Here is a 239,416-nt window from a genome sequence, read left to right as displayed (position 1 = left end):
CCCAGTGAGCCAGAACCCCAGTTCAAGCTGAAAAACAAATGGGCTCTTGTGCGAGCCCCCGGGCCGGTCAGCAGCTGTGCCCTCAGCTACCACGGGCATCAGCTGGAGGAGCTGCAGCAGGAAAAGCGTGGCCAGAAGCTCCGGCGTGGCTGGGCCTAGGCCCTCATGCTCCACTGCCTTAGCCAGCTCCTCTGATAAGCAGCCGAGGGCACACTGAGCTCTGCAGCCCAGGCTCCTCCCCAGCATTCCCCCCAATCTTTCCCACCCCTGTGCAGAATACAGTTCTGCTCTGCCCCAAGGTACGGGTGAATGGGCACCAACAGCCAAGCTGGGGGCACTGCAAATCAGTGCCAACCCCGGGACTCTCTCCTGGCACCCAGCCCGGCTCCCAGCCACTCCTGCAGCACTGACTTGAGATGCAGCTTCTTTCTGGACGACCCCCTCGCAACTGCCACCCCTGCTGAGCCATTGCCAGAGCCAGGCACCTCTGTGCACCTTGTATGCAGCCCTGGAGGGAGAGGAGGCAAGAGGGGGCAGGGAGCCTGGGTGCAGGGGCGGATGGGCAGCTGAGCAGGAGGGGTTGGGGGAACTTGGCAGCGAGGGAGGGTGCAGGAGGGGCTGGGGAGCAGGGCAGGGGGGCTCAGGCAGCAGGGAACATCTCCCAAGGGCAGCTCCCCGCTCTGCTGCGGCCGCAGCGTGGAGTGGGTGAGTGGCAGCGTGCGGCACTGCAGTGTCACCCTGCAAGCTGGGCCTGGCCCACCCCGCTTGGGCTCCCCGGCCCACCCCCAGCAGGAAGTGGCACTGGTGAGAGGGACCGCAGGGCTGAGCCCCGAGCAGACCAGCAGTGGCTGGGAGTTTGAGCCAGGCTGCGAGGTACCCGGTGAGCTCCCCTGGGCCGAGGGGCTGGCTCAGGGCCGTTCCCCAGAAGAAGCACCGCCTGCCCACAGGTGAAAGGGCAGCTCAGGCATTGGGCGAAGCGGCGGGAGACCTGCCTGCAGCCTGTCGGACCTTGCCCGAGGCCGAGCCTGGCTGCGCTCCGTCCCCCAGCCGGAAAAGGTATGTCCTTCAGGGGCACGCGCAGGCGGGTAATGCGGGCTCAAGCCCCACAGGGCGCTGACTGCATGGGGCTACCTTCGCTTAGCACACCTGGCCAGGCCTGTAGATGGCCCCAGCCGCCAGGTGCGTGCCAGCTTTGACGCCATACCAGTGCCATCTAGTGGGTTGCCAAGGGATTCCAGCACAGGGGTGGGGGGCTGCAAAGCTTAGAGGGGGCGAGCGTAAGCCACGGGGGCAACGAGGGTCCTGTCAAATACAGCCCCAGCCTGCCCAGACTCACTGCCACTTGCTGGTCTCTGTGGTGTGCCGCCCTGTGTCTGGGCCCGGAGCATCGGCCAGGCCTTGCGCTGGGGTAGCCAGAAGGCTGCACGGCATTGGGTGTGCCTCGTGGAAGGCAGCATTGCCTAGCCATGCCCAGCAATGCAGGTACCAGCAAGGCAGCACCTCCTCTGTCTGAATGGGCCTAAAGCCACACTACTGCAGGTGCTTGGGTACTGCCGGGAGCCAGCCACCTGCAGAGCTCCATTGTCAGATGGAGGGCTCCTGGCACGCGATGGGCTGGCTGCGCCTGACCTACCCTCCGCCCCCCCCATCAATGAGCTCTTGACTAATCCCAGCAATCCAGAACCAAGGCAGACAGCTCCAGGCCCTCTGCACTCTCCCAGCCTTGCTGGTTGATAAATCCACCCCCAGGCCAGCCACCAGCCTCCGGAAAGCTGCTGAGGCAGCGCTGGGGGCTGAAGTCATCTCCGGTCAATTGCACGGACTTCAGTGGCGTTAGCAGCTGGAGAATTGGACCCAGCCGGGGGTTTCTTTAGTGTCACTTTCCCCCACAGCCCGAGGGTGAGGTACGGGACAGTTTTGCCCACTATGTTGCATACTTGTAGCAGGGAGCAAGGGAGAGCTTGATTCATTGACAGCAGAGGAGGGAAGCTCTGTGCTGGGGGCGAGTCCTGCAGGGTTTGATTTAGCGCACCTAGTGGGGCATCTGGCATCTCTCAGTTCCTGGATCTGGCCTCTAATTGTGCGGCACACATCCTTCTGCACCTCAATGGGCAACCAGCTTCGCACGGGCCTGGGTGTGAGCAGCGCCAAACGAAGGGGGAGCAGGCTGACAAGTGGTGAGCACAGGGTAACAATAAATGGAGCAAGGAGCCAGGAGGTTGCCACAAGGCTCAGGGGCAAGTGGAGCCAGCAGCAGCCAGGGCAGGGTTGCATATCTAGGTGTTCTTCCAGGGCTCAAGCCCCCACCCCGTGGGAAATTCACACAACACCTCCAGCACCTTGGAGCGGCAACGCTTCCCACTCGCTCTCCTCCGAGGGGAGCCGCGTCAGTCGGTATCCATAAAACCGACGGGCAGGCCTGGGGCACTTTAACGGTGGAGTTCATGGAGTGTGAGCTCTCAGGGACAAAGCCCCCTGTCAGTGCCACGGCCGAAGAGGGGCTTTTCCCACAAGAGTCTGTGCCTAAATAAAGCTGTGCAGCTTCAATGTGCCCCAGGACTCCTTGTGTGAGTGTGGGAAAGCCACTGTTAATAAAAGGTGGGACGTGAGGCAGTATTAACTGGGGGACACACCATAACTAGGGCTCAGAAAGAGGAACTGGGCATAAAAGGCCACCCACGCCTCGGCTGGGCAGCGGCCTTTTCCTCTCGGGGTCTTGGATCCAGTGAGCCCAAGCTCCCTTTCATGCGCTTGGCCCAGCTGTGTCCCCCTCACAGGTGTGGCCCTGGCTCAGGGCAGAGCTCACCTCCTGGCCTGACTGGCTGAAGGGGCACCTGGTTTTGCTTTGTTTCTCAGTCACTCATCCGCCACCCATCTCTGCCAGCCACCCTGCTGGCCGCTCACAGCAGCTTCTGGGGCCCCCTGCACAGCGGGCCTCTCCCGCTGGCCATTGCTGCACTGCTGCACCCCACCAGCCCCCTGTCAGGCATGTTAAGCTGCTGTCTGCCTCTGCGGTGAGCTTGGTTCGATGCAGGCCCCGGAGACCTGCCCCCCTGCTCAGGTCTTGCCAGGGCAGCAGCTCCCGATGTGTGTCAGCCCGCGGGGTGCCCGCTCCGGCGCGGCCAGGCCCTCTGGGGAGCAGGGCGTACAGCCAAGGGGCTGGTGCTGAGCTAGCTGCCCTGCAAGCAAACCAGCTGCTCCACTTCCATGGGCCCAGCCGGCTGGGCCCTGACCTGCGGCTCCCGGACCCGCCTGGCTGCAGCTGGCGGCTCTGCCCAGAGCGCCGCTGGGCACAGGGCAAGCCTGGTGGGCAGTGCTTGGCAGAAGGCTGCCAGTGGTGGCTTGAGGGGCAGGTGGGTGGGGAAACCCAGGCCCAGCCATCGGGCCTGCTGCAAGGCCCCCTCACTGCCATGCAGAGCCAATACTGCACCCTCGCCCTGTGCCAGCAGCGGGACCTGACCCGGCACCCGGACGGCAGAGGGGTGCAGCTAATACAACAGCACCTGCCTCTCCCCTTGGCGCTCCACAAACCACACGCGCCTGCAGCTGGGCCGGGCCGGGGGGGGGGGGTGGGGAAGGGAGCTTCCCAGTGCACAGGCTTGGCCAGCCTCATGGGCTACCACCCGCTTGGTGCGCCACTGGGCCCTTTCAACGTGCGTTACCAGGTGCGGGAGGTTTTTACCTCGGTCTCCTGGGGAAGGGGTGGGCGGGCGTGTTCGGCTCAGCCCCCCGCAGCCGTTACTGACCCTGATGTTGCAGGGGCTGGTTGTAAGCGCCTGTACTTGAGTGCCACCACGTCGAAAGCCAAGGGGAGGCACGTGCGCACCACTTGCTCCCAGGTGACGTGGAGTGACTGGGGTTTTTGCAGGCGCCGCCCGAGTAACTGCCCAGCATCCTAGGCGGGTTAGTTCCCCTGCCAGTGTCGCCTGGCGCCAAGGGGGCTGTGGTTGGGTAAACAAACTGGTACCTGGCCAGGAAGATTTGCCGGCTAAGCGGGGGGGCTACGTGGTCACTGTCGCGCTTTGGGGTGACGGCCAACTCCTCCATGGTGCGACAGGACGCGCAAGGCTCGCGCTCATGCATTACACAGCTGTGTAACAGGCCAAGGTGGCAGGTTTGGGGGTGGGGGGGGCAGTACAGCACGTATGCTGTAGATGGCAGCGGGCTGGAAGCCGTTTGAGCTGCTGGCTGGTACACAGCGTGACGTAGACGTTGCTGGTCCCCCCCACCCCGGTTGGGGGCATCGTACAACAGAGGCATGTGTGCGCGTATACACACACGCGCCCCATCGTGATTATATGCAAAAACCCACATACCTCTCATTTACCTCGTCCGGGCGGGCCACAAGCTTCCTGCAGCAGTGGCCATTCGCCTGGGAAGAGGCGTACGTGCCTGCACCCTGTGGGTGCCCTTTTAGCACCCATCCCGTTCCTGTGGGTAGCCCTGGCTGGAGCATGGGCGGCGGGGGATTCATCCACTGACTGGCCGATAGGCGACGGCTACGCTTTGGCGTGGAACATTTTCCGTCCAGGTGCCGCCAGGCAGGCGGTTGGTGAATGGGCGAGGCCCTGGGGAACGGGGCCTTGTCTCCCACACAGGGAAGCCGCTGTCAGTAAGCGAGGTGTAATTCTGGCATTGTACACAGAAAGGTGTGCGCCTGGCCAGCAGCTTCATTTCACACCCCCCCCGGCTCAGTACATGCACACACGTGGAGAAGTTTTGTTTCACCCTTGCTTGGTCTGGACTGCAACACAGCTCAGCATTTGCGTGCTGGGCCTGTAAACCCAGGGTTATTAAATGCAAGCTCCATGGAGGCCATTGAGGGCTCTGGGGCCCTTCCAGCTCCATGACAGCTGGGTATGGGGAGGTGGGCGTCGGCCAATGGGGACAGGACATGAACTTTGTGGGACTAACCGTGTCTTGGAGACAACTCATTTGTGATGTCATCTTACCCGTAACACCTGGCCATGCCCGCTGTCGATGGGAGTTGTGCAGCTGCAAACACACACACAAGAACAGTGGTAGTGCCGCTTACGGCACAGCAATTTAAACCCGGGCAGCATCCCCAGTGTTGCCGCGTAGCTTTACGGGTAGGACGGTTCGGGGCCTGAGGGCAGTACTGCGGGCACTTAATGAACGCACTGGTGTTTTGCTTCATGCGGTAGCTTTCCCCGTGCAGGATGCCTCACCAACGCTAACCCTCCTGCTCCCACACACACACAATGGGCAGAGCCATTAGCAACCTTCTGGGCCCCGCGTCCGTGGCCTTCGCAATGTGAGCGCCGTTTGGCTCAAGGTGGCCCACAGCCCAACAGGAGTAGGGGGCATTTAGAATGGCCTTTACCTCTGCTTTCTGCTTGGCCACAAGGCAGTTTGCGCCCCCCCCCCCACCCACCTCCAGCCCCCACATCACATAACTGCGATGCTTGTTGCAGCCTCATGCTGTGTGCCATTCGCCCTGTTAATGGCCAAAGCTCTAGCCCGGTGCCCTCGTCGTCACTGCACGTTCAGCTCCTGGTTGGCTCCCGGGCTAAAGGGCATTCAGGGAGCTGGATGTGCAGGGTGCAATGCTAGCTGAGGCTGCTTTGTCAGTTGTACGCACACAACGCCAGCCAGGTGGAACTTAAGGATGTGGCCAGTCCCTGGGGCACAGCTGATTGTTGGTAAGCCTGCCTCCAATTCTACTTTGCTAGCAAACTGCCCAGGCAGCCCCAGGAACACTTGGCACCGGCAACCAGCAAATGCGCCATGACTGCTCAGTGCTCACCACGTCCTTGTAAATGGCTGTCTAAACCTAGGGGGCAAGGTGCCCGTGGAAGCCACCCAGCTTGGTGACAGCGCGCGAGCGCCGATGCGCTTCAAGCGCATTTCCAGCATCGCTGAGATAGACTTGTGAAGAAAGCCCAGGGCAGTGCTGGCTCCAGGAAGCTCAGCTCTGGCCGCAGGAGAAAGGGAAGGCCCTCACCAGAGGCAACGGGGCTGGCTGGACGAGCCCTGCCTGGGCCGGACTGCTCAGAGCCAGTGCCAGAATGGAACCTGTACCGAGCCAATGAGGCGGGATGGCTGTCACCAGGCTGGCATCATAAAAACCAGTGACTGCCTTGGTCCTGGCTACCACCCCCAGCCACTGCCCCCTTGGGGGACCTTCCCAACGATGGCTGGCCAGCAGCTGGAGCCACTCAAGCCATGACTGTGTTTTGGGTTAGCCGGATGTGGTGCCAAGTCCGGAACAGACCAGCTCGCAGCAGACAGCTCCTCAGCACTGGGTACTGGTCATGGACACAAAGGACCAGCTCCCCCCTGCAGGGCTGCCAGGTGTCTGTGTGGCACCAGGGATGAGCTCACGAGGAGCCAGAGCCAGAGCCCTGCCCCCTGCCTGCCGTGCTCAGATGGGCAAATCACACCCCCATCTCAGAGGGGACGGGGACAGTGGGGCTAATGGGAGGGCCAGAACCCCTACCGGAGGAAGGAAAAAAGAACAGCCCCACCACTGCAGCAGGCAGGAGACAGCGACTAGATCCCTTCGCCCAGAAAAAGAACCGGAGAGCACGGTACCAGGCAGGCGCAGGAGAAAATACACCAGGGGGAGACAGGCTGAACCAGAGCGCTGAGAAGCCTGGAAAGATGCCCTGGGTGCCTTAGACAGGCCAGAGAAGGCAGGTCAGTGGGAGCAGAGGTAAATGGGCAGACACAAAATAGCTGCTGTGTTCTCCAGAGCAGACACTGAGGAAGAGGCGCTGCCAAGTAAGGCAAGAGCTGGCAAATGCTGCGCTAGGAGATGCCCGGGTTCGTTCCTGCCAGTTACAGGATGCGGCTGTTTGCAGGTGTGAGGGAAGCCTGGGGTTAGCAGAGCAATGGGGCCTGTCCAGTGGGGAGCGTGAACCAGGTGACATTTACATCTATTTTGGCACAGGTTTGGTGGCCTGGGAGCTCTGGTCACGATGGACCTCTTTCTGGCACTTGTGTACCTGCGAGCCCAGAGCCCAGGCCCGGCCACAACCTACCAGCCCACAGGTGCACGGAAATCTAGACTAAAGGAGAACCGAGCTCTCCCCAGGACACCTTTGCAACCATACATGTAGGGAGGGAAGCGTGGGGACCCAGTGCAAAAGCAGCAGGTGCTCAGAAAGGTAAGACTGACCCAGGACCACGATGTCCTTGTTCACAGAGGGTCCTGGACATTTATGTTTGTGTTAAAATACATGTTTTTTGCAGCTAGAGGGATGTTCGCTCTGGCCCATTTTTTAGGAGAGAAATTACCTTCTCCCTAAATTCTGCTGGCGGTTTCAGCTGTAGGTGGGTGTATTCCACACTTGCTGTCCTAGCCCGTTGTGTCACATGAATGTACAGGTGATTCAAAAGCTGCCCCGGTCGGTCTCCAGGTGGCGGCACGTCACTTGGAAGGGATTCCTACCTGCACTGCGTGTAGCGTGGGTTTCACTTTAGGGGAGGCACAAGGGTCAGATTATCAGCACCTCCAAACCAGCCCAGGAGTCCTGGCAGCTACTCAATTGGGCGGGGGGGGGGGGGGGGGGCGGGGGCGGTGATGAAACTTCCTGGACTAAGGCAACAGCGTTGGGGCCTGTTTTCAACTGGTGCGGCTGGCAAAGAGACGCACCACTAAGGCTCAGGCATCGTGCTGGGCTCATCACAGAACAAAGCAATGAACTGACCAGCATCAGGCTCAGATCAACCCCAAGTGCTGATCATGGACTTCTAGGGCTGGAGGAGGAGGAGCCGGATAAGTGTAACCAACAGCTAAAACATTCACCGTGCTGGGCAAATGCTGAAGGAATAAACTAATCGGAACCTGCCCCCGGGAGGAAGCAACTAGAGGGAGCAAAATAGAAAAAAGTTCTTTACCGCCTACATTGAAGTTGTCACAAAGGAAGCCGAAGTCCCCCCACGCCTTGGGTGGGTCAACAGGCTTTTAATTTACTCTCACGAAATCACATGGTGAGCAGCCCTTCTCCATCCCTCGCTGCTCACACGACTGGCTGCAGGCGGGTCTCGGCCTGGTATTTCAGTTCCCTGTGGGCTCAGAGTGCAGACTGCCACGCGACCCTTCCACTGAACCACGCAGAAAAACTCGGCACGTCAGACAGACAATAACCCGACGTCTTCTCCAGCGCAGGCCCGGGCGCGGCTCGTTTCGGCGACCGAACAGAGGAACCGCTCTCACACGCTGCTCTGTTAAAGTCAAGGGCTACGTGACCCACGGGTCAAGTGTGTCATGTAGGATAAGCACCTGCTACTGCTACCAGCAAATGGAATGAGTCCTTTAGCTTGTGCTTCTGCTGCTGAGCTCTGGCCACTACTCCTACACGTGACGGTCGGACAGAGACCGGACGGTGGACCTGCAGCAGCTCACCTCTTCATTCCCCTTCACACTAGCGAACGCCCACTGCAGTAGCAACAGGGCTCCAGGGCAGGCCCCTCGGCCCAGGTGCCACTGCGACAAGTCTGAACTAATAGGCTACTCCCCATGTCCCCTCCTCCAGGAGTCATGCAGAGCCTGGGTACTCCCGCCTCGCTCAGCCACACACCACTCCTGGGAATTACCTCAAGGGGGCCAGCCAGCCAGCCACACTGACCAGGGCTGGGCAAAAATGCCCCACTTCAGAAACGGCTTTCGCACCACCCCACTTCTTGCCAAAAGCGTCAGGTTTTCACTGAAAAAACGAGCAAGCGCTCCAGGGGCACGTGGCTGAGCACCACGTCACGCCGCGTGCGACAGGCGCCGACTCCTTGCCAGGATCACTTCAGTGCCTTGGGTCTCGGCGCCAATGGAGGGACACCTGGAGAGGCTCAGGCCAGGATGCCGTGCGTCGGTAACATCACTGCTGGGCGTTTGGCCTGCCTCAGGGCTGGGCTGCTCAGGGGGTCTGCTCCCCTCTGCACACACACACGAGCAGCAAAGGCTCCCTGGGGATGGCGGAGAGGGGAGTCTGAGACCTGCAGGAGGGCGTCAACTGGAGAGCAAGCCCAGTCCGGTTCACCCTTGGGCCAAGCTCGCCCCCAGTTCCCTCTGCAAGCTGGGGCTCGGGCAGCCCTGAATCCTCTGGAGCATCTTCTCCCAGGGTCCCTGCTGCCCTGGGTTCAAACGTCCTTCCGCTTGGGAAGGGCCCTTTGCAGCCCTCTGTCCTGCTTGGGGCTTGACTTCAAACCAGCTTCCCCAGTGCCCAGGTTCTAGCTCCACTCCGCAGAGCTGCCCTCTGGCCCGGGGCTCCCTGGTGGGAAGGGCGAATTCAGCCAGGCTTCTGCGACCTGGGGGACAATGACTGCACGGGGAAAAGGCCAGGCTGTGGCCTCCATCCCTGAGCCGGCTGGGGATTTGCATTGTCTCTACCAGCCCCCCCTGGCTTCTAGCGCAAGGGAGGGTAAGCCCGTGTTGAGTTTGCAGCAATCCCCCCATGGCTAGTCCCCAGTGGCCGGGGCCGCACAGACATGCTTTATGGCCCTTGACTCCTGTCAGGCCAGAGGGGTGTCTCCCTGCCCCTCGGCACAGCGGGCTTCCTCCAGCCGCACATGTGGGGAGATGGTGCCCGCTTCCCCACCGGTGCCTCCTGCTGGCAGCAGTGCAGGGCCCACGGAGGGCTCCTGGCTCAGCAGCCTGCCCATGCCCACAGGAGCCGGGGCTGGCGTCTCTCCGCAGGCTGAGTGGGGCAGTCCCAGGGGGGAGGGGGTGTTACAGCCCCAGGCCTCAGGGGCTGGCCAGGTTCCACTTACACGGCTGTTCAACCACATAAGACCAAACGGCATCCGGCACCCACCCCACCTGGCCAGGCAGTGAACGGGCTGGAAGCCTCCCGCAGTGATGTAGCCAAAGCCCGTTTCTCACTGCACGAGGCTCCATCAAGGGACGCCGGGTTTGCCCTGGTTTCACACTGCTGAGCCAGACCACGCCCTGTGCAAGCTGCTGGGAGGGCGCCAGAGCCCCCCACTAATGCCAGGCAGACGCCCTGGGCAGCCACACACGCCTGTGGCAAGGCCAGCAGCAGGCGGCTGCGTCCAGCTCTGAAGAAGGACGGACGACCTTTAGCCAAGTGCTTTATTGGGGTGACCACCTTTCCCGAGGACAACCCGAAAGCAAACCTGGGCGGAGCTGCCTCCTGCAGAGGGGAGCTCCTGGTACCCTGGTGTCGAACAGAGCGGTAACCTGCTTTGGAAGGGAGGCATGAGGCCAGGAGCTCGGGGGCTTGCGAGCCGAGCTGCTCTCGGGGCGCCTGGGGAAGGGCTTTGCGCTCCCACTGGAAGAGGGAGCCCTGGGCAGGGGGAGGAGTTTGAGCTGGGAGGGCAGCCAGGGAGGAGCAGCTCAGCATGCCCCCCCCATCGCCACGGTACACCCCAACGGCTGCTGCAGGCAATGGGGCTGGTCAGACGGGGCTCACCTGGTCCCGGGCGTTTCGCAGTCAGCGCCCAGCTCAGGAAAGCTGCTGAGCGCCAGCCCCAGCTCCCCCTCGCCAAGGCCAGCACATACACAGCTTCCAGGCACCCGCCAGAAGGGGCCAGATCTCGAGAAGGGCTCAGCTCCTGCAACGTGCAGCTGCCAGCCAGGCCTCTCTCAGGGGGCGCTTTGGCTAGCACCGAGCATGTGTGAAACGCTGGCTCTGCTCATTTTGCCAGGACGGGTGGGGAAGCAGGAGCCTGGGAAAGCAGAGGCCGTTCTGTAGCACGCCGATGGCAAAGCAGGAGCAGCTGCACAGTCCATCCTTGAAACAACCCCTGCGACCCAGACACTGCTCTCCCACCTGGCTGGAACCCGCCCGTTACCCAACCAAACCCCACGGCAAGCTCCCTGCATAGCAGGCCAGGACCAGAAAAGGCAGCGGGTGGCTGAAGTCACAGCAGTGAACACGTGCGCTGGCCGGTTAAAGCCCCACACAGGTAACAGCGTGTCTCCTGCACTGCCCCCAGGCCCCGCCCCTTCTCACTGGCACTTCCTTATCAGATGCGATGTGTCCTTATTGGTCACTGGCCCCTTTGCTGCCTCTACCCCTGCCCTGCCCTGCCCTCAGGCAATCCTGGCCAGCCAGCTCTGCACGCCCTCCAGGTCAGCGCTGCCGTCCTCCGCCTTGCCGCCCCGGGCGCTGCACTCCACCAGCTCCACGCTCATGGGCAGCTGCGAGAAGTCGAACTCCTTGCCCTTCTTCCCCAGCGGAGCCGTCCCGCTGCCCGCGGAGCCGTCCAAGGTGCTGGGTGCTGCCAAGCGGGTCACGCGCAGCGTGTTGCTGAGGGCAGGAGAGACAGGAGTGACCGTTACCAACGCGGGCTAGGCCTGGCCTTGGGCACGCCGCAGGGCTGTGAACAGGACAGTAACCCCAGTGCCAACAACCGTCCTCGTGCTGCGCTGCAGCCAGGGTAGCCACCAGCCAGCACGATGACCAAGGAAACCCTCACGTAACGCCCATACGTATGCGTGCATGTACGTGTGTAAGGAACAAGCAGCTGGGGGAGAAGAGGGTGGATTCCCTCACACATCTGCCACGCCCAGGGACAGACAGGAACTGGGATCTCTGGGGAAGCAGGCCCTGGTGAACACCCCCTCAGGGGAGCCGGGGAGAAGGTGGGCGCTTTGTTTACAGAGCTCTGCTGCCTAACATCCCTCCGCCTCTTCCCTGACGAGCAGAGTGGGCCTTGTTGTGCCCTCCTGGCCTTGCTCCGACAAGGGGTCCTGCCCCGGCAGGCGAGGAGAAAGCCTGGCCCCTTAGGATAACAAGCAGAGGCAGCATTTCCCACAGCCAGACTCTGGCAACCTTCACGGGCACGTGTGCCATTGAGGAGGAAGCTGAATGTGAAGCGCCTGCCCTCCCTGCACCCTGCGCCAGTGGCAGGGATGGGTAGGGAGGTTAATTAATTGCCCTTGGCTGCTGCAGCCCTGCCTAGCAAATGCTCTGCCCCGGCTGACAGCTCAGCGCTTCCAGCCCCAGGCAGGCCGGCCTGCAGGCTGCCAGGGCAGCACGTTTCCATCCAGACTCTGCGCCGACTCCATAAAGCGGCCACTCCTTCTCAGGCATCTCCTCCTGGAAGGCCCCGATCTCAGGCCCTGCTACCCTCCCCAGTAACTCAGATCTCACTCCTTATCACCCCCCGGAGAGCAGAGCCTGACGCTAACCAAGCAGCTGACCAAGGGGAGCGCCTGCAGCCCTCACTCCATGCAGACCAGCAGAGTCAGCCCCGCCGAGGTCTGCTCTCACGCAGATGAGGGAGGGGGGTGAGTTCTGCAGCCGGGCTAGGTTCAATTCCTTCCTCTCTAAAGGAAAGATGGACAGAGGGAGACGGGCAGGGACCCCAGAGCAGGGCAGAGCACCTGGCACAACAGCCACCAACCGGCTCCCCACCGAGCGCCGAACTCTGCTTACGGGAGGGAGGGGCCCATTTAAATAACACTGCCACCACCTGCTGGCCATTGTCTCTCCACGCGGGCACTCACTGATATACTCTCCCTCCCCGGGGACGCTTGGGCTGCAGCAGGGCCAGCACGTCCCCCGGCGCGCTGCCAGGCTACAGCTGCAAGCAGCGGGACTGAGCACCTCGGCTGGGCTCCGACTTCCCGGCGTGCTGCAGCCGGGGCCCTGCGGCCAGCCCCAGGAAGGGAGGCAAGCTGGCGACTGCACGGCAGATGAAACCCTCATCGGCCGGTGCCTCCCTGCCACGAGCGCTGCCCTCCCCCTGTTCCCCCACGCCCTAGTCGGTGCACGCGGAGGGCACAGAGCCGAGTTAGAACCAGCGGCAGCTGCATCGCCCCGGTCTGCCGGGAGCCAGCAGGGCCCCAGCACTGCTCCTGCCATGGTCGCATGGGCCAGTGCTCCCAGCCTGTGGGCGCCTGCTCCGGATGGGGGCATCACCCCCCAGGAGACCCCCACTGGCCAGAGCTGCTGTGAGCTATGAGCTCCTGCCTGCTCCTTTCCTCACTGCCCAATGGCTGCAGGCAGCGGGCGGGGACAGGGGAGGCGCTCACCGAGGGATGCACCCAGCCCGCACTTACAGCTCTCTCTCCAGCTGCTGCTGTATCAGCTTGGCCGATTTTGCCATCGGGATATCTAGAGGGGACAGGGAGGTTGAAAACGTTACACCCGGAACGGCATCGTGGGACAGCAGCTCCGCGAGGGGCCGCGGCTGTTCCCCCAGAGCCCACAAGGGAGCTAGGACAGGCTGGAGTTACGGCCAGCCCAGGGCAGCCCACCCGCCGAGAGAATCGCCACCGGTAGGTGAACAAACGGAAGCATGTGCTTGAATTCCACGTGACACGGAGCGCCAGGGCCGAGTCCCTGGCGCGAGTCAGGTGTTAAATCCCAGGGACGTCCCGCTGCCTGAGCTTTGCACGAGCCGCCGGAGACACGATTCTGCAGCGTAGCGACCGCTGATGAGCAAACTGCCTTCGGCTTCGGAGGCAACGCTGCGGAACGCAGCGCACGCGGGGCGTTAACAGGTGTGGTCAGACACACGGGAGGCCTTAAGCAGCCCGACGTTCCACGCTAGGTCCCCCGCAGGCTGGCGCGGGAGTGGCTCTGGACGTGGCCCTGTCAAAGGGTGAGCTGCCCTCTCACGCCTGCTGAGGCCGGCCTCAGCTCCCCCTTCGCTCAAGGCCCCTTAAAAACATCTACACAAGCCAGATATCCAGAACGTTTCCCTCCTCCACCAGCTTATTAAGTTCTGCACAAGGGCGCAGAGAACTCGAACTTACGCACCTTCGTCCCGCCCCACGCTTGGCCCAGCCCTCCACCCTGACAGGCTGTTCTCCGGCTCCCCCAGGGCCTTCCTCCCTCCCGCAGCGCCTGCCAGCCCTTTGTCACCGTCTCCCGAGTGGCAGGGGCAGCAGACCGGTCCACTTAAAGAGCTGGTCACCCTCTGACGGGTCTCCAAACCAATTTTCGGCCCCCCAAGGCCCATGCTGGCCAAGGAAAGAGGTGCCAGAATCCCCCAAACTCTGGGAACTACCCCACAGGGTTTTGGCCTTGCGACCATCCACCTCCCAAGCCCTTGGGCTGAGCTTTCCCTGTCAATCCACAGTACCTTGCTTGTTGCAGGCTATCAGCAGCGACGGGGCGTTTTTCACCACCGTGCTGTCAGTCAAAACCTGGTAGAGGAACTCGGCCACATCCTTCACCTCCCGCTGGAACGCCACGCTGTCCACCACAAACACGATCGCTCTGTGCAACAGGGAGCAGACAAGAACAGAACGCTCAGCCCACGCCCCAGCGCCTCGTCTCCGGAGGGGATTTCCCCCACTCGGTTGTCACACTTCATTGTGGAGGGGCCAGCACAGGCTCTGCCAGTTCACCCCAGCCCTGACCAGAGCAGGGCCAGCAACAGGCTTTTCCTCGTCTCTGGCAATTCTGGAGGAGTTGGGGAAAAAAATCCTCTCAGCTGGAACACAGCACCTCAGCCGGCTCCGTTCCCGTTTGCGGGACTCGAATGATCCAATGAAAGAAACCTGCAAACCAGAACCAAACCAAACACACCAGCAGCCCGGGAACTAACAGAGTCATTCGTTAGGTGAGCAGCTTTCGCGGGGCAGACGCACCTCTGCAGATGAAAAAAGCTCCCCACCCAATAAACTACCGTTCGGCTTCCAAGCGGCACAGGAGAGCTGTTTTGTTTTGCGAAGGCAAGACTAACACGGCTGCCTCCCTGCGACTAACTCCAAAGCAGCCCGGGGCACCGCGAAGGGAGGAAACAAAGGCGGCTGCACGGAGCTTTTTGGCCTGATGCTGCAGGGCACAAGAGAACAGCCTGATCGGGGCTCCCCTCTTCCCCTCCTCGCCCCACAGCTCAGCCTTCCGCTCGGAACAGGGCCTCTTGCCCTGCCCAGGAGGGGTCCAGCTCTGACCCGCGGCCACTTACCGAGCTGCAGCTTTGAACCTCTCCAAGAGCTGAAGCCGCAGGCTCTCGTGCCCTGGGAGGTCAACCAGCGTCACAGTGGAGCCCTGGAAAGCAACCAGCAGCAACACCGGCGCCATCAATACCCACTCCACAAACAGGCACCACCGTGCTGGCCTGGGCGATGTGAGTGTGAGACGATGACCCGGCACAGCTCGTGCTCGGCCGCCAGCCAGGCCTCCGGCGCAAACAAACCTGCCGCCCAGGCCCCCGACGCCCACCATTTCACCAGCACCGGCCACGCCCGGCTCTCCCACTTCGCTGCTGACGACAGGCGGGGCGCTGTTAGGCAGGACTGGCAGAGCCCTCACAGCACCACCACCGCAGATGTGACCAGCTGACCTTTACCCCACACACGTCACATGCTCACAAGCACGGCTGCTCTTCGCACGGCCACGGCCGCGGGGTGGGAACGAGCGCGTGCGTCGCACCACTGCCGGGCTTGGAGTGGTTTCCATTCTAGACAGGCGTGCCCGCTGGGTTCTGCGGCTCCCAGCACCCCCACTCTGAACATTGTTCCAGCCCCAGGGCTGCAGCTAAGAGCAGCCGCACCCAGGGAGCGTTTGATGGCCGTGTGATGCTGTGGAGCTAGAGGACGAAAGCATTCGGCACCAGCGAGTCATCCCGCAGTAGCCAGTAACGCTACCGCGCCGGCTGGCAAAAGGCTGCCTCCACTCGGCACTGAAGTTCCGTGCCTCATGCACCTTCTGCACCACCCTGTGTGGGTGGCAGTGAAGTGCCCGGTGAGTCACACTGCCTAAGAGAGCCTGGAGACGTCCCCTTCCAGCCGGTGCTCCCCGCTGCCTCAGACTGGCCCCAGCCTCGCCAGAAAGAGCCTGTCCCAGGCTAAGGCTGAAGGACATTTGACACAAACCGTTAAGAGTGTTGGCAAAGCGGGGAGGGGAAGAGACCAAATCAGACTGACAGCTTCAGCCTAACGACGCAGGGACCGGTGCCTCTGCCTGCAGACTGTGGCAGTCAGCTGTGAATGCTGCAGCCAGGGACGCCCAGCCAAGGAGGTCAGTCCCGGAGAGTTTTATGCAAAACGTGCCTGCGTACCTTCTCGTTGCTGACTCGGTAAACAGCCGAGCTGTCAGTGATGGATGTCTGGGTGTTTCGGAAATTGCCCGTTAACAGCTACAAAAATAAAACAAAGAACAATCAATCCTATTCCCAAGCTTCGGGGGAAACGTTTTTTTTCTTCTCTACTCAGTGAAACGATGGAACTGCCTGGCTGAGGAAATGTTACAAGTGATGAATGGTCCCTGGAATGACTGGAAACGTCCAATTAACACTGTCCAGCTCCATCCCTCTGGCACCCGTCCAAACCCTCCCAAAGGAAGGGCTGGAACCCAAAGCCTAATTCAGAGATGTCACTGATGTTCAATCCCAGGCCAGAATGGAGCCTCCTCTCCAGAACGTCTTTGCTATATATCCCCATGGCCTTACTGGAGACAGAAGAGGGACACTGAAGATTGCACAGGCAAACAGAGTCTAGAGCTAGGAATAAGTCTGACTTATTCAACAACCCGGTCGGACATCAGCCTGCTTTCGGAAGGCCTGGGGGAATGGGAATACAGAAAGAGAGGAACTCAGCTCGGGGGCTTTAAAAACAAAGAACGCTAAAAGCCTGACAATTTGGCCACTTCGCAGTCAGAGGGGGAACGCGCCCGATTTAAAGACAGGCTTTGAAAACAGCAACGAAGGGTCCTGTGGCACCTTATAGACTAACAGAAAAGTTTAGAGCATGAGCTTTCGTGAGCAGACTCACTTCTTCAGATGCTGGTCTTGGAAATCTGCAGGGCCAGGTATAAATAAGCCAGAGCAAGGGTGGGGATAACAAGGTTAGCTCAGTCAGCAAGGGTGAGGCTTACTACCAGCAGTTGATCTGGAGGTGTGAACACCAGGGGAGGGGAAGCTGCTTCTGCATTTAGCCAGCCATTCGCAGTCTTTGTTTAAGCCTGAGCTGAGGGCGTCGAATTTGCAGATGAATTGTAGCTCAGAAATTTCTCCTTGGAGTCTGGTCCTGAAATTTCTTTGCTGTAGGATGGCTACTTTTAAGTCTGCTACTGTGCGGCCTGGGAGATTGAAGTGCTCTCCTACGGGTTTTTGTACATTGCCATTTCTGATATCTGATTTGTGTGCGTTTATTCCGTTGCGTAGAGACTGTCCAGTTTGTCCGATGTATATGGCAGAGGGGCATTGCTGGCACGTGATGGCATAAATTATATTGGGAGATGTGCAGCTGAATGAACCCACGATGGTGTGGCTGATCTGGTTGGGTCCTGTAATTGTGTTGCTGGTGTAGATATGTGGGCAGAGCTGGCAACGAGGTTTGTTGCATGGATGGGTCCCTGAGTTAGAGTGACTGTGGTCCGGTGTGTAGTTGCTGCTTAGGATTTGCTTCAGGTTGGCAGGTTGTCTGTGGGCAAGGACTGGTCTGCCTCCCGAGGCCTGTGAAAGTGGGGGATCGTTGTCCAGGATGGGTTGTAAATCCCTGATGATGCGCTGTGGAGGTTTTAGCTGAGGACTGTAGGTGATGCTAGTGGTGTTCTGTTGGTTTCTCTTGGGCTTGTCCTGTAGTAAGAGCAGGACTACTACAGGACAAGCCCAAGAGAGAAACCAACAGAACACCACTAGCCATCACCTACAGTCCTCAGCTAAAACCTCCACAGCGCATCATCAGGGATTTACAACCCATCCTGGACAACGATCCCCCACTTTCACAGGCCTCGGGAGGCAGACCAGTCCTTGCCCACAGACAACCTGCCAACCTGAAGCAAATCCTAACCAGCAACTACACACCGGACCACAGTCACTAACTCAGGGACCCATCCATGCAACAAACCTCGTTGCCAGCTCTGCCCACATATCTACACCAGCAACACCATTACAGGACCCAACCAGATCAGCCACACCATCGTGGGTTCATTCAGCTGCACATCTACCAATATAATTTATGCCATCACGTGCCAGCAATGCCCCTCTGCCATATACATCGGACAAAATGGACAGTCGCTACGTAACGGAATAAATGCACACAAATCAGATATCAGAAATGGCAATGTACAAAAACCCGTAGGAGAGCACTTCAATCTCCCAGGCCGCACAGTAGCAGACTTAAAAGTAGCCGTCCTACAGCAAAGAAATTTCAGGACCAGACTCCAAAGAGAAATTTCTGAGCTACAATTCATCTGCAAATTCGACGCCCTCAGCTCAGGCTTAAACAAGGACTGCGAATGGCTGGCTAAATACAGAAGCAGCTTCCCCTCCCTTGGTGTTCACACCTCCAGATCAACTGCTGGTAGCAAGCTTCACCCTTGCTGACTGAGCTAACCTTGTTATCCCCACCCTTGCTCTGGCTTATTTATACCTGGCCCTGCAGATTTCCAAGACCAGCATCTGAAGAAGTGAGTCTGTGCTCACGAAAGCTCATGCTCTAAACTTTTCTGTTAGTCTATAAGGTGCCACAGGACCCTTCGTTGCTGTTACAGATCCAGACTCACACGGCTACCCCTCCGAGGCTTTGAAGAGGCATTTAGGCAGCTGAAGGGAAGTCACCCTCACCTCTTTCCAGCTGAATGAAGGTGACCATTAGAGACAAAGTTTTGGGGTTCTGCAAGCAAGAGGAACAAAACAAAGGGGAGAAGATTCTGCTCGTTAATCCTCAGTTGCCGTTATCCAGTCACCACCTGCAGGTTTGCAAAGCTGCAGCAGGGGAACGTCCCTGCCCACTTGCTGGGGTGTCCTCCAGAGAGATGGGGTGGTGGGAGTCCACAGAGCTGCACAGCACCTCAACCCTCCAGGGGCTGGGGCTCAGCCCAACCCAGTGCTTTCTCCTCTGGGTGCAGGCCGGGGAGCACAAGGAGAGGCACCATGAAGCTCTGACACCCAGACTGCAGCTCCTCTGCCCGACCCCCTTTCACAGCCCTCCATCTCCCCTGCACCAGCCAGGTTGCTGGGCTGCAGCTACGGACACCATGCCCCAGGACCACCTGTGCCAGCTACAGCCTTCCAAACCGACCTGTAGCGGGGGCCTGCCTCCTAAAAAACTGTCCTTAACGAGCGGCTTGCCCTCAGCGGCAGCATTAAAGTCAACGGGACAGCACGCTGAAGCTATTAATGGCAAGCTGTTAACACCCCCGGCGCTGCCACGCGGAATCGACTAGTCCTGCAAGTTTGAACGCAAAGAGTAAAAACAGCGCAAAGCCCTGGGGCGCCCGATAGACTAACAGATTTTTTGGAGCATCAGCTTTCGTGGGCCAAGACCCGCTTCGTCAGATGCCTCTGGCTGGTTCTGCAGCTACAAACTAAGACGGGTACCCCTCTGAAAACGAAAGGCGTGTTCGCCGCCGCAGAACCCAGGGAAGGTTTGAAAACAAGAGCGCGAGTCACTCAGCTCAAGGGCAGCAGTGTGACAAGCCCCACCAGGCCTTACTTACTCGCACAAACAGCAGCGTTTTCCCCGCGTCGCAAAGGCCCACCAGAAGCACCGCCCTCCGGCTGCTCTTCCTGCCCCGGGTGAACTTCCACACCACTGTGGGGAGAGGGAAAGCGGCAAGCTGTGGCACCCAGCCAAGTTCAGGGTAAGGTGCCTGGCTGCAGGGGCGGAAAGGGTAGGGCGGGGTTGGGCGCAGGGCATGTGGTGATCGAGGGTCTTCCTTTTGGACACCACTAGGTTAAACAGTTAACCAATTAAAGGGGCTGGGGGGAGGCTGCCCCCCACGCCTCTGCCTGAAACATGTCGGGCACCCCCAGCAAGGGTGCACTGGGGTCCCGGGATGGAGTGCCCCTACCTGCAGAGGGCTCGAGCAACCTCCTATCCGTGCTGGTCCAGAGGCTGCTCCAGCCCCTAGGGGTTAATCAGAACCAGAGGCCTCACCCGTTTAGCAGGGTCTTACTGGTTAGCCCGTAACGCCCCCAGGGTATCGTTTTATTTCTTCACAAAATGGAACACACAGAGGGGCTCTGAAAAGATGCAAATTCTGCACTTTCCATGGCAAGTGGGTTTCTGGGGTCCCTAGTTACGACTGAAGCTGGCAGCAAGTCACCAAGTCAGGTCGTTCTGAAGACGCGTCCCTGGCAAGGAGATAAACCACCAAGCGCTCCCGGCTCTCTCGAGGAAACGTGCGCAGAGCGATTCTCCAGGCACGCGCGAGTCCGCCGCGCTTTAGTTTCCATTGTGTATGAGAAGCAGCTACCCACCAGAGAGCACGCTGCGAGGGGCGCTCAATTGCCAGGCCAAGGACACTTGGGCTGACCGCTAAGGTCTGCCAGACGCTGGCTTTGATCAAAACCGGCTGCGACCCCACTCCTCATCCTGCCGCATGCCCAGACCGCCACGGCCACATCAACTGGCACGTCAGCCCCTGCTCGTGCTGCACCAGAAAGCAGGGCTCCAGCTGTGGTTAGGCAATCAGCGCGCAGGGCAAGGCGCAGGAACTGAGCGCCAAGCGCTGCGGGAGGGAAGAGGCCCTCAGGCCGCCGCTGCTGCGGGCTGTGAGAATGGAGCTGGGCGGGGGGGGGTGGACAGTACTGATCTCAACTGCTGGCCGCCCAGAGCAACGTGGGAGCAGAGGCAGACAGGCAGCCTTAGCACCCCGCTGGGCCACCTGACTGCAGTCACAGCCTGCGCCTGGCATGGCATGGCATGGCATGGCACATCCCCTTGCACCCCAACCCACCCCGCCCTGCACAAGCCCCAGCACCCCTGAAGGGGACTGGCTGGAAGGGGGGCAGTGGGAAGGAGGGGGGCAGTGAGGGGAGGGTGACCAGAGGAGGAGTGGAGGGGCAGGGCAGAAGGGGGGCAGTGGGGAGGGGGGTGACCAGAGAAGGAGGAGGACAGTGGGGGGGTGACCGGGGGGGGGACAGGGCAGAAGGGGGGCAGTGGGGATGGGAGAGTGATCAGAGGAGGATGGGGGGAGCAGTGGGGAGGGGGGTGACCAGAGAAGGAGGAGGGGGAACAGGGTGGAAGGGGGGCAGTGGGGAGGGGGGTGACCAGAAGACGAGGAGGAGGTAGGGGCAATGGGGGGGCAGGACAGAAGGGGAGGAAGTAGAAGGGGGTGACCGGAGGAGGAGGAGGGGGGACAGGGCAGAAGGGGGGGGCAGTGGAGGGGGGTGACCAGGAGAGGAGGAGGAGGGGCAACAGGGCGGGCAGTGGGGAGGGGGGTGACCAGAGGAGGAGGGGGAACAGGACAGGAGGGGGGGCAGTGGAGGGGGGTGACCGGAGGAGGAGGGGGCAGCAGTTGGGGGGGGGGGGACAGGGCAGAAGTGGGGGCAGTGGAGGGGGGGGGAAGGGCAGAAGCGGGGGGCAGTGGAGGGGGTGACCAGACGAGGAGGAGGAGGAGGAGGAGAAGGGGGGGGGCAGTGGAGGGGGGTGACCAGAGGAGGAGGAGGGGGGCAGTGGGAGGGGGACAGGGCAGAAAGGGGGGCAGTGGAGGCGGTGACCGGAGGGGGGGGACGGGGCAGTGGAGGGGGGTGACCAGAGGAGGAGGAGGGGGGCAGTGGGAGGGGGACAGGGCAGAAGGGGGGGGGCAGTGGAGGCGGTGACCGGAGGGGGGGGACGGGGCAGTGGAGGGGGGTGACCAGAGGAGGAGGAGGGGGGCAGTGGAGGGGGGGGAAGGGCAGAAGGGGGGGGCAGTGGAGGGGAGTGACCAGAGGAGGGGGGGCAGTGGGAGGGGGACAGGGCAGAAGGGGGGGCAGTGGAGGGGGGTGACCAGAGGAGGAGGGGGGCAGTGGGAGGGGGACAGGGCAGAAGGGGGGGCAGTGGAGGGGGATGACCAGACGAGGAGGGGGGTGACCAGAGGAGGAGGAGGGGGGCAGTGGGAGGGGGACGGGACAGGGCAGAAGGGGGGGCAGTGGAGGGGGGGGAAGGGCAGAAGGGGGGGCAGTGGAGGGGGGTGACCAGACGAGGAGGGGGGTGACCAGAGGAGGGGGGGCAGTGGGAGGGGGACAGGGCAGAAGGGGGGGCAGTGGAGGGGGGTGACCAGAGGAGGAGGGGGGCAGTGGGAGGGGGACAGGGCAGAAGGGGGGGCAGTGGAGGGGGATGACCAGACGAGGAGGGGGGTGACCAGAGGAGGAGGAGGGGGGCAGTGGGAGGGGGACAGGGCAGAAGGGGGGGCAGTGGGAGGGGGACAGGGCAGAAGGGGGGGCAGTGGAGGGGGGTGACCAGAGGAGGAGGGGGGCAGTGGGAGGGGGACAGGGCAGAAGGGGGGGCAGTGGAGGGGGATGACCAGACGAGGAGGGGGGTGACCAGAGGAGGAGGAGGGGGGCAGTGGGAGGGGGACAGGGCAGAAGGGGGGGCAGTGGAGGGGGGGGAAGGGCAGAAGGGGGGGCAGTGGAGGGGGGTGACCAGACGAGGAGGGGGGTGACCAGAGGAGGGGGGGCAGTGGAGGCGGTGACCGGAGGGGGGGGGACGGGGCAGTGGAGGGGGGTGACCGGAGGAGGAGGGGGGGGCGGGCAGGCCGGAGCCCCGGGGCTCGCCGAGCGGGGCGGGGCGGGGACTCACGCAGGCTCAGGGCCACGGCCAGCAGCGCCAGCAGCACCGGGAGCAGGGCCGAGCCCGGAGCGGGCTGCAGCCCACGGCCCCCCTCCTCCGCCGCCATCCAGCCCCGCGCCGCAGCCACGTGCCCTCCGGCGCAGCCGGCAACGTCACTACCCCGCGCCGGGCGGAGGCATCATGGGACACGTAGTCCCCGCCGGCCGCAAGCGCTGCCGGGAGTTGCAGTCCTGGAGGGCTTTATGGGAGTTGTAGTTTCTTGTGTCTAGTCTCTGGCCCCGCCCCGCTCAGTTCCACCCTGGCCCTGGGCAGCCCAGGGCTCGTCCCTTTCTCGCGCATGACAAGCCCCCTTCCTTTCCTTGCTGTTCCTAACGATCTCCGGCCGGACGCTCAGCATCCCGGCCCCCCGCCTCAGTCCGTGTGCGGGATTCGTCCTCAGGGCTGCAGAACGGGGGCTGGGCCGGCCCTGCTGCAGCTCCGAGGACGTGGGTCTGTCCCGGGACCGTAGCAGAGAGGGCGCCGGGTTCGTCTGTAACGTCAAGAACAGCGAGAGGGCCTGGAGCACCTTAGAGACTAACACATTTTGAGCATCAGCTTTCCTGGGCAAAGACCCGCTTCGTCTCAGGAAAGCTGATGCTCCAAAATATCTGTTGGTCTGTAAGGGGCCCCAGGCCTTCCCGTTGGCTGCTCATCCCCGAACAAATCACCCTGTTACTCTGTCGAGGGGCACGCGACTGCTGCTTTGCTGTGTTGGGGAAACAGGCGGACGCAGACCCGGCCCCGCTCTGCTAACTGCACAGCGTGGAGCCGGAGGCAAAGTGCTACCAAGCTCCTGTGAAAAGAAAGAGGCCGATACAGGGAAATACAAAGCTGGACAGCAATGCAAAGGTTCTCTTAACCAGACCTAGCTGTTCAGGGGGGCTACGCCCTGCCCCACCTTGGAGAGATGCTGCTGGAGGGTGCAGAGGGGAGGGGTGACGCGCACCCCACACTCCCAACCCTCTGTCACGCAGGGGCAGCCTCGCTTCCCACAGGCTTCCTGTGTCAGCAGCTGAGCCTGGCCACTGCCTGCCCGGCGGTCTCCTGCCAGCCACACTGGTAGGTCGCTGCAGCTGTACTGGTGGCTGCTGCCCGGTAAGGGGGCGCTGGAGCTGAAAACACAGGACAATTGGCTTTTTAAGAGTCCCTCGGGACAGTGGCCTTAAATCCCAGACTGGCCTGGCCCAAACGGGCCAGACGTGCACCCTAGCGCCGAAGACTTTTACAGTGCAATCCAGTCTTAGAGCTACTGCGATAGACGCCCTGCACGAAGAATTTGGCCTCGTGGAAAGTGTTCGATACGCTCTCCTGAAATCAGACTGGCAGATGACTGAGGGAGGCAGCTGAAACTTTTTAGCAAAGCCCAGCTCCCCTTCAAGACCATGAAGATAATTAGCCCCTGCCTACCCTCAATGCTCACCCAGAAGGGGCTTTATCAGTGATGCCCACTGCTGGGAGAGACGAGAGGAACAGCGTGCAAGCAGAGCTCCAGTTCTGCATCCATTTTTCGGAAGACTCTGAAGACTTGTCCTTTCACTTCCCGGGGCACAATGGCTACGTCTACACATGAAGCCTACATCGAAGTAGCCTATTTCGATGAATAACGTCTACACGTCCTCCAGGGCTGGCAACGTCGACGTTCAACATCGACGTTGTGCAGCACCACATCGAAATAGGCGCTGCGAGGGAACGTCTACACGCCACAGTAGCACACATCGAAATAAGGGTGCCAGGCACAGCTGCAGACAGGGTCACAGGGCGGACTCTACAGCAAGCCGCTCCCTTAAAGGGCCCCTCCCAGACACAGTTGCACTAAACAACACAAGATCCACAGAGCCGACAACTGGTTGCAGACCCTGTGCATGCAGCATGGATCCCCAGCTGCGGCAGCAGCAGCCAGAAGCCCTGGGCTAAGGGCTGCTGCACACAGTGACCATAGAGCCCCGCAGGGGCTGGAGAGAGAGCGTCTCTCAACCCCTCAGCTGATGGCTGCCATGGCGGACCCCACTATTTCGATGTTGCAGGACGCGCAACGACTACACGGTCCCTACTTCGACGTTCAGCTTCGAAGTAGGGCGCTATTCCCATCCCCTCGTGGGGTTAGCGGCTTCAACGTCTCACCACCTAACGTCAATGTTAACATCGAAATAGCGCCCAACACGTGTAGCCATGATGGGCGCTATTTCGAAGTTAATGCCACTACTTCGAAGTAGCGTGCACGTGTAGACATGGCTAATAAGCATCTGAATGCTGCCAGCAAAGGAGAGAGCTACCAACACTACTCACGCCAAGAATTTCGAGTAGCTGTGTAGCTCTTTGGTAGTCTTTATAGATATGGTTATTATGAAGTAGCATGAAATTTAGTTTTAACACCTCACTGAGCACTAAATGCAACTGTCCCCTATTCTCGAGCTACGTCTATGGCTACCATAGCCACCATCAGCAGCAGCACAGCAGTAAGGCTGGCCTGGTATGGTAGTGCCACCCTTACCCGTGCACTGCCACTGACTGGTACATTTAAATTTGATTGACATTTGGTTTTGAGGACATTACTCTTGTCCTATACAAACGCGAGCTATTCCTTTAGAGAAAACAACAGTCGAACTAGTACTTGCCCTCCCTGCCTCCCTCCTCCCAGCAGTGTCTTCTCTTTGGAGACTTAAGGTATGGTGACCTTAACTGCGTGAAGCCCAGCCCTCTTCCCATGAAGCTTGCAGCCCAGCTCTGCCAAGAGTCCAGTGCTGCCAGAGGCTTTGCCCAGTGCAGTCCCTCAGCAGGCTGCAGGTGGCTGCTGCCAAACAGCCTGTAAAACTTTTTGCAGCGGCCATACCATGCCTACCTCTGCTCCCACATCGGCCAGCCAGCAACACCCACCCATCTGCACTCAGCCGTTATACGAACGCCAAATAGTTCCAGGGCACAGCAGGCTGTTTCCCAAAGGCCACGCGAGATAGCTGGCCCTGAGGTGGCGAGCAGGCGTTCCACCGCTTAACAGGCGATTGCCGTATATGAAGTGCCATAGGAACCAGGAGAACATTAACCCTTAAGCAGCCTGCTGCTGTGTCCTTAAATTCTGCGCCTGGCAGAGTATGTTCCATACAAAAAGTGGCATTATAAGACATGAGTGGGGTTTTAAAGCCAAGCCCTCCAGACAGGCCCACGGACCGGGGGCAGCGAAGGGGGCAGTTATCTAGGGGCCCGGCGTTTTAAAGGAGCCTGGCACTCTGGCCGCTGCCTCTGCTCCTCTGGCAGCGGTGGTGGCCTGATCCCGTTTGCACCGCTCCACATGGTTCGGGCAGTGCTAAGGGCTGACTGTCCCAGGCCCCGCCCCTGCCACGTATACATGATACCGTCACTAATTACGTGCGCCTACCCTCCGCTTTCGACAGGAGCCCACCTGGATCGCGAGCTGTGTCGTGAATGTTTGGGTAGAAGCGATCCATTTAAAACGGTCACACGTGGCGGAACTGCTCTTTCAAGCCTCGGGCCTGCTCCTCTAAAAATACCACCTCCGCGCCCAGCCAGCCGCTGCCGGGGCAGTGAGCCGGTCGGTGGGCACAGCCGAGATGTAAATGAACAAAGCAGCGGTTACACTCGGTGGTTGCACTCCTGCTCACTAGCTCCTGGTCACTCTGTATGCCAACCCACAGGTGTTTTAAAAACACAGACATGGAGCGCGACTGCTCCCTGGGACTGTCTCCGCCAATTTGGGTCACCCTGAGCAGCTGTGACCCTTAACTCCGACAGCTGCCTGCTCCCCGGCCGATGGACATGCGAAACTCATTGGCTTGAACAGGGAGAAGATGAGTCCTGCTTGTCTGCAGCGTTACGGCCTCACTCAGCTTGTTCACAAGGGAACCTGATCTTGGCCATGAGACACCGCAGCCCCCTTGTGAATCTCGGCCCTGTGGTTGCTGCCCTCTGTACGTGCCCATGCAGGACACACACACACACACACACCAGGAGCTGACGTTATGTTTACAGGCTGGGAGGGTGGAGAAGGGAACAGAAAGAAGCCATCCCCGTAGGGCTTTGCCCTCCCCACACGGCCCCTGGGAAATGTGGAGAACATGGTTGATTTGGAGGTTGTGGGGGTCATTTTAACTGCTGAAAACAAGAGCAGCTGCAGCAGGGCCAGACCCCCGCGACCCAGCAGGGTGTCCCACACCGGGGAAAGGCAGGGGCAGTTCACACCTCAAAGCACAGACCACAACCCCCCATCATCTTTTCAAAGAAATCTCGTGACGGGGGTGGGAGGGGGCACCAATAATTGGACTTTGGGGAGGGGGTTGACCCGATCTTTCCGCTCTTGCGGTTGGCAGCACTGGGCCTACGGGGGGGCGGGGGGAGGAAAATGGAAGGGGTGGACTTTCCCCCGACCAGGCTAAGAGACAGAGGTGACAAAGCAGGCGTTTGGAAAGGACTCACAAAGGGGAAGAGTGGGGCAGACACAGGGGAGTGTGCTAGGGTCAGAGGTGAGCGGGCGCAGAAGACTCCAGCTAGCCACGCACTGCATCAGGACGACCCTGGACAATCGTGGTGGGCTTGGACTTCAGCCCCCAGTCCCGGCAGCTGCGGCGCGCGAGCTGTACTGTGTGCAGAGCTGAGCAAGGCGCCGAGAGAGCGTAAGGCTCCCACCCGAGTTCTACGCACTGCGCTATTCATGTCACCCCTGGAAAAAGCAAACTATAAACCAGAAGCCTCGTGCCCTTGGCTGGAGGGGGCGAGCTGCTGGGCCAGTACCAGCCAGGCAGTTGCACTGGGAGGCCTCAGCTCTCAGGAGCAGACGCTAGACCGAGGATCAGCACCCCCCGAGTGTGCCGACAGACCGCCAGATATGGGCAGTGCGGGGGCCCTGTTCCAGCTCTGGAGGTTGAAAGCACGCAGGCTGTACAGCAGTCTGGGAGTAGCCATGAGGGGCTCCTGAGTGGAGCTGTGACTGGCAGGTTGGAGCCTGCCTTCTGTGAGCAAGCTGACGTGTCAACCCTTTGGAGATGTAGGCAGTTGTCCTTCCGGAAAAGCATGCAGTCTCCATGTTCCATGAAGGGAACTACGTTTATTTGCAGCTTACAGGGGCCAAGCTCCAGCACCAGAAATGCTGCGCATGTAACATTAGTGGAAATTGCAGCTCCGCATTTCTGACTGGTTCCACTGGGTATCTAAAGTTTGGATCCGAACAAGCTCTACTGGTTTGGGTTACGCTGGGTGTACGTGATTATTTGTATTACCATAGCGCCTGTACAGGTTCATCGTTAGAGTTTCCAAAGGAATATGCCAAGCACACCACAGACCCTGCATAATAAACAATGCTTTGAGGCTGGCTTGGGCTGTTGTGTGTGTTTGAACCTGAGACTCTGCAAACGCAAAAGAACAGCCCGACTCAAATCACTGCAAGCCCGTGGTTAGTCTCTAAGATTTTATTTTCCACTCTGGTGACAGCAGGGGGTTGTAAAAGTCACGAGAACAGGCTCTGTGAGGGCAAGCTAAGGGAGGCAAGAGACAGCGGCAGCGGGACCCGTCTAGCTAGAGTTGGGTGCTGAGAAGGCTATGAGGAATGAAGCTTCCGGGTTTCGCCTCCGGCTGTGAGGAGCCCCTGCTGAGCTGATCAGGCCCGGTCCTTGAAGCGACAGACCTTGAGGAGTTCTGTACGGGGGAGACAATAGGCAGAGTCAGGTATCGCTGGCGGAACGCATCTCACCCCTAGCAGCATGGGGAGGCTGGCGTGCACAAAGGCCTCCCACGCGCTCCCCACCCAGCCCCGACAGCCTGGCGCTCTTTGGAGTGGGTCCCGGCGGGGAGCTTGGAGCTACGCTGGCTGTGCGTTCGCCAAGCAGGCCGCGCCAGAGGGCAGGGGCAGCAGCGTTCACAGCAAGGTCCTCCACTTTCAGCTCGCGCGGGAAAGCAGTTCCAGTCGGGGAATAAACCTTTCAGATTGGTGGCCAGGGGACTGGGTGAGCCCAAGGGACTCGCGAGAGGGTCCGAGGGCACTGGCTCAAAGCCATGCCTGGTCCGCCCAAGCCAAGAGTCACTGCCATTCTCTGAGCGTCTCACACGCGTTGGAGATCTGAGGCTACATGCTCAGTGGACATGCACCCACATCACAGAACTCACCTTCTGCTCTTGGCCTCTCCTCTAGTTTGCCCCCTTGCTGGTGATCTCAGAGGAGAGGCCAAGAACTGAAGGAACGTGACCAACGACCTTGTCATCTTTTATTCTAAGGCCTAGTTTCTACGGACCAGGACTGAGCACATTGGCAGGGCAGGGAAGGCTGTATCACCGCTTCCCATACTGGGCCTATACTAGAGATAAACAACAGAGCTGGGCTGCAGGTGGTACCAACCCAGCACGGTTCAGCTCCTCATGTTTTTACAAACCAAAAAGAGGCGTTGTAGCAGAGGGGAAGCCGTGTTAGCCTGTATGTGCAAAACCAGTGAAGAGGAGCCCTGCAGCACCTTGAAGACTAACAGATTCATTTGGGCATAAGCGTTCATGAGCAGAAATCCACTTCGCCATCCAAAACGGGATTTACCCATGAAAGCTTATGCCCAAATCTATCTGCTCGTCTCCAAGGTGCCACGTTTTTAAAAATGTCTTGGTATCTTCACAAGTCATTGCCCTCATTTTGCTTGGAAATTGGCTTGAGCAGGGACAGATATAACTCTCTTAAGCCCTGTGATCTTCATGTCTATGAAGCAGAGAGATGCAGTTCATCGATTTCCCGTCTGGGTTTGTTACCTGATGGTGAGCACTGACTGATGCTGGAGACAGAATCAAAGTATTTTTTCCCCAGGAACTTCTCATAGGATGTTCCCTCAGAGAGTCTAATCAGGCACTTGGTGGAATCCTTGAACAAAAGGTCCTTGGTATCTGACTTAAACATCTGAAAGACAGCTTGCTGAGATCCACTCCTTCCGTACAGGGCCTGAAACACAGGAGGGAACGGGTAAGCAGACACAGACAGATGAAAGCCAACACTCAGCCACATGCAAAGTTAGATCACCTGACGGGCACAAAGCTGGAGAAAGCTCTCTCACCACCAACAGAACATCAGAAAACCAAATGTGTACAGTCCTGAAAGAGCTTCCCTCTACAGGCAGCGGGGGAAAGAAGCAGCAGCCACAAAACCCAGCAGGGGTATTGTCCCGCAGCTTCACCTGGAAAGAGCTCAGACAACACGGTGACGGGGAAGGTAGAAAACCCCAATCCAGAGCGCAGAGATTGCAGGCTGAAGCGGAAGCTGATCTGAGTCACTTTGGGCTCTCTAGAAACAGAGGTCTTGAAATAGATATTTTCCTCATGCTGAGGGGCTGGATTCACCCATCTCCCTCGTTCACTTGGGACAACTTAAGGTGGCCAGAGATTCCCACAGGGCAATTCCTCTAGTACAGCAGGACTCTCTGCTAGCAAAGGAGGAAGGTCCTGATCTCCTCTACTGCTCCGGCAATGGCATGAAAGGCCACTTGTGCGTGCAGATTTCCAGTGGATGAGACAGAATATGGAAACAAGCTGAAAGCGAGAGAAAAGCTGACGTGCTGCTGGTTCCCTCTGAATGCTAAGAGGGCAACAGAAAAACAAGCAGAATAGATTTCTGCCCCTGTCCTGACCTGCTGGTTTATCAGCATCTGGCGGACAGCAGAGGCTTTGTCGTCACGCGTGACCACAGCATGGGCAGGAACTTCGGCCAGGTTGCAAGTCGTGTATTCGTCGTAACGGCCGCGGCTTCCATCGAGACACAGCAACTCGAACTGGTCGCTTTTCAGTGATTTCGCCCAGTCTTCAGTATTGTGCCCTTGAAGGAGAATTAGTTGGAGGCTCGAGAACGGTTGGCCAGCGGCTGCCTGTGTGGCGCCGTGGGGGAATCGCTGGGAATGTCTGTGTCTGGGTACAAGCACGTGTCTAGGAGATGAGCTGATGAACTCTCAGCAGGAGGCAGCTGGTGCTGGGGAGACCTGGAGGATTTACTCCCAGATCTTCTACTCACGTTCGTTCAACTAGCTGATGTGCTCAAACCCCCTAGGCTGGTTTGAACAGTGCAGCCCAGGCTTGCGGAAATGGGGACCGAGCTCTCAGGCCTGCAGACGCTGTGCCTGGGGGCGTCAGGGCAGGAGCGAGAGCTCTGCATGGGGCCGTTGAGGGGGAGCTGGGCTGACGGGGGCAGAGAACTAGGGGCAGCCCCAGAACCCGTCCGTCTGGGCCTTGTGAAGCCGGACCCAGGCAGAAGGAGTGAGCAGCCACTGGCGTCTGACGCGAGCACTGGGGTTTGCGTCCGCCCACCGGGCAGGTGATGAGACTTGGCCCTTCGGTGACTCCACGTGAAGCCCGCGGAGGCCCATGGAGGGAGCAGGCTTTGGCTCCAGAGCACAGCGGCGCTGAGGGCGAGGGGACAGAACGCTGCAAGAGCCCAGCACCTCTCAGCGCCGCAGGCAGCACAGAGTGGGACCCCCGCACGGCAACGCGAGGCCTCCCCGTCGCCCTGTCGCGGCCAGGCTAGGCCTTTAGCGCCCGCGCGCCTGGCCAGTGAATCACTGGTGGAGTCGCAAGCCAAGGGGAGCTGGTTACCTACCGTTGGTGTTCTCGCCGATAGTCGTGTGCTTCACGAAGGCCACGTCCCCCTTCTCAACCAGGCACCTATCCAACACCGAGAGAGAAGAGAGCGGGTGTTACAGGCGCTCGTGACTCACTGGCCTCCTGGATCTGCTGCTGCCGCTGCCCATCGGGGGGGCCCGTGGGCATTTCCAGCTGGCTGAGACTTGAGCCGGACTGACCAGGGCCGCGGCCTGCGGAATCCAGGGGGAACGTCACCGCTGACGCGGCGCAGGGGAGGAGAAAGCCGAAGCTTCGCCCCGCAAGTACGGGACACGCCTGCTGTCAATTTACGGACGTGCTCGTTCTGGGGCTGCACAGCTCAGTTTGCCACCCTCATGGTCCCCTGCGGCGAAGCCCCGGCCCGTGTGCGTCAGTAGGGGTGCCTCCGACTCCACCGCCTCCTGCGAGCCGTGAAGCACCGCTGCCGTTTCGGCACCAGTCGGGAGCCAGACGCAGCTCATCGCCAAAGGCGACTCGTGCTTAGTGCCGGTGCCGAGGAGCTGGCCCCGGGGGCAGGGTTTGGGCCCCCGGGGTCCCCGCTGGGGCCATACAACGCTTTGGGGGAAGATCTACAAGCCCATCCCTGTTCTCTCAGTTCAAGGGCAACCTGTAGCGGTCCTCTCCCTTGCAGACGCGTAGGCAAACCCCTCCTAACCCCATCCCGATCCTTCCTGGCCACCCGAAGGGCTGGGGCGAGGGTTAGCGCCCCAGAGCTGCCAGGCCATGGCCCCAGCCCTCCTGGGCAGCCGGGGAGTGCAGGCAGCTGCCTTCCCCTGCGTACATTCCCTGCTGACCCTGCACCCAGGCGTGTACAGCAGACCCTCAATTACGTGCCCTCGCGTAACTCCAGTTTTGCATACGTTGGGGGCGGCTTTTTCCCCCTGCGGAACGCACGTTCTGCAGCCAGGGAAGCAGCAGGAGCACCTGGAGCTCCTTCTGCAAGGTAAGCCCTGGGGACGGGAGGGCAGCTGGGGAGGGTTAAGCCTGGCGGTGGGTTGGGGCTGCAGGGGGCTGGGGGTGGCGTTGGGCCGGAGCCGTGCGGGGGGTGGGCGGATGAACCAGGGCTGGGGGGAAGGGGGTTGAGCCAGAGCCTTGCATGGAGGTGGTGAGCCGGAGCAGGGCCAGGTGTGGGGCTAAGCCAGAGCTGCGTGGGGCCGGGGGGGGTTGAGCCAGGCCGGGGCGGGGGAGAGGGATTTTGAGCGGCGCCTGTCCCGCGTTAAGGCGCGAGCTGGCAGCGCGCGTGCCGAGGGATTCCTGTACTGAAGTCACCTACCGGAAGGCCCCGCTGTACCCGTAGTAGCGCTCGTTGGTGTTGGCGGCACACACGAATTTCCTGGGCACGTTGCCGTTGCCCACGCACAGCTTGCAGAACGACGAGTCGGCTGGAGAGCCAGGAGCGCAGCTTTCACTGAAGTAGTTATCTGCCGGGGGAACACAGAGCACCGGCTGTGGATTTCCACTCTGGCTTTTCTCTCCCCTTCATGAGAATCGTCAGCTGATTTGCCATTGTGAGGTCTCGAATTAATTGAAATTAGTTGACATAAACCCTGCGTCTGCGTTAGAAGACCCAGGAGGTGTTTCTTTAGCTGAACGCGGTAGTGGTTCTTTTTGGAAAGCACTCGTTCCTGTGCTGCCCCTGGACAAAGGGAGGTTACGGACATCCAGCCCCCCAGGAGCAGATGGGCACCGCTCTGCCGAGGGCAGCAACTCTTGTGCAGCAGGTTCTCAGCATGAGACTCAAAGCCCATTGCTCCTTGTCCTACCCTCAAACACTAAGGAGAGTAATTTGTCTCCCTCCTCCCTGTGACACCCTTTCGGGTACTTGACAGCCGGTCTCCGCCCCCTCGCAGCCATCTCTTCTCCAGCCTGAAGCAGCCCAGGACTTTCAATCGCCCCTCGTCGGTCGGTTTGGAAATAAGAATTATCTGTGGAGCTGTTGTGGCCCAGGAACCCACTGAGCTGGCTGTTGTACAGACACTGAGCCCAAAGACAGCCCCCGCCCATGCAGAGTTTACAATCCCACTAATATCCTCAGCCTAAGAAATAGCACAGGCAGCCTCCAGGAATCACTGGGGACTGGGCCCGCTGTCAGTAGGGGCAGGGTGAGCCTAACATCCTTCGGGGCAGGAAGACAGAATTTGCTCTGTTGGTGCAGACCAAGGCTCTATCTAGTCGAGCAGACTAGACCAGCTGCTCTAGAAGCAAACGCAAGAAACGCTGCAGCAGGCAGCTATGGGCTACGTCTACACGTGCAGCCAACATCGAAATAGGCTATTTCGATGAATAACGTCTACACGTCCTCCAGGGCCGGCAACGTCAATGTTCAACTTCGACGTTGCTCAGCCCAACATCGACATAGGCGCAGCAAGGGAACGTCTACATGCCAAAGTAGCACACATCGAAATAGGGTGCCAGGCACAGCTGCAGACAGGGTCACAGGGCGGACTCAACAGCCAGCCGCTCCCTTAAAGGGCCCCTCCCAGACACACTTGCACTAAACAACACAAGATACACAGAGCTGACAACTGGTTGCAGACCCTGTGCCTGCAGCATAGATCCCCAGCTGCCGCAGAAGCAGCCAGAAGCCCTGGGCTAAGGGCTGCTGCCCACGGTGACCATAGAGCCCCGCAGGGGCTGGAGAGAGAGCATCTCTCAACCCCCCAGCTGATGGCCGCCATGGAGGACCCAGCAATTTCGACGTTGCGGGACGCGGATCGTCTACACGGTCCCTACTTCGACGTTGAACGTCGAAGTAGGGCGCTATTCCGATCCCCTCATGAGGTTAGCGACTTCGACGTCTCGCCGCCTAACGTCGAAGTTAACTTCGAAATAGCGCCCGACGCGTGTAGACGCGACGGGCGCTATTTCGAAGTTGGTGCCGCTACTTCGAAGTAGCGTGCACGTGTAGACGCAGCTATGGAGAGCTCACAAGACAATTTCTGCCCGAGACCTTGTCGTTTTCATCCTGGCCGTTAGCAGTCTAGCTGGGCGTATTATCCACACACGTGAGCAGGGTTCCCTTTGCTTTCTTCCACCCAGGGGCAGAATAAATTTTGTTGAGTGCACTGAGGCATGGGTGGATGCGCACCCCCAATAGAAACACACGCTGCTGGCCGTGGGCATGATGGGTGCTCTGCTCCTCAGCTGGGCAGCAATCGAATCTCTTCGGCACAGCCGCTCGGTTGCTCAGCTCCCTGGGAACCGAAGCAGCAGTTCCCCCGTGGCAGGGCCCAACCCGCACCCCCGAGTCACCAGAGGCTCGAAGTTTGGAGGAGAGCTGGGGGATGAGGCACTTGCTCTCTTCCATTGGCCTCGCTGATGCCTGTGCCAGGGACATGGCTACACGAGGTGACTCACCGAAATTGCAGCTCTTGGTTTGGTTGTAAATCAAGCCCATGGGGACGTTCCAGCCGGCGGTTCTCCCCACCCCTGTATGGCAGGACTTCTTCTTCCTCAGGTTGTTCCAGCTGATCCCACGGTTGGATTTCTTCACCACCGCCACGGTGTAATACGTTTCTGTCACACAGCAGAGGAAAAGGAAGTGACGCAGGAGAGTCGAACCTGAGCCAGGATTGACACTGACGGGCCCAGAATTCCTTTCATCCCTCTCCTGCGACGAGAGGCTCTACGCCAGGCAGAACAACAGTACCGGCCCTCCCGCGCCCCCAGGCTGAACGGGTCAGCCTGCCCGTTTCTGCCTCTCACCAAGGCCAGGACAAGACGCCTCAGAGGAACACACGAAAATACCACCTCATCCACCTGGGCAAACGCTAACACCGAGGGGTAACGCTCCTCCCGAGCCCATTTCCTTAGGCCCTTTGGGTAAGTAGCGTCTTCCCCTCGGTACGCTCTACCCTGACCTTGCTTTTCGGTCGGCTTTTAGCTGTGGTCAGGTTGTCAGACTGACTAGTTTGGGTGGGTTCTTCCTGTTGCTCCTCCCTGTGATCCTCAGTCTCCATAACTGAGGACCAATAGGAAACGTTCCCCTTTGCTCCTGCCTCGGTCTCCCGGAGCACGCCCGCGCGCGCTCCACGCCGCCACAAACGGTCCCCAGAGTGGGGAACCCTGGCCGGCCCCTCGCTCGCTGTTGCTTGACTCATTTATTTTTTTCGGTTTCCTGGAGGTCAGGATTTTCTTTTCTCCCCCGCTGTGACCAGGAATTACCTCCGACTGTTCCTTCCTGCTGGCATCGTGTAGTGTCATCTGAAATGGGAAAGCGGGGGAATTTTCAGAGCGCTCTTCAAAAGCACGCCTGCAGCTAATGCTAGAAGCAGCCCTCCCCGGCACCGGGCATGTCGCTAGTTTGCTAAGGATTCCGGCCAGGGCCCGGGGCGGGGGGCGGGGGGTGGGACTTCTCCGTGGGGCAGCTGGCAAGCTCCTTTCTGAGGCAGGCTTAACGCAGAAGGGGAGAGGAACAGCTGGTCTAACATCCAGGGCATTAGCACAACAAAGCTGCCTCCTCTGGGGCAACAGCTCAGCAGAGCGACTGGCGCCGGCCTGGAAGACGGTGCCTTATGCTGGTGAGGAGTTTAAGTCTGCAGCTGGACTGCCCTGTAACTTTCTGCCTCAGGGGCATGAGCTGGCCTAACTGCGCTTGGTAGAGGCAGAGCATAAGGGTTGCTCAGGACAGGCCAAACCAGCGGTCATTGGCCTGTCTGGTGTGCCCCAGGCAGCCCCTCCCCACCTGGATTGCTGGCCAGGAGAAGCCCGGTCTGGAACCGGCCCCCGGAGAACATGCCTGTTCCCCCAGGGATAGAGTCAATGGAGGAGTCCCGGGCCACACTGCCCCCGAGGCGGGGGTTTTCCAGGAGAGGGAATGGGGGTGACCAGGCTACCCTGCTCCAGCCACTAAGGGGCTGCTCTAGCCTACGCTCGCAACCACCTGCGTCTCAATCAGCGTGCGGCTCCCAGAGCCGCGGTGATCTAAAGGCCATCTGAGCCCCACCCCACCCACCCGCTGATGTTTTCTGGATCCAGCTAATTGTGACCAGGATCAGGGCCATCGACTTATCACACTTCAAAATAAAGTCGGTAACGCCCCACCCCCCCACCCCCGAGGACAAGCGAAAGGGGCCGAATGCGCCTGCTCACCCCCGTAATACTCTCCCATGACTGGCACTAAGCCGCACACGCCAGCCGTGTAGACGTGGCCTCCATCCAGCGCCATGGCATCCGCTTCACCTTTCTGCAATGAGAACAGCCCCTCAGACGCGAAGCGAAGCTGCGTCTCACTCAGCCTCCCCCCCACCACACAACTGCGGCGAAAGAACAGCAGAGCAAGCAGCTCACACCCTGAAGTGAAAGGGACTTGGATGCCGACCGCGAGAACTTAGAAAGCATCCGGGTGAAATGCTCCGACAACTTGTAAACTGCTGACCAGAGGGGCAAGGAAAGAAACCTGCCAGGACTGAGCCTGTGCTGCGAAAAGTTGCGCTTCCAACAAATTGGCCTTTCCCAATGAAAAACCGTTCCGCTGAGACTGTCCTGGCCAGAGCTGCTCAAAGACAGGGAGAGGAAACCGCCCTGCCCTGCCCTGCCCTGCGCCAGCCCCCACCCTGGCAGCCGCGTGGAGAGAAAAGCCCGTACCATTATCTTCACAATACAGTCTTCTGTGGTTCCTGCCACGGCACAGTCTAGGATGCCTCCGCTCACTGTGCTCCATGCATCACACTTGGCCTTCTCATCGTTGCTGATTGTGCACCACATCACCTTTTTCCCAGGGCGTTCAGGAGCCTCTGGAGAAGATGGAGAGGTGGAAGGAATAAGCTCAAGGCTCCGCTAACCCTTGAAGCCACCAGCTGAGCGATTCTGGGAACAGCAGGGCGGCTGTCACCAGTGTCATTGGGCACACAGGCTCCCGGCTCCCGATTCCCAATGGTCTTGTTTGGCAAATCCAGACTACTGAAGAACAAGGGTGTATGCAGGAAAGGGAGGTCAGTGGGCTGGGTCTGGTTCTCACTGGACAGGGGATGCCTCAAAACCGAGTTATAGACTTAGACCTTGAGGATGGAAAGGACCATTAGATCCTCCTGTACAACGGTGGCCAGAGCGTTTCACTGCTACCCCCGTCCTGGGGCTGAGGATGTGCGTGGGACCGAAGCAGCCTCCAGAGTGGCAGCTGGGCTTTGTTCGAGGTCAGCAAGAGATGGAGACTCTGCCACTTGCCGTAGATTTACTTTGGTTTCACTTTAGCGCTGCTGATTTGCGCCAGCTCAGAATCTGGCTCTGTGACCCCTGTACCGCTCAGCACTGGAGGTGCTGTGCATTGCTCTGCAAGAGGCTCTGCACAGCCCCAGCCTCTCCCCCCACAGCCCAGACATGCTGGGGTGAATTTCGTGGCTGAGTAGTTTATTTGCTAAAAACACCATGCAGTTTGGGGGCAGAACGCATTCATCAGGTGGGTGGAATTCGGTTAGCAGCTTCATCTCCCACACCGAAATGACAACACGCAGCACACAGAAGCCTGAATATTTTGTTTGGCTTTTTTAGAAGTAAATCTTCCGGGACTACACTTACTTTGAAGTAAACTGGTTTGTTTCCTGCTGAAATTATTTCTTTTGGTTTGGTTTTGCCCAAGCCCCTTTGCGGATCTATCCCCGTGTTACCCAGACATCCAATCACAATGGCCCAGTATTTTACTGTCAGGTGTTTCCCATGAGCTGCTCTTGAATGAGCAACAGAGCAGAAACAATTAACAGCAAGCGGCCGGCAAATAATTCCTGACTGCAAATTGCTCCAGCCCTCCCCCCACTGCCAGCGCTTACGCTTTGACTCTCCCAGTGTTTCTGTGACTGATTCTTGGCCTGGCCCTCGTTCAGCAGCAGGTTGTGGGGACCGGCAGCGCTGACCCTGCAGGCAGCTCACCCACAGGCCTGCGGCGCCAGTCCCGAGTCCCTGCAGAACGGTGCTCCCAGCCGCCGGGCGGAGGCAGGTGGGTGCGTGATGTCACTTTACAGGAGCCCCGGGACTGGTGAGGGAGCATCCGTAAGAGGGACAGAAGGGAGGCCCAGCGTGGTGGGTGGCTGAAGCCAAGCTAAGGGCAGCGTGTGTCCCCAGGACAGGGAATGGCTGGCATGTCACCTGTCCTCACCCCACTGCTGGAGGGACAGGGATCCCTGTGTGGCACAGCGCTTAGGGCCCACCCCAGCATCCCCGCCCCTGCCTCTGGCAACACTGGGGGCTGTGCCCCCGACTCCCTTGCTGGGCTGCTGGCTGGCGAGGGGCGAGCAATGGGTGAGACCAAGCCACAGGAGCGTACAGCTGAGCTGTCGGAGGAAAGGGCTTGGGAGGTGCCTGCCCAGCCAACCGCTCCTGGGCCGAGAGGGAGAAGACAGAGAAGGAAACGTGTCTCCCTGCAGCCTGGTTCCTCCTCCGAGCGCCCCTGGGCTGTGCAGCGAATACCGAGCTGGAGCCAGGCCGCTGCGGGGGAGACACAAACTGCTGCTTGTGATCTGCCGTGGCGCACGGAGTCCGAACCTTGGGCCAAAGGAATCTGCCTTCAAACAGACCCAGGCGTGGCAGTGCCACCTGTTCTTTGAACCCACGCAGCTGGGTCCGGCTGTCCTCTACACCCGGTACGGCTCAGGGGCCCCCTTGCGTGCAGGGAGACGAGCTGATGGAGTTGCTTTGCTCGAAGAGCACGATCTGAGCCGGGGGCTCCTAACGGACTCTTCCCCTCCCCCAAATGTCACGGCCCCCTGCCCGATCCCAGCTCACCTGGCCTGAGACTCTGAATATCCATCCAGTAGTTGTAGCCCAGGTAGAGCTGGGCATCTATCATGGGGGGGAGGCGGACGAAGCCGGTGGCGATGTCCTTGAAAAGCAGGTCCTTCCCGTGAGGAGAGCTGAAGAGCTGGAAGGAGTCTGTGGTGTCCTTGCCGTACTTGGCCTGTCAGGAGCGGAGGCGATCAGGCGCACGCCAAGAGCGGGAGGTGGCGTTGGGGAAGAACTGGAGAGAGCGAGCAGGGGAGCCCAGAAGCAAGGCTGGACCAGAGGGGAAGGGAGGGAAGGGGGAGCAAACCCCTACCTGAGCCTGAGAGAGGAACCTGAAGATCTTGTCAGCCGAGTCATCCGTGCTCCGTGTTACAACGGCGTGAGCAGCCACCCTGCTCCAGAAACACTCTCTGTACTTATCCACCGGCTTCCGGGCGCCGTCTTCACACAGCAGCTCATACTGGTCTACCCCGCTGGGGTCGTTTTCTGGGAGGAACGGAAGCCACACCTTACAGCAGCACCACTACTGACAGGGGCTTGGAAGGCCCCATTTCAGGAAACTCCCCCGTCCCGGTTTTCACCCTGCATGAGAGGCGTGACACACCCCCTCCCTCCCTGTCCTCCCATTTTCCCAGCCAGAGAGCTGAGGCCAAAGGAGACAAAGGCCCAGATCCACTAAGACTTAGACACCCTGAGAGCCGCAAAGCCTGGGAGGCGCGCCCGGCTCCCCGCCTGTCCAGTGCATGGGGAGACCCAGGCTCTGGAGACTGGGACCCACAAAGCCTGGGAGGCGTGCCCGGCTCCCCGCCCTGTCCAGTGCATGGGGAGACCCAGGCTCTGGAGACTGGGACCCACAGAGACCAGGACCCGCAAAGCCTGGGAGGCGCGCCCGGCTCCCCGCCCTGTCCAGTGCATGGGGAGACACAGGCTCCAGAGACTGGAACCCACAGAGACCAGGACCCGCAAAGCCTGGGAGGCGCGCCCGGCTCCCCGCCCTGTCCAGTGCATGGGGAGACCCAGGCTCTGGAGACTGGGACCCACAAAGCCAGCCTGCCACGTGAGTGGGGAGCCAGCTAAGCTAGCCAGTTGGAGAAACCGACAAGTCACGTGCGTCCTAAGCCAGCCAATGGCAGAAACCGACAAGGGACTAAACCCTGCCCCTCTCTTGGGCCTGGAGGCAGGTCTGTGCTTGCGATCCGCGGCCAGGCTCCCTGCCTCTGCAGCCTTAGGCACGGAGTCCACTCTTGCATTTCCACACATAACAGCGGGGGAAGGGGAGAGGCACCTCAGACCCTTTGTGGATATGGACAAAATGACTTGCCCGAGTGGTCAGCAGTGAAGCTGGAAGCAGAACCAAGGTCTCCTGAGTCCCTGCCCAGCGCATTGCCACAAGCCCATCCTCTCTCTCCTGCTGGCATGACCGTACGAGGTTCCCACACAATGTTGGTGGAGGTGGAGCCTGTCCCCAACTTTAACCTTGCACAGGACAATGGGCAGGTGGGATTTCGCTGGGCAGATTGAAAAAGCAACATACAAACTGGTCCCCACGCTCCTAGCCTCGTTCAGCCGCAAACAAGAGCCATTCGGCTAAGGGGTGAAATCTGCTCTCCCAGTTACTTATTGAGCAGTTAGGTACACAGCACACAAAGCTTATTCGCTCGCAGAGACAAAGGGAAAAGAGGCTTGGGATAAACCAAGCGAGAACCGAAGGCCAGTGCCACGTAGACAGAAGTCAAGGAAAGAGACCCAGTGACAGACCTGCCCAGAAGGTAGCAAAACGGAACGGTCCCACCTGCCTACCTTCAACCGTGCTGTGCTTGATGAAAGCTACTTCTCCAGCTCCATCTTTCAGGCACCTGGGGGTTGGGGGATGGAAAAGGAGGACACTGAAATATTGTGTTTGTTGCTAATCTCAGGTCACCTCCGTACGTTCCGGACGGCTGCTTTGGAAGCAAGCCTCAGGCACGTGAGAGTTTAGCTTCCCAAAAAGCCACGGGGCTGAGGAAGGACATGCAATGACTGAGAAGAATTTTATAATGATAATCAGCAGGAGGAGAGGAGCCCACTGATAACGCTCTGTATTGCCAGGTGCAAACTACAGCTCAGTGCCTGGTCGCCATCCGCTTGTAGAGGCTAGGAGCCCTCTTCGGTCACATGCGGAGAGGGGATGTTTCTTCCATTGCTCATCAGGAACTCATGAGTCAATTGGGTCTCAACTACTCCACAAGTGTGGCTACACCAGGAGACCCAGTTGTGGTACAGCTGTCTCTGCACATAGCAAAAACGCCGGGGGGAGGCAGATAGTTATCAAATACAAAGAACTGTCACTCACTTAAAGGCTCCAGAATAGCCAGAGTAAGGCCCCGTCCGGGAACACTTCTGGCCTGGGCATAAGCGGCACAGGTTTGGTTCATTTGCAGGAGCACCAGGAACACAGGAAGCTGAGAAGAACTGGGCCACAGCTATGGAAAAAGACATGCACTGGGTATCAGCAAACTCCCCCTTCCCCAAACTGCCTTCTCCCCTCAGGGTAGTAGCGTGGGCTGTTTGGAGGAGAACAGGAGTGTGGCGGAGAGGGCGTGTGCAGAAAGGAGGACTGCCTGTAATCTGAGGCCTTTGGAAGGGGCGGCTTGCTAAAGGGGACATGGGGAAGCTGGCATCCCCAGCAGGGCAGAGGCCAGGGGCTGGCCAGCGGCACAGGGCAGTGGTGCAGGGTGTTTGCACGTGGCAAAGTAGAAGGGCCTTGCGTCAGGCTGGCGTCTTAGAACTGTCGCACAACAGCCCTTCTGAGGCGCGGCTGAGCAGAAGGTGCTAGGTCCCAAGCCAGGGAGCTGTTGCTCTCCTGACAGTGCCCTTAGGGAGGGTGGAGGAGGAAGGAGGGGGACCAAGGAAAGGTGAAGGGCTCCACTGGCGCGCTGCTTTCCCCGAAAGGTTTGCCACCTTCCCCAACACTGCTCCATCCCTGCCCTCCCCACCCCGCCAGCTGAATGCTCCCCACGCTCTCTCCCAGCTTACCGTGGGTTATGGGCGTGGTTCTGTTCCAGGGTAAGATACCCTTTTTCAACAGGGTCCCAATGGGAATGACCCAGCCAGCAGACCTGTCCAGCCCTGTGTGGCAGGATTTCTTCCCTTGAAGGTCATTTATGGTGAAGGTGGTTTCTTTCTTCACCACGGCCACACCGTAGTAGCTGGTGGTCGAGTCTGTCAGGGAAGGAGCCAAAACAAGCAAGTGTTGGAGCAAAGGAACAAACCAACAGAAATGGGTGTCGCTTACCATCCCTTCCAGCCCACACAGTTGTCTTCTCCCATGTCATGCGAATCCTGGCCAAAAGAAGCAAAGTCCAACATTTTCCACCTCCTAACAACACAGCAAGACACCTGACCCTTCGCTTGGTTCAGACGCAGGTTCCCGCGCCAGCATCAATCTGATGGTAATGGTTGTAATGGACACAGTGTTAAATATTCCACTTATTATTGTTACTACTGGTTCCTAAATGCTCTTGTCTTTCCCTGTATTTGCCACACATGCGCAGCTCTTAACAGCTCTTCCCCTGGCGAGGTGTCTTTTTGCTGGCAGTAAAGATGACGTAAGTGCGTAAGGTTTGCAGGCCTAGACTCCAAACTGGGTCTGGGAAAGTCTCCCCTTCCCCTGTCTGGCACACGTTACATCTGCGCGAAGGGACTGAGTTCAGCAGGCACCCGCTGCTTTCACCTCCCTGACTTTGGTACCTTTTCAATTTTCACCAGAACATGGCGAATAGAAGCACTCGGCGGCGCTGCTGCAGTCTGAACTCTCTGCATGGTATCAAACCAGCCTGACCTTCCAAACAGAGACCCGTGTGACAATGCAAAGAGAAGCCTGGGAGTTTGGGTGGGATCTGGAAACCGGGCGCTGATGGAGACAAGAATGGAGAAGTTCTGTGGTTTTCCTCCCAGAGTCCTGTGTAAGGCAGTCGAGAGGAAGAGGACGACAGGTTTTCTTTTCTGTTTATTTCCCTTTTCATTGGGCTTGTTCATCCAGAGCCCAGCCTGTGCGCTCAGTTCCACCTGGTCCTCCACAAAACAACTGCCCCTATGTCACTAGAGAGACAAGGTGGGTGAGGGAATCAGCTACACAGGCCTGGAGATGAACTCTGCAGGTCAAGGTGACACTAGCCCTCTGCTCAGCAGGAAGGAATGAAGCAAGAGCTGGAAGGGTGCGGCAAAGGAAAACACCCTCCGACCAATCAGAAACCAAGGGGATTAGGAAAGGCCGGTCTGGCTGTAGGGAAGCAGAGGCAAGAGATGTGAATGGAGTGGTAGACCTAACACTGAGAGCGCGGGCAATGCGGCAGGGAGCAGGAGTACAAGTCACTGCTACTCTACCAAGGCACTCGGGGCGCGACGCTCAACTTGCGTAAACTGGCCCGGCTCTGTGGAGGTCCCCGCCTGCGATCAGCCCTCGCACCAGCAGAGGCCTTGACCCTTGGACTGTGGGGAGCTCCGAAGCAGGACAGAGTCTCTGAGGTAGCATGTGGACTTGCCCAGAGTTTGTGCCTTCCCACTACGGCATTATTAACATGTTGCCAGCTAGCAACAAAGTGGTCAAGGCGCCGCCAGATTATGCTCAGTAACGGGGCCCTCCATGCAAACGTACCTTCTCCTGTGCCATAGACCTCAGCCACCACCGGCTTCAGTTTATATGGGGCCAGGTGTGCTTCGAAAATGTGGCCCCCATCCAGACTAATGGCATCTGCTTCGCTGACCTGAAACACAAGAGGGTTAAACCAGTTGTGGGCCATGCCTCAGTGGGGCCAGAAGTCACGGAGCTCTGATTAACAGAGCCTCTCTTTGGCTGCCTTCCCAGCTGGGGTGCTGCTGGGGCGACGCAGCCAGGCCCCGAAGGAAAGGAGATAGTGGCTCAAAGAGGACAGCCGGCAACTTACCGCAATAGCTTTGATGCAGTCATGGTGAGTTGTTTTCCTCACACAGGTGAGTGAAGGGGTTGTGGTGGACATCTTTGCTTTCAGTTCCGTACATTTCTTCTGCTCCGCTTCGGATATAGTGCACCATTTAAGGGTACTTTGGGCCGGGGCTTCAGGAAGACAGAGCACTGCGGAGAGAGCACGCGAGGATAAAGTGGTTGTTCCATGAACCTCAGCCCCCGAGGGGAGGAACAGCATCCCCCTCTACCGCCAGACATAGGTCTCCCTTGAGGGCCAGGGATCTCTCCTCCCCAGCTCAGTCCCCCTAACAGAACCAGAGATTGGAGCTCTGTGTGTCAGTTTCGCACGTCTAGATTTGAGCAGATACAAAGGTCCAAATTCCCCTTCGGTGAGCTGAGTGGAGTTACTGTACTGATGGGTTTGGCCCAAAGTGTGGCAGAGGGGAGGGAATGAAAAAGGAGGCGTGTAGATATGTTTATATTCCAGCTCCCACCAAAGAGCTGCCTGACAGAGATTGACATCACCAGGAGATTTCCACTAAGCCTCCTCACCCCATCCCAAGTGCAGGATGACGCCCAGATCTTCTGCGCGTAGGGGACAATCGTTCCTCTTTGGAGGAAGCAGAAGAAAAAGGCGCAACCGTGACCTTCTGTTACTCAGTCTTGAGTCCAAAGTGACCGTCCTCTGCGCAGTCCCTCTACATTTGTGGCGTGGCTGGGAGCAGGGCTGGGCTCCCCAGCTGAAGGCAGCAAGCTCTGGTAAATGCCAGCTCCTCAAGAAACACGTGGTCTGGTTCCTGCTGTGTCAGGGCACTTTCCACATTTGCTTGTGCTTCTCTGCCCCGGAACGACCCTCCCACTTTTCCATCCCCCTGCTCTACCCTAAAGTCCTGAGGCCGCCCCCCCCCCCCGCCCCGGCCCGGAAGAGCTGTGCAGACGGGCGCGCCCGCCATGGAGATCTTTGGGGGTGCACAGCCTCCACACTGGCCTGGATCTTCCGACCTAAGGGGTGCAGGGCGGGCGCTGCTCTCCTGCCTTCTTGCCCTGCGCCCCGTAAGAAGTAGCCAGGAGCAGAGCTCCTACCCTGCGGACCTCAAATAAGCATGCGCAGCGCCAGCTCTGCAGCTGCAGGCCTCCGGTGCTGCCGAGGCAAACTGCCCCCCCCACCCCCCGAGCTCCTGGCAGCCTCAGTGGGAACACGGAACGGTGTCTGTTAGACTCGCCTCGCCAACATGCCCATTCCCGCTTGCTGAGAGGGCAGGGAAGGCTGCACAGCCGTTGCCACCCCTGCCCTGTCACACCCCTGGAAATGCCCTCGGGGAAGGGCCACGCCAGCAGGGGGATGCGCTGTCTGAGCTGGCCAAACCACGCCCAGTGTGGGGCTGGACGGGGGGGTGAGAAAAGGGAGCTTGGTGCTCCTTGTCCCCCCGCTGCTCCTGCGCTGAGCCGGAGCAGCCCAAAGGCTTGTTCCCTTGGGGGGAATTGCAGGAGCTCAGAAGCACCCTCAGTACCCCCAAGTCCCTGGCCCTGATATGGGGAGAGGTGGCATCCAGAGCATCGCCTCAATTCAGGGACTTCCCTGGTGGCCGGCTAAGGCAGCTTCCCCCTGCGGCATGCAGCAGTGGAGCCAAACCAAGCAGCTGGAGCGAGGCCCAGGGTGCTGGCAGTATTCCCACCCCGCTAGCCATCAGCGCTGGGAAATTGGCCATGGAGGTATGCAGCCGGTCTCCCGCTGCTGCCCTCTCCCTGCAGCCGCAGCCATGCCCGCCAGCCCTCAGCACCCACGTACTGGTAACTCTCTCCCTGGCGGGAGGGAGGCGGGTGTGGACACCGGACTGCGCTGTCAGGGGCAGTTCTGCTTTCCTGGCTCGGGTGGGAGTATGGGGAAGGGAGACAGGCTGACGACACAGCAGCACATGAAAGGGTTTAACTCCTAGCAGAGATGGAATTGTTAGCAAAAGCAAAGGGGGCTGTTACATGTGGGGGGCAGGGGTGACATTACAGGTTTGCATAAGATAATGGACTATGTGGAGCCGGCGCATTGTAGAGTCAAAGGTCTTGTTAGCGAGCGCGTGGCTGTTCTGACTTCCTGCCTAGTCGGGTATCGGGTACTAAAGACGCTGAATGCAGGGGTTGGTGCGGCGTAACGCCTTCTACTGCACGGAGGCACTTGTTAAAGTGGTCGTGGGCAAGACGGAGGTTGGACAAGGGCACAGGCTGGTTGGGGGACAAAAGGCCCTGACGTGAGCCTCACCAAAGCCAGCAGAAAGACTCCTTCTGTCTGCACACAGCTTCGCATGAGGCCCCCCCGGGGAGAGAACTGAACTGCTAAACTCTGAGCATCCTGCTCTGCAGAGTGAACCCGGTTCTTTCCCAGCAGGTTCCTCTCGTGGCACGTTACAGAGAGGGAGAAATACCTTCTGTGCTCTGAGCATTCACCAAGTTCTCTGCCCCGGAACATAACCAACCGGTATAAAGAAAGTGACAGACTAGGTAACTTCAGCCCCAGTTCTGCAAACATGTCCTTCCGTCCCACGCGCTTTTCCCTGACTTCAGTGGGACCGGTCACATATGTAGTCACATGAGCACTGACGTGTTTGCAGGCTGAGGACCTGGGGCAGGAAGGGTACAGCATTAGAGACAGCCGCTCCTCTGCTGACCAAGAGCTTGGCTCAATCGCAGCGAGGTCCTTTAGCTGGCACGTAGCAGCCAGCGGCCCGAACTGGAACTGGGGCGCAGCTACGCTCGATGCCAAGCAGAAGACAACACTTCATGTAAGACAAGCCGCGTGAAGGGGAGGTCCCAAACCCCAGCTGGGAAGGGACCACGGTAACTAGCAAGGCTACTCACTCCCACAGAGCACGACTTGCCCGTTCCAAACGACCGCACAAGAGAAGGTCTGTGCAATAATCAGTGCTTCTGTTTCACCTGTACAACGCTGCCATTGTCCACAGCCTTTTTCTGCTGGCTCCTTATTGCTGAGCTGCTCCCAGCTCCTGTTCCCACACCTCCCCCTTTACCGCTCGCTTTTCAGAGAGCCCTGCCTGGTTTTCGTTTTGTGTCCCCCCACCCCTCCTCTCTACCGCCTCCCGTCTGAGCCAAAGTCCAGGCTCTGGCGGACAGAGGGACTCTGTTTGGGAGGTGGACTCCCCAGCACACAGAGGGGTCTGGACAGCAGCAGAGAGAGACGGGGTTTGTCATGAGCACAGTTTGCACAAAGGTAACCAGGAGCCTGGAAGAGCAGGTGCCAGAGGCAGGAGTACAGGCCTGGCTAGTGGAAGGAGCCTCGGGGACCTGGCTGGGCCTAGGAGGAGGAAGAGAGGTGCTCCTCAGAGCCTCCTTTGCTGCGCAGCGCTGGGGTTCACAGCCACTAGTCACGCCAGACCAGTGTGGAAACCTCTCTGAGATACCACCAAGCAGTCCCCGCCAGCACTCTCAGCCACAGGCGCCTGATGGCTGTGGGGAGAGGGGCACCCCGTCTAGCCATTGCAATTTTGGTGGGGGCACAGGGAGGCCATGGCCCCGGAGCGCTACCACCAGTCGCCTGTCATCTCCAGGCATTTGGAGGGTGTGTCTCTGCAAGGAAGGTAGTACCCAGCTGAGCTGCCGGGAATCCCGCACAGCAGAACCTGGGGCAGGTTAGGAAGACAGGAGCCTCCAGATTCTGCAGTAACTGGTTTGTCACTTCCACTTTCGAGATTCTTTGCACCTCCACCCTCCCCTGCAGCCAGAGGTCAGTGTAAATAACGGTCAGCCCGGCCCTTTGGACCGTTGGGTGCCTGATTCAAAGCCCGCCGAAGCCAGCGGAGAAGCTCTCGTGGCTGTCACTGGACTTTGGAGCAGGCCCTTAGCTACGATGCGAAGTGGCTGCAATTAGAGCTGCGAGTGCCGTCTCTGGGGAGCGAACCCCCTGGCAAACGGCTGGCCTGGCCCGGCGCCCTGCTGCTGTTTTCTCTTCGTGCCCTGCCCAGCTCAGCGACCGTGGGCATTCACTGTGCATGGCTCCTTTCTGCACTGGCCTCGCGCTCGCCGGCTCGGGCAGGGGCTGCTGAGAGTGTGGGCGCCAGCCCACCGCCAGCTGCTGAGATGCAGACACTTACCCAGAAGCGCCCAGGACAGCACGGCGTGGAGCACAGACCTCATCCTCGTCTCCTGGGCTTGCCCCTCAGGTGTTGCAGGAGCTGTGCTCAGACGGGCCCCTCCGCGGCTGTGAGGGCTGCTGGGCTCTCCTTGCCCTTATATAGAGGGCCAGGGCGTGCTGGGCTAGCAGAAGCAGCGTCCCGGCCGTGTTTGTCCTGCCTGGTTTCCCAATCGCTCCTTGGCTTCCTCTCCCCACCCCCTGCCCCATCCCAGTCAGGCCACTTTCAGGCAGCCTTTGGCTTTGGCACCAAATCACAGGCCGGCCTGCGGGGGCGCGGGGCAGGTGCCTGTGATTCCCCGGAGGGGTTTAACCTGGGAAAGTCCCACATTGTGTCATCTGGATCCTGCTCGGGCTAAAACACAGTGGGAGGGGCCCTGGGCTTTGTTCCAGCCACCCGCTGCCTTGCAGAGCTGCTGAGAAACTCAGAGCCAGTCCAGCCTGTTTATTTCCTTTTCTCCCCCACTAACTTCTGCCTCCTCGGCGGCGGCCGAACCCCAGGCCTCGGCACCGGGGCATTGGTCAGTGCCGCACAGAACGCCTGGTGCCCTGACTAAAACACAGGCTGAGGCGGCAGGAAGAGGCAGGTTGCGATCACAGAGCCCTTCCCACGCAGAAGGAACGGCCCCAAAGGGCTTTCCTAACCCGCTGAGTAACTCGGCTCCCATGGGCCATCCCTGAGTGTCCTCGTTACTCCCTGCCGCGTGAGGCTGCCTGCTCTGGGGTCTCCTGCAAGCCTCTTGGGCCTTTGAACGGACTTCAGCTCTCCCCACCCCCTGGCCCTCCAGAGGAAGCTGCCCTGGCGTGGGGTGAGCTGCCAGGAGCCCCTGTAGGAACGCACCCTCTGGAGCAAAGCGTTGGCGCTAACCGTGCACAGCCACAATGGTCTCACCACATCCTCTCCGTACGCCCTCTAACGACTGCTCCTTCCTGTGCCTCCCCTGCTCGCCCACCAGCTCAGGAGGCGCGGCCCCCCACAGCCCCTCCAGGCATTGACTCACCTCTCCAAACTACCAAACAAGCTGCAGCAACAGTGTTCTCCTGCGCACCCCCCACCCCGACCCGCAGACCTCTCCGGTGGCTGCCTGCATCTTTCCTGCTTTGGAACCATGCTCGAAACCCATTGAAGTCAGCTCCTTCTTCTCCTGGAGGGGCGACTGCCCTGCCCAGAGCCCTCTGCCTAGGGCGTGACCTTCGCTCTGGCACCACTGTGCTCCAATGGGACCTTCGTTAGCCCTCCTTTGAGAAACTCCCGGGCCTCCAAGACCCTCTCTTTCATAGTGCTCTAAAGCAACGAGAGATGTTCCTCCAGTCACAGCCGCAGGCTTCACGTCACCAGCTGCCAAGGGTCTGACTGCAGTTTGATTGTAGGGAGCTTGTGAGCATCCTTTCCACGGCAGCCGGGTGGTTCTTCTCTCCACTGAGCAAGGCCAGCTATCCCGAAGGACTGTGAGAGGAACGTGTCACTGGGTGCGCCAGAGTTGGAGCCAACGTCAGCACAGCTCGGGAAAGCAGCGTGTGTAGTTCCCCAGCACAGGCATTCAAGCCACACAAAATATTTGTGCCCAGAAAAATAACACCCCCTGGAGTTCTTGACGATGGGACTGTTCATTTAAAGAGAGACTCGGGCGTTTAGCTTCTGCAGGGCTTTCCACACCAGGGGAAAAGCCGTTTTACCGTGGGCCATGGTCAGAATCTTGTTTAAGAGCGCCCTGGTCAATGGCACGATGGAACACAAGGTGCAGGGCCTGGATGCTGGCGTAGGGTGGCGTTCGTTGTCGGGCAGGGTGAGCATGTGTCTTGTGTCTTTTGCAGGTCAGAGCAAGTCGTACCATGCCGCAGAGGCCCTGGCCAAAAGAAGATAAACACCGAGAGGTTTCACATCTCCCCAGCCCCTTGGGGTCCTCCACCTCGCATGCACCTGAGAAGTAAAAGCCTGTGGAAGTGGAGATGGGCCATACTCATTGACAGGGTGAATCTTTTAACCCTTGATAGCTGCGTTCCCTGTAACCTGAATGCTGAAGTGGCCATCCAGGAGAGATTCAGGCAGCATGTGTTTCTATGGGTGGTAAACATCACACGTGCCTGGGTGCGCATAGCAAAATTTATTCCACCCACAGACAGAAAAATTAGAGGGAACCATGTTTGATACTACAGCAGCAAGGGTGGGGTGGAGCCCAGCTGGCCAGCGGGAGCGAGATTTTTTAAAACGGCTGATATAAAAGGACAGCTCTCTTCCTCCAGCTGAACAGCTTTGCCTCTCAGCAGCTTGAGGCAGCTGGCGTTGTTCTTCGCAGTGTGTGGGACGCTGGTGTAGGCCATGGATTTTCTGTGGTGGGGGCGTTTGCTTTCCAGCCAGAACCTGCTCTGCTCCAGCGGAGCCCCAGAGCAGGGCTTGGCCTTGATGACTGCTGGAGAGTCAGGCTACTCCTGTGCTCTATCTGGCCAGATGGCTCCGGCTAGGTCCCTAGTAGGGCACTTGGAACCGCTCCCATTTCAAAGCGGGGTAGGTCAAAGTGCACTAAGGACCTTTCTCCTGAGCCCTGTGCGTTGTTTAACTTCCCTAGGAATGTGCAGTGTTTGGCTCCAAACATTCAAAGCTGGGCGAAAAAATTAACCTCCCAGCGTTCCAGGTGCATCTCAGCGTCGAGAGGGGGAAGCGGGGGGAGAACAAAAAGCAACACGCAGAGAAAACGGAGAATGGGGCGTTTGTGCCATCATTCCCTCCGATCCCATTACACAGCTAACCGTGCGCCTCATTTGCACACACAGTTACCGAGGTGGCATGTGCCAGTCAAGTCACTGCGGCGAGCTAGACACATAACTCTCTAGGTGCGTGCAGACATGAAGGCTGCCAGCGTGCTTGTGTGTTCATACCTGTGATGGAGTGGCTTCGCTTTCCCCAAGAAGGGGCTGCTGCCCCAGCCAGGAGAGTTCTTCTGACTGTCTTTTAAACCACTGGACCACATTGGCAGGGGTTGTCAGCAGAAGTTAATGGAGCTCTGACAATTTAGACCAGCTGAGAATTCGGCCCCCCCTCCGTCTACTGCAACGTGGCATGATTCAGCAGGCCAGCCGAAAAGCAGACGCAACATCCTTACACATCAGGAGGTTGTCGCATTGCTCCACCTTGCTGGTAGGCTTTCAGAAAGAGGATGCAACTGTCAAAATTACAGAAAGCGTGAAGAAATACAGATGAACCAATCTTCTCAGTCAACAACAGACCATCAGCACAGCATACCCATGTCTGGCCCCAGAAAAGGACCATGAGTTGCCCTCAGAGTGAAGGAGAAGTCAGCCAACAAACAACCTTTTTCTCCCCCTGAGAGCGGGAATAGTTTGTTAGCGCTGCGTGTTTGCGGGGGCAGAAAGTGGGGAAGTTAGTGTCCATGTGATGATTCTGTATTACTCAAATATTAACCCTCGCTGAGAAGGCTTCATGCTGTGCAGGCAGCTGGCTCAAGGCCTAGGCAAGGGTTAAGTCCAGTGGGTCAAAATGACACTGAATGGAGCTTTGTTCTTGGGCTAGGGCTTTCCACAGAGCGGAATCCTACCCTGCGAGACACAGCTCTGAACAGAGGTGCCAAACCTGTGCCTGGGGTTTTAACCAACCTTGGGAGTGTTGGTTTCATCAGAGATGCCCTGGTTAGGCCATACTTACCTCACCAAACGGTCACACACGGGGGCCGTTCCCTTGCCATCAGGCAAAACGCTCCAGGCTGTCCTCTCCAGGAGCGTCAGCCAAGCAGGGGGGAACTTCTGGGCACCCGAACTATACAGAGGTTTGGGCCACCTTCAGCAAACGTGTGTGTGTGTGTGCGGGGGGGGGGGGTTGGAAATGGAGAACGTGAACCCTGAAATGTGCAGGCATTTCAGGGCAGCCTTTTGTAGGCAGAACATTTTGCCTGTCTTTTTCTTGGCCTCTCTGGGATGGGAATTGGTCTCCAAAGGGAAAAAGATTTTTAAAAAAATGACGTTTGTTTCCTTGGCTGCCAAACAAAAATGTTTAAATTTGACCCAAAAGTGCGGGGGAAGGGTTTTGTCTGACTGACAAACCTGAACCAGAGCTGCCGAGGGGGCCCCTGAAATGGGCGGTTCATGTGGCCCAGGGCTGGTGACAGAAGGACGGCGTCCCAGTGAGAAGGCTGACTGCCCCAGGTTTTTCACCCGCCTGCTCCCTCGCTGTGGGCCAGGCCAGGGCTGAGGCGCGGAAAGGCCTGCCGGCTTGCACTGCTGGGAGGAGATGCCCCTGAGGAAAGGTGGATAGGGTGGAGTCCAGGCCAGGCCTGCAGCAAAAGGATGGGGCAGTCTGCGGATTTCACCTCTGCTTGGATCCCATGTGCGGAGGTGAAGGGCCCCTGGCCGTGGGCCTGGTTTGCTTCCCTGCACGCAGGACTGTTTGCCTGTGGGAGGGCTGGCTCTGCACCCCATAGAGATGGGAGTCCAGCGTCACCCCCACTGGCCAGGAGGCGAACCAGTGCACATCCGGTAGAGCCATAGCTACCCGGCCGCTCAGGCGCTGTCCAGGCACTGCACCGGGGCACGGCGCTGTGGGGCCCTCTGCTCAGAGCACTGGGGGCTGTAGAAAGGGGCTGGGGGGGGGGGCCACACGCTGATGTGTGTCCCGTGGTTCAGCCTGCGCCCAGGAACACTTGGCAAATTCATGTTGCAACGGGGTGTTTGCTCCCCAAGCAAACGAGTCAAACTGGCTGGCCGAGTGGGAGGAGTTCATGGGCTCTGAATCAATATTTGTGGCTAAATATTGCCCAATTGATTGATCACATACAGCAAACAGCCCTGTGTTTGAACCGGCCCCTTCCCTCACTCAGCATTAAACCCTCGCGCCAGCTGTGGCCTTGGCTGAAGTTGCTTAACCTGCTGGATCTGGCACGGTGCTGGACCTGAGAGCCTGAGCTTTGGGTTGGCCAGTACCCAGGACTCACTGATACCACTAATACAGCCCTCAGCAGCCGTGAAATAACGGCCGGCCGGCTCCCCAGCTGCAGAGGCGCACAGGGCCCCTTTGCGACATGCAGGTGGTGCAAGCCAGATGGATGGCCTGGCTGAGAAACACCTGGGTCTTGCTGGGTCTGGCTCCAAACGTCACTGCTACATTTCCAGTCCCATGACTCGTTTCCGCTCACTCACAGCCAGAGCTCACGCGGAATTCCATAAGCCCCGTGCTCTGCAATTAGCGAACTGCCCATTCACGGCATCTTGCGGCTTGGATAATGAACACAAAAGTAGCAGGATCCCTGGGCAAACGTACACAATGCCGGCTCGCACCGGGCGTCTCCATGCGCCAATGGGGGCCAATGGGTTTTGCTGGAGGGGAGCGAGGCAGGCGAGCCGCAATGGTGCAGACACACCCCTGCTCCAGATGGCCCCCGCTGTCATATCACCACGGCTGGACTCTTTCCTGGTGCGTTTCCCAGCACCGCTGGTCGCTTGCACAGCTGCCTGGGGCGCGTTGCTGAGCAGGGCTTGCTCCCCGAGCACCGCTGGACTTGCGTACGACTCGGAGCCCCGACGCACTGCAGCCACCCAGCCCGGCTGCGTGACAGCTGGCACCAGGTGGGCAGGGGAAAGGAGCCCAGGAGAGGGAGGGAATGACCGGTGGGCAGCAGTGAGGCAGGTGGCTACACCGCCACAGGCCCCGACTAGCAGGCCGGTGCTCTTCCCAGTCTGTGGGGCCAGGTGTGTCAGGACCCCAGGCAGAGGCCTGTGGCCTTAGCAGGTGGAGTCCTCAGGCCGTGCGTTGCTGACATGCCCTCGGCCAGCGCTGAGTCTGGAAGGCCAAGCCCCACTGGCCAGCCTGTGGAGTCTCCTGACTGGCTCATACGCTGCAGGCTCCCTGTTAGTACAGCCGCCCTGCTCCTTGCCTGGCTCAGCCTGGCCCCTGGTCCCGGGTCCTGCCATGGCCTCGCTCCAGGCCTGAGCCTGCCCTTGTCTTGGATGCTGGTGCTACGCATCCTCCTGTCCATCGGCAACCGAGTCCGGCTCCGGCTCCAGCCCCTGCCTCGGCAAACTTTTCCAGCCCCTCTCCCCTCTCGCAGTCCGGCTCTGGCCCCTGCCTTGGCGCCATAGACGCTATCCTAACAGCAGACCACCACTGCTCTGACCATTAGGCCAAACTGCCCCAGTCTTGGTTGCCGTGGTAAGCAGGGGCTGAAGGAACACTTCCCTGAGAGACAGGTATGGGCGGGAGACAGGTAGGTGTGTTCATGGACTAACAGTCTGTGCCTGCATAGCTTACATAGTTAGCATGTGAAAGTGCAACAGAGGCTGGGCTCAGGCGCCAGTCAGCTTAGTGCTAAAGGCCGTGGGAACTAAATATGGGTCCCACTGTTGTAATTATTGGGGGAATACAGAAAGGCAGGCCTGGGCTCCCCCTGCCCAAAGGGCGGGGATCGCCCTCAGTTCCCCGTAAGTTAAGGCTTCACGGGTCAGAGGCCTGTGACAGGAAAGGAGGTTTCCTCAGCCAGGAGGCTCTATGCCATCAGCAAGGGTCTTGTAAGACTGTCTCAAGCTGTTCCTCCCCCCCGCTCAAAGGCAAGCGCTAAATCGGCTTCATTAGGAGCCTGTCTTCCGCAGTGTAAAGCGCTCAGTCAGAGCTGAAAGCAGCTGGGTCAAGGCTGTCCGTTGGCCCCGCTGGCCGAGTGCTGGAAAGAGCTGCGACCACTTGCTTCTCTACCCAGCCTGCAGAGAGCTAGAACCTCGGAGAGACTGACGCCCAGAGGCACGTGGCAGCAGAAAGTGCCCAGCCGTCAGCCGGTGGACGAGCAGCTGGTGACGGGGAGAGGAATACCAGGCAGCCAGCAGGGCAGGCGGTGGGAAGGCACAGTGAGCCACCAGCAGAGCGGTAACAGAGAGCTGCGGTGCGAGCAGCTGGCTGGCAGAGAGGCAGCAAGTTAGTGCCTGAGCAGCAGCGTAAGGAAGGTGCCTCTGTATCCCCCTCCTCACCCCACGGGCGCAGTGACTTCATGTCTGACTCGCTCACACACACACACACACGCTGTTATGACAGTGACGACATCACACCGTTGTCCGCGTGACAGCATACCGTGTTAGAAAAATCAGCCCAAATTCAATGGTTCTTTAATTGCCCACAGGCGGTTAAGGTGCTCAGCTCACCACGAAGCAGCCTGGATTCCGTCGGCTGCAAACGTATCCCACCATTTGGCACAGCCTGTGGGAAAGGGCTGAACTATTGGCCGAAGCAGCGCAATTACCGGAAAGTATTAGGAGCGTTTAAATGGTTTCACAGTGAAATTCCCCGGCCCCTTTTGTGGGTGCAGGAGAGGGCACTGGAGCAGCAGGGGCTGGTAGGCCAAGGCGTGTGCCTTACCCTGGAGCAATTATCAGCTTTTAGGAAGAAGGGTCCGGCAGAGCTAAGCCGAGCTCGCCTGGGAAAAGGAGCCTGCAGTCGCTGGCGCACACGGCTGTGCACCAGCTGAGAGAGATGCCCGCTATGGGCAGTAAGTTACAGAACAAGGAGAAAGCGCCAGCCCCCTAAGGACTTGATGGAGGCCCTAATAAGGGAGTGGGAGGGTGTCCCGATCTCCCTGTTTATACATTGACCGTCAAACAAAACACAAACGCAGTCCCGCAGCACTTTAAAGACTAACAGAATAATTTATTAGGTGATGAGCTTTCGTGGGACAGACCCACTTCTTCAGACCAGAGCCATACCAGAACAGACTCAATACATAAGGCACAGAAAACGAAAAATAGTCACCAAGATTGACCAGATCTTTCAGCAAGGAGCTGGGCCTTTGATGTGAGTGAGGGCCCAGGCAGGACGGCTATTCCTCGACAGCTGCGCCATTGGTAAGACAGCTTTGTCCCCAAGGCAGAACTAGCTCAAGTTGTAATTGGACCATTGTCCCTGGGGCAGGTCCCGTTCAAACACAAATCCCTAAGGGGGCGTGCGGCTGCACTGTATCCCCACAGCGGCCAGCTCAGGTTTGATCAGTCCGGAGAGCAGGTGCAGTCAGTCCTCCAGCCTTCCCACAGCTCCCTGCATGTGCCCTGAAAAGACAGACAAGTTCTCTAACAATCCACCAGGTGAGAATTCACCATGGTTCAAGCCAGCCCAGGGCTATGCACCTGGGATTGCCTCCAGGAGGGCACAGCGCTGCCCTGCAGCCAGTCGAATTTGGCGGGAGTAACCACAGGTGCACACAACATGAGTTAACTCTGTAGGCCAGAGTTGCGGCACCACAGGACTCAAAGCAGGCAGGGTTGTAAAAGTGAGGCAGTGCACGGCCCTGGTAAGAACCGGCAGCTGACCCGTCCTGCACATGGCCGACTGCACCTCCCTGTCAGCTACCCTGCAGTAGGGCCCCAGCACTGCTTCACTGCCCCGCTGCCTGTGCGGGAGCTAATGGGACAGCTGCCCCCCGGCCTGGCAATTTAAAAGGGTCTGTGTCTCTTGGCCACCACGGCAGCAGCTAGGGGCCCTGGGCCCTTCAGTTGTCTGCTGGGCTCCCAGTTTCCTCCGCTGCATGGCCATGACGCACTGGCTGGCGGCAGGTCCGGCCTCCAGCCCCACCCCTAGTGTCCAAGGCCTTGCCTCTTCCCTGGGCCCACAGCCATGCCCTCCCGCTTGCTAGGACGTTGAGCCCTGCGCAGTGCACATCCATAAATCAGGCTGGCTATTCTCACCCTGATTTTAACTCACAAAGGAGCTTTACAGCTGCATTCAAAGAGAAGCAGCTTGTCTCCTTGCTGATTGGTGAGCAGAGAGGGACCACGGTGCTTGACGAGCTGCAGAATACATCACTGGGTCATGACACGCTGGCACTGACAAATCTGGGCGACTTGCCCTGGAGAAGTTCAAGGCACAGATGGTACCTATGAATAGTGACTGTGTCACACCGAGGCAAGGGGGTAACAAATTAGTCCACAGCTCGCTTGCCCCTCCCACCTTTTTGCCCAGGCAGTCACAGCTTGCGTGGTCAAAGCCACAGAGCCCTGGGAATGACACAGCCTGGGGACTCGGCAGTCACTCATCGCAGAAGGAATGAGAGAACCAGAGAGGAGGCTTGCGAAGAGAGCCACGATGGGTGCATGCCAGGAGAAGCAATATAATGCTGCCATTCAGGGGAGGGAGAGAAAAGAGGCAGTTGTCCATCCTCAGCAGAATGGTCCAAGTGGCTAGAGGGGCACGTTCCCCGAAACCCAGGCCAGCTTTAGCAGGTCCCATTCCGCTAATCCCTCCCAGAGCTCTCAGGCCAGCTGATCCGCAACAGAGGGCGATTCTCAGAGATGTCGCCTGGAGAAGCGCCACACGGCACAGACGCTGATAAACGGGGGAGCTTTGGTGTCCACCTTGGACTCTGACTCCTTGAGCTCTATTTTCACTCTAATTCCTGTGCCAATGGACTGTTCTCTTTCCAAAACCTGCCAGGGGTCGCGGTGCTCCAGTGATCCCTCTTTGGGAGGCAATATCTGGATTCTTGCCCTCCACCTGGAGATTCAACTCATGGACAGGGGCCTTGGAGGAACATAAGATCTCTGAATTCAAACAAACAAGTATCGGAGGAGTTGCCGTGTTAGTCTGTATCCGCAAAAACAATGAGTCCTGTGGCACCTTACAGACTAACGGATATTTTGGAGCATGAGCTTTTGTGGGCAAATAAGGTTGCATCTGACAAAGCGGGTCTTTGCCCAGGAGAGCTTATACGCTCCAAAAGATCCGTTAGTCTATAAGGTGCCACAGCACTTCTCATATAAACAAGGGAAAGAGCTCTTCCTAGCGGTGTCCCACGCACCACTCCCAGCTCACCGTTCAAACTCACCTCCAAGCTATTCGTGACTTCAAGCTGTCCACTTATTGCCACACACCCCTGGTCCTCGTGTAGAAGCTCGTAACACCTCTCTGTTAAGCTATGGTTGCACCTCAGGTTTACAACCACCAGCGTTATGAGCTGACCAGTCGCCCACGCGCCTCATTTAGAATTGGAAGTGCACATCAGTGCATAGGCAGACAAGCACACCCATGAACTAAGAGTAAGTGCAAACCAGTACTATGCCGGACTACTAAACCAACCAAGGGGCAGCAGCATTTTTCTTCTGCGTTGTGAAGTTGCAAAGCTGTATTAACTCTGCGTTCAGCTGTAACCTTTTGAAATATTTTGTTCACAAAGCAGGAGGAGCCTGCAACAGGGGCCATAATGTACGAAATGTTTGGGAAAATGCGCAGCCGGCTTTCCCCTGCGGCCAGGCTACTGCGAGAGAGGGAGGCCTCCACGGAGACCTGCACAAGAGATGCCGCCCCCCCCGACTGCTTCGTTTCCTTTGTGACAGATAAAGTCTTTTTAAAAGTTCAGATGAATTATCTCAGTTGGGCTTCGCGCTCAAACTATTGAAAACACAGAATCGTTTTAGTATATTGGTAGTAAATGGCCTTCAAAATACAACTTGGACTTAAGACATTTCTAACTGGAGTCTCCAGCTTCCAACAAAAATACTTCCCTCGCTCTAGTCCCCGAGAGGGGGCCGTGTTAGCCTGTAGCTTCGAGAACAACAAGAAGTTCTGTGGCACCTTATAGACGAACAGATATTTTGGAGCATGAGCTTTCCTGGGCAAAGACCCGCTTCATCAGATGCACTCTGAAACCCCTCCCACCAACTCATGCACCTGAAGAAACGGGTCTTTGCCCATGAGAGCTCATGCTCCAAAATATCTGTTAGTCTATAAGGTGCCACAGGACTTCTTGTTGTTCTCTCTCTCTCTCTAGGTTTGATATGTGCAAGTAAATTTGGCAAGGCAACCACACAAGAGCCATAAACGATCTATAGCTGCTAAAATCTCACCTTTTATAACGTTTTAATCAATTTGTTAGTTAACATATACCAATTAATACATAATTACGGAAAACGAGTCAGTATGTTTCCCTTTTCATGCACTGCCGCAGAGGGTAAGCCACACCTGAGTTCTGTAAGTCTTAGTATTCTGTCACTTCTGCGAATGGATTTACGTGACTCTTTAGTCTCCAAATGATACTCATCAGTGAAACGAAGTGAAAATGTGCCTGAGGAGCCCATGGGCTGAATGCCGAGGCTCAAGACCCCAGAGTGCACGTTCGATATTATTTCAGAGGTTGCTGGCGAGCTGATGAACAGCAGACATGCTCTGTGCTTTTCCATGCTGAATACGCACATTTGCAGGATCTAAAACTTCAATTTTTTTATACCTACAGGTGACTTGCAGGGCCAGTTGTGGCATTATTTAGTTGCTATAAAATGCTTCAGTGCACTGAACACACACTGTAGAACTTTATGAAAAGGGAGTTAAAAGCATCGGCAGGCCTCTGACATACAGTGGCAGGTCACAAGAGAACTCACTGTGTAATTACTCATTGTCTACCACCCAACCCACCCTGAAGAACGAGGCATGCAGCAAGTCCTTTGTTGTGCTATTGTTAAATGGTTGCCATTCTAACTGGAGATGTGAATTGGCCTGGACAGCCGTAAACGGGAGCATGGCGTTCCGTTTCAAACTGTCTGTGTGCACTCAGCCGCCAAAAGGCTCTTTTGCACGGCTCTGCAGCGGTCTTCCTTTCGCACACTGGCCTGACCCCAATGACAATCATGAAGCTGGGGTGCAAAGCCGGCCGGGCATTTTCCTGAACAGTTGCTACATTGTGGCCCATGCTGCAAAGAACAAAGAACAGAGGCGGGAACTTCGTTTGTCCTGGCACCATCTGAACGAATGAGCTAGCAGATCCTGGAGCCAGGGCTGTGAAGAAAGACACGGCAGCTGCGGTTAGCTGCAACTGGAACAGCCTGGGGCATTACTTATATGGCCGCAGGGAATGCCGTCTGGTCACGGCGCTCCCTTGCTTTCTGTCGAGAAGAGAGCCAGGGCCATCTTATCCGGAACCGCACCCCCGTCTCCAGATGAGGCCTGACCACCCCTTGTGCATGGGTTTAACACTCTCCTGTTGCGACTAGACACACCTCCCCAACACACCCTCAGGCTGTCTGAGTGCTGCATCACACGGATGGCTCGTAATCATCCTGTGATCAGCCAGCAGGCCCAGGTCTGTCTCCTCCTCACTCACATCCAGCCGGTGGGTCCCCAGTTTATAGCAACAGCTCTTGGTGGATCCTGAAGGTCTGGCCTGGCCTGGGACTGGGCACTGCTCAGTGCCACCCCCTTTCCCTCACTCCAGGCTGTCCACTCAGGGAGCGTGGAGTGTTGCAGGTCCCTCTCTGTGCCCAGCCTGCAGAGGATGAGCCTGTTCCAGTTCTAGCTAGAGAATCGGGCCCTTGGCCTGGCCCAGCTCATGCCTTTTGCTCAGGAGCTCCCAGTACCACTCGTGGTGGGCCAGCCCAGGTGGCAACTCTGCCCTGAAGCTGTTTGATCGCTGGTAAAGTTGGTATCCAAAAACCACCTTCTCTGTGGCTGTGATGTTATAGGGTTGGTAGCTAGTGGGCTAGTCCCAGGTATCTAGGGCATCACCCCCCTACATGCATAGGGGTGGAACTTGCCTTTCGGCAAGGCGGAGAACGTGAGGGTCTTTCATTTTTGCCAGTTAATGCCTTGGTTCCTGGTCCAGGTTTGTTTGCAGAAGACCCTTGAGTTCCCAGGGCACAGAACAGACACTGACATGGCAGCAGCAACCACAAATACCATGCAGCATATGAAGCATGAGGAAGTCACTCTCCAGGGCTGTCAGGCTTCACCAACATGCGGATGCAAGGAGGAGAGAAAAATCCCCACCTGTGGCTTGCAGCACTCTGCACCCCAGTTTGGCACAGCTCTGCAGGCACTGCCTGCTGCTTTCCAGTCACTGCTCTTTTGCAACGAAGGAAATAATGCTCGGCTGTCAGATAACAACACTCTTGGCCCCGGGGTTGCCAGCAACGACCAGCGGGCCCCTGCCTAATAGCTTCCCTTTGTCCTTATCTTTTTCATCTTCCTCACCATGACCTCTGTAGGGATGAGGAGGCAGAAATAATAGGCAAAAAGGGTGTGCGCTGGGCAGCCAGGCAGGGTCAGGCAAGCTTCCATCAGGCCATGAGTTCGTTGGCCGGGTGAAAAGCATGCTTTAATCCCGCTTCCAGGAGGAATCCTATACCTGTGTGCTCCCATTGCAGGCTGGAGGGTCACGGTGGTCCCAGCTGGCCTTGGAAGCAGCGACTCTATGAATTCCTCTGGTCGGCCCCTTGTTTCCTGGGGCAGTTCTCCATTTCCCTTAACCGGGGCAAGGTGAGGAACGAGCTGTCCTGCCCCCGGCTGTGGTCTGAACTACTGACCACCTCCTGCCCCCCTGACCTTCCCTCGTTTTTATTTTTAACCCTCCCACTGTGCTCAGAGGGCTGGATGCTGTCCACAAGCACAGCTGTGCTTTGCATGGGGCCTTCCTGCCACGGCTGTCCATGGCTCTGGCCCCGCGACAGGCGGGAGGCGTGACTGCAGCCCGGGGAAACGCCCGCGCTGGCTGTGAGCGCGCTAGCCTGAAGCAGGCGCATGGAACCCGCAGCGGCAGCAGCAGCACAGTGCTGTTTCGTTGCCATTGTCTGTCGTTAGAATTTTGCATGAGATGGAATGGAACGGCTGTGGGTTGCTGTGAATTGACTCTGATTCGAATCCAAACACCTGTCCTGGTTGTTCCACCCATGGCTGTTGGCGGCGGGGGGGCGGTGAGGGGGGAATCATTTTGAGTTGGCTCAAAACAGCAATTTCTGTTTTGAAGAAAAATTCAGCAACAATTTTTAAATGACACGAAAACGCTTTCTTCTCCTTCGGGCTCTTTTTGCAGAGCGTGGCTGCAGTTCTCAACCCCACCGCTCGGTAGCAGGCCCGCCCGGGCTAGGAGGGGAAGGAGGCAATGGCCCATCAATACAAAAGGGCCCGAGGTGCCCACCCTCTGCTACTGCGTCAGTGGGGCAGACAGGGTGGCTGGCGGCATTCTCCCAGCACCGCTGAGGGCTGCATCGGCCCTGCCCAGCCCCTTCTACTGGAGGCATGAAGCAGCCCCAACCCCACGGCCAGGGGCCCAGCACAGCTGCCGCCCCACTGTTCAGTAGCCGTGCGCTTTGCTTCTTAGAACGGGCGTGGGATGTGCAGGAAGGAAGCCTGGGTAAGAGCCGACCCAGGCGGAGCCGGCTTCAGCACACGGGTTGTGTCACGCAGGCCGGGAAGGAACAAAAGGGTTTTGTGCCTCGGGTCCCTTCCCAGCACCGGTGCCAGGAGCGGGAGCCTGGCTTTGTTCTGGGCACAGCACGGCACAGAAGGAACATTGTATTCCTGGGGGGGAAAATGGCTCCGTGCCACTGACGGGCTAACCGCACCGTCTAACCTCCTGTCCGTTCCAGCGGCTGGCCAGGTGTGCTCCGCATGTGCGTGTGCGCGCGTGTCCTTTCCAAGCCAGCTCGGGCGTTTGCTCAGCAGGCAGGCAGAGCTAAGCTCGGGTCCCTGAGCCATGCGTCGAGCGCCTGCGGAGCTGCACCGCCCCGAACTGCCTATGACCACCTGCTCCGGCCCTCCCTACGGCTGCTCACCTGTCCTGCAGCTCAGGGCTTCAAACGTTGCATCCGCGCGGATCGCTTGTGCCTCGCTACCAGGAGTGGCCGTCGTTTTACCCCCAGCTTACCAGCACCTGAGACAGCCTCAGGGTTCGCTCGTGGCCTGGGCAGGGCTGGGAAGCCTCTGAAATAGGCTAGAGAGGCACAGTGGCATGGGCGGCCTGGCAGGTGGAAGGCCAGGGGACGGTCAGGCCTTCCCAAACCGCCAGCCCACCCCACACCGCTTCAGCGGGACACCCCCAGGGCCCTCTGGGGTTCAGCCACCAGCTCTCTGGGGCCCGGGGAAGGCTGGGGCTGCACGCCACTCGCCCTCCTGCTCCCCTCGGCTGCCCCAGGGCAGGCCTGGGCCATGCACCGCGAACACTTCTTACCCCCGCCCCCCGCGGAGGGAAGAGACCTGGAGCCACGCACTGCCCACTAGGGGAGGAGGGGCCTGCTCCTGTAGGGGTGTGGCCACAGGCAGCAGGGGCGGGGCTTGGGGACTTGCCACCTAGGCCCACCCGCCAGCCATGCACTTTGCTAGCTCACATATGTGGGTTTGTGTGTCTATAGATCTCGTTAGAGGTGAACAGTATAATCCCATGGGTCCTGTCTGCCATGGTCAGCTCTCCTTGAGGAGCACAGCAAGTGGTTTGAGTGGCAGCCACCATCTTCTGCTGTTCCCTGTAGCCACTAATCCACATAGCTCAATTAACGAGGACGCTGGCAGAGGAAGACTTCCGAATAGAATTGCCTCTTGTTCACCCAGTCCAGGGGGGTTGAGGCCCTTGGGACCTGTAAGTCTTTATCTCCCGTCTGCTTGGACGCTCCGTGGGGAAAGCTTCAGGTCTGAGATCCCAGGGTACCCCAGACAGGAACATCGCATTGCTAACTCTGGACTGGTGCCCCAGGAACCATTGGCAACGAGGAAGCTCATAGGCTCTGCTATGAAACCTGGTCTCAGACCCGCATTCACAGCTGCTCTGATGTTGAGCTTTTACCCAGCATGCTCTCCCACTTCTCTTTCTTTTAAAGCCACATGAGTTTAACTGAGACGACTTGACTGGAAGCCGGTATTCGGGGTAAGCTCTGGCCAAGTCATTAACCTGGGGGGGATGTGTCTGAGCTGTAGCGTGGGTGGAACTTTCTGATGTAATGCATATGGCCTTTGTTGGTCCTCGTCACATCTGGCTTGTGTTGGAGGCCTGACACAGGGTTGCTTTAAGGGAACGGTGCTGTTGGCTTCTGGGTCGATAAGGTGACCCAATAAAGCATCAAGAGGTTGTTTTGCGCTAGTTTGATAGATCTAAGTATTGGACTAACTGCCAGCTTTGGGGAGTGGCTCCCCTATCCTTTGCCATTTGGCCCCAGCCAGGTAACCACCGCTGCCCCCCCACCCCCGGTCACAGCTGCAAATTAGAGACCTCTGGGAGTGCCAGCGAGGCGTAGCAATGCTGTGTGTTGTCTAGTGATTAGTGCAGTTCTCAGCAGACTTGGCAGAACGCCTGCATCTGGTCACCGCTCAGGTCACTCCTCTGTATAGCGTATTACACGGCACAATAACCATCTCCTGTGGGGTTGGTACAATCGCGCTATGGTACTTTTGAATCTTTCTATACACGTTTACATTTTTAAAAACTTTGTAAGCTGCCGGGAATATTTGACACAGAGAGGCGGGGAAAATATTTTAAATAGAAAGAAAGAAAGAAAAGAAAGGGAAAACGTTGAGGTCCCCTGCAAGAGCTCTCCCTTAATGGACCCCCCCTTTCCCTTGCAGCACGAGAGGGGCCCCGGGAGCACGGCCGAGACACACGCTTTCATGGCAAAGTGTGCAAGAGCCGATGGAAAGGATGTGGTTTAGCTGTAGGCCCCCTTCATGCACGCAGCACGCCTGCTCCTTCAGCACGTTCCACTGCAAGGGAAACTGGCCCCAGCAGAACAGGTTCACCCTCTACTCAGCGACCTGAGATTTGTGTGATGATAAAATGCTCTCCTGGCGACGTGCAAACACCTCTCCTGGGCCAAACCACATCTCTGCTCCTGGCTCCAGCACGCGCCTAGGAGAGAGGGGCTGGACCCAGAGAGAAACACCCTGAGGCTATGCAAGGATCTTAGCACTCAGGTGTGTGTTTCAGCCCAGGCCTGAGCTCACTGGGCTCATTCTTCAGACACACACAAACACACGGTGAACGATTACTGGCACTTCAGTACCACCTCGGGCCCAGCGGCGGCTGAAGTGTGTGTCAAAAAACATTGAGAGCCCCACTTTACACGGGGGGGACTGACACGTGCAGAGATCCAGGTGCCACAGAATGCGCACAGCAGAGGCTGAACCCCCCCATGGGCAGGGCTGCAACCGGCAGCACTCGCCTGCTCCCAGAACTGCAGCACTCACTGGGAGGAGGGAGGGAAGGAAGGGTGCTCTGGGTAGGGGCAGAAATCAGAAGGCGGGAGCGTGATCTCGCTCTCCTCCCCTCGTTCGTGCTGATCCGGGGCCGTCTTGCTCTGGACAATCCGGTGCCGCGACAATGCCGAAAGGCAGCCCATGGCGTGCTGCAGCCTGACGCTGTTATTTGTCTGTATGGGGAGCCCGGGAGGAGGCCAGCTACAGCCCAGGGCCCGGGTGTTTCACAGGTGCAAAGGCCAGAAGGAGCCACTGTGATCACTTCTGCATACACAGGCCGCAGGCCTGCCCGAAAGGATTCCTAGGGCAGAGCTGGTAGAAACCCAGCCTAGCTTCATGTGAAAGTTGCCAGCGAGAGAGGAGCCACTCCAACCCTTAGTACATTAGCCAAGCGGTTGACTACGCCCACGAGTAAGTCCTTACACCCTGTTCCCAGGCTGAACTGTCCAGCCCCGGGATCGCGCTGGACTGAAGAGCCTATTTAAATAGGCTGTAGGCAAGCTGGTAGCCCCGTCACCCCTTCAAAGGCCCAGGCTCTTTGAATCCCTCTCTTAAAGGAGACCCCAGTCCTGCTCCATTCCATTCCGTTAATATCCGATTCAGATCACGGCCCTGGGCTGCAGCAAAACCCAGAGGACGCTTCACACCTGGAATCAGTCAGTAAACTGGAGGATCAGCCTGATTTCTCCGGGGCAGGCCACACAAACCTATCAGCTTCTCAAGGCGAGGCCTGCTGAGTTACGGTCTGTGCGCGCAGGAGAGGGACGCCAGCGAGCAGCTGCATCTCCATTCTGATCTAATGCGAGCGGTGGGACTTCTGCCAGCGAGTTGAAAGAGCTGGGCCCCATTCAGAGGGATTTGTGTAAGACACACCAGGACCCCAGGGGAGAGAGAGATGGTGTCCCCTTGAAGCTGCTGCTGCGAGGGAGGAACGGAGACATGCTTTCAAGCTGAGCTTGGGTGCGTGTCACTGCTCGCGACACAGAGGGGCTGCAGCACCTCCTAGGACCAGGCAAGCTGCTGGGGGCTGAGATTGTACCAAACAGCATTTCTGGGCTAGTGCGTTCCAGCGTTTCCAGATGCATCTGCGATACACTTACAACCTCCCTATGGACGACACACAAGTGTCCCTCTGCTCCCTACCTAGCCCCCCACACCAGCGTCTCAGCTGCATTTCAGACACCCCCTCTACCTCCCTCCAGATCGGTCTCCACGGACTAACTCCCCCTATGTCCTCCTGCACATGCCAGCGTTTCCAGGGACAAAGCAACTGCTCGCCTCACCTTCAGGGTCATCCGGGCTTCTTCCCCTTCCGACATCCAGTCTCTTGGCTTCCGCAGCTCTCTTCTCTGAACGCTACGGGCAACCTACCGAGCCATCTGCTTCTCCCGAGTAGTTATTATTCTTTTCTGCCCTGTCTGCTTCTCACGCGCATGAAGTTAAAGCCAGTTCTCCGTCCTGGAGGGCGGCTGGCTGGCTGCAGTAGGAGCCGGGGAAGGAGGAAGATTGGGCAGAAACCGAGGGACGGCCGGGTGGGAAGAGCCTTTCCTAGACATCCTGCGCATCTGCTCTCCTGCTGGCTCCCCTGCCAGCCTGGCCAAGTGCAGCCATTGAGCTCAGCCTCTCCCTGTCCTAGAAGCACACACCTGCATTCCTTCAGCAGCTGCCCAGTGCAAGCTCCTTACCCACATGGCCCCCTCCCCGCCTTCCTTCCTGCCGGGCCGCTCTTCTCCCCGACTCTGACCCAACCCTCTCACCTTACTGCTGCTCCTGCGCTCAGGTCACGCCTGCTGTCCACCCCCCAGGCCAGAAAACCAACTTCGTTACATGCGGGGGACCCCTGGGTGGTGCAAACCCCCCACAGCATCATTGTCCCACCTTGCTCCGGACGCAGGAGATGTGACTGTGGAAAAGGGGCATGGCCCCACACACCCTGCCAGCCTGACGTTCAGGATCAGACCAGGGGCACATGTACCGTAGAGCAGCCCTGAGTCTGCTCTAGATAGCCCAGGGACTGATCCGGCAGTGGGCTGGACTAAGACGGAAGGGTACGGAGAGGGGGCTTAACGCCACCTGCGCACTGATGTCCCGCAGAGCTGCAAAGAGGGAAGCTCAGGCAGGCCCAGGAGCTGCCCCCGCTGAGTTCTCATGGGTAAAAGAACCATGGGGGATAGCGGTGCAGGCCCTGCTGTGAGTGCAGGGGACTGGACGCGATGACCACTCAATGGCCCTCCCCGCTCCATGACCTGGGTGTAGCTCCACGGATACCTAATAAAAACAGCTGTAGCAACAGCCCTTCCTTGTGCAACAGGCTGTTGCTGGCGCAGAGCAACTTCCCAGCTCTGTGTTTACCGAGACATGAGGAGCGCCCTGCCTGCGATGAAGACAGCGCTCTCCGGCAGACAGCCCGCAGGCCAGGCGCCGAGATACATCCTTGTGCAATAGTCGGCTGCTTTCAGCAGGCCACGCTGCACAGAGATGGGAATGCGGACGGGCAGCGGGGCCCTCGTTCGTGCAGGCCTGGGCCAGGCGGTGGTGTCTGGAACCAGTGCTCCGTGTAAGCCGGGCACTTGGGTGGCCGCCAGGGAGGGATGACGCCCACCTGTTTGGCACAGCGCCCACAGCGTGTGTTTGTTGGTGGTGCACCTCCGCACATGCCGCAGTGCCCCTAAAATTTATTCCACGCCTGTATGGAAAAATTAGAGGGAACGCTGTCGAGGCCGAGCACTGCATGTGCCGCACATGGGGTGGTAGGGCACAAGGCGAGCTTGTGCCTTCGCCCTGCCCCACTCCGTCCCACCCCACAGCCTGAGCCATAGCCGGCTAAGAGAACTGGCCAGCCACAGACCAAAGCTCAGATTCCAGTGGTGCAAATCAGCATCTCTCCACTGGCATCAGGGACTGACTGCCTGGCTGCAGCCCTCCATTCCGCGTGCCCTTCGGCAAGGGGAGAGCGTCTCCGGGCCAGTGGCCAGCTGAGCCACTGCCCCAGGCGTTCCCTGGAGCAGGCCACATGAGCACAGGTAAGTCCAGTCCTCCCGTCTGTGGAGCAGCTTTTGCATTTCTCAGTGCTGACCCGGCTGCCCCAGCCCGGCTGCCTTCGCTGCATTCCCCCAAACACCTTGCAGGCTTTGCGAGTCGCTGCCAACCTAAGCGCTGGCTGTTCCCAGCCTGGCAGCTCTCGGGTCACCGCTCTTCCTCCCCAGAATGAGGAGCTACATCCCAGACCTAGTCCGGACCTTCGGGGCACCCCTCTGGTATCCCCCTGCCATGCTGAGCACTGACCACTTACTCCTCCCATCTTCCCCCGACCCTTGGTGGCCGTTCACCTCACATCAAGGACTACTCCATCTCCTGTAGCTGCATGGTAAGAGACCTGCCGCCAAGCTCCCCAGAAACCTTAGGACCTTGCATGTTGTAGGAGTTTGGCCATGCCAGCGCTAATTACCACTTCAGCAGCTGGTCTGGGCACCTGTCTGATCACCGGTGATTGGTGGTAGCCCTCTGCTACCGACAGAGACGTGGGTTGGGCCCACGCAGAATTCCGCCCTCCCACCAGTGCTCCAGAGAGGCAGAGATAAGCTGGGGAGAAATTTCAGGGGCAGACCCTTCATGGAGCTGAGAGTCGCACACGTGGTGGGTAACCGACTCCCCAGAGCTGCGGAACAGGATCGGCTAAGGCAGGCGACAGACACTGGCGCAGAAGCAGGCGACTCTCAGAAGCTGGTAGCATGACGCTTGCCTGGGACACAGCTCTCAGAGACCTGTACCTCAATAGCAACCCAGGTTCGAGGCTCCACATTACCCTCAGAAACTCCTGAGCCCCGGGAGTCCTGCAGCACCTTGCACACCACCATCAGCCCCGCAGGCAGGGCTGGTGGGGGGCACGGCTGTTGGAACCTTGAGCCCTGAGCTCAGCACAAGGGCTGCTGACCTAAGGCGGCCGGCAGCTCTAGCTCCTGGCACTGCTGTCTGCTGCTAAGGCAGAGTTCACCTTGAGTCCTGCCTTCCTACACCAGCCCTGGGGCTAGACAGATGGAGGAGCGGCTTGTGTCCCAGCGCAAGAGGCAGACCCAGGGAAGCGGGAGCACTGGGAACGGTTGTGTGGACACCAGAGCCCTGCACAGAAAGCGTTCGGAGGCTGGGGCAGCAGGAGGCCGGACGCACTGCAAGTTCTGGAGAGCAAAGGCCAGCTAAAATGCATCCTAATCAACCCCAGCTGGGCAAACAGCTGCCTGTTTGCTCAGCAAACACCACTGCCCTGGCCCTGGCCGTCTCACAGCCCCCGGCAGGGTGGGTGAACGTACTTTGGGAGCCCTAAGGGTAGGGCACAGGGCAGAGCTGTTGGGGCACGTTGAGGGGCCTGGCATTGCTGTCTCCTACAGACCCCCAGACATAACTAGGGCAAAGCTTTGGCCACTGAGCGAAGGGCCACACTGCTGGAGGCCAAACAGGGACCATCCACGCTGCAACCGAGGTAGGAGTCACGCTCACTTCTCCTGAGCGATACTAAACTGCTCAAGGTAGAGACCACCAAAGCAGACGGTGAAGAACGTCAAAAGGATCTCGCCGAACTGAGTGGCTGAGCAACAAAATGGCAAATGAAATTTAAAGTGGCTAAATGTAAAGCAATGCACATTGGAAGAAATAACCCCAACTCTACAGACAGCGTGATGGGGGCTAATTTAGCTACAACTCATCAGGAAAGAGATCTTGGAATCACCATGGATAGTTCTCTGAAAACATCCACGCAGCATGTGGCAGCAGTCAGAAAAGCAAACAGGATGTTAGGAATTATTAAAAAAGGGATAGAGACTAAGAGAGAGAACGTCTTATTGCTGCTATATAAATCCATGGTACGCCCACATCTTGAATACTGCATATACTTGTGGTCTCTTCACCTCAAAAAAGACATCTTGGCATTGGAAAAGGTTCAGAAAAGGGCAACTAAAATGATCAGGGGTTTGGAACAGGTCCCATGTCAGGAGAAGTTAAAGAAACTGGGACTTTTCAGTTTAGAAAAGAGGAGATGAAGGGGGATATGTTCGAGGTCTATAAAATTATGAGCGGTGTGGAGACAGCAAACAAGGAAAAGTTATTTACTTGTTCCCATAATATCAGAACTAGAGGACACCAAACAATATTAATGAGCAGCAGGTGTAAAACAAATAAAAGGAAGTTCTTCTTCACACAGCGCACAGTCAACCTCTGGAACTCCTCGCCGGAGGAGGCTGTGACGGTTAGGACAACAACAGGGTTTAAAAAAAGAGCTAGATACATTCAGGGAGGTTAGGTCCATTGATGGCTGTTAGCCAGGATGGGTAGGAATGGTGTCCCCAGCCTCCGTCTGTCAGAGGCTGGAGATGAATGCCAGGAGAGAGATCACTTAGTACCTGTTCTGTTCACTCCCTCTGGGGCCCCTGGCATTGGCCACTATTGGCAGATAGGACACTGGGCTGGATGGACCTTTGGTCTGACCCAGTGTGGCCATTCTTATGAGCCAGCAGGCTACAAGTAGCCACTGGTGCGCAGACCCAGGGGCCAGGTGCACTTGGCCATGCCGCAGGAGGCACGCTGTTAATTTTATCGTGCTCAGCCAGCGAGGGAGGCTTCCTCCTTGGCTCCAAGCACTGGCAGCGGCTCTGCTCATTGCTCCAAGCACTGGCAGCGGCTCTGCTCATTGCTCCTACAGCTGCTCTTTTGGGCTGGCTTTCGGTTTCAGGGTGTGCTGAGAACCAGGTGGCGTCAATGGGCCAGACCCCAGCTGGTATGGGGCTGGAGTCAGGGCCCTGGTTAGCTCCCCCTCTCCTTCCCCTGGCCCAGCCTGGTGCTCTCCTTGCTTAGCACGGCTCGGCCTGCCCCCACCAGCCCCGAGACAGCTCTCCTACCCCAGGGACCTTGGACCACAGCCCTGCTGGGCTCTGTAAGCAGAGCCCCCAGCCTTGGCCCAGGGTTAGTGCTGCTTGCACAGCCCTTGATCAAAGCGCTTGCTCTAGCCTGTGCGCAGCCCTCTGCCAAGACAGCCAGAGAACTCGTCTGCAGCGTGCCCTGTTCCTTTGTGCACCTGCAGGCCTGGGCTAGCGCCCAGACATTCGCCCAGGCAGCCATTGTACCGCCACAGGCTGCAGTTACTCATTCTCTCTGCCTTGCCCATAGGCTTCAGAGCTGGGCGTGCAGCGGCGACACCATCGGTGCAACGTTTTTAAGGGGCCCGGGGTGCCAAGGCAGCACCACGGCTGCAGTGCTGGGCCCTGGGGCTACTTACCAAGCACCACCTTGAGCCCCATGAGAGGTTTCTGTCCCCCTCCGCTGCCCGGGGGGCTCTCTCAGAGCCTCACGCCTCTGCTGCTCAGAACCCTTCTGCTCAGAACCCTGCTGCCCGGGGGGCTCTCAGAGCCTCACGCCTCTGCTGCTCAGAACCCTGCTGCCCGGGGGGCTCTCAGAGCCTCACGCCTCTGCTGCTCAGAACCCTTCTGCTCAGAACCCTGCTGCCCGGGGGGCTCTCAGAGCCTCACGCCTCTGCTGCTCAGAACCCTGCTGCCCGGGGGGCTCTCTCAGAGCCTCACGCCTCTGCTGCTCAGAACCCTGCTGCCCGGGGGGCTCTCAGAGCCTCACGCCTCTGCTGCTCAGAACCCTGCTGCCCGGGGGGCTCTCAGAGCCTCACGCCTCTGCTGCTCAGAACCCTTCACGCAGTTTCAAGCCTAAACGTGTTGACGGGCAGTTGATAGCGCTTCGTTCTCGTGTCCACATTGGCGCGTAAGTCCCCTCGCCCCCTGGCATTTACTTGGCTGATGGATTCATGGCGAACCATCAGATCTCCTCTCAGCTCACTTTGGCCAGGCCAAACACTCCTCGCTCTTCTACTCCCCTCCGTCGGTATGTTCTCCATCCCTCTGATGAACCTACTGGCCCTTCTCTGCTCCTGCTCGAATTCATCTTTCTGACCCCTGGCTGAGAGGAACAGCACACGGTATTCCTAAGTCAGGCTCACCAGTGCCGTCTGTAAAGGTACTAACGCTTCCCTGTCTTTAATGGAAATACCTTGCCTAATCCATCCTAGGACTGCATTAGCCTTTTTCACATCTGCGCCACATTGACTGCTCCTCGCCATCCTTTGATCAGCCAAGACACCCAGACCGTCCTCTCCTCCTGTGCCTCCCCACTGCTTCGTCCCCAGCTTGTGGCAGGAATTCTTGTGGGTAGGTCCTGAACGCACAGCCTTGCATGTGGCACTATTAAATTTCATTCCTTTTCTGTTATTCCAGTTTACGAGGTCACTCACAGCTTCTTGTGTGATATTCTGGTCCTTCGCCCTATTAGCTGTAGCTGTACCACCCAATGTTTGTGGCATCCACAGATTTATTAGCACACTCATTTTGTGTCAAGGTCTATAATAAAAAAAATGTGACAAACACTTGTTCCTAAGATTGATTCTTGAGAAACTCCACTAGTAACCTCCTGCCAGCCTGACTTCCCCTTTCAGGAGGGCCCATTCTAGGCTCCCCTTTAATCAGTTCCTTAGCCATCTTTCAGTTCTCATATTAATCTCCTTCTCTAATGTAACTAATAGTTTCTCAAGTGGAACTGTATCAATACCTCACTGAACCCCAGGCAAATTAGATCTGCTGCATTTTATTTGTCTAAAGGATCAGCTACCTCCTCTGAGAAAATGTTCAGGGTGGTCAGGCATGAGCTACCTTTTGTGAAACCTTGTTGTGATTTATCCCAATTACCATTTACAGCTTACCTACTCTCACTTTCCAGATTTGTTCCAAGACCTTGCACACACGATGTCAAACTAACAGGCCCCCCGTTTCTCAGATCACTCCCCCAACTTTTTAAAAAAATAGGAACTATATCATCAATTCTCCACAGTCATACAACCTCTACCTTCATAGATCTATCAAAATCCTTTGGGGTTTGCAATTTCATATGCCAGTCCCTTTAATATTCTTAGATAGAGACAATCTGGGCCACCAATTTAGTCCCATTCAACTGTTGCACCTCAGATGGGGTAGTTTCTACTGCTATATCCTTATTTCCTTCAGCCACCCTACTGCTATATCCTTATTTCCATCAGCCACCCTACCACTACTATAAGCATCTTATTGCCCTTATTAAGAACTAAGGCCAAGCGTTTCTTTAGGTATTGGGCCAGGACCAGATTCTCTTAAATCTCCGCCTCATCCTCAGTGCTTAAAGGTCCCACTTCTTTCCTCATTTTCTCTTTACGTGGCTAAAGACACACTTGGTTTTCATTTCCTTTGCAAGGTCCAACTCTAGGGTCATCCCATGAACATTTGCACGGGCAGGCTTTTGACTAATTGATGTGAGACTTTTATCCTATCTGGCTTTGGGAGAATTGTATTTTGGATTTGTTTGTTCTTGTTCTGTAGCGGGCAGGTCCCAGGCCTGCAAACCTGACCGCACTGGAGACTTTGATCTCTGGCTTCCCTTTGTCCATGTACGTAAAAGGTGGAGTGTCTGCTCACTAGAGCCGTCACTGCTGAGCCAGGAGAAATCTGGGCTCTGAACAGAGCTCTTCTCTTGCTTGGTTCTCTGGGAAAACCCTGTGGGCAAAAGGCTGGTGAGAATGGCCTGAACGTGGGAGAAGCAAGGCAGGGACACACCAGTGTGTGCACACAGGAGGAGCAGCATCTTGTGCTGCCTGCAAGAGAACTGGAGGCGTGTCCCCAGAGGTAACCCCAGCTCCACCACTGGTCTTCAGGACTGGAGCTGGGCACCAACCACCTCTCCTGTCCTGGTGACAGGTATCAGAGTGGTAGCCAGGTTAGTCTGTATCTGCAAAAACAACGAGAAGTCCTGAGGCACCTTGTAGACTAACAAATAAGCTTTCATGGGCAAAGACCCCCTTCGGCAGATTGCATCTGATGAAGTGGGTCTTTGCCCACAAAAGCTTATGCCCCAAAATATTTGTTACTCCATAAGGTGCCTCAGCACTTCTTGCTGTTTTCCTGTCCTGTGACACTTCTCACGATTGTTTAAAAAAAAAAAAAAAAAAAAAAAGGTCTCATGCTGGGGCACGACAAAAAGACAAAAATCTCAGAATTGGTCATTAAATCAGAAGTACTTACTACATGTTGGTTGGGTCAGTCTCAATACTTCTTTCCAATTTTGTATAATTAGCCGAAAGCAGAACAAAGTTGAGAAACAGAAAACCAGAAATTTTCACTGTCACAAGAAAACTGTTTCGACACTTTCTCAAAAACATTTGGAGTGAGAAAAAAAACAGCCAAACCCAGCTTTGCTCTCTGTCTCACACACACACACACACACACGATACTCACTCTGTCCCGTAACCAGGTGTCTTTGAGATGTGTCCTCCAACTGGTGCCACATTTCAGGTGCATGAGCGCCCCTGCACCTTTGATGGGAGAGTTCTCATAACAGTGTCCAGTCCACACGTGTGTACTTGTCTTCCCCAGGCCGTTGCTACATAGCAATGGTTCTCGACCCAGGGTACATGTACCCTTTGGGGTGCACCGAGATCTTTCAGGGGATACATCAACTCATCTAAAGGCTTGCCTAGCTTTAAACCAGGCTGGATAAACACTAGCAAAGTCAGTACAATCTAACAGTTCATTCAGGCAATGACGTGTTTCTACTGCTCCATGTGCCTTACGCAGAAACGTAAGTGCAATATTTCTGCTCCAATTCATGTATTTAATAATACGATGGCAGAGAGTCAGCAAGTTTTCAGTAGCAGTCCCCTGTGATGTTTTTGTAAGTAAGCAGGATTTTAAGTGAGGTGTAACTCGGTGGGATGCAAAGCAAAGCTGACTCCCGGAAAGGGGACAGTCATCTGGACAGGTTGAAAGGCACTTGTTTCTAGACCTCAGATTAGCTTAGGACCATGTTTCTCCATTGGCGGTACACCTACCCTTACGGGTATGCGAGAGGAGTCCGGGGCGCTTACAATTGTTTTTAAAAGGGGAGCTTTATAAAAAAAACGGTTGAGAAACACTTCTACAGAGCACCACATGGGCAAACCAGCCTCTGTTCTCCCCTAGTTCTCCTCTCTCACCCCCGCCAACCAGTCCGACTGAAAACTGGCCTGGGTAAGAGGGAGCCCAGGCACCTGCAGGGAACCATGGCCCTCCATCTACGGCCTGCATCCATCTTGGCCAGGCCGGGCTGAGGGGAGGGTGGTGCCATGGAGGAGGCAGGGCCTTGCCTCCGCCCCCCTGAAGAAGCTGTCGCCCTTCTGTGGCTACCCGACTGGCGCTGAGGGAGCCGAAGGACCTGATGACCTCAGCTTTTCTCACCGGCTGGTGTCCGTGGGCACTGCCTGCGGGGGGGTTACGAAAGGAGTTTGGCATCTCCCTCGTTGAGCGCCTGGGGGAAAGCTCTGGGGCTGCAGAGCAGCGCCCCACGGCTGGGCCAGAAACCAGGGGCAGCAAAGCAGCCCACTGAGGGGACATGGCTCCATGTGGTTCTCCGGCTCTAGCTCTCCACCAAGGCACACTGCCAGGCACCGGGACACCGTTGAGGTAATCGCCAGGGTGCTGAGCAGGCCCTGAAGGCGGCTCGCCCCTCCAGCAGCCTGGGGCTGCCTAGGGCACAGGCTCGGGTCTGGGACTTCTCTGCTCAAAGACCCCAGGGTGCCGGCGCACCACCCGTGCAGCTCCATTGCCCACACACGACATTCACCAGCAAAGAAACCAATTGCCACAGATTCCCAGCCAGCTGCCTGCCGGGCACAGCGCCCCGGGCCGGAGCTGGGGACTAGCTGCTTCATGGCTGGGGGGCGCGTGGCCCTGGCAGAGCCAGCTCTGGGTCAGAGCTCTCCTCGGCGTGACACCTCAGTCCCGCTGCTGCAGCTGCCGGGCGTCCCCTGGCATTACAGGCAACCTGACGGAGGCTCTGACGCGGCGTTGGTGACCCCTGCAGGAATGAGCGGCAAAGAGTCTCTAGGCTGGGGGCACCTGCTCCTCCCAGCCCCTCTGCGGGGAATGGAGTGGCTCTGGTGTGCACACTGATACAGCCGCTGGGAGGGGGCCAGGTAGCTGGACGAGCACACTCACTGCTGACTTTATCTCCCCTTCTCCGTGGGGCAGGGCAGGGCAGAGAGCTGCTTACCCCATGAGATGCTGGTGCTGGGATGTCTATTACGAGCAGCGTCTTGCTGGGGCTGTTCTGCCCTAAGGGATCGTAAGTCGCACCCTGCGGGGAAAGTGTGGGCCCTGGGGAGGGCTGAGGGCAGATGGGGGGATAGTGCAGCGTTCAGCCCCACCCACGAGCACTCTGCTACCGCCGAGGGAGGGGGGCTGAGAGGACGACACAGCACCCATCACTCATGGCTTTGCCAGAGTCACAGCCCCGGGGAAAATGATGGGTCTGAACAGCTGAGTGCAGCGAGAGGAGGAAAAACTCGTTACTTGTACATAAATCTGCACATCGATGAATGGCTGACGACTTCAAAACTTCTTCTGTAACATGTAATTCCTACTGCAGCCCTGCCCTCGAGGCCCACCTGCCCTCGGTCCAGCCCTGCCCAGCCCACGAGCTTCCCAAGCCCCTGTCTAGAAGTCATTTGTTTTCCCTGTTTTCACATGAAAGCCACCTGGTGACATGTCTTCCTCACGGACTGAACGACGTTGCTGGGAAAGGTGAGCTGGGGACACATCACTGGCCCTAAGCTGCGATGATCGTGTGACAGTCAGAGCCAGCACAAAAGCAGATGCTGGTCAGCCGCTCATAACCACCTGCCAACCCTACAATGCCCGCCAGGCACTGGGTGAAATACCACAGCCGCCCCTTGCTGGAGGTGGTGCCTTGCCCTGCATTAGCAAGGAGGAGTGACCCTTCCTGCCCGCCGCTTGGCCAGTCGCCTGGAACGATGGTGTGATTAGGTCCCGGAGCACGGACCCCGCATGCTCCACTCGCTGCTCCAAAGGCCTGTAAGCAGAGAGGGCTTTTTTTTTTGGTTTGGGTTTTATTTTCTCCAGTTTTTGCAGCGCAGCCACAGCGGAAGCAAGCAAACGAGGCTACGCACCAGCCCGTGCTCCAGTAAAAGAGATTACCCCCCCCCCGCCCGCCCACCGTGCAGGTCTAACCGCCACTGGGTTTGTCTTTACCACTTCACAGCTTGCCCACAGACTGGAGCGCGCGGAACGCCAGAGGAGATGCAGTGTAATTTGTCAGCCCGGCTCTCCTTTCCCCCCGAGCTTTCGGGCGTCACAGTCCATGCACAGAGCTGCTCCGAACGCCGGGGAAGTTCCAAGAGCGAGAACGAGTTTGTCTGGTGGTTGACACGGACAGGTTCGGCTGTCACGCACAATTGCATGCTTGAGCCTTCTGCCGCCAGCCCCCGTCTGCTCATAAGTGATGTCGTTTACATCCCGGTCAGACAACATTTCATCAGCACATTTAGCTATGGGGCGGCTGGTGTGGGGGGCGGGGGAGACAGCTTGTTTCCTCCTAATCCACAATATTCAGTGTGCACAGAGGTTTCTTTCCACCCTCACAAGAGACTGACACAGCTCAGCTGGTGAGCGGAACTGCCTGCGACGTACTGGAAGCTGCACGTCAACCATTTGTAGAGGGTTTGCATCATTCCATAAGCCCCAGACCAACAGGGCTGGAGCACTGCTGGAAACGAACAGCTCAGATTTACCTTTGCGATGAACATTTAGCTTGTGGCTGGACCCAGCTCCCTTCTCCCTGCAGGGCTGGGGCCTCTGGGGCCCACTGCAGGTCTAAAACCAAGACGTGGCTGGAAGCTGAAGCTAGACACCTGCAGGCTGGAAGTACGGCAGACGTTTTCTCCCAATGAGTGACTAACCACTGGAACAACTTTCCAAGGGTTGCGGTGGGAGGGGAAAGCTTTAGCTCTCACCACTTTTAAATCAAAGACTGGGTGTTTTTCTAACAGGTCGGCTCTGGGAATTCTTGTGGGGCCATGCCCTGGCCTGTGCTATGCAGGACACCAGACCAGACCACAGCAGACAATCACAGGTGTCTCTTCTGGCTGTGGAATATATCAATCAATCTACTTGTAAACTAAGCGCTGCCATTTTCAAAGCAGTCTGTAGGATTCAGACACATCCGCTATTGATTTCAAGGGAAACTGAGTCAATCGCCTCGACTGCTTTGAAAATCTCCCCCTGGAGTTTAAATACGTTGCAGATCCCCTTTGCCAGCAACTCTGCCCTTCCTGGAGCCAAAAGGAGGCAATGAGGACTCTCCCCTTGGCTGCTCTGCACAGCTCATACGGTTCTCCACCAGTTTCACCTCCAGCCAAACATGCCTGGTGGTCCCTGAGATTTCAGCATTTGGTCGAGCCAAAAAGGAGAAGCTTTTCCCTGTGAGTGCGTGAAGAACCTTTGAACTTCGCTGGGTCTCATTTAATCCTACTGCTAGAATCTCCCCCGCCAGCTCTCCTGGGGCGGAAGGGGCTGGGTGGCAGGTCCCTGCCCCATGGGGAAGTGTCTGGAAGAAGGGGTGTGCCCGGGAGGAAGGCAGATGGCTGGCAGGTCCCTGCCCTGTGGGGAGGTGTCCAGAAGAGGGGTGTGCCCCAGTGGAAGGCAGATGAGTGGCAGGTCCCTGCCCCGTGGGGAGGTGTCCGGAAGAGGGGTGTGCCCCAGTGGAAGGCAGATGAGTGGCAGGTCCCTGCCCCGTGGGGAGGTGTCCGGAAGAGGGGTGTGCCCCAGTGGAAGGCAGATGAGTGGCAGGTCCCTGCCCCGTGGGGAGGTGTCGGGAAGGAGGGGTGTGCCTGGGCGTAAGGGGCTGGGTGGCGGGTCCCTGCCCTGGGGGGAGGTGTCCGGAAGAGGGGTGTGCCTGGGAGGAAGGGGCTGGGTGGCGGGTCCCTGCCCTGGGGGGAGGTGTCCGGAAGAGGGGTGTGCCTGGGAGGAAGGGGCTGGGTGGCAGGTCCCTGCCCCATGGGGAGGTGTCCGGAAGAGGGGTGTGCCTGGGAGGAAGGGGCTGGGTGGCGGGTCCCTGCCCTTGGGGGAGGTGTCCGGAAGAGGGGTGTGCCTGGGAGGAAGGGGCTGGGTGGCGGGTCCCTGCCCTGGGGAGAGGTGTCCGGAAGAGGGGTGTGCCTGGGAGGAAGGGGCTGGGTGGCAGGTCCCTGCCCCGTGGGGAGGTGTCGGGAAGGAGGGGTGTACCCGGGCGTAAGGGGCTGGGTGGCGGGTCCCTGCTCCATGGGGAGGTGTCCGGAAGAGGGGTGTGCCTGGGAGGAAGGGGCTGGGTGGCGGGTCCCTGCCCTGGGCGGAAGTGTCCGAAAGAGGGGTGTGCCTGGGAGGAAGGGGCTGGGTGGCAGGTCCCTGCCCCGTGGGGAGGTGTTGGGAAGGAGGGGTGTGCCCGGGCGTAAGGGGCTAGGTGGCAGGTCCCTGCCCCATGGGGAGGTGTCCGGAAGAGGGGTGTGCCTGGGAGGAAGGGGCTGGGTGGCGGGTCCCTGCCCTGGGGAGAGGTGTCCGGAAGAGGGGTGTGCCCGGGCGTAAGGGGCTGGGTGGCAGGTCCCTGCCCCATGGGGAGGTGTCTGGAAGAGGGGTGTGCCCGGCCGTAAGGGGCTGGGTGGCGGGTCCCTGCCCTGGGGGGAGGTGTCCGGAAGAGGGGTGTGCCTGGGAGGAAGGGGCTGGGTGGCGGGTCCCTGCCCCATGGGGAGGTGTCTGGAAGAGGGGTGTGCCTGGGAGGAAGGGGCTGGGTGGCGGGTCCCTGCCCCATGGGGAGGTGTCCGGAAGAGGGGTGTGCCCGGCTGGCAGGCATACGCCCCTTAGGCTGTGCTTGTACTGCAGGACTGGTGCCAGTGGCTGTTCCCCTCCTCCGCCGGCCAGGCTCCCTGGTCTTTCACAGCCAGGACCCATGGGCCAGTGCTCGTGATGCTGCACGCAGGCCAGGGCGACTGGGGCACTGCAGAGTGGCAGGAGCCACCCATGGAGCTCACCTGCTGCGGGCACATGCTCACGCCAGGCCGCCCAGGTCCTAGCCCTGTCCGGGCAGCCACGGGAGAAGCCAAGGTGAGCAGGAGCTGGGCAGTGGCTGTGGGACCCTCGCACCCTTCACTCAGCCGGGGAGGTCGGGTCGCAGCCGCCCTTCTGCGCGGTCTCCTCTCTGAGCCTGGGCACGGCCTTCCCCTTCGGGGTGCGGTATCTGCTCTTCTGACTGTACAGCAGGTTCCTCCGGAAGAGCCTGGGGATGTTGCCCTGGTACAGGAGCAGGGCTGCGAGCATCCCTGAAAGCAGAGCCTGGGATCAGGCCAGGTCATGCACCAGCTCCCCTCAGACAAGCACCACTCGGCCAGATGGCCCAGAACCACCCAAAGGCTGCTGGAGTCCCGGCTACCAGCTGGCAAACACCAGAACAGCAAGTAAGTGCCTTTAACAGACATGCTGCACGCCTGCGAGAGCAGGGCTGGGGCCAGACCAAGGCACAAGGCCGAAGCGCAGCAGTGCTCTCTGGGCCTTTGGTGCTGCAGAGTCCAAGTGCTACATCCCCAGTTACGTCCCGGGGGCTCGCAGCTGGGAGAATAACCCCCAAGTGACAGGCCGTGTGAAACCGCTGCAGCACAGGCTCCCCGAGCCTGCAGACAGCCTGCAACAGCTCAGCACCAGCTGGGGAGAGACCAGCACCACGTCTGTAACCTCCTCAGGCTTCCCAAACCTCCCGCCGGGGCTGACGCTTCGTGCGACTCAGAGTTCCAGCCTGACCCCCGGGGTGGAGGGATGTCAAAAAGGAACAGGAGCATCGGGCTCCAGGGGCAGGACTAACCTGCCCCCCAGATAAACGTGAGCACCCCACTTAGCAGTTCCTGCGCTCAGTACATGTCCCCTTCCTGCCGGTGTGCTAACAGAGCGGACACGCTATGAAGGCTTCACCCCAGCCTCATTCTCTGCCCCGCTCTAGGTCGTGGCCTTGCCTGGGCTGTCGGTAGCTCACCTGTGAGGGGTCCCAACCAGTAAACCTGGACGTACTCTCGCAGGAAGTGCCCGGAGCAGCGGAAAGTCACCACGCAGGCCAGGGCAGGGTTGAACAAGGCTCCAGTGAAAGGCCCAGCTGGGAAAGAACAAAACAAATTGGTTTATGGATCTCGCTCCTTCGACGTGGATTTGGACAAACGGGTGCTGGGCACCAGGCAGGGGAGGACAAATTCTGTTGCTAGAACTGTGTTTGAACTCCCTAAAAAAGCAAAGCCAGGCAGCTCTGAACACTCACCACTCGGCCCAACACACTGCCACTGCCTCTGCCTCCGACTGGCAGCCACGCCCCAGCCAAACCGTACCAGCCCCCGGTACTGGCACAGCTCAGCACAAACTGGCTGGTACTTGGCAGCCTGGCCTCACGTTCTCTGTCTAATGCTGCACACCACGTTACCCAGCTGCACACGGCACGTGCGAGGGTTGCAAGGAAAGGGCAGGAGTGAGCAGCAAGGCTTAAAGTGGCTGTACAAACAAGGCCACCTCGCCTTTCCTGTCCCCTCCGGAAAGAGCGCTAGTGATGGTCTCTGGAGGAGACCCCACGTGCCACAGATGGCGGGTGGGTGACGTGGAGATTCACACGTTGGGTACGTCCAGCACTGGGCTGCGGGAAGGAGGCTGTTAAGAGGTGACGTGATGTGTCTACAGGCAGTGCTGTGAGGCAGAGATTTCTGACAGGAGACAGCTTGTCAGTCAATCAGGCATAGCGAGGCCCAGAGCTGGGAAGCGGGAGCTAGACGCATGCAGACTAGAAGCACAGGGCTTTTGGGAAAATGAAGGAAGGTAAAAAGGGGTGGAACTGACTTGCCTAGAGAGACCTTGGACCGCCCAGGACTTGTGGAGTTTTAAATCTGGGCCTGGTGCAACTGTTAGAGAGTTAAAATTGAAAAGTATAGCTTGAACCCTGCCCCCTTCCACAGCGAATTAAGCTCTGAATAGAGCTTATTACTGACATCCTGGAGGCAAGCGCATGGTCGTACAAAGCTGGGGTTAAGACTGATCATAGACTATTAGAAGATTAGTGTTGGAAGTGACTCCAGCCCCCTGCCCAAAGCAGGACCAATCCCAACTCAATCATCTCAGCCAGGGCACTGCCAAGCCAGGACTTAAAAACCTCTAGGGATAGAGATTCCACCACCTCTCTTTATAACTCATTCCAGTGCTCCTACTAATGCACCTCAATACGCCCTTAGAAGGGCACACTGTTGACTCATATCCAGCCTCTCATCCACCACTATCCCCAGGTCCTTTGGTGCAGAACTGATGCTCAGCCTGTAACGGTGCTTGGGATTTGTCCATTTTTAGTCCAGGAACCTGCATTTGCCCTTGTTGAACCTCAGATTTCTTTAGTTCCAATCCTCCAATTGGTTTGTGTTTCTCTGGACCCCATCCCTATCCTCCAGAGCATCTACCTCTCCCCCCAGCTTTGTGTCATCCGTGAACTGGCCGAGGGTGCAAACCATCCCCTCATCCAGCTCATTAATAAACATGTTGAGCAAAACCATTCCCAGGACTGAGCTTTGGGGTACTCCACTTAATGCCAGCTGCCAGCCAGACACTGATGCTTTTGGAGGGAAGAAAGACCTTAATTAAGCATTGCTCTGGTTCCCAAGGTCGGTTCCTGGAGCATAAGCTTCCCCTTTAAGGTTCCTGAGTTCGACACATTTGTCTTGGTAACTCTTCCTCTTGGTTTTATGGATCTATAAATACAAACTTACCCTGACTCTACATTAGCAGGTGGGTCTGGGAACTGCCTTGGCTCTGAGCAGGAATGAAAGTAACTTAAAATTTTTTACAAGTACTGTTGTATCAATAACCCCCCCTCACTCACTCACTCACGAAGGGGTGCGGGTGCAGCTCAGGGTAGGAGATTGGGGAGGGTGTGACTCTACCTGTAAGACCTGTAAGTGTGGGGCTCAGGGCAGGGGGTTGGTGCATGCGTGTGTACCCGCGCCGGGGAGGAGTATGGGCAGGAAGGGCAGAGGGGCTGGAGCCCACCTGAGAGAGCCGTACCAGGATGCTTCTTGCTCTCCTGTCAGGGAGTGGGAGCAAAGTGCACAGCTTGCCTCCCCTGTCACCCCCTCCCCACCCTGAGGCAGAGGCCTGCGGCAGCCTGTGCACTTTCCCCTCGCTCCCAAACACGATGGGAAGGGGAACAGCCGTATGGATGTCAGCAGAGGGGCTTCAGCCCTCCCTAAATGTCACCCGGGGGGGCTTGGGGCAGGGGCAGCCCCGGAGCAGTGGGAGGGCACCCCCAGCTGGCCCTTTCACCTGCCTGCTGCTTAGCACACCAGCTCCCAGGAGAGCCAGGGAGCCAGACTGGGAGCAGACTCCACATCTGCCCACCACCCAGCCCACCAGCTGCTCCATGCCAGAGCAGCACAGCAGGGAGCAAGGCTCATTCTCACCTCTGGCTCTGTGCCATTGTCCTGTCCCCTGGGCAGCGGGTCGGTGGCCTCTGATATAGAATTAAAGAATCCTAGGGCTGGACGGGACCACAGCAGCTCATTGAGTCCAGCCCACTGCCTAAAGCAGGATCAACCCCAAGTAAATGATCCCAGCCAGGACTTTGTCAAGCTGGGACTTAAAAACCTCTAGGGATGGAGATTCCACCACCTCTCTAGGCAACACATTCCAGTGCTTCACCACCCTCCTGGGGAAAGAGTTTTTACTAATATCCAACCTACACCTCCCCCTTCTGTAACTTCAGACCATTGTTCCTTGTTCTGCCATCTGGCACCATTGACAACAGCCTCTCTTCATCCTCTTCAGAGCTCCCCTTCAGGAAGTTGAAGGCTGGTATCAAATCACCTCTCAGTCTTCTCTTCTGCAAACTAAATAAACCCAAATCCCTCAGCCTCTCCTCATAGGTCATGTGCTCCAGGCCTCTAGCCATTTCCGATGCCCTCCACTGGATTCTCTCCAATGCATCCACATCCTTTCTGCACTGGAGCCCCAGAAGTGGACACAATGCTCCAGATGTGGCCTCACTAGTGCCGAGTAGAGGGGAATAACAACTTCTCTAGATCTGCTGGAAATGCTCCTCCTAATGCACCCCAATATGTCATTAGCCTTCTTGGCTACAAGGGCACACTTGATTCATAGCCAGCCTCTCATCCACTGCAATCCCCAGGTCCTTTTCTGTGGCACTGTTACTCAGCCAGTCCATCCCCAGCCTGTAACAGTGCTTGGGATTCTTCCACCCCAAGTGCAGGACTGTGCATTTGCCCTTGTTGAATCTCATCAGATTTCTTTTGGCCCAATCCTCCAATTTGCCTAGGTGATCCGGACCCTCTCTCTATCCTCCAATGCATCTACCTCGCCCCCTAGCTTAGTGTCATATGCAAATGAGCTGAGGGTGCAATCCGTCCCCTCATCCAGGTCATTAATAACGATGTTGAAAAATACTAGCCCTAGAATCAATCCTTGGGGCACTCCAGTGAAACCGACCGCCAACCAGACATTGAGCCATTGACCACTACCCACTGGGCCCGGCTATCAAGGCAGCTTTATTTCGATCTCATAGACCAAGGATCCAATCCGTATTTCCTTAACTTACGGACAAGAATGTTGTGGGAGACTATCAAAAGCTTTGCTAAAGTCCAGGTATTTCACATCCACGGACTTCCCCATGACAACCGAGCCAGCTACTACATCATAGAAGCTAATCAGATTGCTCAGGCACAACTTGCCCTTGGTGAATCCACGTTGACTACTCTTGATCGCTTTCCCCAGTTTCAAGCGCTTCAAAATGGATTCTTTGAGGATCCCCTCCATGATTTTTCCGGGGACTGAGGTGAGGCTGACTGGTCTGCAGTTCTCTGGATTGTCCTCCTTTTCTTTTTTAAAGATGGGCCCTACGTTTGCTTTTTTCCAATCATCCGGGACCTCTCTCGAGCTGCACAAGTTTTCAACTATATTAGCCAAGGGCTCTGCAATGACATCTACCAATTCCCTCAGTGCCCTGGGATTCATTAAATGCAGACCCATGGATTTGTGTGCATCTAGCTTTTCTGAATAGCTCTTAACCTGTTCTTTCCCCACTGAGGGCTGCCCACCTCCTTCCCATGCTGCATTGCCTAGTGCCGTTGTCTGGGAGCTGACCTTGTCTCTGAAGATTGAGGCAAAAAAGCCTTTCCCACATCACCTGTCCCCAGGTTACCTCCCTCATCCAGTAACGGCCTCACACCCTCCCTGATCACCCTCTTATTGTTAACATGCCTGTGGAAACCCATCTTGTTGCCCTTCGCGTTTCTTGAGAGCTGCAGTTCCAATTGTGCTTTCGCTTTCTGATTACTCCCCGGCATTCTCCAGCCATATGTTTATACTCCTCCTCAATCATCTGTCCAAGTTTCCACTTCTTATATGCATTGTCTGAATTTAAGCTCACCAAGGATTTCCCTGGTAAGCCAAGCTGGCTGCCTGCCGTATTTGCTTTTCTTACTGCATATCAGGATGGCTGTTCCTGTGTCTTCAATAAGACCTCTTTAAAATATTGCCCATTCTCCTGATCTCCTTTCCCCTTCATATTAGCTTCCCAGGGGATCCTGCCCAACAGTTCTCTCAGACAGTCAAAGTCTGCTCTTCTGAATCAAGGGTCTGTATTTTACTGCTCACCTTTCTTTCTTTCGTCAGAATCCTGAAATCTACCGTCTCATGATCGCTGCAGCCCAGGTTGCCACCCGCTTCTGTTTCTCGTACTAGTTCTTCCCTGTTTGTGAGCATCAGGTCAAGCTGCGCTGGCCCCGGTCAGTTCCGTCAGCACTTGTAGCAAGAAGTTGGCCCCAGTATTCTCCAAAAACTTCAAAGTCTGCCTGCAAAGATGTTAGCAGCCCCGTGCAGCTTTGATGTGACTGCTCGGTGCTGGCTGGGGGCCTGAGGGGCTGGGTTGGCCAGTCCTCCAACTGCCACTTTTTGACCAGCCAGAAACTGAAGTCACCTTTCCCCAGTTACGCCCTTTCTTGCTGGTGACAAGCATCCTTCTGCCCAGGCCTGGGGCTCTGGACTCGATAGGAGGCAGCAGAGCTCAGGTGTGTAGAATGGCCCAGTGCTTGGATACCTAGCCTGAGACACGGGAGAGCCAGGTTCAGGTCCCTGCTTCGTCACAGGCTCCAGGGAGTCACTGTCACCCCACTCTGGCTGATACAAAGGGGATAAGTGCACTTACCCGCTGCACTGCAGTGACTACTACCGTAATGGGGCGGGAGCATAAAAGAGCCACAGACAGGAAGGTTTGTCCTCCAGGCATCCCTCTCACATGCTGGGGGCTCCAGCCCCCTTTCAAGCACACTGCCGGTTGTACCTGCTTGGAAGCTGATTTTGTAAGAACAGTGTAGGACCCCGGGCTGGCTGTGAGCTAACCCACTAGAGAGCTGTAGGTCCTTGGACCGGGGAAGCTGATTTTCTCCCTGGTTTTTCATGCACAGGTATTACTGAGAGAAGAGGTACAGAGATCACCTCTCACCCGTGTAAGCCAAGGTGGTCACAGTCGCTGCCAGGACAGGAGCTCTGTACAGAATGTGGCTGTGCTGGAGTTTGAGACCCACCAGATGGAAAACAAAAGAGCAGACGCCTTCCACAAAGATGCCCTGGTACAGCGGGGCCTGGAGAGTGGAACTGCAGTCCAGCGCCATGAGATTCTGGATGAAATGGAAGTCAGTCAGCTCCCAAGACCAATAGCGTGTGGTGAGAAAACCAGCTGCCTCCATTCCCACCCACTGGACCAGAAGCTTGACAGCAGTAGCCATGAAGGAGGAATCCAGGAGCAGGAATTCTTGGAGAGACACGGCTGGGTTAGCAGACGCTCCATCAAAAGACACACCGTGGACCACGTAGAGAATGAAGAGGAGGGTCAGGAACACATCTGGGCCAAAGCCGCCACCCCAAGGACCGATCTCCATCAGCATCCTCAGCTCAAGGCAGCAAGCACACAACTGCAATGAGCCCACCAGTTCTCTGACAAGACCGTGATACACTCTGAGCGGCAGAAGCCTCTTGGAGACCCATCTGAGCACCTCACACATAGCCACAACTGAGAGAAAGAAAGCAATGGAGACATTCAAACCTGCCATAACAACCCCCCGCAACCCGCCAGAGACGGCAACAGCACACGCGTCACTGCCCAAAGAACAGCTCAGCCTGCTCCTGCACCGCCTCCTCGCTATAAAGGCCCTTGTAAGCCAACGTGTCCCAGCCTGACAGGCCCCCTAGTCAATGGGGTCAAGGGAGTCCTTGGGAAGAGCCACACCTGCAGCCAGTGCTAAGGTACACGGCTCTCTGCGATCCACAGCAGTCTGCCTGCCTTCGTGCCTCCCCTCCACATAGAAGGGACAGCGCCTTGGGCCCCATCTGCCCACCCTCCAAGCATTAACGACCTGCAGCCTGGGCTTGGTCACAGCTGGTCTCCAGCAACTCTCACCTTTGCAGCAGGAAAACTGGGAAAGCCTCGGCCCCAGGATAGTACCTGCGTGGCTGCATTATGACCTTTGACTGGTTTTCCTTGGCCCAGCAGGTCTCTGCATAGGGCTGCACTCCGGCTGTCTCTGCTTTGGGTGAGCAGAACACTGGGGCTGCTCGTCTGCCTGTGCTAGCGCTGGGGGTTGGCTGTAGCAAAGCACTGGCTGGCTGTTTGGGCAGGGAGCTGGCCGCAAAGCCCTGTGGAAAGACAAGAGGCCGGGTCCAGGCGCAGACAGCAACCTGTCCATACCCAGGCCAGGGCAGGTTAACTCTTCCCTCCCAGGGCTCTAACACACCAGCATGCGTGAGGCTTGAGCAGGGAGGCTCTCCTGACAGCCAGTGCCGCCCGTTGACCATGGGGCAGGACACACTGGAGCCAAGTTTGCCTTTCGCTGACCTCATGTCAGGGTAGGCTGGCCGAGCGTCTGGTCTTCGACTGGACCGTCCTGTCAAACAGGGACCCAACAACTGGCCACAATGGCGGGCTGCACACAACTCCCAGAAGCAGTGGTGTGTCCTGCCAGCGCCTAGGTGCAGGGGCAGCAAGGGGTGGACCTGTGCACTGCCTCTGCCTACAGCACTGGCAATGTGCCAAGTGCCGGCTCCACAGCTCCCATTGGCCAGAAATTGCAGACAATGGGAGCTGCAGGGAGGGCTCCCACAGGAAGGGGGCAACACCCAAACTTCTGGCCACCCCTGCACCTGGAAGCTGCCTGAGGTAAATGTCACCTGGGAAGCCTTATCCCCCCATCTCCTCCCACGCCCCAAAACCCTGACGAGGCCTGGTGAAAATGAGCAAGGTGGGGGGGGGGAAGTGAGCATGGAGTGTGCGGGGATGGGGCCTCGGAGAAGGGGTGGGCCAACACGTTTGGCTTCTGCAGTCAGAAAGCTGGCAAGCCTACGCCCAAAGCAGCAGCATTGAGTCATTACCCTGTACTGGATGCCGCAGAAAGAGACCAGAGGGAGCCGAAACACCAACAAAGACAAGGAAAATCCTCGAATCCCAGGGCTGGAAGGGACCTCAGGAGGGTCACCGAGTCCAGCCCCTTGCCCCAAGCAGGATAAAATCAGCCCTTGAACCCAAACTCCACCCAAACCAGGTCTTTAATCCAGGACAGATTCATACCTGGAAATACCCGAGGACATCAATAGCGACTGCCAGTGCTGGGATGCACCTTGCTTGTTGCAGCTGCCGTTCCAGAGGCCACAGGTCAGAGTTTGTTCTTAGTGGTCCAGAGATATTAAGAGAACTAAACTGTGTCCCAGATGAATGAAGGGAGATGATCTGAACTCAACTCTTACGGGACAGACAGAAAGAACAACTGAAGCATGGGCCTCTGAAAATTAAGTTTAATATTAGTACCAAATATTTTCACATAATGGCTAATGGGGAGGAGGAATGGCCTGGTCCTTTGGGTAGTAAATCTGGCGTATCAGATCCCCCAGTTAAATTCGCTGCTCCAATACAGACTTTTGTGCAGCTGGCGCAAGTCACTTACAGTGTTTCGCAGTGCCCCATCTGTACCACGGGGATAAAAGTACTTCCCGTTGAGAGGAGAAATACACCAAGTGCTCAGAGACCGAGTGCCTGGACGCCATACACGTACCACAGAAAGGTGGCAACTCCCACTTGGGATCACAGCCCATTGTGCTGGGCACTCTACAGCTACAGGAGAGAACGAATCCCCTTAGCCGAACACCATCACCTCCTTCACAAGGGTTTGTCCCATCATGTAATCAACACATTAATATCCACACAAGAAACACAGCTCCCCACTTTGCTATATTAGTTCACTTTTATTTTCCCCTTAGCAGAAGTTATACAAAAACATCCCTAGGAAACAGGTTTTGAATTAACCTTGAGCTGAACTTTAGGCACTTTACGCAGTTCAGAACGGCTCCTTAGTTACGGGGTCAACTTGCGGAATACACCATGTGCGCCTATGTACATTGTAAGCCAGGCACAGAACACTCCGACCCCACCGCCCACGCACTTGTTCTTGTGGTGGCAAGGAAACAAGGAGTCCTTTCAATGAAGGCACAACAATGAATTGTAACAACTGGGGTTCTCCCCTACACGTTTGCAGAAAGAATACTTGTGTCCTGCTAGTTTTCACCTTCCACTGCTGCTGAAACAAGCACATGTTCCACTAGCCACTGCCCTTCCTGTCTGGGGGACACCCAGGCACCTGCCATGGCAATGCACTCTGGATTTGGAAAGTCTTACATTCAAAGTGCAGGACTACGTGAGCTCCCTGTCGAGTGCAGAAACATCGAGCTGGGGGGATGCTAAGGCAGGCAGGCTGCCTCACAGAGACCAATCCCCCCCCACATAGAGTTCTCGGAACAGGCATCTCAAGCTCACAGGGCTGCAACAGCCGGTCTAATCTCCATCCACTCATCTGACCTGTCAAGAGGCCCCTAAAGAGGGGCAAAAGCATGAGTCAGTGCTGGGGGCATCTCCAGCTGGAATAATGCACCACCCATCCAACGCTGGAGTTCTTATGTGGAGATAACTCCCTTTGGGAGTCAACAGGTTCTCCCTGTAAGAACTGCAGGAGGTATGTGTTTGCCCCATAACTGGTAGGTCATCCTGTCTGAGTAGAGACAACTGATGGCCTATTTGTACTGATACATCATACCTTACCCTTTGGCCAAACCAGAGCAGACAGAATGCCTGAGATTGGAGTAACTTATTTCCCCAAAACAGATGTTCTCCACAAGCACCATTCAAGGACAAAATCACGCTCCTTAGAAGGACTCAGCAGCTAGCGACCACCCAAGAGAGCCCTCACCAATTCACTCAAATTCTTCACTACAGAATAACCACTTCCTTATGAGCAGCAGGCGGAGTGGGCAGCCAAAGTAGACACACAATTTTTTTCCTTGTCAGTCTCACACATAATGTGAAGAATTGTCTGTCTGAACCTTGGTTCCAAGACAGCAGGGCTGGTTTTAATATTCCTGACGTACAGGCTTTGTCCTGGCAAGAGAACTGCACCATTCCAAGAACCACATGAACTTGCTGACATACTGATAATACCACCACCGAGGGAAGTGCTCCTTCTGGAGTACACGTGTACCAAATACCGTTCAGCAAGCACACGCCCGTGGGCTCCGGCTACACCATTACAGCAGGCGCTGGGAAGCTCAGCTGACAGAGTCTGAGTCTTCAGTTACAAGAGTGCATCTGGATATGTTGCTGGAGGCAGCAGTGGTAAAAGCCTAAAGCTCAAGCTAACTTTCCTGAGAGTATGGAGCCTGGCATCTTCTGTCTTGAGTCATAGACCCTCAGATTAACTGCAGAGCATGGAAAGCCCAAGCACCATCAAAGTACAGAGTACTACTGCTCTGGGTCACTCTTCCAGCAATGGGAAGGCCATTGGAGCCCTTGTGCGGGTCAGACTGATGTTAATAGCCGAGCTGTGCAAACAAAAACGTTAGTAAGCAAACTGCTGAACATCTGCATTTCTTCCCAGCTTACCGCAATAAGAGCAAATCTTCCAGCAGAATCATGAATGAGGATGATCTTTGCCAAAACTTTTCAATGAACGAAAGGGTAAAAGTCCAAATACCTGCTTCGCTGAGAACAAACATCTCTCGTTCTTGCCCATTCCATACATTTAAAAGCAAAACTACACTGGAGCACACTTTAAAAGCCAGATTCTCAGGGCGTCTCTGCATGCAGGATTGCACCAGTTTAACTCCATTTTAAATAAATCTGAACAGATGCAAAGGCTCCATGGATGTGACTGCTTCGGATTCAGACTAAACTTATTGTGGTTTACCCAGTCAAATAAGGAATAGATTTAAAGATGATTGAAACTGAAGTGTAGGTTTGTACACAGACAAGACCTCTCTCTCCTTAAAGAGGCATGAAATCAGAAGTCCACACGCATTTTATAATTAAGCAGTTTCTCATCCCAATTTTTTAAAAGAGCTTAAAATTAAATTCAAGAACTATCTAATGCAACATTAAGGGAAGATAACGGATATATGCATGAAATATCCTTGATGGTCACAGGACAAAAATCGTTAACAATGGAAAATACATCCAGCTTTTACCAAACCAACCAGGGTCCCTTGTTCTGCCTTTTTGTGTGTCCGTGTGTGTGACAAATTTCAGTACTGATAAACAGTTGCTAAAGAGAGAATCCTGCTAGTCCATCAACAGGCACTTCTGAGCCAGTACCAAAGCCTCGGTAGCCACGCCTGTCAACGCCTCTCTGCTGGCAAAAAGCTGATCGACCAAGCTCAGCCTGCTTAGACAAATGGGAAGCACACGCGTTCCAAGTGACTTGTGCTCTGTTCTGGGTACACTGAAAACGTGGAGTTTTTAGGAGTGTTTTAATAAAACAGCATTGCAGTCTGGTCAGGAATAGCTTTACTGGAATTTCACATTGCCAGCAGCTGCATCAATGCCTACCAGCTTCTCAGTCCCAAGACCATCACTAACAACGTACTGCTTGACTGCTCTCTGGCCTTGGAAGATTCAGTGCAGACAGCCCAGTCAGTTCTTCACTGATGGCCTCCCACAAAGACCAGGTTAGTTGTTTGCTGCATTAAGAGAAGGGAGAAAAATCCAGATCTGCTCTTCTGGTTGCAGACAGAAGTGGTCACTGGAGGCAGGACTGACTTGCAGATGGAGGCAAGGAGCAAGGAAAGCCTACAGTTGTCATCTGGTGCTATCATCATCACTGATTAGGAAGATTCTGAAGACAAAGGATGACTAAAAGCTGAGATCTCAAAACAAAAAAATCAGCCACACTGAAAACAAGGTGTGCATAAAATATTCACAATTGCTTGCTCAAATTTAGAGTTACATAAAGACTCGGAACATTTCCCTAAACACTTTAAGATACTAAACCATTTAGTCTTTCATACAACTCTGGCCTTAAAAAAAAAAAAAAAAACACGGGAAGGGGCAAAACAAACATTTTAAAAAGTTTATTTCTAGCCCTGAAAGAACAAAGTTAATAAACAAAGTAACGAAATACAGTAGTTAATATTGCAGAAACAATTAAATAAAAGAATGAGATTAAATTAAACAAAAGGCAACCTTAAAATCTGGGTACAGTAATAAAAAACAAAGCTTGCCCCTACACCCATTTCCATCTGGCAATGTGCAGAAGAGAGAGAAAGCCAGCTAGAGAGGTTTGCTCAATTCCAGCTGTGAAGGCCATAATGCTGTTGTTGAGTTTCCCATCCATTTCTGACAGCAGATTTCAAAATTACCCTGCACTGCTCTGAAGAACATCTACTGCAGCTAGCTGCTCAGCACAGAAAGAGACACTTGCATAGTGAACACTCAGATGAGCATCTGTGACCAAACACAGGTACTTAGTGAGAAGTCCGGTTTATTCCATCTTTCTTTAAAAATCCTGGGAGTCAAATATTGCCAGTTCACTTGCTTTCAAAGCACTATGCTGCCCATCTTTACTCCCCACTGCTGTGCGGCGCCACTGTCGCATTTATTCACTGCCAGAGACCGGGGAACCCCGGCACGTTCCAAAGCGATCTTCTCCTTTCCTCAGCCGCCCAGTCTCTAGTCTCTCTACGCTGCACTCACTACTCGTCTGGTCTGGGCAGACCAGACCAACCAGTCTGTTCTAACCTGACCCCTCGTGGGGAGAACGGACACTCGGAACACACACGCAACTCACGTTCAGGGAGAAGGCTGCTGGTCACTCTAGAGACACGCAAAACTACACAAGTGTTACACAGTGAAGTGCACAGCAGGCACTTCCCCTACGACTCTTCTTTGCCCACTTGCTGGCTCCACTTGGCTCCTTTCCCTCAATTCGCTGCAGAAATGAAACATTCCAATAGTTCTACTCCTTCCTGGCCTGCTCTCATAACTTCGCCCTGGTCACCTGCTCGCAACAGGAGCCTTACAGTAGGATCACGTACATACAAGGGGCGCGCCTGTGCACTCTGTAATTCACAGCACCCTGGGCCACTCAAGAGGCACTGGGATGCACTTTGGCAACTCCTGGAAGAGGCTTTTTTTTCTTTTTTTATTTTTCCTTTCTTTTTCCACACCCCCCCCCCCCCCGAAAAAAAAAAAAAAGTTTAGGTGTCACCCTGTAGGGGGAGAGAGATCCTGACTTGGGCAGATTTTGCTATTACAAATCAAAAGAATTATTCCTGATTAATAAGAGTGAGCTAATCAGTCAATATTCCATTCTGATTTTAAGGTTTTCTACTAATTTCCAAACCAAATGATATGGCAGACTAGGGTTTGCTCCTGCGGGGGTTGGGGGAAGCCAAGTTACACTCCTGTACCAGACGTATGATTTTCAAAAAGTCCATTGCCAGCAATGGACAAACAGGGAGCCACTGATGAGAAAAGATGCTTCTTCCTATGGGCAGAAAGATCTTTTGAGTCACGTGCCTCAAAGCCAGGGCCCTGCCATTCTCATGTTTACGGTAACAAGGGCTTTCAGTACAGATGCAGTTTGTAAGAGGGGAAGCACATCTAGACTATTCAGACCAAGACATGACACTCCCTAGGAAAGAATGATGCTAGTGGGCTGTGTGATCTTTTGATGTTCTCCTCCTCCTCAATAAAACAGTTCTGGCTTGGTACTTGTTATACTAGTGGTTACAAGAACTCAGACTGAAGTCTGTTGATTCTGTTTCCTACATGAAGGCATCTTGTGGGTGCAAAATAATTTGCTAGTGCAACCCCAGGATATAAAGGCTCAGGAAGTGGAAGCTAGGTTGTTTAAGTGCTCTACACAGAGACATATCTTGGTTGCCAACACCCAGAGCAGACATTTCCATTGGTATATGGATGCCACGATTATTCTGACATAGAAGAAAAACCATCAATTTATGCAATTTGTCAAACGTCACATGGAATTACCCCAGCCCAAGACTTGGATGCTCTCTGCTCCACACGCACTGCCAGCTGGAAATGCAATGTAACTGATTAGCACCAAATTAGTGACTATTCTTTCATGCGCATCATTTGGCACATTACATCTACAAACAGCGCCTCATGAAAATAACCTACTGGTATAAATGCAGCAGTTTCAGTGGCTGAAATTGGGGACCTTTCTATGGTTGCTACAGTTGGCACCCTTTCAAAACACACAAGATAAGCTACGCATTAGCTCACAAAGGAAGGCACTTTTTCTTGCACTAAATGTTGTCTTCTGCCATCCTAGCTTGTAAAATGTCTTTAGTGAGAAGGGGCCATCAAGATATGACGGCTGTCTCCAGTTCTGCACCAGCCACTCAAGCAAGCCCTTTCATGTCTGATGGAACTGTTCTCACACCTCAGACGGCCCCCATAGAGTACTGTTGTTCCCAGCTGTTAATTATCAGAAAGTCTTGGATCTTCATTTTTCCTCTGATCTGATGAATTATTTGTTCTTTTGATATCAATAGGAGAAATGGAGCACATAAAATGAAAAAAATAGCTCTAATACTTAAATCTTGACAACTCCAAAGTTGTTGCATTATTTGCTTTGGGGAATAAAAATTACAACATATACAAAAATGTATTTGATACAAAGGAGGGAAATGTAAAAAAAGGCAAAGGCACCAGCATAAATCCCAAAGCCCAAGCACAGACAGACTCGGTGTTGAGAACACCTACGACACCACGCAAGACATGTCTCCTGCCTTGGCCAAAAAGTCTAGGGAAGAGAGAGAGTGTGTGTGAGCGTGTAAATGGAAACAGAAAGGAACATGATGAGGGTAAGAGGCGGGTGTCCTTTCCTCAAAAACATCTGCTCCTTTCTCCTCCTGTGGCCTCCAAAAACCTGACCCACCGCACAACTTGCTACAAGGTAATCTCTCTCTTAGATTACACATCCCTGGAGCACTCTCAGATCAGAAAGACAGCTGAATTCAAAAACTCTTCCCAACCTTACTTATAAGCAGGTTTCACTTTAAAAGTTACAGTTCCAACTAAACTGTACGGTAAGGGGTAAGGTGTACCTTTCACATGTCTGTCATACTTGCTGTTAGTCTAGTTATACAGGAGATTGGCCAAAGCAACTTGAAAGACGGCAGGACAAGGGGAGAAGAAGAGAGATCAGCAGACAAAATTAATGCTTCTCTCCAAAAGCTTGAATCTGTCATTCAAGTATTGAAAGCACCCAAGAGGGCACAATGAATGGGAACAGTTACACAGAAATCATCAAAAAACTTAAAATCCCAGGCATGGGAAGCAGGATTCCTGGGCTGTCTGCAAAGGAGCTGAAAAGCCAGTGATTCAGTCCACAGTTCCTTTTGAACCCTGAACAGGGTTTATTTAAAAGTCACCATTTCATTTCCGGTGCCGGCTCGGTGAGTGTTTTTCCCTTTTGCAGACTTTTTTCGACCCCCCTGACAAAGGTAACAATTTTCATATATTATAAAGATTTGAAAAAGATGAAGGCCATGGCAACAATGTTAGCGGTTACTCTTCATTGCTTCTTTGGCAGCCAGGATCAACGGTGTCAAGCTAGACAGAGGTTTGGCCAGTTTCAGGAAGGGATGCTGCCAGGAACAGAGAAACACAGCACGTTAGGGAGAGTCAAATTTCAAAACCAAACGATTGTGTTTACATGGCACGAAAGCACGTTAAACAAAGGTGCCAATAGGCAGCACCTCAAGAAGACATACCCACTGAACGATCCCTGGTAGCAGATTTACTGACAGCTCTTACTCCACAAAGCTATAGCCAATATCCCTGGACAGTCCCGCCTTTCTTTTTCTAACCACTGTCCCCATGCAGAAATACTCCTTTTTTTTAAAATACATTTTCCCACTTAACCTTCCTGTTCTGTGGTCCGTTTGCTGGCTTCAGCCACCTCTGCGCTTAACTCAGCTGTGACATCACTCGGGATCACCGGGAGCAGAAAACAACTAGTAGCTACTGCAGAAGAATTACCCACATTTGTACTGCAGATATTTGATTCCTGTATTCCCCCCGCACCTCATCTCCAGTAAGTGACCCTTCACTAGGAAAACAAAGACAAGCTGATGTCAGCACTAGCCGACTGCTCTGCTAGTGACCTGTGCATTTCAAGCTTATGAGGAGATGTCAATATATATACACTGACCTGTAACAGTTCTTTAGCTGAGCCTCTTTTCTCTACATCCATTTCCAAACAACGATTTAGAAAATCCCGGAATATCGGGGACAGTTTCTCTGGATTCTGCAGCTCTGGTGTGCCATTAGTTGCTATCAAATACAAAGCCTGTGAGCAGAGAGAGACCGTCAGCCCCAATCTGTTAGCATGTTGCAGACCACAGTTTTTAGAATGTAAATAGTTTGAGTTAGAAGAAGCATTTACCAAAGTACATCTGAAAAGAGGAGGAGACTGACAGAGCAGACACTAACCTATGACACTTCAGAGTCCTTGCTGAATCTTCTGCTAGGAGCAGCCTGCCATAAAGGATACCTGACACAGGTAGTGAAATGTCTTTTTCTCCCCCGCTACTGTGATCATTTACTTCCTGGTTGTTTTATACGGTTAATAGAATGTAGCCTTTACCACGAATAGTCTCAAAATTCTGCCCCCTTAGGATGATACAACATGAACACTCATGGCTAAACAGGGTACCTCATTTGAGGTAAGCCTCTCAGTACTTCGTAACCATTATTTGCCACTGAGCTCCTACCAGTGAGCACATGGGCAGGTCTCATTCTGCAAAAGGTCAGTGACTGACTAATCGGAGCAGCCTGAAGACAGACTCCCATGCCAGAATGCAAAGAAAGAGGGGCTTGCCCTAGGTGACAAAGTATGGACAGATTAACACTACACGCTTAAATATTTGGGCGCAACTTCTGGACTCTTCTCTCCACTAAGGGCTGGGTATGTTGGATGCAATGCAGTAGGCCTGGATTCCACACCTCATCATCTCAGCACTGTAGCTTTGCTCACCTAATCCCCTATTGTAAACACACAAGAGGTAATATGCTTCTATCAACCTAGCTACCATTGTACAGGGAGGTTGCGTTCCGTAGTGTGGTGCCAGAGCACCACAAACTCCCTAGCAATTTATTCCTCTGTTTGACCACCCTGAGGAGTTAGGAAAAAGTTCCTAATGTCCAACCTAAACCTCCCCTGCTGCAGTCTAAGCCCATTGCTTCTTGCTCTATCCTCAGAGGCCAAGAACAACAAGTTTTCTCCCTCCTCCTTATGACACCCTTTTAGATACCTGAAAACCGCTATCATGTCCTCCCTTAATCTTCTCTTTTCCAAACTAAACAAGTCCAATTCTTTCAGCCTTTCTTCATAGGTCACATTGTCTAGACCTTTAACCATTCTTGTTGCTCTTTTCTGGACCCTCTCCAATTTCTCTGCATCCTTCTTGAAATACGGTGCCCAGAACTGGACACAGTACTCCAACTGATGTCTAACCAGCACAGAGTAGAGCGGAAAAATGACTTCTCGTCTTGCTCACAACACACCTGTTCATGCATCCCAGAATCATGTTTGTTTTTTTTGGCAACAGCATCACACTCTTGACTCATATTTAGCTTGTGGTCCACTATAACCCTGACATCCCTTTCTTCAGTACTCCTTCCTACACAGTCACTTCCCATTTTGTATGTGTGAAACTGATTGTTCCCTCCTAAGAGGAGCACTTTGCATTTTTCTTTATTAAACTTCATCCTGTTTACCTCAGACCATTTCTCCAATTGGTCCAGATCATTTTCATTTATGAGCCTATCCTCCACAGCAGTTGCAACCCCTCCCAGCTTGGTATCATCTGCAAATTTAATAAGTGTAGTGTCTGTGTCAATATCTAAATTGTTGATGAAGATATTGAACAGAACTGGTCCCAAAACAGACCTCTGCAGAACCTCACTTTCCAGCAGGATTGAGAACCATTAGTAACTACTCTCCGAGTACAGTTATCCAGCCAGTTTTGCACCCACCTTATAGTGTAGCCCCATCTAGGTTATATTTGCCTAGTTTATTGATAAGCATATCATGCGAGACCGTATCAAATACCTTACTAAGTCTAGGTATACCACATTATTTTATCTTCTCAACCTACCCCCTTCCCACGAGCATTCACTATGTTGGCCATTCCTTCATCAGATTTCTCAGTGAAGACTGAAACAAAGAAGTCATTAAGCATCTCTGCCATTTCCAAGTTTCCCATTACTGTTTCTCCCTCCTCACTGAGCAATGGGCCTACCCTGTCCCTGGTCTTCCTCTTGCTTCTAATGTATTTATAAAAAGTCTTCTTGTTTCCCTTTATGCCTGTAGGTAGTTTGAGCTAATTTTGTGTCTTTGCCTTTCTAATCTTGCTCCTGCATTCCTGTGTTATTTGCCTATATTCATCCTTTATAATTTGTCCTAGTTTCCATTTTTTATATGAGTTCTTCCCCCGCCACCCCCAGATGCTTGTAAGAATGGCACTACACAACTTTGGCAACTGTTACTTGTCCATTGGTATCATGATGTCTATAGCTACTTATGTATTCAGAGTAGCGGACACTATCCCAAACGTATCTGTATATATGGGGAGAGTGTACTACAGGTTGAACCTTTCTAGTCTGGCACATTATTACCTGGCAGCACCCATAAACCAGCATGATTTTAGTTAGCCAGATAACCACTTGGTATGTCCAAGTTTCCTGCAGTCCCATAAAGTTTGTTTACAGCCACCAGTCCTGGCTCTCAGTGTTCTGGGCTGTTATTAAGCTGTAATTTACCCCTTCCAAGATCCCAGTAAGCAGTGGAAGTTTTGCTAATGCTACTAGACAACACTCACCTCCTGTGGTCTGGCAAATTCTCTTGTTTGGTGCTGGTTGGATGTTGGACTAGAGAGGTTCGACCTGTGTAAGTATTTATTGGTGCATGCTTTGTTCCTTCTAATTTAAGTGGACTTCTCTAAGTCTGTGGAAGTTCATTCTGGCAAGACTGTCAGTACTCGGAAAGGAATTCCACTATTTAAATAAAAACAGGGACTGCCAATATGCCTCAATCCTGCTCTGGAGAGACCACCACACGTGGTGAGCACAGCATCACCCTCTGTGTCTATTGGTAAATCAATCTCTAATCTTGGGAACTACCTGCTCCAGTTAGTTTCATGTTTTCATGTAGACTCCTGCCCATTAGAAACAGCCCTGACTGTACTAAATGGCCGTCAGTTGATAACTATTTAAAAACTTCTACATGGGCTTGGATTCAAACTGCTAACCTAGAACTTAAGGATCACAAATCTCTTTCCCACATTTTGGAGATGGTTTTACATGCAAAGGATGAAATCTCTTACCCTCAGAGGGTTTTCATTGAGGTATGGAGGTTCTCCTTCCACCATTTCAATAGCCATGATACCCAGAGACCAGATATCCACTTTAGGGCCATAGGCTTTCCGTGTGACCACCTCAGGAGCCATCCAGTAGGGAGTTCCAACCATGGTGCTGCGCTTGCTCTGCTCTGGGGTGATCTGAGCACAGAAACCAAAGTCGGCTGCATGACAATAAAGGAACTAGTTAGTGACAGTTAGTTCTGCTGCAGATCCCATCTCAGAGACTCAAATACTATAGAAACATCTTTCCCACCTGTCCCTTTGACATCTCAAAGTATTCCTGTACTTTTCATGTCGCTGCAGAAGTCCAACCAAATACCGAAGAACGTATCTGACTAGAAATAAAATCCTACTTAAAGAATTAGGGTCTTTTTATAAAGGTATTTTGTGGTCTCCTATGAAAGACTGGTGTTTTGTCTAATCCCTCTTCAAGCCATCTACAATACCAACACAAACAGGGATACCATACCTCCAGGTTTCCCTGGACAGAGCCTCTTATTTGAACCTCTGTCTTCTGTCTCGGCGGGGTTTTCAACCAACAGTGAATGTCATGGGAATGGCACAGCAAAGAAGCTGCAGATCTAAAAGAACCCCAATTTGTTCACTTCCCAATTGGTCCCTGCTCTGAATCCTCAGCCAATTGGTCCATTCCCCTACAACGGACAGCTGCCAGATCGCACCCACCCAGATCTCAGCTCTTGTGAAGGGGTCCTGCAGGGAGCTACTGACTGATGGCTGTTGCCACATCCTGGGCTTACGCCAGCCACCCTGCTCCTATGACAGGGAACAGCACTCCCCACAGCAGGTATCTCCTCATTACCCCTTGCCCACGTCATCTGTTGTGGAACCTGAAATATGGTGAACCTATAAAAAGGATTTCAGTAATTATTTCTGTACTTACCAACTTCAGTATTTTAGCCTGGGTTTAGCTACTGAATCACTGACTATATGGTTAACAAAGCTCTAGAAATAAAGCTTGAGATATATGAAGCTACTGTAAAGTATCTTCCACAGAAAAGAGTTTAGAGGAACAAAGCAGTCATGTACACAAGGAAACAAATGGGTGCACAGTGGGTGCTGTCAAATGCACAATATAAAACTGAAAACAAAACCAAAAACATTTCCCTGACTTCTAACATTATTTTTACCTTTTGTAGTTACTGCTAATAGCAGTTTTAAAAAAATTCAGACAAATGCTGTACCCAGCACAATAGGATCCTATCTGACTTGCAGCCTTTAGGCAATACTGAAATATAAATAGGTAATTCTTATCCCATTAATGGGTAATCTGACAGTTTGAAAGGAGCCAGTAGACAGCTCTGATTAGTGCCAGCTTCCCTCCCTGGAAATTCTTGGATCTTTATCTCACTTTCCATTGCAGGTTAGCTTACATTTATGAACACAGTCATGTGGTAACAAGTTACTTAAACATCCTTCCTGTTTGATATACTCAAAGTCAGAAACTTTCAGAAGCTCAGAATTACAAAACCAACCATAGAGGTTAAAACTCTTTTTGCAAAGCACAACAAATTACCTTGTTGATTTTTTTAGTAAAAACTGATCTCACATTTCTGCAACAACTATGCACTTACAAAATATTATTCATTTCAAAATGTATTTGAAAAGAAGCAGGAGGTTGAAACAATTGTCTGACACTCACTGAGTTTAACTGATCCATCCATTCCTAAGAGCACGTTGTCACTTTTAATATCTCTGTGGATTACTTGATTGGCATGCAGGAACTCTAGTGCTTGCAAACACTGTACAGGGGAGAAAGAAAACATTTATCAAAAGCAAACAGAGTTTGTGCGTTGTGAATCCAAAAGAACATAAGAATGGCCATGCTGGGTCAAACCAGAGGTCCGCCCAGCCCAGTGTCCAGTCTACCAACAGTGGCCAATGCCATGTGCCCCAGAGGGAGAGGACTGAACAGGTAACAACCAAACAATCTCTCTGCTGCCATCCATCTCCAGCTTCTGACAAACAGAGGCTAGGGATGCCATCCCTTACCCATCCTGGCTAATAGCCAGTAATGGACCTAACCTCCACAAATTTATCTAGCCATTTTTAAACCGTTATAGTCCTAGACTTCACAGCCTCCTCTGGCAAGGAGTTCCACAGGTTGACTGTGCGTTATGTGAAGAAGAAAGTTTATGTGCACATAATGCAATGTGTAAAATGGCAGCAGGTATTACTTTTAATATCCAGCAGAGGAACCACTTGTAATGACACACAAGACCATGGTCATCCAAAATTCACTGAGTCCAAAGCCGGCTTCTTAAACCTCAGAGAGATGCAGTATTTCCTTCTCATCACAGACTTGCGAAATGAACTAAAAATGCTCACCAGCTAGGCAACACCCTAGACTCCCTAAGCACCAAGGCACTTACACTTTGCTAAGTGTTACTTTTCACAGCTTTCCCAGGGCTGGGGAATCCTGGCTGACCAATGAGATCAGTTTCCTTTGGTACCATCACTAGATGAAGAATGCTACACTCTGTACAACATTTGACTGTAGAGCTTGCTACAGGGAAGGGTGCAAACCAGTTTCCATTATAAAAATCTGTGTTTTTACATAATTCTACCTTTCTCAATTATTTACTTTTTAGGCTGAGATTTTTCCATGTTAAGTTTCTGTATAAAGGTATTATTCAAAGAAAATCCCTCCAGCTGTTTAAGTTCAGCAATGTGGGAAAAAAACCTTACATTTTCCTCTTTGTTTTAAAAAAAACACGTAATACTTTTAAAAGGCTACAACCAAAATAGCCGGGTATGAAATTTGCCGCAAATTAACTCCTACTGAGTTGTGAATTTTTGGAATTTACAACCCGGGCAGTAGAATTATTGGTTAAGTCAAATGTTGTACAAAGTTTTGATTAATTTTAAGTTTAAATTCATTCATTGGCGGCTAATTAGATGCAGAGTTTTAAATTTCCATTCATTGTGGACACTGCAAACGATTTAACTTTGGGTTTGGTACTTAGACAGACCATTTAAAAACCACTGTTTTCCTCCAGCATGGCCTACTTGGTAGAATCTCACTGATACACAGAAATTGAAGCTGAGTTTGAGGCCAGCAGTTGAATTTTTTTGCCTGCTTTTCTTTTTTATTCTAAATGTAAAGCAGTTAAGAATATTGCTGGGCTCTGAAAAGCTCTAACTTCAAAACGATTTAAGGCAAGTTAAGCAAGATCCCAGGCTTGCTGACTCCACACATTTATAATCTTAACACTTGGTTTGATCTTACTTCCCAACATCTGCAAATGAGTCCTGAACCGGCTCGGCTCTTTCAGAGATTGCCTTGTACACTGCCTTATCCCTGAACAACAACTGCCTCCCAATGCTGCACCCAGCGAGTAGCTCTCCAGCTCCCTTGATAGGCCCTCGATTGTCTCTGTTTCGTATGTTTTTGAGGATTTTCTTTGCTTTACTTTAGTTTAATTAAAATCCTTAAACACTTTCAAAGAATCTGAATAGATATAAAACCTTAGATTAACTTAAACTGGCATCCTTTAGAATTTAGGTTTACGTTACTAGTCTGATTTTAATGACACCACTAGAGATCCCAATTGTTAAAAGCTGAGGCTAGGAATTCAGCCTCGTAAGTTTGCTGTGAAAGTGTTTTACGTGGCGCAACTGGAAAAGCCGAGTTATTTTGAAACGGCCTTTCTGAAAATTCTCAGGTGAAATTGGGGAAGAATGTTTTGGAGCGTGTAATATTTCTTTCTAAATATTTGTCCAGTTCCAGTCATGAACAGACCCTCTAGGTACTGTAGCAATATGCACAATATAAATAAAACCTAGAGGGCAAGAAATTGAACAGAAATTAACTGGTCATAAATACTCTGGGAAATTAAAATGCAAATTAGTTAAAAAAGCAAGTGGGAAACTGGAAATATCCAAACAGCAGTATAGCTTGTTTTTAAGATTTTATAGGCTAAAAACATGTGTTTGTTCACATCTGCTCTTACTGTAAATAGTTACTTTTATTCCTCTGCTTGCACTGAGGCACCTCTGGTTTCCTTAGGCATTAATTATCTCCTCACATATGCTGAGCTATGAAGTTGCTTCCCAGCCCACCCCTTGCCGTGCATCATCCAGTCAGGTGCCCAGGTGATGCACCCAAATGGACCTTTTAAAAGCTTCCTGTGTGGAGCAGATACCACAATCAGCCTGAGAATAAAATGAGTCTGTGCTTGAGTTTTGCACTCTAACTCACAGAAATAACTGTGGGGGTGTGATGTCAGCTGGACTGTTTGCTGCGTTTCTCTGAACTCCATCAAGCCCATCAGTATCTTTCTGGTGTCACCATAACCAGAATGAAAGCAATAGTCCAGGTGCCAAATCTGTTAGTCATTCTGCTATAATTCTGTACATCTCATTTTAGTATTATTTCCCTGACATCGCTAAGCATCAGGAGACTTCTCTTTTACTTGAACATCCTCTTTGAGTTTAGTTAAAATGATGCTTCATTCCTCTTACAGATTAGAATAATAGAATCATAGAACACTAGAACTGGAAGGGACCTTGAGAGGTCATTGAGTCCAGTTCCCTACCCGCCTGGCAGGACTAAGCAATGTCTAGACCACCCCCGATAGATGTCCATCTAACCGGCACTTAAACAGCTCCATTGATGGAGATTCCACAACCTCCCTAGGCAATTTATTCCAGTGTTTGACCACTCTGACAGGTAGGAAGTTTATCCTAATCTCTAATCTAAACCTCCTTTGCTGCAGTTTAGGCCCATCACTCCTTATCTTATCCTTAGAGGCTAAGGAGAACAATTTTTCTCCCTCCGACTTGTAACACTCTTTGAGGTACTTGAAAACCACTATCATGTCCCCCCCGAAATCTTCTCTTTTCTAAACTAAACAAGTCCAGTTCTTTCAGTCTTCCCTCATAGCTCATGTTCTCTGGAGTTTTAATCATTCTTGTTGCTCTTCTCTGGGCCTTCTCCAATTTCTCCACATCTTTCTTGAAACGTGGTGCCCAGAACTGGACACAATACTCCAACTGAGTTCTAATCAGCACTGAGGAGAGAGAAAGAATGACTTTTCATGTCTTGCTCACAACACTCCTGTTAATGCATTGCAGAATCTTGCTTGCGTTTTTTGCAACAGCATCACATTTTTGACTCACATTTAGCTTGTGGTCCACTATGACCTCTAACTCCCTTTCTGCAGTACTCCTTCCTAGACAGTCGTTTCCCATTCTATATGTACGAAGCTGACTGTTCCTTCCTAAGTGGAGCACTTTGCATTCGTCCTTATTAAACTTCATCCTGTTTACCTCAGCCCATTTCTCCTGTTTGTCCAGATCATTCTGAATTATGAGCTTATCCTCCAAAGCAGTTGCAACTCCTCCCAGCTTGGCGTCATCTGCCAACTTAATAAGCGTACTTTCTATGCCAATATCTAAATAGTTGATGAAGATATTAAACAGAACTGGTCTCAAAACAGACCCCCTGTGAAACCCCACTTGTTATGCCCTTCCAGCATGACTGCAAACCATTAATAACTTTTCTCCGAGAACGGTTATCCAGCCAGTTATGCACCCACATAACAGTGGCCCCATCTTAGTTGCATTTGCTCAGTTTATTGATAAGATCATGAAAGACTGTGTCAAATGCTTTACTAAAGTCTAGGTATACCCCATCCAACACTTCTCTTATCCATAAGACCTGTTATAAAAAAGCTATCAGATTAGTCTGGCATGATTTATTCTTTACAAAATCCATGCTGGCTGTTACTATTTTCATCCAGATGTTTGCAGATGAATTCCTTAATTATTTGCTCCGTTATCTTTCCCGGCACAGAAGTTAAACTGACTGGTCTGTTGTTTCCTGGGTTGTTCTTTTTTCCCTTGTTATAGATGGGCACTAGGTTTGCCCTTTTCCAGTCTTCTGGAATCTCTCCCGACTTGAAGGACTTTTCAAAGATGATAGGTAAAGGTTCCGATACTTTCTCTATCAGCTCCTTGAGTATTCTAGGATGCATTTAATCAGGCCCTGGTGACTTGAAGACACCTAAGTTTCCTAAGTAATTTTTAACTTGTTCTTTATGTATTTTATCCTCTAAGACTACCCCCTTCCCACTAGTATGCAGTATGTTAGGCCTTTCTGCATTAGCCTTCTTGGTGAAGACTGAAAAAAGGTTATTAAGCACCTCTGTCATTTCCAAGTTTCCTGATATTGTTTCTCCCTCCTCACTGAGCAGTGGGCCTACCCTGTCCTTGGTCTTCTTCTTGCTTCTAATACATTTACAGAATGGCTTCTTGTCACCCTTTGTCTCTCTAGCTAGTCTGAGCTCATTTTGTGCCTTGGCCATTCTAATCTTGCCCCTGCATGCACGTATTGTTTGCTTATATACATCTTTTGTCATTACTCCTACTTTCCTCTTTTTATATGACTCCTTTATTATTAGATTAATAATGAAGATGTGAAATGAAGCTTGGACATCACATCAATTGTTGCTGTGACTGGCCAATAAGAAATGTATCTCAAAAAACAGGGGAGGAAAGACTGCACCCACTGCTCTCTCCATGCACCCTGCCCCCGCCCTCGCATCAAATCATAACACCAACCTCTCTGCAAACAGCAGCAATCTGGGCCTCATCCATGCAAGTTTCCGTGACCACATCTGTGAGTGACCCTCCAGCGAGGTACTCCATCACCACAAACAATTCATCACCTACAAGATAACTTAAAAGCCAGAAAAATACAGAAATAAGGTTATTTGCCATCAATGAAAAATGACTGACAGCATATTGCAGCAAGTGCCCAAGAGAATGCAGCAGACCCTGACTTACACAATTTCAACTTAGGCGTTTCTTGCAATAACACAAGTCAAAATTGTGATTGGCGGGGAGCTGGGAACCAGAGGGCAGCCTGGCTCCTGGCTCCCTTCCACTTGTGGGAGCCAGGAGACCGGCCAGTCCTGCTGCACTGATCAGTTTCCTGGCTCCCATGAGCACCAGTAGCGGCAGTGGTCAGCTTCTTGGCTCCTGCAAGTGGTGGGGAGCTGGGAAACTGACCAGCCCTGCTGTGCCTGGCTCAAAGCTGCTGGGGAGCCAGGAAACTGACCAGTGTGGTAGGGTGGGTCGTCTTCCAGCTCCAGCAAGCAGAGAGGAGCCAGGAGCTAGGGTGCCACCTGGTTCCCAGCTCCCAGTCACTCCCAGAAGCCAGTTACCCCGCTTCCACAAGAGGAGGGGAGCTGAGAGCCTGGCTGCTGCCTGGTTCCCGCCTGGTTCACAGCTCCCCCACACTCCCAGGGGCCAGGTCCACCAGTGCTGATCAGTTTCCCAGCTCCCTGCTATTTGCAGGAGCCAGGGAGCTGACCAGCGCTTCTGTGCTTGGCTTTGGGCTCCCTGCTATTCATGGGAGCAGGGAGCCAGGCGCAGCCAGGACTGGGGGATCCTAAGGCAGCAGGGCCCCTCCCCCACCCGGTTCCGACTTTATGCCTGGTTGCCCAGGAACACAACCTATGTGTAAGTCAGGGGTCTAATGTAAGGGAGGCTGTGTAATTCCCATAATTGGAGATTTTTACAAATAGTTTAAACCAGTCTGGTGTATTTGAACTGCCCCAGTGCAGGGAGATAGATTACATGACTTCTTGAAGTCCCTTCCAGCCCTACATTTCTATGAGTTTTAGATCAATTAGGAAAAGAACATTTTTAGGTAGACAGACCTAAAAGTTGGGGCCAAACTTCTCATATGAAAAGGCCAAAAGATCTTTGCTGATCATAATGTTGGGATAACAGTTTTGCACCTCATCTAAAGTGGCACCTCTGGCAGCAGAGTGCTCCCCCATCCCCCGTCCGGTACCAAAACGGAAAAAAGAGTGCTACTTCCTGAAATGACCAGCCCCATGCCCTGCAACACACCTGGCCTTTGCTTGGAGCGCTCTCAACCAAAACACTCACTGGGGCCCCCTAGTACATGCCTTGGGTTGGTAGGCAAGGGGCTAGGCTCAACCTGCTGCCCAGGCTACTCACCACACGGCTATGTGCAGTGATTCTTGGAGTGCCGCCTACCTACACTGCGAAGTGTGCTCCTCAACTGCAGTGGCGACGTACCCACAGTGATGTCAGATTACAATCCTGACTGGGGAGAAGGAAGATGAACTGTTTATCTGCATTTACCTGTCTAGGAAGTTGACTATGTTGGGATTCTTTAACTCCTTCATTACCAGGATCTCATTAATAATCAACTCCTTCTTGGGCTGCTTCTGCAGGTTTATCTGTTTGATAGCAACCTGAAAATGAGGGCAAAGAGTAAAATACATTATCAAGTGTTAGTCATACAAATCTGAGTGCCAAATCATTGCAGAGCTAAACTTTTACTGCAGTAACAGACAAATAGCTGTGTTAGTATCTTAAACAAAATAAAAAGGCAGTCGTGTAGCACTTTAAAGACTAACAAAAGAAGTGGGACAGACCCACTTCTTCAGATCTATAGCATTTCCACTCCAGACCCAGTTATATGGTCTGTTTGGATAAGGCTACGAGCTGTACAAGTGGGTCTGTCCCACGAAAGCTCATCACCTAATAAACAATTTGGTTAGTCTTTAAAGTGCTACACGGCTGCTTTTTTGTGTTTTTTACCGTAGTGTAAGTGTTAAGTGGGTGATGAGGACTGAGGATTAAGTGAGGGATGCTCTGTCACACTGTTCAACAACTTGCTGGCTATGGCTAGGTACAAGTGGGAGTGGAGTTCTATTTTATTAAAAAAAAAAAACAAAGAGAAAATAAGGTGGAAGCACTGTTCCAGTGAGCCAAACTCAGAAGCTGGATTCTGGTGGTCTACTCTATGCACCAGGAAGTCAGTGCTGGTGTAGGCAGAAGCAGCTTGCTGCACGAGGGGAAGCAAAAGACAGGGTTATGGCAGGAAAAGAACAGGAAGCTATGAGGTGATGTGAGGGGCACGGGAGACCTGCACTATCTTACTGGTTCTTACATCCTCCTGTTAATCGCACTTCTTGCGGTTCAGTCCCCTTCCATAGCCAGTTACCCCAAACTACTAATGTGCAACTTCCAACACTCAACATCACCCCCTCAGTCTCCAAAATGCAGTGCTGGCAAAAGAATCTCTGCCAGCGCAGTACTGAGCAGAACAGAGAGAAGTAGAGAAAGGATTTGCAGGACAAATGAAATCAGAGTCGAGACAGAAGCCATTAATGGGATTGAAGGTAAGTGATTCTGTAGTGCACAGAGGTGACAGCCAGCATGAGATTTTCACCCGTTGACAGCAGCTCTGGGGCAGAACAAACTCGGTTTGACTGATTTCTGGGTAGTGCTGCCCCCGCAGCGCTGGCATGTTCCCTCTGACTTTTATCGTCCATGTAAGCAGCGTACTATTTCATGTACATCAGAGTACATGCAGACATGCACCATCAGCACAAACAAAACAATCTAGATTTAACATCTATATTTTAAGTTACAACTGGGATAATTATTCCAGCCAGGACAAGTTAGGCATTTTGGAACTCCTTACTCAAAGAATGAAATCTAAGTGTAAGAGAAATAAAGATTATGAAATTCATAGACGGGTCAGAACACTAAAACAGCACACTGTGAAAGAATACAAGTACAGAGAACCTCCGTGCGTTGCAGAAAGTGCCAAGCAGTAACCGCAATACAAGTATGCTGTGGAGAGGTGAGTGTGACAGACAGCACAGAGCGTGTGTGCATGTGACAGACAGGAAAGCGTGTGTGTGATGAAATACAAGGTACCCCATTTTTATTCCCACGGTTAGCAACTGTTTATAAACGTGTCAACTATGGAGGTTTTGAATTATGAACTTTTAGAAAATAAGTACTTCTTACAGGGTCTTCAGAAAATCAAAGCACCAAGACCGATAAACCAGCAGCAGTTCATTCATAAAAAGCGTGGGTCAGATTGCAGCTGGACCCTGCATGGATGACAGGCTGTGGGTGGAGGGAGGCACCAGAAATTGTGCACTCCTGCCTCAACCTTTGAATCTCTTTTTAGCATCAGACTTTCATTCTCTTTCCAGATATCTAATTATGTCCCTCATTAGCACACAATGGGTTATTATTCCCATGTGACAGCTGGAGAATTGAGGCCTTGTCTACGACATCAGCGGCAGAGGCAGCACCAAGAATAGAAAAGCCCGTCTTTCAGAGGCCACCAAGCACCTTCACCAACATCACCCTACCAGGAGGCAGATCCCCCCTCCACCTCCTCCGCCCCTCTCTGCTGCCAGCAGTATTTTGCTGGGCTTGACCTCGGTGGGCACAAAAGCAACTGAGCTGGAGGTGTGGCCCTGGCCTTCCCAAGGGTCAGAGGGTGAGGAGCACAGCTACCACCTTGACGGGATGGGCAGACACGGTTGTAACTCTCCCTTTGAGTTGGATTATGCTCTGGTCGGGGTAGTGCCTCCTGGCACTCATGCCGAGATGGACCTGTTCCATACAGCCTAACGCCAGTACTTGAGACGGGATCAAAGTACTGTATGGGGTTTTGTTTTTTTTTAAATAGCTGGAGGTGCACTTAAAATGCTTAGGTGTGTGACAGGTAAAGGAAAGTAATGAGGGAAAAATATTCATTCCTTCTTCCTAAGAGAAGATTAAGGGGGCACATGATAGCATTTTTCAGGTATCTAAAAGGGCGTCATAAGGAGGAGGGAGAAAACTTGTTCTTTTTGGCCTCTGACGATAGAACAAGAAGCAATGGACTTAAACTGCAGCAAGGGAATTTAGGTTGGACATTAGGAAAAAGTTCTTAACTGTCAGGGTGGTCAAACAATGAAATAAATTGCCAAGGGAGGTTGTGGAATCTCCATCGCTGGAGATATTTAAGAACAGGTTAGACAGATGTCTATCAGGGATGGTTTAGACAGTACTTGGTCCTGCCACTGGGGCAGGGGGCTGGACTCGATGGCCTCTCGAGGTCCCTTCCAGTCCTAGTGTTCTATGATTCTATGATTGTATCTAGGGTGTGGTTACTTTCATGCAGAAACAGAGAAAAGTGTAAGAAGCTAATAGCTATAAAGGTGAGAACATTTCAGCTATTCACAAAATGAAATTTTGGTGCCAGAGGAGGTGGTAGCCAGAAAGACTGATAGAGGTGATGGATGAAGCAATTAAAGAAAAGGTCGTGTTAGAAAGCAGATGACATATTCTGATGTAAGGGACCAGGGAAGTAACAGATGCTTGAAGAAAAACAGCAAATTAAACAGCATGGTGAAAGCTTAATGAACAGGCTAGAGAGAAGGCAGACCAATTAAAATAGAAGGAATTATTTGGTGAAAAGCAATTTCCATATAAATGTCACAGAAGAAACTATGCAGGAAGCACAAACAGTTGGAAAATTAAGTGGGTTGAAAGAGGTATAATGATGGCTAAATGCAAAATTCTTGGTGCGAATGCCAGACAGTATCGCCTAAAACAATTCAGAAGTTGAACTGTTTGCAAAACCCACAACTCTGAAACGTGAAGGGATAAGAGGTTCATTGGAAAAACAAAACCCTATTTTTAGTGTTCATCATCTGGTTGCTGCAAAACAAGGAATGCACTGTTACAAATAACTATGACACATATTCTATTGAAAGTAACGCCAGAGATGGGAGCCTATCCAATTCACTTCTGTCATCCATACTGACGATTACAACGGAAAACATCCACACAGATCCTACCTCCTGTCCTGTTGCCACGTCAATAGCTGTGAAAACCGTTCCTGAAGCCCTGTGAATATAAGGTATGTAATCAGCTATATGATTTCAAATCCAACAAGCACATACATGCACAGGCAAAACACTAAGAATGCATTTTTATTAAAGTTCTGTGCACCTATAAGAACGGTCAGGAACCATGCATATGGTGAAGAAGTGCTTCATTTTGTCTGTATAAAACATGCTGCCTAGTAATTTCATCAGATTACCCTTGGCTGTTGTATTGTGCAGAAGGGTAAATACATGCTTCAAAAGCCACACCTTCCACATTCATCACGAGGTTACAGAAGTTTATCATATTGCTCCTCAGACATCTTTTTTCTATGCTAAACAGCCTTCCCCCCCACCTCCCAGTGTCTCTGTGAAAGATGACTCTTCTATAGCCACGAACATCTCCACTGCCTTTCTCAGAACCTCCTTCAGTTCCACTGTATTCCCTTTTGGGTGACCAAAGCTGGAGACAGAATTCAAGGTGTGAGCACAACACTGTGGATTTAATATAGTAGCATCATGACACCTCCCTCTCTAATAGTTCTTACCATACTGTCAGCTTTTTGGACTGCCACTGTACGTTGAGTGAAAAACGTAAGAGATCCACAGTGACTCCATGAGTTCTTTCTTGGGTGGTAACTGCTAATTTGGATTCCAATTTATATGTAAACATATGCAGATATGTATAGCTGGAATTACTCCCCCCGCACCATGTATTAAGTTGCTCATATCAATGTTTAATTTCATCTGCCCTTTTGTTGTCCAGTCACACAGTTTTCAGAGAATCCTTCTGACTCTTCACAGTCTGCTTTGGACTTAACTATTTTGAATAATTTTGTATCATCCACAAACTTTGACATTTCACTGTTCATTTCCTTTCCCGGATCATTAACAATTCTGTTGAACAGTACTAGTCCCAGGGCAGATCCTTGGGAATCCTGCTGGTTACATCTCTCCATGTGAAAACTGATAACTTATTCCCACCCTTCGCTTCCTGTCTTTCAACCTGTTACTGATCCATGAGAGGACCTTCCCTCTTACCCCTGGCTACTTGTTTCCTCACAAGCCTTTGACCAAAGGTCTCGTCAAAGGCTTTGTGAAAATGCATGTACGCTACCAACCGGATAATCCTGGCCCAGTCCCTCAGAGAACTGTAACAGATCGGCAAGGCCTGACTTCCCTTTAGACAGCTGGTAAAATCAATAGGCAGCAAACAAATTTCACACGAACAAGAGGAAGTACTTTTCCACACAACACACTGCTAACCTGTGGAACTCACTGCCATGACGTGTTGGGATGCCCAGAAGTACAAACGGGTTAAAGATGAACTCTATCAGTTCACGGAAGATAGGTCTATCAAGTCATCTTAGCCAAAATGGCCAGGAGGGCAAGCCCATGCTTGTGGCGACCCCACTCTGACCACCAGAAGCTAGGAGTGGAAGACAGGGGAGTATCACTCCATAATTGCCTTGTTCTGTACCCTTTCCCTGAGGTTCTGGAACGAGTCGCTGTCGGCAACAAACTAATGGGCAAGATTTACTATAGTCATACCCAGTATGGCAGCTCTTATGTTCTTAAGAAAGAAGGGCCTTCAAGGAGAACTCAAACAACAAATACCAGTCAGCTCAGAAAAAGCACACTAGTCACCACCAGAGCACCTTCTTCCCCAGGAGCGGGAAAGCTACGCCTCTGTCAGTCAGTGTAGGCAAGCCCCGAGACCCTCTCTACTGTTGCCGAAGACCAGATACACTAAAAAAATCATTCTAAATGTGATTCTATTGTATCCCCAAAAAATCTAATTAGAGGAGATCTGTAAGAACAGCATTTAGTTTTACAAATTACGCAAGCTCTGCCCGTATTCATCCTTTCACCAAACTTCTGCATTCACATGACTCATGTAAATATCTAGAGCAAATTACATTAGCTTGACTGCACCTTGACTGGCTTAGGAAGGACTTGCATTCTATCAACCTCAGCCTTTCACTAGCCATAACATTAAAGGAACAGACAGGTTTATCTCAGGAGAGGAAAGAGCAGAAGAGAGACAAAAGTTCTCTTAAATGAATGCTTTTTCACTCCCCGACAGCCTAACCAGAAAGCAATTTGTTTCCAGAGACATTAACACGCAAGCACATCCGCATACAGGAACGGATTCAAGACTTCCACCACTGTTTGAAGTCTATGGCATCTAATTATTACTGCTTACACACTGACATCTCTGCTTCACTATACAGTGGCTAAATAACAAAAGTGCAGCACACTTTTAATGCTGGTTCATTCACGGAAAAATTTTGGACACGTCTACAAATACTCACCCCTGCCCGATTTTGTCGTATCTGGTGTATTTTTTCTTTGGATCGCCTATGCTCACGATAGTCCCTAAAAAGAAGTCCATAAAAATATAAAACCAACCAATGATTTACGGAGAATTCTTCACTTGTCACTAGGGTACAGTGGGGACCTTTTTCTTCTGATTCTTATGGTCATGAAGCAGACCTTTTTATAGAGCAGTGCACTTCAATTAAATAGTATTCTTCTGTCTGACTTTTGAGATCTGTAACACCTTTGCAGGATGAATCAGTAATAAAGCCAGTAGTAATGCTGTCTATTCTAAACTAAGTCATTGTCTGCCCTGTGGTAGAGAACACTAGTATGGGAATGACTGCTCCTATGAAGGGAGATGACGGAATTAGAGCAAAAATTCACCGTTATTCTGCACTGAAAAGAATACCCCCGCAGAAGCTGATCTCAGTGGCGTAAGTGTGACATTGATCTTAAAACAGATTCATACAGGGAAATTCTGTTTATTTGTTCATTTCCATCCTTCAGAAGGAGTCCAGATAGCTGAATACAGTTCCCTCCAACTAGCAGATGATAAAAAATAAACAAGTCCTTGGATTACAACACCCTGATGTGAAAAATGGGGATGATGGCATCCAACGACTTAGCTATCTGACCCCATTTCCCAGCAAAGAGAAACTTCACCTGTACAGACTGTTTTGTGATAGCCTCTGATCGATCACTCATCACGCTAGTTTGATATCTGCAGTCTTTTCTGTAGCAGACTCCAACAGGAATTGTCAGTTCAAAGAAACGTGCTGATCAGGGCTGCATATCCCCTGCCCACATAAGAAGGCTAATCGCTAACAAAAGCGTCAGTAGTGAAGTTTGTATTTCCAAAAAAAAAACAAAAAACCCAACTCACGTAGCTTTTCCATGATATCTTCATCTGACATTTTGGTCTTCTTTTTCTGCTTGTCAGCTGACTTGGCAGCATTGTCAACACAGGTGTCTCCAGCTGAGGCAGGGATGGGATCAATCACAGACCGTGTGTAAATCTGCGGTGGAAAAAAAAGACCTCTATTAGAATTCAGAGTTCAGTTTGCAATCGCTGACTTTCAGGTTGAAGAGTACCCAAAATTGTTATTTGACTACTAGCATTATTTCCTTAAAACCTTTGGAACCAGGCAACACTCATTCTAGGAAGTGCTGTTTTTGAAGTGTAGCCAACATGGCTGCAGCACTGCTTGATTCTAAGAGACTGCCTGGGAGGCTTGCTGAACAGCACAGCTAGCTAGGGGTCAATTTACTGAGAGAAAAGATCCTTTATGCCTGACGTCTCTATATTCTGTAGTTTCTACAGCTGGGAATGCAATGTGAAAATTGCTTGACAATCCAACTGGTAAATCGTGGCTTTGCTCTGTCAAACCAGGTGGAAATCTCTCCAAACAGGGCAGAAGTATGAACTACATAGTCTGGTACTCACCTGCATAAACTGATAAATTGAAAGCTTAACTGGAAATAGACACTACCATGCACAGTAGTTGAACCTCCACTTTTTGGGGCACATTCTCATGTTCCTCAACTAACATCACATATGCCATCATGTGCCAACAATGCCCAGATGCTTTGTATATTGGACAGACCTCAAACTCTCTCAGACAAAGAGTTAATGGGCACTAAACAGACATCAAAACATTCCTGATCCGCAAACCAGTTTGTCTACATTTTAAGGGAGTTGGCCATTCTGTTAATGACTTAAGAATCTGCATCTTATTGAAAGAGAATTTTCAGTCTGCTTTAGAAAGAGAAGCTGCTGAACGCTCTTTCACATTCAAATTCAACATATTAACATGTGGTTTGAACCGGGATGCAAATTTTCTGGGACATTATAGGGGCTCTTTGGCATACTTGGCTTAATTTAATTCTTGACTTCCCCCTCCCACTGCTCCTCTACTCTCTGATTTGCTCATCTTGATAATATTTTTCTGATTTGTCAACTTTGATTACTGTTTTTGGTTCTCTGTGCCTTAAGTATTGAGTCTGTCCTGGTATGGCTATGGTCTGAGGAAGTGGGTCTGCCCCACGAAAGCTCATCACCTAATAAATTATTTTGTTAGTCTTTAAAGTGCTACTTGATTGCTTTTTTTTTTTTTTTTGGGGGGGGGGGCGGGAGTTGAGTGTAAGGCTTTCTACTCATTTGCTCTCTAATCAGACTTCCTTATGATATCATACACTGGGTTAGAGAGTAAGGGTTTACTGCCCCTTCACCCTTTATACATTTTATTTCTCTGGTGTCTCTTCACCTTACAGGGTGCCCATCTGTCACCCCAGAGGATGGAAACTGCTCTTTATTAACGGTGCCATCATGCATCCTGAAAGGAGATTTTTGTCAAGTTAGTTATATTAAAATGAAGATGAAGCAGATAACCTTTGTACAGCCCAACTTCTTGGTCTCGGGGAGCAGCAGACAGTTCACGCCTGTACACGGGTCTCTCCTTAACTACCAAAAACTGTTCATTTGAAAAGCTGCATAAATTGACAGCTACGCTAGCTATTGTGGCATTACTTACAGATCTTTAGATAGGTAGCGTTCCACCTACATGCTTGTTTAAATGTCATGTGGCCCATTCCATAAAGCAATATCCTGCAACCAGGGTCTACATTCCATACCCACTCTTCAGACAAAGCAAGACAACAGTGGCCAAGAGGGGAAAAGGTGACAACATTTGGCCTTTACAGGAGCAAACTGAGGACTGAGAACGTGGGCAGGCGCAAGCCCACCCAGCAGATCCCCTCTACAAGGGAGGATCCACTAAAAAGCATGGACCCCAAATGATTCCAGGGGATAACTAAAATGAAAACAGGGGTAGGCGTGGAGGTCACAGAGACAAAACGAGGGACTTGCAAGGGGACACTGAGCACAGCATCCCAGACAGCGCCCACTGCTCCTCTAAAGAGCCATGGGAGCCCGTGGACACTGCCCAGAGGAACTCGGCCCGGATGTGTGAAAGGATCAAGGAATGAAAGAAGGTCCCACAGTCGCAGTTCCCCGCCTCAGCCAGCCTCCTCCCTGGTCAGTAAATGGCTACACTGGCCATGGGCAGGAGGAGGCTGACGAGCAGGACCTATGACTTTGTGGGACCACAGATGAGGTGTGAGAGGATTAGGAGGCACAGGGAAAAGCGCAGCCAGAACCTCAACAGGTGGTTCTTGAGGAGCCGGAAGAGGGGCTGTAACCTGGCGCACTCAAGGTAGACGTGCATCAGGGTCTCCCTCACGCCACAGAAGGCACAAGTGTCAGGGATGGGGTGAACCATGCCAAGTATATGTGCATGTCACCGCCCCATGCAGGATCCTCCAACTGATGTTCCCGGCAGGCCCTGGGACCAGGGTGGAGTACGGACTGGCCCACCGGGCTCCCCACCCCCTGCTGGTGGTAAAAGATCCTGCCACTGAATGTGCGGGCGGGTCACCAGGGTGCAGAAGTGGAGCGTGTGAAGCATGGGTGTCTACAGGTGACATCTTAGCACAAAGGGTGGTTTGGGGGTATGTGTTTGATAATGGCGCTAAATCTTAACTGAGAATTTCAGTGCTGTTCTCACACTTAAAAATTCAGTATCAAGAATATTCTTGTCGGTGGGATAAATTCCCTAACTTAATTACAATGGAGACATTTTTCTGTGATGGGATAACAGTTTAACAGAAGAAAAAAAAAACCAAGCACACAGAATGCGAGTTTTAAGTTTTTAAAAAACTTAAGCTACCTACAATTTCTGGCATTTGCTATGTGCATTGGTAAAGTTTTCTAACGATCCTCCTTATGATGTGTCTTAGAGGATGAGGAAATGAATTTGGAATTTTTTCAAGGTAATCCTGCAAAATAGAGTAGCACTAATTGGGATACTCCTGGGCTAACAGGAAGCTGGGAAAAAACAAAAAAGTAGTCCTGTAGCACTTTAAAGCCTAACCAATTGATTTATCAGGTAATGAGCTTTCATGGAACAGATCCAATTCTTCCAGAATTTCCAGATCTGAAGAAGTGGGTTCGTCCCACCAAAGCTCGTCACCCAATAAATTATTTTGTTAGTCTTTAAAGTGCTACAAGACTGCTTTTTTGTTTTATGAAGATACAGACTAACACAGCTACCTCTCTAGTACCTGGGAGTTAGCTATAGCTAGCAAAAAACATGGCTATTAAAATAAAACCAATATAAAGTGACATTTTGCAAACAACAAACTTCCTCAATCTGCTATTAGTTAGGGACCATAGGGAGAGGCCTACAATAGGCAGAACAGAAAGTAATGTAAAAATAGCAAAGAAACCCAGAGTACGCTAAAAAAATACACTCACTGATTTTGTGTGATCTGGTCGAGGGGCAATAACTGGAGGAGGAGCCTCTTCATCATCATCGTCATCCTCGGCTACTGCTGTTGAAGGCTCTGAACCTTTTGCATGGGGCTATACATTTGTTATGGAATGGAATAAGGAGGAAAAAAACATTTATATGCTAGACGTAAAGTTGTTCTTCCCGAAAGCAAAAACAGTTTATAAGTTGAGGTACTTGAGGATGCAGGAATTCTTAGCAATTTAAAACTAAAGTATGCCAAGAGACATTAGAGTCTCAGCACATTTTATTACAATATTCATTTTATTACAGGATATAGTAATGATTTTAACAACATTTTTACTAAAAAAGAAATATCAGTATTTAAACTACCTCTTCTACTAGTCTACATTGTTCTAAGTATATGTTAAATATTTCTCACTGTTCTTTAAATAATAAATAGACATACACAAAGTTTTTAGCAGACACGGAAGTGTTCATAAACATCCTTAAAACTAAATCACCTACTAGGCAATTCATTTCCTGAGTGAAATGTTGGTTAAAAATAAAATTCAATAAAGTGTAATTCACTTTGTTATGAAGTGTCTAAGATTTAATTTAATTAAGAAGAATTGAAACTGAGCAGGCCTGGATTGGTGCAAGCAATAATGAATACACTTACTGTCGGTGTTCCTGAAGTGAAACCATCTTTTTCTAAAAAGCAAAAAGAGTAGGAGGTGAATATATATAAGCAGTGGAATAAGCCATGATAATGAAAATGGACTTTATAGAAAGCATGAGCGACACATCCGGAATATGGACAGTTCCTGTGATTTCCCCACTTCTAACCAGGTGAAGTTTCATGGTTGATTAATGAAATATCTATTTCCTGGATTAGATGCAGACTTATACAAAGCTTCTTATAAAAACTTTTCCCCCTTACGTCAGCCCACATAGATCTCAAATTCTGACTTGCTACACGGCTGGATCTCCCCAGAGCAGAGACTGCCTTGTCACACTGTATATTGGTCTTGAAGTGTATACAAGAGAAAAGATTATAACCTAACTGTTAAGGTAAAGAGGTGACAAACCCTTACCACCAAGCTATTTTCAGACTGGAAATGTTTTAAATTTAAATAGCTAAAAGCAACTGTATACACTGAAAAAAAATTTTTTTCCCAGCAACCCTCCCTACACCAGTCTACAATTTGCATTAGAAGTGATAAACTACTCTGAACCTTTGGTCCCATAATTTGGGAATGGTGAGCCAATGCAAGTTACTGCACAGTACGTGTCCAAAAGTTATGTTATCATGGGAAATAATGGAAGTAATAAGCCCTATGGAGTGTAACCAGTTAAGCACAATTTTATAAGTTATAGCTTCATACAAGAGAGATCATTAATTGACGTCAGCTGACTGGTGCTGCCATTTTGAAACACCTGTTCCAGTTGTTCTCTCACACCTGTGAAACAGGAAATTGACTGGACAAAGCTTTAGTGGAAACTTTATTTATGTATGTTCTTTACCCAGTAAATACTAACTTCCCAATTGCACTTAACGGCATACATAAGAACGGCCACACTGGGTCAGACCAAAGGTCCATCCAGCCCAGTGTCCTATCTGCCAATAGTGGCCAATGCCAAGGGCCCCAGAAGGAGTGAACAGAACAAGTAATGATCAAGTGATCTCTCCCCTTTCATTCATCCCCAGTCTCTGACAAACAGAGGCCGGGGACACCATTCCTACCCATCCTGGCTAACAGCCATCAATGGACCTAACCTCCATGAGTTTATCCAGCTGTTTTTTAAACCCTATTATAGTACTAGCCATCACAGCCTCCTCCAGCAAGGAGTTCCACAGGGAGGAGCCGACTGGACTGTAAGAACCAACCTGTTCCTCCGAATGCCTTGTCTGCACTTGTCTCTCACCTGGAGCAGAGAAGCTCAGATACTTCTGTTTTGCTGTGTCTTTGGAGTCATAGAATTTCAGCACATCTAGTACAGCCTGGGGGTTCTTCTTCTGCTCTAGCTTGGTGATATTTGAGGTCTGTAGCAACCGAGCCCATTGCTCTGGCATTCCCTGGAACAGGAGACCACCTTAATATTTACTATTTTAAGTCATTTTCTAAATCAACAGAATTGGTTTTCTTTCTATGTTTAGGTATTAATTTTTGACTAAGTGACCCAAAGGTGGTGGGGCTTTCAGTTACTGAGTTCAACATGTGTACGTGGCAATAGAAACCAAGCTCTCAGCTAAGCTAGACTTACTGTATGCTTGTGCTATCAGAACGTCTGGCCTACTGGGACACTGTAGAAAAAAGTCAAGTTCTTCCCTCTCCCTTGGGCCCTGTTCACCTCCTCCCTGGGTCAGACACATGAAATCAGTATTTGCCATTCATCCCACCTTCTGATTCTGTATGTACGTATCAATTGGAAATGGAAGGGAAATAACCCAAGGGAGTACTTCATTTTTCTACAGTTATCCTGTAGGCTAACAGGAATTCTCACTCAAGGTTCTCCCATATGGGATAAAGTAAAGCATTAGGATTCCAGTGACTAAAACATGTAATAGAATCCTAAGGCTGAAAGGGACCTTAGGTGGTCATCCAGTTCCATTCCCTGCCTGAAGCAGGATCAACCACCACTAAATCATCCATGCCTGGAGTTAGTCAAGCTTCAAATTAAAAAACTCTGGGATGGAGATTCCATCACCTCTCTAGCTAAAGCATTCCAGTGCTTCACCACCCTCCTGGTGAAATAGTTTTCCTAATATCCAACCTGCACCTCTCCCTCTGAAACTTCAGACCATTGCTCCTTGTTCTGCCATCTGTCACCACTGAGGCTGATATCAAATCACCCCTCAGTCTTCTCTTCTGCAAACTCATAAGCCCAAGTCCCTTAGCCTCTCCTCATAAGTCAGGTGCTCCAGCTCCTTAACCATTTTCGTTGTTCTCCCTGAACTCTCTCCAATGCATCCACGTCCTTTCTGTACTGGTAGGCCCAGAAGTGGACACACTACTCCAGATGTGGCCTCGCCAGTGCCAAATAGAGGGGAATAACATCTCTAGATCTGCTGGAAATGCTTCTCCTAATGAACCCTAATATGTCATTAGCCTTCTTGGCTACAAGGGTACACAGTTGACTCATACCCAGCCTCTCATCTGCCACAATCCCCAGGTCTGTTTCTGCTGCACTGGTACTTAGCCAGTTGGTCTCCAGCCTGTTACAGCGCTTACGATTCTTCCGTCCCAAGTGCAGGACTCTGCACTTCTCCTTGTTGAACCTCATCAGATTTCTTTTGGCTCAATTCTCCAATTTATCTATGTCACTCTGGACCCTATCCCTACCCTCCAATGTATCTACCTCTCCCCCTAACTTAGTGTCATCCTCAAATTTGCTGAGGATGCACTCCATCACCTCACCCAGGTCATTAATAAAGATGTTGAACAATATTGGCCCTAGAACCAATCCTTGGGGCACTCCACTTGAAACTGACTGCCAACCATTTGGAACAATACCCAGAGGCCAATCAAGCTCTCAGTGTGCTAGGTATTATAAATGATATGTGATGGAGAGGAAAAGACTAATTTAAATGCTGTTCCTAAGTGACACACACTCCACACTTCAGCAAGGAATGACCTGACTTTTGAACAGCTCCAGGCCGGCTATACTTACAGTGAATTCTCCAGTAACAGCATCAAAGCCAACATGAATGGTGTGTTCAAAGTCTGAGGGAGGAGATATTTCTGGCCTTTCCTTTTCCTTTTTCTTGCTTCCTAAAAGGAGACATTGAAAATCATCCACTTAAATTGAGTAAAGGTTCAGTAATAAGACAGGAGATCCTCACTGTCCTCGTTTAATACAATGGTAACCTTTGAGGATTGACACTCTCTTTATATTTATTATGAAGTTTAGACAGAAACATTTCATAAAGGCATGAAGCAGACTGCAACATTTCAATAATATTTTAACTGTCAGTATAAAGGGCTGCTAATTTATGGTATTCAAAATTATTATTTATATTGTGCTAGCACTCAAACCCTGACTTGAAACCAGCACTCCACTGTGCATGGTTCTGTATAAAGACAAGAGTCTCCACTCTCTAAGAGTATCCAGTTTCAGACAAGATGCAAAAGTGGCTGTAACAACCTGAGAAAGGGGAAAGAGTCCTGAACTGGAAAGATTAACAGATAAGATCACACAATTAGAACCATACCCACAGAGTGACTTAGTTACATTTTAATTTAAACATATTTATATCCAGTAATAAGGTCACATTGTGCTTACTATAATTAGCAAAATACAGTGCATGCACAGAACATATTTTAAAAACTATTTCTTTCTGATATAATTATTGTTTTACAAGCTTCCAAACCAACTATACTTTTCAGTGAAGGTGACATGCTATACATTTTAAAGAAGCTTGAAGGTAGACATTGTAGCTCAAATTCTATTTACTTTATTTTCAAATCACTGAAAAGACAAGATTATGTCAAATTTCAGTCCCGGAGAAAAAAAATTGGTTTTCAGCAACTCAAATAGCACCGCCTCAACTTTAACTGTAATGTGACTAAAGAGATGCAGAAATATGGGGAAAAGCACTTGCTACCATTGAGCAAAGTGGGCCAGGCAACAGTTAATAAAAACAGACTCTCCACTGAGGTTGCACAGTTGGGTATTCGCTCAGACATGTAGCCATCTGAGGATTTGTTTCTAATTACCAGCATTTACTGTACTTCCAACTGTACAGACCCTCACACTAACCGGAAAGGAAAGAGAAGGAATTAAAGACTATACTTAGAACTGAAAAACCATGTGGCCTGCCTGGAGCTGAACAATGCATTGAAAAGACACTGATGTTATAAACAGGATATCTTTAATATGGCTGCACAGATCTGGGAGCCAAAAGAATAAAGATTGTCATATGCTTTTATAAGGAAAAATACTTCCACCAGTAGGATTAGGCAAACCTACTCAGGTTTCTATGAAAGCCTTTGAGCATTAACTCTGTGCCCAACCTGTTGGTGCTGATTATGTGAAAGCAGAAAATGACCTCTGCTTCCCAAGAAGACTCCACCTCTGAAGCACTTGATGGCTTCTAGAGGATGTACCTTGGAGTTCAGATCCACAAGCATGTGCTACGAAAATAAACGCTTCTCCTTTCGATGAAATACACATTTTATTTGCACACTGGGCAAAGATTCTAAGAACCACTGCTCCACTCATGGGGATAACAGACCACAAACTGAGGCAGCAAAACAGACAAGAGCTTAGATCTGAGTCATACTTAGGCAGAAGGTACTTTAGACTCCATTAAAGAGGCACTGTGAGGCCACAGTATTTTTGAACCTCTGATTGTATCTGCATTACAGCTCTGTATTTAAAAGCACTCCCTAAAGTCCAGAGTGACTCCTGTGCTGCAAACCACAAATCCGTTTAGGACACAGTCCCTTATTCTCAGCACTAGCGCTGGCTTAGAGTGTTGCAGAAGCAGCCCTGTGGATCACTCCTCCTTCTCTCTCCAAGCCTGAGGGTTGGTGGAAAGAGAAGAAAGCACTTCCAGCCATTTTCCAATTACTTTCATGGCTGATAAAGGCTTGAAACAGAGACACAGCACTGCTCAGGAGGGGGTTAGAATACAGGGTCTGTCACAGAGGTGTTAAAAGCGGAGGGCAAAAGAAAAGACCAAAATGTAAAATCCTGACAAATTCCACAACCCCTGACTATAAAATATCAAAAAACATTAAAAATACCCCAAAGCACATGGAAGGAATCTCAGCTCAGTCACTAATAAAAGTACCACTCAAGAAAGCAAAAACACTCAATGTACGTTAGTGTGACCAAATGTCTGGAGCCAAAGTGTAAAATGCTTATTTTCCTATTGCAAGATATTAATACTATATATAAAGCCAAGTAATGCAGCAAAAGAACCACTATTGTTTCTTCAAAAACAACAGGAAGTCCTGTGGCACCTTACAGACTAACATATTTTGGAGCATAAGCTTTCATGGGCAAAGACCCACTTCGTCAGATGCATGGGGCGGGGGTTCAGAGGAGGATTTAAAGAGGGAGTCTCAGTGAAGGGAAGGGCCAGAGCTGACAAGGTCTATTCAGTCAGGGTGGAAATGGCCCTTATCGACACTTAATGTAGACTTATGAACATCAAGAGAGGAGAAATCAAGTCAGTTCAGTTGGGGGAATATGGCCCATTGTCAGTAGCTAATGTGGAGGTGTGAACATCAAGAACAGAGAAACTCCTTTCTTGGAAATACTCCTCTGAAACCCTCACCCCACTCATGCATCTGACGAAGTGGGTCTTTGCCCATGAAAGCTGATGCTCCAAAATAGCTGTTAGTCTATAAGGTGCCGCAGGACTTGCTGGTTTTGGAGAGAGAAAGTAGTTTTGTAGTTTTTGAAGAGACAGACTACCTTGGCTGCCTCTCTGACTACTGTGTCTGGCTCCCATGAAAACGTGCCACAGTTCGTGCATGTTCGGTCACATTCCAAGGTCGACAATCATTTAAAAAAGCAACGAGTGGACTGCCAGGGCTGAGTGAACAGACCGTATGTACTTATTTTGCTAGGCTAGCACCACATTGGAGTCATTACAGCGAGGTGTTCGAATTAAGGTTAAGGGCCTATTATTTTCAAATGAAGAATTCTATACCAGGGTGTGGAACAGAGAGGCCATGGGCCGAATCCAGACACAGCTTGCTTTTTGCCAGCCCACAAAGTTCGGAGGGTCCTCCTGCAGCAGCTTTAGTCACACGTGGGGAGTGCCGAAGCCCCCTATGTGGCTAGTGCCCCAGCACTGACTCCCTGCTGCTGGGGCGGGGAAGCCCCAAGGCGGGCCAAAGCAAGCTGAGGTTGACATCCTACCTGTGGGATGCTGCACCAGAACTGCAGAACAGGGAAGTTAGGTCCCCTGCACTATCTGAAGCCTCCATCCCATCACTCCCACTGGCACGGAAACTTGGCAATGGGAGTGGTGGGTGCCCGCCTCCTGATGGCAGCATGGAGCCATCTCTGGTCTTCCCCCCTCCTGGAGCTATGCCAGGTAGGCACTCCCACCCCCAGCCTCCTCCCACCTGCTCCCTCCTGCCCAGACCCAGCCTTCCACCCTCACCCCACTCCCACACACTGAACCCTCATTTTGGGCCCCACCCCAGAGCCTAAGAAAAATCTACTAGTCCAGGGACCCCAAAAGAGTTAATCCAGCCCTGAGACTTGGTGCCCGCCCCCCTAGACTACACTATGAGGGGAACCCTGGTGCTGCAAGCTGCATGAGGGAGGTAAACGTCTCTTTTTCTGATTCTCAGTCGGGGTCCACATCTGTGAGGGGTTCCCCCCTTCTAAACTGCATGTGTGCCCTGACTGATTTTTCTGTGGGCCAGTGGCCCCTGACCTAAAACATGTTCCCCACCCTGTTCTACATGCTCTGAAGTCTCACACCAACTTGGATTGTCCTGAAATTTGCAGTCCCTCATGGAAGCTAAGGGCAGGGTGAATGGTTGAAACTGGGATCCCGAGTTATACCCCTCTGCAAAACCTGGCAGTTGATAAAAATCACATGGTTCTTCTAATTTGCTTTGTACACGCCTCAAACAAAGGCTCCGATCTCCCACAAACTGATCTGAATAACTCTGGATTTACCTCAGCTAGATCATGGCACTCGTAAGTAGGAGAGGATTACGGTAAAGTTGTTCTGAAGGGTAACACTTGCAACACAAGGTCGGGGCGTGCCAGGCCGACTCGTCGAAAAGAGCAAAATGTGCATATGCGGCACGTTGTTTTCCAGCCAATCTGTCCTCTCAGCCACTGGGATTGCGATGACACGCGGTCACTGAATGTGAGGTACAACCCACACGGTCCAAGGTCAAAGTCTGCCCTTGGTGGTTGAGTCTCTTCTGCATGTTCCTGAGCATCTGCCTACATTCTGCAGGGGCTTCTATCGTAAGTTGTGCCATAAAATAAATGTGAAGACTCCAGCTTTCAAAGTATTGTCAAAGAAACCTACACTGATTGAACAGACAAGTCATTCTAGAAAAAGCCATTAAAATGGGAACTGAAGGAACTCAAAGGCGAGCAAGTTGCTGTGTCATTTTGTCAGGGGGTTCACGGTCCACAACCCCACTAACATCAGCTCAAGGACCTTCAGTGGCAAATGAGCTTCCTCCCAATCACACACGAACGCTGAATATTAGCACTTGGCACCATATGCAGTTGGAAAGACTAGAGAAGTGAGTTCTGAAACACACTGACCGCCATCTCATTGACTTACTTGAGTGTCTACAGCATTCCCACAGCCAAACAAGAGAGCAAAAGCGTACGCACCCAGTACACAGGGAAAGCTGGTTTGTTGATTCTGAGCTCTCTTACCTTTTTCAGTGCCAGAGAAAATGGAGATGATTTTGTTCCTGGGTTTTCTCTCTTCTGGTACAGAGGGCAGGGGTTTCAGGCTGTGGTTGGTAGACAGCTGGTCTTTGCCCCCTGAACTGAAGATGGTACTGCTCATTCGGACGGGAGGTGCTGGTGGCTTATCTTCCAGTTCTCCGTTATCAGACATGGTTCTCAATGGCTAGACAAAGCCCTGCAATGGGAAATAGGAAACAAGAATACACATGATTGGCAAACATAAGGTAACAAAGCACTAGAAACAAATGCTGGATTTCTTCCAAATTACCAGCAACTTGTATTACAAAGGAGGAAGAACGCATTCCCACTGGAAGGGGTATGTGGCATGTTAGCTAAGTTACCATCACCAAAATCTCCACGTCTTTTCTCACCCTTTTAATGAATAGGCTTAGTAAGATATTTTTATCTGAGATGTCAATTTCATCATAAAAACTGACAACATATTTTTATCAGTTAAAAAAATGTACAGACAAGCAAAGAAATAAACATGCTGCTTGAGTACTTAGAGGTCTGACTTAAGGATATTGCCCTTGCATTTTGAAATGTGCTGTTAATTGTGTGTTTCATCTGTTAGGGCTTATCTACACAGCTGGTTTTCTTCCATAAAACCCCCTTTTTTTCCCCCAGAAGAACACACCTTGCATTCACACAGCTGAGCTTGTTATTCAGAAAAAACAGGCTATTTACTTCGGAACAGTAACTCCACCACAACGAACAACTTTCACCGATTCCTCCTTTTCAGTACTGCAGTTGAATCAGTGTGGACAAAGCAGAGCTAATAACGGGATAACGGACCTCCTGGGAGGCATCCCATCAAGTCACAGGTGATATATCCATTCTAGGCAAGATGCCCCTCCCCGCTGCAAGTCCATTCCCCTGTACATTCTTCCCTTCTTTCTTTAATCAGGTGAGGTACCCAGCCAGTGCTTGGAGTTGTGCAAGGTTCTTCAGGCGAGTATAAGCAGGGCATCCCTTCACCTCTTGCAAGCCCCCAAAGTCCCTGGTGCTCTTTTTCTCCCCCCAAATACAGCCCTTCCTTCCCCCTCTGTGAGCTGCTGGAATTTAAACCCACCTGCAGCTTTTTTTTCTTGCAAATGCAGCTTCCTGGCTATATTTGCAGGGGGGAAAAGTTGGGGGGGAAAGTGGGGGGGGGGCTTTTGGGGGGAGATTAAAGGGGTGCACAGCCAGCCAGCCAGCCACATGGCTGTATTTTCAGTGGGGCACAACCCCATCCCCACCCCAGCTGCCACAATTTAAACCCCCTCTGCAGCTTTTTCCCTTACAAATGCAACCTCCTGGCTGTGTTTCTAGAGGAAAAAAGGGAGGGCACTTTTGGGGGCTTGCGGGGGGGGTGAGGGGTGCACATACAGCCACACGGCTGTATATTCAACAGACCACATACACACACACACACACCCCACCACTGGAATTTAACACCATGTGCCCTTTCTTCCTTTCCAAATGCAGACGCCTGGCTGTACTTACCAACGAACAGAACCAGGGGCTTTGGGGATGGGCGGAGGAAGTGTGGGTACTGGGAATGGGGGCAGGGTGGCATAATCTCACACACTACGGATCAGAGTAAGGCACAGGCATGCTGTCCCCTGTTTAGCTCCACATCCTCTTTTTTTGTCTGACCTGCAGACAGCGGTGCCCCAGCCTTGGCTTTGTCTGGCACAGCACCTGAGTATGGCCAAGTGCTGTCACACTCCTGCCTCCTGAGAGCTCCCAAGGACCTGCCCCATGCCTAGTGTTGGCATCTTCCACATGCCAGGAGGACCTGCTGCTCTGGAAAATGCCCCCACCCCTACCCCCAACTGCAGGGCTTCAGCAGTGAACTTCCCAAGGGCAGCCCAAAGGTCAGATCCTGCTTAGCTCCTGACCGGCCAGGGGGAGTCCCTAGGGAGGCAGCACTAGCCTACTCTCTGGAGCAATGGTCCAGGCTGGCTGGCAGCTGCTGAGATTCCAAACAGCTGAGCAGCAGCTCCAAGCCCAGAACTGAGAGTTAAGGGCCTAGTGGATGCTCCACTTCCCCATGCTAGGCACTGACTTCCCCCGACAGCCAGTACACCCCTCCCCCTGCGATCCACCATAATCAAACCCAAGCCATACACTGGTTGTGGTTTTGCTTTTTTATTTTACAAGATAATCCAACACAGCTGCGATAAGTGATGCACTGTGGGATGAAGGTGGACAGCCTTTGGTGGGGAAAGAACAGGTTAGGAGCTGTCTCAAAAAGCTAAACGTACGTAAATCCATAGGCCTGGACCTAATTCCTCCGAGGGTTCTGAGGGAGATGGCGTATCTCACTGACGAGCCCTTGGCCATTATCTTTGAAAAGTCGTGGAGAACAGGAGAGATCCCAGATGACTGGAAAAAGGCAAATGTAGTGCCCATCTTTAAAAAAGGGACGAAGGATGATCCAGGGATCCGGTCAGTCTTACATCAGTCCCTGGAAAAATCATGGAGGGGCTCCTCAAGGAAGTCATTTTGAGGCACTTGGAGGAGGGGAAAGTGATCAGGAATAGTCAGCATGGATTCATGAAGGGCAAGTCATGCCTGACCAATCTGATTAGTTTCTACGATGAGATAACTGGCTCTGTGGATACGGGAAAAACCAATGGACGTGATTTATCTTGACTTTAGCAAAGCTTTTGATACGGTCTCCCACAATATTCTTGTTGGCAAGTTAAAGGAATGTGGATTGGATAGATGGATGGTAAGATGGATAGAAAGCTGGCTAGAAAGTCAGGCCCAGCGGGTAGTGACCAACGGCTCGATGTTAGGATGGCGGTTGGTTTCTAGTGGAGTGCCCCACTGTTCAGTTCTGGGTCCAGTTCTGTTTAACATATTTATCAATGACCTGGATGAAGGGTTGGATTGCAGCCTCAGCAAGTTTGCGGATGACACTAAGCTAGGGGGAGAGGTAGATACGCTGGAGGGTAGGAATAGGGTCCAGAGTGACAGACAAATTGGAAGACTGGGCTGCAAGAAATCTGATGGAGGTTCAATAAGGACAAATGCAGAGTCCTGCACTTGGGCCGAAAGAATCCCGAGCACTGTTACAGGCTGGGGTCCGACTGGCTCAGTAATAGTTCTGCAGAAAAGGACCTGGGTGTTTAGTGGACGAGAAGCTGGACATGAGTCAACAGTGTGCCGGTGTAGCCAAGAAAGCTAATGGCATATTAGGTTGCATCAAGATGAGCGTTGCCAGTAGATCCAGAGAAGTGACTATTCTTTATTTGGCTTTGGTGAGGCCGCATCTGGAGTACTGTGTCCAGTTCTGGGCCTCTAACTATAGGAAGGATAAGGACACACTGAAGAGGGTCCAGCGGAGGGCAACCAAAATAATTCGGGGGCTGGAGCATATGACCTGTGAGGAAAGGTTGAGAGAATTGGGTCTATTTAGTCTGCAGAAGAGAAGACTGACGGAACTTGGTAACAGCCTTCAGCTTACTGAAGGGAGATTGCCAAGAGGCTGGAGAGAGGCTGTTCACAGTGGTCACAGATGGCAGAACACAGAAAAATGGTCTCAAGTTGCGGCTGGGAAGGTCCAGGTTGAACATTAGGAAACACTTTTTCACTAGGAGGCTGGTGAAGCATTGGAATGGTCTACCCAGGGGAGTGGTGGAGACTCCATCCCTGAAGGTGTTTACGTCTCGGCTCAGCAAAGCCCTGGCCGGGCTGATCTGATGGGTCTGATCCCGCATTGGGCAGGGGGCTGGACTTGATGGCTTCTTAGGTCTCTTCCAGCTCTATTGCTGTATGATTCTATGATCTGTGCACCCCTGTAACTCGAGGGTTTACAGTACTTTTATTCCTAAAGTAACACAGGTAGCAGACAGCCAGGGAAGAGGGGAAGGGGTGTCACCCCCCAAGGCCATATATCTGGAAACTGCACAACAATCTCAGCATTCCTCCCTGTTCCATTGGATCATCAGGGCCTCCCTGATAGTAATGGCTCTGCAAGAGGAGGGGAGCCAGGCTGCTGTGGGCTGCCCTGATAACTCTCGTATCTGGCTGCTCAAACGTATTGGCCAGATGCTCTGCCTCTGCACTCCAGCCTTGAGCAAATGCTTCCCCCTTGCTCTCACGGGTTGTGAAGGCAACAACAACATGCACGCAGGACCACGGGGATATGGTCCCAAAGCAGGTCCAGCCTCCCATGTAAAATTCACCACCTCGCTTTCAAGCACCCCAATGCACGCTCAACTCCCATGCAAGTAGCTGAACTGCTCCTTGCCGCTGTCTAGCTGCCCAGCGCAAGGGTTCGTGAGACAGGGCTGTAAGGGGTACACAGGGTCCCCCAGGATCACGAAAACAGACAAGGAAAAGATCAATAATTCCAACAGCCACAAATTTGGAATGCTACAAATACTTCTTATATTCGTCCTAGAAGCGATACCCCTCACACAGATCTGTTACAAGACATAGTGCCCCGTTCAATGGAAAACCCAATCCCTCCCTCTGCTCCTCCAGAGCCAGGCAACCCCAGCTCCTGGCTTTAACCTCCCCCACCTGCCCTGAGCCAGGCAGCCCCAGCCCTCCCCAGAGCCAGGCACACCCTCCCCACTGCTGTAATCTAATGCCAGCCACTCACCGGAGCTGCCACCACCATTGCTGAGGCCATGTACCTCTTGCTCCAGGCACTAGGGAGGGACATGTGCGCAGAGCAGCAAGCAGCGCTCACGCAGCGCCGAGCATTTTATTGCTCAAAGCGCCACACAGAGTGCGTACCGCCCTGCCCCCCCCACCCCCCGAACCTCAGACTTTTCTCACATACCCCTCAAGGTTCATGTACCACGCCTGGAAAAACACTGGCTTAACCAAATGCACGGTAATGGTAGAAAAACAATCGTGTGTCTGAAAATTGGTGGGTTTTTTTTTTTTTGGAAAAAGGGGTACTTTATAAAAAAGGTTGGGAAACACGGGAGTAAACTTATGGTTGCCAGAAATATAAATAATATAGTTTCTCTACATATCTCTTTATAATGCTGGGTAGCACTAAATAAGGGCTTAGTAGCTTAATGGTAAACTAGGAAGTTGCTAGTTGTCCCCCTCTGTTGAAACACTGCTGTGGGAGAGCTGTTAATGGTGTGTAATATCTACCGAAAAAAAAAATTGTCTGCAGACATTTCTCTGATGAAGCAGGAATAGATATGATTGCAATGCAGTGGAGATTAGTTGTTTGATTCAAGCGACTTTCTCAAAGCTCAAAGGTTTGCGGAGTTTATCAATGCTTTCAGATGTCTGTAGGTTTAAGCAAGACCCTGTGTATTTCACAACACCTACATTCTGAGGCAACCACATTTCAAAAGTTCATTATTTCCAGCCAGGGATGGTGAGTGTACACAAAAAATTGAGGGGGTTGGAGGATGGGGAGAGAGAGCTAGCTGAAAGGTGTTTGAACTGCACAAATCCCTATCAAAGGGTCATAGGAGAACAGGAGAAAAATTTGCATGGAGGCCTCTTGATAGCGCCAGATCTTATGTGCTGGGAATGAATGACACAGGTGGGACTCAAGGGGCCTGCTCTCTATGGCTGGCCTTCAGTGTAAGTTGGATAAATAGGTACGTGGCTAGACCGAATGGGATGAGTCAGTACATAGCCCCATGGCCACTGCAGATCTCTGGTAGTGGGGGGACATACGGACTCACAATCCTAGTGCTATTGATTTGCGGACACCCATTTAGCAGAAAACAGATTTTTTTAAATCCCTATTTAGAACAAATGTAACATTTGACAGATGTCCACGTGGAATGTTGTTAGAATAAAAGTAGTGTCAACTTTCATTGGGCTACTTGATTTCAAATACTGTCAATAATTGCATACAACTGAAAACCATGACAAACTGAGCTAGCTGAAAGTTTTCTATCTAAATGGTTTTCTGACAAATGCCTTTTTTGCTGAATCAAAAGTTTCTACAGAAAAAGTTCAGCTTTTTCAAGAAACTGAAATTTCTTCTGAAAAAAAATGAAATGATAGCTTCTTGCCAGCAAGGCACTTGTCAATTTCACTTTCTCCTTACCCACCACCCCCAATTAAACTGACAAATAAAAGCTTTCCTTTAAGGCTGGGCCCTGATTCTCCACCTCCTGCGTCCCTTTGTCATCCTCAAGGGAGGATGCAAGTGGCTAGGCTCTGTCTGGGAGTCAAACTGTCAGGCAACCAGCTAGGAAGGTAAAGAATTCCTGTTTCTCCTCCTGGAAAGGGGATTTTTCTTGTAAATCCTTCTCTTAAATGATTGGATTTTTGATGTTCGAAATTGACAAAAGCCCTCCAACCACAGTGCCAATGGGACAGGCAGAGACCTCAGTCACTCTGCCTTTCCTCCTGCTAGAGTTGGAAATGCACAGGAGGATAAGCTCTGTGAATGACCGATAGCAGTGATCCATCAAAGTTTCAAACATGTCAGTAACTTCTCTGTTTCCTACTAAGCCCCCCAGTACGTGCTTTGAGTATAAAAACAAAAAGCAGTCAAGTAGCACTTTAAAGACTAGCAAAATAGCTTATTAGGTGAGCTTTTGTTTTGATAGTGTATAGACTAGCACGGCTTACTCTCTGATGCTTTGAGTATAGTTTTTCTTCAAATATTCTGGCTGGTACAGGAATGAAGTCCAGTGGGAGGGGAACAAAATCTGTCCTTTTTGTAAAGGAGTTATATCTGTTATTGAGAATCCAGACTTTCTTTCAATACTACTGTTTCACACTTGAAAAATTAAGGTAAAGGATCAACAGCAGGAGATGAGAGATTAGAGTCTGAGGGCTCTGAGCTGCAAGCAGAGAATTCTCGTTGGTGTCTGTGTGGTGGGTCTTTATTGCTATATTTGGGGTCAGGAAGGAATTTCCCTCCAGGTCAGGCTCTCCAAATGTTTCTACAGAGTGAGGCAGAGATCATTTGCCGATTTGAGCCAGGGTAAATGGAAGAGTCTCCTAACAACGTCTTTGTAACAAGATTAGACAAATTTAGCACCTCAGACAGAGGTTGTGGGTGGGTGAGGTTCTATGGCCTGAAATACGCAGGGTCAAACTAAATCATTATTCTGGCCTCAAACCTCGAATCTAACACAACAAAACTGCAATGGCCAGTACTGGCTCTCTACCGGCAGAGACCAGCTGAAATACAAGTGCCAGCTTTGTCTCCTATATCTACCATTTCTGGAAAGGAAATCTGGTATTAGAGTTTAGAACGCTGCTTGTGCCCACATGCCTCTTGACTCCTTGCTATTATTCATCGCCTCCTGCTACCACAAAACACCCGCCCTGCGTTTCGCTCTTGTGCGGTTTTGATCATTACATCTCCAGGGTGCACAGCTGTCTTATTCCTTTTGGGAAGTTTGGGTAGTATGTTATGTAGATAAATTAATGACTGTTGAGGGATTAAGATTAATTCAAGCAAGATATCAGACCATTTATAAATTGCAGTTTAACCATAATCCTAATATTGTTGTGCAAGCCCAGAATTCAAACTTTTTGAGCTGTATGAACAGCATTTAGCCAACTCACACACTTTACACTGTACTAAAATATTTAGCCAAGAACTGCCTGTTCCTTTTGCGTGTTGGGGGGGAAGAGGGGGAGAATGGGGACTTAGGGGAATAGAGCGCTGGGAAATCCCCAATGCCACTGATTCAAAAAGGAAAAAAATGCTTTAAAAATGGCAGAACAGCAACTGAGCAAACTCCTTAGATCTCCACTTCTGCCACCCACCTGATCAGCTGTTTAGTTTCTTTCAGAGTGCCTGAAAAACACCCAGGACCTTGCCTTGAATCAATCAGGAGGAAAATGACCCTGTGCAACATAGTGGGGAGCAGCTGAGAGCGCAGAGCTGCAGGCCAGCGAGACAAAAGCAGAACGGAATTGCAGAGCACACGGCATTAGTATCAAATTAATAGCTCAGGTTTAGCCACTTGTGATTATAGCTCAAGCTTTATGCATGATGTGTTCTTCCTGAGAAATGTTTAATTTTTTTCAAATCAATTGTTATCAAAACATTTGAAAGTTACAAAAATGTTTAAACAAGAATGGGCCCATTACAAACCTTCGAACTAGAACAATTCTGAGTTTGTGGTTTTTATAAATTTGTCACCAGCTCCGTTCACAACACAGCTCATTTTATGGTCCCTGTAAAAGTCTGATCCCCTCAGTGACTTCTACTAACAGTTAATATTCACACTGTAACTCAGGTTTACATGCAAGGGGCTGGGGTGTGGACTCCCCTTCCCTATTCAGTCTGCAGGGAAACAGTTTGCACAGAGGCAGGAAGTGCTTTTGAAACCACTGCAGAGGCTGGCACTTTGTACAAGGGCTGGAGTGAAAACAGAGTGCACACGCCAGACTTACCATCTAAGGCCAGCTCCTGCTTTCCCCCCACCCATCCCCAAGGCCCCCACCGCTTGCCACTACAGAAGGGAAAAGGTGTCTCACTCAGCAACATCTTGCAGCTGTTCTTGCATCACCGCACACTGGCCGTCTTGCTGAATCTTAGCTTCATGGTATGGTTACAAGAAGTATAAAAATTCCAATTCCGCCACTTGAAAGTAGTTTTGAGTAACTGGTGAAGCAGGAGCCTAATCCACATTTCTAGGTGACTTTTATCGAGATGGCTTGAAGACACTTCAGTAAAGCACATGAAATTCACGTTCATTAGATTTGTTCCCTAGCTTCCTGAAGCCTCAGGCAAGTGGGCATGTTAGGTCAGGTGAAGAGACGACTGAAGGGAGATAAAGCTTAGTATAAATACGTAAAGGGATGTTATTAGTGGAAACCGATCAATCACTCGCATTAGTCATCGGAGACAAAGCAAGCTGTAATGGAGTTACAATGCAACAAGGAAACTTTAGAATGAAGACTGAAAAATTTCACTAAAAGAAGAGGTAAGCCAGGGGGAGGTTTGGAGTTGCCAGCTGTGGAAATGGCATTACATACAGCTCACTTCAGAATTACTAAATTCACCACAGCAAAGGTCTAGGATCCATCAGGTTTAGTCTGAAGTTAAGGTAGGAGCAGAGCTGGAAATTTCATTCCAGTCCTGCTGCCATACATCTCTCCCCTCCCCTGCCCCCACCCCCCAACTCCCAAAACATAGGAGGGGAACCGACTGAGTTACAGGTTCTCAAGAGTGCGGCTCTGAATGCCATCCTGCCACACTGTTCCCCCATCTTGCAAACTTCCAGTGCTCCAGAGGCTCAGTCAGTAGCCAGAGAGCAAAGACACATCTGACAGCTAGCTATCAATTCTGCCCTTCTGCCTGCCCTGAGACTCAGCAGTAGTCAGTTTTACAGAAACATGTTCACTTCTATACAGTGATCTGTATAAAGGGGGTCTGGGAACCTGTTGCGTAACCCAGTTTACAGAACAAACAAACATATGTGCCAAATGTAAAAGTCATAGAGGAAAAGCCTGAGAAGAATTTGGCAGCACTCTCAGAAGCATGTTACTGATGTCAAACAGAGGAGGGTGCAACAAACTAGTCTGAACATTCCCCTTAACATACTTTTCTCTTTTTCAAGAGTGTGAAGTGGGAGTCCCCTGGGAAACTTGCTAGGTATAGCTCTTAACCGTGTCGCACCTGGATTCTTCCGAGACTGGCTCGATTGGCTTCTGAGCTCACGTGCCATCCTTTTATGGTCTCCACCTTTCCCTCTTAGAGTGGGCCCTCAACACAGAATCATAGAACACTAGAACCAGAAGGAACCTCGAGAGGTTATTGAGTCCAGTTCCCTGCCCTCTCGGCAGGACCAAGCACCCTCTAGACCAAGCGTGTCCAACCCGCGGCCCTGGACAGCTAGTAATGCGGCCCCACAAGATTGTAAACTTTTAACATTATTATGTGATTTATCTACGTTAACTATAATATATATTTTATATGCGGCCCAAGACAATTCCTCTCCACTCAATGCAGCCCAGGCAAGCCAAAAGGTTGGACACCCAAGCTCTAGACCACCTCCGATAAGTGTCTGTCTAACCTGCTCTCAAAGATCTCCAGTGATGGGGATTCCACAACCTCCCATATTTCTTACTAAGGTGTTTCCCAGGGTACAGTCTCCCTCAACACTAGGAATTTCATCTGGTTCCTCCCCACATTTCTAAAAGGCAGTTTTAAAGCTGTTTCCCCCCCACCCCCCAAAGTCATTTCCAGAATAACTGCTCATGGTACTGTACTTATCAGAGTAGCCAGCTTGGTCTGTATCTTCAAAAACAACCAGAACTCTATAAGGTGCCACAGGACTAACAGAAATTTTGGAGCACGAGCGTCTGTGGGCATCTGACAAAGTGGGTCTTTGCCCGCGAAAGCTTATGCTCCAAAATTTCTGATAGTATAAGGTGCCAGAGTACTATATTTAACTCATTCCTGGCAATCCATTTCACTCATTTGTTAAACTGCACACTCCCAATCTGACACTCACTTTTTTCACTTTTACCCATTTTTCACATTAGCGTAATGCAAATACAAGCTCTTATTTAGACCAGAAGTTCTCAAAGTGTAGTCCAAGAATGCCATTCACGTGTACTGAGGAAGGTTATTAAGAAATCTTTTTGTATGAAGTCTTCTTATCCTAAGCACTTTCCAGTAGTTACCTAAAGGTACAAACTACATTTGGAAAGATCGTTAAGTGGTGCGCCAATACCCTCAGCAATTTTCAAGTGGTCTGTGGGGGGGAAAAAGTTAGACAACAAAAATCAAGGTACCACACTTAATTTTTATTTATTTCCCATTACTTATAATATAGGAGGGCGACGAGGAAAAAAGAATGACAAACGAGGTATGACAGCGTAAGAGAAAATATCGCTACCCTTGGCTGGTCTGGGGTCGGGGGGGGCAAAAATGAAGGTGGGCACAAGGCTCCCACTAACTCTAAATCTGCTACTGTGCCCCACAAGCGTATCTCCCAAGGGAGAGAGCTGGGTGGGAGAGATCAGGGTGGGATCATGTGACAGTGAGCAGACAGAAGGATTGGAAATGATCGCTTGTCAGGACCGGTGGAGCTAACTCATTTAATACTGGGTGAGAATCAGAACACAGTGCATGCTATAAGTAACACTTGTTCAAAGTTCTGGTGACGTAACGGTTCTCAGTGTTCCAATCCATGCCTCCAGGGATGCCACCTCCTGCATACTCCTTTGTTGATTAATTTCTAAAACAATCTTCTAAAAATGTTTCTGGAATGAGACAAGGCCTGATTTTTGTTTGTTTATTCTGGAAGAGAGAGGAGAGATAATGTAAAGTTGGTGGCATATCTTCAATCAGCAGGTATAGTTCCTGTGTTGATAGATGTTTTCAAACCTCAGTTTGCTGCCACTGGTTTCAGGAGAGTCTAATCTTTCATAGACCAGTCTTAAAGTGCAGCATGTATACATGCATAAATATTATTAAAGACTCCCATTATGCAATAAGTTTCTTGCAACTAGTTCACTTAGTACTGATCACAGATCACTTCCTCCCTGGGATTAGCTCAAAGCAGTTTGTCAAGTCTTTATTTCAGCCTGTGCTACCTAGCCACAGCTCACTTCCTGCCACATCACCAGCAAGCGTGTTATTAGCACAGTAGCTAATCAATTTAAAATTACTTACTCACTATAGAGAATTTCAAATCTGGTTTCAGATAGAACCAATAGATCTCAGATTGCTTCGTACCAAAAGCAACACACAGAAAAGAACTGTTCAAAACTGAAAAGGTCAATTACTTAGGCTTAACAAGTAGGGACTCTAAAATGATGCTAAGAGGTCAACTACAAATATTTTCAAGCTGTTTCTGCCTACAGCCCATCAGAAAACTTATGGAAAATACTAGCTGCACACACAAAATTTCATGTATCCAGACTTCAGCAAATTCTACTGCTAATTCCACATCTGCCAAAATAGAATTTATGAGAAGAAATCTTAACCACAGCCACAAGGAGTCAAAGTAGTAATCCACTCCACTCACTGTCATTTTAACACTTATTTAGCTTCTATATACAAATATACTGAAGTCAAATACCTCACACCATGTAAGATGGACACATTTTCAATGGGGTTCATTGCTAAATCTTACTAGAGTTATATAAGATCAGATAAATTAATTCAGATGTCCACTGCCAAACAAACACAGCTATAACAGATAACAAAAATGGAAATTTAAAACACACATATTTACTGGGGGGAAGGGAACAAACCCCACTTTAATTAGGGATTGAAAGGGAAGCCGCTCTGATGCTCCAGCCCAGTGGGAGCAGTACCTGTCCACACAGTCTCAGCAGAACTGGAGGGGCACCTGCCACAGGCAGGGTGTTGCTCCTGTTAACCAGTCAAACATTAACACCCCTAACTCTAACCCCTTCCAATCAAGTGAAGAACAAACACTTTATTGATTTATTTGGTTTGACTAACCGTTATTTGGACCAAAAAAAGACTAGATTCAAAAGTTTAGGACATGGTGTTAGAATACAAGTTCAGAGGAATTCCAGTAACTTCACGACTCATACAAGGGAATTAATTTATTCATAGCGTGAAGCAGAGAACTCACTTCAGCCTTTCCTGCCCCTTCCCAGTGCACACACATCAATGCATGCCTGCAAATGTTGAAAACATACAGCTTTTCCCTCACATATCTATTCCCAGATAACACGCTTTGACAAATCTCAAATCGGCAAAGGACAGAAAAGAAGTTGCAAAATAACAACCAGCAAACAAAATGGCGCACAAAGACAATCCAGGTAATTCCTTTCACTCCCCCTCTCAGGCTCCCACCCTCATCTTTTTTGCTAGCACACTCAGAAGTAGAGGAGCAAACCTAGGGCAAGTAAATATAGCTAAAATTTAGGTATCAATTGGACAATGCAAAAAAAGGGCCAGAACAAATAGTACATACAAGCAAATAAATAAGCTACCTTCAGCATTAATCACAGAGAAAGAGAGGACATGTCTCTCCAGAAATGACTGGTCATATGTTGTATAATACACTTAACTACAGATTTTGGTAAACTCAGAGAGCTAGTAGGTAAGGTCCCATGGGAACCAAGACTAACAGGAAAAACAACTGAGGAAAGCAGTTTTTTAAAGAGACATTATTAAGACCCCAAAAGCACACTATACCGCTGTGTAGGAGAGATAGAAAGTACAGTAAACCCTCAAAATACACAGCTTCAAGTTATCAAAACAAAAAGCAGTCAAGTAGCACTTGAAAGACTAGCAAAATAATTTATTAGGTGAGCTTCCATGGGACAGACACTTCTTCAGACCATAGCCACACCAGAACAGACTCAATATTGATTAATTAGCTTCAAGTTGTGCGTAACTTGCTTTAACACGAGTTAAATACAACTTAAAGCTGCTCTGCACCTGTCAGCCTGCCTAGCTGCCCTTCTTCCTGCCTTCCCACAGGGGCAGGGCTGTCAGATACAAGGCTGGGGGAAGGCAGGGAGAAGCAGCCAGAAACTGACCAACTCTGGTGGGGCTGGTCTGTTTCCAGGCTCCCCTCTACTGGCTGGAGCCAGGAAACTGACTAAGGCTGCTGCCCTGGTCACTTTCCCAGCTCTGCCAGGGGAGCCAGGAGGCTGCTTGGTTCCCAGCTCTCCACTGCTTGGGGGGCGGGGGGGAAGGACCCAGGAAACCGGCCAGAAGATGGCTGGTGAGTTTCCCAGTCCCGCAAGTGGAAGGGCAATGAGAACCAGGCTGCCCCCAGGTTCCTGGCTCCCCACCACTCTAGGAGTCAATAAACTGACCACCCCAATGGGCTGGTTAGTTTCCTAACTCCTGCAAGCCCAGCCGAGCAGAGAAGCAGACAACAGCCAAGTTCCTATCTCCCCACTTGTGACTTGCTCACATATTTGAGTTACGCTGGGGTCGCAGGAATGCAACCCCTGCATAACTCAACGGTTTACTGTATGGTAAAAAACCACCTTGGCTCAGCCAGGAGACATTGCAGGATTTCAAAATCAAAAAGGAGTCATATAAAAAGTGTAAATTAGCAGAAATTATGAAGGATGAATATAGGCAAACAATACAGGCATGTAGGGTCAAGATTAGAAAGGCAAAGGCTCAAAACAAACTGGAACTAGCTAGAGACAAAGGGTAATACCTGCCACCTGTTTCCCGGCTCCGCCACACTATGGGAGCCAGGAAACTGACCAGGACTGCTGGGACCTGGTCCTATGCCCCCCTCCACTCACTGAAGCCAGGAAACTGATTAGCTCTGGTGCCCTTGTCAGTTTCCTGGCTCTCCTGCCTTACACGGGAAATTTGACTTGCCTGGGGGTTATGAGAACATAACCCCCCAGGTACATCAGGGGTCTACTGTACTGCAAAGAGCACCCAGTTCACTAATCCTCCCCTCGCTCTCCAGTGCTGTCACAGCAAGGCATGATTTTTATGCATTGATTAGTAAGCAAAGATATACAGAGTAGATAGAGCTCTTAAAGCTCCTGGTAAGTTTCCACAGCAGCCCTCAGTTTCATAAGGTCTGTACATTCAGTTATAACGAAAAGCCAAACAGCGGTCCATGGTGCGGACAGATTCTGCAGAAAAAGCCCCAAAAGGTCACAGACTCAAATCTGGAGAGAAATCACTTCCTACTATACTACTCTCAGTCATGAACTCATCTTTCATTAGGAAAGATATGCTCTCGGCCTATCTTGCTTTTCACTTTTAATGACAGTATACTAGAAGCAGTGCTTTTGCCATACACAAAACGGTGCCAGAACTCAAGGCCCAACCCCCACCCCATGTCCCTCCCAGCCCAACCCCCCCCCCCCCCCGACAGCCACAAACCGACCCCCTACAGCCCCACCCACTCTCAACCTAGCCGTGCATCACTCCTGCAAAACCCCCTATGTGGTTGCTTGGCGCTGTCTTAGCACTCCCTCCAACCCACCCCACCACTCAATGTCCCTTGCACAGCCTCAGCTCAACTCAACCCCCCACAGCCCTAACCCACTCCCAGGCTTAACACACACGCACATACACCCCGGCCTAACTCCACCCCCAACCCAAGACTCGCATTTCAAAAGGAGCTCCACACGCTCTTGCTGCTTCACTGGCTGCACGGCTCCCCACCACATACAGCTGCAGGAGCAGCTCCCTGACCTGCACGCCGAACAAGCAGGAGTCAACTTAATTGGTTTAATGGTCCAGCTGGTCATTAAGCCAACTAAAGCCAGTCCTGCTCTTTCCTCTGCAGGCAAGGAACCGGAGGCAGAGCAGTGGCATCAGCACCTCTTAAAAATGGCACCAGGAAAACAGGTTGCAGAACATAGTCCCACTGCGTTTCGCCAGAAAAAAAGCCCTGTAAAAAGCTTCAATATCCAACCGTAAACCTTCCGGTATCATCTTCCACGACTAAACTATACCAACTCTGAGACTTTTATTGTACTTTCTCCTAAATCAAACATACATTTAAACAGTCCTATAGCAGACACGTTACAGAATATGAGAATTGTAAGTGAACCAAGTATAACAGTATCCAGATCTATTCTATATCTTTGCTTTGTAGCTTCTAAATGCCAACTCGTTAATCGCTTTTGTTTCATAAGCGCCTAATGCTCAAGACAGGCCTGAAAATTGGTTTCCTACCTAAAATATGACTTTGTTCACATTTCCTCGAACATGGAAATATCAAGTTTGCAAACAAAAAAAAGGGGGGGGGGGAGAGGGGAGGGCTGCAACATGGTTAATTCCAACTGATTATGTAGGAACAAACAAAAATAAGCATAATATTAGGACATCAGAAGCGCACACGGCAAACACGTACTGCTGTGCTTCTCCCCTAAAAATTCGGCCCACATGAACCTGTAGAGAACCAAAGAGAACGAAACGGCCATCATTTCAATTCTTTACGAGCTCCCAAAAGGCAATATAAGAGAGTAGAGAGGAGGGAGTGCAGGGTGACCACATCAGCAGCACATCTGTGATCCCAACAAATGCAGAGATCTGTGTTATCTGCAGGCTTATTCTCCAATAGCTAGTAGAAACACACTTCCAAGGCCTTATTTGTACAAGCTGAATTTTGCCTAGCCGGGGGGGGGGGGGGGGGGGGATTTTTTTTTTTTTTTGAGTCGTGTGAAGGTAGGGAAAACTTAAATTACTACTAATTGTTTGTAGTACCACAAGAATTGGGGCCACTAGTCTGCACCTGTCATTCCTGACAATGTCTCTTAATGAAATTAATTATTCTAAACATGACATCTAACCACTGAGTGAACAAACCATTATAGAGCAACACAACTTAGACCGAGAGTGTCAGACCATGTAAAGATAATCCTCCTTCATCGTTCATATACTTCAGCCAACGTTCATAAGAGGTTGCTGAATTATATCTTGGGTACAATCACAATCGTACGTAAAATTATTCAGCGTTCAGACATGGCTTTCCACTGTCCCAACAGGAAATCACTGGTAGCACTCAAAATGGTGAAGAGCCGAGCTTTTGGTTTCCATACTTGTAGTGTTATATGCATGACACCACAATTCCTGCATATTAAAAGTAATAGTAGAAAGAGGGGCAAGGATGGAGAGAGAGAGCATACCTGTCTCCAAAAACCAACAATTTATCCCTTTTTGTACCTGCTCCAAGGGCTAACCATGGATGTGAGTTTCTGAGATTTACTCCCTTAGCTCTGGCTGATGGACCTGTTCCTTTACTCAGGCAACAGAGGCTCATTGGTACCCCTGTGGGGAGCTCAACTGAGACAGACTTCTGAAGCTTTGGACCAGTTTCTACACTCAATGTAAGCATCCAACAGTTGCTGTCTCCCTGCCCCCTCCTCCCATGAGTGTGGCTGGAATATGTAAATTGCTTATGAGTTTGCTATGCGATTGATCTAGTAGAGCCAGACTGAGTCTAAGCTTCAGAATCTCATGTTTTCAGATACACATGACCTAAGTACCTACAAGCCACCGTGCTGGAAGGGCACCAGATGCAAGGGATTAACCCTAGGCTCTAACAGCATTAGCATGTTAGAGGCAGTGGTGATTTTAAACACATTAGTGCATCCCACATGTGTTTTTTGAACTGAACTATAGACAGTAAGTATATGATAAATTTATAACAAATCAAAATTCATCTCCAAAAGAAAAAATAATGTGACATTTACGGCCCTGATATCCAAATGACACTACCCAGCTTTATAGCGCTACACACCTATTGGAGCGCTACTCACAACACGTCCCTATTTAGCACAGGAAAAAATACACTTGTCACTAGACCTGAGAAATCCTCCCACATGTGCACAGGAGACAAATTATCAACTGCTATGAAATTTAAGTTTTTATTGAAATAGTTTTGGGCCCTCAATTACCAGTATAATCTTTCAAATGCAAAATGAAGGAAAAGCAACACAGGGATGTCTTTCTGGGTTATTAGTGTACAACCTTAACCCTGACCCATTCGTTATTTCCTTCAGTAGCACTTACATATTAGGCACTTGCCTAACAAATGGAATCATAGTCCCTGGCCCAAGATGTATAAGCACAGCTACCTAAACAGTAACAACTTGAGGTTCACGGATGATATAGTTATCACTGAAGATGATGGAGAAGCTAGTGGGAATGGTGTAGGTGCTAAACGAGGAAGGGAAGCAGTATGGCCTGATTATGAACATCCAATAAAACAAAAACAATGGTACTTGGAGATAAGGACATAGGAATGAAGATCAGCGTAGACGGGATCCAACTACAGAACAGAGAAGTTCATGTGCCTGGGGAGCAACCTGCTGTATGATCTAGATTGTAAGAAGGAAATAGCCACTAGAATAGCGAAAGCAAGAGCAAGTTTGACGCGATGGGTAAGATCTGGAAAGTAAAGCAATTAGCATAGGAATAAAACTGAGTGTCTTGAAAACATATTCAGCAGCATGTTGTATGGATGTGAGATGGGTGATAATGAAAGATTCAAAGAGAAGGATATTGACTTTCGAGAGGAGTTGTTATAGGAATATCCTGAGAATAGGATAGACGCAGGAGGTCACCAGCAAGGGTTTATATAGGAAGATAGAGCCAAAAGAGAACCTATTGCAGAAGGCTATAAAATGGAAGTTACAGCTATTTGGGCATATCTGCACAATGAATGATGAACGAAAAATAAAGACCCTGGTATTAGGCATAACAGATAGTTTGAATAGGAGAGGCAGATCCCACAGAGAATGGATAGATGATCTAGTAGATTGGTGTGGAGTCAGTCTACAGAAACTGAGCAACTCTGCACTGGACAGGGGAAGATGGAAGGAAATAGCAAGGAAGGCATCAGACACCAACAGGTGCTGGGCCCATGGTTGTGAAGATGATGATGTAAGTATTACTAACACTAGTCCTTAGGCTTAACAATGAAGAAACCTAGAGATTACATAGGTTTACTATTCAACTAATGGGTAAATGAGACAGGTCTTCCACAGAGTCCTTAAACTCACTCAATGCACCTACTTTGAATGTGCATTAAAATATTTTAATTTTCAGTTAAATTGGCCATATATTATACTCTTCTGAATTTTGATGGATCATTAAGAAACTACTTCACATGCACAAAGTGCAATTTTTGAACCTCAAGGCAAGAGAAATTAATTTTGATGTTTAAGTTTTTCAAGTTTTTCATGCACAGGGCACGGGAGAACAGATGACTCCTTGAATTACACAGGCTACGAACCGCATGAGAACAAGTTTGGTTGGTGTTCTACTTGCAATATAGTACATATCCACATTTCAAGGCTCCAAAACAGAAGCACCACGTTTTTGGAACAATCACAAGTTTCATATACAATCTGTGATTTGTTGAGTGGTACCAAAAAAACTAATTATACATATAATAAGGATATGAAAGGGGAAAGATAGCTGGTGAATATTTTACTCCCACAGTAAGGAACCATGACTCGCATTGTTTATCCAGGGCATTCAGAGGGTCATCAGTCATGACTGACCTTCTGCTAATCAATTCTGCTCATTTTTCTAGGTTTAGAGGACATCCTCAGCACCCTCCTTTACAGCAGCGAGACTTGGACCCTGTATGCCCACCAGGAAAAGAGGATGAACGTCTTCCACTTGTGCTGCCTCAGGCGCATCCTTGGAATATCATGGAAGGACAGAGTGACCAACACCGTTGTCCTCGAGCAAGCTGGAATCCCAGCCATACACACCCTCCTCAGGCAGCGTTGACTCCGCTGGCTTGGCCACGTCCACAGGATGAATGATGGAAGGATTCCAAAAGACATCCTGTATGGTGAGCTAGCCTCTGGCAAAAGACCTCCCAGACGCCCCCAGTTGCGCTACAAAGATGTCTGCAAGAGAGACCTCAGAGAGGTAGACATCGAGCTGGACAACTGGGAAGAACTAGCAGACGACCGCAGCAGATGGAGGCAGGGGTTACACAAGGGCCTTCAGAAGGGCGAGATGAAGATCAGACAGCTAGCAGAGGAGAAGCGAGAGCACAGAAAGCACAATAAGGACTTGCCAGACACCCACTACATCTGCAAGAGATGCAGCAAGGACTGTCACTCTCGTGTGGGTCTTCATAGTCACAATAAACGCTGTAAATGAAGTCCTCAGTTGAAACTTTAAAGGGCGTGATCCATAGTCTATGCAGACTGAAGGATGCCTACTACTACTACATGAGAAGTAATTTACACATTCCTACAACACAATTGAATGGAATGGGCTAAAAATGAAAAACTGTTAATGTAGATTACTAAAACACATAATAGGTGCTCTCTGCATTAACTATTTGTACTAGATGTCAGGTATTAAAGGACACCCATATCAAGTTTCTAAAAGATAACTCACAATTTGTTGCCTGATCTGATATATGCAAATTTAAAAACATATGGGGCTTGTCTACACTTACTCCCAACTTCAAAAGGGGCATGTTAATCAGGGCAATGGGAGATTACTAATGAAGTGCTACAGTGAATACACCCGAGGCAACTTTTAAGTGTCAAACTTCGAAGTGCCGGCACACAGGTAGCCGGGCGCACTTAAAATTTTGGAGAATAAAGGCCCTTCTGACGAATAAAGACACTCTCAATGACCTGCAGCTACATGTACACTGGCACTTTGAAGTGTGATGCTTCAAAGTTGCTGCAGGGGAGAATTAGCCTAATGAAGTGCTGCGTATTCACTGCAGCACTTTATGAATAATCTCCCATCACTCTGATTAACACGCCCCCTTCGAAGTTGGGGGGAACTGTAGATCCAGCCTTTGAAAAGCAAAATAGACATAAATAGGTATTTTACTAGTTCAGAGTGAATGCCTACAGAACTGTTCATACACTCCATTGTTCAATCTAGATAAAGCAGGCTGTCATGCCAGCAAAGTAAGAAAGCTGAACTGAACTCTGAGCTCCAAACCAGAAAAGTTTTATAATCAAAAGCACAGGTTAAAGAAAAAAGAATTTACCAGTCTTAAATAAATATTGTGAAAACTACCACAAAAATCACACACTAGGTTTATCTTGGGAGTTTTCCCACTTACACAATGTCAGAACAATATTTTAACATTACAAAAAAATAGGTTAGTGTTGGGAATCTGCGAAGTGAGAAACTATTGTTGATATCAGCGCAAAAAAGTTCAATAGAAGAGTAACCCATAATTACAAATGAACAGAAGTGTTAATTTCACAAGGCAATACCTAGGATTTCAGTTTCTTCTTTAAAACCTATGAAACTTTGCAAAAAGGTGTTAAAACAACATTAAGGGTACCAAGAGTTCACCACTCAAAAGTTAAGACGTAAAAATTAATGCTAGCTGTGCAACCTTAATTCAGCCCCTTGCGTTGCCTGCTTTATGTTAATTTTAGGTACTTGACATCAAACTGTTTCCACATTACCCCACTTTGATTCAGTGTCAAGCATGGACGTGCTCTGGGCAGGAATCAGGATTGCGTAATGAAGAAGTCTGCCCTATTTATTATGGAGGTTGAGAAGCGTGTCATGAATGAAGCAGCAGATTGAAGAGAAAAGATGGTGTCATGGTTAAAATGTGGAATGACACCACAGAGACAGGATCCCATCCCTGCTTCTACCCCTGAGATTCTATGTGATGCTGCGTGATAAGTCACTTTGCCAACGGGTTCTCCAGGTCTCTTCTGACAGCCTTGGACTGACGAGTCTCAGGACCCTTGTGTCCTATTCAAGTCTCTGGAGGGGAGTGTTCTCTAGTGGTCACAAACCCTTCTGCCAGTATGTCCAAGACTTGCCTCTTTCCCACCTTAGATCTTTGCGGCCACTTCATTAGTCTAACAGCCAATTCCAGTCTCCACTCCTCAGGCTTCTTATCCCAGTTCCACATGTGAGACCGTGTCTCTCTCTGCTTCCTGTGCCAGTCTCCTTGCCTGGGCAGTCCCAGTTCCCCATTCTCAGCTCCTCTGCCCAGCTCTGGCCCACAATGGCTCTCTGCTACATCCTTAAAAGCATGAAATAATTACAAGATTTTTTTTTTTAAAGTGGTCCAATGTATTCCCTAAACTCATTCTTGGAAACAGCTGGAACAATTGTGGCTGAAACTTTAAAAACATTCAGCCTTGAGGCAGACACCTGGCACTGAAAATTTCAGGCCTAATGTCTGACAATCTTGTCAACAACTGAGAATAGGGTGTTATAATGGGAAACAGTGGGCAACCTTAAAAATAAATACTGGACCAGGTCTGCCTATCATACCCACATACCAGTATTATAGAGGCTGTATCTACAATAGTCCCGAAATTCGAAGGGGCATGGTAATTAGAGTGCTGGGAGATTACTAATGAATTGCTGCAGTGCATATGTAGCACTTCATTAGGCTAAATCTCCCCCACAGCAACTTCAAAGTTTCACACTTCGAAGTTGCCTCAGGGGAGATTTAGCCTAATGAAGTGCTACATATGCACCGCAACACTTCATTAGTAATCTCCCAACACCCTAATTACCATGCCCCTTCGAAGTTCAGGGGTAGTCTAGTTACAGCCACAGTGAAGTAAAAAAAAAAAAAACCCCAAAAATTAGCATAGTTGCTTCGTTCAGTCAATTTTGGAAGAAATGTAAAGACATGGGGCCTGTACTTCTCTTATATATCCATTACATTCATGGCTTCAATAATAGCGCTGTATACAAAAGGTTACGAGTTCTAATCTCCAATTCTTCCTCCAGTAACTGTTATACTAGGCCTACCTACCAAGCATGAGAGCCTCTCTCGCTCTGTGACATCCCAGAAGAGCTAGATTCCACTAGAATCATGAAAATGTCTCATGTTGATAAACCTTCTCCAGGAGCTGACACTACACAGACAGACGACAGACTTGGCATGTGGACCATGATAAAAGAAGAGAATGATCACAGGTTTCATCACATGCTGAACAAAAATGTTCACCTCTATAAATGAACTTTCCTCCACTGAGTTCCCCTCATATACACCAACAGACCAGAGTTAACTTAGTCCTATCTGCTGGAACAGAAGAAATTAATGTTTACTTTCACTTGCTGGCGGTGCTCCCGTTCTACTGGGATGGATGCATTATGTGAATCTACATGGAACAACCAGGCACAATAATGACAGACCTTAGATAAACGCTAAAGCTGATATCTTGTGTGCTCAGCTGGAAGAAGCAAAAGCATAAGACCTGCATGTGAATTACCCTAGTACTACTCCAATCCCTCCAACCTTTTTAAGTACCAATGAATGTAGCTTATCTGTTTTAAATATCTAAACCAGAACTTAAAATCTAACCTCATTTTTATTTAGAAAATTAAGGCAGTGAAGGCTTTCTCCACTTAATTTGTGTTGCTCAATTAACATGATTTTATAATATTCACCCCTCAAATAATCTTCCACTGTCACTATAAATTTTACACGTCTTACTTCAATATTAGTATTCCACTAAAATGGTCTTTTTAAAAGGTTGTTCCTTATTTAAGGGGAAATCTTATGTACTTAAATTTTGTTAAAAACAGGAAATGAATTATAGTAAGACATTTCAACAATCTGTTTTAAATATTGCAGCAGCCATAAAGCCCATAAAATACTAGCTTTAGCAGATACTTAAAACTAATATTTCTCCACTGTACTTGTGTGTGTCCATTATGTATTGTTAGCTATGCACCATGCTTCTCAAATTGATAAACATGGCAGAAAAGAGAGACCCCTTCATAGTGTTAAAGCACTAAACAGATGGAGTCTACTGCAAAGGGAAATTAGAATTACATGATGCTCATCATGTACCCTGATATCTCTGTTGATCACCTGATGCGGAAAAATGACCTTAGTCAAAGGTTCTCTTTACTACTGGCTACAGATAACAAAGCACTACTGCTCATCCTATAAACCATAAAAAGCAAAGGACAGGTTGCGGGAAAGAGAGGAGAGAGATACAGAAAATAATCCATGAATAGTAACAGAGATAGCCATGCTAGTTTATATACTATGAAAACAAAAAAGCAGTCCAGCAGCACTTTAAAGACTAACAAAATAATTTATTAGGTGATGAGCTTTGATGGGACAGACCCACTTCTTCAGATCACAGCCATTTCGAAGATTTGTGCTAGTGCAGACATAGCCATTATGTATTTATTTTACACAGATATCTATAAATAGATGATATATATCTAGATATGGATATATCATCTATAGACATAGACAGCTATATAGACATATAAAAATTAATACATAGTATGTGGCTCTTTACACTTTATCCACTGCTATTTTGGCTCTTCAACTAACTGATTGGTCACCCTTGTTTTAGAACATAAGAACGGCCATGCGGGTCAGACCAAAGGTCCATCCAGCCCAATATCCTGTTGGTCGACAGTGGCCAGTGCCAGGTGCCCCAAAGGAGGTGAACCGAAGACAATGATCAACCAATTTGTCTCCTGCCATCTGTCTCCAGCCTTTGACTAAAGGCTAGGGGCACCATACTTTACCCTTGGCTAACAGCCATTTATGGACCTAACCTCCAAAAATTTATCAACCTCTATTTTAAACTCTGCTAGGGTTGACTGCGCGCTGTGTGAAGAAAGGTTTTCTTTTATTAGTTTTGAACCTACTACCCATTAATTTCATTTGGTGTCCTCTTAGATTATGGGAACAAGTAAATAACTTTTCAATATTCACTTTCTCCACACCATTCATGATTTTATATACCTCTATCATATTGCCCCTCAATCTCTTCTTTTCTAGACTGAAAAGTCCCAGTCTCTCTAGCCTCTCCTCATATGGGACCCTTTCCAAATCCTTAATCATTTTAGTTGCCCTTTTCTGAACTTTTTCTAATGCCAGTGTATCTTTTTTGAGGTGAGGAAACCACATCTGCACGCAGTACTCAAGATGTGGGCGTACCATAGTTTTATATATGGAAAGTAAGATATTCTTCGTCTTATTCTCTATCCCTTTTTTTAATTATTCCTAACATCCTATTTGCTTTACTGACTGCCGCTGCACACTGCGTGCATGTTTTCAGAGAACTGTCCACTATAATTCCAAGATCCCTTTCCTGATCTGTTGCTCCCATCACATTGTATGGATAATTGGGGTTATTTTTCCCAATGCGCATTACCTTACACTTACCCACATTAAACAGAGATAGGTATGAAGACCACTGCATACCCAGATGGTCAGAGAAGGGGCTGGAGACTCAAGCTATGTCTACACTACGAGATAAATTTGAATGTAAGGCAGTTAGCTCGATATTTCACTGAAAATACCATTAACTCGATATAGGGAGCACCAATATCAATGTCATGACATCGCCGAAACTGGCTGGGGGTAGAGTCAGATTCGAATCTAGATGTTTGAATGAAAGCTTGTGTGGAAGTGCTATGCCTTTAAATCGAATTTATGAGCTTCCAGAGGTGTCCTGTATGTACCCCACAGCGCTCCGCTCTCACCACTTCCACCCCTGCTGCTCTCAGGTGCGCAGGGATCAGAGAACAGGCAAGCCGTGAATTTCAATTTGTGACCAGGAAGCCCGCGGCTGTGGGGTCATGCTTGTATGAGAGGCCAAGAAACAAGCAGTTTATATTTGTGCAGGGCCTCCCCCTTGGGCACCACACATATGGGGTCTTTCCTGTGCCCAACCACACCATGTGGGTAGCCCCCAACCCAATAAACGGATGTGCCTGCCATTCAATGCTGACTGTGCCCTGGCTTGAGTGTGGTGTGAGCTCCAAGGGTGGGAAAGATTTTCGGGGGACTGCAGTTGCTATGGGGAAGTCTCCCCCAGCAGCTAAGACTTGCCACCCAAGGGAAACTCCTCAACTGGCCTTCTACCTAACCCCCCATAAGCCTCCCACCAGAACAAGGAAACTGGGGGGCTAGCTGTTGCTGGGTGGAAGTCTCCCCCAGTGGCTATGAATTGCAGGGCCTGGCTGCCACCTGGGGGGAAATGGTTCAAGTGGCCCTCAAGCCACAGACCCACACCCTACCACCCAAAAAGATTTTTGGGGGGGACCACGTCAACTGGCCATTCAACCTCTCAAATACCAACCCTCCCCCCACAATGACAGTGAAATTTGGCAAACCCCATCTCCCATCCCCCATCGTGGTAATGTCTGTTCAGTGAAGAGGGAAGCAAAAAAAAATTTATCATCATCATCTTTCTTCTAACTTTGGACCCTTTCACACAAGGAAGAGGTGTAGAGGGCCAGCTGAGATGACACAGACTGCTGGGGAGATCCCAGGCACAGAAGCTGTGTATCACAGAACACTATGTAATCAACTGAGAAGCCAAAAACCCTCCCTCACCAAATCTTTTTTCAAAACCTTTACTATCTACTCTTTCTTCAAGCTTTGCATTTTCCCTGTATTACTTTCAGGGACCAGATGTAATCAAGAGAGTGGGGACAGCGAGTGGAAGGCCAGTTGAGAGGAGATCCCAGGGCACAAAAGATGTATAATGAACTGGGAAGCCAAAAACCTCCCTCACCCTGTCTCTTTTTCCCAAAACCTTTACTATTTACTCTTTCTGCTAGCTTTTGCCCCAAATCCCATCTTGTTAAGTCAGACATGCTAGTCTGCTGCAACACAGGCACAGTTCAATGGTTCAGTGGGTAAAAATCAACTGCCTGATGTCTACTTGAGAGCCAGTATCAAGCGGAACGCCCCAAGGTTCAGTACTGGCGCTGATTTTGTTCAGCATCTTCATTAATTATCTGGATAATGGGATTGTCCCTCAGCAAGTTCACAGGTCACACTAGGCTGTGGGGAGAGGTATGTACGGTGGCAAGCAGGAATAGGGTCCAGATTAACCTAGACATTTTGGAGGATTGGGCCAAAAGAAATCTGAGGTTCAACCAGGGCAAGTGCAGGGGCCTTCACTTAGGACAAAAGAACTGCATGTAGTTCGACAGGCTGTGGACCAATTGGCTAAACAGCAGTTCTGCAGAAGAGGATAGTGGATGAGAAGCTGAACATGAGTCCACAGTTGCCCTTGCCGCCAAGAAGGCCAATGGCATATTGGGCTGCATTAGTAGGAGCACTGCCAGCAGATCAAAGACACATAAAGTGGTAATTCCCTTTTATTCACTATTGGTGTGGCCACATCCGGAGCAGTGTGTCCAGTTCAAGCCCCCTGCCCCTCTTTACAGAAAAGATGCAGCTAAACTGGAGAGTCCAGTGGAGAGCAACAGAAATTATTAGAGGCTTTGAGTGTACGACTAATGAGGAGCGACCGAGGGAACTGGGCTTATTGAGTCTGCAGAAAAATGAGAGAGGATTTGATAGCAGCCTTCAACTACTTGAAGGGGGGGCTCCAAAGAGGATAGAGACAGTCAATTCTTATTGGCGGCGGATGATAGAGCAAGGAGCAATGGTCTAAAGTTGCAGTGGATTTTAGGAAAAACTTTCACTAGGAGGGTGGTGAAGGGTTAACCCAGGGAGATGGTGGAATCTCCCATCTTTAGAGATTTTTAAGGCCCAGCTTGACAAAGTCCTGGCTGGAATGATTTAGTTGGGGTTGGTCCTGCTCGGAAGACGGGAGTTGGACTGAATGACTTCCTGGGGTCTCTCTCAACACAACAGCTAAAATAAATGCTGGCACACACCTCCACCTGACAGAATGACAAACATGCGGATCTATTTTAAGTTGCATGGTGGTTTTCTGATAGTATAAGGAGCAACAAACAAAACTTGTTAATATGATAACATATTAACTACCCTTTCTAGAGATGCATTCAACTCCTCCTGTACACAACTTACATCCCATCTAGTTTTAGAGAGGTAGCTGTGTTAGTCTGCATCTTCATCAGAGGCATGACTCATGGATCTTTCGTCTTTGCCCACGAAAGCTTATGCTCCAAAATATCTGTTATTCTATAAGGTGCCAGAGGGCTTCTTGTAATCCTATCTAGTTGTGACAGTTTGGAGTTTGTTTTTATAAATGGCAATGTAGATGTTTTCCTATCTCCAAAGCTTTTTTAAAAGTCTGAATCCTGGCCTACAATGTCAAACAGTGTAATATATACTTCTGGGGGGCAAAGTTAAATCACCTTTAATTTTCAACACTGTTAACTTAATAATGCTGTAGTATTACTTAATGTTACTTTTTATTCTGATGTTAACTAAGATCTTGCCATCACCCCAGTAGACAGTTGCCTCATTTACTATAAAAAAAGCACCCAGGTGCTGTTACTAGACAGCCAGAAGTGCTTTTGGAAGAGACTCTTACAATTTCCTGTACACAAAGACAGAGGGCTTGTCCACACTAGCCAGCTCCTTCGAAGGGGGCACGTAAACGAGCACAAGCAGGAAATAGCAGTGAGGTGCTGTGCTGCATATGCAGCACCTCATTAGCTTAATTCCTGCCATGCAAACTTTAAAGTTGGGAGTAAGGGCACTTCGAAGTCGCGCGGGTATTTTGAAATGCCCACAGCTACATGGCGGCCTGCTGGCACTTCGAAGTCTGCACAGCAGGAATTAGGCTAACGAGGAGCTGCATATGCAGCACAGCACCTCATTGCCATTCCCAACTCAGGCTCATTTACATGCTGCCTTCGAAGGCGGGGGCTACTGTAGAGAAGCCCAGAGAGGAGGCAGTTCCTTTCTACCTTCTTTTGTAAACCAAACACATACCTAAACAAAGTGATTAGGTGTATCTAATTTCTATCCTATTCATTCTGAAAGTGCATCTGAAGAGCAATGAATGAAGGAGAACCAGATGTGCGCCCCTCTCAGCTCCCTGATTACAATGGTCAGGATTCTATTTAATAAAGAGAATTACTTCAGTCCCTCCAAATTAAGTGTGCACATATGAATCAACCAACTCCACAATCCAATGGAAGAAAGGTGAAGCTAGACAGGCAAATTCAGATCACAACTAAGGTGTACATTTATAACAGTGAGGGTACTTCACCACTGAAGCAATTTAGGAAGGTCATAAGGGCAATTTTAAAATCAAGAATGCATGTTTTTCCAAGAGATCTGCTCTAGGAATTATTTCAGGGACATTCTATAGCCTGTGTTGGAATCTGTTAATCTTTGAAAACTATGTCAGTAACCAATTGTGACTCAGTGCCGTAGTCTGATAAATCCTGGACCATTGCTGCACCTGCGTCATATCTTGGCATGGCATGAAGGACAAGTACAACATACTTTTCCTCATTGCATGTCCATCCTCAGTATTTTCATTTTAAAAGCTGGACAGTATTATGGTAGACATTTACAATAATGTGATTCTGTTATTATGAGTGCCATACACTCAGCCCCATTTCACACGTTAGAAAAGTGGGCCTCTCTCAACATAGTGAATCCTTCAGTGTAAACATGTACTCATTTCCTCAGTAAAGGACAACTATGGAAAAAATGTAGCAATATTCTGAAGTGAATTACAATTGTTAATACCAGTTTATTTTCTATCTTATTTGCTAGCTGAAATAATATTTCCAACTAAACAATTCAGAAACAGTGGGCTGAAACCGGCCAAAAAAGTGATCAAAACAACAGGTTATAAAAGTTTACATCCATTCAGTTCAAAATGGACCTATCCCAAAATAGACTGCTCCTCCTGGTAGATGATGAGGATCAAAATGTTCAAAGCAGGTTGTTTAAAATTAGGCACCACAAACCATATTAAGAAGTACGGTAAAACTGTTGCGATTTTCAGGCGTGCTGAGGTATGCATCCAAATGAATTCAATGGAAACTGCAGGTGGGTCAGCAGCTCTAAAAAAATCATGCCACTTACTTTGGTGCCTAAATATGCTTAAATTTCTAACTTTAAGCACACTAATTTCAACCTATCACTTCAATATCAATAACTAGAGATAGTGATTCTGCTTAGATCGATTTCCTAATAGACTAACTTAATCCATTCCCTTAAGGAATCTGGTATTTTACCATCACTTCTCCCTCCTGGCTACTAGGATTTGATCTGCTGTAAGTATATCTCTGGGGTGTGTCTGTGAAGGGCGTGACAAAAAGCACACTGACGACCTGGGCAAGCAGGCTTACTCATCAGCCAGGTAGACATTAGATATATATATCTTTCAAGCTCTGATCATAATGCATAGTCATACCTAATTACAACCAATAAAATATTTTAAATCAGTGTTTCAAATTACACCAACTAGTCTGGTAATTCAGATTAGAAATCAGAAGTAGGAAATACTGGAGGCAGCATGCTCAACTCAGGTGAGGAAGAGAAACCGTTTTCTAGCTCCCTCTGGCTACCCCTGGATGGAGCACAGTTCCCCGCTCCTACTTCAGGAGGGAGGCTCATTCTGATCCAGTCTGACAGAAGACTAGACTAAAAAGAGAAAAAATTAAGTGACTGCCAGCTACATCAATTCCCAGCCCCACTAAAAAAGGTCATCTAGAGTTTCACTTTCATTCAAAGATGTCTTGTTCACAGTTCCGACACAGGGACAGAACTACAGCAGACCCCCAACTTACATGATTGCGACTTACATGTTTCTTGCAATAAGGGGAGTTGAAGTGATGAATGGCAGGAGGTGGGGAGCCAGGCAGCAGCCTGGCTTCTGGCTCCCCTCTGCCCCAGGGAGTCAGGAAACTGACCGGTGCTGCTGTGCTGGTCAGTTTCCAGGCTTTTGAGCCTCAGGGAGCCCAGAGCCAGGCAGAGCAGGGCTGGTCAGTTTCCCTTCCTGCAGGTGGTGGGGAGCCAGGAAACTGACCTGTGCTGCTGTGTCTGGCTCCCAACTGCCAGCCTCTTTCAGGAGCCAGGACACTGACCAGCACTTCTATGCCTGCCTCCCACAAGCAGAGGGGAACCAGGAAACTGACCAGAACAGCAGCACAAGTCAGTTTCTCAGCTCCTACAAGTGGAGGGGAGTTTGGAGCCAGGCTGCCACCTGGTTCCCAGCTTCCCACCACTCCTGGCAGCAGCGCCCCTCAATTTCCTGGCTCCCCACCACTTGCAGGAGCAGGGAGGCAGGCAGGCACAGCCAGGACCGGAGGCGGCAGGGCCCCTTACCACCCAGTCCTGACTTATGCGAAATTTGACTTACGTGTGGTTGCTCGAGGAAGTACAAACTTAACATGTCAGTAGGGTGCATACAGACAGACAGCCTGCCGCAGGCTTGAGTCAGACCCCAGCTCTCCAGTTTAATTGTTTATGTGGACAAACCCAAAAAGACTACTGATACGGGAAGTGGAGTTCCATGAAGCCAAAAATCCAAAGGTGCACAGCACGCAGATGGGGAAAAAATCTGAAAGATTTAAATTTGGGAGCTGTCCAAACTGAAGCCAAATGACTTTTGTAGGCCCAAACAAGATGTACATCTGCAGGAAAATGGAAAAAAAACCTTTTCTTTTTCCATTCTGACCAGTCCACAGCACTGAATTCAGACCCACTTCCCTCTGGCTCAAGGGCTCAAAGTGCCAAGGGAAGGCTGTTTTCAAGAAAATCTTGCCTGAACCAATAATCCAACAGACCCCATAGTATGGTAGGTGGGGTTCTACGCTGCTGACTGTTCTGACACCCACTCCTCCCATGGCTTCCAAGGGTGCTGACTCTGGGTTTTTTATCCATTCATACCCAACTGGCACCCCAGTGATGACAACTGAGGCTTCCAGCCCAAATCAGAGCAGGCCCATTCTTTTCCGGAATCCTTAAGATCCAGGAAGTCCAATGACACTGGGTTCTAGCTGGAGCTGACATTAGGATCCTTGTCAGAAAGTCTCTCTTGGGCCATATGGCACGAATCAACTGCCAGACCAGAGATGCTACATACAGCATCTGAAGAACTTTATCCTCAAAGCAGTGGAATACCACCTGACCATTGCTCACAGGTCATCTTTAATAGAAGATGGCATGTCAACCCGGACACCAGAGTCCTTTCTTTAGGTTCCGAGACTCACTGCTACCAGAACCCATTACAAGAGTAGGATTTCTGAGGACAAAAGGGTCTGCAAGAATGGAATGCATCATTATAGAAACAGTCTCTTTTCACAGTCACACCATGTTGCCATTTGAAAAAAAAAGATATATGCAAATTTTTAAGAAGCAAAAGACAGTAGGGAAGGAACAAATACGCTCTAAGATAAAAATATACTGATGAGGCGATGTCCCTCAAATTTATAAAATAAACCATAATATATTGGGCCAAAAGGCTGAATCACACTAAAGAAGCTCTGAAAAGCACACTGACTGTTGTGAACTTTTGTGGGTATATGATGAGTCAGATTAATTAATTACCTTCAGCTTAACAGGAAGGAGAAATTTCAGAGAAGCTCTCAGAAGCTGCATAATAAAGGCCTTGTTCATCCAGTCAACTCCTGCACTAGAGCACCTGCCAGCTGCCTTCATTCTTGCAAACACGAATGTTCAGTGCAAAATAGAGAGCATGCAGATTGTGCCAAGCCCCACTATGAAAAGAAGTTATCACATTTTAGGTTATAATTAAACCACTCGTAACTACTTACGGGTCACCTTCTTTCAGACACATTTCTTCAATGTGACACAGAAATGTTATGGATAAAGTTCTCCAGTAATAATGTAATAAAATATTAAATATGCCTACCTCTGCTTTTTACATGCTTAGCTACCACAGCTAAGGAAGACATGGAAAACCCGTAAGATAAAAATGTAGAATGTTAACATGATACTGTTTTAAACCAACTCTCAGCTCATAGTAGACTGTTATTATTCCCGCCTATCCAGCACTGGTGAGGCCACCTCTGGAGTAGTGTGTTCAGTTTTGGGTACCCCCAGTAAAGAAAGGATGTGGATGTGTTGGAGAAGATCCAGCCGAGGACAATGAAAATATTTAGGGACCTGAAGCACATTACCCGAGGAGAGGCTGAGAGGTTTGGGCTTATTTAGTTTGCAGAAGAGAAGAGTTAGGGGCGATTTGATAGCAGCCTTCAATTTTCTGAAGCGGGGCTCTAAAGAGGATGGAGAGAGGCTGTTCTCAATAGTGATGGACGGCAGAACGAGAAGTGGTTTCAAGTTACAGAAGGAAAGGTGTAGGTTGGATATTAGGAAGAACTATTTCCCCAGGAGGGTGATGAAGCACTGGAATGTGTTACCTAGAGAAGTGGTGGAATCTCCATCCCTACAGGTTTTTAAGCTGCAGCTTGACAAAGCCCTGGCTGGGATGATTTAGTTAGGGTTGATCCTGCTTTCGGCAGGGGGCTGGACTGGATGACCTTCTGAGGTCCCTTCCAGCCCTAGGATTTTACAATTCATAGGTCATAATTACAATCATATCAAACTCTCCAGTCCACAACACATCAAACTTCGTATCAGTAAATGGAACACATTATATGCCAAATATGAAAATTTAACTTCTATCTTCTGACATGTTGCAAAGACACTTTCAATTTACACTTTTTTTCCCAGAGGGATCCCAAGAGTATTTAACCACTGGTCTTTTAATTTTGTCACTAATGGAAAAATCATATAACAAATTATACTTTAACAAAGAAACAACAGCCAAGACTGGGGTTCATCGTGGTAGGCACTGTTCAAATATATAGTAACTTCCAAGCCCCAAAAGCTTACAGTCACAAAGACAGCGGAAGAGAAACAGACAGGGAGGCCCATGTGATATAGCTGACCTGTGGTGGTGTCAGGATTTCTAAGTATTAGCCAGTGGGTCACACTACTTTCCATAAAACAAGACTATTTTCACGGCAATTGCCACTATTAATTATTCAGATTTGCATTAAAACTATCATTCTTCATTGTAATGTACCAGATGATTCGTAACCCCCTCCACCTCTACTGAAACTTTAGAAATCTACTGCAGAGCCTCAAGATACAAGTACTCACGCTGCACATATCTTGATTTAACATGACTCAGGGTGGTGGGGATCTGGTGCCAGGCTCCAGGCTGGCCAGCACTCAGGGGAGCCAGGAAACTGACTAGTCCTGTAGGGCTGGTCAGTTTCCAGGCTCCCAGAGTAAAGCAAAATTTGACTTAGGGGAGGTAGCGCAGGAACAGAACCTCTGTGTAACCTGGGGGTCTACTGTACAAAAATACAAAGGTTGGAGTAAATGTATCTTCCCACAACAGTATATGAATGAAAAGAAAATTACCATCTTCACTAGCACTCTGATCCAAGATTCAAATACAGCAGCTGTTTAATGACAACACCTAACTGTTAATTGCCTGAACAAGAGTAAAATATTGACTAACAAGTAATTATCTTCAAGTGACACAAGCAACTCTGGGCAAATCTGAGGGGGAAGTGTTTGCATATAAAGTCCATCAGAGATTCTCAAAAATCTTCTGGAAGGGAGTTCCAGCTCCCACACAAGCATTTTACCAACACTACCAATCTATCTAGGATGAGCATGCCCTGAACAGCACTGCAATTTTATGACGAGGAACAATAACTGGGGATGGCTAAGCTCCTATCCTCTCTTCACTGACATCCAAGTGTAAGACAGGTCTGTAATGATGCTCACAAAGAGTCAACCATTCTTTAAAAAACAAACATCTGGATATGCTCCTGATTAAACTCAATATCCAGCTCTTGTCCATGTCATTTTTCTTCCCTATTTGTTACTTCAATCTATTGTGCCATCTCTGAAGTTTGAGTTAGATCTTTGGGGAAAGACCTGTCTTTCTAGTTGCTCTGTAAAGAAACTAGTGGGAACTTTTTGTTTCTGAGAACTACACAAAACACTACTGCATAACTAGTACTTGATGCAAGGTATAAATTCACAAATTCCCAAGGGCTTTAAAAAGTATCATTAATGTCAGATAGTCTGAAGTGTCACATTAAAAGGAGACCTAATCAGCAGTTTTTGCAGAACTTTTACATTTTAAAAAATAAGTTCCTAGCCCTAATAGCTTGAGGAATGGCGCCTGAGCCAACACTCATCTATTTTTTTCATGAGTCTGCAAACAGCCTGCTGCTGTGCCGCTGCTCTCAATAGTTTATCCAAGCAGCAGCAGAGCGAAATTTAAAACATTCTGGTCAGATTTACTGCAATTAAGGAGGTGTCAGCAGCTGCACAACTTTCAATCATGCACTGCTACCATTTCAGAATGCAAGCATTGCAGCTAGTCATAGCAGAAGAGGAACCATGCAGAGGGTGGACTGGGGGAGGAGTGGCGACGCCTTCACCTTTACCCTTCCTCTTGCACCCAAAGAGCCCCTGCACGAAGGGAGCAGAAGCAGAAACCCACACGCAACAGCCATGATGCGCTGGAGGTGGTGGTGAGACAGGAATCATCTTCCTCAATAGTGAGAGCAGGAGAAGCTTCATATTTATGTGATAGCTACTTGCAAGAAGGGGATACAAAATATGACTCCTCAAATCAGCCTTCAGCAAAAAGACACAGTAACCTCTCCCTTTTCAATAGTTGGGAATAACTAAGGCTGTCCCACTTCCCTAGCACTTTGCCAAGGACCATACCAACTTTTACAACTAACTCTGGCTGGCAGATGAAATTTTGAAGGCCTGGTCACCATACCATATCTGGGAAAACAAAGGAAGTGACTTGTCCAAGTATACGCAGCCGGGAACAGAACCAATATCTCCAAACTCCCAAGTACCAGAGTTTACTCTCTAGACCAGCATACCTGAATAAATGCAGTAAAATGCCGGCCAACACCCAACTGAGCTCCTATAAATCACTTTCTAGGAAGTCTCACTTGAAGATTCCAATCTCATTCAAAGTAAAGCTTTAATAAACGTGGCTAGTTCTTTCTACGTACAACAGTCCAAGACCTCAAAACTGCTAATTCACTATCCAAATTAACATTTTAATGGCAAAACATTTACCACCTCACACTCTGAAAATGCATAATGCAAATATTAAGCATAGTTTCTTTTCATCCTACGCTACAGTGATACAACACACACCACCATGAAGCAGAAAAGCATCTTAAGAATCCCCAGACTGTAATGCTTGCTCTACTGATGTTCATTTGTAATGTAGGCATAATTCTTATTTATGGCATGGTACTATTTTCCAGGCTCCACTGGGCAATTGCAGACTCATATTTGAGAGTCAAAATATTCCCAAGAAAACGCTGCCTAAGTTAACGTGAGAAGTTTAAAGGAATGTACAGAAAGCTACAGGTTGAACCTCTGTAATCTAGAACACTCCCATCCAGCAACATCTGTAATCCAGCATGATTTTAGTCAGCTGGACAACCACTTATCATGGGTACCGCCAAGTTTCCCACAGTCCCATAAAGTTTGTTTACAGCCACCAGTCCTGGCGCTCAGTTTTTTGTGCTGTTATTTAGCTGTAATTTACCCCCTAAATGTCTTCTAAGAACACAACAAAACAAAGCAGCAGAAATGTAGCACTTTAAAGAAGACTAACAAAATGACTTATGTGTGATGAGCTTTAGTGGGACAGATCCACTTCATCAGATCAATTTCATTTCCAATACAGACTGAAATAAAGTACAGAGAACCAAAAAAAAAAAATTGCAATAAAAACTGACAAACCCTATTTGATTTGTCAGTTTTCACTGCAATTTTTTTTGGTCCTCTGTACTTATAAATGTCAGCCTTATTGGAAATGAAGTTGATCTGATGAAGTGGATCTGTCCCACGAAAGCTCATCACAGAAAAAATCATTTTGCTAGTCTTTAGAGTACTACATTTCTGCTGCTTTGTTTTGCTGGAGTACAGACTAACACGGCTCCCTCCGTGTTACTATTCTAAGAACCCAGTAAGCACTGGAAGCGTTAGTAATGCTGCTAGACAATATTGACCTCCTGAGTGGTTACGGTGCCGAACCAGAGGTTCAATCTGCTGTATGCTTCTTCTTCTTCTTACAGTTTCAACTGGTTTCTACTTTCACAAAAAGAAAAAGAGCAGTGGAACTATCGCTGTAATTAAGTTTCTGGAATGATCTCTTCAAGGGAAAGCTTTACAACCATCTCGAATAATCTCGTTGTACCCTGCTTGAACAGCCAACAATATCCTTAAAATTACACTTATGCTTTATTTCAGCCCTGTAAAAGTCACAAATATGGGTAGCTATTTGATTTTATGCCTTAAGGACTTCTACAATAGCTTTGAAGGAGAGCTATCAGAGATGGTTGTAAAGCTTTCACAATTGGGTAAAGTCAGTTTCAAGCTTACAAACTATAAATCACCTACCTGCTCAATCAAGACTTCTCAAAACATTAAGTCATCCTAAAAACTCATTTCAATTACTTTAAATCAGTGATGGACAACCTAGGCTAGGGAGTGGCCACATGAGTGGGCATCCTGCAGCTCAGTGGCTGCAAGAGTGTCATTCAAAACAGTCCCCTGGGGTAAGGTAGCGTTGCTATCTACACTTGCATGTCTAGAATCTGTCACGTCAATTAAATTGGAGCAGTGTTTTGGATGCAGAAGGAGCACGCGTCTCTCACAGTCAATGTTGTGTGCAATAAGCACACACCTCACTTCATGAGCCCTTGCTTACCATGCACGTCCCTTTAGTAATACCAGTGGGGAAAGAGAACTTCAGAGATGGAAACCAGCAGACTCTGGCAACCCTGCACTCATGCAACTGTAAACAAAACGGCTTGCGGGCACACGAAGAATTCCAAAGGACTGCATGCGGCTCACAGGTTGCCCATCACTACTTTAAAGGCTGAAATATTTAAAACAGGACTTTCCCGTTCCACCACCTATGCTGGAAACAACAAGAAGTCCTGTGGCACCTTATAGACTAACAGATGTTTTGGAGCATAAGCTTTTGTGGGCAAAGACGAAACCTTATGCTCCAAAATATCTGTTAATCTATACGGTGCCACAGGACTTCTTATTGTTTTTGAAAATACAGACTAACTCAGCTACCTCTCTGGCACTTATGTTGGAGTTATTAATGAACAGTAAAGATCTCAGGCAAACAATTTTTAGTAGCCGGACACTGTTCCCCATCACTCAATTCCTTCCACTTCCATGCTTCTGGAATCCTCCTCATCTTCTCCACACCTGTGAAGATAGCGACAACAACAAACTAAAAAGAGACAGTGACAACAACACTGAGACAAAGCATAAATGAACATGGGGGTGGTAATCCACCACTCACTTTTCCAAACAATACACACTAATGGAATGCTGCATTAGTAGGGCTGCTTACGCTACAGGGAAGACTGCAGAAAAAGAAGTCCAGTAAACACAGATGTCTACCAGCAATATTTCTGTTGGAAAAGTACAAAAACTAATTTTGGTAAAACGTTACTAAGAACTCCCTTAATGATTTTTCGTTAAAACTTATTAGAATTACACAAAGAGGCTAGAATGTGGACCACCCACCTCCCTAAACAGGAACGACCTTTGGTTTTACAACACATCCCCAGAAAAATCAACCGCCCGTTACTTTCATGCCTATCTACAAGAATTTCAGACGAACAGAATCCTGAGAAACAAAGACTGTACCTGCTTCCAGGCCTGCATCTGCACGTCTACCACACAAATCAAACTGGGCAAAGGCCAGCAGCATGGTAGCTCTACAGGTGCCCTTCTCATAGAGGAGCTACTCAGAGAGGAGGAGCGCACCACAATCACCCATGACAAGGAGCCAGACACACAATTTAACACACACACACACACCCTTCAATATCTGTTTCGAAAGAGACAAGACGCTTCCCCGCCCGCAGCCCCGCGTTGTGTTCCCCAGGCGGGAAGCCGGCGGGGCGAGGAAGCGAATGGGGCTCGGGGGCGGGGGCGACAGGGCCGCGTGAGAGGCTGAGGGCCGGTGAACTGACGTGCCCCTTCCGGCGGCTCGCGGGCTCGACCCCAGGCCCCGAGGCTGGGGCGGCCCGCGGGTGTGGGGCGCACAGCGCCGCCGCCGGCTCCCTGCCGCGGCCGCTCCCCGGGGCTCGGCGCAGTCCCGCGCTGGCGACGCCGGAGCGAGCCCCGCCAGGGAGGCGCCGCCCGCGGCAGGTGGGAGCCGCCCGGCGGGGAGAGACCGGCCGCCCCCGCGTCCCGTCAGCCGCCCCCAGCCGCGCGCGGGACTCACCGGCGGCGCGGCGCGGCCCCGCTCCGAGGGGGGGGGCGGGGCGGGACCTCTGGCTCGCGGGGCGCGGCCGCCGCACGGCGCCTCCGGCAATGGCGGCAGCGGGACCCAGCGAGGCGGCGGCGGCGGCGGCGGCGGCAGCCGGAGGGGAAGCGGAACCGCCGCGCGTGGCCACAGCCCGGCAGGGGGAGGGGCGGGGGCGGGGGCGGGGCCGCTGCCGCTCTCCGCGCATGTTCACGCGCAGCGCGCGGAGGCAGCGGTTCCCTGGGGCCTCGGGCGTGCGAGGACTACAATCCCCATGATGCATCGGCGCGGCCCGGCGAGCCCCGAGCGGCGCCGGCGTGAGCGGAGCCCGCTGGGAAGTGTAGTCCCGGTCCGTGGGGCGGCGCCCGGCCCGGCGCGGGACACGGGCGGAAGCGCGGCTGGCCCCTCCCCCACGGCCGGGCCCCGGGGGACGACCCCGCTCCCTTCCCGTCTCTTGGGAGGCGAGAACGGCCCGTGGGGTGGGTGCGGGGCGCGCGCCTCCGGCAGTGCCGGCCGAGCAGCGAACCGCGTTCGGCCTGTTCTGCCTCCTCCGGCCCCCGCAGCTCCCCCCGCGGCTGCTTCGGGGGCTGGAGGTGGGGATCGCTCAGCCGTGTGAGCACAGGCCTGCTAAGCCCGGGGCTGTGAGCTCAGCCCTTGAGGGGGCCACTTGGGGATCTGGGGCGAAGAGATGAAAAAAGGGACAGAGTTCGGCCCTGCCAGGAGGGCAGGGGACGCCACTCAGTGGCCTCCTAAGGTCCCTTCCAGCTCCGCGAGCTGTGCACTGCCATATTACCAACTGCAGCAGCTTCCACTTTGCCACCTGCACCATGCACCGGAGTCGGCTGCTCTTCCCACACAGGGTGCACAAGAAGTACAGTAAGAGCACGTGTGCCACTCAGGGTTGCGGGGGCTCATGATCCAGCTCACCTGTACTGCTGCTCTCTTCATCCCGGGGCAAAAGCTGTGGATCTAGACATCAGCTAAACACTGGAGGCACCAAATAAAAAGTCTGGCACGGGAGGGTCACAGATTCAATAAAGGATCCAGAGGGGCACATCGAGCAGAGAGACACACTCCTGGACAGTGCTCCTCATAACGTCCAGAGAGCCGCAGGGACTGAGGAACTCTTCCCCAGATATGACTTAAGACAGGGGTCAGCAACCTGTGGCTCCAGAGCCACATGTATCTCTTTGAGCTGCTACCACTGACTCCCCTTGCAGCTCTGGGGGCTGCTTCCGCTTAAACAAAAATCTAAATTCAGTTGCCCACCATTGAGCCAACTGAATTTAGTTTTTTAAGCAGCTGCAGCAGCCGCCAGGGCTGCTCAGCAAGGCAGCCGCAGCAGGGAGCGCAGAAGAGAAATCTGACTTCGGCAGGAAGTCTAAGCTGGCAGGAGAGCTGGGGTCAGGGCAACCAAGGCTGCCCCTGCCGGAGCTGCACAACCATATTGAGGTGGAGGAGGAGACGGCAGGGTGCAGCAGGGGAAGCCGCAGCTGCTGTAGAACTGTGTACGCTGAGGAAGTTAAGCCTGCAGGTGTGGGGGGGAGGTTGGGGCTCAGAGGAGTTAATCCTGGGGCCAATCATTTATTCTCTTCGCCAGGTCTCACCAGCTTTTTAAAACCAAACTGAGTCAAGAGTTTAAAGCCAGAAGGGATCATCACAATTGTCTAATCTGACCTCCTGAACCTCTCAGGTTTCGGAACTCCACTATCGTCTCTTGTAAAAGACCCATAACCTCTGGATGAATTACTGAAGTCCTCAAATCTTCAGTAAAGACTTCCAAGTCACAGAGAATCCACCCTTTACTCTAGTTCAAGCCACCAGGTGACCCTCCCCACACTTCAGAGTTTGAACTGTTAAATTTCATCCCATTTCTACTACGGTAAAACCCCAACTTACATGCTGGTTGCATTGCTAGGCAACTGGTGTAAGTAGAATTTCATGCTCATTAGAACCCCCACCAGTTCCACCGGGCAGCCACCTGGATGGGGTGAATCCCAGGAGTCAGCCAGGCAGTGCAGCACTTGACCTGCCGGCTCCAGCCCCTGGCTCCCCCAGCTGGGGGGACCCAGGGAGGCAGACAGACACGGTATGTGGCTTCTCCTTGGCTTCCCCCAGCTGGGGGAAAGCTGCAGCACTGTGGCTGTCTTACCCAGCTCCCCGACTCCCTGGGAACCTCAGAAGCACGTTCACTTATATAGGAGAATGACATGCAGTTAAGGTTTCCCTTGCTGATTTCAACTTGCGTTAATCCAAGTAACACGCAAGTCGAAATCATGTAAAGAGGAGGTTTTACTGTACTCCAGTTTTCAAGATCATTCAACAGTTTTTGTACAATATTCTGGTCCTCCTCCATATTGGTAACACCTCCCCACTTTGTGTCATCTGCAAATTTTATTAGCGCACACACACTTTTTGTGCCAAGATCAGTAATGAGAATATGAATTAAGACTGGTCCCAAGACCAGGCCTCGAGAAACTGGAGTAACAGCTCCCTCCACTCTTACAGTTCACCTTTCAGCATGACCTTATTATAGACTCCCTTTTAACTAATTCCTTACCAAGCTTTTGATTCTCATGTTAATCCCCATCTCTCCAATTTAACGAATAATTTCCATTGTATAACTCTATCAAATGCCTTATTGAAATTCAGGCAGATTAGATCTACTGTATTTCCTTTGTCTAGGAAACCAGTTATCTTCTCAAAGAACATCAGGTTGTTCTGCCACAATCTGTTTTTTTGTAAAATGATGATGTATTTTATCCTTGGTTTGATTTCAGATTTAGTAACCGTTTATCAGAAACTTCAAGTTTTCTGGATGACAGGATAGAATGGAGAGGCTAAGTAGATGATCTCTCCTTCCTTTGCAAAACTGGTATACTGATGAAGGAGTTCACAGGTCTGGTGAAATCCAGCTATAGAACATACTGGCTACGTCTACAATAGCACACGATGTCGAAGTAGCCTATTTCAAAGTTAGGACATCGAAATAGGCTACTTCGACGCGTATCGTCTACACGTCCTCTAGGACTGGTGCCATTGACATTCAACGTCGAAGTAGTGACGGGGAACACTGAAAGGAGCCGCCCGGAAGGAAAAGTGGAGCGTCCACACACACAAGCGCTCCCCGTTGAAATAAGGGGCCAGCAAAGCCCCAAGTCGCTCCCTTAAAGGGCCCCTCCCAGATACACTTGCCCTGCACAGCACGAGATCCACGGAGCCAACAACCGGTTGCAGACCCTGTGCATGCGGCACAGACCCCCAGCTGCAGCAGCAGCAGCCAGAAGCCCTGGGCTAAGGGCTGCTGTATGTGGTGACCACAGAGCCCCGCAGGGGCTGGACAGAGCGTCTCTCAACCCCTCAGCTGATGGCCGCCATGGAGGACCCCGCTATTTCGAAGTAGCAGGATGTGGATAGTCTACACACGCCTACTTCGACATTGAACGCTGAAGTAGGGCGCTATTCCCATCTTTGGATGGCAATAGCGATTTTGACGTCTCACCGCCTAACGTCGATTTCAATGTCAAACTAGCACACGGCACGTGTAGACGCGACACGTGCTATTTCGACATTGTGCCAGCTACTTCGAAGTAGCCGGCTAGTGTAGACGCACCCACTACCAGTTTGGGAGCACTGCCCTTATTTTCTGACAGACTACCCTGAGGTAGGCTCTCGCAGTTCTTGAGTTACTCCAGACAGTGTGACACTCTTCCTGACATGTTCAGTGACCACCTGAAGCTTTAAAGCACAAGATTTTAAGAACATAAAACAAACCAGAAGAAACCTCCCAGGGCTACTGACCCCTGCCCCTTACAATACAACCAATCCTGCACAATCCCACTCAAATTTGTAAGGGTCTGTCTTAAAACATAAAATTGTTAATTAACTAAGTTTGCCCTTGCAGCTCTTTTTTGGGAGGCTGTTCCAGTTCCTCGCCCCTGAGATGGCTAAAAATCTTCTAATTCCCAGTATGAATTTGTTCATGACTAGTTTATACTCCTTTGATCGTCTGCCAACACTGTCCTATACCTTCAGTAGCTCTTCAGTCTCCCTGACATTTTTTTCACCCTGCTGTGTTCAGAGAGCAGTCATACTCCGAGTCTTTCTGCTAAGCTTTTTTGGCCTCCTCTTATTAAATGGGTCCTCTCTTCCCCTTATCTTAGGAACTCTTTTCTTCAGCTATTCCAGTTCACATAAATCATACTTGGCCACAGTGTACATGATGTTCCAAATAAGGTCTTACCAGTGCTTTGCACAATGGCGTAATATGGTGACAATGCCTTGCCTGATACATTCTAGAATCACATTTGCCGTTTTCACAGCTGCATCAGACCAGTGACCCAATCATCCTTGATTAACCCATACACCTGTCCCCCCTCTCCCCTCTGTCACTTCCATTGCCTTCTTCTCTTAGCAGTTCCTCACCCATATCCTCAACTTCTCTACTTTCATAATTTTCCATGTGGTATCCTGTCAAATGCTTTATCAAAGTCCAAGTGTGTTACATCTAGTTCATTTACCTTATCTAAAAATGAGTTTGTTTCCTCAAAGGAGAGCATCAGCTTAGTCTAGCGTGATCTACCTCTGGTAAACCCATGTGGCATTACATCCCCTTCTTCAATTACCTCCATGAATTGTTCTTTTCATCACAACAATGCTCCTCCTCACCCTCCATATTCTTATCCTTATTTCAGAAATCAGTACGAGCTTCAACCCGTCCCCACACCCTCAGCCCAACCTGTTGGCCTCTTCCTTCCTCCCTGCTTCCCCCGCTACACTATTTTTCCTTTTCCCCATCCTTCCCCACTTTCTCTTCTCAAATTCCTTATCTAACCACCAGTCTAGCTTTATGCTCCAACTACTGTAGATAACTTCCCTCAACCAAACCCAAAACTACCACCATTGCTCCTGCTTCGCATCTCCAAAATCACCCGCAATTCTTAACATTAAGCAACTGCCCCACAACCTCTCCATGCTCACCAGTGAGCCCAAGATATGACCAGTATCTACATGTCACAGGGTTTGGCACATAAGACTTTCAGGTAGGCAAACACTGCATTCAGAAACAATAGGTAATGAGTGTGTCTACAAAGGGGAAAAAAAGGGAGCATTTTACTTGGAGTCCAAAAGCCACCATTGTTAGTGTTGTCCTGGCCATTAAACTCAGTTAAATCATCGAAGATTAAGCCTTCTAGTCCCAAATTGCTAACTGTGTAATCAAATTCCTACCTCTACCAGAAATTCAGGAACAGATGTCATTACAATTTATCAGAGCAAATAATTTCTTTAAATTAAATAAGTACATTAACATTAATGAAAATAAGTAAAATGCTAAGCAATTTATCCTGCACTTCATTGACAAATAAACTAATCAGTAAATGGATGCTATCCTCATTGGTGGGCACAATCAGACCTAATTTTTAATGCAGACTATTTGATTAAGACCAACAAAATGCTTACCTCTGTGTAATTCATAATGACAGACCATTTCTCTTACCCCAATTTACCACTGTGGGCTTTGTTTTCCCTTTTTACAGTCAACTCTACAAATTTCTCAGGCACACATTCATTAGCTTTCCCACTAGCTGTATTTTCCTCATTTGTTCCATGTAAATTAAGTTTTCTTTCATGAGGCAATAATATCAGTTGGGCTAATCGCTTTAAACAGTTCTTAGTGAACTTTCTCTAATTGTCTTTAACATTAATACAATCTTAAACAAGGGGAGGCACTTCAAAAGAGACCTTTCTTCCAGAGCTGGGGGACCACTTGCAATGGCACCGTTCCAAGGGTCAGCCGACAGTATAAAGCATATGTCTGGACATGGGACCACACAAAACCAAACCCAATTTTGGAAATTTAAACAAAAAAAAATTAAGGACAAGTTAAACAATAGAAGCTCACAGCTGATTTCATCATGACACAGCTGGGCAGACATGGTTAAACAAGTAACAAAGTCTATCTCAATTGTTGTAATGTTTCCCTTCCCCCAAACAGAAGCAGAGGAGTCATGAACTGAGGGAATGGGTGAAGTTCTGGTGCAGCCACCTCATTAGGAACTATGTCAAGGGAAAACAAGAGGCGAACATCAGATCGTTTTCTGACCTGCAGTAAAAGTCATAAGATGAGCTCTATAGAGTTTCAGAAGGGGATGAGGAAAGATGCTCAGGAATTCCAGAAGCCATAGTTGTGGAGGAAGAGGAAAGGCCAATTCTGCTGACAGAGGAAGTCCAAGGTCAACTTGAGACCACACAAGAAGGCTATATGAATAGAATATGAAAGCCAGGACTTCTGCTTTTTAATGCATCTGTTGTTTCAAAAAAAGAATCACCTATATTTACTACGCTCTTAGTACACTGGAAGTAAAATCCTCCCCACAAATCTGCCTTACGAGTTACCTTAAACTCATAATGCCCCCTATTGAAAAATAATAGAAACACAAGATACATTTAAGAACACAAACATAAGAAACTCTGAGGGTCCTGTGGCACCTTATAGACTAACAGAAAAGTTTTGAGCATGAGCTTTCGTGAGCACAGACTCACTTCACCAGATGCTGGTGAGTCTGTGCTCATGAAAGCTCATGCTCAAAACTTTTCTGTTAGTCTATAAGATACCACAGGACCCTTCGTTGCTGTTACAGATCCAGACTAACACGGCTACCCTCCGATATAAGAAACTCTGAGGCAGTTCAGTTTTTCCATTAATGAAGCAATTTCCTCTCTGTTTCCTCATATTTCTTAATAGTTCTGATAATTACCTCTGATCTTCCTACTATTCTACTCCAGCTTAGCATCATTTCATAGATTAATAGATTCCAAGGCCAGGAAGGACCACTGTGGTCATCTAGACTGACCTCCAGTGTAACACATGCCATAAAATTTCCTCAGAATGATTCCTGTTTGGATGAGGCTCAATTATTCTATAAAATCAAAGTTATTTGTCCAGATTCAGGTTTACTCTCAGTAAAAAGATGGAAGTAAATCTGGCTGCCTCCTGCAGGTCAGTGTTAAAAAAACAGGAATCATTGGGTCTTTTCAATGATTGGCAATGCTTTTGTGTCCCAGGTAAATGTACAACTCACAAAACAAATTCAAACACAATAGGGCTGGAACAGTTAAAATTCAAATATGTAACAATTTAAAATTCAAATGTTTAATGACCATGGAACTTGTTTCTCTCATCATAATAATCAATCTATCAAGTCAGTTTGTTTAAAATACTGGCAAAAGAATATGTTACAAGAGGCCCTGTGATCCTGCACATCGGGAATACCAGATTAGGAAACAGGAGAGGTGAGGGCTGTTCCCAGCTCTGCTACTGAACAGGCACATAACCTTGGGCAAGTCACCTCGTCCCTCTGTGTCTTTATTTTCCATCCCATTCCATCTTGTGTATGCGTTGTCTATTTAGAATGCACATTCTTCGGGGCAGGCATGGTCGGGTATTTGTACAGTGCCTGGAACAAGAGGCCCATGATCTCAGATGGTTCCTCCATGCATCACCATAATAAAGGTAATAGATAATAAACTGCATTCCATTTATGGAACCCTAAATGGAACAGACTAATTTGCATTCAGTTAAATTTAATGCATGACACTCATTATTGTTTCATAATGACTCCAGTTATAATGTCTTATTCAGTTTCACTCTGAGCACTACACCAAGGAGAAGTGTCCATGTTTGCATACAGCTGCAAGAACCAAACTGGAGCACAGGAGTGTGGTAAGGAGGGTCACTACACATACCAAGGCACCATGCTGTTTGAGCCCCACTGGAATCTGAAGTATGACTTCCTTATTTACCTGTGAAGAGAGAGCTGGATGTGAAAACTGAGTAAAAACATATACCTAAGCTGCTACTAAATTTTCAATAGCTTTAGTTTCTCCTTTAGACGTAGTAATTAAGACAGTGCCACAGAGAAGCCTGTTTAATGTTAGTGGACAGCCCTCAACTCTCATTGCTCAGGCTCACTCCAAAGATTTAGCCTTTCATGCAGTATTAGAATTCAAAAGTCAAAGCTGAAGGAGAGACGTTTCCATTTAGTCTGTCTGCCCATCGTGACAGATGGCTTCTTCTTGACCTTCTGGGGCATTTACCAGGCACACGCTACCTCAGGCACTGTACTGTGCATTTATTTTCTCTTCAGCATTGTTCTTACATAAGTCTCAACAAGAGGAACATCAAGCAACTCCTGCACACTGTAGGACTGGAGGAATAAGCTTATGGAATGAATACAGTGAGGTCTCGGAGTACACGAATCCAAAGAGCGACTGACCTCGATCCATAGAGTAAACCTTGCTGTACTCGGTTTCATGTTCACATAACGCGAAGCTGCTGGGCTCTCAGCCTGCCTAGCTGCTGCAGGCAGCTAGGCAGGCTAACAGCCCCTTCCCCCTGCCTTCCCAGAGCACCACTAGGCACTGCTCTGAGAAGATAGGGTGAAAGCTTTTAGCCCACCTAGCTGCCTGCCCCTGTGGGCCGCCAGGCAGGCTAAAACCCCCTTCCCTCTGCCTTCTCAGAGCACCACTAGGCGTGGCTCTGAGAAGGTAGGGGAAGGCTTTTAGCCCACTTAGCTGCCTGCCCCTGTGGGTATCCAGGCAGGCTAAAACCCCCTTCCCCCTGCTCCCCAATGTGGCACCACTTGAGAGCCATGCCAATTCACCCCCATTAACCCCCTCCCCCGGCTCAACCCCCACAACCTCCCCACCCCATGGCCCCTGCTCACCTCCCCCAGCATTCTGGAATGGCCTGCCAAAAGGAGTGGTGGGGCAAACAGCCTAACTCCTACTAAAATGTGGCTTTATACCATAACAGGATCAACCCCACATTAAAAAATAAAAGAGCCCCAAAAAAGTGCCACTGCAGCTAAACAGCCAAATAAAGGAAGCAGCCAGAGGCAAAATGGCATCCTTTAAAATGTGGAAGTTAAATCTGAGTGAGAAAAATAGAAAGGAGCACAAACTCTGGCAAGTGAAGTGTAAAAATATAATTAGGAAGGCCCAAAAGAATTTAAAGAACAGCCAACCCGAAGACTCAAAAAGTAAGAGCTACAACATTTTAAAGTATGATAGAAGCCCAAACCCTGAACAATCATTAGAACCAGAGAATGATACTGATGCTAAAGGAGTGCTCAACCATGATAAAGTCATTGCAGAGAAACTATATGAATTCTCCACATCAGTCTTCACGGCTGAGGATGTGAGGGAGATTCCCAAAACACTCTTATGAGAAGGTCCTCTCATGGATGAATAGCCAGTTAAAGAACAGGAAACACAGGGCAGGAATAAATGGTAAATTTTCAGAACGAAGGGAGGTAAAGCAGTGGTATCCCGCAGCGGTCTTTAATGGAACCAGAACTATTCAACATGTTCATCAACTGTCTGAAAAAAGGGGGTAAAAGTAAGATGACAAAATTTGCCGATGGTACAAAACTACTCTAGATAGTTGGGCCCAAGGCAGATTGTGAAGAATTTTAAAGGAATTACTGGACTGCATGACTAGATAGCAAGGTGGCAGAAGAAATTCAGTATTGATAAGTGTAGAGCAAAGGACATTGGAAAGCATAAACCCAACTACAGGTATAAAATAATGGAGTTTAAATTAGCTGTTACCACTCAAGAAAGAGATTGCAAAAGCAATCAAGAAAGCTAGCAGAATGTTGGGAATCACTGGGAGAGGGGCAGTAGGACAAAAATGTCATATTGCCTCTATATAGATCCACGATATGCCCACATCTATAATACTACATGTAGATGTGGTTCTCAAAAAGATATATTGGACATAAGAGCAACAAACATGATTAGGACTATGGAACTGCTTTCATACAAGGAAAGATTAATAAGACTGGGACTTTTAAGCTTGATAAAGAGATGACTAAGAGGTGGATATGACACAGATCTATAAAATCAAGACTGGTGCGGAGAAAGTAAATAGTAAATGTCATTTATGGCTTCTCATAACACAAACTAAGTGTCACCAAATGAAATTAATAGGCAGCAGGTTTAAAACAAACAAAAAGAACAGAGAGAAAGCCGTGCTAGTCTATATACTAGCAAAACAAAAGGAAGTGTTACGTCACCTAAGGCACATTTAAATTGTGGAATTTTTTGCCAGAGTATGTCACGAAAGCTAACTTAAAAAAAATACATTAATGGAGGATAACTCTATCAAAACCTATTAGCAAAGGAAAAGGATGGTGTTCCTAACCATTGCTTGCCAGAAGCTGGTAATGGGTGACAGGGGATGGATCATTCAGTGATTACCTGTTCTGTTCATTCTCACTGGGACACATGGCATTGACCACTATCTGACCTAGTGTGGCTGTTCTCATGTTTACAAGTTTATGAATGGGATTATAGAAGATTGTGATAGCAAGGGACTAAATGACATGATCTATAAGGTCCCTTCCAGTGTGAAATAGGAACTTACAAGCTTATATGTCACATTGTTCCAATGACAGGTATGTCTATTTCTCACTGAACATGGAGCTTCCACTTCAGAATATTTCCAACATTCAACTGATGGGACACCTAGGAAAAAACAAAATATGTTGCATCAACAATCACACCAGGATGAGACACCACGTGAAATACAAAATCCTTTCATATGGGATATGACGGCTATCTGTCCATCATGCATCTTAGCAGTCTCTATGGACTAATAACTAAGAGGTGAAATAACACCAGCAATGACAGAACACCCTAAGAGGTGAAATAACACCAGCAATGACAGAACTTTGCTGGAAAACACAGGATCACAGGGCTGGAAGGGACCTCAGGAGGTCACCTAGTCCAGCCCCCTGCTTCAAGCAGGATCAACCCCCACTAAGTCATCCCAGCCAGGACCTTGTCCAGCCGGGACTTAAAAACCTCAAGGGATGGAGAATCCACCACGTCTCTAGGCAGCTCATTCCAAAGCTTCACCACCTGCCTGGTGATGTAATTTTTCCTAATATCTAACCTACACCTTTCTCTCTTCAACTTCTGACCATTACTCCTTGTTCTGCCATCTGACACCACTGAGAACAGTTTCTCACCTGCACATTCAAATCTTCACCACTAGTGAAATCCTAGCACCAGTGAATAGCACATTGGGAAAGAAAAAGCAGCCCCCACAATTCATATGGGGACAAGATCTCACCACTGGTCTATGGGCTATCTCCAATTCTAGCTCTACTGCTATGCCTCCTGCCTCCACCATACCCCATAATAAACTATTTAATGATTTCTCCTTATGGATGCTTGTTGTATCTCTGCAATGCTATTTTTTAAATTTATTCTCTAAGAAATGTGGATCCCTGCAATTTAAGTTTAGTGGAGGTACCAGGGAGACAAGGGAATGCAAAGAGTCTTGACATCCCATTAGCACAGTATATACACCCCACTATAATGACAAAGATGTAAGAGTGAAAATAATCCATCAAACAATGCCTGAGTAAAGAGAAAAAAATGTGAGAAACATATTTGCATATCTGGTTTGGCAGCTAGGTAGGGTCCGTCTCTTGAAAAGAAATACTTTTGTAGTAGGAGTGGGGACTTGATTGTTTATAGTATTTTCAATGATTCATTAACAGTAGATAACTGGATTTTTTTTTTTTTTTAATAAAGAGTGTCTGGCTCCTATCATTCCATCCCTCAGAAAGTCTAGAGTCCCTAACAAAGATTTTCCTACTTAGTCACTGTGCAGGATGGAAAGTACCAAAATACTTTTGACTGATGCAGTTCAGCTTTCCTTTAACTAGGCTAAGCCATGAACTCCATGAATTGCAATGCAGAATGGTCTGTAAACAGATGAGCCATGCAGATCTTCAGCAGGCTAGGTTCTACAGGGATTCTAGGGAGCAGGCCAATTGTCAACACTCTGATCTTACAGACCCATATTGGGGGAGACAGGCATACTCCCCAGGGGTGGGAGGATTAAATGAGTATATCGGGATTCCCCAGATGTTTATTAACAACTGGACATAAATTAGCCCTTCGTCAGGATGAAGCAGCATTGATTGAAACAGAGGTAAAATAATTGCTTGCCTTCTTTTCCATTCTCTGTTTTCCCCATTTCTAAATGACTATCCAGATACCTCTCTCTCCACCACCGATTTTCCCCAAAGTCTGGATTTCAAACTCTGCATGGTACATAGTTATTTCTCTAATCCCTCCCTCTTTCACACAACAAAGGAGGAGAGATATCTGTTTCTCACTTTTATGGCAATAGATCAATACTTCTGGACTCTTCAGAATGGCGAAGGCTTCCCCATCGTCCTCTCCTGGCCGGTGATACCGACAGTGCACAGGCAACATGGCTTTAAAACAATGATCACATTCAGGACCAGGTTTCATGTAAATAAGAATGGCAAGCTCTGTGGCTACGTACTCAGGAGATTCCACATCAACAGTATCCGGACTCATCAGAGCCTGTGGAAAACATAATCAACACAGATGAAGGAGTATCATAAAAAGCACAGTGATACTTACATAGGAAATAAAGGATTAAAACGATTAAAACAGTTAATCTGGCAAGGTAATCTACTACATTGTCATGAGAAGGGCCCTACCAAATTCATGGCAATGCAAAATGCCTCATGGACCATAAAATCTGGTCTTGTCCGTGCTTTTACCCTATGCTGTACAGATAATACAGGGGAGATCAGCGTTTCTGAAATTGGAGGTCCTGACTCAAGAGGGAGTTGCAGGGGGAAATCACAAGATTATTTTACAAAGGTCACAGTATTGCCACTCTTCTGCACTGCTGCTTTCAGAGCTGGACAACAACAGAGCAATGGTTGTCCTGTTGCAGGTGCCCAACTCTGAAGGCAGCACCCACCAACAGCAGTGCAGAAGTATGGGTGGCAATGCCATTCCCATGTCGCCCTTACCGCTGTACCACTGATATTAGCACTGGGTGGCCAGTGAGTAGCAGCCGCTGACTAAGGGCCCAGCTCTGCAGACAGCAACACAGAAGTAAGGGCGGCAATACCATACCAGATCAAACTGGCCAACAGCCCCAGCAGACCAGCTCTGAAGGCAGCACTGCTGCTGCCAGCAGCCACGCAGCACCACCACAGCCCCGTACAATAACCCTGCAACCCCCCCGACATACCAACTCCTTCTGGGGACAGGACTCCTACATTACATCACTGTGAATGTTCAGATATGAATATATGAAATTATGAAATTTACAGTTTTTAAAATCATGAAAGGGACCAAACTGGAACCCGAATTTGGTCGGGCTCTCATCATGAGGGAGACAAGAGTTTAATTCCCAGACTGGAGACCTTTTTCCTCAGGGTGACAAAGACAAATGTTAATTCTGTGTCTATTTTATTCATATAGTGCCCGCCACTACGCTACTAACTTCAGTGGCATTACATTCATTACACGAGGAGTACATCTGGAGCAGTATTTTATACATTTGTATTACAGTATGGCCTAAAGGGTCCAATCAAATTTGGGACCATATCTACACATAGCAAGACACAGACCTTACAACCTAAACAGACACAACAGACTAGGGGTGGGATGCAGTGATTATCATCTCCACTTTATAGAGGAAGGATTGAGGAACACAGATTAAGGGCCTAATCCGACGTCTCACAGGTTGGTTGCTGTGGGTTCCAGGCTCTACTCCTGTCTGCCAGCCCCTGCCTCCTCTCTCCCCCCGCCAGCCAACATTCTGAGCACTGGTCCCAGGCCCACAACATCAGCCACTGGCCAACAGGTCCAGCCCCTGGCCACCAACTCTCTCCTGACAACACTAGCCGGGCTCTGCTCCCAGCTACCAGCTCTGCTGTCCCTGGCTCCCTGCCACCAGCCAGGCTCCACTCCCAGGCCCCTGCCGACTAGGCCTGCACCCACTGAGTCCTGGCCAACAAGGCGTGTGCATGCCAGGCCCCTGGCCCACACAGCCCCCAGCCACACAGATCGGTGGCCTGATTCTCTAGTCTGGTAATATCTGTGGTCCCGCTGCACCGGAGCAAGGACAACATCCTGGACAATGCCAGACCACAGATGCTGCTGGACAGGAGAGTCCTGGAGTAGAGAGGTACAACCTGTACCCTACATAACTAATAAGAGAATCCTATAGAAGTACTCTCTGAGTCTTTCAGCTACAATACAACCACAACTTTCGGGGGAGTTCTTCAGGAAAAACTGCCTTCCCTAATAATTCTTCGAGCTACTTCTATCGCATGAGAGCTGTTTTCCCCAGTTTCCCATCTATGAATGTGCCTGTACATAAAAGAAAGCTCTGTCATGAGAGGGAACATGAGAAGGGCAGATGAAAGTTCATCTCCACCCAAATGTTTAAAATTATAGGCACTGGACAGTTACTCACAAGTATTCAAATCCTTGTTTTTCCTTGTCTGAACCACTTCCAAGCAAATCAGCATGACCCCTAGGACGTCCTACCTCAGTTAGGTTATGCTGTTGTAGAGATGCCAGCTCATAGGGATCTACGTACAGTCCTGTTGGTAGGTGTTCTTTAATTGCCACAGTGCAGCTCCCCATAGCTTCAACTCCCAAATCAAGTTCTACTTTTGTTAGCAGGTCTCTTAAAAAGCAAAGACAACATTAGCACAAATTTCAAATAAATGCACAAAAATTTAAACAGATATCTCTCTGATGTGGCTCTCTGCTATTTTGCTCTGAGAACACAGAAAACAATATATATCTATCTAAAGTCTACCCTTTTCCTTTTAGGAAACAAGGTTCTCCTATATCTCCAGATCCATGAGAATCAACATGTCTCTTTTTTGTCAATTCCCCACTTGTGCTCCAGTATTACTGAAAATACTCAGAAACACATCTTGGCGTGGGCTTAAAAACATAAAAGCCATAGTGCATCAGACCAAAGGTCCATCTAGCACAGTATCCTATGTTCCAACAGTAGCCAATGCCAAATGCCCCAGAGGGAGTGAACATAACAGGTAATCATTGAGTGACCCATCCCGCCACCCATTCCCAGCTTCCGGCGAACAGAGGCTAGGGACACCATTCCTACCCATCTTGGGTAATAGCCATTGATGAACCAAACCTCCATGAATTTATCTAGTCCTTTTGTGAACCCTGATAAAGTCCTGGTCTTCACAACATCCTGGCCATGTCTACACTAGCCCCAAACTTCAAAATGGCTACGCAAATGGCCATTTTGAAGTTTACTAATGAAGCGCTGAAATGCATATTCAGCGGTTCATTAGCATGCGGGTGGCCGTGGCGCTTCAAAATTGGTGCGGCTCACCGCTGCGTAGCTCGTCCCGACAGGGCTCCTTTTCAAAAGAGCCCCACCTACTTCGAAGTCCCCTTATTCCCATCTGCTCATAGGAATACGGGGACTTCAAAGTAGGCGGGGTCCTTTCGAAGAGGAGCCCCGTCGGGGCAAGCCGCGTCAATTTTGAAGCACCATGGCCACCCGCATGCTAATGAAGCGCTGAATATGCATTTCAGTGCTTCATTAGTAAACTTCGAAATGGCCATTTGCGTGGCCATTTCGAAGTTGGGGGCTAGTGTAGATGTAGCCCCTCTGTCAACAAATTCCACAGCTTCTACCATGTGCTCCCCTTTGTTTGTTTTAAACATACTACCCATTAATTTCATGTGGTGACCCCTAGTTTTCACGTTATGGAAACAAGTGAATAACTTTCCTTTTTCACTTTTTCCACACCAGTCATGATTTTCTAGACCTCTAACACTTCCCCCCTTACTCTCCTTTTTTCTAAAATGAAAAGTCACAGTCTTTTTAATCTCTCTTCATATGGCAACTGTTTCAAACTCCTACTAATTTTTGTTGCCATTTTCTGAATCTTTTCCAACGCCAATATATCTTTTTTAAGATGAAGCAACCACATCTGTACACAGTATTCAAGATGTGGGCATACCTGGATTTATATAGAGGCAATAAGCTATTCTCTGTCCCTTATAAAAATGATTTCAAACATTATATTTTCTCTTTTGACTTATGCTGCATGTTGGGGGATGTGTTTTCAAAGAAGCATCCACAATGACTCCCCGATCTCTCTCTTGAATACTTATAGCTAAATTAGTCCCCATCAATTGTATGCATAGCTGAGATTATTTTTTCCAATGTGCATTACTTTACATTTATAAGCATTAAATTTCATTTGCCATTTTGTCACCCAATCACTTAATATTTTGAAATCTTTTTGAAGCTCTTCATAGTCTGCTTTGTTCTTAACTGTCTTGAGCAGTTTTATCATCTGCAAATTCTGCCACATCACCGTTCACCCCTTTCTCCAGATCAGTTATAAATAGGTTGAATACAGTACAGACCCTTGTGGTCCATTCTGAAAACTTACTATTTATTCCAACCCTTTATTTTCTGTCTTTTAACCAGTTATCATGCCTTCTTATCCCATTACAACTTATTTAGGAGCCTTTGGTGAGGGACCTTGTCAAAAGGTTTCTGGAAATCTAAGTATCTTATATCCAATGGATCTACCTTGTCCACATGATTACTGACTCCCCTCTCAAAGAACTCTAGTAGATTAGTTAGGCATGAGTTCCCTTTACATAAAGTATGCTGAATTTCCCCCAACAATTTACATTCATACGATCATAGAATCAAAGAATTCTACAGCTGAAAGGGACCTCAGGAGGTCATTTAGTTCAGCCCCCCTCCCAAAGCAGGATCAACCCTTGGATGCATTAAATCCGACTATATGGAACTGTGTGTATCTAGCTTTTCTAAATAGCTCTTAACCCAGTCTTTCCCCTCAGAGGGCTGCCCACCTCCTTCCCATACTGCATTGCCTAGTGCCATAGTCGGGGAGCTGACCTTCTTCATGAAGACTCATGCAAAAAAAGCCGAGTATTTCAGCCTTTCCCATATCATCTATCACCAGGCTACCTCCCTCAGCAAGTAATGGCCCCACACCCTCCCTGATAATCCTCTTATTGTTAACATGCCTGCGGAAACCCTTCTTGTTGCCCATTACATTCCTGGCTAGCTGCAATTCCAATTGTGCTTTCACTTTCCTGATTACTACCTGGCATTCCCCAGCCATATATTTAAACTCCTCCTCAGTCATCTGTCCAAGTTTCCACTTCTTATGCACATCCTTTCTAAGTTCACCAAGGATTTCCCTTGTAAGCCAAGCTGGTTGTTTACCAAATTTGCTTTTCTTACTGCGCATTGGGACGGTTTGTTCCTGTGCTTTCAATAAGGCCTCTTTAAAATACTGCCAGCTGTCCTGAACACCTCTTCCCTTCATATTAGCTTCCCAGGAGATCCTGCCCATCAGTTCTCTCAGAGAGTCAAAGTCTGCTCTTCTGAAATCAAGGGTCTGTATTTTACTGTTCACCTTTCTTTCTTTTGTCTAGCCTAGGCATCCTTCAGTTTGCATACACTATGGATCGCGCCCTTTATAGTTTCAATTGAGGACTTCATTTACAGCATCTACTGTGACTATGAAGACCCACACGAGAGTGACAGTCCTTGCTGCATCTCTTGCAGATGTGGTGGGTGTCTGGCAAGTCCTTAGTGTGCTTTCTGTGCGCTCGCTTCTCCTCTGCTAGATGTCTGATCCTCATCTCGCCCTTCTGAAGGCCCTTGTGTAACCCCTGCCTCCATCTGCTGCGGTTGTCTGCTAGTTCTTCCCAGTTGTCCAGCTCGATGTCTACCTCTCTGAGGTCTCTCTTGCAGACATCTTGGTAGCGCAACTGGGGGCGTCCGGGAGGTCTTTTGCCAGAGGCTAGCTCACCATACAGGATGTCTTTTGGAATCCTTCCATCATTCATCCTGTGGACGTGGCCAAGCCAGCGGAGTCAACGCTGCCTGAGGAGGGTGTGCATGGTTGGGATTCCAGCTTGCTCGAGGACGGCGGTGTTGGTCACTCTGTCCTTCCATGCTATTCCAAGGATGCGCCTGAGGCAGCGCAAGTGGAAGACGTTCATCCTCATTTCCTGGCGGGCATACGGGGTCCAAGTCTCACTGCCATAAAGGAGGGTGCTAAGGATGCAGGCTCTGTAGACTTGCATTTTGGTGTGAGTGTACAGCTTGTTGTTATTCCACACTCTCTTGCTGAGTCTGGACAGAGTTGTGGCCGCTTTTCCGATCCTCCTGTTTAGCTCAGTGTCCAACGACAGGGTGTCAGTGATGGTGGACCCGAGGTACACGAACTCGTGGATGACCTCTAACGTATAGTTGTCAATGCTGATTGATGGGGATTCAGCAACATCCTGACCGAGTACGTTTGTCTTCTTTAGGCTGATGGTAAGCCCAAAGTCCTTGCACGCTTTGGAGAACTGATCCACCAGTTTTTGAAGCTGGTCTTCTGTGTGAGACACTACAGCAGGATCCTGAAATCTACCATCTCATAAGCGCTGCAGCCCAGGTTGCCACCCACTTCTAGCTCTCCTACTAATTCTTCCCTGTTTGTGAGCAGCAGGTCAAGCTGTGCACAGCCCATGGTCAGGTCCATCAGCACTTATACCAAGAAGTTATCCCCTACATTGTCCAAAAACTCCCTGGATTGTCTGTGTGCTGCTGTATTGGTTTTCCAACAAATGTCTGGGTGGTTAAAGTCTCTCATGAGAACCAGGGCCTGTTATTTGAAAGCTTCTTTTATTTGTCTGAAGAAATCCTCATCTACTTGATCAGGTGGCCTATAGAAGACACCAACCACAACATCACCTCTGTTGCTTCCACTTCTAAGCTTAACCCAGAGACACTCATCTGGCTTTTCTCCCTCCATATACTGAAGCTCTGAGCAATCGTACTGCTCTCTCACATAAATTGCAGCTCCTCCTCCTATCCTCCCCTGCCTGTCGTTCTTGAACAGTTTATACCCTTACATGACAGTACTCCAGTTATGTGCATCATTCCACCATGCCTCTGTTATTCTAATCACCTCATATTTTTTTGACTGTGCCAGGGCTTCAAATTCTTCCTGTTTATTTCCCAGGCTTCTTGCATTTGTGCACAAACACCTTAGCTAATCAGATGATTGGCCTACTTTCTCCTTTTGAACGAATGGTCCTCCTTTGCTGAACCTTCCTCCTTCCCCACTTACCTCAGGGCTTGTGTCACCATCCCCCGACAAACCTAGTTTAAAGCCCTCCTCACTAGGATTACAAGCCTGCCCACAAAGACGCCGTTTCCTCTCTTCGTCAGGTGGGTCCCATCACTTTCTAGAAATTCTTGTTCCTGAGACAAAATCCCATGGTAGAAATAAAACCAAGCACCTCTCTCTGACACCACCTGAGCAACCACACCTTCACTTCCATGGTTCCAAGTCTGGATGGGAGATGGATGACTTCGTCCCTCTTAGGAGGAAGTCCCCAACCACCAAGACCACCCGCCTTCTTCTCCTGGGGGTGACGGTCATAGAACTGCCATCCTTAGGATTACATATCCCATGCCATCCAGTCAGTGGGGTCTTCTGATCCCTTCTCTGAGCGGTCTCTGCCACAGCATTCTCCACCATATCACCCATGCACACAGCTTGAATGCAGCGGGTTACCTCTACAGGAATTGGAGATACCTGACTTGGCCGCCTTCTCCACATGCTTCCAGTTTTCTTCCCCAGTTTGTACTGCCCTTATTGGGTGCTCAGCCTGCTGTGCCTGCAGTACTTACTGATGCCCTGTGTCGAGGAAGTCTTCACTTATGTATCTTGCAATTTTATTCTTTACTATAGTTTCAACTAATTTGCCCAGTACTGATATTAAGACTTGTCTTTATGTAATTGCCAGGATCACCTCTAGAGCTCTTCTTAAATATTAGCGTCACATTAGGTGTCTTCAGCAGCTGATTTCAAGAATTGGTTACAAATCACACTTAATAGTTCTGCAATTTCACATTTCTTTCAGAACTCTTGGCTGAATGCCATCTGATCCTGGTGACTTGTTACAGTTAAGTTTATCAGTTTGCTCCAAAACCTCCTTAAATGGCACCTCAGTCTGGGACAACTCCTCAAATTAACAGCAGCACACCTACAAAAGAAGAAATCAGAAAAGCCACTGCCCATCTGAAAAACGGAAAAGCACGTGGTCCAGACAACATCCCCACAGAATCAAGGCAGGTAGTAAGTCTTCGGTGAACACGTTGTATAATCTATTTGGGTAAATTTGGAACACTGAAGAGATCCCACAAGACTGGAAACATGGTACCTTACCAAGCTTCGAAAGAAAGGGAACCTGAAGGAATGCAAGAACTAGAGGGGCATCACGTTACTGTCTATTCCCGGAATAGTGTTCAATAGGATTCTCTTGGAGAGAATGAAGACAGAAATCAATAGACAGATCAGGAAAGAACAGGCCACCTTCTGAAGGGAGATCTTGTGCTGACCAAATAGCAACTCTCAGAGTGATCATAGAATAGTCGCTCGAGTGGAACTCCCCGTGCGTAACCTTCAAAGATTTTGAAAAAGCCTTTGACAGCATTAATAAAGACACTGTGTGGAAACTGCTGAAATACCATGGCATCCCATCCAAGATCATTAACTTGATTGGTTCAATGTATGAACCCTCGACATGCCAAGTTGTTCACAATGGTGTTCTCCAGAATCCTTCAGCACACTGTTGGGAGTGCAACAAGAGTGCCTATTGTCACTTTTCCTGTTCTTGCTCACAATGGACTGGATTATGAAGAAGACAAGAGATGTCCATCAACAAGGCATTCAATGGACACTTTTCCAACAGCTAGAAGACACTGATCTTGCTGATGATGTCACCCTCCTTTCACACCAACATGAAAGCCTGAAAGAAAAGGTCACAACACCAGACAAAACTGCCTCAATGACAGGACTGAGCATTAGCAAGGGAAAGACCAAGACAATGAGGATCCACCAATCCAACACCACCATCACAGTGGGAGGGGATGACCTGGAAGATGTGGAACAGTTCACCTACTTTGGGGGTATTATGGGCATAGATGGAGGAACAGACAAGGATATCAATGCCAGGATAGGGAAAGCAAAAGCTGCATTCAAGACTCTCTGTCCCATATGGAGTTCACAAATAATATCTGTGAAGACAGAACCGTAGATCTTCAACACAAATATGAAGAGTGTACTTTTATATGGATGCGAGACCTGGTGTACTAAAAAGCCTTCAAATCACAAGGTAAAGAGATTCACAAATAGATGCCTGAGGTACATCCTTCACATCATATGGCAAGACTTCATCACAAATGAGAAGCTTTGGAACAGGGCAGCACAAGAACCAATTGACACTAAAACCAAGAGAAGAAAATGGGGATGGCTAGGCCACACTCTCAAAAAACCATCATCCAGCATAGTCTATCAAGCTCTCCCATGGAACCCACATGGCAAATGCAAAAGAGGAAGACCTTGGACAGCATGGACAAGGTCTACTGAGGCTGAAGGACAACAACTGGGGAACTCCTGGAGCCAGCTAGAAGTTTTGTCCCAAGACAAAGTGAAGTGGAGGAGACTTGTAGATGACCTATGCTCCATGTGGACTACAAGAGTTAAGTAGTAGTAATAGTTAAAACTCATTTTGGGCTTTTCTTATTATATTTTTACACTTGACAGAGTTTATGCTCCTTTCTGTTTTCCTCACTGGGATTTAACTTCCACTTTTTAAACAATAGCTTTTTATCTCTCGCTGCTTCTTTTACCTGGTTGTTAAGCCATGGAGGCACTTTTTTTGTTTTCTTACTGTTTTTTAATTTGGGTTATACATTAAAGTTGAGCCTCTCTTATGGTGTCTTTGAAAAGTCTTCATGCAGCTTGCAGGGATTTTACTTTTGGCATAGTACCTTTTAATTTCTATTTAGCTAACCTCCTTATTTTTGTGTAGTTCCCCTTTCTGAAATTAAAGGCCACAGTGTTAGGCTGCTGAGGCATTTTTTTTGTTTGTTTTTTCAAATTGGAGATAACACATCTCCCTAGAACTTGAAGGGACCTTGGGAGGTCATCTAGTCCAGTCCCCTGCCCTCTTGGCAGGACCAAGCACCATCCCTGACATCTATTTGCCCCACTCCCTAAATAGCCTCCTCAAGGATTGAGCTTCCAACCCTAGGTTTAGCAGGCCAACGCTCAAACCACTGAGCTGACCCTCCCCGTGAGTTCCAAGTCCCCTGAGGCAGCTTCATGTTATTGCCATGATATAACTAATAGGTAACCAGTAAATATTTAAGCACTGATGCTGCCAACACCTACATATATGCTTAACTTTACTCATAAGTGAATCATATTGAATATAGTGCAGCACCTTTCTTAATTATGCATAAGTCAGTGCAGCTATTCACATGCATACAGTTAAGTACATGCATGTTTGCAGAACAGGTCTCTAATTGGCAAACTAGTAATTGATGCATTCTCTGAGTCTGTCATCAACTCACCTGTGAAATCCCTCTTTCAGAAGCTGTTGAGTCACAGTGATATCAGGACAAGTGGCCTGTGCAGCTGAAAACAACACAAAATAAACTTTTACAGTGTTCAAAGCACTGCATGAATTGTTAGCACTAAGGCTAATGACTGGCTACTTGAAGTAGCTTCAGCAAACTCTGAATTTACTGCTTGTCTGGAAGAAGTGACTCTACAATCAATCATAGTAAAGAAGAGATGACAATCAATCATAGTAAAGAAGAGATGGGTCTCAGATACAGTCAGTATAGTCACTGGACACAAACAGAAATCTGTCATACTCTTTGGCTCTCAGATTTAAAACCCAGGTTTGGCAAATACTTGTCTGAAGTTAAGCATGTGTAACTTTGCAGGATTGGGTCCTAACTAAACACAGGTTGTGTTATTTAATGTTACTACAAAGGGCCTCCAGATGTTTAGAGCCTTGACTAAGCCCTTGTGGCAAGATCAACGTAGTACACTACTGTAAGCAATCAAAAAAGACAGAACACTTGATCAATTTCTGGGTACATAAATCTGGTTAATTCTAACCATCTAATGGCATTTGATACCCGGTTCCACACTGAGTCAGTTTTTAATTCAGCAAAATACGTTTGTTGCTGCATAAGATAACATTACTTTTCTAGATATCAGAAATGTACCATTGATTTAATCTTGTCTTGATTTTTGAAATCACTTGCAGTAGTGAGCACAGAAAGTCAAAACAAAAGTCAAAACAAAACAAAAGAAAGAGTCAAGGAACTATGCCTACCTGACACACTGCTTTTGGTTATACTAACATTCCTAACAATTTATACTGACAATGTTCCCTCTAATTTTTCCATCCGTGAGTGGAATAAATTTTATGTGAATCAAAGCATGTGCATATGCACACCACCAGTAAAAACATTTCCTGCTGGCCGTGGACAGCTATGAATGTTCTGCTGATCAGCTGGGCGGCACCTGAATCTCTTGTGGGTGACTGCCCAAGCACTCAGCTTACAGTAAACACTGATGACAGATGTTGTTTTATAAAACCTACAAAACTTTCCAGGGAGAAGGACAAGGAGATGTTCAGAACACCAAGAAAAAACAAGCATTTACAAAACCAAAAGTTATTGCTTCTTTTTCAGATGAGTTAGCATTTTGGTAGCATTATTCCAATGTAAAATAAAAAACTACATATACACAGTGAATTTGTTTTGTGTGTTTCCTTCATCACAGGTGATACCTTCACAAGCTATAATCTCAGAAATTTTACCTTTTCTTTCAATACTGCTCAATACATAAACAGTATTCCATGATTAAGTAGAAAAAACCATAAGAATCTACTTCTGCATTGTTTATCAAACTACACAGCAAATTCATTCCAATAATTGTAATAAATTACACCAACTATTTACACAACAAATATTTTGGTCCTATTTGCATTCATTCTTCCCTGGAATGTTTGATTAGTACAGTATTACTTGAAACAAATCGCAACAATTTACGGATATTCTATAATGTTATGTTTAATAATATCTCTTCTCATTTCATAGCTTGCAAGGAACTCAGATTCTCTTTGAGCACTTTCAGTTATCAGTTGCTTAGAAAGTTCATTTAGCAGCTTGCTAAGTAAAAGTTTAAATATTTTAATTTGTTTAACTTACACAAATTTCTTGCTGTGCAAAGAAGCAAGGATATGCTAAAGGTGAAAATAGTTTTCCAGTGGAACACCATCTCCATCCACTGCTTCTGCATTTCCAAATCCAACTGCAAAAAAAATCACAGATCCTATGAACATAGGATATTTCAATCAATAGATTCCCAGTTCAAATCAGAAATTCACACCTGTGTTTTTATCACAATAATTATATCCACAATTCCCATACAACAAAGCCTGTCAGCATCCTTTTCTCCTTATCTGTCCACATGGACAATATCAATATATTTATGTTGGCATGTTTGTTAGCATCAAGATCTGTGTGTGGGCACAGCTACACTACAACTGGCAGGCATTTTGGGTGCAGGTAGGCACGTGCATGCTAGCTCTGACTGCGACTCTAAAGATAGCAGCATGACCACGTTGGCAGCTCCGGCTAGCCACCTAAGTATGCACTTAGTATTTTGCATTGTACTCTGATCACTCACCAAAGCTGCCACCCATTACACCATGGCACACCGCTATTTCTAGCGGGCTACTGCTATCAGAACTCACACATGTGCAGCTACCCAACCTGGAAATTACACCTTCTCTCTGAAGTGTAGATGTGTCACTGTCAAGTTCTCACTCACTCACTCACACACACACACACCCCAGACCGTAAGCTTAGTAGGTAATGAATTTCCATGGGTAAAACCCATTTCTTCAGATGTGGCAGGGGGAATGAGGAAAAAAGGGGGTTACTGTCACTACTAGGACCAAAGCAAATAGCATGTGTGTCATTCCTGCAAATATCAAAGGTGGGGAAATTGCCTTTGTAATGCGTAATTCAGATCTTTGTTAAGACCTAATTTGTGTCAAATTTGCACATGAATTCCAGTTCAGATAGATGTCTCCCTCTGTGTCTCATGGTAAAGACAGGACTGCTTGAAATTTGCTATTCACATAACCCATTAATCCAGATTAGTTGATTTGGTTAAAACTGCAGTAGACATAACCCAGCTTTTCACATGGGCCCATGATTTAAATTCAATCCCGGGCTCTGCTACAAGGTGCCACTTGAGCAGCTGCCTGTACCTGTAGTACAGTACCTTCACAAGAGCCAGTGTAGAACATACCTCGTTTTGGCAGCATACACAGCCGTCGCTGCATGGGGGACGAGTAAGTACACGTTCCACTGTCCAGATCACACACCCGTCCCTCTATGAATGGGGGAAGCATGGCTGTCAGTCAGTGCGTGTTGCTGTCCAGATCAGACACCCCCCCACAACGCGTAGGGAGTGAAGGTTAAGTGCGTCTATGTATGTCACTGTCTAAATCTCTCACACACGCACACCTCAATGCAGAGAGGGGGTGCAGTGTGTGTCAGCCTGTGTGTCACTGGATCACACACACCCCTCCTCAATGTGCAGGAGTGGGGAGTAAGTGTGTGTGTGTGTGTGTGTGTGTGTGTGTGTGTGTGTGTGTCACTGTCTGGATCTCACACTCCTTGAGGAGTGTGTGTGTGTGTGTGTGTCACTGTCCGGATCTCACACTCCTTGAGTGTGTGTGTGTGTATGTGTGTGTGTCACTGTCTGGATCTCACACTCCTTGAGGAGTGTGTGTGTGTGTGTGTGTGTGTGTGTGTGTGTCACTGTCCGGATCTCACACTCCTTGAGGAGTGTGTGTGTGTGTGTGTGTGTGTGTCACTGTCCGGATCTCACACTCCTTGAGGAGTGTGTGTGTGTGTGTCACTGTCCGGATCTCACACTCCTTGAGGAGTGTGTGTGTGTGTGTCACTGTCCGGATCTCACACTCCTTGAGGAGTGTGTGTGTGTGTGTCACTGTCCGGATCTCACACTCCTTGAGGAGTGTGTGTGTGTGTGTGTGTGTCACTGTCCGGATCTCACACTCCTTGAGGAGTGTGTGTGTGTGTCCCTGTCCCAATCACGCCCACCCCCTCAGAGCAGGGGGCGGGGGTTAGCGTGGCGCTGCCGCAAGCGGAGGCACATGAGCACTGGCAAGGCCCCGTCTCGGGATCCCCACGTTCCCCAGGCCGGGGCGCCGGGCCTGCCGGGGCGCGGGGACCGGACCGGACCGGACCGGACCGGACGCGGCCGCCCGGCCTGTGGAGGCGTTTACCTCCCCTCAGACCGCACAGCTGCCGGGGGGGCGGGAACTGAGCGCCGCCGCCGCCGCGAACGCGCACTCGGGCCCGGTCGCGGTCGCGCCCACCCCTCAGGCTGCGGGGAGGGGCGACAAACGCCGAGCCGGGGCCCCGCCAGCGGCTCCCACCCCCCCGCGCTCACCGCCGCGCGACGCCGGGCCCCGCCGAGGCGCCCGCCCCACTTGCCTGCGCGAGCCGCGGGGCCAGTGCCCGCCCTTCCGGCCGGCAGCGCGCTGGGCAGCCCCGCGGGGGCCTACGCTCCTGCGGCGGCGGGGCGGTTGTCACGGTAACCGGCAGTGCCTGACGAGGCGGGGAGGCGGCCTGGGGAGAGCAGTGCGGGGCCGGAGCAGCTCCAGCCGCCCCGGTCGGGGGCTCGGGAGGCGGCTTACAGGTGAGCCGGTTAAACCTCAGCGTACTTTACAGCGGCCCAGCAAGAAGTCCTGGGGCACCTGCGAGACTGACCGATATTTGGGAGCATCAGCTTTCGTGGGCAAAGACCCGCTTCGTCAGGTGACGAAGGCCCCGTTAGCCTGTAAGGGGCCCCAGGACTTCCTGTGGTTCTGGAAGACGCAGACTGACGCGGCTCAGTGTCTCTATTCCCGCTTCCCCAGCGGAGACACTCGGGGGCAGAGAGGGCTTAAAATCGTTGTCACGGGCTCTGTTAGAGGACAACCTGCTCGTACAAGATGTTCCTTCTGAACCTCCCTCAGGTAGTGGCCGTCTTATGCCCTGAAGCGTGAGGGCTTATAGCCCCCCTGCATTTAAACAAAAAAAAAAAATCCAGTGCAAATGTTCTTGTTCATATAAACGTCTGCTCGTTTTTAAGAGCGGTTAAGTTCTCGCCCTTAGAAGCAGTCCCCTGGCACTAGCCCCCACGGGTGTAAAAGAGCCATCTCTCTTTTCCGCTTTTAAATTTCCTGCCATTCAGTTCTGGTGAGAGGTAAAGGGGTGGGCCCAATTTATTTGCTCTAACTAGCACTGATTGATTTTATATTTCAGTTGGTGTGCGGAGAGCACGGGGAAGAGGAATTGACCAGCAGGGGCCACTGGCAGTGGGAAGGGCTATTTTCAATAGGGGCTCCACCACTGGGACACCTATGGAGTAAGTGCCTCAGTCCTCGTCTTCCTAAACAATCCCAGTCTTCTCAGTCTCTTCTCATATAGAAATCTTCTGGTGCTGCTGTTCATTTTTTGTTCCCCGTCTCTGAGTCTTCTCCTCCCCCATGAATTATTTACAACTGGCCAGGTAGATTTGTTGGCAGGTTTCTTAAGAGGAGGGTCTAATATATTCTGGAAATACAAAACAAAAAAAAAAACCGAGAGATTTCAGTTTCGTACGTGTTGGAGTTGTGTGTTCAAAACTCTTCCTAAATACGTGGAATAGAGAAGAATACTAACATCCCTAGGATTTGAACTGGGGGCGGGGGGGTGGAATAATTGAATAACTAGGACAACTGAATTATCAGTTTTAATTTCTTCCACAATAAATTATATACCGTAAAACTCGTACTTTGTGATTGTTGATTTTTACAGCTACATGTTCATGCTTTAATTTTGCAGTAAGTGTTTCACTGGATTTTGTTTTCTGAATATTTTCTACTGTTTTTCCACAGCTTTATTTTCAAATTTGCACAAACAAACATACACCTAAACAAAGTAGCACAAATGTGTCCCACGAAAGCTCATCACCAAATAAATAATTCTGTTAGCAGCAGAAATATAGCTCTTTAAAAACTTTTGTTTTGTTGGAGTACAGACTAACATGGCTACCTCTCTGTTACTATTAAACATACACCTCAAATATGATTTAGTCCCTATGCAAAACTTGTCCTTTGGCCATAAATTGTAAGAAATTAAAATAGTCGGTTGAAAAAAAAATTTTGAAATGATTAACTGAGCTTTTCCAGATCAGTATCTGTAATTTGCAGCCGAGTATTGTTTATGAAAAAATATAACACAATACACTGATAAAAAATGGAAAATATATAAGTAAAAAAAAAAATCTTTAGGCCTCTGTTTGGTTATGTGATACCCAGACTCAAAAGCAGAGTTGACAAATCCTGAGATCAACTGTTGGATATCTTTCCTCCCCTCACCCTCCACTCCACCACTGGGGCACATGTTCAACAAAGGACTTCAGCACATATTTAGGTCCCACTGAAGTCAGTAAGACTTAGAGAGAGGGTTAAATGCTCTTCTGAGTCAGGGACTGCTGACCCTGATCAGAACTACCCCTAAGTAAAGAGCAGCATCAGTTTCATCCATGTTTTCCTTTTTCTCTTGCAGCGAACATTGAATCACCCACCTAGCACAGCTCAGTAAGGATTTATTTTGTTCAGCCGGTAGCATGAACTGGAATGGCTTATATTGCAAAGAAGTGTGGCATTCGCTTTCATCCTCCATCCATTATCCTGATCTATGAAGAGGAAAATAAGGATAGAGTACACCAGCGTATCATGCCTATCCGAAACTTCTCCAAGTTCTCCGGTACAGTATATGTTCAGTTTTGGCACCCTCCAGCCCCCTTCCACAAAACTGCAACGGGCCAGCAGTATGGAGAGATGGCATCTGGGCACCTGTTCATGGACTGGCAGGTTTCTTCTCTCCAGCTCTGCATGGGAGTTGTAAGGTAGGGCTAGAGATCAAATATGCAGTGCTCGCCAACCTTGGCCATCAACCCAGGAAACACCCCAACCTGAAGTATTTAGTTTAAAATTGAGTAGTGTCACTCATAGGGCAGCAACTTACTTGAGAATCTTTGAGATAAGAGCATTATTTAAGAACTGTGTTTTTGAGACTAATGTGAAGTGGGGCAGCCTTTTTTTTTTTTTCTCCCCAGATTGCAGCAGGGCTGCAGAACAGTTGAAGAATAACCCTCGGCACAAGGCTTACCTACAAAGAGTCTCACTGCAGCAACTGCAGAAATTATACTGTTTGTTGAGAGGCCACTTGCAGGGACAGAGTTTGGCCCAGAGCTTGGAGCAGATTCAGAAAGAACAGACCGTTGACCCAGAGGAGGACCTGAACAAACTAGATGATAAGGAACTGGCGAAAAGGAAGAGTATCATGGATGAGCTGTTTGAAAAGAACAGGAAGAAGAAGGATGACCCAGATTTCATTTACAATGTTGAGGTTGAGTTCCCACAAGATGAGCAGCTGGAATCCTGTGGCTGGGATGCGGAATCAGACAATGAGTTCTGATAATAGATGACACCACCTGGATAATCAGTATGTAAAGAGAAAACCCTTACTTCTCATTACACAGAGAGCGCAGTTACCACGTCCATCATATTGCATTAGTCTGCAGAGCTTGATTAGCACTTTTTACAAACCATGCAACGGATGCATTTTACATTGGTAAATAAGTGATCGGTGCCTATGTTGGTTTAGCAGACTTACAATTTTCGAAGTCCGACATGAAAGCTTGATAAAAGTAATATGGGGATATTGGAAATTATTTGTAAATGCTTAGATTCGTAGCTGTTAAGTAACTGAAAAAAATTTAAATCTTTATTTATGTTTCATTCATGTTTGGCAGGGAAATGAGACTGGTTATTTTTGTTTTGTTCAATTTTACCTTAGTCTTTCAAATACAATGTTAAGGTTGCAAAGCTTTACATCCAACTCATGAGAAGGAAACATTGGGATTCTTGTTGCATATATGCAGTATTTTATTATTAGGTTGTTGTAAGTGTTTTAATCTCTAGTCTATCTGTAGACAAATCAATATTGCAATGAAAATATTACCTTTCAATTTTCTGATTTAACTCTTCAACCTCAGTGTTTCATGAATGTACATTTTTGTATTCAAGAAATCAAATTTTTAAACAACCAATTAACTTCAGAGATACTATAAATAATTCAACAATTTGGAATCCATAAAACAAGAGAGATTTGTCTCCCTAATTTGCCCAGTGCTGTAGGTAAATAAACAAGTCAGGAGACGTTTGCTTTAACATGCCTGGGAATTTGATACTTCGAGTGAAACAAATTCTTTAGCTGCACTGCCTTATCAGACTGCTATGTTCTGAGCACTGCTAGAGGGCAGCTCCTTGTAGGAGCTTTTATGGGAAGCCATGGCATCTAAGATTCTCCAAATAGCAGTTTGTTGTCAGAAGAGGGCTAAAAGGCCCCCTATGCTTTTCCCTCCTCAGCCACTGTGTAAAGATGGTAAAGCAGACAGTGAATTAACAGGCCACAGTGATTATAGTAATTTTCCCAGCCTTGAATTAAATGTCACTAACATCCTTTCAGATCTCAAAACACAAAATGCAACAGGGACCTATCCTGCACCCAGATCTCATGTTGGCTAACCAGGTAGCTAGGAAACTGAGAGGAAAAGGGAAAGGTGCCGTCGCTCATTATAAGGTGTTAACAAACTGGAGGAAATTCACAAAGGGTATCCATGTACTATTTAAAGTTTCAGTGTTGTGTTACAGAGGACACACATTACGGCAAAGACACCCAAAACAGTAACCAGTAGTTTTACAAGATAACCAGAGCATGGAGCTAGAGACCAGCACCTCTCAGAAAGACAACTCTGCAGCTGCAGGCATATTGCACCAAAAGAGAACCATGAGGCCTCTCTCATCACTGTCACATAAAAGATTTCTGAGCAATATTACTCTTAGTACTAAGTATTGGCATTGTTGCTCTTTATGGAGCATGGTGTAGGAGCCTGATGAGTTCTTTGATGGCTGCTGAGACTGATGATCAAGTGACACCTCCATCCACAGTTAAGGGACAATCATGCAGTAGCAATGCTCTGATTCCAAATAGCAGATTCTTTCCTTCTCTGACACCAGTCATCACAAAGCTCGATCCAGTCCACCTTGGAATGGGTCCCTTCACCTAAAAGGTGACCTTGCCAAGCAGAGCAGAATTCTGCACTCCTTTCTCTATCATCCACGGAGCTTCCAAACGATGCTAAGTCATCTGTGCAAGCATCCTGAAATTTGTGCAACAGTTTGAGTCTAGACCCTTCACAAGATTCAGAGTACAGCGCATTCTGTGGGACCTTATAATCCAGCATTCACTTGACATGTTCAAGCCACCTGAGTCTTTTCTCACTAATCCGTGTTTCCATGAATGATATACCAGCATGATTTAACACTTCCACATTTGTCACTGTTTTGCTATCTTATTCAAAGAATTTTACACAAGCATCTGATATAAAAGCTGTTTAGACTTTGTTTTGCATAAATTATCCATGTATCTGAGCCAAATAGAAGAGTATATAAACTATGTCTCAAATACAGATTTTCATAACAATTTGTTGTTATTCCTGTCTCTGTCTTGCAAAAAACCAAAGTTCCTGGATGCTTTGCCAATTCTACTAGTGAGTTCAGCATCAAGATTTACCTTGCTGGTTACCGCAGAGTCAAGGTAGCAAAACTTGTTTATCAGCATCCAGATAAAAAGCATTCAAGGTGATATCTGGAATTGGTTCTGAAGAGCTTTGATGCATGGTAACAGTCTTCAAGCTTATTGCTAGCCCAAAGATTAGGTGTGAATCAGAGAACTTGATAATTAGATGTTATAGAGAATCTACACTATGAACCACAAGAGCTGCATTATCATCTGTGAACATCAGATCCCTTAATTTTTGTTTTATCTCTTATCAGTCTTCTGGCAATATGCAGATTCCTGTCATCATCTTGATCTGTCAACTACAAGTCCTAATAAAACCACCTTCCGGCTTCACAGTTGGTAGATCTCGTCCTCTTCCCAATGAAAGTAGTATGCCTACTTCCCACCTCTTTGTCCAAGGGGTTTTCAGAACTTAGTACATTCCCAATGACACCTTAAATTTTGTGTTTACTCCTAATGGTAGTTCTGTGAACTAACTAGCCTTTATTCCTAAGGTCACTACAATCTTCCTCAGATAACGGGAAGCAGTAGTATTCTCCTCCTGGATGAATCAAACATCCTAAGGACATAAAATGCATAAGTTGGATAGGGTTAGGGCACAAAGATACACAGCAGAACCATCCTAGCTTCAGGTGCAGTTCTTCTCATCACTTTGTATTCTGAACCGTGTAGCAAATTTGTGGACAGACAGATCTTATGAGGAGTGTCAGGGATTTTTATCCCTAGGGCATTATCGTCTCCATGTGTCAGGGGAAACAAGCCTCTGGCAGTGTAAAAAATCAATGCAGGTACATGGAAAAATCTAAAGTTACATAGGCTGCCATTTAGCAGCCCCCTGCAATGGTCACTGAGTCAGTTGGTTTCCCCGGTAACCTGAACTCATGAATTATTCATGAACGAAGGTTTGAAATAGAGTCCTCTGATTGGCCCAAGGTAATCTTTTCTAGCACCTTTGGCCAGGCAGAGGACCTGTTTGAAAACACCTGTGTAGAATTTTGGATATGGTAATCAGGTAACGAATAATCACGAACTCGCTCTATAAATTCAGGGCTGTCAGTCCATTCGGCGGCCCTTGGGGACGCAGATGGGAACTCTGCTACCCAGCCCAGGGGAGCGAGGCAGCGTACGCTGCGTCCACTAAACCCTCAGGTCAGGCTCAGGCCAAAGACGCTGAAATCACCTCAGCGTTCGCAGCACCTGCTGCGACGCCAACTGCAGCTGACGGAGACCTGAGCAGACCAGCGGCGCCAGCGCCCTGGCGCACTTGCTTCGAGGAGCAACAAGTGGGCTCTTTGGCGTACCTGTTGGGTGGCGAACTGGCCCGCGGCTCCAGCCGCGGGTACTGCGTACCCAGCGGGGAGACCAGGAGCCCACCAACCTTGTGTCATCACTGCTGCTCCTCTCGGCATCGCTCTCTAATTAACACGCCTTATTGGACACGACACCCTACCTGGACTGGACAACGCACCAGATTGGACACCCATCACTATACGGAGACACGTAACTTTACCTATTAGACTCATGGCAAGGCCCCGGTCTTTTTTCCATTGGAGTGGGCACATTACATACATTAGAAAAACACTTCAATAGTTGTGGGCACCGGGACCCCTGACGGGGGCGGAGGGTTGCACCCACTGTTGTGCCGTTCTTCCAGCAGGGGGAGGGCAGAGCCCGGGGGTCCGACCCCTTACGGCCAGGCCTAAAAAGCCCGTACCGTCCCAATTGGGAGCACACTTGAATAAAACTATTCGTTATAATTAGTCTTAGGGTTAGAGTTATTAATTAAATAAGGATTGTTATGGTTATTAGTTAATTAGAGTTATAGTATTAAAGTCTCAGTCTAGGCGCCGTAAGGTGTAAACAAAAACTACCTTGCTCCTTTATCCTTTTACCCCTTTCCCTTATATTTATCCCGGAGCGGGTCAAAAGATCCCTGGGAAAAGGCTGGAGTTTAAGGGGGTTGGCTTTGGGTAGAATTCCCGGCAGCCTCCACCGCCAGCCACTTGGGCTGGGAGTAGCACCCTGGCCCAGATTCCCTCTACTCTTCCTCATTTTCCCCAATTTATTAACCTAACTTTTTTGCTTTGCGGATAAATAAAGTTAACCATACAGGTGATCCATATGGAGTATAACATAATAATTATAAGTGTAAGTTAAGTATAGTTAAGTTCTTAGTTAATGAGTTGGCTTATGTGTATGTTTTATTGTTGTTGCTGTGTCTTTGCTTGCTGCTGTTTTTGCTAATAAATCATTTCCTGGTTGCACCCGTTAATCTGTGCCTGAGCCTCGTTTCCTGTTCCGGCCACTACCTGCTAGGGGAATAAAGTAGAACTTGGGTGCACTTGCATTGCCCCCATCAACGGCTGCACCCTTCTCCTGCTTGGTGGGGTGGTTGGGTCCCCCCCGGAACCGTGGGTCCTAGCGCCCGGCTCGCCCGCGCTATTTCAGCCACCAAGCGGGAAGAAACCACCGGTTGCGCAGCAAGGAGCTCCATGGGCTACTTACAGGGCTTTCCATCAACACTTTCTTAACCACTGTAGAGTCAACATCCTGACCCCTGGTGAGGCAGCATGTGGTTAAAAGGGGGTTATGGAACAAGCTGACCCCAACAGCCTGTAAGTTCCTTTACAATTCTGCCTGGGCAAGTTTAATCATCCCTACGTGTTTTGGAATGATATAGTGCTTCATACATCACTCTGAGAGCAGTGGCTGACATGGAGGAGCCTGAGAAAGGAGTTAATCATGCAGGTGCTTAGACTTTGTGGATGGAAGTCAGATTGGTACGGTATGTGCAGCATGCTATAGAATCAGAGAGGACATTGCAGAGCAGGGAGGAAAATGGCATTATGTGACCTTCAGAAGAAGAAAGAGAACTCCAGTGCAGACAGAGGTACAAAACCTGCACCGGTACTATGGCAGAGAATGGTTCAGAAGAGCTATCTGAGGAAAGGGATCAGAAGATGACCCCATTAACCAGCAGGCATGGGATGCACTGTCCTGGGGCGGGGTTCCATGACCCCCACTCCACAAAGGAAGAGATGGGTGTTGGTGGCCAGGAACTCCCTCCTCAGGGGACAGAATCATCCATCTATTGTCCACTCTAGGAAAAAAGGGCCCCACCCTCACCTCTGGTGCAAAGACAGCCATCCCGGTGGGGGGGGGGGTGAGAAGAGGTGTGGGAGCACCTGGGAATTGAGCACCACCTGCTCTGTTGAGGATGCTGCACATCTGCTGGATGGAGGCTCATCCCATGCTGCTCCAACAGGAAGGCTGTGCAGATTCCACGCCACCAGCCCCAGGGCTGTGGAGTGGGTAAAATGTGAGATGCCTCCCTAAGCCCTTTTTGATGCTTCTTGCATTTTGAACTTTGTCTTTATTCTACCAGTTGTGCACCCACTAAGAGCAGTTTGTGAGATTAAACCTCTGCTGTGCTTCCAGGTCTTGTGTCAGACAACTTTAGGTAACCCTGAACAAAAAGAGCTGCAGTGCTCATCAGCCACGGGGCAGAAAGGAAAGAGGCTCCTGTCTGTTCCATGGGTGTACATCTGCTAATGTAGCATTTGTAAATTATAGTTTGTGTGTAGCAACAATACCTTGAGCTGCAATCAAATGTGACTGTGTTCAAACAGCTGCCAGCAATGAGCCTTATGTAGCTTGCTGCAGAATCTTTGCATTCTGTTGCTCATGTTGTGCTTTGGGATGTGGTTCGGAAGCTTTGCCAAGTGCCCCACTGGTGCCAGCTGCAGACAGCTGGACCCCGCTGCTGTGACGGAGAAAATCACGACGTTACCCTGTGCTATTAGTATTTAGCAAGTGCTGTGCAAGTGCTAGGTGAGAGACAAGCTCCCAGAGCTGGCCCCTTTCTGGAGTCCCTCACAGCTTAGTGATTTGGTTTCCGGGTGTTTCTGACAGGTACAGCAAATGTCTCTGGATGGAGTATGTTGGAAGATGGGTCCCATAAGAGAGGGACACAAAGAGACCAAAGACAGCCCAGAGGAACCCAGAGATGGAGGAGGAAGTATGAAGAGCCACCTAAGGGGAAATGCTGGAGGAAAGAAATCAGAGTCAGAGGAGAATCAAGCAAAAAGAGAGCCATGAAAGCCCCATCAGGAGGGACTGACTGTGTCAAAGGCAGGGGAAGTATGAAGGAAAAGGAGAAAAGGGCCTTGGCCGGCAGCGATCACGATTGCTGCTAAGAATTTAAACAAACACGACGTTAGCTCTTGTACAGCACTTGTCATCCCTGGTCTCAAAGCGCTTTCCAAGCAGACTGAGACTTAGGATCCCTTAGGGCAGAACAGCCCCAGCAATACACTGCTCATAATAGACATCCCAGCACCAGCATCGTATGGGGTAAGCAACTCTCTGCCCTGCCCTGCCCCACGGAGAAGAGGAAATAAAGTCAGCAGTGAGTGTGCTCGTCCAGCTACCTGGCCCCCTCCCAGCGGCTGTATTAGTGTGCACACCAGAGCCACTCCATTCCCCACAGAGGGGCTGGGAGGAGCAGGTGCCCCCAGCCTAGAGACTCTTTGCCGCTCATTCCTGCAGGGGTCACCAAAGCAGCGTCAGAGCCTCCGTCAGGTTGCCTGTAATGCCGGGGGACGCCCGGCAGCTGCAGTGAGAGTCAGGTGTCACACAAAGGAGAACTCTGATCAGGCCACAGAGGCATGGGCCTGAGAGTATGTTTGTCAAGCTCCTCTGGCATGGGACATCTGTCGTCCTCCCCGCCACCCCAGCTCATGGAGCCAGCAGGAAAGCTTCACTGGCATCTCCTGGATCCAGGTTCCCTTCATTAGGGTTTCCAGCCCTCCAGGATTGGGCTGGAGTCCTTCAGGATCACCGTCACTCTCCCGCTGACTGTGGAAAGCAATCCTGGAGAGTGCAATCACGTATTGTAAGGAAATGACAGTGTCATACGGAGGTGGAGAAAATCTCCCAGAAGAGCTTCACTAAGTTGGCAATCCTGCCTCCTATAGCCACCCAGAGGGGAAAATCCCCATTCCCAGCTAGCACAAAGGCAAAATCTGCACCTGGGGGGCTAAGAAGGCCATAGAGGAATTGTGCTTTGCACTTAGCTGCCATACGAAATGCCAGCAGCAGCCTCTCTGAGACACTTCCAGTCTCCAGGGGTCCCCCCGCCAGGTCATAAAGTGGCTGGTACTTTCTTCAAGCAGCTATCCTGGCTTGCAAGCCAGACTGTGCTCTCAGTCTGCCTGGTAGTTCTCTCCTCCCTTCCCAGGGGCTAAAGGGCATTTCTCACAACCAATCAGCCCCTGGAGAGGCAGCAAAGAGGCTTAAAACCTTTCCTGAAAGACACTAGCAGCTAGATCTCCAAAGAGAAGAAGAAATCTGTAAGCTGAGGCTTTGCGCTAGGTACTGCAGCTGCCTCTCGACTATGTTCCCCAGAACTAAACACAAATGGGGTCTGACATCACAGGTACTTTTGCTTCTAGGCAATGAAGCGCCACCAAACAAAAACGTTCACAGTTGAAGCAAAGCTGTTTAATCCTCTCTTACTCATTTCTCGTAGTGTGATTAAGCCAGGCCCGGCCCTACCCTCCTATAGATTATAACATCGACACACCCTCTGACCAGGTCCCTGTGTCAGCACGCCACCTTTAGCCCCACAGATTCTTTGTCCAGGTCTGGATTAAGCTGAAGTTGTTTTTCAAGATTTCCTTGTACCTGAGCTGTAAAAGATCTTCACATCTTTCTTCCACTGCTTATGGTTAAGCCCGCTGGTCTCTGGCAGAAGTCATATCACACTCTAGTTCTGAGAAGTTTTTCAAACTTCACAGGTGCAATCCTTTTGACTCCTGATCTTCATCATATCACTTCTGCAGATGGCTAGTTCCATTTCCAAACACTTGTAATGCCAGTTACCTCTCTTACATTCAGTGGCTGTAAAGGTCACAATAGTTCACGAAGACAAACACAAATGGAGTACAGTCCAACAGTCGAAGGAGAGTGGGGATCTCACACGTTCACTTCAGTATTAATTTTCAAGATCTTTGTACAAATGTGCTATGCCAGCATATATACTGAAAGTTAACCCTGTTCCTTTCAACTCACCGATGAACTCATGCTGGGCAAACAGTGGATCCGCTAGGGCACCATCTTCATTTTGTCTGAAATGCATGCCCACTCAGAGAGGCAGTCCACAAGGGCTGCAAAGCACTCAAGTCTTATTTTGAGACACAAGGAGCTTGGGGTAGCCCTCTATGCAGGAGAGATTTCACCCACTAGGTGCTAGTTTGTGTTTCATTTATGGTATTTCTTCCTGTATCACCCACATCTTTTGCTGAGTTGCTTGTGAGAGATACTCACATTTAAAACTTCCCAAGGCAGGACCTAATTCTGAGTTTTAATTAGGAATGCCGGTTGGTCAGTAATGGACTAGTGTTCTAAATGTGACTGCCCTTATATGGCATTGCCAAAGTCTTTCTGCAAGCCCAGTGATTGTACTGAGGTTTTGAATGCAAACATGGGATTTCCTGTCCAGTCACTTCACAGAATTAGGATGGTACTGCTGCTGCCGAACAGTCTTTCCAGCTCGCATACTGTGTAGCTAATTGCACTCACATGACAATTCTTTCTTATTGGTCAACAGGGGGTTCGCAGTTTTTGTCACAACTTCCCATTAGAACGTGTGCGAACAGCATCTGCGCTTTTTGCTTTTGTTTGTATGCGTTCTATAAATGACCGATAAGCCTCCTCCAGAAGCAAAGGCTTTTCTAATATGGAAGTGAACTGAGTACCTCCCATGTAGAAGCATTAACATTTAGGATAGACACAAGCAGTGCATGGGGAGAAATGATGGTTTATCTGCACATTTTTCCATAAATAGGGCACCATTTAACACATGAGCTCATGTGCTGAAATGTGGCTTGTGCAGAAATGCAGAGATCTGATCAGTGGAAAGACTCCTACAGCCTTTGAATCAGGACCTGTAGCTCTAATGCTTTATATTGCCCAGGCAGTCCTCCAATTCCCCATCAGCTTAGTTGTGTATTAATCTACAACTCCTCTCCAACTCACATCATCCCAGGTTACAAAACTGTATAGCTTGAGGACCATGACAATAGTATTGCTATCAGTGAGAAGAGCAGTGCTGCTTTTCCAGCTCAGGCATCTAACCACCCATGCACTTGATTTGCTCTTTTAAAAACAGTTTTTCAGCTTCCATTTTTACAAATAAAATTATCTCTAAGGTAGGCATCTGGAATGTCTCAATGGCTATCAATGTAACCTCTCAACTTTCCCTGTGGCCCCTTGAAGAAAACTGAAATGTGACCACAATAAAAAGCTATAATCCTGTGGTGAACACAAAATGCAACAGCAGAATGAGGCAGAAAGGAAAAACCACTGAAAACAAGCACAAAGAACCTTTGAGGGAAAAGGCAGTCAGACCCAGCCGCTGAGGTTAGCCAGATGCAAACATCTTTGCTGATGAAAGATGAGCTCCACACGGCCTTAGCAAAGCATCACCCATTCTTCAGAGAGCTGTTACAGCTAAACCATAGATACCTGAGGTTAAATTGGAGCCAGCAAGTGCAGCCATGTTTCGGGAGCTCGGCTTTGAGGTACAAGCCACTTAAACTCCAGCCTGCACACACAGGAACACAACTGAAGGCAGAAAGCCTCTGGTTTCAATTCTGCCAGAAGTGCAGCTCAGCAGGAAACACCCCCACAGGCTGAAGGCTTTTGCGGCTGCCAGTGCAGCTTAGGTTGCTGCAGGGCTAACCCATTCAGAGGCGAACAGGGAGCAAGATTGAATCCAGCCATTCACTTAGATCGGCTGGGGAGCGACCCAAGTGCCTCTGCTGATGGGGCTGCTTGGTGTGGAGAGAGCTCCCGAGCCGACCATTAGAACCAGCACTGCTCCAGCTTCCCAACCCCTCTCCCCATGGTCATGCCGTCCCCAAACCACACAGGCTCCTTCCCTTTACCCCCCACCCACCACTAAAGAACCAGCCCCGTTCCCCCTCTAACACCACTACGCAGCCACCCTATCCATGCCAGGATGCGGGGAGCTACTCGGTTCCTTCCCAACTGACAGCCCTTCTCACCCACGACAGAAACCAACCCACTTCCTCTTAACACCCTGTGATGCATCAGCACCAGCCCTGGCCCCCTTCGAGATGTGGAAAGTCCCTTCCTTGCCTGCCCAACTCCCACCCCTTCCACCCGCCAGCCACCCGACCAAGAAACCGCCGCACTGACCTCCCTAGGGCCAGCAGAATCCCACCTGGGGGAGGCAACCCTCCCGGGCCACTGCACCCTGCCAATTCGAGAGCCACATGGCAGTCAAAGTGCAATGCCGTATCAGCCCCAGTCTCCTGCAGCCAGGAACTCCAGCCATGAGAGCAGTAACCACGCCAAGCCCAACCCAACGTTGGCAGCTAGCTGCCTTCACAAAGCTCCCTTCCCATCTCCGTCTAACTCAGGTGCATTTCCCACTGCCCTGGTCTCACTTGATGGAATAAAGTCCAAGGCCACTGCTCAGTCCCCCTCCCTGCCAGGTGCTGCCAGATGCCCACCCTCCTGGCCACACACGGAGCTGCGGCTGTGCTGCTTCCAAAAGGAGAAGTGACGTCAGCTTCACTCCTGCTCAGCACCCTAGAGGAAGTGAACACATCTGCCCTGGGAGGCAGAATCTGCACACTCATTTCTCAGTTCTCACAACAGCACTAAGGGCAAGTGCTCCCAGCATCGAAACAACAGATCTCCAGCCCACCCCAGCTCCCAGGCCCTCTCCCAAGGGACCTGAGTGCAAGGGACTGGTCAGCCCCCATGCACAGTGCCTGGCATAGCAGACAGGAGCCGTTCATGGAGTGCAAGGCAGCAGCACAGCTGAAGGGAGGGTACATAGGAGGCTTTGTCACCTTTGAGCCCTCCAAATCTGGGCAGCAGTGGGGAGAAAAATCCCCCCCACCCCACCTCCTGTGTAAGTTAGAGCATCTCGCTTCTAGCCCCATGTTCTGGGTCTGTGTCAGTAGAGAACTGCTTGCGGGCAAAAGCATAACTGAAATTGCTCCAGGGTTTCCCCAGCCCGGGGCCTACCTTGGTCACAGTGATTTCTGTCTAAAATATAAATAGCAACAAGCTTTTTCCAAGGCCTTGTTTCCGTGATCAGAAAAGCAGCTGCTAGCTCCGGCACAAGCACAGCTCAGCACATGGAAATGGAGCTGGTCACGTGTAGCCCAGCCTCCCACGCCAGAAAGAGGAAAGAAAGACGTCCACAAGGATGAAACATTAACCAGCGCCAAATGACTGCTATGACAGCGTGTCCCCAAGTACCACCTGGCCACATGGCACTAGCTCGTCAGTACCACCGGGCCTCCTTCCACAGACAGATGCACACCGATGATGAATCAACGGGAGCTGCAAATACCAAGCACCCCCCAGGATCAGGCCCGTAGAAGAAACGCATCCAAACTCTTTTACAATTACTGGGTATGTTTAAGCAGAAGATTTCAGTGCATTTTCCAGCTGCTGAATTCAGCTGCCAGGAAGATTGGCAAGTAGTGTTACCCCTTTGTGCAGAGAAGTGACGCAAGGCAGAACTGGGTAAGAGACAAACTCAGTGGCGAAGGCAGGAAGAGAACCCAAGAGTCCTGACTCCCTGTTCCCTCCTCCAGAGAAGGGCACAGATAGTAAAGATGGGAGCAGTCCCATTGACCTCAGAAAGACTGATCACAAAGGCCTAAATGCTTTGCTGGATCACCATCAGACCTCCACAGGAATGACCCCCCTTCCACCAAATCAAGGTGTTTGTTCCACCCCCTTTTACAATACAGTGAACCTCCGATTTACACAGGGCTTGCGCTCCCTGGCAATCACGTGTATGCCAAATTTTGCGCAAGTCAGGAGAGCCAGGAAACTGACTGGTGGGGAGCTGCAAACAAGGCAGCAGCCTGGCTCCTGGCTCCCCTCCTTGTGGGAGCTAGACAACTGACTAGCGCTGCTGTGCTGATCAGTTTCCCGGCTCCCGTGAGCAGAGAGGAGCCGAGAGCCAGGCTGCTGCTTGGTTCCCAGCTCCCCACCACTCATGATTTCAACTCACATTAATCCAAGCAACACACAAGTCAAAAATCACGGGAATAGGGGTTTTACTGTGAAAAGGAAGTGCTCTGGGGATTTGTCGCTCTTGCTCTCTTTCATTCAGTGCTTTGAATCGAAGCATGCATCTTGCATCATGACCTGCATGAAAGGTGCCAAACAACATTTCACTATCTCAGAGGCTAGTCCCATTCACAGCAGGGTTATGGCTTGTGCAGAGCATGACCACTTCCCTCCTCCTCACAGGCAGTGTGACCACACCTGCCCTCTGCCTGGGTCCTACTTAGTCCCAGTACAAGCACATGAAGACTAGATAGGCCATGACCCACTAATGATTTTGATCCTGAATTTCCATTCACCATCTTTTGGTACAAAGCAACTGACAAAATCAAGGACTAAGTACATCAGAGCGAGAAATAAAGTGCTTGGTTTGCAGCTCCCGGCGTTTTTCTCTGAGCACAGCAGAGGTGGGAGGGTCGGACACAAAGGTGGCTTTAAGCCAGTACTCATGCCAGCTGGGTTCTTTTCTCACCCCCAAAACCATCTAGAGAGGTCTCAGGGCTGCTCTAAACTATGCAAGCTGCAACAACTACTTTGGTGTTGACCTGGCAGATAGTCAGCTGAAGGCATAGTAAAAGCCAGAATTATTCTGGAATATGAGCATGTCTCAGACCAATGATCAGACCGAGAAATCCCAGCAGCAATACGGAAATAAAACCTGAAGAAAGAGAGAAATGCGCTGGGGTAACACATGGCTCAAACACAAAACCCAGATCAGCATCAGTTCTCATGGCTCTTGGGCACTTCTTCCAACCACGTCAGCTCTGGCCTCAAGAGTGCCTGTTCCGATCTCTTTGGCTAACTGACGGATTCTTCTTATTCTGCAGACTTGCATGGGATGTAGCCACCTGCCACCTGTCTTATCCATTAGCAGCTTTTATTGGGTGCCCATGTAAGTACTTCCGAGGCACGTAAGATTTGCAAGGAATATTCTGGTGAAACCTTCTGCAGCCTCTTCCCTCCTTTTTCCGACCCCCAGCTCACCTGTCTGGCTACAGAGGGAACGAAGTATCGATGGGAAGGAGTCCTGCAAGGAACATGAATGGGATGAGGTCCTAGGTTAGCGTAAGGAACTTCACTGCACAGATAACACTCTTGACGAAAGTGCTCTAGGCCAGACCCCTGGCTCCTACTGCAGTGGGCCCCAGGAGGGCCTCAGCACAGCTAAGACACATCAGAGCCAGCTTAGCGAGCTGAGGGCACCCTAGTGTAAGGGCCCAGTCCCATGCCACTCCTCACACAGCTGCCTGACCAGGAACTGTGGCCTCAGGGGAACTGGTAGGTGCTCAGAGACTAGGTCAACGAGCACTAATTAGCTAGCGAGAGATACAATACATGACTAGAGAAACATGATTGTTCCTCCTTGTGCATTCTGTACTGTACCTCAAAACAGGACCCTGCAGGAACCCCTCCACCCAGCAGTGCCCAGGGAGGTTTGCTGCTTGTCACTGGCGTACCATTGTGAGTGACAGCCCAGGCCGCAGAGTTAAGGGGACACAGCAGTCCCACAGTTGCATCCTGGGGGGTCCCATCACACACCCACACTAACTCTCTGGATAAATGAGGATTTAGCCGAACACTTCATTGTGCTCTCTGACTAGTCTGGACACTGCACAGCAGACCGGACGCAGGTACAGACTGGTAATACAGAAGCACGCAGACAGCACTCTAGTACCCACCGTGCTGTGTACCAGCATCACTTTTTCACAACTCCACATAAACTTGGTAAGCAGGAGGGGCTGTGTGACTCCATTTACAATTTATTTTGTCACCTTTTTAGCTGGTGTTTTAATATAGAAGTTGCCATATAAAAATGCACAGAAGAAAAATCTTAATAAAATAAATTGAATATAATTTATTCTTATATCTTGCATACAATATTTTACATTATTCCCCACCCAAGTTTTTGAATTGGGATAGCTGCTTCAACATAATGACACCAGAGTGCGTAGCCTCGGAATGTTCAATGGCATTGTTCTACACCTTCTATCGAGCAAATACAAACACATACCACTGATGTCTAGAAATCAAGAACAGCTGCCAAGTCCAGTGACTTTCATGTGCTTTTTCTGTTGGTTTTTTACCAGAGACCAGTATGTAAACAGAAGTCCTCTCACTGCTGATACTGTTGCTGTGAATAAGGGTTCCAGTTTCCAATCTCTTTTGACCTCCTTTTTTGAAGCAGGTTGTCACAATGAAAGTTTGCAGAGATCACACATTGAAATTTGACTTCATCATATCCACGGGACAAACGTTTCTGGCTATGCTTCTTTCAATAAAGCCTCGCCCCTCAAAAACCATGAATTACAAGTGTGTATTTCCAAATTTAATCATTACAGCAAGGGGCACTTCTTTACATTCTAGAGCTCAAAATGAGCTGATTCAACAGATGTAGTTTAGCAAAGGGCACAGCCATGCACTGTAACCTGGATCGTCAATTTACAAAGGCGACTGGATGATTTTAAATGGGCTCCATGTTTAACTCTGAAAAACTCAGTGAGCAATAGCCACATTGTAAACAATACAGGGGGGTTTCACTCTAACGGTGTGCAGATTCCATATCACACATAATACATATGCAATATTCTCATTTACCCCCCTGAGAATTAGTCCTTATGCAAACCAGCCTCCCTTCTGCCCACCAGGGGACTAGATACATGTCAAGCAGTTTGCACAACAAAAAGCGTACATCTCCTAGACACTAACGATGAATAAACGTCTGAGGGTGACAGTCAGCAGAGAGAAGCAACTGGACATCCTCGGCCTCTGCTTGGCCAAGATGGTTCAGCTTCAACATACACTCATGTCATTGTCATGAATGGGAATTTATGCTTCCAATTAAGAGAAAATAGGTCTCTGGAGGCCTTAACTCAGAGCTGCAGCTTCATTGGTTTATATGTATAGTGTATACAGACGCAGATTTGCTTTCCATTGTATAGGATTGACTTACCCAAAACTCCCCTCTTTAGCCACCAAGGAAGTGTCCTGGGGCAAACAGCGATAGATCTTGCCTGCCTCTCACTGGCTGGCATCCAATGGCTACGTCTACACGTGAAGCCTACATCGAAGTAGCCTATTTCGATGTGGCGACATCGAAATAGGCTATTTCGATGAATAACGTCTACACGTCCTCCAGGGCTGCCAACGTCGATGTTCAACATCGACGTTGCGCAGCACCACATCGAAATAGGTGCAGCGAGGGAACGTCTACACGCCAAAGTAGCACACATCGAAATAAGGGTGCCAGGCACAGCTGCAGACAGGGTCACAGGGCAGACTCAACAGCCAGCCGCTCCCTTAAAGGGCCCCTCCCAGACACACTTGCACTAAACAGCACAAGATACACAGAGCCGACAACGAGTTGCAGACCCTGTGCATGCAGCATGAATCCCCCGCTGCAGCAGCAGCAGCCAGAAGCCCTGGGCTAAGGGCTGCTGCACACGGTGACCATAGAGCCCCACACGGGCTGGAGAGACAGCGTCTCTCAACCCCCCACCTGATGGCTGCCATGGAGGACCCCACAATTTCGACGTTGCGGGACGCGGATCGTCTACACGGTCCCTACTTCGACGTTGAACGTCGAAGTAGGGCGCTATTCCGATCCCCTCATGAGGTTAGCGACTTCGACGTCTCGCCGCCTAACGTCAAAGTTAACTTCGAAATAGCGCCTGACGCGTGTAGCTGTGACGGGCGCTATTTCGAAGTTAGTGCCGCTACTTCGAAGTAGCGTGCACGTGTAGACACAGCTAATGAGTCCACCTGGCAGCTGCCTCATTGGTCTTTCTTAACACTTTCTCACTGTGACCCTCTCTGTGCCTTTCCTTTCTGAATTTCTTCCTAGTTGATTGATTTGTTTCACCATGTCTTAAAACCCATTGTCATTGCTCCAATCACTAGCTCTCCATCATCTCACCTTTGGACTCTGTGCTGAGCCCGGTGCTCCCTGAGCTGAACTCCAAACGCCTTCACTGTGCTCCCCAGCAGCAGGCCCGACCTCCGCCCAGAACAACGGGCGAACACACACCAGGAAGTAACTCACTCAAAATGAAGCAGTAAGAACTTGCTGGAAACAGCCTCCGGGCCACTCCCGCCAATGCAACCCTGCTCCCTCGTTTCTCACTCCTCGCAGGGCTCACCGAGTTACTGATCTGCCTGCATTCACTGATCCAGTGGCCACCTCCTTTCCCCACCCAGCTCAGTATGGGCTCGACACTCTGTACTGGCTTTTCACCATTTGAAGCAGCCTGTGCTTGAAAGAAAGGAAGACGACAGCAAACGCAACCAGCAGGGTCAGGCAGAGAGGGAGAGTAAGCACCAGGTAAAACAAAGCCATGTTCGCTGTCATTGACCTGCAGCTCTGAAGGACAGACGCAGACAGTTCCACTATGTGAGTAGATTTAGAGGAGCTGTTGCAGGTGACCTGCTCCCTGTCCACAACGTGCACCGTCTTGAGATGGTGAAGGAAGTCCCACCACTCCAGCCTGCAGCAGTCAAAAGAGTTCTGGCTGAGGTAGAGCACACTCAGACTCCTCCTGAGTTGCTTCTGCATTGAATGCTGTGGGAGAGAGGGGAGACAGTTTCTTCGGAGATCCAGGGTGTGCAGCCTCAGACCACTCAGGGACTCTGGGAAGCTGGTCAGGGAGTTTCCCGACAGGTCCAAACTTATCAAATTCTGAAAGCCAGAGAAGTCAACACCTTCCAGGGTGGAAGAGAGGCCAGTGTTCCTGAGAGATAAAACTTGCAGTGTTAGTGCAATATCTTGTAGAGGCTGCAGGCCCCCAGCCAGTGCTCTCTTATTGTTAGACAAATCTAAGTGTGTTAGTGGTGTCCCAGTGAAAGCCCCACGGGGCACAACTTCTAAGCCACACCCAGCCAAGTACAGTTTCCTGAGAGATGTTGCATTCCTTAAGTCTATGCAGATCTGATGCCCAGTGCCATCGGCCTTAGCTTGCAGGGGGCAGAGGTTTATGCGGTTGTGACTGAGGTCAACTGTAGTGATTGCTGTGTAAGTGAAAATGTTAGGTGGCACCCTCTGCAACCTATTGGCACTCAGATTCAATGACTGGAGGTTTGGCAGGGTGCCTTCAGCCCCCAGATCCACCTGCAGTTCAGAGAGCTGATTGTGGCTGAGATCAAGGCCTGTGAGCCTGGCCAGGGGCTCACTCTCATGCATATGAAGGGCCTCTAAGCAGTTCTGGTTAAGCTTGAGGTGGGAGAGGGAAGTCATCTTTCCCAGGAAGCCAGCAGGGAGGTACCAGAGCTGGTTCTGGCTCATATCCAGAAAGCTCAGGGAAGAGAGGTTGCTCTGGCTAACTTCCTCCCAGAGATGGAAGGTGGTGATGTTTGTGGTGTTGCCCTCCATGAAGAGGAACTGCACAGTGACGTCCCTGAGAGACGTCGCATTGGGGAGTCGGCGATAAAAGCTCATCTCATTGTCCCTCAGCAGCAGGGAGCGCAGTTTGCTCTGCCTTGGGAGTAGTGGGAAGAACAGGAGCTGGTTGTGGGAGAGATCTAGCATCTCCAGCTCAAAGACAGCATCAACCTCTGCGGCCAGGAACCACTCAATGAGGTTGTTGCTGGCATTAAGCGTCTTCAGCTGGGTCAGATGAAACTCCGCGATGCAGGGAAGGTAATTGTAGGCCAGGTTAAGCCTCTGCAGGCTCTGCAGGCCCTCAAAGGTGCCCACCTCAATCTCAAAGATGTAGTTCTTCTCCAGGTTCAGCTCCTGCAGCTGACTCAGGCTTTCAAAGACAGAGGAGTCCAAGCGCATTATGATGTTCCTGGCCACGGACAAGGACTCCAGGGAGGACAGGTTCCAGATCATGGCAGCCACCATGTCCTCAGTGAGCTGGTTCCCAGACAGGTCCAGTTTCCTCAGGGCTGGCAAGGAGCAAAGAGCAGCTGCTGTCACAGAGTAATTTGTAAAGAGGGTGTTGTCAGCCACACAGAGATTTTTGAGATCTCTGCTGCTAAGAAAGGCCCCAGGTTCAATGAGCTGTAGGCTGTTCTCACGCAAGCTCAGGGTTTCCAGGTTTGGGTACTTCAGCAGAGAGGTATTCCTTAGGGTCTGTATAGTGTTGTGATCCAGGAAAAGCTTTTCAGTGTCAGCTGGGAGCTCTGCTGGGACTGTGCCTTGCCTTCTCCCACTGCAGTTCACAGCTCGGTGCCCCTGCAGCAAGAAATATAGATACATAGTTCTCTGGACAAATAATGCTGGAAATAGTGAAATGGGGGCCAGGCTCAGAGTTCAGATGCCAGATGGGGCACAGCATCTGATTCTTTGTTTTTTGCCCCTACCCTGAGCCACAGGCCTCTCCCAGGTGACAAACATCACACGGCAACAGCAGGAATTTTTGCCGGTCTCACTGATATGGGGAGGCCTGCAGGCTGCCAGGGGCAGCCCATGACTGCCCTTCAAAAGATGTACGAGATCAGACCAGCTGACTCTGAAGTTACAGCCAGGCCCTGGTTCCCAGCTGACCCATCATGTTCCCTACCACACTTTATGACTCTGTGGAGATGCTCTGGAAAGTAGAGCCTGCCTCCAGGACTCAACCTGAGCAGGACACGACCCTGCTCCTATACTGTGAGGGGGACCCTTTGGCTCCCTGACTGCCTACCCTGTGGAGCAGCACCAGCCAGCTTGCTCCTGGAGGCTGAGATACTGACTAGCACCCTGCATGGCCCCCGGGGGAGCACACCTGCTGCTAGAGCTCCCACTTGGCGGAAGAGGATCAAGATGTCGCATGGGGTGCGGGGGCGCAATACCACTGAGCAGACAAGCAAGGATCACAGAGTACAAAGCAAATGAGGGACCAATGGGAAGGGGGACAGGGAGCAGGTAGAGCCAATCAAAAAGAAAGACGGAGGGGCTGGGGGATGCGGAAAGCACAGTCCTCTTGCCTCTGGCTTACAACCCTCCTGTTAACACATCCCAGCACGTTTGCTCTTTTTTTTTTTTTTTTTTTTTTTTTGGCAACAGTGTCCCACCGTTGACTCATATTTACCTTCAGACCGACTAGATCTTTTTGCTCAGCACCTCTGAAAATCAGGCCCAAGATACCAGATGTTACCCCAAAACTGAGGCCCCTAAAAATCAGGGACCACTTTAGAGAGCACACACATTATTTCCAAATTCCCCTCCCCCGCCCTTTGAGGATCACACTGCTCAGCCCACCCAGCTCCTTCCTGTGACATCACTGCCCTCCGCACTTCACTTCCACATTTGTATTCATTTCAAAGACACGGAGCATACGTGCCCTTCCGATAGCAATATTTGTGTGTTTCTTCTTTTTTTCTTGGCAGTCACTCGATAACGAGTAGGACGTCTTCATGTCGCCCTCCTATCTGTGAGTCTCTCGATGGCTGATCAGCCGGATTCTGGAGCTGCAGATCTTACCAGAGAAGAGGAAGGAGTCAGTAGCTGTTGGAGGGGTGCAGGGCGTTTTTTGACACTCTCTTCTTCTCCACCTCTCTTCGTCTGCACTGTGGTGGGACCTCTCAAATTGCGCCACCCCCTCACAGATCACCATTCTCCACCAGGGATGGTCTTGGGCAAGTTTCTCCCAAGCGTTGATACCGATGCTGCACTTTTTCATGTGTGCCTTCAGCACGTCCTTATATCTCTTCCGCTGGCCCCCAACGTTCCTCTGTCCTTCCTCCAACTCGGAAAACAGAATCTGTATTGGGAGGCGCTGATCAGACATCAGAACCACGTGACCAGTCCAACGAAATTGTTGATGAATGATAATGGCTTCAATGCTGGTCATGTTCGACCCTTCCAGGATGCTGGTGTTCATGCGCCTGTACTCCCAAGAGATATTTAGGATTCTCCTGAGGCAATGTTGATGATATTGTTCAAGTGCCTTCAAATGATGCTTGTATGTTATCCAGGTTTCACATGCATATAGTATCACTGGAACAACCAGTGCAGAGTATACAAGGAGATTTGTCTTGGGATAGATGTCCCGGTTCTCAAAGACCCATTGCTTCAGGCGGGCAAAAGCAGAGCTTGCATGTCTCAGACGATGCTGGATTTCTGCATCAATGTTGACTTTAGTGGAAATATGACTTCCAAGGTATGGGAAGTACTCCACATTTTCTAGCAGTTCTCCACTGACTTCAATAGAAGGTGCATGTGATTGTCCCACCAGGGAAAGTTGGTGAAGCACCTTGGTCTTTTGATGTTCAGTGGGAGGCCGAGACTCTCATGTGGTTCAACGAAGGTACTTAAGGTGGTCTGAAAGGCTGTGGGAGAAAGAGCAGCAACCATGTTGTCAGCTGCGTACTGGAGCTCCACAATCGAGGCTGTGGAGGTCTTGCTTTTAGCCTTCAGTCTCCTGAGATTGAAAAGCTTCACGTTCATTCTATAGACAGACAATCTTCACACCACCTGGAAGTTTGTCATAAATGGGGTGAAGGGTCACAGCGATAAAGATGCAGAAGAGTGAAGGGGCAGTGACACAGCCTTGCTTGACTCCCATTTTGACCTCAAAGGGGTCGCCTTGGGATCCGTTGTTACTCAGTTCTGTGGTGGTTGTGTTGTTGTGCAGCAGCCTTAAAATGCCAATGAATTTTTTGGGACAGCCAGTCTTCGAGAGAATGGTCCACAGGGCAGCACAACTGACTGAGTCGAATGCTTTGGTCCTGTCAACGAAACATCGATATGTAAGGCTTGGTTGTGTTCACGACATTTTTCGTACGATTACCAGGCAGTGAAGATCGTGTCCGCTGTTCCTCGGAATGGTCGGAAGCCACATTGGGATTCTGGGAAAATTTCTTCCAAGAGCGGCAGGAGTTGGTTTGTGAGGATTCGAGCTAAGATCTTCCCTGCTGTTGCCAGGAGGGAGATGCCATGATAGTTTCCACAGTCCAACTTATCACCCTTCTTGATAACACTGACGATCAGTTTGTCTCTGAAATCTTACGGCACCTGCTCCCGATCCCAGGTCTTGAGAATCAGGAGGTGGAGCTGTTTGTGGAGCTCTTTGAAGACTTCGGTGGGGATTCCATCTAGTCTGGTTGCCTTGTTCCACTTCATTGCTTTGATGGCAGCTTGGACCTCACTCAGGGTAGGAAGTGTTACAAGATCATCTGTAGGTGGTTGCTGAGGGATTTGGTCAAGGGATTCTAGGACCACGGTGAAGGGGAGGTTCAAGAGCTCATCACAGTGCTCCCTCCTGTGAGAAGCACTCGCTTCATTGTCTTTCAAGAGCTGGGTACCATCCTCTGATCTCAGGGGATTGATTCCACGGTTGCTCGGTCCATAAACAGCTTTGGTGGCATTGAAGAAACCTCTTGTATCATTGATGTCTGCAAGATGCTGGAGTTCTCGCACCTTCTCAGTCCACCACTGGTTTTTCAGAGTCCTTCTGCCCTGGCCTTGGAATGCGCTTCTCTCTTCGTCGTGCAATTGACGTCACTTTGCCAGGCCCTAAAGGCTTTCCTTCTTGCCTCAATCAAGCATTCAATTTCCATTTCGTTCTCATCAAACCAGTCCTGATGCTTCCTGGTCTGGTAGCCAACGGTTTCCCCACAAGTTCCAAAATGATAGTATTTTTCAGTTGACACCAGTGTTCTTCCGCACCTTCAGGGGGTACTGTCGGCAGCTTCCTTTGGAGCCTGTTTGAAAGTCACTTTGTCTGATGGGATCCTTCAAGCCTTGTACATTGATCTTTCGTTGGATTGGTTTCCTCTGACTTCTCCCTTTAGTGCCAGTTCTAAACACCATTGTGGATCAAATAAGGCAGTGATCAGTCCAGCAGTCATCAGCTCTAGTCACCACGTGTGAGAAGAACATCACGTTGATCCTGAGTGCAGATGATGACACAGTCTATGAAGTGCCAGTGCTTTGATTAAGGACGTTGCCATGAGGTTTTACATCTTTTTCTGGCAGAATAGCGTGTTCATAATGACCAACTTGCGTTCGGCACGTTTATGGAAGGAGCAGCATTCCACTGGAGTTGCTGTTGCTGACTCCTCCTTTCCCAATGGCAGTCTGCCAGAGATCCGCATCTCTTCCACTGAAATCCCCTAAGAGAATAGTCTTGTCTTCTTTGGTTATATCTTTCAGGACTGTGTCCAGTTGGGTGCAGAACTTTTCCCTCACATCATCTTTGGCAGGTAGAGCTGATGCATAAGCACTCATGACAGTTGCCGACTGGTTTTTGACAAGCTTCAAGCAGAGAGTCGTGAGACGCTCATTGATGCGGACAGGGACTACGGATAGGATCTTTGTCAGTTCATTCTTGATGGCAATTCCTACTCCATGAATTAGTTTTTCTTCCTTTGGGCTTCCTTTCCAGAAAAATGTGAACCCTCCGCCTTCCTCTCTCAGCTGTCCATCTTCTGGTCCACGTGTTTCTGCCAGGGCAGTGATATCCACGTTGAATTGACGCAGCTCGCAGGTGATAATTACTGTGTGTCTTTCGGGTCACTCACTGTCTGGGTTGTCCATTAGAGTCCAAATATTCCATGTTCCAAAGCTTACTGTTCGATTTCGACCACATGGAGGTGAACCCACTGGATGTGGCTATCCAGTCAGGGGGACTGAGGCGGACTATGTTTAGGGCACCTTTTCTAACCCCCTCCCCATGTGAGGTGAGCAGACTGGATCCTAAATAGAGGTGCTCAGTCATGGATGCAGCAGCTGGATTGTCCTACCACCTCAGTCCTTGAAATGGATACACACATCCACTGCCCACATGCGGGTTCATGACTAAAAGCTTCCAGATTTCACAATCCTGCTCTCGGCGCCATTCGCCAGTCGCCGTAGGGCTCGTGTTTAGCAGAGCAGTACACAGAGGAAGATGCATGTGCATGACTTCTTTTAACATGGGGGGACTGCTGCACTGCAGCCGTCACACACTTCTTGACGGATAGAAAACTCAGGTCCGATGGCGTGGGATCCACAACAACTGGGAGCCTCCTGTCTGCGGCAGCCTTCGCAACCTTTGCTGTCCTCCACCTGTTCTGCCACTGAGGACTTTTAGGCTCATTCCTTGTCTGGACCCTCCCTCTTGGTCTTTCCACCATGGGTGACCCTGCTGGAAGCACGAGGCTCCTTGCGGCATCGCTTTCAGGCTCATTGGAACACACAAGCCCACTCACCATGGCCAGGGGACGATCCGGAGAGCTGGCCATATTTACGTGGACTCCACCTTACTGCCCTATTCCGCGTGATCAGTCAGCTCCAAGGGACACCTTGCTTCAGTCACTGTCAGGGTTCCCGCTAATATTTTCCATCCTTGTGTGGAATAAATTTTGATATGTGTGCCGAGGCATGTGCACAAGTGCCCCACCAATAGAAATAGATGCTGCCAGCAGTGGGTGGCCATGGGCACTCTGCTAATCAGTGGGTAGCACCTGAATCTCCCCTGGGCAGCCACCCAAGAACTCAGCTTACCGGGAGCACTGGTCACTGTGCACCATATAAGCCTCTTGCCTCCTGTTAAAAAATGGCAAGCCAGGTTTTGCTCACGCTTGTAAACAAACAGCAGCTTTGGGCAGAGGTGGAGTTTGGAAAGACTGCAGCCAGATGGTGACAGTCACAGGCTAGAATGAGAACAATGGGACAAGATGGGACCTGCTTTCAGAGCCTACACTGCCACACATAGGCAGAGCGCACACCTGCTTTTCTGAAGGCCGAGAGCCACCAGAAGTGAACAATCAGCAAAGTCACAGATTTGCATAAGAGGACTCACTTGTTTGCAGGCCAGGCCAGTGTTGTTCCCCCATCCTGCTGCTAGAAAGACTAGACTCAGGGACAGATGGAGAAACACTGAGTCCATCTCAACAGCCACAGTCCTGCAAAGAGAGAACCCGAAGATAAGAGGTTTGCGCTGCTCTGTCCTCTCCGTGCCTGGTTATTTCTGGCACCCCGAAGGATTGCCCAGGAAACAGGATTCGAGACAGTCTCCTGCCTCCTAAACCTTCAGACACAGAACCGGGCTTAGAGCTCCTCTGTCAGCCCAAGATCAGAGCCGGGCTCTGAGCGTTTTCCTGGCAGCGCATCTCACGTTGCAATGTTCGACACACCACCTCACACTGTGTCCTTACCAGACCTTGCAGCACAGCGTGGGACTCATGCACCAGGGCCTAGGGGTGACCTGGACACAGGGGTGAAGCACACCTGGCTTCAGTGACTCCTGGTTAGCAGCTCCTAGATGGCTGATAATGAGCAGCACAACTTAGAGTAGCCTCAGGGAGTTGCAGGTGCGGAATTCTGCCTCAGGCTCCAGCTGGCGACTGAAACCCCTTGTGTCCTCCTTCCCCCGTGTTTCACAGATCACAGGCATTAGGGAAGGAAGAGACTCGATTAATTGCTCGGAGGGTTATTGAACTAGAGGGTCTCTTCTGCACAGCGCAGTCCCTGGGTGAGAACAGGGCAGGTTACTGTTGTGGTTCTGTAGTCCAACGTCTCAGCAGCTCCCAAAGCTCTCTAACGCTCCGACAGAGGTAACCTCACCCCCGCATGCCTGCAGAGGCAGACCGATCCAGCGGCGAGGGAACTCTGTCGGGAGCTGTGGCCTGTGACTTTGGCAATTCATTTTGGTGCTCTGGGACTTGGTTTTCTCTTGCTCCCTTTGTCTATCGCACCTACTAAGGTGTGAATCAGGGGCACTTCTGCTCCCAACTCCCACTGAAATCAACTGAAGAGAGGGCCCCAAATGCCTTAGAGCTGTACTCTTTGGAGCAGGGACAGTTCTCATTGTGTCTGTGCAGCTCCGAGCACCACGGGGCCCTGTTGCCAGCTGGGGCTGTAGACACAGGCATAAGACAGAGAGCACAAACTCCTACAGCGTTTGAACAGGGGAGCAGACCAGCTGTGCAGAAATAAGCAACATTCTGATGCCAGCATGTGAAAACCCTTTGTTGAAAGGAAGATCAGCACCTAACCAAAGAGCTGTCTGCCCATCTCAATCCACTGGCCTGTTTCATCAAGAAGTTTCCCACTATATAATAAGCTTCTTAATCCCACACAACCCATGTTCTCTTGCTGAGAGCCGAGCACCCTGAACTCCACCCCAGATCCCGTCCATCACTGCGGTCCCAGTGACAGAGATCCTTGGTGACGTGCTGCTTTTCAGTAAAGTGAAGTCAGGTAACCGTGGCAGGCCACAGCCCCAATGGCTACGGCACGTGCACACAGGAGAATGACAGCCCCGCGGGAAAGGTGCCAAGAGGGCCTGATTACGCCCCCCATGAGTCACCCTCTCCACTCAGCCTTGTTAGACCTGTGAACTAAAGAACGGCGAGAGTCTCGTTGGGAGCCCCAAGGGTGAGATGGAGGGTTTTCCACACCTGGGACAGATGCTAGTTTTGTTTTTGCCACCAACCACACACCATGACATCGCAGATTCAAAGAGCGCACGGCCACTGGCATAGCACCAAGATGGCTTACAGCATCTACCGGGGGTTCCCCCCTTTCCCTTCCAGGGCTGCGTCTACACTACCAGGTAAGTTCAATTTTATTGAATTTCATTTCATAACTCTGGGGCTTACACATTCAATTTTGAGTACCCTCACTTCCCACAAAGTCAAGTTAGTGCTGCCACACGAGAGCGGCCATCATCAACTGTTGCAGCCGTGCATTGTGGGAACCTATCCCACAGTTCCCTCAGTCCCGCATTCTCCACCTCCCCCCGCTGCCTGGTTCCCAGGTCCCCACCGCTTGTGGGAGCTGGGAAACTGACCAGTGCTGCTGCACCTGGCTCATGGGAGCCAGAAGTTTCCCAGCTCCCACGAGTGGCAGGGAGCCTGCAGCCAGATGCAGCAACGCCACTCAGCCTCTGGGGGCTAATGAATTTGACTAAAAGACATGGCAGCCTTGGTTCAAACTGTTAAAGTCGAACATGACGCTACACCCACCCAGTTCCGACGATATTATGTCGATACTGGTGCTCCCTAAATCGAGCTAATGGTATTTACAGTGAAGGCAGTCATTTGCTTCAATAGCGCTAACTGCCTTAAATCCATTGGCAGGCGCAGAGCCTGGCCACCAAGCCTTGAGCAGAGCTGAGCTACCCAAGGACAGCCGCTGGGGAGCAATGGCAGACCAAAGACCCTGACTGCCTCTTTATTTCAGCCCAACACCCCGGTTTCCCGCACACGGAGTTTTCGTGCGTATTTCGCCTTTGTCAAACAGCTCAGTATGTTTTAACCCCAACTCTCCCCCTTCGCGGCAGGTTCTCTCTTTTCTGAGTCGGCCACTTCTGCCCTGACAGTGGAAGCTCTGGTTGCCCACCATTCACTGTCTTCCCTCCAGCACCAGCCTGCCACCTCCTCCTGCTCTCGCCTTGCTCAGTGGAGGCAAAGCCACGCTGGGGCAGCTGCAGCCCCCTGTGAGCCTGGGTATTCTGTGGGGAGCCCTGAGGGGGAGAACTCGAGGGCGCTGCCGATGCTGGCCTAGCCCAGCTCACCACAGAGCTGGAGGGAGGATGCTGTGTCCTAGAAGGAGTGCAGGAGATCGCCGCATACAATGCTTGAGATGCCGCTGAGCTCAGACATACACACAGGGTGACCCGGGGTGCCCTGGCTGTCCGAGCCTCTGGCCACCATGGGACTGTCTTTCTATTGCCCTGCCCTGTGCCCCCACAGCCCTCCCCTCTCCCTCCCACAAGCAGTTTGGAGGGCTACTCACCGCTCGGGGCAGCGTGCGCAGACCGTGGGCACTCATGCTGCATGCAGCTGCCCCCACCCGCACTCTCTGGGCTGTTTCGCAGCAGGCAATGTGAGTTGCAGCCTTTTTTTTTTTTCCCTTCCTCTCACTGAGCATCAGGTTAATTTAGACCTTGCGGAAGGAACTAACGGAAGCTGCAGTCACATGGATTGCAGAGTTAGCTGCAAGCCACTCTGCTTACTGAAATCAGCACTTACCCAAGGGTCATGCACAAGCAAGTCAATTAAAAACAAGAAGGAACCAGGAGCAAGGGGGAGGGGAGGAACCAGCCCAGACCCGTGCTATGAAATCATTAGCCACACTCATGCTAATGGCTCTGAAACCTCTTCTGGGGACAGACTGAGTGGCCTGCTCTGATATTTGCACCAGGGCTCCCCTGTTCGGCCAAGGGAGCACAGACATGACGGTTTCAGTTGGCTCAAACTGGAATCCGTTTAAAAGCTCTGCCAGTACGAAACCCTGAAGGTTCCAGTGTCCCCTCTAAGCTGAGCGCTAGGGCAGCCGCCCCGGAGAAATTCAGGTGCCAGCCAGCTGTTTAGCAGAGCCTCCCCAGACACCCACAGTCGGCAGCCTGTGTTTCAATGGGTGGTGCATTTCCATGCATCTTGGTGCATAGAACAAAAATTATTCCACTCATGGATAGAAAGATTTGCAGGGAGGCTGGCAGGTGCTCTGCAGAATTACACAACAACTGTTCCATACGCCTCAGGACTCAGGGATTTCCCCCTCCCCTGATTCCAGTGGCACTTTCCCTTAATGTTGTGATGACCATCGTTTTGGCCGAGGAATATTCGCTGCAGAGCCAAGCAAGGCTGTTCCTCAAGCAGGCTCACTCAGGGATCACTGTCATACTGCAGGCGACGGCCCCTTCACAAGGAACCCAATCCAACTTCCCCCAAAGTCAAAAGAGGTCTTCTTCCAGTCATTCCAATGGCGCTGACCCAGGCCTCTAACACTCCTAGCCTTTGAGGAGCTTGGAAGCTGCCTGGAATCAAATCTGCGTCTCCTGCACACTCAGACCAGGCCAACGGGGTAGCTGAGAGCCTCACTTGGAGCCTCCATAAGCAGATCCTTCGATTTCTGGTGTAAAGAAGATCCCATGGACTCTGTAGGAAGCCAGACCCAAATTCTGTCTCCAAACAGCCAGGTTTCTACAACACTGAGTGGCAGCTGGGAATTCTGTGGCAGCTTCAGTTAAATTACTTTAATAGAGATTTATGCGGACTTCTGTCCAGCATTCCCCATGTTACTATCTTTGGCATTAAATTCTACTTTTTTTAAGCCAGCCTCACAGTTTAAACTTGTGTTAACTTCTGCCATGCAATGAGACATTGAGCCACAGAAGATTGAAGCTATTGTCAGAGGAGGCTGTTTGGGATTGAGAGATATGCATATTAGCATATCAGCAGTGTGCTTTCTGCAAGAACTATCAGTCCAGAAAAAAGTAACTGCTCACGTTTATATGGGCATCGTTAGGTTTCAGAGTCAACACTCCCATGGGGTAATAGGAAAGTTCACAATACTCTCCCAGATAGTTTCAGGCTGTCTGCAGAATCTGGAAAACAGCACTGCAGTGGCTACAGCCAAGCTCGTGTTTTAAAGACTCCCTGCAATAACTAGGGTTAGAAACTTTTGTTTTGGTTTGGTTGTTTTGTTAAATAAAAAGGCGCTTCTGGAGCAAAATTCTGCAGCAAGGGGTGCGATGGCTGTCATCAGGCAAGATATGGAGCACTTTATAGTGAGGTGATGGTGAAGGCACTCAAGCTGCTGCTTGTTTCTCACATAACACAAATGGAAGACTTATTAACTACGTTCTCTGCCGTGCACTGAATGCATTTTTCATCCATCCAGTAGTTCTATACTGCCAAGAGGCACAAAGCCAATCTCTAGCCTTACTGCTCCCCCTTTCCCACTCCTGCGCCTCTTCCATACATAGTACTAAGTCTCACAGCCGTGTAGCCATGTTAGTCTGCAACCCCACAAACGAGCAGTTCTGTGGCACCTCAGAGACTAACAACTGAGTGAGTAAAATCCACTTCATCGGTGGATTTTGCTTGAACTGTGGGTGACCCCTGTGACCATGGGTAACTTCATCTGATGCAGTGGGGTTTTACCCACGAAAGCTCATGGCCTGATAAATGTGTTAGTCTATCAGGTGCCACAGACCTGCCTGTTGTGCATAGTACTGAGAAAGAACATAGCGTGGTGTTCACCCCCTACACAAAATTGCAATAATTTTTGCCCCAGGCATGTGGCGCGAGGTACCATTTAATACTCGCACCTTGCGGGTCAGTAAGATCAGGGCAAAATGCAGCGTTAGAAGCAAAGTTATCAACACAAGCCGGAATCGCGACGAAGGCTCTGTCGACGCCACAGACTGGGCGGTGGCGCTGCTTTCCTGCTGCAGCTGCACTGCTGTAAAGGTCTCCCACGTTGCTGCTCTCCGCCAGCAGGAGAGGGCTGTCTCGGCCACATAAATCAGCCCACCCCACCGAGCCGGCAAAAGCTACACTGAGGGGAGGCACTCTCTTCTAGACATAACACTGCCCATATTGGTGCTGTTGTCAGTGACACACTGACCAGAGGCGGGTTTCACACACCCCGCCCAACACAAGCTTTAGGTGGGGAGAGGGGTATCTCAGGAGTGTGAGCTTTCGCCTTGTAAACCCAGGGTTACCAGCTCAATCCCTGAGGGGGCCATTTAGGGAGCGGGTCAAATAGATTAAAAAAGGGATGGTGCTTGGTCCTGCCAAGAGGGCAGGGGACTGGACTCAATCACCTCCCGAGGTCCCTCCCAGCTCTATGAGATACGTATATCGCCATATAAAAAGTGCTAGTGGAGACATAGCCTAGAAGTAGGTTTTCCAGAGAAGTCTGGAGAAGGGCCAAACCAGTTCCTCAGAGACAGAAGGCATAGGGACAAGGCTGACGGGCCGTTTGCTGCTAAGCAGCCATTCTGTGGCAGGAAAGGCCAAAAAAAAACCCCTACATCTTCAAAAAGAAAGAGCCTGGGGAGTTCCCTGCTACACACACTCCCAGCCAGAGCTGTTGCTCAGAGTGAGAGAGGACTAGGGAGGGGCAAATACCCCAAAGGAAACCCTTCTCTCTTTCCCTGCCCCTTGCATTCACTGTGCCTAAAGCCACAAAGATTAAACAGTTTCCCATCAGATCTTGTGTGCAGCAAGATGCCCTCTGTTGAAGATCCAAAGGCATGCTTCAGGAGGAGTGCGAAGAAGATGCCGAACAATGTCGGAGCAAGCACGCATCCTTGTTTGACGCCGCTCCTGATTCCGAAAGCATCCGATAAAGCGCCGTCATATTGGATGGCTCCTCTCATGTCTTCGTGGAACGACTGGATCATCTTGAGTAACCGTGGAGGACAGCCTATCTTGTGGAGCAGTTTGAACAGACCATCCCTGCTGACCAAGTTAAAGGCCTTGGTCAGGTCAATGAAGGCTATGTAGAGTGGCTTCCTCTGCTCCCTGCACTTCTCCTGCAGCTGCCTGAAAGCTAAGTCTAAGGTGCGGGAAGTCCTCATCAGAGACATGCTGTTCGCAGACGATGCTGCTGTAGTGTCTCACACAGAAGACCAGCTTCAAAAACTGCTGGATCAGTTCTCCAAAGCGTGCAAGGACTTTGGGCTTACCATCAGCCTAAAGAAGACAAACGTACTCGGTCAGGATGTTGCTGAATCCCCATCAATCAGCATTGACAACTATACGTTAGAGGTCATCCACGAGTTCGTGTACCTCGGGTCCACCATCACTGACACCCTGTCGTTGGACACTGAGCTAAATAGGAGGATCGGAAAAGCGGCCACAACTCTGTCCAGACTCAGCAAGAGAGTGTGGAATAACAACAAGCTGTACACTCACACCAAAATGCAAGTCTACAGAGCCTGCATCCTCAGCACCCTCCTTTATGGCAGCGAGACTTGGACCCCGTATGCCCGCCAGGAAAAGAGGCTGAACGTCTTCCACTTGCGCTGCCTCAGGCGCGTCCTTGGAATATCATGGAAGGACAGAGTGACCAACACCGCCGTCCTCGAGCAAGCTGGAATCCCAACCATGCACACCCTCCTCAGGCAGTGTCGGCTCCGCTGGCTTGGCCACGTCCGCAGGATGAATGATGGAAGGATTCCAAAAGACATCCTGTATGGTGAGCTAGCCTCTGGCAAAAGACCGCCCGGACACCCCCAGTTGCACTACAAAGATGTCTGCAAGAGAGACCTCAGAGAGGTAGACATCGAGCTGAACAACTGGCAAGAACTAGCAGATGACCGCAGCAGATGAAAGCAGGGGTTACACAAGGGCCTTCAGAAGGGTGAGATGAAGATCAGACAGCTAGCAGAGGAGAAGCGAGTGCACAGAAAGCACACTAAGGACTTGCCAGACACCCACCACATCTGCAAGAGATGCAGCAAGGACTGTCACTCTCGTGTGGGTCTTCATAGTCACAGTAGACGCTGTAAATGAAGTCCTCAATTGAAACTTTAAAGGGCGCGATCCATAGTCTATGCAGACTGAAGGATGCCTGCCTGCCTGCCTACCTACCTACTACCAGGAAGCCACAAAGGCAGCAGTGTTGGCCAGCTGTGTGAGAAGGGGCCCCAGCCTCAGTAGTTTGGTCAATGAGACAGCTGAAAGTATGCAATGAGAAAACGTGGCTTTGAATTCCACCCTTTGTTAAGTTAGATACTAGCAACCATTTTAGCTTTACTTCTTCTGTAATCATTGCTCATTACTTGTACTCACTGAAAAGCTCTTTGTAATTAATGAACCAAATTTTACTCTTTTATCTAATCCATTTTTCCCCCCTTCCTGCTGTATATTTATCCCATTTGCTCATTTCTGCTCTTGAATCTCATGAAGTGGGTCTTACCTAATAAATGAAATTGTTAGTCTTTAAGGTGCTACAGGACAGTGTGATGCTGTTGCAAAAAAAGCAAACATGAATCTGGGATGCATTAACAGGTGTGTTGTGAGCAAGACACGAGAAGTGGAGAAGAATGTGGAGAAATTGGAGAGGGTCCAGAAAAGAGCACCAAGAATGGTCAAAGGTCTAGAGAACATGACCTATGAAGAAAGGCTGAAAGAATTGGACTTGTTTAGTTTGGAAAAGAGAAGATTAAGGGAGGACATGAGAGCGGTTTTCAGGTATCTAAAAGGGTGTCATAAGGAGGAGGGAGAAAACTTGTTCTTCGTCGCCTCTGAGGACAGAACAAGAAGCAATGGGCTAAAACTGCAGCAAGGGAGGTTTAGGTTGGACATTTGGAAAAAGTTCCTAACTGTCAGGGTGGTCAAACACTGGAATAAATTGCCTGGGGAGGTTGTGGAATCTCCATCTCTGGCGATATTTAAGAACAGGTTAGATAGATGTCTATCAGGGATGACCTAGACAGCACTTGGTCCTGCCATGAGGGCAGGGGGCTGGACTCTACGACCTCGCGACGTCCCTTCCAGTCCTAGCATTCTATGATTCTGTGACTGCTTGTTTGATTATTTTTTCATTTAAATATCTATTTGAAATAGTGAATTGGCATATTATGCCTCTTAAAGAAACAGAACAAATATAATCTATTGTGTCAGGAGAGGGCTGGCCAGTACAGGACGTGAATCTTGGGGAAAAACCCAAGACTGGGGGTGTTTTGGGGTCACCCTGCAGTGTAACTGAAGTCAGTGAGAACCAGACTGGAGCTTGCATGCCGGTGGGCTGTTTGTGAGCCAGCGGCCCAGGTGGGAGCATCCAGGTTGGAAGGCAGGAGTAACAACTGCTCCCTGGCCTGGACTGTACCTGTCACAGCTCCTGCCAATGGGCTCAGGCTGGAGCACACGTCTAAGTCTGGGGGTCATTTGCCGTCATTTGGAAAGTTGTTTCTTTTCGGCATAAGCTCCCTCCTAGCACTTCAGCACAGTATTCTGTGGTTTTATTTCTTTCATTTTCAAGGAAGCTTAGGAACAGAAGTCAAGAAGGAAGATAGACATACATCTGTTGTCTAAGTGTCAGAGGGTGTCATAGAAGCCTGAGTGCTGAGCAGCAACCATGGCCTACTCTGAGTGAACCTGGTTGAAAGCTAGTTATAGTTTGCGTATGATTTGCTCCACACTCAAGTTCTGTAGGGCTTTCACATCTTCTGAGATGAAAGAATCTGTGTTTGAAACAGATCAGGAAACCACAAGCCTGACAAATAATGGAGTTTGAATTTCCTGATGTACATCCCAGCAATCGCAGTGTGGTGAGATACCCACCAAGACCGCTGAGTAGGAGGCAGATAGATTGGTAAAGCTGCAACAGAAAATGGCTCGATGAGACGCTGCCCCTGGTTTGCTGCTCAGCAGGCATCAATGTGTTGTTTTCTCTCCTGTGTGGAACATGATTTCTTCTAAAGTGGAAGCTCTGAGAGTAAGGGTCACTCGCAGTTCAAGCAGGTGGTGCAAAACAGCAGATCAGCAACTCCCCATATAAGTAAGAACTAAAGGCACAGAAATGTTTATCGACAAGCCACATCTACTCGCAAATTGAGTTCAGTACTGAGAACTGTGTGCAATCCATGACAAGTCCAACAGACCAGCCACCTTCGGCTGGTGCAAAGCGGTGAGAGCAAGCGTTTTACCAGCTATCAACTGGCTGAGGAGAGAGTCCATGGCAAAACACAGCTGAAGGAGGAAGAGAACTGACACCACCACAAAATGGAACATCGTGGGACAGTTCAGCAACAGAGAGAAAGGGTTCTAAAGCAGAATCTCATTAAGACTCCAGAGAGTTACTGGAAATGCAGTACCCACAGTGGGCCCTAGCTTTCATGTTGGATCCTATTGGCACCCAAAACTTTGCATTGAGGCCACCTATCTTGTGATCTGGAATTTCAGCTTTCATTTTAAAATATTATGTCTCTAGCCCTGATTGTTCTAAAGAAATCCTCCAAAATACGACCCCAGTGTTACTTGATTCAGCAATATTTGCCAGAATTTGCAGCCTACCTGGAACAATTTCTATGACAATCCAGCACCCCCCCATTTATCTCAATAGGATGACCACTCAGAAACCACACACTGACAGTTTTAATGTCGGTATTGCTAACTAATTTACTACTGAGATCCCAGCCTGCAAGAAACAGGAACAATCATGACGAAGATCTGCATATCTACTGTATCATTTGTGGCAAAGTCCCTTGTCAGTCCCTGTGGGCCCCTGCGCTTCCTGGCAGATCTACGCTGCCTCAGAGACTCACGGAGGTCCCCTTTTTGCCCAGGCCCTTCCAAAGGCAGGGGTCTCTGCTTAGCGAGCCATCCTCATCATAGGCAGGACCAGTACGGGGAGAATAATACCAGTCCCCTTGCAGGCCCACGCCTGCTCCAGTAAAGTGATCCCTCGGGGGAAGGGTGGGGGGAGTCCAGACCCGCCCTCTACACTGGACTGCGGCCCAGGGTCCCTATGAGAACAAGAGGCAACCGGCAGGACCTTTACCCCTGCCCCAAAGTAGTAGCATCACCCTGGGCCACTTCGCCCACCACTTCCCCGTGGTACCTTTTCGCTGGGCTCCTCTGGCGCACCTCCCAAAACCTTCCCCCCACTACCAGATGGGGAGCCTTTTATAGGGAGCACAGGGCCTATCTGACCAATGAGGGCCTGGGCCTAGACAAGGAGCAGAAATGCATTGGCGCACCATCCAGTCTACTGTCCTTCTGGAAGGCTCCGGAAGCTTCCAGGTAAGGGTCTGCCACACATCTTACCCCAGCATCATGACGTAGCTGGAGCTTGGGAAACTACTATCACCTATTTTCTCCCACCTTACTTCTGAGCTAAAGTAAATTTGACCAAAATTCAGCAATTTTAAGCTACTATGACTGGTGATGGCTTTTCCTATAAAAAAGGCTATATTAAATATATTCAATAGCATCTGCGCATTTTGAAACATCTAAATGAAAAACAATCACAGCTGGTCTTCAACTAACTTCTCAACATCACATTTTTATTTACTGCTGAGTGATGTGTGCTATACAATACAGGCAACACAAGCAAATTAATGTTTCTGTAATTAACCTCTCTATTTGAGTTTTTCTACCCTGAGCTGTCTTTTAGAGGAAAAATAGCACAACTGTTCCTACTGTGCAGAGAAAAACCCATCAACTCACATTTCACTGGAATGCCTCTCTTGGGGTGCGTCTACACTACAAAATAAATTTGAAGTTAACTTCTAAGTAAGGGGCTACTTCGAAGTAGCCTGCAGAGCACCTACACACATTTTGCTTACTTCAAAGTAATGGGTCCGCCATGACGGCGGTCCCCCCTGGAGCATGGAGACACACTGGCCAGCTCAGGCAGGGCTCTATGGTCCCTGTTGACCGCCGAACAGGAACCAGCTTCCTGCCACTCCTAGCAGCAAGCTGAGATCATTGCAGAAACAGAGGGACCACTAGCCACCTGCTGCACAGCCCCCTCTTGAACCCCAGCTGCCATCCACACTCCCAGCCGCAGAGCTCCCTGACACCCCCGGAGCCCACCAGCGAGCCCCCTGAGGGATCTCAGCAGCCGTGAAAGAGCATCACAAGAGGGGCCCCTCGTGGAGGGATATGGAAGTGCAGGACCTCCTCACACTGTGGGGGGACGGATGGAGGTGGTCCTCCTGCGGACGGAGGTAGGGCACTGCAACGCCAATGCATACGAGCACCTGGCAAGGGGGCTCGCCTCCTGGGGGAACCCCGTCCGGACCAGGGAGGGCATCTGGGTTAAGGGGAAGGAGCTCCACCAGCTGCTGGGGCCCCAGGAGGTCCAGCCCCAAGGAAGCGGTAGACACCTGCTGCACCACCACCTGAGATGGAGGAGGAGACGGAGGTGGCGACTGCTGAGGAGACGGGGCCCTCGGGAGGCACCCTCCCCCATCGAGGGACCAGAGGACCGAGCCCAGGAGCGGTGGCGAGGGTTCCAACGCTCTCCCTTCCAAGTCGTCAAGCCGGGACCCCTCCAGCTGGGCATCCCCCGAGCGTGTGGAGGTACCTGCACGTAGGCACTGGGTGTTCAGAATGTCCCGGGGAGGGGAACCCTGCCCCCCACACGGCCAGCAGGGGACCACGTGCCTGGCCGACGCACACGGCTGGCAGCCCTGCCGAGCTCCGCAGGGCATTCACCCTGGAAGGGTGCAGGGGGTGCAGCGAATCCAGCCCCAGCGGCACACTGCGGGTACCCTCTCGCACCTGGTATCCCACAGGGCCCCCGGATCACCGGGCACTGAGAGGTGGGCAGAGCAGGGACCCAGAGCCACAGGGTCAGGACACATGACTAATGGTCTGTCCCGCTGTCCCCACAGGCCTGCCATCTGGGAGCTGCCCCAGGGCCGCCTGTGACCATCCCTCAGGCAGTGAGGGCCAGTAGGCCAGCACCCCACCTTGGGCTGCCTCACACCGCCGTCACCAACAGCTGTGGTGCAGGACTGGCTGGCCAGGGAGTGGGAGCTTTGGGTGTGATTGGCCGACCGCCTGGAGACCCTTACCTGGGCCGTCGCCACACACCTCACCCCCCCGCAGCCCCCACCGCAGGTGCTGACTTCCAGGCTCTGCCGGCCGCTGTAGAACTGACACTGGTGGAGCGACTGGGGGGGCCAGCATGATGGAAGGCGAGCTGACCCCTCCCGACCCCGACATTGTTGCGCTCCTTCCCCGCCCCTACCTCCCCGTAGTTCCAGCCTCATCCCTGCCCCAAAGGGGTCCCCAGGCCCGGGGGTGGGGCGCAGGGGCTCCCGCGTCCATCACGGCTCCTGGCCCACCACCCCGGTGGATGAGTGAGCCCCCGCATCCCAGCACCCTCCCCGAGCTCAGCTGTCTTTTTTTCCCCCGGCTTCAGCCAAAATTCTCTTTGTTCATATATCCAGTTGTCCTCCCTTCCTTGCCCCAAGCCTCTTGGCTGAATGTGCACTACTACTTCAACACCCACTTTAAGGGGAACTTTGGGCTATAAATGTCTCCAGTTTCACAACTTTGAGGACTCCCCAGTATTCAAAATGTTCTAAATCTGGGCTAACTGCTCCAGTGATTTCAATCTATGATCCATTTTAAGGACCTGCCTCACCCGCGCAGCCAGAATAGGGACCTCAGTGGGCATACTGTACCACAATTGCACTTCTGTTCACATGCAGCTAAACTGACCCTACGTAACCTTTTATTGCACATGTTTTTTCCACCATTAACACAACAGATCTCAACATTTACAGAAGAGAAAGTACACCGGGTGGTCAGTTTTGCTTCTGGAACTTCCAGCAATTCATGGATCAGTAGTTCCTTCTTCTGATGTGTGTTTGCCATGGGGGGAAAACAGCAGCCCAGTGGGGCAGGAGGTGACGGTTTAAACCAGCTGTTAATCCTTTACCTCCCTATTCAAAGTTCATTTCTACTCTGAAAACTGCTTATTGATACCACTTCATTTATATTCGGTCATGCCTGCTGGCTTGAGCAGAGGAAAAAAATGTCTTTTTATCTTATTACTTTGCAGCCAAGATTGCATCTGCCTGAGTGCTTGTACAGCCCCTAACTGAACGAGCTATCAGCTGTAAATCATTTAATAACAACGTACTGCTTTTCACTCTCATCAGCCCTGCAAAACCAGCACACCTAAGAGCACCAAATGGGTTCTACCCTTTCTTGTGCATTGTTAGAGCTGGTCACGTCCTTTCTATGTTAACACCTCAGCAAACCTACCGAAGACAACGGGAATACACGAGCCATTATTGATGGTGGTTTTTTTACATTGATTGACAGTGTACAATCGTAAAAAAAAATCCCAGGTGAGCTAGCAGTTAAGATAATATATGGTTGGATTCTAATCAAATTTGACTGTGGATCATAGTTACAGACATGCCACGGCACACCTCGTGGCAAAACTACATGGCTTTGTGCTCACCTGCAACCAATTTCTGCTGTGGAGAAAATCTGTACATTGAAGTCAGCAGCACTGCTCTGGGCACTGGCATGGCCCCACAACATGTCAACATTTTTCTGGTTCACCTAGAACGACATTTCTTCAGCACCCCCACCCTACCACCCTCCTCTACTTGCCCTTCATTGATGACATCTTCATCATACGGACCCATGGGAAGGAGACCCTTGAAGAATTCTGCTGGGATTTCAACAATTTCCACCCCACTACCAGCCTCAGCCTGGACAAGTCCACACAACAGATCCACTTCCTCGGCACTGCAGTGCAAATAAATGATAGTTACATAAGCACCACCCTATACCACAAATCCACTGACTGCTATTCTCACCTACATGCCTCTAACTTCCATCCAGGACACATTGCGCAATCCATTGTCTACAGCCAAGTGCTAAGATCCACCTTGATCTCCTCCAATACCACCACCAGACACAAACTCCCACAAGATCTCTCTCAAGCATTCTTAAAACTTGAACATCTACCCGGGGAAGTGACAAACCAGAGACCGACGGAGCCAGAGGAGTACCCAGCAATCACGTATTTCAGGACAAGCCCAACAAGGAAAATACCAGAACACCAGTAAAATCCTTCCGGCGCATCCTTGACCATCGGCTGTCTATCCTGGAGAATGATCTCTGACTCTCACAGACCTTGGGCGGCAGGCCAGTCCTCACCTACAGACAGCCCCCTCCCCCAGTCTGAAGCAAATAAATACTCACCAGCAGCCACACACCACACTACAGAAACACTAACCCAGGAACCTACCCCCGCAACAGACCCCGTTGCCAACTCTGTCCACAAGGGACACAGCATCACAGGACCTAACCATAAGCCACCACACCATCAAGGGCTTATCCACCTACACATCCACTAATGTGATAAACGCCATAATTTGCTAGCAATGCCTCCCTTCCAAATGTGTCGGACAAACTGGGCAGTCTGTGCCACCTAGGTGCAGAAACAGGCACAAATCAGCTATCAAGAGAGGGCGCACACATGAACCTGTAGTGGAACACTTTAACATCCCTGGACAGTCAGTAAAGGATTGACCGGTAGCCAACCCTCTACAAAAGAGTTCAAAACTCTGTTACAAAGTGAAACAGCCAAATTGGAGCTCATTTGCAAATTCCTACCTTCAGAATTCAGTTTCAGTAAGGACTATACTGACAGTAACAACACTCTGCAGAGGCAGCTTCCCCTCGGTGGGCATTCACATTTCTCCACCAGCTATACTGAGGGGCCTGACAATCCCCTGACCGATCACCCTAATTTACAGTGGAGAGGAACTTCTTTCTGGCATACATACCTGCCTTTGCATTTCCACTCTAACCCATCTGAGGAAGTGGGTTTTGCCCACGAAAGCTTATGCCATAATAAATCTTTTAGTCTGTAAGGTGCTACAGGACTCCTCGTTGTTTTTACCCATTTTACAGTAACTTTTCTGACTAGATTCACCCTTTAACCCCTCAGCTCTTACCATATAAATGCAGCAAGAGTTCCACTGGCAGGTCAGAAGGAAGTCAGATTTAGGTCTCAGTAGAAAGCAAAACCAAGCTTCTAGGAGCACATGGGGGTCAGTGGCTTAGCCACATCTGCTTTACTGATTGATGTGAAAAGGCCAGGTTTACCGCCCTGCAGAGTCCAGCCACACTGTGGACCCCTCCCTGCCCGGGAGACAGAGAAGAGGTCAGTGCTACCTCAGTGGGATCTTTCCTTCCCTTTCCCAAGAACACAAATTACAATGAAAATTAGGAGGAAGTGGGTCAGGGAGGAAACAGCCACAGAGGTGACGACATTTCCCACCTCAAAAAAAGCACCCCACCCATGTGAAACTTTTGCAAGTTAGATAATGCTGCCTCTGATAACGTTTGCTTACCCACCGTTTCCCCGTCCTGCTGGTAGCACTGAGAGCTTTAGAGCCAACGATCCATAAGACAGCCCCTCGCAGTCCGGCCAAAGACTGGGAGGAGGCAGAGCTGAGGTCAGCAATCAGCACAGAGGCACAAGGGACTTCCGATTTCAGAGGCTGAACTCGGACTTCTCTCAGAATGGCAAATCCCACTCACTCAACATAAAAATGTGACAACTGAAGAGATGAATTTCCTGCCCTATTTGTAACAGGACTAGAGAGCCTGGAATTTCAAACACTAAACATATTAACTATACCTTGTATTCATATCATTCACTGAAAGCTAAATATCTGAGCTTCCGTACAACTTGTGAACCAACAAAGTGCACATAAAGCTTTGAGGTTCTAATCTAGACAGCTGTCGCTAATTCATTTTAGATGAATAAGTACATTTTTAAAGGTACTTGATAGAAAAGAATTCCACTCTCTCATTCCTGGTCTACTCCGAGATGAAATAAGCTTCAGAAGTCGTCTTTGCCACCGTCTATTTTGATCTCTGGTTGCATCTACACTAGAAAATTTTGTATTAATTTTTCCAGCAGAGGGTGAAAGTGTTAATAGGTACAGAGCTGAGGCTACTCAAAGCTACTCATTTTTACCACTGTAATTGAAAAACTCCTGCACCATATTTATGCCAGTGGAGGAACACAAGGTTAATTCTTCTAATATAAACTTTGCAAGGCTCTGGATACTAAAATGTCATTACACTTTGATGCTTGATAAGTCACTGTTACTGATATCATTCAGCAATGCACGTGAAGGAAAAACAGCAACTGCCAGCTGCAGAGTCTCAGATACCTTCTTCCTGCTCTTACAGCTTAACTACCTGGGGAAACCGACTAGAGTAGTTATTGCAGAATCGCTCCTTGAGTGGACCCACTCATGCCGAAAGAAGAGCGCCTTTTTTTCCCATTTTTGCTTCATTTATGAAGCAGAATAGTTTATTCTGGTCACCTTCCTCATACACATCAGTCCTGAGTTTTCACTTCTCTTTAGAAGAAGGGAGAGTCAGTGCTAAGGGAAGTGAAAGCAAGTCCTCCCACAGACCTGCATGTATCCCAAGCAACCTGGCCACTCTGGCCAAGATGGCCAACCCTATGCTACATTGTGTCAGACAAAAAGGGTTCTGTGGTGAATTAAAAATTGAAGTAATGGACTAAGTTGTGAAAGCTAATTAGGTACGCTCGCACTCTAAAGCTCTGCTATGCCCCAGCACTTCCACCTCTGCCAGCCAGCATGACACCCCCTCACGTGCAACTCCGTCAACTTCCACCTCAAGAGAAGCCCATCTACTCTACTAAACTTGAGGCACTGAGTTTTATTTGATACACTATTTATCATAACGAAAATGGCCAGGAATGCCACTCACCCTGTGAGCTTCTGCAATTTTTCCCTTCCTTTGGTGAGGCAGCATAGGTCAGCCCCTGTAGCACCCTGGAAAGACAGCCACTAAAGCCAAACCTGAAAGACACTCAAAACAATGCTGTTGCTTGTTTTGGCTCTAGTGTCTATTTTTCACTTAATCACAGAGTACTCAATAATTAATGTATGCAAATGACAGAAGAAAAAGAAGAAAGCTCAGACAGACACACTGGATCAATACACCCAAAATGAGATGATATGACCTTCGATCTGAGAAGAGTAGCAACCTTAATCTGTCTGTAAACAGATATCACACTCCAGGGACACAGGAAGATCTGGCAGATACTAGAGATGATGCTCAGAAACAAAAGTTAAGCAAGAACCAAGAGGTAGTACAGGTTTACATTTGCAGCAAACCACTCCCATATTTCAGATTTCATAGTACCCTGTTTCTGTCTGTCTCTACATTGGCAATTATGGCTTTCATTTATTTTCTCCTAGTGTAAAACAAAATTAAACCCTCGACCAAAAGAAAGCTATAATTTCTCAGACTACAGAGCCCCATAATTTAGCTCTAGCCTCCACACGCATGCTACATTAACCAAAAAAAGTGAGTGACATCTATCAAAACGTGAAGCTATCATTCTCTGCAACCCAATGAGTAAAAGGAAGAAAAAAAATGGTTGTGGAGAAGGAACAAGTGTAGCGGTACATGCCACAGTACATTGGTTTTGCTTTGAGGTTGGCTTTGGTGAATGTTTCATGGTTTCTTTCCCGTTTCTATGATCTGTCTGGTAACTTGCTGCCCTCTGCTGTTCAAACTAAACAGAAAATGGATTTGATCAGCACAGCATTCCATCCACAGGCTGAACACCTAGTAGCCAACATTCATTTTGGCATATACATATTTATAGAGAGCTTGTTTAAATGAAAAGGTGCCTTACAACTTTTTGAAGAGGGTGCTCTTTAAGCCTTTGTTTCTCAACCAGTAGTATGCCACTGGCTTCCGTTAGACAGGACATTTTCTTCACTAAGATCTGAAAGTGCAGACCTATACACCCTAGTATTTCAGTCCATTTGGGTGCCTCTTAGCAGAAGCTGCAAGCTGTGGTGGGAAGAAGCAGATACAAGATGGAAACCACAAAATACATATACTCTGGAGTGTAAATTCTGATTTCACTCACTTTACCAACAAGTGTAGCACACAAAAACCTGCGTTCTCTAGAAGCCGGAGGGCTTTATGGGAGGTGAAATATGTGCTCTTCCATTCTGGTCCCAAATAAATCTTTGCTCCCCATTGCACTGAGCAGGTTGTGTAAATAAACTCCATCAACTCATTGTGGGACCAATCAACTAACATGACCCAGGAACTTCCAAGTGCCTACTGGAAATGGCCCCAGAGTTGCAGGGATCTCTTGCATCAAGTACATATATTTTAGTTCATCAGATATGTCAAGAGGGGTCACACTGGTTATCAGTCACATTGCAAAATGCACACACAGAAGCTGTGTAATGAGAGACTTCTGCACACGCACTCAATGTCTGAAGTCTGTGTTTAGGGATTTGTCACCAGCAAAGGTGAAAAAACAGGTTTTCTGGCAAACAATAAAGGTTCAAAATGGCTGTTTAGAAGAAAATTAAGTATTGTACGGGCCATAGTGAGGCTCCTCTCACCAGTCTGAACTGAGTGCTAAGGGCTGTGAAAACTTGAGAGAAAAACAAAAAGTGCCCGGAAAGATGGGGCACATCAAAGTTAACATGGATACATTTGGGGGGGCCAAGACACGCTATCATCCTCCACCTGGGAAATGGAAAGTGAATTTTCTTCATGAAAGAAGGGTCTCAGCCAAGCTTTGCTGAAAATGCTGGAGAGAAAACGGTGTGGGAAGTTCTTTTAAACAAGAGTATGGTTTGTGCGTTAAGTTTAGTCTTATTTTCAGTATTCTTACTCAACACTACTTGAGCCTCTGTTCTTTGATGATAAACTTGTTTTCACTATAAATGTATCAAAGTGCTAGGACTTCTTTAAATGTCCGCCTGCAAATCCATGGGAGCAATTATGATTTTCCCAGGGCTTTTTTTCCTGGCAGAATGCACCAGAACAGAGTTCTGGCACCTTTTTTCCATTAGAACACCAGAAAAGTTTTCATCAATGATCCCGCAGCAGCACGAGGACTGGGACAGGAGCCCCCACCGGTCCTGCAGCATTGTGGGGACCGGGTCATTGAAACTGAACACCTTACCTGCTAGGAGGAATCATCAGACTTGATATCCGGCACCTTTTTTCTAGGGGGAAAAAAGCACTGATTTTCCTATTTGCATACATGCATCGTCTTCCTAGATCAAGTGGGGAATATGGAATATAAAGCTGTGTTATTAATGTAGCCTTGTTAAGTGAGGACCATTAATGGTACTTCAGGGCTATTGTGTCCCATTAGCAAAGAGAAAATGAAGTTTAGTCTTCCTGCCTTTGTGCGGGTCAGCCTGTGAAGAATGGAAACATGTAATCGTGTCATCTGAGACCAGACTCCATCTTAAACCAGGTACTTTTCCATGAGTAGCTGAGGGTGGGGAGGTCAAACTTAAACAAGGGACTCTTGCTTTATGCCAATCCTATTTAAGGGTAAGGACGGAAGTAATCCTGATCATCAGTTCTACCTGCCTTCCCACCCATGATGACTGCTGGAAACATCTCAGACTGACCTGGGAGAAGGAGTGTGCCCAGGCTGGATGGCTTTCCTTTCTATGAAAGCAGTTTATTAGAACAACTCTGAGGTGAGAGATTACCTGGAAGTCGTTTCTTTGGGGTATTAAGCTTAGCTTGTGCATTCATTCTGTTCTCTTTGCATTAGTAACCTGCCTGCTATCTCTCATGATCACTTAAATCTTATCTTTTATATTTAATAAACTCACTTTTGCTTATTTGACAAACCCAGTGTAATGGGGGAGCAGCTGTGCATCTCTCTCTCTACACAAAGAGGGCAAGCAATAAGGGCTTATCCGGTACAAAACTTTATACAGAATAGCTACCTCTACACTGCAGCGCTCTTTCAAGACGCTCTTCCAGATATCCTCCAGAAGAGTGTCTGTCGAAGGAGCACGTCCACACACAAAAAGTGAATTGAAAAACCGAGTGCACTTGCTCCTGGCTCTGAGTAGGGTGCCCCCAGGCAGCCAGCCGGGTGAAGGCAGCCACATTCCACTGCTTCCCAGATGTCTCCTGGAGGACCTCCTTGTCCCGCCACAGGCTGAGGACGTCCCAAAGCTCAGGCTTGGTCCAGGATGGGGCTCATTTTTTGTGTGCCAGGCAGGCTCCTGCGACCCCTCTGAGGGCTCTATGGGGGGTCCCTGGGGCTCGTGTGGGGGATGGCTGGTGGCCATAGCTCACTTCTCGGCTGCAGGGGATGGCCATGAGGGCGTGCAGCAGGAGGCTCATGCCTTTGCTGCCAGTACGCTCAGCTTCCAGCCATGGGGTTTTTGGGTCCCTGCAGCTTTAGGCACAGCCAGACACAGGGAGCATAAAGCTCTGCTAGCGCTGGCCAAGGTGTCTCCAAGTGCCAGTGGGCCAGCGCTATGGAGGACTCCTCTTTCAAAAGGATGGCCCAGGGAGCATTTGCACACGTTTTCTTTCAAGAGAGTCTTTTGGAAGAAGGCGCTGTTCCTGATCCGGGACCGGAAGAGCACCTCTGAAAGAAGTGCTGCGTCCTTCCAATTTCCTTTCGAAATTTTGTGTGTAGATGCTCTCTGGGATCTTCCAACAGATCTTCTAGTGTGGATGCCGCCAATAAGATGGACTGGGTCCTATTGGGGCTCTGTGCTTGGGTGCTGAGGCAAGTCCCTTTAGTTGATTTCTGCAGAGGAAGATTCCCTTGAGACCATCTCTCTGAATCAAATCAGGATCTGAATAAAGACACAACATTGAACTGCATGTACAAACAAATGGGAAGCAAGGGCGTGCTATAGAAAGCCATGTAATAGGCTCCATAAGTAAGACACTGGCAATACAAAAACAAGCAGTCCTGTGGCACCTTATAGACTAACCAACTTTTTTGTTAGCTAATGAGCTTTCATGCGTAAGACCCACTTCAGATTTTCAGACTGGAGTAGACAATTAGAATTTAGGGTTAATATGAGGTGGGCGGAGACAAGCAAGGAAGGAAGGAACTACCCATCATTAATAGGACCAGGAAAGTAAATTAAATGGGAGGTGTGTGTCATTCGTGCAAATTTCACAAATGATAAACATTAAGCTGACTCAAGCGTAGCCCCAGCTAGTGTAACCCAGGCTAGAAGCATGACAGGTGACTAACTGGCAAGATCCACATCCAAAGAAGCCACCAATGCCAAAGGGGTTCAGCCAAAGGGGAAGAAAATTTTATCTGAGTACTTCACAAAGCAGCCACAAATCCCACTGATCATGTACCTGTATCACAAAAGTTAGCTCTGACCAGTGACCAGCACCACCACTTCTTGGCCTTATCAGCAGTTTTATTTTTATATTTTCTCTGAAATCCAAAACAAAGAAGGATG

General features: G+C 50.3%; 7 protein-coding genes across 14 annotated transcripts; 1 reads left to right on the top strand and 6 right to left on the bottom strand.

The window, feature by feature from the left end:
- Positions 1 to 10,037: 10,037 nt before the first annotated feature.
- On the bottom strand, positions 10,038 to 22,513 carry SRPRB (SRP receptor subunit beta). Its single transcript, XM_075003759.1, has 7 exons — positions 22,391 to 22,513; positions 19,326 to 19,420; positions 15,943 to 16,020; positions 14,848 to 14,930; positions 14,017 to 14,153; positions 12,989 to 13,043; positions 10,038 to 11,231 (listed from the first exon to the last, which is right to left on the bottom strand). The coding sequence occupies exons 1-7, from the start codon at positions 22,485 to 22,487 to the stop codon at positions 11,015 to 11,017; spliced, it is 762 nt and encodes a 253-aa protein (XP_074859860.1). The 5' UTR covers positions 22,488 to 22,513; the 3' UTR covers positions 10,038 to 11,014.
- A 5,309-nt stretch (positions 22,514 to 27,822) lies between these two features.
- On the bottom strand, positions 27,823 to 47,894 carry TF (transferrin). The gene is made up of 17 exons (XM_075003758.1): positions 47,744 to 47,894; positions 43,645 to 43,811; positions 43,356 to 43,464; positions 41,735 to 41,920; positions 41,052 to 41,181; positions 40,520 to 40,575; positions 39,033 to 39,205; positions 38,723 to 38,894; positions 36,593 to 36,741; positions 36,098 to 36,191; positions 35,171 to 35,209; positions 34,364 to 34,522; positions 32,280 to 32,427; positions 30,984 to 31,048; positions 30,025 to 30,209; positions 29,156 to 29,342; positions 27,823 to 28,063 (listed from the first exon to the last, which is right to left on the bottom strand). Exons 1-17 carry the CDS (start codon positions 47,784 to 47,786, stop codon positions 28,026 to 28,028), a joined length of 2,100 nt encoding a protein of 699 aa, XP_074859859.1. The 5' UTR covers positions 47,787 to 47,894; the 3' UTR covers positions 27,823 to 28,025.
- Positions 47,895 to 79,675: 31,781 nt separating this feature from the next.
- LOC142018575 (aquaporin-12-like) lies at positions 79,676 to 86,711 on the bottom strand. The gene is made up of 3 exons (XM_075004508.1): positions 86,105 to 86,711; positions 80,603 to 80,719; positions 79,676 to 79,898 (listed from the first exon to the last, which is right to left on the bottom strand). The coding sequence occupies exons 1-3, from the start codon at positions 86,709 to 86,711 to the stop codon at positions 79,726 to 79,728; spliced, it is 897 nt and encodes a 298-aa protein (XP_074860609.1). The 3' UTR covers positions 79,676 to 79,725.
- A 5,317-nt stretch (positions 86,712 to 92,028) lies between these two features.
- Positions 92,029 to 164,564, bottom strand: PAK2 (p21 (RAC1) activated kinase 2). Of its 3 annotated transcripts, XM_075003730.1 has the most exons (16): positions 164,384 to 164,564; positions 163,502 to 163,562; positions 126,035 to 126,245; positions 121,331 to 121,431; positions 119,585 to 119,735; positions 118,338 to 118,369; positions 117,682 to 117,789; positions 114,253 to 114,385; positions 113,363 to 113,426; positions 111,021 to 111,069; positions 107,506 to 107,618; positions 105,949 to 106,066; positions 101,027 to 101,126; positions 99,331 to 99,527; positions 96,156 to 96,293; positions 92,029 to 95,589 (listed from the first exon to the last, which is right to left on the bottom strand). In XM_075003730.1, exons 3-16 carry the CDS (start codon positions 126,219 to 126,221, stop codon positions 95,503 to 95,505), a joined length of 1,578 nt encoding a protein of 525 aa, XP_074859831.1. In that variant the 5' UTR covers positions 126,222 to 126,245; positions 163,502 to 163,562; positions 164,384 to 164,564; the 3' UTR covers positions 92,029 to 95,502. The 3 variants fall into 3 exon arrangements, with proteins under 3 accessions (XP_074859831.1, XP_074859829.1, XP_074859830.1); XM_075003728.1 differs by lacking the exon at positions 163,502 to 163,562; XM_075003729.1 differs by lacking the exons at positions 163,502 to 163,562; positions 164,384 to 164,564 and adding an exon at positions 134,498 to 134,754.
- A 6,977-nt stretch (positions 164,565 to 171,541) lies between these two features.
- PIGX (phosphatidylinositol glycan anchor biosynthesis class X) lies at positions 171,542 to 190,832 on the bottom strand. Of its 4 annotated transcripts, none has more exons than XM_075003981.1 (8): positions 190,704 to 190,832; positions 189,490 to 189,573; positions 188,379 to 188,481; positions 186,723 to 186,786; positions 178,808 to 178,949; positions 176,602 to 176,815; positions 174,834 to 174,934; positions 171,542 to 172,207 (listed from the first exon to the last, which is right to left on the bottom strand). In XM_075003981.1, the coding sequence occupies exons 3-8, from the start codon at positions 188,467 to 188,469 to the stop codon at positions 172,061 to 172,063; spliced, it is 759 nt and encodes a 252-aa protein (XP_074860082.1). In that variant the 5' UTR covers positions 188,470 to 188,481; positions 189,490 to 189,573; positions 190,704 to 190,832; the 3' UTR covers positions 171,542 to 172,060. The 4 variants fall into 4 exon arrangements, with proteins under 4 accessions (XP_074860082.1, XP_074860083.1, XP_074860084.1 ...); XM_075003982.1 differs by lacking the exon at positions 190,704 to 190,832 and adding an exon at positions 190,660 to 190,691; XM_075003983.1 differs by lacking the exon at positions 190,704 to 190,832 and adding an exon at positions 190,493 to 190,690.
- On the top strand, positions 190,769 to 198,151 carry CEP19 (centrosomal protein 19). Of its 2 annotated transcripts, XM_075003985.1 has the most exons (4): positions 190,769 to 190,908; positions 191,517 to 191,619; positions 192,804 to 193,004; positions 193,357 to 198,151. In XM_075003985.1, exons 3-4 carry the CDS (start codon positions 192,875 to 192,877, stop codon positions 193,716 to 193,718), a joined length of 492 nt encoding a protein of 163 aa, XP_074860086.1. In that variant the 5' UTR covers positions 190,769 to 190,908; positions 191,517 to 191,619; positions 192,804 to 192,874; the 3' UTR covers positions 193,719 to 198,151. The 2 variants fall into 2 exon arrangements, with proteins under 2 accessions (XP_074860086.1, XP_074860087.1); XM_075003986.1 differs by lacking the exon at positions 191,517 to 191,619 and having other exon boundaries at positions 190,779 to 190,908.
- Positions 198,152 to 207,882: 9,731 nt separating this feature from the next.
- NRROS (negative regulator of reactive oxygen species) lies at positions 207,883 to 233,255 on the bottom strand. Of its 2 annotated transcripts, none has more exons than XM_075004132.1 (3): positions 233,093 to 233,255; positions 217,712 to 217,814; positions 207,883 to 212,178 (listed from the first exon to the last, which is right to left on the bottom strand). In XM_075004132.1, exons 2-3 carry the CDS (start codon positions 217,796 to 217,798, stop codon positions 210,205 to 210,207), a joined length of 2,061 nt encoding a protein of 686 aa, XP_074860233.1. In that variant the 5' UTR covers positions 217,799 to 217,814; positions 233,093 to 233,255; the 3' UTR covers positions 207,883 to 210,204. The 2 variants fall into 2 exon arrangements, with proteins under 2 accessions (XP_074860233.1, XP_074860232.1); XM_075004131.1 differs by lacking the exon at positions 233,093 to 233,255 and adding an exon at positions 220,651 to 220,759.
- Positions 233,256 to 239,416: the final 6,161 nt, after the last annotated feature.

The sequence above is a fragment of the Carettochelys insculpta genome, chromosome 10, assembly GCF_033958435.1.
Source record: "Carettochelys insculpta isolate YL-2023 chromosome 10, ASM3395843v1, whole genome shotgun sequence".
NCBI classification, from domain to species: domain Eukaryota; kingdom Metazoa; phylum Chordata; order Testudines; family Carettochelyidae; genus Carettochelys; species Carettochelys insculpta.
Note: the sequence above shows the minus strand (reverse complement) of the source record. Positions and strands in the feature narration are given on the sequence as shown.

Excerpts from the sequence above, each read along its gene's own strand:
- SRPRB (XM_075003759.1), bottom strand. The coding sequence starts at position 22,487 with ATGGCGGCGGAGGAGGGGGGCCGTGGGCTGCAGCCCGCTCCGGGCTCG. Across the intron at positions 19,421-22,390 it reads GGCCGTGGCCCTGAGCCTGC|TGGTGTGGAAGTTCACCCGG; the intron begins GTGAGTCCCCGC and ends CTCTCCCCACAG. Across the intron at positions 13,044-14,016 it reads GATAGCCTGCAACAAGCAAG|ATATCCCGATGGCAAAATCG; the intron begins GTACTGTGGATT and ends TGTCCCCTCTAG.
- TF (XM_075003758.1), bottom strand. The coding sequence starts at position 47,786 with ATGAGGTCTGTGCTCCACGCCGTGCTGTCCTGGGCGCTTCTGG. Across the intron at positions 43,465-43,644 it reads ACTGCATCAAAGCTATTGCG|GTCAGCGAAGCAGATGCCAT; the intron begins GTAAGTTGCCGG and ends CTTGTGTTTCAG. Across the intron at positions 35,210-36,097 it reads CATGGGAGAGTATTACGGGG|ATGACACTACACGATGCCAG; the intron begins GTGAGCAGGCGC and ends TTCCCATTTCAG.
- LOC142018575 (XM_075004508.1), bottom strand. The coding sequence starts at position 86,711 with ATGGCAGGTTTGAATGTCTCCATTGCTTTCTTTCTCTCAGTTGTGGCT. Across the intron at positions 80,720-86,104 it reads GACCACCTTGGCTTACACGG|CTGGGCCTTTCACTGGAGCC; the intron begins GTGAGAGGTGAT and ends GTTCTTTCCCAG. Across the intron at positions 79,899-80,602 it reads CTGGTTGGGACCCCTCACAG|GGATGCTCGCAGCCCTGCTC; the intron begins GTGAGCTACCGA and ends CTCTGCTTTCAG.
- PAK2 (XM_075003730.1), bottom strand. The coding sequence starts at position 126,221 with ATGTCTGATAACGGAGAACTGGAAGATAAGCCACCAGCACCTCCCGTC. Across the intron at positions 118,370-119,584 it reads TCTGAGCTTCTCTGCTCCAG|AAAAAGATGGTTTCACTTCA; the intron begins GTGAGAGACAAG and ends TTTGCTTTTTAG. Across the intron at positions 95,590-96,155 it reads CAGCTAAAGAACTGTTACAG|CATCCCTTCCTGAAACTGGC; the intron begins GTCAGTGTATAT and ends TGTTCCTGGCAG.
- PIGX (XM_075003981.1), bottom strand. The coding sequence starts at position 188,469 with ATGCAGAAGCAGTGGATGGAGATGGTGTTCCACTGGAAAACTATTTTC. Across the intron at positions 186,787-188,378 it reads TTGCACAGCAAGAAATTTGT|CTGCACAGGCCACTTGTCCT; the intron begins GTAAGTTAAACA and ends TGTTGTTTTCAG. Across the intron at positions 172,208-174,833 it reads ACAATGTGACATATAAGCTT|GTAAATAAGGAAGTCATACT; the intron begins GTAAGTTCCTAT and ends CTCTCTTCACAG.
- CEP19 (XM_075003985.1), top strand. The coding sequence starts at position 192,875 with ATGGCTTATATTGCAAAGAAGTGTGGCATTCGCTTTCATCCTCCATCC. Across the intron at positions 193,005-193,356 it reads AAACTTCTCCAAGTTCTCCG|ATTGCAGCAGGGCTGCAGAA; the intron begins GTACAGTATATG and ends TTTTCTCCCCAG.
- NRROS (XM_075004132.1), bottom strand. The coding sequence starts at position 217,798 with ATGGACTCAGTGTTTCTCCATCTGTCCCTGAGTCTAGTCTTTCTAGCA. Across the intron at positions 212,179-217,711 it reads CTGGCCTGGCCTGCAAACAA|GGGCACCGAGCTGTGAACTG; the intron begins GTGAGTCCTCTT and ends TTCTTGCTGCAG.